This window comes from Lepisosteus oculatus, chromosome 10 (genome assembly GCF_040954835.1).
Source record: "Lepisosteus oculatus isolate fLepOcu1 chromosome 10, fLepOcu1.hap2, whole genome shotgun sequence".
NCBI lineage: Eukaryota > Metazoa > Chordata > Actinopteri > Semionotiformes > Lepisosteidae > Lepisosteus > Lepisosteus oculatus.
In genome coordinates, this window is record NC_090705.1 from 18603813 (window position 1) to 18829535 (window position 225723).

The following is a 225723-nucleotide window of genomic DNA, read 5'->3' on the forward strand; positions in this document are numbered from 1 at the left end:
GACTAAGGTATATAGAGTGTACAAAAGTCAGATTTTCCTAAAAGTGTTTCTTTTCCCTTGCTATATGTAGTCATTTTTATGATTTTAATAATCACTCTATGTGTGTTTTTTTGGAGAGCTCCTGAGTGCGTGCTCAGTTTGAAGCATTGAAAAAACTGGGAAATGGATCCTCCAAATGTAGTTTTTAATAAATCAGACAGACATAAAAAATCTGACACAGACAAACGTGAACTTTTGTAAGCTGATTGAAAGTAAACTACAGTACACTAGTTTTAACGTGCACTACTGCTCTTATTGTTGCATTGTAAATAGTCATTTTCACTTTAACATTATATCGTCCATGTAATATACACCCAGATATATGGAGTAAATTGTAATCTATATATAAATGCATGTGGGTGAAATTATTAGCATGCTTCTTCCGATCAGTAAACCTAAAAATAATTTATAATTATTTTTTTTCGGCGAAAAGGAATGTAATGAAAAGATTTATTTCCTACACTAACGTTTGTTCTTCCGATGTAGTACCGCAGTTCTACCGCACGATGGTACTATTTTATGAAGGAGATTGCATCGAACTGAAATCTCTTCCTTTGCCTTTTCAGGCTTTCAACCCCTTTGTGAATTTGTTTTATATTGTCAGCACATGCACGCAATACATTTTTATTAACGGACTAACTTTTGTTCTCTTACTTCTGTTTATGTTAGTTCAAGGATTCTATCTTAAACTGGATTCCATGTCATTACAGAACCTTTCAATAAATTAATGAATGGCTCCTTAATTGTTTGACTTACGCCAGTGATGCTGACTACATTGATACATTTATTAGATAGAACAAAGAATTGCAATGGCCTAGAATCCAGACAACAAGGCTGAATACCTTCGTTCATTGTTAGTTGAATAATGTGTCTTGAAAGCCCATATCTGTACTAATTCTGATACTGAATGTGTGGTACTTGAGTACACAAAGCTGTCTGAACAGATGAGATTAAGGGAAAAGAATGCACCAAGAATGAGGTGAACTTATTCGCAGTAAACAAACAAGACCATGCCAAATGTTTAATTAAAATTATGGAGAATAAGGTTAAGTTATTCACTTTTTACTTTCATTTTGTTTATGTTGCTGTGACCTTTATAATTTTAACTTTTTAATAATAATAATTCCTTACATTTACAGTATATAACACTTTTCTGGACACTCTACTCTAAAGCACCCACCTGGATGATGTGACAGTAGCTATAGTGCACCAGTACACACCATCTATCGGGGGGGAGGAGAGCATAGTGATGAAGCCAAGTCATAAATGGGGATGAGGCCATGACTGGTACAGGCCAATGACAACCTTAGTTTTCTCCCAGGAGGTCTCTTATCCAGGTACTGACCAGGCTCACACCTGCCTAGCTTCAGTGGGCTGCCAGTTATGAGTCACAGGGTGATATGGCTGCTGGCAAAAAAAGCTTTTCATGGTTGACTTTTCTATGTTCAGAACCCTCTTCCCCTAGCCTTTCACTCACCAACACACACTTAATCAACAGTGTAAAAAACAGAATAAAAACTGTGAATGAAAATCCATCACATATAAGTGCATGTTTATGAACAATTAAATTCCAGCGCAATGTTGGTTTTGAATACAGCTTTTCAAGCCCCAAATCCTGGGGTGGTTTAAACTGAAAAATCATAACACAAGGTGTTGAGCATAGGTCCAGTTGCTCCTCAAATAAAATTAAATTTTAATCTACAGTAAGTAGTGCAAACAGACTGTGCTCCTCTGTGTGATTATAGTTCCAGAGACAAGGAGCCTCTACCATTAACCCACTTCTAGTTTTCCAACACATTATCATTCCAACTTCTGAAAGGGCAGCTAGGAGCATCAGGAATGGATATGTTCTGCAAATATTTATTTTTTGTGAAGATTTCCTAATGTCTTGCATTTTACTGGCCTATTATTCATTTTGTATTTTTTTCCCTTGATTTTCTTGATTTGGGAAAGAATTGTCATTTGTGGTATTTTAGTTTTCTAAAACACTTAGGAGTTACAGTCACTGAATTCAAAGAGAAAGCGTTCCCCCATCTGGGTACCAAAGAGGTGCTGATACTGGGTGTGATATTGTTAAGATGATGATATTGCCGAGAGGAAAAAACAAAACATTTTCAGTCAGGGGTTGGTTAGTACAATACAGTTGCCCAGTCTAGAAGAATGGTTTGAGTTTGGTTTCTATGCAGTGATCTTAAACATTTACATGCTGTCCCTTGTCGAGTCAACCTCACTTAAGTGCCTGCAGTATGAAAAGTTTCTGTTTACTACATCATCAATTAAAAGGTTTTTATAGGTCTGTTATGTATGTTATATTCAGGCTCAGATTTTCCTTTAAATCAATAGACATTACAATATAAAAATAAAAAAGAATAACAATCAGAAAACTGCTTATTCCTAGTAAAAATCATGGTAACCAGGAGCCTATTCCAGAATAACTGAGTACTAGGACGAGCAGTGCTAACTGCCACAGCTCTGTGCTAACCAAAAGAAACAAGAAATAACATGAAATAATCTGTATAATGGGTTGATAAATCTCGTCTCTTCTAAAAGAAAACTTATAGAAGAGAAAAGTTATCTTCTCAAAACTACAGTGCTTCTAATCCACTCTTTTGCAGTCTTATAGTGCAACTAGCTCTTCCGTTCTTTAAATCATAATAAGTATTATTCATATATTATATTTTGAGGTACTGGCTGTACTTAAAACACAACATAACAGCATTTCCGTTTGTGTTTTCTGATTCATGTTTCACTATTGGTTCAATTGTATCGATTTCATTGGGAGTTTTGAATATGTGAACCAGGTCCCCTGACAGTGTTCTCTGTTTAAGATTAAAGACATTTGCTTCTTTCAGTGTGTCAGTGTAAGACATTCCTTTGAGCCCAGAGTCTGCTCACTCTTTTCTGGATTCCATACAGAGCAATAATATAGCTGTTCTTACACCATGATACCATGGTGCATAACACCATGACCTAAACTGTAAACAATATTAAAAACTGAAATATTACAAAGCGATTGTACAATTCAATCTAACATCTCTTAATTTAAAATTAATCAATAGACATTTTAATATTGACTGGAATAGATATTGCACTCAATGTTGAATACAAAAAAGTGAAATGGAATCTTATCTATCTTTGTAAATGACTCTCTAATGACTTTCATAATCTGTAGATTTCTGCCAGAGATTTCTTGCCATGATTTTCCACTGTGGGGGAATTGTTGGCACATGGTTCGTCTAATTCATTTAGTATGAAGTGTGCAGTTCACCCACAGGGAGAGTGAGGACCCACATCTGTTTCAAGAGAGCATGAGTCTTTGTAGTGCGCATTTATTATTGGCAATTTCCACTATCAATGCTTCTTATCCTTAATAACTTGCAAACAACTGACAGCAATTTTTCAAATTTTCAATTGTCCATTTATTTCAGCAACATTTATTTCCCTTTGGTCCTTAGTAACTCAGATGAAAGAAAAGAACAATGCTAACATACTGTTAGATAAAACATAACCAGTTTCTGACACTAAAATATTAGGAATAATAATAAGGCATTCACAGGACCATACATACTGTAGAAGGCGTGCATGTTTATGAATGTGGTGATAATGTGGCAGGCTGCTTATCATATAGGGGAGTGCAATTGTGTAGAAAGTGTACATCTTTCTAAACACATGCCAAAAACGTGCCAGAAATAAGTTTTCTCACAAAAACAACCTCTCCTCCAGTACTGTAAAACTAAATTAAGCAAACATTAAAGTGACATTAGTGCCAACAGCAATACCACCCTACAACTCACAGCTGACAACCCACTGACACTACGCAGGTGCGAGCCTGGTCAGTACCTGGATGGGAGACCTACTGTGAAAAACTAAGGTTGCTTCTGGAAATGGTGTTAGTGGGCCAGTAGGGGGTGTTTTGTGGGTTTGAATGCCCCGGTATAGTCCTACGAACACTATACTGTAAAATGCACCATCCTTTAGATAAGACATAAAACCAAGGTCTCCCTGTAGGGGTGGTACCCTGGCATCTTGGCCAGTTCCCCTTTGGCCTTTACCAATCATGGCCTTTTAATTGTCCCCGTTTATGACTTGGCTTCATCACTCTGTTCTCCTCCCAACTGATATCTGATGTGTGGTGAGCGTTCTGGCGCACTATGGCTGCCGTCGCATCATCCAGGTGGGGCTGCACATTTGTGGTGGTGGAGGGAAGTCCCCATTACCTGTAAAGCACTTTGAGTGGAGTGTCCAGAAAAGCACTATATAAGCTGAAGGAATTATTATTATTAAAAAAAAATCAACTTTAGATTTATTGGACCAGGAATTAATCTTCTTTTACAGAATATGAGCCCTTCAGCTAGTTATGAGTCTGTGTCTGTGATTTGAATAATTATTCACCATTTCTGGCTTCATCCAAACACTTAATTTTTCTTGAGTTGGCCAATTTTGCACCTTCTCTATTAGAGGCTTATCTAATGTTCACACACAAGCCTTGTGTATTGAATTGATCAAAAATACTGTGCAACCTTTTAAGTCAAATAACTTTAAACCTAATTAGAAACACAATTAGCCAGCTTCTAATTTAGATAAGGCAAACCATTTCTAAAGAGCAAAATGAAGTGCAGACTGACTACTTAATTAAAAGGCAACGATCGCTTGGGGTGGCACTCTCTTAACCGAAAGGCAGAAGAGGGATGTTGCTCTGTAAATCCATGACTTTCTTTTCTGGAATATTTTCATACTCAGGGCTATAACCTATGCCACTCTGTTACAGTATGTCTGTTGATATCTGAGTTCTCTGGATTTCTCAGCCTCATATTCTTCCAGTTGCCATATTTTCACAGCTTAGTCTACCTCAACAAGCAAGTGTTGGCAGGCATTTTACACAACACGCTTTCCTGCTGTTTAATGCAATAACATCAACAACAGCATACTCAGCTACAATTGTAGTTTTATTTTTAATGACAGATAAACAGATTGACAACAGGTGGTTGCCTAAACTGTATTCCTCACAGGGAAGAGCCAAATCATGTTTGATCATATACTGTATATATATATCCATATGCAAAACCTTGCCATTTCAGAATAACAGTTTTACTATAGAGATACACATACTGTATGACCTAAAGCCAAGCACAAAGCAGTTGTGTTACAAATGCAATGGGAGTTGATCATTGTTCATGATAACAGCACACATGCAAATTCTGAAACTGATTCAACCAAAGAAAAAGAGCTGCTGCATGTTCGTGTCAAGCTCTGAATATTATGGAGATGCACAACAATTTGTGAGAATTAATTTAGCTGGTTATACTACTGTCATCCTGTTAAATTTCATGCTCTCAAGTGCTTTCTTTCTGTTTTTAACTCTTTCCTCATCTGTTAGTGTGATGACTGCATGACTCAGTATATGATGATCTTTGTTCACAGGAGTGCAAACTGAACCTCTTGTCAGTCATTTGAAATGTGTTCAATTACAGTGCCATAACCACCAAGGAGCACCAGAAGTGGCTGCTCACAGATTTTCAAAATCCCCATACTGAACATTTGTTTACAGTAAGTAGAATTTTCAGGGATAAATATTTTATGTGTAATAGTATTTATTTCATAGTAGTGTAGTATTAATTAATTTAAATCTGTTTAGATATACTTCTTTGTTTGTGGGTTTTCAGATTTTTAAAATTATCTTAATACAGTGTAGCTTTTATGATTTAATATTTGAATATTTGAATTGTGCTTTTGATATACAAATGTTAGTCAATGCTGAAATAAAAGTGCCACATGGACACATGGATGCAAGCAGGCATACAGGGCTAAAAGATGGTTTGAACCTCTCATCTTAATTACCTAAGTGCAAAAAGGAACAGGTAAAGGATTAATCCACAATGAAAAGAAAATACACACAATGTTGCACTTCTTCAAGTGTGGCTGAAAAGTTATGTCTATTCTTTTTTCTTTTCTGCATGGAATAAACCTTTACTTGCTTCTTTGCAGCCTGCGCATGCTGATGGAACTGCAACTTGAACATCTCAGTGAAAGAAATGTGCATAAGAAATTTAATAAAAATGTATTTGTTAGTATTTATACATTGTTTATTAAACAGAACAAGACGTTTGAAGCGAAAGAAGATAATCATGTTTCATGTCTTCATTCTTCTGATAGGTTGAGAACTGGGACAAAGTTCCACACATGCATATCTAGTTGATTTATAACCTTTGGGGCATCCAGATTTGGCAGCCTTTGTGAAAATGTGCTGTAAATGCACAAATCTATTCTCAACATCATTACAAAGCAGGATTTATTGAAAGCATGTGACAGCAAGATGATGACCAAGCTAGTTCAGGATGGATACTAGGAAGCCTGGAAACATTTTACAGTCCATCACAGAATTCCACACTGGGAATTGTACAAAGATCATAAACGTTGATGTGGTGTATGTGTTTTTTTTTCATTCAATATTGAGTGGGAGAATTATTGGAGTGCAAATCCGCTATAGAGAGAGCAAGGTTAAAAACTCTCTTTTTTTAAGAAAAGAAGTGGAAAAGGGTTTAAATAACATTATGTCAAGTCTCCAGTGGCTGCAGTGAAGGTTGCTGCTGTAGTAGATGTTGATGGAGCTGAACACTTTGAATCTTAATGAATCACAATAGTCAGTCTAGACCGGATGACCTGAGGAGACTTTGTACTCTTAGGAGTAGTGTTGCGTGTGTAGTGATTATTGGTCGTTTCTTTAGAATATACTAAAGGAATGTTATGCTATCATGCAGGAGTTCTCATCTTCAGATCTAGCAGTGTAGAATCCAGCAGGCTTTTATGTCTTTAAAACATCAACAGGTTAAAAGGTGAGAAGTGGGGGTTACGTAATCTGTTTAATCCTTTACTTAATCCTTCTCTCAAATTGTAATCCAAGGGGACATAGAAAATCTGCTAGATTCTACACCCTGAAGATCATAGTTAGGTACTATAGAGAAAATATTGTATAGTCAAATATCAGTCCCACCAATCCATTTCAACATAAGCTTTATGTACAATCTACACCTTGGTTGTTTGACTAGCAGTTGATTTATATATTAAAATAATTGTCTATATCATATATGTGAAATGAAATGGGTTGGATAGTGTGGTATTTGACTGCACCTGATTTAGAGACATGATATTTGGCACAAGGATGCCACTGAAATACTGTTGTTATGTAACGTAGGAAGATGAAAAATCAGATTAGAAACAAGCAAAGGTCATTTGTCCTATCTAGCTCAGTGTCCATTTTTTTTGTCGGAATCTGGCTTTGCTTCAAGGAATGAAGCTGCTTTCTGCTAGAAATGTCTAGGTCTTCATTTGATCTGATTTCTACACGTACTGTAGCACGTTATGAGATCTGTGGCACTAACCTGCACAACAACACTTTCTATTTTGAAAACAGTATTATTTGAACCCCACACCATCAGTTCTACTCCACTGTGCAAATCTCATTCAACACCTAACACCTAACTATAGAGTGCTGTGTGCTGTGATGGGCTACAGTAATGTTCCAGCATATATGAATGCTGTCGCCTGTCTGTAGGGATTGTATGTTTACAGCAATAATTGCAGTGCCCCTTGTGGAGAAAGAAATATTTATTTTGTTAGTTAATATCATCTGCTGATGCTTTTTTGATTAAATTATTTTTGATTACGCTTGTATGGACAAGCTTCCCTGCTATGTTGTTGAGGCGTTCAAGAAAATCCTAGATGAGACCCATGGACCAATGACTGTATATACTGAAAAAACAAATTATCTGGAGTTGACCAATGACTCCCTTTCATTTGTAACTACCTGTGTTCTTAGCTATGTAAAGTTAAACTATTTGCATTTAAAAATGTTATTTGCTTTAAATGTCCAGATGTGCCTCATTTGAGTCTGATGAGTGGAAATAAAAGTGGACAGGTTTAATTATCCCTGATGAAGATCCCCCTTTGAATATCCGTTTTTACTGTTTATCCAATATGCTTACAGAAAAGCAAGTCAGACCTTTCAATTTGGTAGATACTATTATTTCTTAAAAGCCAGAGGCCAGTTTTTCAGGGGATTAACAATTAAAAGAAATGTTCTATGTAATAAAGAAAAAGCACCATAGCCATTATCATTAGTGTAGATTAATACAGTACAGTTAATATCTCTTTTGTTTGCCAACATTCAGGTCATATAACAGTTTAAACATTCTGCTCTTCTTTATTTCACTGTGAGTAATACAGGAGCTCTTAATTAAATCCAGTTTTCTAAATTCCTGAAGTAAATCTCTTTCCACAGAGACCAACAACTTCCTGTCTTGATCAAAGATGTAACTCTGTATCTTATATCTAATTCACTTTCCAGTCCTCACATTAAAGCTTAACATGCAGTCCGAGTAATAGAGATAGCCTGAGGTTTTTCTGTTTGACAATCTTTAAGATAACATTTTTATTTTATTGCTTTATTCAGTTTTTTTCAGATTTTATTGCTTCTCTTACTTTTTTAATTTGAAATGGGATTTTATAGCATGACTGTAGCACTTTTTACTCTGTACTGCAGTCTACAGGAAGCAGTATGCATAGTGTGAAACAGCACCATTTATTTCACAGGGAGGGGACCTGCAAATTAGGTGGAGAAATGTCGGAGACACTCGAGAATAAAATACTTTCTCTATTGCAATTTATTTCATGTGATTATTGTGGCTGTGTGTGATTTGTGTGATTATTTCTAGCTCTTTAGCATTAAGTGACATTGTAACCTGGGAATTTTAAGAAATTGACAGACCTTCCACCTGTAGGAACATTACCGGTTTAGGCAAACTAATCATTTGTATTAATAATTCAGTTAAAGTTCAGCTTCATATAGTGACACTTTACCTCACAAACATTTACACCCTCTTAATAATGGCTTTCTCTTTGTCTTTCCTCCAATGGCATCTGCAGAATTCTTAAGAGTACTCAATAGAAAACGCCTTTTCTTTTAGACATAAGACAGGCAAATTCAGTCAAGAAAGATGTTGAATGTTCTAAGATGTCTCCAGCTGTAGGTACTGTAGGCCCTCAAGTGTCATAAGCAGGTGTGTAACCTCTGAAGCAGAAAATGGCCATGGCAATACATGGTTAGCTGGTTTGGCCATTTCCTAAAAGTATTGCATTGATGTAATACTGGCAGCCCTTGTCACACCGTCCACATCCAGAAGGCGCTCCTGCTCTGTCCTGTTCCTAGTTTCCCTGTGCTTTACTTGTTCTTCCGGTGTGTCTTGTTGTCTGGGGCTTTATATTTCTGGGTCTCTCCTTCCTCCTCGCTTGGCATTGGGATCGGTTGTCAAGAGGCTCGCCTCACCACGTCGCTCCACATCTGCTACCTGAGGGCTTATGTCTTGTTCTGACTCCTCCCGATACCTTAAGCCTGGACCAAACTCTCTCATTTACTCCGTTCCTGCCGCTACGCATACGGTCCTCCCGTCTCGCTGGTCTCTCACCACAGCTTCCATAACAGAATGCCAAGCCTCCACTTGACCCTGCGAGCGGTCTCCTGGCCACCCTGGCTTCTGTTCCTTGTCTCCCTTTCCTTCTTTCCTGGTTTTTGTTATTCTGGTCACCCTGGCTTCTTGTTCTTCTCTCTCTTGCCCTTTTTCCTGGCACCTGTTTTCCTGGCCATCTTGGTTTCTGGTTTTCCGGCCACCCTGGCTTCTGGTTTCCCAGCTTTTCTGGCTTCTGGTTCCCTGGCCTACCCGGCTTCTGGTCCCTTGTATCTCTGGTTTTGTTCATGTTGCTCATTCCCCTGTTCCGTCAGGGGTTATTTTTGTGTGTGATTTTTTTTTTCATGTTTCACTATCCCAGGTTCTCATGCCCACAGTCTCCCTATTTTTAGGCAGTCATTTTTATGTGTTTTTTGTTCCTTTGTTCCGTCTGGAATTGTTTTTTGCATGTGTGCTTTGTTACATGTTTTGTCTGTTTTTTTGGTCTTGCTCCCCTGGAGCTTTACTCAGCCCACCCCTTCCTCCGCTCAATAAAGGTTTTTACCTCGGAGGAGGGGGTAGCTCTCAGCCGTGGACTCCCGGAGGTTTTCTTTCAGTTAAATGAGGTTTTTCCTCCCCCCAGTGCCGTGCAGCTCATCTCGGGGGGGGGACTGTCATGCCCTCCACATCCAGAGGGTGCTCCTGCTCTATCCTGTTCCTAGTTTCCCTGTGCTTTACTTGTTCTTGCGGTGTGTCTTTTGTCTGGGGCTTTAAATTTCTCCTTCCTCCTTGCTCGGCATTGGAATCGGTTGTCCAGAGGCTCGCCTCACCAGATCGTCCCACGTCTGTTACCTGAGGGCTTATGTCTCGTTCCGACTCCGCCCGATACCTTGAGCCCGGACCAAACCCCCGGGTTTGCTCTGTTCCTGCCGCTTCGCATAGAGTCCTCCTGTCTCGCCGGTCTCTCTCCATGGCTAGCCCCTGGCTCCTGTGAGAGCCCTAAAGGAAGTAGCATTTTGGTTCCAGTATATATGGTGTCTTTGTTTGAGGGTTTGAAGGAGTAGGAAGTCATATCTGACTTCAATGCTGCCACCATTACCCAAAAAACAGAGGAAAGCATTGATCTTCTTGGCAATAGGATGTAGTAGATTAGAGCTTGGTTAAGTACCACTACTCTGTATGATAAAATTTACATTCAATCTCTGTGTAGAATTTACTTTCGAACCCTTAGGAATAAGCTATTGTTAAATGTGTGGCTAATTTCTTACAGAAGTTTTGATTGTTGAAACATATAGTAAGATTGTGCTTCGTTTTTGATGTTGAGATTTATGTATTTCACTCAACTACATTCCTAAAAATAATGCTTTCAACTGTAGGTAGTAAAGCTGAACCAAAAATATTATTTTTGCTGTTGCTATCCTTTGGCTGTTCTTCAGTTCTGTGAGTTTGACTGAGAACATTGAAATTGATGGCTTCCTAATGCCAACAAAAGGTCCTTCTCCCAAACAGAAGATCATATTTATTACCAAAAGCAATGACAATGGAGTCCCAGCTGATGGGACAGGTCCATTCATCCCTTATTCCTATATCCAATCACACACACACCTCGATATTGATTATACAAGAATGTGCCTGGAACTTATTCCAGCCTTATGAAGCTGTCTATGGCCTGAAATCCATACTGTGCATCTTTCACAATATGAAGGTCATTTCTCAGTGAGTTAACATTCTCAAAGGTCACTGTAATTGATTGAAAATGTATTTGCAAGGGATTTTGTTTGGCTGACACCATATACTGTATACTGTATGAGAGCTCATTTTGAGACGTGTTTGATGAACAGAGCAACAAGAGTTTAAGCTATTCCACCCCTCTGTCTATTTTATTTTTAAAAATATTTTAATATTGATAAATTGTAATACTAAGTAGAAATGTATTTAAACTATTAGTGGTTTTAATGTGAGATAAAAGATTGACCGTCAGCAAAGGTACTTATAGTATGTTTAAATCATATGAATTCCCAAAAATGAATAAATACTAATAAAAATAACACTCAAATTATTAAAATAATTAAAACAAATATGACTTTCTCACAGATGTTTGGAATGGAAATGGCATGCAGGCTTCACATTGGAGAATTTATTTTTTTTCAGGTATCTTCAATTATTTTAACAGCAGGGAAAATCAACATAAGAAATAACTAAAAGCAGCGAAAAAGTGAGTCCATCAATTAAACTTTCATTCAAACACTGGGGAGCTCTCCAATTATGAATTTCACATGATGAAACAGAGAGGACATCATGGCTTAGGTTGTCACATTAATAAGGTGTCATTTTGCTTTTTACCTGGTAATGTTTTTCCTCATACATTGCCAATGTAAAAGAAGATTACGTGAAATTGGATTGCCAATTTCATTTGTCTAGTTTCATTTTTTTCAACTTGACTCAAAAAAGTCTGAGTAGATCCTCGTACTACTTTCCAAAATGTGAGACTAGAGTAAATAAAATAGTCTGACTGTCTACTAAAGCTAAGCAAATGTGATCCTGGTCAGTACCTGGATGGGGGACCTCTGGGGAAAAACTAAGGTTGCTGCTGAAAGTTAGTGAGGCTAGTAGAGGGTCCTCATCTTGTGGTCTGTGTGAGTCCTAGTGCCCCAGTATTTTGCTATCATAATGGGGACACAGAAGTGATGGAAGGGAGTCCCCATTACCTGTAAAGTTCTTTGAGTGGAGTGTCCAGAAAAGTGTTATATAAGAGTAAGGAATTATTGAAAAAGCCCAACTTCAGATTTATTGGACCAGGAATTAATCTTCTTTGCAATAAATACCGGTATAAATCAGTTCTGATTGTTTCTAAACTGCATCATAGGTAACTGATGGTGATTAAGCAAGCCTTAATATTTCTGCAGGTTTATGTTCCTTATGGGAAACTGATGTAAAGATTACCTCTCATCTTAAGAAGTGTTTAGTTACTATACCGCAAGCTATTTATATTATGGTACACAGACAGACTTTTCTTGCTTATTTGGTTGCAAGCAGATTAACAATCCAAGAATTCCATCAAATGTTTGGGAAGCTCCCAACTTCCAAAACTTCCCAAAAGCTTGGGAACTGATTTCTTCCTATGTGGCTGCATATTCCTGAGGTCAATCTGAGACAGAGTGGGATTTTAAAGATGTCTCAAAACTGAAAACTGAAAAACATGTAAATTAACTACAGCACCCTTGCTTAAATAAACTGCATTGTATTTTTGGCAAGTACTGCAAAGATGTTGCAGAACTCCATTGTCCCTGATTGTGATAAAAATTGTGATGTAAATAATTGGATAAAATGCAGGTTGATCGCTTAGTAAAAATAAATTCAAAGTCCACTGAAAGTCCATTCTTTTTCACAGTGCCCTCTGAGTTTTATTTAATATCTTAACTAAAATTACCAGCATGTCAGCCTTAAATGTTGAAATTGTACTTTGTGATTCACAGTATGTCTAAACAAAATAATCATAAAAATGATAGTAAGCAATGGGTCTGTTTTTATAACTTGGAATCAATAGCTTACCTCAGATAAAAATTTGACTGGTGTACCTTTAAGAACTTGCTAGAGATGCTGTAGATATGAAGGACTTAAAACATATTTGGTAGTTTGTATCATTCCTTAAGGCAGTTTCCCTCTTTTAATTTGCACACTCATTTTTCAGGATTTCCAAGCTTGTTCAGTGCCATGAGTAGTGGCATGGATTATATGACCTTTCTGTGCTTTTCCAATGAATTCACTGTGCTATACTGAGCTTTACAATGTTTTCAATTTACCATACCAGTTAAACAGCTGCGTTCAGTAATTTGATTAAACCAGTGATCTCTGCTTTTAAAAATAAGTGCCTTGCTTCAATTAGTGAATAATAAATTTCTGGATAAAGCTGGACTTGCATGCTCAGAGTCTACAGTGTTTCATTGTACGTCAGGCAAATGAAACTTATTTTTCATCTAAAGGGGCTCTTATACTGTATGTATTTAATCTTCCCTCCGATGTGGACAACAAACTTTAGGTTTTATAAATAGGATGCCTTCTGTTGATTTGTTCCTTCATTTCTTCTAGCCAAATGCTGCTTTTGGCTTTCTCACGTTTGCTGATGAGTAACAATAAAGCTCACAAATAAAAGAAAAATGGAAAGGTTTAGTTCTCTTCAAGGATTGTTTACTTATTCGGCACCCAATTAAAAAGCTCAAGAAAAGCTTTAATCTTTTTGTGCAAACTGTAAGCACTAGGTGTACTAAGTACCACTCTGATGGAAAATATATATTTCACATCAGTATGTAAATATCCCCTGAGACAAAATTGTTGCGACATGCAATAACTATGGGTCATAGAACACAAATATATATTAGTGGATTAACTAAATCAAATTTTGCTGTCAACACATGGCTCTGCTGAGATGAAAGGTGAAGTTTAAGATGCAGTTTTTGTTCTCTTATAATGCAAACAGAAAACATTTGCCTGGCATAAAAAAATACAGGATAAAGAGTCAAAGACTATTGTTTCTAAACAAGCCTCTTGAATATCTATTTCAATGTCACAAACAATTTTGAAAGACCTTTATTTTTTAAAGGTTGTCCTCTTTCTGCAAAGTAGCACTCTGCATGTTGGGCCGATCTACAATAATGTTTGCTTAATTACTCGAGGAATAATTAATCCCCTTGTTATCAAACTGCTTATTTATTAAGGAGATACTGAAATAGACTGAGCCCCTTTAGAGCCTTAGACCCAAGCCTTTATATAAGCAAAAATAATCTGCCCTAGAATTCTTGCTCTCTCTGTCCCAGAGGTGACAGTCAAAAGTCTCCCAAAGCTTAATTTGAAAATTACTACTGTGAGCAGATACAGTACCTGCATACAACTATTTTCATATTCACTGCCTTAGCTCCATAGCCTTTTTTAACTAAGCCATTAGAGAACAGTATGATTCTCTGTTTTTGCTGTGTGATATCAAGATATTCTTTTATTACGGATCTTCTTGTAAATGGATTTGAGCAACCTTTAAATACCTAACAAATGCAGAAAATTCACTCTCCGGGTTTCTTTCGGAGATGAACTATTTTTCATTTATTTCCCTGAACATCATATACGTACGTGCTCCAGCTGTGCCACTGAGGTCTTATCGTAATGACAACAGAACAGAACAGCCACATGTGGAAATGTTTTGTTCCGAGCCTTTTAAATCAGCAGAGTGCCTGGTCTGTGTGGCTATTTTAATGCACTGAATAACCAGCTCTTTGGTTAAAAGATTAACTGCAGCAGAGAGGTCAATTAGAAATTCTATTAAAAAAAACATGTAAAGCCATAAATACAGAGACAAGTTGTTACAACTAATATATTTTCAGGTTACATGTATATGGTTTATCTCAAATTGTGCATTCAGTTTTTTTTTTACAACGATGTCACAGGCTACTCAGGGTTTAGTGAATTCTTTTTTGGTATTTTAATAATAGTGCTCTGATGATGAGACAAACTAAATGTCAGTAGATAAATTACATACTGGGCATAAAAAGAAACATATAATTCAATTTATATATGTATGTTTTTAGAAAAATATACAAATTTCCATGATAAATGTCTGTGAAAATAACTTGAGCAATTTCTTGCAGCTACAGTATACGTCATATTTTTAAATGATGCTTTTGATTATCAGTGTACAGGGAGTCGTCATGTCTTCTTGATGATGAGCCTGTGATGTCTTTGCACATGTCTGCGAGAACATACATACTGTATCTCTCATCGAAGTCTAAAGATCTCTGTGTATCTTAGCTGCAATGACATATGTGTTGTGTATTAGACCAAGCTGCTGCTGTCTGCTGGCTGAGTCAGACTTTGTAAAACGGGTATTTGTAAATACTGGCATTTCAGCGACACCTCAGAAACCATGCTAATGGCAAAGCTTTTGCAGTATTCAATACATTTGGAGCCCAAAGTGATCTGAAGGAGCAATAATGATCACTGTGAGAGAACCATGACTTTACCTACAATTAAAACAAGTCATTTTATGGTTTCATTTAGATTCTCTACTTTAAAAAAAGTGGTTATACAAATATCTGTCCGTTACTTTTTTTTATCTCCCTCCTATGAAATAAATCTTGAACTCTGGGTAAAGTGATGAAAACAATTACAAACCCAAAGATATTAGTAAAACAATACAAGCTTTATAAGAACCTCTAGAAAACAATAAATTGCTGCAATGGATCATGACTTTAACAAATTAAAATCAATTATCCAGGTTCTGAGGAATACTGTCTAGCTAAGACATAAGTCTGGTTCTCATTAATCATTTAATTGCTAATCTTTAATGTATCCCTCAAACCTGTATAAAAATACAGTATATTTGAAATACCCAGCATTGAACACCCAATGGAAAAGTAAAGGTATGGATTTTATGCTAATGATTACATATATTGTACATAAATACTGTATATTTCAGTATGCACTTTTGCATCCAATATATTGTAAAGAATGCATATATTGTACATTTCATAACATATTTGATGTTGTAAGGATACAGACTATACCGTATATTTAGATGTAAATTCCAGTGTACATGGCACTGAATACTTTAAATTGTTACATACAGTATAGCCATTGTATCGTACACTACATACATATTTCCATTTTAGGTGTATACTTTCTATAAGGCCAAAGTTTTAGTAGACTCCACATTTTGAGAACTCTACAACATTACAAATTGTTAAATAAAATAATCCAACAGATTCACATGTGTGTCAACAGTATGTGTCTGTCCTGTAATAGACTGGTGTCTCATTCAGGTTGTATCCTGTCTCGCACCAGTTGCTTGCTGGGATAGGTTCTGCTTCCTCACGATCCTGAATTGGAAGAACACATTAGAAAACAGATGGATGGGTTCACATGTGCTGATAATAAGCAACTCTAAACCAGGGGATTCCTGGTTGAGATTTTGTCTGAGCCCCTGAAAAAATGTTTCACTGTGAACAGTTGTGTTGAGTTCATATAGCTCACTCTTAGGATTTCTTTAGACATGAAAGGGGATATACAGTAGGAATGCCATAATTTACCTTATTTCCAAAACCTATACTGTAGGTACTCTATAACAGTAGTTGGCAACAAGTAGCCTGGGGATAACATACAATGTTTGGAGATCTACAGTAACAGTGGTCCCCAAGGGGTTCTGAAAAATAGGGGTTCTGCCTGTTTTGTTAGTTGAGAAATGCTTTTAAAGAAGCCTATCTGTAATAAAAACTTTAACAAAGCATTACATGCTTACAAGTTACATGCTTTTATTAATTCCACTGCTTTGGCTGTTTCAGGGTCAACTATGCAGACCAGGAGTATTTAAATCCTGACTGCTGGTGTGTCTGTTGTTTTTTGTTCTTGCTGAAATAGATTGACTTGTTGTCTATGTACTGTAGTTGTAGTTCCAGTGCAACACATACTGTATGGTTCCAGAATAGATTTTTTAATAGAAGCAGTCTATCAATTCTTATATTTCCCTTCAGGAAAACAGGAAGCTTAAAACAATTTTTTTTCTATCTTTGGTCTCAAGAAATATATTTACACAGAATAGAAAAATATATAGAACAGTTGAACAGCAGAGTATAACACTTTTTTTCCCTATTTGATAACATGGTGTGGGTGGGGGGGTAATTCAGGTATAAAGACTTTAGAGGCACAGCATTCTAGATGATCATGATAGCATTATGAAGATCCTGAGTTCTTGAAAACTTTAACTGAAAAAAAAATAGCAGCAGTCTGCCTAATATATGTTTGCAGTATTAGCAAAGACCAAGGCTCTTGGACCCTGTTCTCAAGACCCAACCCAGTTAGCCTTATAGGCAATTCATAATTATAGACATTCTTGTGTACTGTATATTACCTATTTACCCACTCCTATATATTTACACTACACACTTTATACCTATATTGCTTTAGAAGCCTAACACTTTTATTGATTTTATAAACTATCCGACTCCTGAAATATTGATGCATTAAATTAATTGATTCATTTAATTAAAATAACTCTGGTCCTAAGGGACTGAAGGGTACGCAGATTTTATTCTCAAAATAGTTCTAAATTATTTTATAATTACTTGATTTAACAAATTATGTGTTAAATTAATCATAATCAGATTTCACTTACATAAATTGGCGATATAATGATTACCTATTTAATCGACTAGATTCGGGTAGTAAGGCTGGAGAGACCTCGGTTTCAGACGATTATATAAAAGAATGAAGTTAACAAAGTTGTACACCTAAGGCGTCACTTAAACTGAGTTGTTAAAGAATGAAAGCATGGGCGGACTTCACGCAAGCCTATTGTTGTGCAATCACTCGTGATTTGGTTCTCGCTGTTGTAAAACTGCCCACTATGTTGAGGAGCTCTTCCAGTGCAGTCTGAGAGAGTCAGCCGTCTTGAACGAGCTGGGGGTATACGCTTTCTTATGCGCGCAGTCGAATCAGCCCCACCCACACAAGCGCTCTCTACCTAATAACAGGAAGCTGCAAGGCTTGATCGTGCTGCTCGGCAATTACAGCAGTAAAAAAAATAAAGTAGAGAACTGTAAGCAGTGCGGCGATACTGTGATCCAGTGCTGTTTCCTACAAGAAGACGTTACTAAATTGAACATTACTAAATATCACTGTTTTAACCTTCCTTTCTGGTGCATGCATTCCTAGGTTTAACCCACGGGGATAGAGGTAGGTACCAGCAAAGGCAAAGTACAGCTTGTTTGCGCCGTATGCAAGACGAGCAATCACGATATGTCTTTGATATATAAACGTCGACATTGTGTTGCTGGATGTGTAAATTAGAGTTAGGTTCCCGGTCGGCTTCTGATATTAAGCTTGGTTTGGGAGCTGGAGTCGAGCCTCATGACCCAGTTTCAGGTAGATTAAGCACGCAAGGTATTCGTGGAATGCAGGGCTGAGCGGCGTTGTTTTGGCAGGTTACATCTTAAAGTAACATAGTATTGTAAAAGGAAACGGCTTGTAACGCTTGATGTGATAACTTGCATTTGTTTCGAGTATTGCATGCTGATACAGTTTCACAACCTACTTTATGTTTGAAAAACATCGCCGAAAGATTTTGATCACAGTCGTTGAGTTATATTGACTTTTGCAAATATGAAATTAAGCTTTTCTAACCTAAAAAAACAAAACATGGTTTCCACGCTAGTAGCATGAAGTAAACAACCTCCGATATATGCAAAACTAGTGTAAAACTACTAAAAAGAGCAGCTTCCGGTATAATGTCATGACGTTAGTAATGAGCATAGTTTCAGTATTGGTCAGTTGCTTAATACTCTTGGTTTCGCGCGGGTTGGTGATGGGTTTTAATACATTTCTTGTTGTTTTTTTTACCCTGAATGGAGAGGCAGGTGTTTGCTACTGAGCACGGTTGCAGCGATGTGACTCCTGCAAAGATTTTTGTAGGCGTACAGGCGATTTATGTGGGGATTCGCAGTTGATACAGTAACTAGCCAGACCGTGTTAAACATAACAGCTTGGACATACTGTATCGATCTGTCCAATTTTGTGTTGTAGGTGAGGAAAGGCCGGGTTGATCTGATCACCTCTGAGTGCTGTCGTGTGTATTTAAACTTCCACACCTCCTGCTGGAGGTGCTCATTGTCTCTGCAGTATTTTTTTAGGTTATAAAATATCTGTATTTCTGAAGGTTAAAGTTTCTCTATTCTGTGTTTACTTATTGAACACTCAAATACCTTGAAAGGAAAAAGACGCCCTACTCTCATTCTTCCTTAAAGTTCTTTACTGGGATGTCCCAAAAGTGCTTTTCAGACTCTTACTCCAGTTTTCCTTGACTTATGTAAGTTCACAAAAGCATGTGATGTTGCATTAGGATATCTTTCTTAGCAAGGTGAAATGTGAAATAGAAAATCTAAATTCCTAAAATTCTAAATTGAATCCTGTGGTCTGGAAATCGGTCCTTTTGACATTTTCGGCTGACAGAGATATTTGGTCAATTGTTAAATGTTGAAAAGTACAAGAGGATTGTGCCTCAACAGCTGAGACATACGGGAACATAAAGAATGTTATATACAAAGGTCATCTGGCCAATCTAGCCCTGTAAGAGTGCGAAAAAGTACAGAGAAGAGTGGCAGGGTACAGATACCAGATCCATCTCTTTTTGTAATGTGGTGTACAAAATTGTACAGCATATCATGAATTGTCTTTCTAATGTGTTATGCATTTTCCCACAACTGAATTTTCATTCTACACATTTTATTGTCTTCCAACATCATCTAGAAAATGTTAATGCCAATCCCTTATACAACTGAAAAACTAAAAGATCACCTTTTGCATCTGGTTTCACCAGGAACATGATTAGCTCTAGTCCTAGATCAGATTAACTGAATAAACATTAGGTGTTACAAGATTAATACCAATCATGCTGTGTGAGACTAGCCCTTGATGGAGTCTTTACTAATGGCGTTAACTTCAGACATCATTATTTCTGGACTCACTAATGAGTTTGTATCATTGGGTCTGAACCTTTTGTTGATTGTGGCCTGTGATTGTACCCTATAATCTGTTTACAGTACTGTACTGATCATACAGTAAGAAAAACCAAGTGTTGCTGAAACATAAGAAATATTATAGCTGCCTTACTAAAGCAGTGATTGAATCAGTCCTGAATGTATTGAGCCATTGCATAGCCCAGTTTCAGTAACCAAACAGATCTCTGAACCCTTTAATAATACACCTTGTGCCAGGATATACCTGTGGACAAACATGGGTGTTTTAAATTTAGACCTTCAGTGGGAAGTCCTCATACATGATGTATTTGTCTGTTCCATATGGAGTCTTTTGAAAGTGTAGGGCATTACTGGGAAATGGCTGAATTGAGTAGGATCACGAGTTTGGAGTAATGGTTTTGAATTTTAGACATTCGTGTTGGTATGGTTTATGCTGATATGCTATCCCTCTCCCTCTGTTCTTCTCTGTCGGAGAGCAGTAGTGACTTGAAACCTGGCCGATAAAAGGTTTCATGAGCAGTAGTTTTTCAATGTAGGTTTAATAAGCCTACAATACATTGCATTTTCACCTAATAAAAAAGGAGCTTTTATGAAGAACTATCCTTTCTCCTATTTGAAATAATCTCTTACAGTCGGATCTTTTAATAGGAGGTTAATAGAAAATTACTCCGTCTCCAGCATCATGCTGTTGATTGTTGTAGGCCTGTCACAATGCATAAGTCACTAGCATTTTATAAAGGAAGAGTCATATAAAAGCTCTTGCCTTCTTGTGACTAAAAAGCACTTACTGAAGCACTTACACTTTTCCATACCTCACTGACTTATTGAATAAGATGGGGCCTACAGTGATTTATTTAATTCAATCTCTGATTTTCAAGTAAAATAACCAGGTGGTTTGGGAATAGGGTTGGCAGGTGAGCTGTGCTTGATAAGTGGGTGTTCATTAAAATGAAATCTGGTCTTCATCAGAATAATGAACTTGATAAATAAGATGTGCACAGCAAGTATAATAAAGGCTAACTAAGAAAACTCTGTGAAATTGATATTTCCTCTTCAAGCTCACTGTTTCAATGCTTCATTTTGGATGACCGATGAATTTTTCTGTGTTTCCATGTTTTAAGACTGCTTGTTCCTACATTTGTTTTTGTTTTAACCTGAGGTGTGATTTATTGGTTGTTGAAAAAGAAGGTTTTAATGTGTGTTATCCAAAACACATTTTTGGCTTTCTTCAAGGTGATTTTTGCTCACAGTGCAAAAAGGTAAAGCACTGGAGGTCATTTGGCTGAATGCACCAGCTACTCCTACAGGAATTCACAACTTTGAAATAGTCTGAAATTGAATAACAAACACCATTTTGGCCTTTACCACAACTTGGGTAGAAACTTGGTCTGATGAGTTATGCACAGGATCCACAGTGAAAAACAGTGTGTTGCTTTGGACCACGTTCTGTGCAGTTAAATTTAGAGTTAGTGTGCATGGTTCCATCACCACTTGGTTGAGGAGGTGAGTTTTCTTGTGGTATGGAATGCAGCCTGATCATCTATAAATTGTGCCTTTTCCTAAAACATTGAATAAACAAACCTTGGCTGCCTTAGATTATGTATTGTGGTATCAATTCTGTTTCTCACAATAAAGATGGAAGAACAATTTGTGAATACAGCAGTAGGGATGTGGTGGCAGTTATTAAGACTAATGTACAGAAGTACAGCTTCAAAATCAAGATGTGTGAAGCTGTTGACCAGACAATGTTCACTCTTCAGCTAAACGCAAATGAACAAACATCATTCATTTCTGAGGTCATCCTAATGATGCAGTACAGTCGGTAACAGAAAATCATTCAAAATCAAAGCTTATAGGAGTTATAAGCAGCTTGGCTGGTTTTTCTGGGTTAATTCTTCATTGTTAAATATGGTCTTAAGTGTTACAGCTGGATGCATGTCAAGGTATCAGCTTAAATCGCACTGAAATATCAGCAAAGAAAGGGAACCAGTTCTCAATTCAGAACAGTGAAATTCCCAGGCCTGATTTGCATATATCTCCGTGTAGAATGCACCATGTAACAATAGTAGGGTACTGGTAGAAGGAGTTTAGCTTTTGGTGATTTTAAAATATTTACACAAGAAGAAACTAAGCTGTACCAACCTTGCCTGTTGTGAATTTGCATGCTGTTCAGTTTGGATTTTATACTTTTAATTAATGGCAGTATGACTAGTTACTGTTTGAGTTGGTTACTAATTTTTAGTCATTAACTGTTTCATCTGATTATAATGTAGTATTAAGGAACGGTGAGGTATGTCGCAGATGATTTCAAGCTATGCCCAATATGTGGAATTAATGTTAGCATCAAGATATAAAAATAGATTTCCACAACTATTCAGTATGGAAGCTTTTAAACTAAAGAAACTGTTAATTTTTTATTATAGCTACATTTTCTGTGTCAGTTGGAGTCTTAAATGAATTTTGGCATAGAAGGATTGCAACCCTACTGCTTTGAAATGAGGGGTCAGTCATTCCTTACAGCCTTTGAACCGATAATCTCTAAAATACAGCAATCTTATGCATGTGATTGTAGTTTTGCTAAGGATTTTTATATTGCAGGAAAAGTAAGACTTGGAGGTTTCTGAATCCTGTGTGTTTCACAGTGTAATGACCTTTGTGGTAAGCAGTTACACTACAGCATTGAAGTCATTGACCTTGTTGAACAAAAGTGGCCTAAGTGGGCTGTCAGTGGGGAATTATTCAAACCTGGAACATTCAGGTGCTGGCCATTTGTTTGGCAAACAGCATTGTACAACATTGCATCTTCCTACACCCCTTCATGTCGAATGCCTCTCATCGTTTCTTTTTGTGGGTGTCACCCTGACAAGTGTTTCAACTTTTTGTCCAATGCCTTCGCTTTTAACTTGTCAGCCTACTTTCGTGCTGAGGAAACACTGCCTTGACTGCACTTCGGACAGTTCTCACAGATGCTGGGAAATTGCCGGCTTATAGGCTTTTGCACTGGGTCAAGCTTTAGAGAAAGGAGTTTCTCCAGCAGCTGTGAGTGATGTCTGGCAGGCGGCAGCATCAAGGCCACCCCCTTGTATTGAAGCTGCAGCTGTGTGTCCTTAAAATCGGCAAGTTTAAAAACCTGTGAGCATGTTTACTGTTATAGCAGTGCTTTATAAACTAATGCTAATATCTATTTAAAGCACTAGAACTGACCACTCTTCATGCAGGAATATAGAAAAAATGAATCTAAATAGATGTCTAGTTTTTGCTAATTTTTTATAACAAGCTTTTGAAAATATCATCAGTGTTTTAAGCAGCGTTTATGCCATCCATAACTGGATATATGCCCCAAGGGGTCTGTTACTGAAACATGATTAGCTTTTCTCCTCTTCATTTTTTGCCAGCTACAAAGTTATTCCCCATTGTTGTCAAAAGGTCTTGCTCAGTGAAGCAAAACACAGCATTTCTCGTTTTCTGTATCTATTGCATGTGGCTTCTTCCTGTGTTGAAGTTTAAAAGTGCTAACACTTACATTCAGGAAACAGGGAAAGTAGTTTTTGCCCTTTGCCAAATTAAAAAAAAAAACAGACAACCTTCAGCGTGTCCCAAGGCATCGTAGGCCTGTGTGTTGGCAGACGTTAATATTTTTCCCCTTGAAAAACAGTTTTGCCCATTGATTTAAATTTTAAAGCCAGAGAAATAACTTTTCACATTTCTTTCCAAGTGGAATGCCCCTGTTGGAACTGGAAGTGAATGCAGTGACCGGGATTAAGGATAATGTACTGTATGTAGATGCAGTTATTGATTAAATTAAAAGCTCTGTAAGCTGGCTTTAAAAGTTGATGTTACTATCACCACTTTCACACAAAAAGGGCTTCACTGACCATAAATGGCAACTTTGACAAATACTTTTCCATGCCTGAAAGCTTAAATCATTACGAGGCAATGAGTTCATTGCTAGCATAAAATCAAAAGTGTTTGTTTTAAAAAACAGAAGACATTCTAAAGATGATGTGCTGTGGAGCCTTTGGTGAAGCTCTTGGTTGGGGTAGGTGCTAGAGTCTTCACAATTTGGTAGCAAAGCATCTCTTTACTGAGGCTGATGTGTTTTTTTTAAACTAAACTATTGGTTTTGTTTTCAAAATGAATAAAAGAATCGGGCTTTGGTGTGTATCAAACATGACTTCACTATCCCTTTGAGATTTAAACAATTTAAACCCTCAGGCATTTTGATTTATAGGTGACGCGGCTTTATCACTTGCAAATACTTGGCGACTTAAATCGGTAGCCAGAACGATACAACACTACATTAATAAAGTGATTACTTTTCAGCCACTGATTTCCCTGTTTGCATTAGTCATTTCTTTTAAGCAATGTGAGAGGTCTGGGCCTCCACCTACATCAGGTCTGTATGCTCTATCATTTTCAAACTGCATTAATACCGTACAATGTACTGTACAACCATGTTGTGATGTTCTTTCCATTCTCTGGTGTAATAATGTTTTCAGCACCATGGAGAGAGCGAACCTTTTCCCTTAATGACATTCCAATGGAATACAAAACATGGTGTTGTTTGGCACTGTAGGTGTCATGAGCTGTTAATCTGTTTCACAGACTAAAAGATTTGTTCCAAAAGCTTAACACAAAGGTAACAAAAATGGATGCCAACAGAGGCCAAAGGCAGACGTTTCACCCGAGTAGTTATTATATTAAATATTCAAATCAAAGTTTATTTATCAAATGCACAACAATACAGCGTGTAGCAGTAGTTGCTGGCAATGAAATGTCTTTTCTGCGAGCTCACAAAAATCACAAAATTGAGGTTATGAAAATAAGTTTACATAATAATAGATGTAATAGAAATTTAATTAAACTCAATATGAGTAGAGCTGCTATGTGTCCATGGTGTATGCAATATATACAAGTAGTGCAGTTATGCTGAATACAGTGAAAACTGTGCGTCCATGTAGCCATTACAGGTGATTTGCTAAAGGAGCTGCAGGTTGGTTATTTAGCAGTCTTATTGCCTGGATGTAGAAGCTGTTCCGTAGTCTGTTGGACTTGGACCGAGTGCTTTGGTACCGTTTACCGAATGGTAGGAGGGAAAACAGTTTGTGACTGGGGTCCTTGAGAATGGACCTGGCCTTCTTGAGTAGCTGAGAAGATATCCTGGATGTTTGGTAGCTCACAGCCGGTAATGAGCTGCGCTGACTTCACCACCCTCTGTAGTACTTTGCGATCCCGGGCGGAGCAGTTCCCATACCAGGCAGTGATGCAACCAGTCAGGATGCTCTCAATAGTGTACCTGTAGAAGTTGGCCTAGATATGTGATGGCATGCCAAACCTCTTTAGCCTATGGAGAAAGAATAGGCGCTGCCGTGCTGTTTTGACAACGGTGTTGGTGTGGTGGGTCCAGGTTAAGTCCTCTGAGATTTTAACTCCCAGGAACTTAAAACTACTGACCCTCTCCACTGCAGTCCCACTGATGTAGATAGGTGTGTGATCTCCTCCCTGGTGTTTTCTATAGTCCACAATTATCTCCTTAGTCTTGCTGATGTTTAGAGAGAGGTTGTTCTCCTGGCACCATGCTGCCAGGGTTTGCTAGTGTATATTGATGCATCTGTCAGTGCTGTTCAGTCCTTTAACTACTTCTGGAACCCTGAAAAAATGTTCTTTCCCCAAAATGAGAAATATTTTTAGAGTATTTGAACTGTTGCTGATCTTTTAGTGTTTTTTTGTTTTGCACTTGCTCTGAAAGTTATCCTAGTATCAACCATACTAGGATAACGCACCCCCATAGTGGCTCATTAAAATGGATTTTAAGATCTTGATGTATTGCTTCCTCTTCGTAAACAGGATTACATGGCTGTTTCATATTTTCGTTTTCTGTATTCTATTTCATCTCATCAGTTATACTTATGTCTGATTTTTACTTGCTGGTCGGCCCTAAAGAGAATCAAATCATTTTGGGACAATACAAGGCAGAAGTCTTCGTAATGCCTTTAGCATTGACAAATATCCTCCCTATGGGCACAATTTTGGCCTTGAAGTTGGTGAAATTAGATTGACCCTGTTCGAAGCATTTCCACTGTTTCTACCAGCAAGGTTATGACCTCATTTTTCAGTATCTGCTGATGTATTTCTATGTCTGAAATTTCATTCAGGAGGAACAAAGTAGTTTGATGGCAAAACATGAAGCATCAAAGTGGAGGTGGCACTAACGCACCCATAGCTGGTTAAGCATGATTGTGCAATTTCTAAATATTGTCCTTAGGTCCAGAATCCAATAGAGTTTCAAAGCTTCTTTAAATTAAGTCCACAGAACAGAGTTGAGAAACTAGATTTTTTCTCAGAGGTGGATCATGGCAGGGCCATTTAGGTTACGCCATCGCACCATCTTGTACAGTAGGTCTTTAAATGGAGGTATTTTGACTCAAACTCCTCAAACTCATTGTTAGATGCGCAGTAGCAGCAGTGTGACCTTTTATAATAATTCATTTTTATGCATTGGGTCTATCTACTTTATTTACCATCGTGTACTAAAGTGCATGTGGCCTACAGTTAATCTAAACTTCCTGAAAACCTGCTACAATTTACACACTCAGTGAAATTAACACACTCAGTCTTTAAGTGGACAAGTATTGTTTCCAATGAAAGGCTTACTCAATATGAGTCTTCACTGTTAATTACAAGTGTGTAAATCATTGTTTTACACACACCCTTCTTTTGAACAAACTATTTAGTTTGTCCAAAATAGTTTCTGATTGCAGGATATGGGGTCAGTGAAGCAACACAATTGAGGGCTGTTTTTGAGTTGCACAAGCATACCATAGATATATTTAGGTATACTTTTGTGGCTGGTAGCATATTTTAATGTGCTGAATTATATTTTACTACTTTTAAAGTGGTGTACAAAAAGCTGATTTATTGACATTAACAAGTTCTTTACTACTAGGCATACAGTATGTCTTGGCACATTAAGGAGACTGCAGTTTGCTCACTGAAGACAGTGTCTTACTAGATTGAGGCTTAGGTTTGCTGTTTCACTTCAGAGCTAATCAATAATATGTTTGATTTCATTACAACATCACTGCCAAGATTTGGCAACACTGACCATATGCTGCCCATTACTGTGCTGTTAAATATTAATTTCCTCCTTGCATTAGGGTGGCAGGAGACTTGCACCTGCCCTGTGTTTATAGCAGATAGTTCTGTCTGGAGTCATTTTGGAAGTGCAGTACAACAATTCTAAATACTATTTCAAGAACAATTCTGTGAAAAGAAACCTTGCTGTTTCTTTAATATTGTACATTGAAGAAGAAAGGTCTTTTGTAGATGTACTTGTATTTGGTGGGAGGGAGAGGATTTTGCACAACACAAATACTAATACAATAGTACAAAAATACTATTGGCATCTGAGTGAATGCTGTGCTGCAGTCAGGCTGAATTGACCTTTTCTCCATTAGAATTAGGCAGTTTTCCAAACTTGTGCATCTTGAGTCACACCAGTTATGAGTCTTTGTAGTTTTTCCTTATCGACAATAATAATAATAATTGCTTACACTTATATAGCGCTATTTCTGGACACTCATCTCAAAGCGCTTTACAGGTAATGGGGACTCCCCTCCACCACCACCAATGTGCAGCATCCACCTGGATGATGCGACGGCAGCCATAGTGCACCAGAACGCTCACCACACATCAGCTATCAGTGGGGAGGAGAGCAGAGTAATGTAGCCAATTCATAGAGGGGGATTATTAGGAGGCCATGATTAGTAAGGGCCAATTGGAAATTTGGCCAGGACACCGGGGTTACACCCCTACTCTTTTCGAGAAGCGCCCTGGGATTTTTAATGACCACAGAGAGTCAGGACCTCGGTTTTACGTCTCATCCGAAGGACGGCGCCTGTTTACAGTATAGTGTCCCCGTCACTATACTGGGGCATTAGGACCCACATGGACTGCAGGGTGAGCGCCCCCTGCTGGCCCCACTAACACCTCTTCCAGCAGCAACCTTAGTTTTTCCCAGGAGGTCTCCCATCCAGGTACTGACCAGGCTCACACCTGCTTAGCTTCAGTGGGTTGCCAGTTGTGAGTTGCAGGGTGATATGGCTGCTGGAGAGCAGAGTAATGTAGCCAATTCATAGAGGGGGATTATTAGGAGGCCATGATTAGTAAGGGCCAATTGGAAATTTGGCCAGGACACCGGGGTTACACCCCTACTCTTTTCGAGAAGCGCCCTGGGATTTTTAATGACCACAGAGAGTCAGGACCTCGGTTTTACGTCTCATCCGAAGGACGGCGCCTGTTTACAGTATAGTGTCCCCGTCACTATACTGGGGCATTAGGACCCACATGGACTGCAGGGTGAGCGCCCCCTGCTGGCCCCACTAACACCTCTTCCAGCAGCAACCTTAGTTTTTCCCAGGAGGTCTCCCATCCAGGTACTGACCAGGCTCACACCTGCTTAGCTTCAGTGGGTTGCCAGTTGTGAGTTGCAGGGTGATATGGCTGCTGGCACAGCCATATCACCCTGCAACTCATATCACAATAAGCTTTCTGTCCCCTTAAGCTGTGAAAAGGAACTTTAGAATTTAGATGAAGTATAACACATGGTAGTCTATAGCCCAATTCTAGTTTGTGTAGCTTCTAAAAAATGCGGACATTAGAATGCAAGTCAGTATTTTGTATGTTGTAATATTCCATTGTGCCCAGAGATACAAAAGTTTGTCCTAACAAACATTTCCAATTTATCAACAAGATAAAGCCATTTTGTCCAGCCTTTTCCAGCCCTGTGAGCCCCATCTTGTCCAGTTTTAACCACGCAGTATTTGAAAAATCACTTTCAGACATTCGTTTCAGAACGAAGTACCAGAGGTCATGTTGCACACAGGACACGAGTAGTACTTCCAAAGAGCTCAAGGCTCCTTGAATGAAAAATAATATTGTTTCTTTAATCGCTTGTTTATTAAACAGGACTTGGGAGCCCATCAGTGACTGAGATAGACACCATCTCATGTTGAAATATTCAACGTTTATTTTACTTAGTCAGTCAGATACAGTAAGTAGCATCACTACATGTGCTAGGGTATGCAGTTTATTTTCAGGCAGGATATGCATGCCTTTGGGGATTTGAAAAGTTCAGTGGATGATTACTTATGTTACATGAATTGTTTATACCTTGGTGCTGCTTCTGCTCCTGAGGTCTTAGTTTTGATTCAGGACTGATGCCAGGGTCAGTAGTGATGAGTTTGAATGTTTACTCTGCATTTGCGGGGTTTTTTATTTGTGTAGTTTTTTGTCTGGTGTTGCCATTTTTTTGTGACCTTCCAGAGATGTCCTGACAAGGTGTATTGAATTTTTTGGGATGTTTGTGTCCCCTTTCTGGACCATCATCCCATCGGTAGTGCTATTCTGCTTTGTAAGCTGTTTTTCCAGGACAGGCTCTGGGATGCTACAGTTCTTTCCAGACATTAGAGGCTTTATGAATGATAGTGGATGGGTGAATGTTTGTACCTTTCTAATTGTGATATAGTTAAATGTAAGATAACTACACTGCACTGAGTCATGTGAAATAACAGGTTCCTGGAACCTACATGCATACTGTAACTTGAAATAAAGGAATTGCTGCACATTGCAGGAAGTGAGCTCATTAGATAGGTGATTGAACAGCCGCATATGATTATATCATTCCCTGCGGTGTCAGTTCATTATCTTTTTTTTTCCTTTAAGGGGAAATGTTCTCCATCTGCTTTAAGTGCAGGTCAGAGTAAATTTGATGACCTTTTAGAGTAAAGACACTCATTACCTGTATGCTTATTTGAAACTTTCAAGCCTGATTTTAATGTAGATCTTTCAGTAGTTTTGGAATGTGAGATGGGACATAAACTTTACAAATTGGGGTTAATTGTTTTTACATGGGTTAGATTTATGACTATTCAATAGCTACAACTTTTCAAGTGTCTCAAGCACTTGTCCTAATGTTTTTTTTCCTTATTGACAAAATGAGGGGAAACAGTTTCTTTCCTCTCGCTTTGAAAAATGTGTCCTGAGATGAAATGTTAAGATCACCTTATTATTCTTAAAACACTGTTTGTTAAAATATACCAATATGTGTGTGTTGTACAAACAATAATCCTAGTCTCTGGGACCTTAATGCCCTGAACATCAATGAAACTCAAATGTACAACAGCAGTCCCACTCTTGGGATTTGAACCCACAACCATTCAGTTCTGAATCCTGAACCCTAACCAATGCTCTGTCTGAGAATGTGGCTCATATTTTGCATACTTTAATAAATATTTACAGAATAGTTACAACAATACTAATATTGTGCTATTCTTGATTACGTCCACAGTATTTCCCTGGTTATTGCCAAGGATATTATGATGTGTAAACCATGAGGTAGCTTAAGTATATTAGCTGTTTGCCTTTGCCTTCAGCTTTTAACAGGCTATGTGGCTTTGGAATAATATGAAAAAAGTCTGAAAATAACAGGGCAGCTGATTGCAAACTGCTTGTGTAAAAGGAACATTAGTTTTCAATATGACAAATTTAATTCATCACCTTAAGGTATGTCGCCCCACTAAAGACCAGCGATTTCCTGAAGAGGCAGGATTTACAATAGGGCAGGAGAATAAAGCTGCAGATATTGCTGTTTCAAGCACTAAACTGGGTTGGAGGAAATGAGATTGTGAAGATCCCCAGGCAAAAGAGTGCGAGACATTTAATGGCATTTGTAGTTTTTGCTGGTCAGCCGTTTTTGATTGAGGTAAAAGTTGGATTCGCGTAGCTTTATGCGGATTCTTTTCCATGGCAAGGTCAATGTGGTGTTTCTGTTTGGCTGATACATTATATAAATTCCAAAAACCTTGAAGCCCACACAGTTTCAGACTACCCATTTTCTAAGGGTCATGAGGGAGCTAGAGCCCATAACAGCATGCAACAGGCACAAGGCAGGGTACAACCTGAATGGGATGCCCCCCAATCTAGGGCACACAGACACAAATGTGCACACAGGGCCTACTTTTCCAAAAAGACAGTTAACCTACCAGTCTGTCTTTGGAATGTAGGAGGAAATCTGAGCGGGGAGACCATACAGACGGCAAGACTAACCACTGAGCCACCCAGTCTTAGACTTTATCCTTCCAATTAGTTTTCTCAGGTGAACGCATCCTATAAATAACATTTTGTTATAAATGTACCTACAAACCAACTATAGGTACAGCACTTGAACTGAATTCATATTGAATCTCTTTTAATACTGAACTGCTCATACACTGGGTATTGGTACTGTATCTCTCAAACCTTGATCGATGTACTTTTTTTAATGAAGTGTCTTTCAAGACAAGTCATGCAGAGTGCTGGATGTACGAATCTGGATGTGAAAAGTTTAGAGGTGATCTTTTATTTATGGATGAGCACTTGTCTTTAGTGGAAGTATCTAGTTTTATTAAGAGGGAAATGTGAATAGGAGCAGATCTACTAAAGCCAATTGGGAGGTGTGTTTATCAATCTGTTATTGGAACTGAATCTTTTAGCAGAAGTCTAGGAGGATAATATCATGTGACTGGACTTTGAAAAAAATCAATTACAGTACGAAATGTTCTTCTTACCTAGAGGTAAGGCTTACCCTTAGGCTGCAGTGGTTAAAATATCGACTTAAAACTGGACTGTTCTGTGTTCAGTGTCCAGTTGGGATTTTTTTTGCTCCACTGAAGTTCCCAGTAATAAAGTTACAGTGGCAGTTAACTCCCTTATTGCCATTGTGATAGACTGTGCCTTCATGGTAAAGGAGTGCAATAGGAAATAGCTGAATTGCACTATATCTTGTAACAAAGATGTCTTAAACCTGTATTAACTCGGCCAGGCCATTGCGAAACTTTTGCTAAAGGCTGTGATAAGATAAGATGGAGGAAATTCTGAAATGACATACTTTAATAACCTTTGCACAACAAACAACTGTTTGGCAAATTACAGGTCTACTTCCATCAGTTCCAGTTTTAGTGGTTCAATCACCACATAATAAAGGGAAGAAACAATCTTACATCAGAGACAACAGCACCAAATTTGAGTGCCCTTGCTGTTTTGAAAACCGCAATTTCATTTTATACCATTCAATTAATATCTTACTGACCTTACTACTACTCATACAAGCTCCAGGTAGGGGTGAGGATTTTGCTTGCTTCCAGTCTGAAATTGGAGTCATCTACCATTCTTCATCATGGAGATCTTCCAGCAGCTTTAGGAGAATTAGCACTAACAAGAACAATGTACTGTAGCTCTCACCATTAGAACTGCAAGTTCATAAGTGCTATACTTATACTACTGGTGGATGCAGAAGAGGCTCAAACTGAGTATGTCTGCACTAGGCCAACCCTGGCCTAATTGAGAACAATGAAATGAATGAAATATATAAGTAGAATACTAGCTAGCTGTTAACCAGTTTTGAAGAACAATTTAATAATGTAATAAACAAGAACAGGAAGCACACATTTTACAACTATAACATTTTAACATTGAAAGTAAGAAATAGGAACATTAGTAACAATTAACATGATCTCTGTTACTGTTATGGCAAATCAAACGTACAAATTACGGCATTAAAACCTTTGTAGAAAGGAATTACAGAAATAAATATGAAATTAAGTAGTAATTAAAGTGTACTTTGGAATAAGGGAGGTGACATCAGTAAGGCCGAGCAGATGGGAAAGTTTTATAAAAGGAACATTCTATAAATCAGTTCACCCAGAAGGCAAAACCATGAATTACATTTTCATATGATAGTAGTTGACCGAGTGCATGGCTGATGCTGATGATGGCCAGTCCACTGCTCTTGTGCCACGGCTGACCTCACATTTGTTGTAATCAACTTGAGCTCTGAAAACCTCCCCTCTCTTCCTGCCGCTGTCACTGGGTGAGTGACTGCAAGCCGAAGGGCTACAGGTTGAGTTAACAATATCCCCAAATATTGAAATATAGGAGAAACCACATGTAGATTACATATAATCGCTAAACTCTTTTGTACTGTACATTTGCTTTTGCTTGGCCAGACAGTGCCAGTTTTTAGCCAAGCGACCCACATGGCATGTATAGTATATGACTGCTGGAAATTTGAATCTTTTAACTTCTAGTAAAACACCTCAAGTCCTCAAATAGTAGTTTGTTATCCATATTATGCATTATTACAGTGATTTGATTTGCCTTTCCTCTTCTTGAGGTTTTGAGATCACTTATCCTGCTCTTCTTTTTTTGTGCTTCAGAAACCACATACTCGATTACGATTGGTCATTTTTTTCCCATTAGGATAATCCACAGGAGCAACAGCAAACCCACTAGAGGGAATTTTTTCTCACATTTGAACGTGCCGATTAAACAAATGTTCCATTGCTCATTGAGGGGAGCTTCTGGGACCCTTGGGGCTCTAGGCAGTCTCCTAGGACCAGGGCCAGCCCTGAGAGCAGGATTTTCCAACTAAGCTTGTTTCGTGGAAGATTTAGTGGTTTCTGTTTTTTTCCCCAACTGTGCCATTGCAAAAGTGGTCTAATTTTTTAATGAAATAACAGTTTAGATTAATCAGCTGTAAAATATCTTGAAGGAAAGACTGTAATTTTAGTAAAATGGTTAATTGACTACATAGATTAGAGCAAACACTACAAGACTTTTTGAGTCTTTAGGAATTTGTAATATGTAGCCTGCTGTGCTCATCATTACTGGTTGAGCTTCTTGAAAGCCTACCCCACCCCTTAACATTTTTTAAAATGATAGGATTAATTTGTGGGTAGTGGTACTCTTTAACTCTGTCCCCTATTTCCAATACGAGCACTCCCATCCACTTCTAGAAGTCAGGCACTTTGGAGGTGGGTGCAGTGTTTGTCAAGAGACATTCATATCTATTCTGGAAAGCTTTTAAAGTCTCTTCAGGAAGTAAATATATGTGAAAATGGAAATATAAACACTGAAACTCCCTGCAATACCACATTTTTACCTTGGTCCTTTTAATATCTATTTAAATCCACTTCTGTCTCCCTGCTAATTGTGGTGTCCTCTGGCATGAGCCATAATCCTTCTGCAGTTTGGGGTGATGCAAGGTTAAAAAAATGGGAATTGGAAACTGCAAAATGTAGATGGGTTGGGACGTATTCCACTCTGGAACTGAGTAGGAACTGACTGGAACTAAGTAGCGGCATGAGTAGGCCAATCATTTGCAAGCGTTTTTCTTCATTTCGCAATGCTCAAGTCTTTCAAGTCCTTGCACGTTTCTCTTGCTGATTTGCTCAAATTCTGAGTCATGGTTAAGTCTGGCATGTGCTTAACTTTCCAAAGCCTGCACTGCTATGAAAAGAGGTTTCTCTTAGTGATTAACTTGTTTTTTTTGATAGCCAGTCTTGCTTGTTCTCTTTTGTAATACACAACAGTGGAAGAACTAACATTATTTTTGTTATTAAGCTGTATTGCTTACCTAATTTTTAATAATAGTTTCTCAGATTAAGTCTATTTTATGGTAGTTTGTTCTAAGGCGATTAAAATTGCTTCTGTAGTCAGTGATTCAAAGATAAATGGAGACTAATACAGGCCTAGGTCTAGGTATTCTACACTTTTCAGGTCTGAAGCATTATCTCTAATATTGTTTATGTAGAGGATACATAAATGATTCTGTCCTGATCTTTTCTCTGCAGAAAATTGTATATGGGGAACTTGTTTTCAATGTGAGGTGGAAGCCATCTGTTTATTATTATGCCTGCATATGACCGTGAAACACAAAAGCACTACATCTGAAAGTAAAAAGTCTAGTAGAAGGTAAAACAACAATCTGTGTCTGCTTTGCATTTCAAAAGCATGTGACGTCATTGTGCAATGTCGACTTGTATAAACATGAAGTCTGCTATAGGCATTTTCACAGACTTGCCTGAATTTCAGTACTCGCTACTCAAAAAACTGTATAAAGCCCTACTAGTGCTGGAACTTAAAACGCAAGTAAAAACGTGTTAGAACGAGAAAGGTTAGATCTTATAATGCTATGGTCAATCATCTTACCACACGTAATTGTTTTCTTGCTTTATACCCACAGTGACTTATTCAAGTTTTCTTCTAGTTTCTTAACATTATTTACCCCTGAATTTTTAAACTAATTTCAAACCCTTGTTCCAGAGATGTAGTGGTGATGCAGTAAATGACTGAGTACACACTGATGGATTCTTTTTATGGTGTCTAGAGATGCCAACGTCACTTGGAGAAGCTCCCAATGTAAAGGATTTACATGTAACGTCCAAAAAGCAGAGAGAGGTTTATTGCACGAGGGATGTCAAATATGAAAATTTGATTGCACTGCACTTGCACTTTTTCATATTTTATGTTACAGCATGGAACCCATGATGTATTTAACTGAGAATTTTTGCCACTTGTCAACACAAAGTAACTCTGTAATGTCAAAGTAAAACAAAAATCCAGACAATTTACTAAATTAATTAAAAATAAAAAAACTAAATAATTGAATGCATAAGATTTCACCTCTTTGACACACCTAAATTACTGTACCTCTGAAGTAACCAACTCTCTTCTCCAAGTGACATAATTACTTGACTGGAGTCAACCTGTGTACAGTTGAAGTGTTTCACATGATTTCAGAATAAATGCACTAAGTGGGGAAGCTCCTAGACACAGGTGTATTTCCAAGGAAACACTAAAGCATGAAGACCAAGGAACATTTCAAGAAGATTCGAGACAAGGTTCTTGAAAAATACCAGTCAGGGCAAGGATATACAAACATTTCCAAGGCACTGAATATACCTCGAAGCACAGTGAAGTCCATTAAATAAAAAGGTGAGAAAATATGGAACAACTGTGAATCTGCCCAGAACTGGCCGTCCTCAAAAACGGAGTGTCTGGGCAAGCAGAGCCGTAGTAAGGGAGGCCACCAAGAGTCCTACGGCAACTCTAAAGGAGTTACAGTCCTCCATGACAGAGATGGGAGAAGCTGCATGAGACAACAGTAGCACACACACTTCATAATTTTTGTACGGAAGGGTGGCAAGAAGAAAGCCTTTGTTGGGGAAAAAAAACTTTTATCGCATCTCGCCTGGAGTTTGCCCAAAGGCATGCGAGAGACTCAACAATTTGGAGGAAGATTGTATTCTAAATTTAACTTTGAACTTTGTTTGGCGCAAACCTAACACAGTACATCACACTGAGAACACCATCCCTACAGCGAAGCATGGTTGTGGCAGCATCATGCTTTTGAGGGATGCTTCTCTGCCGCAGGGACTGGAAAACCCATAAAGATAGAAGGAAAAATGGATGGAGCTACGTCCAAAAGAAATCCTGGAGGAAAACGTGCTGCAATTCCTCAAGAGCACTGGGACTTAGAAGATGATTCATCTTCCAGCAGGACAATGATCCGAAACATACAGCAAAAGCCACACTGAAGTGGCTGAAAACCGAAAAGGTTAAAGTCCTAGAGTGGCTCAGTCAAAGCCCAGACCTCAATCCAATTGAGCATCTGTGGAATGACTGTTGTCATTGCTGTTCACAAATGGTCCCCATCCACTCTGATGGAGCAATTCTGCCAAGAAGAAAATTCTTCAAGATGTGCAACGCTGATAGACTTATCCAAAGAGACTCACAGCTGTAATTGCTGCCAAAGGTGGTCTTACCAAGTATTAACTCTAGGGGGGTGAATACTTATGCATTCAATTATTTTCTGTTTTTTAAATTAATTTAGTCAAATGTCTGGATTTTTTTTTCACTTTGACATTATAGAGTACTTTGTGTTGATGAGTTGCCAGAATTTTCATTTAAATACACTCTGGTTCCATGCTGTAACCTAAATAAAATGTGAAGAAGTCCAAGTGGGTGTAGACCCCTCACAGGCACTGTAGATTTATAATACTATATTAATATAAGAAAGCTTCTTTCTGTTCTTACATCTGCATTTATTTTACCAATTAGACATATTGCTTATATTCCATCACCAGAGTGTTGCTAGCTGTGCTGCTTTGTTAGTCACACTGAGTGACTCAACCACCTGTGCTGACACCTATTTTCTCCCAAGTTGCAAACACATTCTCAGTCACTTTACTCTACATTTTGCCCCAGCAATTGTTTTCCATCTGCTGCAGGCTCATTTTAATTAATCTTGCTTTTTCATGTGCATAGTTTTTGCTGAATGTTAAGTGTCGGTAGCATTTTGGTGCGCTCTTTAGGTTGAAATGAAGTACAAAGGCTCTATGATTGCAGTTATTACTTCAGAACAATGAAGCATGTAATAACCTGTTGACTTTTCTGAACATGGAGTGGAAAAATGCCTTGCATCTTGAGTGTAATTGATGGATTTCTGATTTTGTATAATGCATTTTGTAGTGGTATCTTCAAACATGTTTAGAAGTTTAAATTGGGAAAATGGTTTCATCTTTAAAGAAATCATAATGGTGCTGTGATATACGCTGATATGCGAAATCTGATATACACTGTTAAAAGTGATGGCTGTTCACTGTAAGTGCAGTTTACTATGAAATGTTGTGATCAGATTTATTTAAGTAATGAAGAATTCTGTGCAATAGAATTAAAGGGTTCTAAATTACAAGTTTGATTTCTTCCAAACTAAGATGGATTAATAGTCACAACTGTTGTAATGGAAAACTAGCGAAGGCTTAAATTGTTAATAAAACATTGTAACTGCTAAATGTGGCTCAGATTTTAATTCCTTTGTACATTTGGGGAAACAAAGTTTAACTTGGAGCTGTATGTTTTGTTTTTACTTATGAAGAGATTACTCTGTATTTTTTCATTTAACAACATACTGATAGGGGGCAATGATCTTGGACATATATAGTGAATTTATATAACCAGGTGTGTTCATATTTAAAAAGCCTATATATATATACTGTATTCATGTATGTTTATCTTGAAACAAGGTGAGTTGCCCTTCTTCCCTCTTGTCAGGACTTCACTAAAATCTAATCTTCAAGACTGCATCTCTTACAATGTCCAAACTTAACCCACTGAGGCTTTGGTTTGGAAATCCTGGTCTGGGGGAGGGTAAGCACCACCTGTTAGTCCACCAACGCCTTTTATAGCAGCAGGTTTGCATCACCCAACTACCTGTGATGTCCTGGTCTATGGCGTTACATGGTTTCTACAGCCAGAAATGCTCAATTTTGCTTTACTTTTCCAATTAGATTGGGGTGTAATTTGGGGTGTATTAGATTGTTTCATGTATTATTTTTCTTCAGCATTCAAAATAAGAAATAAAAGAGCATTTTAGAATAATGAAACAAAAAACAAAGATTCTAAGCTGATTGTAAAGAAAATTACCTAATTATAATCAAATCTGTTGGCTGCTTACTTTGACCCTAAGGGAATTAAATAATTTCATTTTCAGTTGCTCCTGGTAGATATACAGGCTTCATTAAACGTGAAGCTGTTTTTTGTTTTGTTTTTTACAGTCCAACAAAAATTGTCGATGTTTTATGATGCATGTTTTCTAGCTTGCAGGACAACATCTGACAATTACATTAATGAGCCACCATTGTCTCCAGTGCAGTTCTTCAGCTGAAGCGTGTGCTTAAAGAGTGGGTTGTTTAAACCCAAAAGGAGTCTTGTTTTTCTTTTCAAGTCCTGTAATCAGTTTTGTCAGCAGCGTGATGTTTTTTCTTATGAACCTTGTGGGTCAGCACGTGATGTAATAAGCAATGAACAGACCCCTGGATGTAACATGCCACCTCTTTTTACATGAAAGCAATGGCTTATTCTGGAGGAGGGGGTTTATTTTGTCAACACATTGCTTTGCTTCTGAGCCCTTCTGGAGGTCTTATGGGCCCATAACAGCTTTCCTGACTCACAGCTGATCAACACAAACTGTTCTAAAGAGCTAGAGAAAGAGAGCTCACAACAGAGGATAGACTGTAAGAAATCTCCTGGGACTATGTACATACATCAAACACTGTGACCAAAAAAAAATTGAGAGATGAATTGCATTTGCTTTTGGATTTTATCTACTGATGAATTTTGCCATGCCTGTTTGTAGCCAGTTTTGTTTTTCCCCAACGTCCTATTGTAGTGCAGAAGAACTGTGCTTTTATAATTAGCCTCTCCACTACAAGCTTGTGTTTTACACTGTGCAGTGCTCTGTATAAGTAGGTTGTGTTGGTCCCACACAAAACCATGTGTACCTGGACTGTAATAGGTAAATGCAGGTGTGCAGGGTATATCTGTTATACGTGTCTGATGGCGACCTGCTAATATGTGATTAGGGCTTATTGGCCATCATGGATGATTTGAAGTAAATGTGTCTGTGTCCTTACATCCTGCATCACTGAAGCTTATCCTGCCTGCTGTGTGGCTTATCAGTTAGTAAGATGGATGTACCAGCTGCTAGGTTATAAGAGGTGTGGAGGAAAGAAAGGAGCTAAAAAAACTGAACCTGTAAGAAATCGAATAGTAAATTGTGCAGCCTTTACAATACCACTTCACAAATGCATCATGGGAGATATGGCTGCTATAGCTGTGTCCTGGGCACTGTAATGAAGCTGGCGGCTTTGGCACATCTGTCCAAAGAAGGGAGGGGGGAAGGTTAAGGTCTCCCGAGAGTTCTAGACTCATGAGATTCAGCCTCATGATTTAGAAATAAAAAAAAAACACATTTGGAAATGTATTGGACAAATAAAAGGGCAGATTTGTATAGCACTAATATGAAGGGTTTAGAAGTTTTTTATGCAAAAGAAAGTATATGGCACTCTCCACCCTCCCTCTGGAACAATTTCCAAAATGCTGACCTGGCAAGGTGACCAGGGCTACTGTGCAATTGGAGGTGCTCTCCCTAGAATTAGATGTCAGGACCCCAGATTAGCTTAGGGTCATTGAAGGTCCCATGGCACCGGTTTCTTTAATGCCTTAAATGTGGTGGCACGAAGGGTGTTAACCCTGATATTCTTAGTCGAATTTAGCCAAGACATAACCACTGAATTGAGGCATGTAGCTCATAGTAAAAGACTGAACACTCTGGCCCGTCTAGAAGTACCACTTTATTTCATTAGATGAAGTGTTTTTTTTTCCCCTTTTTTCTATTAGCTGCTGTGTAGTGGAACTGCTGGTGTAGAATGGCTGGTTGTGGATGAAGTGCCAACCTCACTTTTCTTGTAAAACACATTTGGATCTTTGTAGGATTGGTGCTGGGAGGATTAATTAAGGTTCTGTTCCAAAATGCTCTGCAGAACAAATATAAGTGCTCCTTAAGAGAAGTCATGTATCTGATGTGAACCATTTGTGCTCAGAAATACAGGAAATGCAAATATGGCTGAATCCCATATGGCCTTTGGGTAGCATCAGATGACAGAAGTCTTATTTTAATTTGTTAGTTTGCAAGCCCACTTTACAACTCTGAAAGATGGGGACTGGCTAATGAAATTTTAGGAGCAGTTCATCCCATTTTTTCTTTCAGCAGAGCTGTGGTAGATTAGTTTGTAAAAAAAAGCTTGAGCTGTAACTCAGCACTGTTTTCAGACTGTCATGCCTTGTTTTAGTTGTAATCTTATGTAGGTTCGGCTTTGCATTGCAAAAATGCTTTCAACTCATTAAGTAATAACATTAAAAATCAAATCGAGAACTAGAGTTCCTTAATGTTCATTTAGTTCTTATGGTTGAATGTGTATTCTCTTTTATAGCGTAAAAGCTGATACGTGGTCATCTTTAATTCCCCATTCATAATACTAACATGCCCTCTGAACTCCAAAACCATATTAAATTAACAGGTCTGTTCAAAATCTATCTGGTGTCTTTGCTGTAGCTTAAGGAGCAACATTCTGGGTAAAACCAAATTATAGTCAGCAGACCTGGAAAAGAATGTGATTATGATTTTATTTTTGTTAATCATCCATTTTTAAAAAGAGGTTTTGATATACTGATTCCCTTTGAAAATGGAATATGACAGTCATTTAACATTATCCTGTTTCTTGCAGCTTCAGTTCAAGCATGGGTAACCATGTAGGAAAGCGTGACCCTCAGCCTGCAATGACTGGACAGGTAAGAACCTTTTCCGTTGTTAACTGTTTGAGGGGAACTATGAAGCACTGGAGACCTCAGGGGACAAAAAGCTCTTGTTTATTGTAAAGTTATTGTACGTTACTTCTAAAATATGTGAAGAATAGATTGGTTATTGCCCTTTGCCTGTAGGAAATAGTGGTGTGTGTTGGGGAAAAGAAATCCCACACCACTGGAATTTAATCCAGTAAGAAACGGATTGTCCTTAAAATAGTTGGGGAAATTCTGTCCATTTAAAAAAAAATGTCCTTGAATGTTAGGAGACCTACCAGATGTTTTTAGAGTTCTATAAGCCAAGAAGTCCTTAAACATAAGAATTCATAGCCCAAAGAAAATGATATCGAGCAAACGTTACGCGTGTGGTTTTAGAAGTTACTTTCATCAACATTGTGTCCTGTGGTGTGAATGACATCTTTGATAGCTCTTTAACACTGGGCTGAATTGACTAACCAATAGATTGTTTACTGATTTATGCTGCAATGACTAAGGGTTTGAAATTATGCAGAGAAAGATTAAATTACTTTAATCCCAGTTTTGTTATAATCTAGATTGTCTTGTGCCCTGTGAAATATAAATAGCCTTAGCAATGAAAATTGGCAAATCCTCTATAAATCCCTGATTAATTCCAGACTTAAGGCTGTCTCGTAAATCTCATACAAGGGACAGTAGTCGGTGTTTAAAAGATTTATTGGGAGCAGGAATGCTCAGTGCTACAGTTTTATCAGCAATGCAGTATAGTAGTGGATTCAGGAAACATTTTTGTATGAAATACAGTAACTTGTTCTACTAAGTTCTTTACTTTAATCCTTTTTTAAATTGTTGTTTCTGTTTCAAGGAAAATAATTTCTGAGAACTGTCCTTTGCTATCAATCATAGTCCTTTTCCTCCCAGATTTTAGGTATGCCAGATTGCTTCTGATCACTGGGGTTAACACCCCAATTTACATTCCAGGCCGTGGGATTTTTAATAACCAGCAGTTAGGATCTCGGTTTACAATTTTGCCAATAATTACCTTACTGGGGCATTGGTTTTGAAATGGATCAAGTACAATAGTACAGACTTGTAGCTTTTAATTAGAATTTTCCTAAACTAAACTTGTACAAAGGGTAAAGTGTGATGTAAACATTTCCAAATGTTCCATTGTGATAATACATGAATTGCACACTTAACACTGAAAAGGCTAGAGGCTGAGGAAACTTGGCTGTGATTGATAGAGTGAAGATGTCTCGCTTTTCTAGGGAACATTTGTTTTTTCCAGGAACTCTTAATTTAGAATTATATTTCATAACCACGTGTTACTGTTTTCTTTGTAACCATTCTACCAAAAGGGGTACTGCTTACTCTGTTACTTATTCTGTGTGACCTTAGTTGAAGTCTCCCCTTGTGAGCCAACTGTATGGTACATGAAATAAGGTGATCAAACAGCTGATTTTAGTTCTTGTTCTCCCCCATTGAAATTTCTATGAAATTGTCTTGTGTAATAAGGTGTTCTGGTTGACAAAAGACCAAATAATTCAATGGAATGTGATAGCTTTTGGTAAAATGGACTATATTGAACAAGTTCGAAAGATCATTTTAAGATGTATATTATATCAATTGGATTTCATATTTGCTCCTATGGTTGGTTTAACAGGTAGACATTGAAAGCACATTTAAAGACTGCTTCCATGCATTGAATGACTTTCCTGCATTGACTGACCTGAGAGAATCCACTGTACCTGTGTTTTGGGCTATCTGGCCTCATGCAGTTTCTGATAAGCAGATATTCAAACAGAAGCTTAGTTGCGCTACAGTAGACCATTGTACGCAGTTTGATAGTTTATCGGCCATGGGCGCAGTATTGTTCACAAGTGAGTCCAGTCTTGCCTGTGCCGGGAGCAACACTTCTGTGTTGGCTGCTGGAGATATATGCTCTTGAAACCGTGTAGGAATAATCATTTCTGATTTGTTGTTTAGGTCGGTCATTTTGCTATTTTTTCCCCTTCGATGTAAAAGTTTTTGGAGCTGGTGATTGCACAAACAGTCCTGATAATAACTTGCAGGGAAATAGGAGTTTTATAAGCATAGGCATGAAACGCATACTGGTGTGTGCGTGTTGTCGTTAAGCCTGCTTTCACTTCCATTCGTTTTACAAAGTGCCTCATTTTTTATAGAAAGGGTGACTTATTCAGAAAAAAGACAGATCTGCCTGTTTCTCGGCTTGTGTTAGAAGCAGGATGTGAGAGGCAGCATGGTTACAGATGGGTTCATTTTCTCAGCTTGAGTGCTTAAGGCTGATTGACGTGTTTGTTTTTCACATTTCCAGTCCTTATTACAGAGGCAGCTTAGCACACGGCAAACAACTACCTGTGCAAATAATGGAACACAGCGCTGTGGATCACAGACTAACCTCAGGAAACATCTGCTCATCAATTTATCATTAGAAACAAATTTTCTGTGTCTCGTTACGGACGAGAGCACAGCTAGATGTACAAAAAGCACTGCAACCTCAAATGCAAAGAATAAAAGTGAAAATCACCGACAATTTCTCAGAGAGGATTAAATTGAACCTTTTGTGATGCACAGGGAGGTGCTATGTATGCACTCTTGGCAAGATGGTGATCCTCTGTGGCCTCAAGACATCAATTAAAAAATTTGCGAAAAGTAATTTTAGAATGTTGTGTTGATGCAAAATAGAGAAAGGGAAAATAATTCAATAATTCAAGGCCATAAAATCTAAATAAATATACTGATTTGGGGTTATTAGGTTTGAAATTAACTTTATTCATGGCAAGTAATAACTTCACATCCAGATTTTCCATTTTAAAATTACTATAATTTTTGCAGTTTTTTATGGTGTTATTATGCTCGTCTTGGACTGACATTGCCTTAGATAGATAATACTTTATTAATCCCGTAGGGAAATTGATGTGTTACAGCAGTCCAGCCCAAGACAAGCAAAATAGACATCAGAATAGTTATAAAACAAAAGACAACAAAATAAATAAACATAAATAAATACATAGATGTGTGCAAAATAGTCACTGTAAAAACAATAAAATATGTGCATAGGTTTATACAGACTGATTTCCAAAAAGTACAATGGAGTAAACATGCTGTCCTTAGAGGAGCAAATGAAGGGCTAACAGATATGCTAATGAATTATAACTATGAAGTAACAGGTTTTTAACAGTGATTTCACAGTGGCTCTTTTTGCCCCAGATGTTTTTTAGGGCTTAATTGGACAAAAGTTCAAGGGTGGTTTAGCTTCCCAGCTGTAATAGGTCTCAAATGGGAGTAATTGCATGAAGCTCTGCTCATTCTGCTGGTCTACCTCCCATTTGCTTGATGTGTGCTCTATTCCACACCTTGGATGCTAGGGATTAGGAACATCCAGAACATGCAAGCAGAAATAAGTCATTTAAATTCGGGCTCACAGGGGAGCCAGGGTGTAAGGCAGAATACGCCCTTGATGAGATGCCAGTCCATTGCAGCACACATGCAGAGACAAAATATTCACGCACGCACGCACGCACGCACGCAACACGTTTTGCAGAGCCACATTATCCTACCAGTATGTCTTCAGACTGTGGGAGGACACCGGACCACTTGGTGAAAACCCACTTAAACGTGCAAAGAACATACAAACTCCACACAGATAGCTCCTCAGGTCTGGAATTGAACCCAGGGTCTCGGTGCTGTGAGTCTGCAATGCTGAATACTGTGCCACCGTGCCACCACTTGGTTATATTAATACCAACTTTTTTAGGAGAACATGTGTTGTGTGTCCATGTTAAATGCTGCATTTAAGTTGCAGTTATTATATACTGTAGTATTCAAGAATTGGAAAATATCTTGCTTCATAGGGGCCTTTTACATTTCTGCTTGTTGTCATTGTACAGATGTTAAGTGTTCTGTAACACGACAAGCCATTCTTGCAAATGTCAAGAACTCTGGTGCAATGGATTCAAGAGCCTTGGTTTTGAACCATTTTTATGTTCTACTACTCGCGCCTTTTGGGTTTTCTTTAGCTCAACCCGATGAAGCTCTCCGAGCTCAGAACTTCAGTAATTGTGACGACATCCAAGAAGCATTTTTAAAAATAATTACATTGATTTTGAGGGCACCCATGATGCAGTGAAACAGTGGCAGAATTGTGTGAATTGGCAAGAGCAAAGCAGAATCTAAACTGTGAAGTGTACAGTATTTAAATAATTCACGTCTTTAATTGACTGTACTTACCGCCTGAAATTAGTCATTAGTGACCGATCTTTTCTAAAACTTTACTCAGTGGAGAACTGAATTAGTCATTATGTACATTGGGTGAGAAAGTCCTAACCTTCCAGTATGATGCATGTCTTGTTCCAAATTACTTCAATTATGTCTCAGTTGAATTGTTGTCCTACCATCACTTATGTATTGCTCGCTGTGCAAGTCATGCCTGTAGCTCCAGTATATTTAACAGGTCTTCCCATTTGTTTTTCTCAAATGAACAAGACCACAATGAGCACAAATACAAGATCCCACTAAAGAACAGGATTTTAAACTACAAAAAGGGGTAAAAAAGTGGATGATTAAGCTTTTGACAGTTTAAGGAATAAGGTTTTAAATAATGTCACAAATCTAATTACTCCCATTAATGGTTTTCAATTTCGCATTCAGTGTGAATACTTCCAATTTTATTGATGATTTGTAGTTCTTTAGTTTCATTTGAATGCAAGTGAGGATTGTAGAAGTGTATTGCACTTTATATGATTTATTTTCGTTTATTTTTTAGTTTGTAGATTGTAGATTGAGATTGTAGATGCAGCACCGAAATCGGCAGTTGTCTGCATTGACATGTGAATATGTAAATCTATATGTAAATATGTAAAATCTGGTTTAGTTATGTAGCCTTCATGTCGTGTCATTTGAAGTGTTCATACCTAGAGTGGGAACAAGGGGAATTTTTTAATTTTGAAACTAGAGGTTTTAATTTTCTGGGGAGGCATCTAAAATGCATTGTAATTGGCCCCTTGAACACGTTTCTTTTGTTTTGTATGACCTACCCATGGGCATGTTGCAGCAGGAATCTTTAAAATAGGTGGATCCAGGCCAACAAACAGACACAAAACTGTAAGGGTCAATTTATTTTTACAGTGCAGGGAACTCAAAATGCCACAACCAAAACAAAAGCATAAGATCTTCTTTGGGCTTGTAATTAAACATCTTCCTCAAGTCCCATTCTATTATGGCTGAGTAGCCATACTACTTTTTGGCCTCCAAACAAGCAATCAGGGCTCTTCTGGGTTATTTTTAAAACAAGAGTCTTTCTCTCAGACTCTTCACAAAGTTTCTAAAACTCACAGATTCTCTGTTTAGGTTTAGGTCACTGGTCAGTTCTCCCTTTGGCGAGTGGTATATACAGTGGGTTCTGACTTCAGCCAGCCACTCCCAGTGACCGACACCAAAAGCTTCATCTTCTTGTTTTTTTCAGAGTCAACTGGCCAGTTGGCTTCCTGCAGCTGGTTATGTGACTATGAGCAGGAGCTTTCAGTAGAATCCTAGGGAATGTTTTCCTTACAGTTTCCAGAAAGGATGCAACAGATGATGGTTTTTGTCGATGATCTTTTTGTTTTGCTGCATATTGTATATTCCAAGTACATACAGTGCTCCACATATCAGTTGATATCGATAATTATCACAATAAATGTCAAATCATTATTTCTTTCAAGTTTAAAGGCAGATTTTTTCTCCTGAGTGAAAGTTGAAGAAACCAGACAGTTAATTGGTAAATTGAACAACTCTTTGAGCTGGTCGTTGGCAGCACTACATTTGCTTCAGTGTCGCTCATTTCTCCACTCGAACTACAATCCTGTCAGCCACCACCGTGTGGGTAAACAGCAGCACGTTAGCTGCCCGGTCTGCAACACGCACGTGCACTCGCGCAGTATTTTGTGCGCATGCGCATATCCTGCGCAAAGCATAAACGTACATATCGAACATTTATCAAACTTTTGTTAAAATTATATCGAGGAAAATTATTTCGCGAGAATTATCGTTATCAAATTATCGCCCAGCACTAGCTTCAATACAGGTAATGCTCAGAAAGTACAGGAATACTAAGTGTACCTGTATATGCTGAGGATGAAGACTTTTATTTGTGAACCTTGGTGTCTTTAAACTGAAGATACTCCATTTAATTCATCTGTACTAAATTAACTATTAACCTTTTAGGGTGCGGATAGGATAACAAAAATTACTCCCTCTTCAGTCAATGGGTCTGATACCTTCAGCAAAGGACGGGTGTATGCTATATAGAGATAACAATTAACTGAAGTGTGCAGCTTATGAACTCCAGTCTTAATATTTTGGATCCATAATTACCACACTGTTTCTGAATGTTACTCTGCCCTACTAAATAAATCCACCATTGTCCACTGACATTTAAGTTATTTCAGTGCCTGTGAAATGTTTTTTCCTTTTGCAGCTGTTGAACTGCTTTTAGTCTATGAGCACTAATGAAAGGTTTGCAAACAGCTCTCAACTCATAGTCCAGGTTCTGAAGCTCTTCTTTGACTTTTCACTGAAAATAATACCTTTCCTTTAGACAGGGTAGTGTTTTGAATAAGTCATTGACCTATATATAGGTTCCTCTTAATAGTGTTTTCTGTAAGATCTGTAGGTGCTGATGTACAGGAGCTCTGAAAAAAAATCTAAAGGATTTGTTTCTTTTGAAGCCAGATGTCTTCTATCATTGCACTGACAGTCATCCACACAACAGGTGACCAGTCTTTCTAACCATGACTAGATATTGAGAATAGGCAGACATTTGGCGATTGATTCTCTCAGGGTAGCAAACATTATGTCATAATGTTTCATATTAACTACCAAATAGACTAGATTGTCCAAAACTGCTCTCCTTTGTAACCTTCACATGTTAGTAAATCCATTACTAACCGGACAAATTGTTTTGCTTACATTGAATGTGTTGTAGGTTAAATGACACAAAATTGCTCATCTTCTGTTTCAGGTTGATGGATTATATGAAAACTGGCACTGTAGCAGGCCATACTTCGAAAGGATTAATTCACTTTTGCTGATCATTTTAACTTCTGGAGTCAAGTCTACTGAGGGCACTGCTGCTTTATCATTCATAAGGTTTTCTTCAGCAGTCTGTTGCCTTAATGGAGTATGACAAAATGACAACAGGCACAGTTTGTAGTTAGGAATACACACCTCTGGCCTTTTCCACAGAATCGCAGTCTTTGAGCAGCATGTAGTACACTTTAATGACAATGGATAATCAGGGGCTGCCTTGCTATAGACAATTTGTCACAGCTTGAATGTTGCTACAAAACAATTATTGGCTTAGTTTCAAGTCAATCCTGGTGCTATTTTCACACATTGTTTTAATTGAGGAACCTGTATATTAGCTCTGAAAAACAGTTTATCTACAAACACCAGCAGGCAGGCATGCTGAGGAGGGCAAGGGGCATCTCCTTGTGTATTGCAACAGCTCATCGAATAATGACATGATGACTGTACTCACTCAGGGCTCCCTCTAACTGCAGTTTCCTTGACTGTCTTTCAAAGGAAAATAGGTCATATGTCCAGAACCAAGAGGGAGTAGGGCTCCCTCTTCATCATAGACTATATAATATTCAAGCCATTGAGTGGAAATGTGTCACTTTCATTCTGGCAGCACATCAGAGAGGCAATCTGACATGTGGAAAGGTAGTCACTGAAACATTTTGCCCCTCTTTATGTTAAGAGGAAAATTTGGTTAATTTAATATAACAACTCTGTGTAATTAGCACAAGCACCTTTTGTACTTTGTATGAAAAGTTGGCATTAAATATTTGTCATCGCTGTAGTTTTAGTTGATTTAATGGTAAAGCAAAAAGACCCAATCACAGTTCTTTTGTACTTGGCTCTACTTTTGTTCCTAAGTGCTGTTTGATCCAAAATACAACCAAATCCATTTTAATTTGTTCTTTTTTTCTGCTACATGTATTTTTTTTAATACCCCTGGCTGCAAAATGCATTAAAATATGACCATGTTATTTGTTTTAGATGCTACTTTGCAAACTTAAAAGAATTGTACAGTCCAATTGTTTATTTAGAATTTATTATTTATGCAATAAAAAAATCTGAGATGTTCTGATTAATACATACTGTATGGTACGGAGAGACCAGTGTCAGTCTGTTGCAGTATGGGATTAATTTCAAATAGGTTTGCATATCTGCAATATATGTTTTACAAACTAAAATTAAGGGTTTGGAACAAGGTGTTACAGCACCTTTTGTCTGTGACATTCTCTTTGAGATACTGATGGCACTCTGTGGCAAATATAGCCCCTGTCACTGATGAAGGGAAAGTCCTTTCTACAAGGAAACTTTCAAAATGTTTTAGAAGACAAACTTAAATGCAGTGTGCAGTCTTTCGGGTTGATATAAATTCTCAATTCTGATTCCTTGCTTTCTTTGAAATACATTTGAAGGAATGCTGCAACCATCTGAGAGGGTTTTAGCATCTGTTGACTCAGTGCCCAGCAGCTGTGAAGGACCCAGGTGTTTGAGAATGGTGTTTATCCAAATGTGAAAGAAAAGACCATAAACCTGTATAATTATTTGGATCTTCCCCTTCTACAGAGCAACACTGTTCACCGGGGTCAGTGTTTAAAGGGATTCTGGAATACATGCTCTACTCTTGCTGTTAGATTTTCTTTGCTCCCATCAGTACTACAACACACTTCCCAGCCTTCTGAACATATTTCATCTGCACCGTCCTTATTACATTGTGTACAGAAGTAAAAATGTACAACTTTAACCTTGAGCCACCCTCCACAGACAAGTATTGGTTTTAATAGGAAGTTTATGCTTTACATGTTTCAATTATTTGGATCAGTTTTCTGCCACAAATGCCATGATGTCTTTTGTATGGCCTTGTGGTTTTGGGTTAGGACAGTCTGAGTGCACTGGATGTTTGTCTTCTATAGAGTGTATGCACTTTCAACCATCCTCTTTATGATCTTGACCACTTCTCTGAAAAGTTGTGAGGCACCTGTTGTTCGATTTGAAATTTTACATGGGCTAGCGAATTGTCACCTTCCTCCTTCTAAAAACTGGCTCCTGCCAAAAATATGCTGAAATGCCACACTAAAGTTTGTCCAGTATATTTTTGAGGCCTGGGAATCTGTGCAGTCATGACAGTTTTGCAGTTGAATTTCTATTGAAAGGTTTTCATGTCCCTAAAATGGGGAAGTAACCAGTATCAAGACAGGACTGACATGAGCTTTTGTGTGTAATTTTGGTACTGTACAAATCAGGTTTGCACTGAGTGGGCAATCACTGTGGGCAACCCTCTGCCAAGGTAAAGTATGACTTGATTTATGTGTAAATCGACTTGACATGAATCCTCCCACATTAATTATAAAGAAATACATTGTCACAGTGTTATTTCTTGCCTATTGTTTTTGTTTAATTGTCTCGAGTCCAAATTCTGACAAAAATCTAATTACTGCTGTAAATATTGCCTCATTGCTGCTCCTTACTTTCAGACTCGTGTAAATAAGTTTGGAAAAGCACCCTATTTTTCATGGCTTGAGGATAAGTCTTGAGTTACCAGTTTGGTTTTGTTTATTGATTTCAAGCATTACAAGGCTTCTGCTTGTAAGGGTTATCAGTGCAATTCCTTGTCAATGTTTTGCAGCTTATATAAAGCTGAATCTACTCATTTACATCTTTGGTCACCTTACAGACTGTTTTTTTAGTGATTGATTCAGAGACCTGGGGCTGCATATCGGTGATCCCACATTCATCGCAGGGGAAGGGATGCAGTAAAGATGGAATGTCCAACAAAGCTGTTTACCTTCGGGCACCAGACATGAACTGTGTCTTGGAGTTGTCAAACATTTTATCAGCTAGTGCACTCCAGGCACATCTGGGCTGCCTGAAGCCACTTAAATACTCCTGTTGCTTAGAATCCTTATCCATTTCAGATTTTGTGCTGGTTCTTCTGCAGACAGTGGACGGCACATGAAAATTGTATTAAAACTGCTTATCTTCATACATCTGTCTATGCAGACTCCATTACCTACTTAACATAATGGAGAGAGCCACATGCAACATCAAGTACAAGGTTTTGGCTTATATATGAGAGCTGGCAGCTGCAGTGAGATGAAGTGGTTGTTTTTCTGTAACGGGGAAAAAATAAGCCTTGCTGGTGTTCATCTATATCTCTTTGTATCAAGTTGTTATACCTGTGATTGTCACAGCTACATAGGCTGATAATGGGGCTGTATCCCTCATCTCTGGATATTGCAGTTGAATCACCAAAGGCACTTTAGGACACTTAGAATGACAAAGAGCCGACAGTGATATCCGAGAGTGGAGGGGGAAGAGCAGGCATTTGAAAAAACAGGATAACTACAATAGAAGCTGCAGTGGAGATCCACCGATCTGTACTGTACACTACCTTTATTAGGATGCAGTCCTTCTCCTTGATGCGATTAAAATGGATTATTTTCTGCACAGATTGATGTCACGCATGGACAAATGCATTAATTCAATCAAGCATTTGACTTCCACAAACCGCAAAAATAGATTGGAATTTGTTCTCTACATCACGTGCCAAGAATGGAAATGGTTTGCAGAAGTATGGAGCTCACTCTGTGTTGCAGCACCTTGAAACTAATTGAACATCTCCCGACCATTTTAAATAATGTCAGGAAAAATGTTTTCCTTCAAAAACTTGAAGTGACAAATTCAACTTGAATAAAGCTATTGACCAGGATTTAACACCTTTAAAATGTCACCTAAATTGCGACAGTAATATTGCCCTGGAATGTCTTAGCAGTTTCCAGTAAGGCCCACAAAAAATTAGCTTGCTTTTTTTACAGTAATTTCAGTGGCTTAAAATAGTTCTGTTCTTTCAACACATTTGAATTGTTCTAGTGTAAAGTCTTTTTTGCAGGTGCCTTTCACTCTTCTGGCTTGCTTTTCAGTTGCTTCCGGGTTGTCACTGTGTTTAATTTAAATAGCTTCCTATAGTGAAATGCCACTTTTTAACATTTGATGTCTGTAGTGTTTGTATTTCACCGGAAACTAGCACAGCATGCAGAATTTAGTCAGACATGGTAGTTTGCAGGTTCTTTTCTTGTAGTAAAACCATGCATGTGAAGCGTCTTGTTTTTTGTATTTTTTGAGGGGTTTAAAACATCTGTAAGGTTTGTTTTAATAACCACAAACCTGGTTAGATTCTAACCACCACACAAGACTCACAACAGGTGCCATATTTTCCCCTAAGTCTTAAAACACATGGCAGATATCTTCCCCACTTCTCACACGCCTACTTATCAATCTGTTTCTTTCCCACTGATGGATCTGTGGGTAGAAGAGTACTCTTCACTGAAGCTTAAAAAAGCAGGCTGTCTACTTTTTAGTGCTTTGATGCCAGTTCTGTTCTTTAAACTTAATACCTCTATGGGGAATTCAGAAATTATAATCAAATGAGAAATACCAAAAGGGGAATGTTCTAATCTAATGCATAACAAAAACTGACCAACAATCAGCCAAGCTGTAGGAGAAAAATGTAGATGCTAAAATGTAATATGACCATTTGAATTAGGGTAAATCTGACCCTATTATAATGGAATAAACCATTAGAAGCTGGATACTTTTTATTGTGTTATATAGATCAGCTGTTTGTTACAATGTGGTGCAATATTTTAGGTGTTTTCTTGATCATTCTTTTAAAACGGAAAATCAAGGGAGCTTAGGGTTCACACAAGTGGAATATTCTTACCAGAATGCTATGGGGAATGATTTGTGATCTTCAGTCACCAAACCAGGTCAGGTAACAAAAAAACAAAACAAACAAAGCTGAGGCTTCCATGGTGGTTAACATCTGCGTTCATGAGACTGTAGAAGCTGTGTGTTTTTGGAACGGTCTTGGAGAGAGACTGACTTCTGGGAGTCTCAAAAGGTGACTGTGGAAGCTGGTGGGCACCCAGTGTATATAGTGTGGAAACAGAAAAGGTCTGTTCACTAGCTCAAAGAGGTGCTTAGTCTGGTTTGTTGTGTGTTTGTGGTACTTCTTAAACGTCTAAAATTTGGCTTTTTATAATGACAGTTTGTTTCTGTTTACCTTAATCACCTGGCAGTGTCACACAATCTTTAGCACTTTAATAGCTTATGTTATCATATCGCCGGCTAACTTATGTGTAGAACCAATCAGCTAAGCTGGAATCCAACAAATCAGTTGACCAGAACCAATAATATCATTTGGATGCATTTAATTTGGCCGGTTGCAAAGTACAGATTAAATTACAGATCTCGGCTGATTAAGTATTGCTTTTCAGATTTCCTGGAAATGATCCTCTGGTTTCTCATTGCACCCCCTTACATTCTACAGATCTATAGTGCATTAAGGACCCTGTCCTTTACATTGTGTTGACCCCTGGGCATACTTCTGTTTCAGCTGTCATTCGTAAAGAAAGCAAGACAGACCTGTATCGGATATCATCCAACAGAGAAACCAGTCACCCCTTTCCTCATTGCTTCTCTCTTCAATTTTTGTTTATGGCAAGCACAAGAATAGGATGCCAGGCTTACACCCCCAGTCTTTTTGACAAATGCTCTGGGATTTTTAATGACGACAGAGAGTCAGGACTTTGGTTTTACATCTCATCTGTAGGATGGCTCTTTTTTTACAGTATGGTATCCCTGTCACTGTACAGGAAAATTAGGATCAAACAGACAGCAGGGTGAGTGCCCCCTACTGGCCCCACTAACACCCTCTTTCAGCAGCAACCTTATTTTTTCTACATCCATGTACTAACCAGGGCTCACACCCACTTAGCTTTTGTGGGTTGCCAGTTGAGTTGTATGGTGATAGTTAGGTGCCTGTTTAGAACTTGACTCACTTCCTTTTGTAATACACCCAAGATGTCCAGAAATAGGGCCAGTAATATCAAATCATCTGTGACGCAAAAATAGTTTGCTAGTTAATCTTTTTCTAAAACTGAGTAAAGCTATTTGTGTGCATGTCCTTCATTCATTTATCAAATCTCTAAATATTTGAGAATGGCATGTTAAATGTTACAGCAATATTAAACAGTTGTGCTTGAAAGTATATATTTATAATTAAAGTATTTTTCCCCTCTTTTGGCCTGCCTAGGCATAGTAATGTCATTTTGTTTGTCTTTTTTTTTTCCTGTGGCTGATTTTGACACGATTCCTTCTCTACTAGATGATGGCAGAATCTTCATCTAATCTTGTAACCTTAAATGGATATTAAACCTGTGAGGGTTGAGTGAACAGCTTAGCAAGGGCATTCAACTCTTTGGCACTTCTTCAGTCATTAAAAACGAAATCAAGGTAGAACATTTTCTGCATATGCTAATGTGCTTTGTTAAGCTTAAAATGAGATTTGAATTACCATTTAAGTAATTGCTCAAGATACAAGATAAGCTTCTACTGTCCGTTACCGATGTTGAGAAAAGTCCAATTGAAAATAGGATTAGTAACTATAAGGCAAGATCAGACACATTACATATGAGCAGTGGTATAGAAAATAGTCTAAAATGCAGGTGGTAAATTTTAGGTGGCATCAGCAGTAGTAGAATGTTCAAGCCTGTGAAAGCAGGAGTGGGTGTAGTTGTCATGGCTGCAGGAGGTGAGGTCAGCAACTCTTTATTAATCTCTTGTTTTGTTGCAAAGAATGTGTTATGCTGTTAAGTCAAAGGAAGAAAAGCAGATTTAACATATTGTTGATGGGGGGGAACTGTAGGATGACTGTTACCTCTCAATACAATAGAAATAAGACAACGATCCTGTACAGAAGGTCTGCTGTTTAAGCCTGTAGGTGGTCCTCCACAAACCTTCAAGATGTTGTTTTTTTTCACCACAGCCTATTTCATACATCCCTAAAGGATGTTCTAATGTCCCCTGATAAATGAAGTACTGTATAAGAGAAAGCTTGGAATCGGATATTAAAAAAGCTCTTTTGAATTTGTGTGAATTTATTATAGCCTTCGCCGTTTGGCCTGCATTGACAAATCTGCTTCTGTGGCTGCAGTTAGATAAAAATAAAAATGTTTACAAAATGATGAATAATACTTCCTCTAGTTTAACACAGTGACCCCATTGCACTAAATGCAAGGAGCACTCTGTCATGAATATGTGCAATAATGACAAAGCAAGACAACTGAAATTAAATAAAGTCACATGATGACTTCAATTGCTGGTTATCCCTTTTCCACATCTAGAAAATAGAATGTATTCATCTTAAATTGTGATACAAACTACCTGTTATTGTATACATGTGCATAGTGTACTTACTGTGTCTATATTAATATTATGTTGAAATAGTATTAAAATCATAAAACTATCTGTTGCAATTACAAGTTGGTCAGCTTTTGGTTTGTTGACTGAAAAAGAAAAAAAAATGATTTGGCCAGAATGTTTAGGCCAAAGCCTGGAAAGTTAAGCCACAGTATTTCTGGACAATGAAGTCTGAGATAGTGAAGATGTTAGCACTATTCCTGACTCCTGCTTCATGAAGAAGCAGTGTGTTTGTGTTGATAGCTGCAAGCTTGATGGAGCACAAAATCATTTGCTAAGCAGTACATGCACCTTGAAATGTCAGGTAGTCAAATGAGAAAGTTTTGACAAGCACTAGTGACTTCATTCTGACATGTAACATTATGTAAAGATATGTAACGCTTGGCCTGTGGGATGTTCGACGTGCAGATAAAGCATTCTGCCTAAACAAGAGTTTGCTGACTCAGTCCCAGGTGGTAACAACAGTCCAGTTTTCCTATTTCGCCAGAGACTTGCTCCCACCTGTAGCCTGATCCCAGAAGTTGGGCAGGGTTGAGTTTAGTCTGTACGGAGATAAAAGAATTGAAAGGAAAATTTAGGTTGCTGTTATGCATGGTGGGCCAGTAAATTATGCTCTTTTCTCTGGAGCAGAATTTTATTTTCTCGCTCATGTCCCTGTATTGTGACAGGTGGAAATGTTATGTGCAGATTCTAATTATTTTGGCATTACAGGTCCCTTGTGACTGGCTGTAAGAGGAGGAGTACTATCCACAGTGTACTTGCTGAAATTCACTCTGCCATCCTTTTTGCCATTCCCTGATTCACTATGTAGTCATTATACTAGTGCATAATGGCTGTCCCACCCCTGGTTGATGATAATCTTTTTATGGGCAGCTGTTAAATAATAAAATCTGTCTTGCATGAGAACTGAAAAGCTAATATTGTTAGTAATATAACTTGAAGTTAATGGAATTGGAAATCAATTGGAAAGCAAATGGAATTACATTTTATATATCTTTTAATTTATATCTGATGTTTCATAGGACTATCAGGTCAGTAACACCTTAAGGAAATATGTAAGAAATACAGAATAATATAAGTAGTAGATTTTATTTAATAGTTATCTCTCCTGTTTTTTTTAAAGGTAATGCAAACAGCTTTACAGAAAGCTTCATCAGACCATTTTTTTGTTGGAAACATTTTTGTAATAGAGCCTCACTATTTTATTAAATTGGAATTGGGGAAATTATTTGTTCTCAATGCAATTTTCTTTTTGCAGTGTCTAAGCCTTTATCAGGTTATCAGATTGTGGACTGGTAGATAGGGCTGGAGTATAAAACTGAAGCAGGTTTATTATTTTTACATTGATAGTCACTGAAAGCAAAGTGAAATCCTGAGCAGTGGTGAATTATTATGTGAATTGAAAGAAATCCTTTCTCCTGATGTAAGGAATTACATGTATCTTTTTATTAGATACAACAGCAGTGCTTGTTGCAAAAATGGCCTTGTGTTTAATACGGTGGTGTACCATTTATGTTAGGGTTAATGGTCCCATATCAAAGTGCTTTTATTGATTTGAGGCCAATTAAAAAAAAATTGAATTTGAGTTCATCTTTTACCCAGGTGCATTGCCAGGAGTGATTTTTATGACTTAGGCTCTATTGAAATGTCTTTAGCCTCAGCTAAATCAGAATTAGATCTCTTGATCTTTTTCTATAACTTCTGCTTGTATTATAATATATATATATAGTTTTTTTTTATTTAAACACATGGAAATACTAGTTAACTTGTATTTCATTCTAAATCAAATTTCGCTATCCATTGAAACACCCTGACATTTTTACAAGCACTGTGTTCTTGGCAGCCTGTTAAAGTAAATATGCATATACAAGTCCGCCCTGCCCCTTGCAAACAAAGTTTTCATTTAGTTTTACAAATGTGTTCTGGTGAAAACTTTAAAACGCATTTGCCTGAGTCACAAGCCAAATATTGAGACATATTGTGCAGTCTTGTCATGTAATGAGGGGGGAAACATTGTAGACAGTGCAGCAGTTGGCGATAGTGAGGACTGAGCATTTCTTCCTCTTACAGCTGCTATATGCGTATGATGCTTTTAACTCAATTAATCAATATTATGCTGTGACCTATTTTAATTGTTTTGTTCTTGTTCCTTAAAAGGCTCCTGTATACACATTTGTTGAAGTAGCTAGTGCCATGTGACAGTGTATTCCTTCTGCACTGCAAGTGTAACCATGGTTACTGTAACCCAGAATGTCCAGGGTGGTATAGGTCTAGTAATGCTGGTGAGGCCTTCTCCTTTACTTATTTTAGGCAAAGTAATACATCAATTGAGTTTAATGGCTAAAACATCATGCATCTAAACAGATTGGTTGTTTTATTATTTTACTCTATCGATTGTGTTAGTTTTTAATTTTTCATTAACCTTATATCTTTTTTTCAGTCTTCTCCACAAGCGGGACCTAGTCCGTCCTTGACTGAAGCAGAACCCACAGACGATAACGAAGTGTTTGGTATGTGCCACGCCTTGTACCATGGTTTTCTTTACTAGAACTTGTAATTTGCAAACAGCTTTGGGAAGAAGTTGACAATGCTTAAGATTTGAGAAGAGAAGCATTGTGCTTCTGAAAAAAAAAATTAACCTGTGTTGGTTACGTTTGTGATTATGTTGCAGACTTGGACAAGTATACAGAATATCTATTTTCAGATTCTGAACTTCCCTTTGGAAAAAGCTATTACTAACATTTTTCTTCAGTCTTAGTTCAGTTTTATCAGCCTGTATTTATTTTTATGCTCATTGGCAGTTTTTGGTAAGCATGCTGGGTATCTGCAGACTATTGCAGCAGTGCAGTGTATGTGTGAAGTTCATTAGGAATGGAAAATTTCAGGCAGTGTTTGTCTGAGTAATTTATACTGCTCTGTATGACAGCTCATCATCCTGCTCCATTCCGAAAGGGAGATGGTTATTTTCACTCTGCATTGTGTTTTATTTTTAAAAAATACACAGCATTAGGTGACTTTTTGCTTTTTGTGAAAAGGAAGTTACTTACTGAAGTTGCAACTTCATACCTATACAATAGCCAGTTTTAGATTGGACAAATACAAGACAATACAAAAGGTCAGGAAAACTAAATCCTAAAAAAAACATTTTAGTGAAAAGAAGCCATTTCACACATAAAGATGGCCAATTTGAGATTGCATATAAAGAATAGGTATAAAAGAATAACTTATTTCATATACAGTAATGTCTTTTATGGAACAGTATCTAAAATGCTATACAATAAAAAGTATAAAAAAGGTATATATTGTAAATGGACCTGAACAATAAAGCTCTGTCTAGATTTAAAGGCGAAACCCATGTATGACTCCTGCTCTTTTCACTGGTTTCTCTATCCCCATTTTGTGTTTGTGCTTTGTGACAGATGGCATTAAGACTTAATCTGCCTGTTTTTATGGCCTGAAGCGCATCAGTTTAGCACTCATCAGCGCATGTTCTATCAGGAGAGGGATGTTCTCTCCTGGTAAAAGTTATATTTCTGGTAAGGCAGCCAAGTGGTCTCAGGGCCCCTGGCAGTGCAATTCAAGTCTGTTCTGAGGACCATTTTTCAGATGTTGGCATTCAGCAAAACCAGAATCTACCAGATGAGGGCGTTATCTACTGATGCTCCTCTGCTGATGCGGTAGCTTCATTCTGTGATTGCAACTTCGGTTTACTTATATATTGGCTTTCCAAGCTGGGGAGTGACAGCCAAATAACCTTCCTGGAGCTAAAAAGCTCTGCTCAGACTCTTAGTCCTTTAAACACTATTTCCCATCATTGTCCAGGCTAAGTGTTTTCAGTATAGTTATTCATTTGTCTTTTTAATTTTTTGTTGGTGATTGATCCAAATGACTGCTGGAGGTTATGGGAATTCTTTCCTGAAGTAAGGCATTTAGACTATCTGGTAAATTCTTTGTTTGACCCTAGTACCTCTTCTAAGGATGATCTCCCCAGTTCCTGTTGTGGATTATATTGATAGCTGGTTTTCATTCCTTCTAGGCCATGGAATTGCTTAGCGTGACCAAATCTATTTTTGAAGGTTCTTTCACAGTTTGAGTTCATCTGACATTGGGCTCGTAAGCATTAAAAAATGTTTAATAAACCAATTGTTTTGTAAATGTGAGGTCAGTGATAAAACAGGAATGATGTCCAATTATATTGGTTAGATTTTCCACACAGCAAAAACTTTAAGCGCTCGTTTGTTTTTCTGACTGCACTATTTTTTTCGACTGCAGAGATGTTTCATCTGACTTTGTGACGCAGGCTTAACCTTTCTACACTTATGGGTAGCAAGTCCTGTAGATCCACAATGAAAATATTTTTAAGCTTTGTTGAGCACCTAGGTGACTTTCGGGAAGATTTTCAAAGCTTATCACTTTGGAGAATTTGCTTTTAATTTGTTGATAGTACTTGCCAGTCGATCAAGTGCTGACATTTGAAGTGGCATTTTAAACAAAAATGTTGGTTTCAGACGAGCACAGTTTGGGGTCTTTAAATGTGATTTATCTGGAGATCTAAAACATGGACCTTTGCTTTGAAACAATATGCTTTGGAAATAAATCTCTTAATGTATGTTTGATCAGTATTCCACACAGCTTAGTGAGTAGAATGCACACAACTCCCAGTTTTCACATTTGCTTCCTATACTGTGTACTATAAAGTACAGCATCATGTTTTACATTTAATTGCTTAAAGCAAGGGGCATTTGATATTCACTACTTGACCTAAAGCACCACAGAGAAACTTTTACCTTTTGACAGCTAACCTGCAATTGATATAAATTAGCCAGACAATGAGATTACATTTCAGATCAACATGGGGTAATAACTAAGGGGACAGATAGCTTTTGGTATTTGTCCCATAGCATTATCCAGTTAGATCTTGTTGTATTTAGATCCGTCCTTGAATACAAGCAGAGCTAAATGATTTTCATACCATTGGTTAAACCTGATCTGGGTGCCTGCAGTCCTGCTTTTATTTTGTATCTTCTGAGAATTTTGAAAAACTGAGCTTCCCACAAGCTTTCATATATTTTTACTCTGTAGCACACTTCCTCCAACCATGTAAGAAAAGAGGGGTTTTCATTAAACTGTTTGAAACAGCCTTATAGTTTACCATGTGATGCAACTACATCACATTTACAATCTTGCTTCACCTCCCGTGTCATGTTGTATAAGTTGCTATGAAATATACTTTTGCTATGCAAATGCATGAAATATATTTACTCTGAAATGAAAAGTAGAGGTAAAGCAAATGCCACAAACAGGTGTCTCCTGTTCTTGGCTTTAAATGTGCTTCTGCTGTATTTACAGTAGTTTCCTTTTGTGCCCTGCACTTCATGTTTCACTTTTGATTCCGAAGTCCACATGGCTTACTTTGTCAATTCCAAAAGATTGTGAATACTTATATCAAGTTCTTTTCAGTCTTAACAGGACTAAAAAGTTTGTTCCTTCAGCTTGTTAGTATAAACGTTATCGGGCAGTGTATACGCACTGTTAATTTTAAATTAGACCACTGTGTAGGGGGATCAGAGTATTGCATAGGCCCACATGCCCACCTGGGGATACCTTGCATGCAGAGCATGCTAGCAGTGGGTGTCTCTGTGGGCTCTGAGGTGCCTGTGGATCCTGGAAGTTGCTGTGGCTCTTGATATCTGAGGGAGCTCCCAACAATTGGCACAGTCAACACCGATTGTACACTCAGGGAATCCCAACTGCTGTCAGGTAATATCTTAGCTTAGACTGGAACCACCAGGTGTTCTTCAGTGTTTTTTTTCCAATCCTTTGTGGAAAAGGAAGATGTGTTTTTTACCAGCCTAACTCATTGCCTTCTTCAGTGTGTGCACAAGCTGAGGCTTTCACTATGAATGAATGCTAAGTCTTTCACATATGCAAGGCAACTTAATAGTGCACAGTTTTTTTGTCTTCTGTCATTTGTCTTGTCTAACACCATCAAAGGGGATGGCTGTAAAGCTTGGTAACTTTTTAATGATGATTTCTGCAAAGTACACAGGTACTGTGGTGAGAGATTCTTTTTTTCTTGAGAAGCAGTCATTTTGGTTTTTTTTTCCACAATTACCAGTTGAACTGAATAAAGCCAGTGCATTCACTGAAACTGGGAAATCTGTTCAGTGATTCAGAGGAGCCTAGGAGAAGCTGCCATGTTACATCTCATACAATAATATTGCTTTGTAATGTGACAAACGTATATCATTCTACCCTTGTAAAAATTAAGGGTGTTGCTACCTACTGATTGTTGTTGTTTTATTTCCTAATTAGGACATCGCGGCCTAAACTCAGTAGTGAAGTCTACAAAATATGCTGTTTGATGAAATAATTACCAGAGGTTCTCTTGTGTTTTTTTTAAAAAATAACCCAAGTATAGTGGAAAGGCTGAATTATGCCTTAGATACAAAAATCTGGGGAAAAATTCAACAAGCTATTGAAAGAAAATAATATTGCTGGATGTGGTTATTCATATGTTGTGCAACATGGATCATTATTCATGTTATGGTTGCACATTAGCAAAGACAGCCATATCACCCTGCAACTCACAACTAGCAACCAACTGAAGCTCCGCAGTTGTGAGCCTCTTCAGTACCTGGATGGGAGACCTCCAGGGAAAAACCAAGATTGCTGCTGGAAGAGGTGTTAGTGGCGCCAGCAGGGGGCACTCACTCTGTGGTCTGTGTGGGTCTTAATGCCCCCATATAGTGACACTATACTATAAAAATGTGCCGTCCTTTGGATGAGACGTAAACCAACTCTTTGTGGTCATGAAAAATCCCAGAGTATTTCTTGATAAGAGTAGGGGTGTAGCCCCGGCATCATGGACAAATTTTCTCATTGGCCCTTGCTAATCATGGCCTCCTAATAATCCCCATCTATGAACTGGCTTCATCACTTTGTTCTCCTCCCCACTGATAGCCGATGTTTGGTGAGTGTACTGGCACACTCCGACTGTCATTGCATCCAGGGGGGGCTGCACATTGGTGGTGGTGGAGGGGAGTCCCCATTACCTGTAAAGTGCTTTGAGTGGAGTGTCCTTAAAAGCGCTTTACAGTATACTGTAAGTGTAAGGAATTATTATTAAAAGTAAATGTGTGGCCAACTCATTCAAGTCTGGAATTCATTTTATTGCAAACCTTTTTTTAAAAAAAGAAATCAATTTGTATTGCTGATGTAGCCTTTGCAAAAATTGAATTTGCAAGAACCAATTTACCAGAACCTGAATCCAGTTCTCTGTGACTCTGTATTGGGTAATGGATGGATGGAATTCAATTCTTGAAAATTATGTTGGTAGGCATGGCACAGCCTTATTGCAAATAAATTAAGTGCACGGCCAAGTCGTAAATAAGATGAAATAACATATAATACTAAATCCCTAACAAAATAATTTTATCTTTAGTTCTTCCGTCTCTTGATATTTATATCCAGCGCCTGAGAGGCTATGTATGTCTGCAGCTCATTCATTTCTGGAAGGATACCAAGTATTAAAGTGTGGTTGAAGGTCCAGTAGATGGCAATCCATCACCCCTACATGGAAATCTACACCAGTGGCTGTGCTGGGTTAAGGAATCTCTCTTCAGTAGGATGTCCTTCATAAAAAAAACAGTTAAGTCAGATGTACAATTTAGTATCCTGTCAGACATATAATTGGGGTAGTATTTATATTGAAATACAGGATAAAGTGCAATCGAGAAATAGAATCCAGTCAAATCCATTTTGCTTGCATGACAGGTGGTCTGTCAAGGCTATTGGTTATGACATACAGGTTCAGTGTTAGGAATGAAATTGCCTATGAATATTCCAACTTTGAATAATATGGAAGAGGAACAGAATAAGGAAACCAACTCCAGTTACTTAAGAATATTAAAACAATGATGACAAAATCCACACCAAAAGGTGAATTTGAAATCAGGTTTCTAGTTTTTTTCCCCTCAAAGTTAGTTTCAGTGGGCTATAGTGAGGTGACTTTCAGAATTGTGAATGAAATGTATGTTAGAACAGAGTATCTTTTCCTGTAAGTCAATAAGTAGGATTTTCTAAAAAGGCAGTCATTTGCAAAAGTGCTGTTGCACAAGGCTTATCAGTTATAAGTCTTTTTACTTAACAGTCAGCATTTTTCACATATAGTAGGTGTCCAGTGGCTTTTCAGAGCAATCCCAGGTAAAATTTGTCCCCACTTTTGAAAGTTTTATGAGTTTTAAGCTTCAGTGAGGAGGAGCTGAGCTAGTCAAACAGAACACCTAATGGGAATTAAATTGACAGTTTATGTGTGACAAAGAAGAATGGATTTCTTAATGTGCTTTTTGCTTTGGGTCAGTTTTCTTTTAAGTCTTAAGGCTTTATAAGAGAAGAGGGTGAATCATTGCATACATTTTTAATCTGAAATGTTTTCAGTGTAGCCATGGCCTAGGCATGGACTAGGATTCTAGTGGGTAGTCAACCTGGTTTTGGAAAGAAGGGTCTTGCTTAGCTTAGAGTTTTTTGAGCAAGCAACACGAGTAATGAATACAAATAATATGATATATTGAGATTTTCAGAAGCCGTAAAAAGGATATTGTTTCTTTAAAATGCTTTGTAATTTATTAAAATTAATGCATTTATCCACTTCAAGAAGTGGACAATTGGGGTGATAATTAGTGGAGCCATGATAATGAGGAACCACATTCCACCTGGGGGCCACTACTCTGATGCTCTGTCATTGAGATACCTCCAGCTTGGCTAGTGCACTAAACAGTACTAAACCTACATTATCGTAGGAACCTCTGCCCCAATCCACCTGAAAGGATCGCGGTCCATCCTGAAACTGATCTGCCTGTCAGCAACCAGTCACCTGCCTAGCACCGGACCAGTTCTCAGTCGGAATACGTGTCTGCTTCTACCCTGAAGGCATCCCTGTCTCCAGTCCTGTTCAGATCATAGCTGCCATTTCTCTCCCATTTTCACCATCAGGCTTTGTCCCATTTCTGCTATCTTCTTCACCCATCATGATCATCTATTTCGGCTGGTGATATATAAAGTATTGACCCTGCACACTGATGGCACAAATGCTCTTGACGTACAGAGCCCATTGGATTTTCTCTGTCTTTTTTTTTTCTTCTTTTACTTTCATCAGGCTTGACATTCAACTTGTTAAATCACCTGTGCTCTGTCAGCTCTCTCTAATGAAGTGATTTATATAAACATTAAATGTCCTTCAATTTTCCCACTTCAGCCCATGAATTAAGTCAAAATGACACTTGGAAGTATATAAGCAGTATCCAAAATCTATATTAAAACCTTTATTTTTCAATGTGAATATAGATTAAGTTTCTTTCGGTGCTCCATGTCAATTCTTGTGCAGTTGGTAAACGAGCACCATTCACAAATGGTATGCAAATTAGGAGTGGCAAGGGGAATTCATAAAGACCCACCAGGTGGCTGAACCAGTAGGCACTTGCCTAGGTGCAGGTTGAGCTCTGTGATCAGTAGTGACCAAGATTCCCCAGGCGACGGCATTCAGGCAGTGAGTGGTTGACTCTAAGGTCAGAGGGTTGCGCGAGTGGGATTAGCTGGCTACATTCTCTCCAACACCGCTGGGTGCTGCTGAGGATGAATACTCCTCTCTTCCAGTCAGTGTTGACCTTGTATGTTAGCATGTGGCTGGAAGGTGACCAGGGGGGAGTCTCTGCCTACACTTCCTCATTCTCCCCTGTGTGCTGTTTCAGTCAGAGAGCAGAGATTTAAAAAAAAAAAAAACCTCTGCAGCACTAACAGCTGAAGACCTCCAGAAACAGATGGATAAAAGTATTTTACCAAACAAGGGTACTTGTGCTACTTTTGCTACTTTTGTAAGCGCTTTTGTAAAAAGAAAAACTTTTTATTGATCAGGTTTTCATAAATGCCAAAGTGAATCACAAGCTTTGTATTCCTATTTGCAATCCCTACCTCATATTCTGTGTTATTGTTATGGATCCTGGCTTTTCAGGAAAAAAGGTACAGCCCCCATGTGCCAAGAAGTCAAAATATTGTGTTTTCAGTGTAGGTTACTTTAGGAAAAACTGAATTGTAGTCTTTTAGCACTGAACCACAGTTAAGCTTGACTTTAGAAACAGTTGACTTGACTTAAGAAAACAGTTCTTAACTTAAATTGATTTCACCTGCATGTAAGAGCCTCCCAATCTCGATGGAATTGTTTTTCAGAAAAACTGCTCATTTTGACAGATGACCCAGCAATTATCTCATGACTATTTGCAGTCTTGACTTTTTTTTGCAATTTAAAGATGGAAACCGTGAAGTGACATCCATTTGCAAGATTTGTGCAGTGGAGTAATTGGAGTCCTTTTTTATCTATTTTTCTAGAATATGTAAACCATCCATTTATGTTGCTTGTGCAAATACAAAAATAAACTAGTGACTTTTATGTTGGGGAAAACCTGTAACAACTTTGGATAAACTACAGTAGGCTGTTTGAAGAGAAGTAGTTCAGGTGGGTAGCTGCGTCAGCATGCATAGACTGCAAAGGAACAAGTAATAGGTTTATTCCATGCTGAAAAAAAAGAAGAAAGAAAACAACGTTTCGGCCGAAACGTTGTTTTCTTTCTTCTTTTTTTTCAGCATGGAATAAACCTATTGTTTGTAGAGAACCCTTACAGCAAGTTACTCTCAAGACAGCATTGTATTAAACCTCTTGATTTGCTTTTCCATTATACTCCCCATGGTAGCAGTTGAACTACTAATTATTTTTACTTTTGCAAAAAACAGTGTTTACCGTCTTCAGTCGCTTTGCGTCACCACTATCATCATTGAAGTCTTTCAGCTTTTTGAAAAGTGCAGAACAAGCGAAAGTCAAAGTTAATGTTGGCATCTAACTTTTTGTTCACCCTCCTTTCCTCTCAAATTTCAAAGTACAGTCATGGCTTTAAATGACAGGTGGAGTAGCAAAGGAAATGACAAAGTCAGCGCATCCGACTCAATGCCTGGCAGCCTTTGAAACAAATGAAAGCAATGTAGCGCTGTCAGAGTAGCGAGTTCAGAGCAGACAGGAGAATGGAATGGACATTATGAATGGAAAACATAACATTTAGAAATACATTTTTATTTTGTGAGGAAAACAAAGTAAATACATAAATAGGTTATATTGCTAAATTGTGTATATATAATAGTATTTTAATTTAATTGTTCAGTGGTGTTCTTAATTTGTTACATACTGCCAAAGCTTATGTATACACTACTCACTTTTTGTAATATACAATTGAATTGGGGATTTGTCTGGAGCACATTGGCATATAGATCATTTTGCCTGGCTCTAGAGACTGCAAAAGTCTGTTTTATGCCCACTATTTTTACAGTTGTTCACTTAGGCTCTTATTTTTTCATAAATGAAACATAAGTCATTTGTTTTAGACAAGCTCGAATACCAACATAATTGCAAATCCATTTTTCCCTTTTCTGTTTTTCTTGGTTATAATCATTGCAGACTACAGAGCTCATAGTAGTAAATATTTTCCTGTGACTGGAAGAAACACTCGATTTCCTGTATACTGTTTAGTCTTTTTTTGCTTTTCAATATAAAACACTGATATATAACAATTCCAAGACTATTGTGAAGGATGACTATAGATGACCATAGCAAAAAGTCTGCTCATTACCAACAACGGAGTTGGTTGATAAGACATAGAAATGTCTAAAAACAGTCACATATCTAAGTAAATTCCTCAAGAATACAAATGCTCATTTCAGAAAATAAGGCTTATGACGATATACGGTAACTTCCTAGATGCCTTGTGTTTATATTAACTAAAACTATTTTTGTGATCATGCAAGATGCAGTAATTCGTAATGCCGTATTAAAGCAAAGAATGTTGCAGTGATGAAATAGACCTGTAATATGCTGTAGTTTCAAGGAGTGCAGCTCTTTGAAAATGAAGATGGGATCCAGTGGTAGGTAAGTGAGCAGCTAGAGAGCCAAGCGAACAAGCAGAGAAGAGCAGTTGTAAGCTGGAGTAAATGGAAAGCCTTAAATCTATGAAAATGCAAAATCAAAGTGCTGAAGGAGAATCCAAAAAACCTGAGAACTGTGTAGGAAGTGAAGTTTGAAAGCCAGGGTAAGCAGAAGTAACAAGCCAGTGGCCTATCCAAAAGTGAAAGTTTAAAAAAAGAAACTCAGTCAAAAAATGAGGAGGCTATTATAAAAAACAAAAATGCCAAGACCAAGTGGAAAATACACTTAAACCTAGTACCATAGTATTGCCAAGGTAGGTCTTAAATACAATGTGTTATGTACATTCAGGTGGGATTGTTTTCCATCCATACCTCGTTGTTATGGCAACAGCCTGATTTACAAGTCTGTCAGCTGTGGTGTTTTTGGTGTAGTTGGTCCTATGGCACTAGCAGACACAAAACCACATTAATTTCCATGAGAGCCCTATTTGTGGTCGTTTGTGACAACATAAAGGGAAAGTGACACAACCCAAGTCTACTTGTGAGGGGCAAGACTAGTACTGAGCAAATGTTACAAGTGTTTTTATTCGTCAGATCTTGAGTAGCCTTGATCATGCACTATTAAGTGCAATTCATTGATAATTATCATTATCCAGATTGTGTTCAGTAAAGGTTCTACACTTCCCTTGACTGCCTGTGCATTTACACATGTTAAATGTTGTCCAGGAACACCACTAGGTTAGCGGAAAGAATTCAGTTTCTTGGGAAAAGTATTCTGGTAACAAGGGGCCCAGCAGTTGACTGGACTGTGGCAATGTGATGTTTATGGGTTAGTTTTAATGTGACAAAGACCGTGCACGTGGAGACCCTGGGTACTTGTATTGCCCTGTGAAGATACACAGTTGGGTTCCTTAAAATAAGTATAAAAAGATGCAAAACCAAGAGCACGAATGAGTACACGAGAATATATAGCATCTAAAGTCTGGAATAGCTGATCACTTGTTGGTAATTAATTTCTTTGATACGTGACATTAAGTTTTTATAAATACATTTTACAGCATTCAACTTTATTTGCTCAGAAGGAAGAAGAAAATCATTTTTTTGGCATGTCAGCCACACATAACTTGACAGTCCTCTCATGACTGGCATTTCACTGAAGGGTGCTTGTTTTAATTTTTTCTGACCTAGCTTCATTAATGACAGCTAAATGAACAAAATGCTAAATGGATCTTAAGTGAGGAGAGGTTTTAGTTCTTTGGAAAGGAGAGCAAAAATTCTAGATGCATCTCTTAATGACATAATCATAACTTCCATACCTATTTCTTGTAATGCCTGCTTGTCTCACTTACAAAAATAAACATTCATGTGGCATCTTAATAAGTACTGTTTTTTTTATTTCACAGTGACTGTGAAGTTTCAAATTAGGATTGGAAATTGAGTTTTGACGCTGTTTGTTCTCTGACAGAAGGTATCATAATTAAAGACATTCATGCTATAAAGTAATTCCTTATACCTACTGTATATAGCACTTTTCTGGATACTCCATTCAAAGCTCTTTAAAGGTAATGGGGGGATGGCAGGCATATCGCACCCAGTACACTCACCACACATCAGATATCAGTGTGGAGGAGAAATAGTGATGAAGCCAATTCATAGTTGGGGGTTAGTAGGAGGCCATGATTGGTAAAGGCCAATGAGAAATGTGGCCAGGATACCTGGGTAACATCCCTACACTTTTCGAATATTAGGACCTACACAGACCACAAGGTGAGCAGTCCCTACTTGCCTCACTAACACCACTTCCAGCAGCAACCTTAGTTTTTCCCAGGAGGCCTCCCATGCAGGTACAGACCACGCTCACACCTGCTTAGCTTTAGTGGGCGGCCATTTGTGATTTGCAGGGTGATGTAACTGCTGACTTTTATGCCTTACATTCCAAGCCATTTGGTCATTCCAAGTCCTGACAGAAAAGTTATGATTAGGTTTAATTTATGACAAGCTAGAAAGACTGTTAGGTGAAAGGTGATCTCTCACTCTTGTCAGAAAGTGTGCTTTTACTTCATACAGTTTTAAGGCAGATATAACAATCCATAGGTTTTAGGTTTCAGATATTTAATATAAAATAAATCAACTTACTGTATATTTATATACAGTATAATATACACATACTGTACCTTTTTTTCTTGAAAAGCACTCAAAATGATTCATAAGTGTTCATATCCATGCACAAAGAAGGACTCAGAGCTGCAATATTCTCATTTTTCATCTACACTTGGTGTACATCTCTTAGTATATATGTGTACAATATATAAACACAATCCTGTTCGTTTTAGGCCTTGTCTAGTCTTTGGTAAGCTTGGCTGCTGCTATAAAAGATGGAAGACATTTTCTGAGCTACAAACTCATACGTTTTATAATATTCAACTTTGTACCTCAATGGTAAGAGTTCATGTTGCTTCAGGTTTTTGCTCCCAAGGATAGGCAGCAGAACTTAATATAAACAGGAAGACATGCGTCTCTGTAGCCAGCTGTATATCACCATGGTTTGTGAATGATTGGTCCAGTTTAAAAAGAGAAGACTAGCCTGTTCCAGGTTTCCCAGATGAATTCAGATTCGACTGGGAGACAGGCTCTCTTTTCTCTACAAATGCCATGCCAAATGAGGGCTAAAACTGGGTTGTGAGAACTAGGTTCTTTCTGTTACTGAGTAGCAGTTATGCTGGTGCTGCACTCACTGCTTTTTCAAAGTGCACAGCTTTAGGGATCAAAATCTGTCAGAAACATCATCAAGCCACGCATTCCTGTAAATAGGCCTTTACTGTGAGTTGTCCTCAGGATTTTCCGGTTTTAAAGGGAAGATAAATCCCATTGACAGAATCTTTACTGTCTAAAGTCCATGAAGACAGTGGGAACCTCGTGCGTAGTTAGTAGATGTAGTAAACAGCCTTATATTTTAAGTGCTCTGCCCTTTGTCTGAAGCCAGTGTTCTGCAAGCAGAATTTTATCCATCCCTTTTGTTATCATTGTGATCGCCTTTTTATCTGAAAGCAAGAGTGATTTCTGCTTTGTTTACTTGAATTCGACTGCAGCAAAGGGTTCTGACCTCTCGATGCAGAACCATGGCTTTCCCCAGCATTTTGTGCATTACTGTATTTACTTCTACAGTGTACAGTAACCGTACCTTTTAAAAATCTGTCCAAATCGTGCTTCGGAATAACATTAAACAAATAGGAAAAAAAATCTTATTTGAGTTAAATTCTATTTTGAAAGTCGTGTGCCTTTTTATTTAATCACTTTTCACATAGTGGTGAAGGTGAACACATACAAAGATATTTTCTTCCAATATCTAAACAGTTAGTTGCCAGATATCTCAATTAATTAAAAAAAAACAACCTTTATAAATATCATGGATTGTCACGAGTCATCTTTCATTAGAATTGTTTTTTATCTGCATTAGTGTCCTGGGCTTTCTAATGCATAGTGTTTTAATTTGTTGACAGTACTGATGTTTTTAGCATTATTCTCTTGACTCTTGCTCCTCAGGTTCAGACCACAGTTTTTTGTCATCATTTTAATTTCAATGACGACTGAGAATACTGTTCTAGAAAGTAAAATTACAAAAAATAATATTCATTAATGGTTGCTAAGTGTTAAAACAAATTAAGATAGCAGGTAATAGTAAATAAGTCATCAGCCTATTAAAATATTAACACATTAAAATATAATGCTGCAATTAAATTTTTCCTGTCCAAATTACCCAGGTCTCTTAAATGCTGCAGTGGGTGAGTGAATATATTGCAGATACTTCTTCTTGCTGGCTGTAAGCAAGAGTCTTTGTATCATTATTGTCAGAATTGTACTTTCTTAGTCACTTCAGATGAGGTAAAGGGTTATAGAATACTTTGAGGCACAGATGACTTGCAGTTTGTGTTGGCTAATTTTACCTTCTGGTAGCTTACCATTGAATTGAACCCATATGACGTGTTTATTCTCTTTTAAATTTACCTTGTACAGCTTGGATTGGTTTTTCTCTTCAGCACAGAATGGCACTGTAAAGTGTAGCTATGCTCTTGTATCATTCCCTGCAGGAATTCAGCAAGGAAAACCAGTGATTATAAAAGGCAATTGGCTGAAGAATTTAATTGGCTTTTGGTCATCTTTCAGTTTTGGGAATCTGGTTTTGCCAGATTTCTACTGGTTGGTATACTTGTCAGTAATTCTTGCTCTTTTTAAACCTTATACCTCCAAAACTAATGAAGAGCAGTAGTATCAAGTTCTTTATGGTAGCAGATTTGTAGCTGTTACCTTATGGCAAATTGAATAATAGCCTTTTAATTAAACAAGGGATTAATTAATCTTACCAGCTGTTCCTCTGATGTTTCTGCATTCTTGTCTTACAGGAGACATTTGACCGTTGTCAGTCATTAATTATTGAAACAAGTTGTGTAGAATGCTGAACAACCTTCTTACAATTAGTCTTAAGGGAACATTTTTCTAAATTTAATCACCAAATGGTTATTATATACCCACCCAATTTATAACCGTTAATCACTTGAAAACATCTTAGAAATCACTCCTGTACTACCCAGGGAGATTCACGGACCATTTCCATCTGCAGAGACATTAGATAACAGGACAAGTGCCTGACAAGACAGTGAACGCTGACTCGGAAAGCCAAATGTCTCTCACTGATGTCAATGCATGCCTTTGTCAGCTTTATGGCAAGTCACAACAGCCACTTTTTGATAGTAAGACTAGAGTCCTTGAAAGTACAGGTTTAAGGCTAGATTTCAAGGTATCTATGGATGCAACAAATGGACAAAGAACTGTAAATCTAGGGTTAAGTTGGAGCTTAAGAATCTGATGTAGTACACTGGTAACAATCTCCTTATTTACTAACTTGTAACTTACAGGGACAAGTTCAGCAATGCAAATTTTATTAGCTGCTTCAAGCAATTTACTGATAGTTAAGAGGAGTATCGGCCAGCCCTGTCTTCCTCCACAGCCACAACCACTCAAGACATCATCCTGCTGCCTTACACAGCATAACTCCATTGTGCACCAGATGAAGAACGAGCCTAATAAGACAAGTTTTTGTAGGAGCTGGGCAATGAATAACTTGCGATTAGAAAACGTCTTGTAAAGAGAGTCTTTCTGGGGAGACCCCCGGTCACATTTAGCCCAAACTCGCATTATCTTCTCAGGACTCTTGTAGTCTTGGTAGTCTTGCTTGCAAAAGGACAAGCACCTTATTTATTTTGCCATTTAGGGGTCTCACAAATGATCTGGTGGGGCATATTTTATCCTAACCAGGCACCAGGGACTAACTTCAAAAACAATCCATTTTTAAGAGTATTGATTTTAGAGAGTGAAATAAGCCTGGAAATAGGGCAGACCTGTAAACTGATTGACAGCACAGAGATTAGATGTAATTATTCAAATATACATCTCAAATCGTGCTAGTATTAGATTTCTCCTGTCTACCTTTCATTGTGTTTTCCTTAAAAATCACACTTATAGTCTATATGTGATCACACATATTATTGATCATATATTATATCTAAAAGATGGGACCACACTGCTTAAGAGCAATTTTAGACCTCCTTTTCCTGTTTAACGGTAGGTTCTTCACATTTCCGCTCACCTTTACTGTACGTGTCTCATCCTGAAGTGCTGAATTTTTTTGCATTCAGCTATATCTATAAAAAATTGTATAAGTTGTATAAGATTGCGTCGGTCGATGTAAATAAAATTACTTGTGACATTTGTGTGTCTTGAGCTGCCATTCATTGTATCCTCTAAATCCCCACCCCTGCTCAGCCTGTGAAGTTCAATAAATCTCTGCTTGGAGACCTAATTACTGTCATGTCCCGAGAGTAATTTTTCCTTTGGCATGCATTGTTTGATCTTGAGCCACATTGGATGCAAGGCTCATGATACACCCCGATGCTGCTGAGTTGTGGCATCGCTCAATGCGTGATTCCAGGGACCGATGCATTTTCATTATAACTAATCATTCAAAGTTAAGACAGTGTGACACAGGGTGTGAAACCAAGAGGTGTTATAAGTGCTGTAAATATCTCATCTGAGCATCATATAGTTTAAGAGCTAGCTATGCTTTTGAGTGATTTTTTTTCTCTGCTTCTCTCATTGCTTCTCTTCGTTGCTTTGAGTTCAGAGAAGCCTGATCATCTTTGAAATACTTAGCTAAATTCCCGGTATAATGCTGTATTCCACTGGTAGGGGAAAATTGATATTTTCCAGGTGGATTTAGAAAACTGCTTCATCAACGCTAAAAAAAATTATAAGTATGAAACAGCAGTTTGCCACCTGTCATAAGCAGTGCATTTTGAGCGGATGGTGTCTTGAAATTACTTGATGTTTTGGTCTACTCTAGGGATTTGCCAGCACTATTTCTTTTGAGCCATTAGGATAGAAATCTAAAAAATGAAGCTCCAGCTTTATACCTGTTTACCTCACCTGCTCAGCAGCACTTTGGCTAATTCTGTGAGCAATTCCGGTTATTCAGTTCCTCCCTTGCTGTTGTGGTTTGCCTAAACCATAAACAGTTGTTAGGAGAAAATGGCAAAACAAAGGTTTTAATCATTCTTCACAAGGATTGTGCAGTGTGTGAGGTCTATAAATAAAGAGCAGCTGCACCCGAGTGAACTTCCAGTTTAAGCTTTAACTGTTAAAAGTTAAATACTGTTATAGCTGGTTTCTATAATCAATCCTCCAGATCTCCAGGTCTATATCCTGTGCATAGATTTGTCAATGTGCTATTTTTATTTACTATCTTTTATTTGCTTTTTAACACCTCATTAAATGATCTAGTTCACATTAAAAAAACTAATGGTAGTTTTTCAGGTGTCAAGAGTACGTTTTGGATTTGTTGGAAATTACTTTTGATTTCAGTGGTTGCTGTACAGTTGCAATTTAGCTTTGCTGCTAGTTTTTTTATTTTAAATGTGTGCAGCAAATATCAAAGCTAAGTCTTTTGTATTCATTGTGCTATTATTTGTTCACCTTGGTAGACTTAATTTCAGGCTTCAGTCTGGAGGTTATTGAAATATCAACCCTTACATTAATGGGCTAAGTGATTTGTTAGAAATTGATTTAAACAGTTTACTTTGAAGACATTATGCATGAACGCTTCACTTTAATATTGGCGAGGGATCCACAGTATAAATATTAATTGAATGTACAGCACATCAATAAAAATACTGAAGTGAGCCATGATACAGACTGGGCCCCAATATTTTTTTTTCATAGAAAATAATGCAGACATACAGAAGTAACAGTCTGTATAGATCTTTGTACAGAAAAGCATTTCCCTCCTCAACTGGGAAAAGGCTAACGCCTTTCCTTTCTTTTTAGAGCAGTATCTACCACTAGCTGGTACAGGCCCTGGTACTGTTTAAGCATATTGCTGGAGTTGCAGCTCAAAAGCAGATATTGTTAAAGGGACCATCTATCACTGTGGCTGTGTTCTGTGGTTTGACACCATTGTTCTGAGCACCGTATAGACTGAGTCACTCCCAGAGCAGTTTTGTAGGTTTCAATTACATTAGGCTGCCTCTTAAACCTTTCATAATCCTCACTTGAAAAGTTACTCGTAGCTGACTCTTCAACTACAGATGTGCATGTGTGCTGTGGTGAATGATTCCTTTTTTTTTAGTTTAGTAAGTTAGTGAGGAATGTTTCCTTGGTGCACAAAATGTTCAAAGTTAAACAGATTTGCACTGAAGAATATTGCTTGCATATTAAAAATGATTGTCTTAAAAATACTTGGTATTCTGGAAGATTCTCACCTCTGCAGAAAAATAGCTCTCACTCTCACAACTGCAGAAAATAGATGCTCTTTTTTTTCTGGGAATAATTGGTATACCGTCTGTAAAGATGAAGTTCCTCTCATTTTTTGTGGCGTTTTAGTCTCTCATTCCACATCAGTTGGTGTGGGGGTTCAGTGATCTGCTGCTGAAAGTCACACTTAAGACACTTAATAGGTGCACTGCACAAGTTTTCCAGAGATATTCCACTGCAAAGGTTTCTGTAAGAATACTCTGAGATCTTTAAAAAATCCAATTTATTCTTAGCAGTGGAATAAGTTCAAAACTTTTGCAATTGAAATCAGTCTAGTGAAATGCAAAAATGTGCAGGGGAACATACAGTATACACGTAGAAAGTTATGAGAGGCAGGAGTGGACTACAATCTATCACTGTCAATGTGAACCGTGGGATGATCAGTAGACTGTCCTATTCACAATAGTAACAGTAGAAAATCTACAGTGTTGAGGAGGGGATCAGTAGATTAGATTTTCTGTTGTTACGGTGGAATAGTGCAGTGTTGAGGAGGTGATCAGTGTAAATGAAGGTACTATGGAGGAGATCAGTTGTATGTAGATCTACCAGTGTCAATGTGAACAGTGGGAGTTGGAGGATATATTAATGTCTAGTAAAAACAATTGGGGGTCGCGTTATGCCAGTTAGAACTGCATATCACAGCGAGCACCTTAATCTTTTGGCTTCTAACTGAATAAATGAATCAGGCATTCTGTATGGATAGGAGATAAAATAAACTCTTGGCACTTTAGATATGTTAATTGCTATTAATAAAGACTGAAAATAGGGTATATCTCTCCTAATTTCACCAAATGCAGAAAAATCTGGCTAGAATTGTGCATCACACATCACAGAATTAAACCCATAGAGGGATCTGAACAATTGTAAGGAATCTGTACAATCAGTATGTACAGCAACTGCCTTCAGTACTTGTGGATGTTGAAATTTGTAGCACTTCATATATGTTAGTCATCTGGAAGAATTACAAAAATAATGAGTGCTCAAAACTGTAGATTATGTTAACTGAAGCTTTCGTCCAAGATATTTATCATATCTGGTGCAATCGGGTGTAGGAGGCTTGATTCAAACATTAGTCATCTTTCTTGAAATTGTTTTGTGTCTTCTGAAGTTTCTTTTCCCCAAAAAGGTGATTAATGGTTAAATGGACTGTAGGTCTGACTGTATCAGGAGCCTCCTGTCTCCCTTCCTGTAGAAGGACGGTTAGACATTTTAGATTTCTTCCTTCCCTTACTTTTTAAAGCAGATAAATTGTAGTATGTTCTTCTCGTAGGGTTTCCAAAACCAGTAATTAATAAACTTTCACCCAGCTATTAAACTCGTAGAGTGGAACCTAGCGTGTTTTTTTTTCCATAAGCAATTAGTCCACTCATATATATGAAGAAAAACAAGGAAAGGAACCATTGCTAGCCCTCACTTTACAAGATAACGTTGCCTTTGTGTCATCAGTATGTTTGAGCAACACTTCCAGTGAAGTGGCCAGCAATTAGGGAGAAGTCCTGTGTAATAGACACCAGACATGACAACAGTCATGCCCTAACTTGAACTTTATTGCCATATGTAACCGGTACTGGTACAATGGAATTCTTACTCACAGAAAGTCTCTCGATTGTAAAACAAGTGTAAAAAACAAGACAAAGTGCAAACAGTGCATCAAGACAATGTACAAACAAACAATAGACAATGTGCAAGTAAACATGTGGACAGTTTGAATGTAAACAATACAGACGTGTAAACAATGACTGGAGATGCGCAATAGATAAGAAATCATAAAGAGGTAGATGGTGATGGTGTAGGTGTGGTCCGAGGGGGATGGCTAAAAGTGTTCGCCAGTCTCACTGCTTGTGGATAGAAGCTGTTGAAGAATCTAGTGGTAAGTGTCCGTATGCTCTTATATCTCTTGCCTGAGGGCAGTGGGGTGAAGAGCTCATGCCCGGGGTGGTGACTGTCCTCTGTGATGGCCAGAATTCTACCACGGCAGCGGTCCTCATAGAGCTGTTTAATCTCAGTGAGACCGCAGATGATGATCTTCTGGGCCATATTGACCATTCTCTGCAGTGCCTTTCTTTCTCACGAAGAGGTGTTGCCATACCACACGGTGATCCCGTTGGTGAGGACGCTCTCGATGGTGCAGCGGTAGAAGTTCACCAACACATGTATTGGCATCCCCCATCGCTTGAGGCACCTCAAGAAATAAAGGCGCTGCTGAGCCTTCTTCATGATAGAGTCAGTGTGCACAGTCCAGGTTAGATCTTTAGAGATGTGAATTCCCAAAAACCTAAAACTGGTGACTGTTTCCACTTCCATTCCATCAATACTGAGTGGGCTGTGAGTGTATGGCCTGTGTCTCCGAAAGTCCACTATTAGCTCTTTCGTTTTCTTTATGTTCAAGTCCAGGTTATTGCTATGACACCACCTAAGCAGCTGGACAACAGTCATGCCCTACTTGCCAAATGTGAGCCCTATCGAAGATATTGTATGTGGGACCCGCTGGTGTCTGTGTGAGATCTTGGAGTCCTGGGTACCAGTGCACATGCTTAACCAGTTTATATGGAAGGAATGGGATAGAATCACACCAGACAGTATCTGCAACCTCATTCAAAGCGTGCAGCTTGTATTGTTTCAAATATTGGACACACAGACTACCAGACTGAAACTATCACAGTAAAACCACCTTTGACAAATATTAATCAGCATAATATACTGTACTGTATATGGTTACAGTATGTGAGTTCATAAAATGTTACTGTACCTACTAAATGGTTTCGATAAGTAAATGTCTTCACTGTTTTAAGAGGATTCTTTGGCTACTCATTGTACCATTTATAACAGGAGAAAAGGAAAATGCAGAAGTCTGCTCAGGTAATGAAAATGCTCACAATCTCTGCTCATAAATTGCTAGCAGTTAGTTGCTGCTTAGTTATAGATGAGGACAGTTGCAAACCATTTTAAATATGTTTATGATGTCAATTTATTTGGTTATGACCTGAACAGCAAAACTTAAAGGATCCTCTAACATCAACATCTTGGCAAGTTTTGCCATTATGCACTTAAATAGGACCAACGTCATAGCTCAGACTGAAACAAAGTAAGGTAAACAGATGGTTGCTTATTATTGTGTTACTAAAGATGTAACAGTTTGCCTGGTAATAATTTCATTATTTTAGCACGCTCACAACATATACTATATAACTTTTTAGAATGAAAGTGAAGAAGTCTTATCTGACCTAGAAATCTTGTGCCTTGATTTCTGAAGTGTTTACACATTGTTAGTCTTGGATAGAAAACGGGACAGTGTAGAACAGTAAAAATCTCCCATCTCCTATGGTGACAGTCCAGTGATTCCATCAGCACTTGGCAACAGTCTGTGCAGTGAAGCAAGCATAACGCTGTAATGTCTTGTTAAATCAATAAATTCAGTTTTTATTGCTCACAATGAAGCCCTCGTTTTCAGCAGTGCTAAAAAATAATCATCCTGTCGAAGCACAGGAGAGGGAGCTGATACATAAAAATTGTGCTTAACAAGAAAACAGGTCTTTATCCATTCAAGCAGAATACTTTAGTGCTTGGTTTTAAGGAATAATCCAACAACTGAAAGATCTTCTGAAATGCCCCTTCACGCTTCAGGGACATCAACTGCCTGAGGCCCATTCTTCTTCTAAGCTAAAAAGATGATTCGAGCAGTATCTCTTTTGGATGGACTTGCATGGATTCCCAAACAGTACATCTGTCATGCGGATGTATCTCATGTTTGATCCCTTGTATTGACTCCAGGAATAGGAGTCAGAGTATAATTGGTCAGTGAAATGCACATTTAAACTGCTATTGAAAGACTAATGCCAAATAGTTGTTCAAAGGCTGTTTTTTAAAGATGTTTTATCATTTATTTTGTCTGCAAAGTATTGAAAATATTAAACCAGAAACTGTGGATCCAAGGTGTAGCTATAAATGATGAATGTGCACAGCACTAATATCAGTTGTATAACTTGAATTGAAAAATTCCAAAATTAAGAACATTAAAATTTTCCCAATAGAGAAGGCCATTCAACATGTTTAGTAGCTAATTGATCCAATGATCTCATCCAGACATTTCATGAAAGAGGCAATGGTATCGTCAACATGAGTTGGATAGCTTGTTCTAGTTTTGACCATTGTATCCAGTTTTCAACATAGGTAAAAACAAGCTCTCTCATTTATAAGCACAAGAATTTATATTAACAGTGGGAATCTTAACTACTAATCAGTAGACTATGAAGCATACAGTAAAACTTAAGGTACCTGCTAGAAACATCCAGTGTTTTCTTTGCCAAAAATAACATAATACTTAACTACAGCAATCCAAGAAGAGTGCATGCCACTGTTGTGTACTTACCGGAATCCCCACAAGGCAATGTACTTTGGAGTAGGAGTTGTTTGTGGGAAAAGGCTTTGGTACCAGTTTAAACTCTTTTCTAGAATGGATTTCCATAGAAGTTTTGTTGCAGTTCAAAGACGAGATAATATTTTATTGGGAAACACATTGCACACTGCAAATAATGATCATTGTTTTTTTTTTTTTTTACCTCATAGCTAGGCTTTTCCCAAGATAGACCTATTTAAAGATACCGGCTAACTCACCACACCTCAGTCAGTGACACTGGCTACAGATACTATAAAACAACAGTATGGCTAAAAGAAAATACATGGTTAAATATTAAACAACATTCTTATTTTTCTAAATACTGTATATGCAAATCAATTAAAAGACCCACTGTTCTTAACAAATTTAATCTCCAAAGTGTTTGTTTCCAATTGCAAGTTTTTTATTCCCCCTTTTCTACTACATTTTATATTTGTAATTTCAGAATACAACCCTCATTGTGTCCTCTAAGGCAGGATTTATCTGACCTTAAGATTTTACAGCAGTGCTACATTCACATGTTTTAAATCATAGGTCCCTTGGAAGTTTCACTTACAATACATAAGCTAAACCAAGTGGTCAGCAGATAAAGTTTTGGGATAATAACTAATCGCTTCTGGAATTGGAATTATCTGCATCCTTTTTTAGGAGGACGTTGTGGGAAGTTAATATAGACCCAGTAGCCAGGACCAAGATTTGATTTCTGTTGTTTTAAAGCTTTAACATTTTTCGCTTTATTTAGTGGAAGGGAAAAACCTTTTAAGGTTTTATTTTTCATACCAGAATTTATCATGATCTGCTGTATGACAGGGTCTTGGGTGAATGGCTTTAATTTTTATGAGGCATGAAAGTAATCTTATCTGAATATCATAATATATATCATAATACATAAGAGGGGGCCGGTTCTGACAAAAAACGTCCCAAGTCTGGGTGTTCCCAAAGAAGCCATTAAGGTGTGTTCAGAGTCAATCATTAATAAAGGCTAGAGCAAGATATTTCCAGAGTAACAGGCTTATGAACCACACTCACAAAGCCATAATAAAAATAATAAAAACATGCTAGAAAAGATACAGATGAGGAGCAGCCAAACAACAGCTTTTATCATTAGGGGCATTTGATCCTGCTTCTACCATTAATAATATGGCATTTCAGTAATCACAGCTTCTTTAAGGAACTAACACAACTTGAATTGGAGCAAACCACTGCCTTTGGATACAACATGAGATTTTTTTATTGTATTTTCTTAGTCTGTAATACTGTACTTCCATTCAACCTTAGGAATTCATTAACCCCCCACCAAAAGAAACAAAATACAAGTTGCAAACCTAATACAGTATTTGATTAAACCCATCTTTTTGGTAAATACAAGAAACCTCTGGCAAATGGAAACCTGCCACCGTGAGATTAGAAATTAACTACGGGTTGAGGTGTTGATGATAGCGAGAGGAGTTGATCAGGTTAACAAAACTAGATTGACTAGATCAATACTTATTTGTTATCATTTTGCTTAGGGTTAGCAACTGGATGAGTGAGGGACTTTTAGTACTGTATTTTTGCGATGTTAGTTTGAGACTGTTTAATCATAGAAGCACAGTTTCCCATCCTTTGATATATTTCTCAGTGTGCTGTAGTCCTTGTCTGTCTCTCTGTGAATTTACCTCCGTTCCACGCAACCCTTTTTTGCCCAGATGGATAGATTACATCCCAGATTAAATCACTCTGATAGAGGCTTTGCAGGCGTGACTGCAAAAGCATTTCAGCTGCGTTGTCTAGAAAAACAGCCTCTAGTAAGTTAATCAGAAATAGAATCTATGCACCCTTGAACAGAGACGTTATTCTTGTCAGATGGTGGGTGCTTAAAAAACACTGTCCTTTGGATGGGTTTTTAGCTGATGTGGGTGCTTGGGCATTGGGCCACATATTTCTCATGGCTTTAGAATTTCTCCCATATTTAGACCCACCAGTGCTGTCCATGGCTTTTATTGTTTCCCTTCAAAGCTCTTTCGACCCTCAAATTAGAGCCGCAATGCCAAACATCTTTCACAAACAAGAAGGTCATGCAATACAACTGGCCCACTCTGTACATTCCATGTCTTTCTGCTGGGGCTGTGGGTGCTACGCACCTCCTCTCATGCAAACCAGCAGATGCCTTTTTTTAGTGCATGACCTCATGGACAAATGCACATCTTTTACTACATGCTGCTTTCCAGAATGGTGTTCTCAATCTGTCAAGCCGCTGTTAGACTCGGCAGCTCAAGAAAAAGATAAAGGTCATCTAGAGGTTTTCTGCTAGAGTTTCATCACCCTTACAAGTTTTGAATGCTAGATTTTGCCATGTGCGTGTGTCCCTCTTTAGTGTGTGGCTTATTAGTCTGGCTCAAGTCAGGTGGCAGTTACTCTTGGTGAAAATGCCTAGTGGTCTGAAGCAGGCTTGATGGAAGGTGTCGGAGAGTTTGAATCTGAATTTCTACCCAGAATTAGCTCCACTGTCTTTTACAAGGAAAGAGTAGATGCTTCTCGAGGCTTCAGGTAATGTCAAAAGAGGCTGCAAGTGCAACCAAATATTTGAGGACTTCGGTTTTGAGGCTGTGACATGATATTGATGTTGCCTTCAAACGGAACAAGTACCACCAAGCAAGAATTGCAAATGTGTAATTAACAGGGTTCTACCACCCAGAAAGTAAAATATTTGATGGTTACCCACTACAATGAGTGAGTGTTCTTGGGCCTCCTCGGTGGTGCTCAAAACGCTTGGCCAGAGATCCAGTAGCTCCTTGGATCAGAGATGTCTTGAGCATTGCTTACCCTTTATTTTTCAGCACACCTTGAGTAAACTGGAAAAAATCCCAGAGAGCTACAATTTAAGGTCCAGTCTTTTGTATTAAGAAAACGAAGAGGATGAAATATGTCACTTTCTGGATTTGTTTTAGGATGACTGGAAGATGAAAGCCTGCTTAATAACCAAACTGTTTTTTTCTAATTTGTTTGACAAAAGGAGTTTTTCTTCTCACTTTATAATTGCCTTTTGGTTAGTTCTGTCAGTCTATGTAACTCAGGTTGACTAAATTAAAACCACTAAGACTCTGCAGATTGTGGAAACACGGCAAACTGCTTTTACAACTAATCTACAGTATATCATTATGGGGAATTATGCTGAATAGTCATACTCAAAGGGTAATGCACGGGTTTGATAAGCTGAAGACTGTGATTTTAATAGCATTTTAAAGAGAGGTATGTTGTAAATTGAACCCCAATGGTGTTTGTCTACCATAGTGTGCCATTGTTTCCTGGTTTCTCCTGCTCAAAGGAGATGTCTTGTCCAATGTGGTGATTAATTCACAATCTGGTAGTGTGTTTTCTGTGTTTTCCCCTCAAAGCGCTGCAATGAGAAATACTGAGCAAGAGTTTCATTAAAAGCTCTTGACCCTCCATTTTCAACCTTGGTTCAGTATTCTTAAAATAGAAGAAACGGAAGGCAAAATAGATGCTGTCTCCACTTCACTTCTCCCGCTTGGCTGGGCATGGGGAAGCCAAATAATTCTCTGCACAAAAAAGACTTTTTCCTTGAAAGTGCCATGTCCACAGAACTGAAAAGTGAGCAAACAGCATTAAAAGCCTGTCCTGTCCTCTTACCTGCTATCTACTTTCTATTCTGAGAAACCTTTTGTGTAAAGAGATGATTTTAGATGGTATCTTAATTTGCATAGAGATTAACCAAGCAGGAGTCTCTTGCGTCATTTTAAAATCTGCATAAAACATTAAAAAGAATAAGCAGTGTGGCAGTGTCTGAGTAATTGTTAAAGATGCTATCTTGTGTGTAGAAGTAAGAGTACCTTATAAGGCACCAAACCCCCAAGCAGACAGATAATAATCAGTGAGATGAGTGGGTACTGACCCGAAATGTTTCTTATCACTTCTCACACTGCAAAGTCTGTCTAAAACATGTGCAGCCTTTCAAGCCCGGGTAACTTTGATCTCAGTCCTTGAAATCAGGTAGGTATCAAATTATCCAAATTATTTCCTCCACAAACCTCTTTAACACAGAAAATTTTACAGCTGTGAATTATAAAAGTACTGTATGGTACAACCAAGCAGTCAATTTTGTTTTTTATAATAGTAATCAATATATAGGCCTAAATCCTCTATGTGATGATTAATTTCCAATGTGAGAGTTTCAATTTGTTCTTGTGTACAGTTTTCAAAGAATAATATGACCAGCCCATTATCTCTTCATCTTAGAGTATTTAGCAAATGTTAACAGCAATGGATTAATCTTTGGCAGTTGGTTCATTAGATGTAAGCTGCTCAATGGTTTTCAAGTAATGCTTTTTTTTGCTGTTCATTGCCAAATGAAACTCCCATCTGCTTGTCATATACTGTAATGTAAATTCCCTGACTCCTACATCTAGTGTTTAAAGAAAGGACCCACATCTGTCTTTACTGGGTCTGACACTGGACTCCCTTTAAAGGACTGTGAAAGTTTTTCTCACTTTTTCATTTAAGGTAAAAGCATATGCACCCCAATTTTATAATTCCTTCTTTCCCTCGGGCCTTTGCTTTTCTCCTAGTCTAAAGATAGTCAAGTCAGACACGTCTCCCAAAGGGTAGTCTAATGAAAACATGAAAGTTAGATTGAAGGAGAATGTCCTAATCTTGTAATGAATACACTATGTTCAGCATCATAAAGATCATTTTAGAATGCAGGGCTTCCAGATTCCAGATTCTGTAAGTTGTACAGTACTTAGAAATCTTTGTACCTGATAAAAGCTGATCAGTATATTGTCTGAAATGAAGTACTGGAATGAAACAGCATTGGTTCTAATAATTGTAACTAAAATTATTCTGCTGGAGTAAAACCATACCTAGTACTCTTTGAGTCAGCCACCAGTTTTAAACCCATAACTCTTCCAAGTTCAATTTGAATTTTATGTTAGCTCACAGCTGTGACTCCTGTTCTATGTGTACAGCCAATCAGGAGCACTACTTGAATAAGGACACCATCTTTTCCAGAGTGTGCACTCGCAGGGGTGCTCTGTATGGATTTTACAGCCATAAACTACAAAGAAAAAGCAACTACTCAAATCCAAATTTAAAAAGTACACAACAAAATTAAAAAATGAACTTCCCTATCTGGGAAACAATAAGCGTTAAACAGTGAAAAGCATATTAATTCCATGGAAGAAGAATCGTTGTGCTCTTGAAGAGCAAAAGTGACCTGTGATTCAGAAAACAGTGGACTGACACAGGAAGATTGATGAAAAGTCTTACAAAGGCTTCTTGTGTCCAATGTCCAAGGAATTGGGTTAAAAAGTAATCTGTGTTTCAAATTTAAATCATGACTACGTCAGAACTCCTTGATTGCTGTATCTTTTACATAATTTTCATGCCGCATATTAAAGCACCATATTAAAGGCAGTTTTCGTAATTGGTTGAGTGCTGGGAGTGTGTACTTTAGGGAGGCAATATGACAGCAGCACTTTTCAGGGCTGGTCAGGTGTTGTTTCTTGTAGATGCCCCCCTCGCATCGTTTCCTCTACCCAAGACGATATGAGATTGTCGAGCCACTCATCTGTGTCTGTGTGGCCCCTTGTGTATCTGATCTTTCATTTCTCTCTCTCTGTTAAGGTGCAGTATAGAAAAAAATGGCACTTCTGTTACTCAGAGGTTTGTAAAGCTCAGATAAAAAATGCTGCATTTATTGAGGAGTCCTTTGCTTCTCCTTTTCCCAGCAACAGTACCACTTTCTCCAGAGATGTATCACTGCAATCAAACACGGCCTAAAAAACACTGCAGTATCAGTCTGTTTAGTTTTATGCCCATGTGCTGTGCTTTAATTTCTTTTCAGGTCCATTTCAATCTCACAGGTCAATAATTTAGGTTCCATTTTTATTTGTGTCAGCCTGCCATGTATTCTGGAGTTTGTTAAATCTGTACGTGTTCAATCTACTGATCAATAAGAGACTCATTCAGACTTTATGTACAAAGTTAACAGTTCCTTCATTTACCATTTAGAGGTTTATACTATATATTATATACAAGGAAAACATCTTTTGCAAGGTCACAGTTATATGGATTTAAAGATGTCGATTTGGTTGCATACACAGATGCTTAAGTCACTTCTCAACTGTGCAACTGCAGATTGCATCAGTACTTTGAGGATATCTTTGTGGTGCCACACCCATGAAGCAAGAACCCTGAACTGAGATTAATGCTGCCTTTCCATTAGCTTTAAAATCCATACTTATATGACACAGACTCCTTTGTTCCCAATAAATAGCTATGCAGAAAAACAAAGGCCAACTGTTAAGAAATTATTAGTATTCCAATGCCCTGGTATTTTGTTTCACCATTTAGCTCTGTACAGTATCTGCATTGTTCATTGGCCACAGTTTGCTGTCCTGTGAATTGGAACCAAACTTGCACATCTTTAGATATGATCTTAAATATGATCGCAGACTAATTTTTTTTCTTTACCAACATAACTATGAGTATCTCTGAAAACCTCCTTTTTAAAAGTCGACTCGAGGCTCGAAGTCTGTTGCAATACCATTTCAAAACCCACTTCATAATTTTTTCTGTTTTTTTTTTCATTTGTGTGATGAATAAAAAACAAATGCATCATGGAGGTGAGGAATTTTTTTAATCAAGTGGTCATTGCAATGTAAAAGTCATGGTAAGGTGCTCTGGGTGGCTATATTCAAGATCTGTTTTCCTTTAAAAGTTGAGGAATTCTTGCTAAACCTGCCATTTTGTGTAAATTATCCAAGTTGCATGTTATTTCTGTAACTTGGAGGTTTTGAGGCTTGGTGTTTCTTTTTTAAGTAAGAAAAGGCCCTCATTGTCCTCGGGGCTGTTTTTCACAGGCCCCAGTTCATAGATAACCCTTGTTGTTCGCAGGCCATGTACAGGCAGATGTGAACCAGAACAATGGGAGCTCCTCTGAGAGCACAGCGGTGACAGACTCCAAGGGTGCAGAGGGCCAGAAGAATGCCTGGAACGACGCCAGCACAGCTGACCCCACCGCCGGCCGCCCCCACCTGGTCCGCCTCTTTTCCCGAGATGCCCCGGGCCGCGAGGACAACACCTTCAAAGATCGCCCTTCCGAGTCCGACGAGCTTCAGACCATCCAGGAAAACGGTGGGACAGGTTCCGAGTGCTCGGATTGTACTGAACAAGAGGCAGACTAAGTTCCCTCAGGGCCACAGAACATCTCAAATATGGCAACTGCAAGCACCTCGGATCAAGCTAGACACGGCTCTAGGCGGCAAAGGGACACTGGTCTGCTGGACCAGCTGGGCAGATTCTTTGGAGGGGAAAAAGAGGGGAGCAGGAAGGGAAAGGTGAGCGATGAGGAATTTTTCTGTAGAGACAAAATGCATTTTTTTACTGTTCGGTAACTGGTGTACAGAAAAGGTTCCACTTTGGTAAAATGTTTTTGTGATTTGCTCTTAATTGTTGAGTTTATTTTTGTTTGAAATATGCATCTAAGCATACAATATCGGCAATTTTTTAAGTAGTGAAACAAATCCATATATACTGTATATAATGTAAGTATGGCCACTGGACCAGACAGTTAGGGTGTGGTTTGAGGACTTGAGTAGCATAAGAAGTTACTCTTGCCTGCACTTCTTGAAGAGGTTGTAACACAATTTGTGTTATGGCAATGAGGTAATAGCATTTAGAACACAATGAGAAAAGTCTAAAAACAATAAAACAAAATTTAACCTGGTTTTGGGAAATTTTCTCTGAGCAGTGTCAAGAAATTTTTGATGCTTTTTCAAGTCTTCAAACTGTCATATAGTTGTACATTTTCAGTTGGGATTAATCTGGTCATGTTTGTTTATGAACTGGAGGCTTTCTGTATTTTAAGTAGATTTTCAGCTGCTTTTTTTTTACCATTTTTGTTTTATTTTCTTGGCTGTGGTAAAAATAACTGAAGCCATTCAAAATTTTTGAACATTTGCCAAATTTATGGTACGTGTAGCATGTGCTGTACAGTTTTCTGGTCTCTGTGCTGTGTATTTCCACAAAGGTTGTGCAGAAGAACTCTGCAATGTAAAATGAAAAGTATTTCTTATTGTACTTCAAGCTCTGTGATTTATCGTAGACTGCAGTATAAAAAGACTGACAGTGGGGAAATAGGGATAGTTTTGCATGCAGCATTATTGCCACAGAGATGATGATAATAGCTGCTTTTTCCAGCTGTCACTTATTTAATCTTTATCTTTGGTTATACAAATGTATGTGACATACTTCTGCTGTAGATAGTTCCACTCTAAAATTATGTATTTTGAAAAAATGATACCGTGATACCAGAATGTAATGGATCTGAAAAGTGAGAGCTCATTTGGAATGTTAATCCCCCAGTTTCTTAAATCTTGCTGAGACTTAAGAGGGTGTGAATTGCATAGATTTGCCACAACGTCCCATTACTTTTTGGTAAAAGCAGTTTAAGTTCTCTGCTTTGTTTCTATTCCCAAAGGATCTTTGTGCCACTACTAAAAGCTTCCCAATTTATTCAATAAATACAATCTGGCATCCCACCAAAGGCATACCATATGAATGGCAAATAATTGAGGTATTTATTGTCCACCTCCTGAAAAATTGACACCCTTTTTTTCATTTCTGTGTATTCCTTGTCAGAGTATTGGAGGAGCTGTGCTGTTTCAGGGCTTTCTCTAGTGCATATGCAATCCACATGTCCTTATTCCTATGATGAATCATCTGCCACTTTGAACACAAACAAGTTGCCTGAGGAGTGAGGGCAGCCATCGGTACGATGAGCAGCGAGGTCGTAGCAGGGAGATCAAAATGAGTGCTTGTCATTGGTGACTTGCAGATTGGCTGCTGTTAGAATAAGAGATCTGACAGCTTGCTCATTCCACTCAGCCAGATGTAAGGTTCAGTTGGGGGCATTAAAATGAACATTTTTATACTTAATTTTCTAAGAAAATCTTTAGCATAAAGATGCATATGAATTCAGTATTTTTTTCTTTATATCTCCATTAAATTTTTGACATTTCAGTATTTTAACCTCTCTAAATTTAGCAGCTGTCCTGATTAGGAATTTTTCCTACTATGCTGAAATGACTGATTTCCATCTCTTTTGAACGGCATTCAACTGATTATTTAATTGTAAGGAAAAAGCTCTTGTTCTAGTATTACAGAAAACATTTTCAGTGTTTCTGACCTACGTGGTAACAGTATGAACACCTAAAGGATTTTGTTTTGTATTTATCATGCTTGTTTTAATAGAAAAAAAAATGTTAAACTGATAGCTTATTGACAAGTGGGAGGGGTGTTTGAAATTGGCGTAGGTGACTATTTTTGAACAAATTGCCTTGCAACACCTGAACTGGTGCCTTTTCTTCTGCTGGGCAGAATCACTATAAACTTGTTAGATCCACATACCAAAAAATGTTGCTACAGTTAATATTTCTCAGGTGTCATATAACATCTGTTACAAAGCTTGCGGACAAAAAGGCAAGAAGTGAAAGTCAAGAGACCCCAAATTACACTTCACAGTGGAAAAAGGACTTCATGCAAACATCCAGAGCTGTAGTTTATAAATAGTTACTGAACTGAAATTGTTCCCAAAATGCATTTATGGTATGTCGCAGAATGTTTAGAAAACTTCACTATGGATTTTAAATCTCAGCCAAATAAAAACTTTATTAACTAGATTCTCATAATCAAGGAGGTGATTAAACGTTTATAGTAGTTCATTAGATTGTTTTTTTTAATAAACATTGGTTTGAAATGCCCATTAATTTGGCTGAGGTTAAAGTTGCGTTCGTCTTTCAACTTTTTGAAAGTGAAAATGTTCCTTCTTCTGTAAAGCTGAATTAATAAAATGCAGTTCTATTATGCAGAAATGTTGCTGGTTTTCCCTGCGCCCAATGAGCGTATTTGTACGATAAACCAATACACAGCATTTAAAAATGGAACTCATGCAACTACTGTTATTCTTGCATACCTACTGTATGATAGCTCTTTTTTAAATTTAAAATTTTGAGTTTATGTATTTGGGCTACTATTTTTGTGATACCAAGTGCTTGCTTTGTAGCTGTTCAGAAAAAAGTTGGTAAAGTTGAGTTTTGTTGGATAATTAGGAGGTTTTGGAAGTTAAAATTCTAACAACACAATCTTCAAAACATGAAAACCAACAGCACCATCTTAAAGTGAAGGAAATAGGATACCCCTAATGAGAAGACTGCAAAAATAAACTGTTTCATCCTTCCTTACATGGTGTAGAATGAGGAATTAAGTTTGAAAAGTGGCATTCATGTTTAGATTTTATCTACAGCAATGTGAAGACGTTTATTTCTCCCCAGACGCTCCTATTTCTCTAAAACCAAATAGTGTGTAAACACTTGTGAGCAAATAACCATCAGTTATTAAAAGAGATCACAAAAAAATTGTCATAAATCAGCTTCATGAAGCTTCTTGGAACCAATGATTCTTCTTACTTTGTTTCATTATACAAAAAGGTTGGAGAATTACTTCATAATTCATAATCAAGACAAGTGTAAAAAGGTTTCCCCTTTAGTTTTGATGGAAAATATTAATTTTCACTTCCTTGTTTCTTATTCTTTGTATTCATTAACATCGGTCCCCATGCTTATTTAGTGGATATATGTATATATCGGGGGAAAGAATTATGTATGTACTGTATATATTGAATTTTAAACTGGGCTCGAACTTGAGGTTAGAGTACATGGTTTACAGTATCTGGCAAAACAGCTTTAATGGAAACCACAGGACTGAGAGGGATATTTAAGATCATGTTTTACAGAAAAACAAATACAACAAATATTTAAAAATGTACTCTTTCATCATGCTGGTAGAAAGAAATGGTCACCAAGTTTAATATTTAGTTTCATTTGGGATCACTAATTGGTTGATAAAGGGAAAACGGTACTAAAACCTAAGAGCTGTTTCATTAATTGAAACCATTTTTCAAAGGGAAATGTGCCGTAACACCTTTACAAATTTAAAATGCAGGGTGGCTTTAGCAATCTTATAACGGGACAACTGGGGTGAATTTTAGCACTTCAGAATAACTCTTGAGTGACTGTTACTGGTAGCGATAGTCATTCCATCTGGGATTTGAATTGTAATGTCTCTTTATGAATTAAGATTAGGTTTTCCTCTTAGGTGGGTATAACTGCAATTAACTGGAGTTTTAAGCAACTCCAGCAGAACCACTAATGAGTTTGCACACTACACCCTACCTCTGAGCTCAGGAACAGCAGTCATGGACAGAGTGAATTTCCACACCTCCTTTTGTCAGTGTAAAATGCTGTTGTCTGTGATGTTGACAATTTCACAGAGGCGGATACAAATGATTTTTTTTTATCAGGTACATTTTCTCAACACATGGCTTTCAGACTCCAAAAGTGCTAAACGTGTATAAGGAAGACTCCAGAAGTGTCTTCCAACATAATGAAACAACATATGAATGTCCAAAAATATGCTGATTTTCAGTTCTGTGTTTCTGTATTGCAGAATTCTTCTTCATCTGCCTCTAACTGTAAGGAATTTGATTTTGATGGCTTTTTTTTTGCGTGTTTTACACAAGCCGCAGTTAATGCCATGTGTTGAGGAAATATTTTAAAATATACTGTGTATAGACTGTATTTTCCCACATTTCTTAGTGGTAATCAGTGCGGATCCCAGTATTTTGCATTGAAAAGATTTGGTGTGTGAAGCTCTGTCAACAAACAACAGTGCAAAAATGACTGCATATCATGAATACAGTAGTTAACAACTTGTTCATTTCTTGAAAGAAACAGGCATCTGTTGACATAAACTGTAATTACAGTAGCTTTGATTAGCCAAGGGAAATTTCAATGTCCGAGAATTTATATTCATTTTCATCCCGTCAAAGTTCCAATGATTTCTGGAGGTATGTTGTGAAGCAGAGGGAAAGCATGGAGGAAGTCAGTGAGCCCATCGAGCCATTTTCAGCTGTGCCTCGTGTTTCAGCAATGCTTGCAATACATGTATAATAGTGTATAGCACCAGCCCCCTACCCTAATTGTATCACCTTTCCAAGTTGTTTTCAGCTTTTGAATGATTGCTTGATTAAACTCTTTAACAAAATCATTTTTGTATTGTTTGATGTTTTTACTTTTTCCCCTCTTCCTCAATAACCTGCCTGCCTTAGCATTTTGCTATAACCACTATTGACCTTACAGCACTGCCGTTGCTTAGACATGGGTAAGACAACTGAAAAGAATAGAGGACTGTACTCATCTGTTAGAGGACCAAAGTTTTCTGTAGCAAGTAGCAAAAAAAACATCATGGTCTATCAAGATTAGGAGACACAGACTCCTACTCTATATCAAAAGTTTTTTCATTTGTGGCAAACGTACTGTAACTGTGGAATTCTAGACATACTTTGTTAATCAAAACATGACGTACTTCAAATTATGCAGTGGGGGATAATTCTCACATTGTTTTAGTTTACAGTACCAATATACAATTTAATTTCCCTTAAATCAAGGGACACAAACTGAACTTGAAGTGGCCCTTCCATGATCCATTTCACAATTTTGCTATAACCAGATCCTTTTTTTTTGTCAAACTAATCCTTCAAATAATCATTTTAACAATTAAGGAACTGGTTTACATCAAAGCACAGCACTGTAGCTATTTGTAAGGTGTAATAAGTTAAAAAAGCCCCATTCTAAGCTATATTTAAAAAATAATATTTTTGGTTCTTAGAGGCTTTCAAAACACTTGAGGACAAGCCTGCTTTCCCTCAAGTGAAGTTGTCAATGCAGAGTTAGCGGTTATAATATGTCTGAGCCTTTGCACAGCACATTATGAAGTATGAATATCATTATATAAAAACCTCCACTGGGTAATAATGCTACTTGCTCTTTAAGGTTGGATTTCTTGAACAATCACAAGCACACCTAACATGGTTGTCTAAATGGTGGATTGCAGTGAATGATGCAGGTGAAATCCCCAAGCAATCTGTATATTCAGATAATTTTTTTAAGCTTATATAATAAGGGACTGGGTATTCACTTGGGATATTCTAACCATTAGCCATGATAGCTACCCTTGGCAGATAATTGTGCACACTGGGGGAAAAAATGACCATATGCTTGGATGTGATATTCCTGCATTTTTAGTTTCTGTTTGAAATACGTTTTAAAATATCAAAGATACAGTACATGTGCTGTTTAAGAAAGCAGGCAGTCCTGTTAACTACAAATGTGGCTCAGAATTGTTCTGTATAGCTTTTACCCTTTTTTTTTTATTTTAAAGATCAGTTTTTTTTATAATCATAGCTTGAGACCATATTGCTCACCTTGTTATGGGAGATGAGTATTTTGTGACAATGCTGTATAGTAGTCAAACTTTGAAACATCTGCTTCCATGAAGTGTCATAATCATCATATACATTTTTAAATTGATTAATTGTTTTAAAAATATTATTGGATTCTATTCTATGAAATGATATGCATCTCCTAAGCTGTCAGAAAAGTTTTTTTTTTAATTTTTTATTCATGCTTGAAAAGCGAGAGACCCTAAATTCTAACATCCACTGACAATCTTTTAAATTATTTGATCCTTTGATCCACACTTTTAAAATTCTGTGAAATTGCTTGGATCATCAAGTCCCAAAAGGTATTGTAAAAGTCAACTCATTGCTTTTTTCAGAAAATAATTGTAAAAAGGCAAGCCACATGAAACTGCAGGGCATTTAAATTGAGAACAGGAAGCACTTCTTTACACAAAGGGTGGTAGTCCAGAAAGTCCAGAAAAGGTATAGTATCCACCCCTGGCTTCCTTCACAGAGATTACAAAGTAAATTTGTGTGTGGTCCAAATGAAGACATGTCTGGAATAGGTTGTTTACAGGTGTTTTTAGATATGTGTGATTGCAGGGATCGCTGGTCTTTCAGTTAAGAGGTACACAATGTTTTATTTGTGAGTACTTTAATAGACATGTACAGTATACCTGTAGCAATGGTGTGAAATTATAAAGGTTAAAGTAAATGATCAAGTTCTTTGGATTTGTATAGTCTTTTCAAGTAAAACAACTGGCAGATTATAATAGTGCTAAAGTTCCAGGTAAAGTTTCACTCAGTTCCAGTTGAGGGAAATCTGTAATGTCTTAAATTGTGTACCCTGAAAGGTTTAAGATGCAGAGCAACTTTTCAGCTGTACTATGTCTGCCTAATTTTTGCTCACCCTTCATCCTACACCAGTCATTGATGGAAAAAGGTACAGCTCTTTCCCTTATTTAATTAAGTTTTTGTTCTAGACATGGATGTAATATATTTTAATTAAAAAAACCAAATTAGAATCAGGTGTGCTTTTTATTATACAAAAAAAGCCTGATCCAATTTACTGAACCAACTGTTTAAATTTTTATCCATCTTCAACTATTTAAATTTATTTATGAAAGGTTTAATGGTGTGAATGGTAGAAATGATTTAATAAAACCTCTTTACCATAATATTTTATGCATTCTTCCTAATATCCTTGCACAGTAATCTATTATGCAATCCTCCTGATATCCCTGCACAGTTTCTCACCTCGATATTTTAATTATGTTGTAAAGACTGTTTTTTACATACTGTACTTGTCTCGAATGCAAATCTCCACAGATGTTCCAACTGCGAATAATCCCTCTTTAAATTCAAGAAGACTGGCTCTTGAATTCAGGGATTATTTTGGGCTTCTACAGATCCTGTGCCAGGACGAGCCTCAAGCCCCACAGTGGCCCAATGTGTTAATGTGCAGAGGAAGGATTTGACAGGATTACCTCTTTTCACCCTTGGTCTGCACTGTGGATGATTATGCGAGAAACAAGTACATTATGCTGTGTATTTATTTTCCATTTGTCCATATCCACTGTAGTTTGATCCACTTTTTATTGTGTTTCGCTATCATATTTACACTACTAATGATAACGTTTCATCTGACAAATTAGAAAGGCGGTTTTGTGAAATTGTTTTTTAATTCTAAAATTAAAATTCCCAGGTAATGGTGCAGAACAAAACCCGACACCAATTGGAAGAAATTGTTTTGCCCATTTGCAACAAAAATGACATTGAGGAATCATTAGACAATTTTCACTCCTAATAATTTGCAGCAATGTTAAATATGCACTTGAAAAATGGCCCTTCCATGCTTCATTTTACAGTTTTGCTTCAGATCCTTTATTATCATACTGATCCTTCAAATAGTCAATTGAACAATTAAGGAACTGGTTACAACAAAGCACAGCACTGTAGTTATTGAGCGCATGGAGACAAAGATCATAAATGTGTAAAATGTGGTGTATAAATCTATTAAAATCTTGATCAAAAACCTGGAAAACCATCAGTGTTTCTTAATAAGGGTATAGTTTTTCATTCTCATTATCTCAATGCAAGCAACTACGCACCTAAGATGCCAAGGAGCTATTAAATCCTTACTCTGTTTGGAAAACAAAACAGGACCAGTATCTCAACCTGAAAACTGACCAGTGCACCCAGGGGGACAATAAGAGTAGGCTCTTCATGGCTTGGCACCTCAGTAACTATCCGAATTGCTGTCATCTTCCTACTCCTAACCTTTGTTCATCTAATTCTGGTCTCCTGATTGTCCCAAGCTCACTTTACATTCTATGGGTGACAGGGTCTTCTCTTGCTATGCCCCTCTGGAATTCTATCCCTAAGGATATTAGAGTCACCTTCTCTGAAGACATTCGAATCCAGACTCAAAAGCTGCTTCTTTTGAGGCTTTTGCTTAATCAGTTCTGTGTCTGCCCCTTGCCTTTTCTTCTGCATTCTTAACATTTGTTCTTAATTGTGCTAAAGTTCGTTACCTCTTCTACTTGTCACATTTTTTCTAAACTGCTTTGAGAAGTCTCAAAGGTGCTATATAAAACAGTTTATTATTATTATTTCTAGTAAAAGTCTCCACTTAGGTTAATTAACCTTTTACCAGGGAGGTTACCAGTTCCAAACCACATTGAGTCTTTAATTGAATGATTCAGGGCTTCTCAGAAAGATACACAGTTGATCAAACCTCTGAAAAACAAAGGAGGTACTGGATTGACTGATTCTTGGACACTCAATAATGACCCGTGATTCCTTGGTTTGACATGAAACCTGTTTCTTTGTATTCATGATTTGTGTACAACACCCGGTTAGGACACACACAACAGCACTTCAGAAACACTGTAGGATTGGAAAAGCAACTAAATATTTCATTTTCAGCTGGTGACCTCTTTCCTGTGACCTCACTGAGCTTAATGTCAAATGCCAACTGTATTGCTGCGTTTTAGAACATGGCAACATCCGCTCATTGACACAGATGAGAGACCTGGCTCTGTAAACCCTTTACTGACCATTTCAAGAAAGCCCACCCCCTACTCATCTTCAGCAGGTGACATTCCCTCCCATAGCAACAGGGATCTGCCACTCTGTCAAACAGACCTGAGCCTGTCAGTAATGGCTTGGACGCCTTCACCCTTCTCAAGACAGTGTCAGAGTATGTGTCCTTGAGGTGGGCTGAGGAGAAGTTGCAGTTACTCCTGCAAATCACCAGTAGACTAACAACAGCTGACTCAGTCCGGGATGTGGAACAGAATGAAGCATCGACCTGAATACAGACTGAACGAGAAAGAAGCAGTAAGTCACAAATACTTTTAATGATAAAAAAAACACGGAGCCTGGGTCAAGAGCTATGAAACTTAATGGAAACCCAGATTAGAAAGGAAAACAGAAAAATGAGTGAGTGAAGAACTGTTCCCAAAAACTCCTAACACATTTTGCTTACTTATTTGTTGTTCCAAACTGTTTACATCTTAGAATGTGTGCTCATTCAATTTGACCTTTTTTAAAATTATGGCTCTTAGTAACAAAACATGGCTAAAGCAGTTTTCATGTTCTTATCGCAGTAAGGAAAAGTCTGTGTTTTTGGAATTCCAGTGTGTGCATTCTGCTGGCACATTAAAATAATAAGAGAATCAGTAAAGCAATTTAAAAAAAATAAAAAAATGTTATAGATTCTGAAGTTCAATGATGAGCATTTCAGTTTTTAATGACAATAAATCTAATTAAAAACATGAAAAATGTGGTGTGAGTAATCTCAATCTTCCATCACATATAATGTTTTAATGCCAAATATTCGACCTCACTGTAAGAAAAAATGCAAAACATTTTAGTCCTTTAGTCCAAAACTCATTTAACAACATGTATTTTGAAAAAAAAGGAATGACAGCTACTGAAGTGAGTTGTTTCATGGAAATTTATAAATGGAGAAAAAAATTCAACATACAATGGCTGGTCTAATGTCTTTATTAGCACAGAACAATAAGGATCAGGTCAATAAGGTCAAATCCACTACAAAGCCTTCAGATACAATGTCACTTAAAACAAAGACACATGCAGACTTGAACACGTCTCCAGTTAAGGCAGATATATTGCATGGATTGTACCCCTGCCCCCTTTAAACTACTGTATATCAAAGACTGCATTTTGTAAATGGTTATGACACTGCAAATGGCCACAGGAGAAATATAGTACATAGGCACATTATAACATTGCAGGCAGTGCTCACATTAATAGATTATTTACAATGTGATTTCATACATTCCTTCTGTTATCAAACTACTGTATGTTTCCAGAACATTTTTCAGCCTCTTATTCTTTTTTTGAAAATCTTATAGTTCAGGAGAGAAAAATAAAATTAGCACATACAATATTTTTTTAAATCTTTCTAGCGCAGAAGAATTTTCATGCACAGGCTTATGTATATTTGCAAAGTGGCGTTAATATTAGAAATAAAAACTCAGATGTCTTGGAATTTTTTAACAATTATGGCTTTAAACAGGTATAATAAGGAACAGTACAGTCAGTGTTCTCTGAAATTGAAAACATCAGAAAGTTCATCAACATATTCATTTAGTATGCTTCTTTTTAATAATGTCTAATAAATTATTCAATGATTATCCTGTATATATATCCTGAATTCTACAGTCACTGCCTATGTCTTGTAATTGTCTACCTCAGGCTTTTGACTGCAAGTCAGATTTTCTCTGTTCATTTCCTGAGCTTTATTAAATGAGCAAACAAATTGGGAGATACTTTGACTCTGTGTTGATAGAACCTTAGGAACAGTGCATGGGATTCCAAACCCTGGTCTTGTGGGACCCCTGTGTCTGCTGGTTTTAACCAAGCTGTTAATAAACAGTGCTAACTGAGACCTTTAACTTATCTACTGTACTTGCTTATGTACAGTAGATGCTTTTGGTTTTCTGGTTTTGACTTAGTCCTTGTTTTGTTTTTTTAAATGGACTTCTACTGTATTTTGTTTCCTACAGCATCAATGTAAATATCAGTATGCAGTCTCTTAAATTGTTCAAGGGTTTTTCTCACTTATGTCTAAGAAACACTGAGTAGGTAATGAATTTATGATGAACGGTTACAGGTGGGAATGACATAACATTCCCGTAAAGAGTTTTTTTTAATTCGACAGAGGTCCAGTTGGTTTCATTTCGGATAACACACATGAAAGAGGGGATCATTGGAACTAAGAATTCAGTACATAGCTGGTACCAATTACAATCCTTTCTATGTTTTTAAGACCAGAAAGCAAATGTAAAATATGTGCTGCAAAAAGAAGAATTGATATCAATTCGTTGGTGATTAAGAACCCAGCTATAACATACTGCATCATAGAACAAAGAAGGCCAGGTTCCTTCTGACCACACCAAAAAGCAGAACAGCATGTGTATATTTTGTGAGTAACCTTTTGTTATTTCCTAGACTGGTAAAGATTATTTCAAGGCATTCATTTAATATTCTTAATTTAAAAAAATGTGCAAACTATAAGGACTGCTATGTTACTGTATAAACTGCTTTTGCATTCCTGTTGGTATAACTTCAAATAAGACGTTCTGGCATATCTGGCGATCTTTTAAGATATTTTCCATTTATGAAATATAGATTCATTTAAATTAGCAATGATGAATCTTGAACACAATTTGTCTTTCTGATAAGAAAATTATTTGGAAAAATTACCATGTGTCATCAGTCTGCCTGCCTCAAGGAAAATCCATCTTCTTTTGTCATTCTATCAGAAATAATCTGATGGCACTGTAATGAAGTCCTCCTGGAAAGCTGCCTTACAAAGAAATAGAAGTCACCAAAAACAAATGAGTATCCTTGAGGTGCACATTCTGCATTTAAATTGTTTAGCACACCTTGGCTCTTGGCATGAGTTGGCATGAGTTTAAAAAGGATTAGCTTTGGTTAATTCAAGCTTAGTAACAGCTGTAACTTGTGGTAACATATTATGCCTCTTTGGCATATCAGTATAATGAAAAAATATTTTAATTCTGGCTACAATAGTTGTTGAAGGTAATGAATAGTCCTCTGGTACCTGAAAGGTTACACTCCATCAAAACACGTTTTCTGTAACATTTCTTTCAATTCCATGAGTATCTTGGACGAGGAGGTCTTCTGGAATGGGAGATTTCAGCATTTTCCAGGTTTGAATGGGAGATGTCTTTTTCTGAACCAGGCTCAGTGCTCCCTGGAAAAAATGGTTCTATGATCGAAAAAGTCTCACTTAGACAAATGCTGTATTCACCACATTTGCTTTCTTCTGTGTGGCTTAAGAAATGGTCAAGCATAGGCTTCCTATTAACTAATAAAAAATGTTTTGAACACTCTTTTCTAAAAAACTGAGTGTTGTGAGAGTACTATGCCCACAACAACAACTGAGCTCCCCCTTCATCATCTTCACTTCCCTTATTTCAGACACCTCTTTACTAACACACGGAAAAGTTGGCATCAAACTAATAATACCATGTAATAAACCTTTGTTTTTCAGTTAAAGTTAATTCAAAAGGTTGATTGATTGATTGGACCATTTTTAAGGATGTTCGAAATGTCAGAAAAATATTATGTGCATATGCTCTTTGTCTGGACAAAATCAGAAATCCAGATCATTCCTGGCACAAAATGTGTAATACGGATTCCTGGGACAGTGCAGATGTGTTGAATGATCGTCAGGAATAGTGACTAGTCAAACTATGACATTGAGTTTTGCTGTCTTGATGGCATTGTAGTGAAGTTTTAGCCAGGTTGGCCACAGTGGGCTATGTCCAAATCCATGTTTTCAGGAAGTGTGGTTGTACCTTGGATTGTATTCACTATGCATCCCGCATCTCCCAATGCCCTAATCCCTCAGCTTCCACAGCTAGCCGACAAGCACACCATTTCAAACGGCTTGCCTCCTGTCATGGGGAATTCAACACTATTGGGAATCCTGACCCTAACAGTCTCATCCTAAAATACAAGACTTGATATGCTCAGTGCAAAAGAACCTCTGAGCACGATAGGAGTATCCGTATGGGTGATAGCGCCCCAGGTCATATACTGTATATTACCTGAACTGCAAAGATGGAAAGGGATGTACTTCAGTACACAACATAGCCGTTGCCCAATCACTCACTGGACATACTAACCAGAGTGAGCTGTCCTTAACTACTCCACATGAAAGTATATTATTTCAACCCAAATAGTTCACAGACTCTAATACAGATTTTGCGCTTGAACTGGACTGTCATCAACAGAACAGGGTTGCTGCTATCCCATTCCATGCAGGTTTGTAAATGCATTGCAGCAGTCTGCAAGTAATGAGACAACATACTAACCTTACGCCCACATGGTGTGTGTATGTGTGATATAAAATATACTTAAGTTTTTCACTTAAAGATTTAGTACAAATTCTATAACAATAAAAAAACTCCTTAATTCAATTGTATCTGTGTATTAAAGGTTTAATTCCAAACCACTTATAAAGTGAGAAAGAACCTTGAAAATGATGGACCAAGACGAATGCAGACATTTCCATGCTCACAGATGAAGCAGAGGAAACCATGGAGTCTTCTGTTTCTCATAGAGTCTGCTCTCAAGTGCCTATTGATTAGGCATCAGATTCAAGGCTGGTGAACTTTGTTGCATTTACTGGCACATAGCCCTTTCCATCTGTTTATTTTTCTAATGAAATTTCTGATGATGTGAAGGAGTTTAACCTATGATTTATTTTTCTGAGTAGCAGAGTTTGCTTTTACAACTCCTGCATGTTGATGATGTACAATAGGTGATATGGCATGTCATATATAATTTGTTTCCCTGCAAATTGTGCTCTGGGAATGAGATGAGTGAGCAGCAGAGGTATTGTGAAACAACTCCCCTTGCTTCCACAGTTTCAAATAAAGTAATTCTCAGAACAGTTTTTCAATAACCTGCATAACATACAGGTTACTCCAAATGTATTCTAGAATTCTACAATTGTGTGAAAATTAATATTAAATCTAATCAGACAACCTTGTCCTGCCATTGTCCCGAAGAAAAGCAATAACATTATGGATCTAGCCTGTGATTTGAGGTTTCCCTCGGCAGTTTAAAATTTAAGGAGTTGCTGTGGCATTGCAAAAAATATGTCTTTAAACTCAATGAAATCGAAGTAAATACAATACCTTATCCAATTAAGCAAATTCTATGCAGGTTTAGTTGCTTATATATTTTTTTCATTAAATATAAGTGAGGTGATATATAGACTGATGCTCAAATTAAGTACAGCGCTGGGGTTTCATTGATTTAATAAAATGTGACCTATTTTGTTATCACTAAAAAATACTTTATCAACACAATTGTTCATTTTTTAAATAAGTAGTATTATGTATGTGCCCAATTAGATGTTGATGAAAAATGTAGACTGATGTATTGTCATCATTATAATGTGTCCCAAGTAAAACTCGACATGCTCTTTACTAAACATGCACAGTTAAAGTTCACAGAATGTAGCTCTTTCTGCAAGGACTTATAAATTAATTCAGAATCTGCACCTCAATGCAGTGCTCATTAATTCGGGACTTAATGAATCACTTTCCTCTGTGCCTGACAAAAGGGAAGCTCAGCTCCCAGACATTAACTGAAGACAGCTGATTGATAAGTATGCCAATTTGGGAATATTAGCAAATATATCAACCATAGATGATCCATTATATTTTTCCTTCCAGACATCTATTAAAGCCTGCGATTATCTAGAAACTGGAATTTAATTTAATTCAATAAACACCTGGCCTTTTCATGTACTGATGTTTGGGAAAAGGTCACATAAGATTCTTATTAAAAAATGTAACAAGGTGTGTTAGAATACTAAATGTGTCACAGAAGGTGACTATTCCTTAGACAATTCCCAGCTCTGGGTACCCAGTATTTTGGTGTACTGTAGCTATCCGCTGAGCTGTGTAAAAGCTGGGCATGGCCATGAACTAAGAAAGACCTGTGCTCATCACATCTGTATAGACAACTGACAGCTAAAATTAATAAATCATGTTCAATGAATGTGCAGTATATGTGGATACAGCATTACTACAATACATTTTTAAAGAGTAGCATACGTTTTGGTGGCTTTATTGGTGCTTTAACCAACATGTACTATATTTTGGAAGGAGATACAATTAGTTACATTGTGTGTTTTGACACAACTATAACATTTAAAAGTAGTTCCCATCTCCACTATTGACCTACTGTTTTACTCTGTGAACATTACTCAACCTCGCTGTACCAGATGAAGTGTGGAATCCTTCACAAGTGATACAGCAGCAATTTCTGAAGGCGCTGGTTGCCATCTGGTTGCTTTTACTGTGTAAAACTGCATCTGTTAAATGACTTCACCTGTCTGTAATTCTAGCGCATAGACCAAACAAGGTTCGTTTTGATTTTCAACTTGCCTCATGGATATTAGTCCAAATTACTGTCTCCTTTTATCATTTGGATGCATTTAAATTCATTAGGAGACACCCAGGCAAAGAGCGAACAGAAAGTAGATGTCTAAAAGAATAGATTGGATGAGAAAAAATGACACTGACTGAGAGGTGATAGGGACTTTCACAAGGTTTTAAATAGCATCTCTCCAGCAATATCTGATCTGTTGCTAGAGAAGAAAAAAAACATTGTGGCTTCATTTTTAATGAACACTTTTTTCACCTTTTCACCTTCGCCTTCTTCTGTCTTTCCTATTGCCACTGTCACAGGTTTTCAGGTATGGTTTAATCAAATATGGAGGCCACCCACTGTTCTTCTCACATTGTCTTTCTGTGCTACAGTATGAATGAGTTTCCCCATTATTGGAAGAATGTTCAGTGCTTAGTCGTTGCCATCAGGAAGAGTAGGACAGGCCGCAAAAGCCCATCAGATCTGCTGGTCTGTCTTCCTATGGAATTACTTCCTTGTGCCCATATGGTTATATCTGTCATCCTATTGCTTTGAAATTAAGAAAAACTACAGTTTTGTGACTTTAGTAATAATCTGTCAAACTGGGAGATAATCCATCCATCCATTTTCTAAACATTTTATCTAATACAGGGTTACATGGAAGCCAGAGCCTATCACAGCAAACACAAAATAGGGTACACCCTGGACAAAATGCCAGTTTATCACAGGATACACTTTGACAGAAACACACGTGCACACACTCACACAAGGCCCGATCTACCTTTAGTATGCCTTTGGACTGTGGCAGGAAACCAGAAAGCCCAGAGAAAACCCCTGGAAACAGGGGGATAAGTTAAAAACTCCATACAAATAGCATCTCAGGTCTGGATTTGATCCTAGGGCCACAGGGGTGTGAGGCAGCACTGCTAACCACTGTGCCACCATGCCACCCTGAAGGAGATAATACTCCAGTTTAAAAACAGTGCTCAACTAACATGTTATTTAAGGACTTATTAGCATCATTTGCACTAACTAAACAATAAAATCCTGAATCGCCAGTAAGTTGACAAAGCTTCATCATTAGTGTACAAAGTGCATGAAGATGAGTAACTCTGCATATGACTCTTAAATGAGTATTTGTTTCTTGACTAAGACTGCATACAGCGGTCTTTCAGTGTAAATCAGACACATATTAGGGACGTGAAATTTGTCCTGTCTGCATGGTTGTCACATCGTGCCAGGATGAGTTGGGAATTTTACACGTCCTTAATGACAAGACCAGTACCACATGTGCTGTTTCTTCTTTTCACATCTCTGGTAAAAAAGTCGGAATTTTACTGCCGCCCTTCTACTCCAAATCTGCATAAAGCTTCACTGAATCCATAACCGAGTGCAGAGCACTACGAGTTCTCAGCATTTTGAAACCGACGTTGAGATTTCTTTCACAGGGCTCAATGAGAAGCAGCCATTTGGGATCTTCACCTCAGAGGCCTCCACAGCAGTCCGGGGCCCATGCCAGACCTGGGGATGACAACCCTGTAGTGCACTTCTTTAAAACCATTGTAAGTACTTGCTGAGGGATTTCAAAGTCCTTTAGAAGTTGGAGATAATAACAGGAAGGTGGCAATTTTACTTTTTTAGAGATCAGTTGAAGCCTTCGACAACTATACGGTTGTGCACCAAACATATTTGAAGGCTCAAAATATGAGAGGTAAAAATCATGAGGCTGATTTAATCATGTTCCTTAAATTAATAAACCGTGTAGTGCTGTTGTTACTGTCTAAAATCGTCTGGGCTTGCCAAATCCTGCACAAATGCCTTCCCACAATTCCGAAGTTGAAGCAGTTTCTCGCTTCTTTTCCTGATCTGCTGGGCTGTGGGGTTGCTGGTACATAATAAGTCTTCTCCTATACCTTGTGTCAAGCTGTTTGGGATCCTTCTGGATAATGAGCACTTTAGAAATGCAAGCTATTTTTATTAGTATTATTATTGTTACTTGTCATAGTATTATAATAAATGACAGCAACAATAACACTGCAAAATAAAATTAACACCATGTTTGTGCTGTATGGTTGTCCTGGATGCCAATATCTAACAACAGAGCCAATTTATCATTTTGATGGCGACACTCGGAGGCAAGTGTTTGAATATATTATGGTTATTTTAACCGTTCTTTCAGCAGGGTTCTATAATTGTATAATTCTTCTCTTTCTGTTTTCTTTGTTTATGTAACAGAGAAAATTATAGGGAACTCAGAATCACAACTGCTTATGAAGCTTTTAAGTACGGTTTCAGGTGACAGCATCACAACATCCTGTGAGAGAAAATAGTCAGAGGTTACCGAAAAATTGCTCATAAAGCAATTTCTTTTTTCTTCTTTTCTAAGGTGTCTCCTAGGACTCCACCACCTCCTCCCAAGGTAAGAGCACTGATTAATTTCAACATGCGATGCTGGAGTTTCTCCAGTCATATTAGTTTTGAAATATGGAACACAGGCTATCCAAGGGGAGTGGTAGAACATAAGTCATGTGTTTTACAGCACAGCCGTTTCAATTATTTTTCTTGCTGCAGCTGCTGCGGTAGCTCATGGTCTCTCTGTCTTCTGAACTAGCATGTGTTAATCCCTAGCGGCTCAGCAGAAATTAATCTTCCTAGGCGGCCGTTTCACTGCTGAAGCTGCAGCGGCATCGAGCAGTCCTGGAGTTTTGTGGAGACGAGAAGTAAAAACTGGAAAATACTGGAATATCCGTGCCAAAACTCACAATATTACGGAGAAATTATATATGCTGTACATAAGCATTCAAAATTGAATATGGAATGATACTTTTTTTAAATTACAATTAATATTGTAATTTAACCTGTGGATCCAAATGACCAATTCCCATTCATTTGAAAAGGTAAAATACCTGAGTGTACTGGTAAGATCCTGAGATCCTGATCCTTATTTTATTGCTACCCTAATGTTTTCCAAACATTTCTTTGAAGGTGTGAAGGACCTGGAGCCACCTTGCTGTTCTCAGATAATGTCTTTGATGTGTGCTTGTAGTACATTGTTTTGTTTGTGCTGAATCAACCCTCCCTTAGAACAACTGTGTACCATTGTGCTGACTTATGTCCACCATTATTTCTTGGAGATGAACCTTCATGACCCTGTCTCTGTCTCTTGCATGTCCAGGGCAGAGGACTGTCCCTCTCCAGATTAGGATGGGTAGGTGATAAAAAAAAGCCACTCTCTACTCATTCATAGGCTTCTACGTCACCGGGGCATCTGTGCATAGCCACCATCTCTTCTCTTGATTTCTTCCAGTGTTTTTCACACCCAGGAGCTTCTGCTGAACTTTATTTTCTTTTCATCCTTTCTTCAGCACATTTCCTTGCTTGTTTTCCTTTGCCTCACTGATTCCTTAGTAGCTGCTTCTTCCACAGTTTGTGATTTAATTATGTAACCACTCAGACAAAAGTCCAAGATGGGAGGAGGGGGAAATAGGCTCTGTTCCGTATCCCTGGAGGTAATGTAGCGTTAACAGTGTAAGTTTTTTTTTCATACTCTGCATGTCATCTTTAATATGTCTTCATCCATTTATTTGGGAATTTGTGAGATTTCCATTTAATGTAACATTATATTTAAGAAATTCTCAATTTCTTTGCAAAAACATTGGACACAATAAATGCATGAATATGCTTAATTAATATGCATCACAGAGGAAATCTAATGGTAAGTTATTAAAGGACTTATGGTTAACCAATGGAAAAAAAATATGTTTAAGCAGACATACTTGCAAGTGAATTTTACTTGATTTTTACTTAAATTTGTAAGTGTGTGGTTGTCTTGCTAATGGTAGGCAGTAGAGCAACAGTAGACCTGCCTTGGTAAAAAAAATCCAGAATTTGCCTACTGGCTGTCATTGATGTTGCAGGCCATTGCAGAAACCCAACTACAGTACCATTCTATTCATATCCCTCAGTCCAAAGACACTTCTCTTCTCTGGCCAAAACATTAGAAATACCCACTGAATAACCCATCAGGTCTCTGTAAGCAGTCAGAACAGTAAATAGGATGCAAACAGGGGTGTTGCACCTGGTTACTGAAATAATCCCATCCTGTTTTGTTCTTGTTGGATCACCTTCATCTGAGGGTAGGATGTGGGTAATGGTGTGTGGAATTGGATTGCACATTCCACTAGTTCTGCAGGGCTTCATTAGAATTGAAATATGGGTATTGATCTGGCCAGGAAGGTGATGGAAATTGGTTTGATGCTCTAAGTGACAAACAGTCCTCACCTGTCACTAGGGGAGCTCTTAATATTTTGTCCAAGCAGAGTCTGAACACTGATGGAGTTCATTTTTTGGATAACTCAGAAAGCTAATTGAATTTTTAAACACTGCATCAATAAATCAGATTCAGTGCTTTGACTTTCACTTTTAAGAAATTCATCCATATTAAACAAGTGCACTGATCCTGTTTGACAGTAGTCAGTGTACCAGAATAGGGTATAACTCCCTGTTTTGGAAGCTTATTCACAGATAAATGCTTTGCTGTTTCATTTTTTGGTCCCATTCTATTTTACGTTTAAACTTCACAGTTTCCTATTAACAATTCCAGAAATGTTAGTTTTTGCTTTATCAAAGAATGTTGATTGGTCTTTGGCTAACACGTTTGGGAAGAGACCCAAACATATTAAAAAACATTTAATTAAATTCCGTGCATCATATTCACCCGTGCTTACCCAGTACATTAAAAAAGACACAGCTTATTCAAGTCTCTCAAAACGTTGCAAAAAGTAACATGGTATTATAAATACACACATGGAAACAGATAGAAGTATTGATATTGATATTCTATACTTTTAATTGATAACTCATGTCTACGGTATAAAGTATAAAGTATTTTTACTAGCTTCTGATTTCGATTATTAAAGTTTTTTTTACAGTTTTTTTAAAATCAATATGAAAAAAAGAGACTTAAATTACCATAGCGCATTAATATACTTAACAGTGTAATAACAATTTGTTTGTTTTGCTATTAGTTTTAACCACATTTAACCATTAGCCTGTTAGTCATTATGTCCATTTGAAAAACCGGTCACCTTACAATGACAGAAGTAGGAGTTAGGTTCTTCGTTTTTTTTAAACATATTTAATTTGAGTGTAAAGTAGCAGTCAGGACTCGGGACTCAGAACTGTGAGACTGTGGGTTTGGGTCCCTTCTGTGGATACTTTTGTGGTACCTTGGGCAAGGTACTTGATCCCAGGTGCTCTAGTTAACCCAACTTTATAAATGGGCACCTTCTTTGCACATGAGTAACTCTGCTGGACTAGTGTCCAATCCAGTGGGGGGAATCACAAACTCTCAGTCCCCTAGACACTATAGCAGCCTCTGGCCAGATGAGCCTTTATTAAAACAACCTGCTGTCAGGCCTCTTAATCACGCTTAATGTTATGATTTTATTATTCCAAACACATTGTAAGCGTTTGACCACATCTTCAGCTTTTAACATAGATTTAATTATTTTCATTCATTCCGAAAAGACTTCAGTTAAGCATTTACAGCTCCATTTTCCTGTTAAATGATTTCAAAATATACTGGCAAAAAAGGATTTAAACATATTGTCTTGGAAACACACTTTACACTTTCATAAATGAAGTTTAATAATTCTGTATCCACAATATCCTCTGTAACTTTGAGATTGTAATGTTGAGGATGTACAGTAGTGCCACTCTACGGTGGAAATTGATGCATACAACACAGTAAGTACTGTATGTTTTGATCATCGTTAGTTTTTAAATCTGATTTGATATCAAATGGTCCAATGTTCAGGTCCAGCTCAGTATTTGATGGCACCTGACCAATGGGGTTTATTTATAGGCTTGCTGTCTGGATTTAAGTGACAAACTAATTTCCATTGAGCCACTAAATGTTCTTTGCAACTCTGAAGCCAACTGATTTTGTTTTCATTTACTTATATTTTTCAATTGAGGTGATTTTTGCAATGCCTGGAGTTGGATGGAAGTCTTGTACACAATTCAGACATACTCTAATTTACTAACATAAGCAGAAGAAAGTATTTACACCTTGCTACTTGCTATGCCAAAAAGGGAGCTCCGTAAATTGGGGAGAGCTAAAGGAATGATATTCGACCACATATCTTTACATTCAAAAAGAGACTTATTTATTTTTTTAAAGAAAATGCAACTTTACTAAATTAGATGCTGACTGTGACAGCAGCACTTTGAGACTGGAGACCTGGAGTTTCTCCCCAGAAGCTCTCTCAAATACTGCATTCAGTGGCTTCAAAACTTGATTGTCATGAAGCGACACAGTCTCCATGTATTCCTTAAGAAAACATACATCTTACGTTCTGAGCAAGCTTGAATTTCTGGAGGTTTCCATTCTTTGAAAAGCTGTGTTTCAAAACTAGGATGTCAGAAAGAGAATGATGCCTGTACATTTTTATGCAATACAGGTACATATTTTTTGACAAAGGAATGAAAATAAAATATGTATCTTTGTAGTTTCTGTGCAGGTGTCCAATACAGCACCATGCATAGAAATGAAATTTTACTGTATGATGCAACATTTTTTTTTCCATTTTATCCTGCAGAATTCTGTCATAACTGCAAAGGTTTATAACTTCTGCCTGTCCATAGTTTCTAAAACTACTGATTCATGTTAAAGTATTTTTTACTTTTTTGCTATCAACAGGGATTCAAATACAAGTCGCAGAGTGCAGCAAATCCACCCATTCAAATTTCTCTATTTTTATTTAAATCTCATAAGGAATCTCTCAATCTCATTAATTGATTGATGATTTCCCTTTAGCCAATATCAGTAATGCGACTCATTTATTCCCTTGTACAGTGCTCTACAGCTGATGGGCAAAATTCCTCACTGTGATGTTAATACACTGTTCAGCCCCATTGTATTTTACTTTTTCTATTCTTTATTCCACAGTAATTCATTTTCTATAGACACGCAGCCTGTAGTGGTGCTTAATTACAGATAATTACTGGAGTTCTCCTTGCAGGGAGCTGATGGGCAGAAGCAGCCAGTGCAGCCAAGATTTCTTGAGGCAACAAGATCTCCTCACAAAGGGCACAAGGACCGGAGAGGAGAAGGCCAAGGAACTCTTTCCAAAATCTTCAAACTGGTAAAGCATATTCTTTTTCACTAAAAAACTATATGAAGCTCCTATATTTTTGCTCACTTTCTCTATTCTAACTCTGTCTGTAGCTCATCTAGAATTCTTCTGAAAACACTGTCAAACAAAAGAATTAAAGAATTTTTAAAGAATTCATAGTCACTTTTGTTCAAATCAGAATACTTTGTGAAAGGGATTTCTAGTAACATAGTAAAGTTACAACAAAACAGTTCCCATTGGCTGTGACAAAACAGGGATAACCCAACATCTGCCATCTTGAGTCTTCTCCAAATGTCTGCAAATGGATGCAACAACATTGAGTAGAGAGATTGTCAGTGAGTAGAGGACATTAATGTACTTTCTGGCAAGTTACATTGATGTATTATTGGCATCTGAACTGTCCTGTAGCTAACCAGTTAAATAAGGTAGAAATAATCTGATTTCAAATGTTAAAAGTGATATTTTTCTCTCAATCAATAGTTGATAAAATCTTTGCAGTCTAAATAATCTAATTACTCCTGTTTTTAAGGATGGGATGACAAATAATTATCACATTTATTTTCTAATTACTGTGCTAGTTTTAGATTTCTCAAAGTATTACACACACTGTCACAGAAGATGCACTTGTCCAAACCAATCTTCTTTGACAGACCACAGGTCAACACTGATGACACCTAATTCTCATCCTACTTTAAAAGTTGCTTTATTGAACTTTATATTGACACAAGTTTATAATAAACTGAAATATATTATTCCCAACTGAAAGCAGTCAAGACTGAGGATTACTACACACTGCTTACAGATTGTAGTATTTCATCATGTTGACCCCAACACCTGTAGTGTGGATCTCACCACACCACTCAGAGCTCTGCAGTCCACTGGATCAGTAGGTCAAGCTAGTCCTGACAGATGGCCTGAGATTTTACAAAGCAGAAACCGTTTGCAGCAGATCCAGGTGCTGACATTCACATAACAGAGTGAAAAGTAACTGTTGTGGATTTAACACCGGTCTTGACCTATTTTAACTTACCACAAAGACAGATGAATAATGTCTAATTTAACTGGAGGGAGGATGTGCACAAGGTCATAAATGCTTTCTTCTCCCAAACTCTGCTTTTTTGTTCTTGTTGTTTTCTTTTTATACAACCTTGGTTACAGTTACCGCTCAGGAGCCTTATCACCTCAGATATCTCGATGTTTTCTGTTAGTAGCTTGGTTTGCGTGCTTGTCTGAAATGTCATCGTGTTTCAGCTGCACGTCATGAGTGTGGGTTTTGATGTTTTGGAGAGAGGAAGCTATATGAGCTCTAACTACCTTGAGCAAAATTCTCTCTCACTTTAACTGTTTCCTTTGAAGTCATTCCTGGCTTATTCTTATATATCTTGGATATTCAAATATTGTATCCAGGAGACCACTGTTTAAATTGTATTTAATCGTAATAATTAAGTCCCACAACTACCCCATAAGCAGAACTATTTTAATAATATTCCTTTAAACCTGGTAATCAAGAATTTAACTAATATGATAGCAGACCTTTAACTGTTCTTGGTCCATCAAACCTTTGTTTACTTTCCTTGTCTTTTGTAAATATTTACACATTCTAATTTGGATCTTAAGATGGTTGAAGAACAGAATATTTCTTCATTTATTGAATTATAATTTAACTGTCTCTGTCAGAGGCCTGTGCTGAGGGATTTAATCAACTGAATCTGTCAATAAAATGCTGTGCTCTTTTCAGTTATTAAACACAAACAATTATGAAATTAAACTAAGCCTGAACTAACTCTGTATATCATCTCTTCTTTTAAAACATTTGACTTTGGCTATGAAGTTGTGTCATGCCATTATGAATCTACCTTTAAACAGAAAATAAAAGACTGTCTTTTGTTAGTAATTTACAGTCTGTAGAAAACATACAATAGTCCCATTTGTTTTGCAATTTAAATCCTTGTTCAGTCAGGCTCCAAACCTTTGAGATCCATCATACTGTGAACTCCTGAGATGTGCTTTTCCATTTTTCATTTATGGAACTCTGCCAGTGTCATCTCTTGCTGCCTCTCGGAGTGCCATTGTGCTGTGGAGTTAGAAGTACAGTTGATCCCAAAGAGGTCTTGCCTTAGTCCAGGGTGTGTGTACCAGTGATTTCAGTGATTTGATTCTGTATGATTCTAAGGCTCAGAGAAATCTCAACCCGAGGAGCAATGCTTATTGTCAGTATATTTACTGTACCTTATTTTTAGATCTGCTGTTCGTGGACTACATCTTTATTTATGATAAAAACATTCCCTTGTCCCTTCCCTCGGTTTCTAGATGATTTCAAATCTTCGTACAAGATTTAAAAATATGCATGAAAATTAAACATGAATGATGATAAATATTTAGTTTTTTTTGTTTTGGCACAATATGCCTTTGAATATAGTTTTATTTCTCCATCCTTCCTACAATTCATTCCTTTACATATCATTCTCTGATCATCTGATTTGATTCCAAGAAAAAAGAGGTGCTCAACACTGATGTTTTAACTTCTGGCTTAAGGTTGAGGTTTACTTAAAATATTTTGTGATGGTTTAAAATATTTTTAAAAATTAAAAGTGGTCATGAAATAAACTCTCAGTTTTATGAGATTTTGTAAATTGGTAAAATCTCATAAAAAGTAAAAAAGGTGCTTCTAATCTGAACAGAAGACACAACCAGCAGATTTCTGAGTTATAAAGTACAGTTCTACAGATTTACTCTACTTTGAACATGCTGAATATCTTAGTGAGTTAACTGTACCAACTCAGAACAAAAACATTGAAACAATCAAGGACAAAATTATTTTATTGTATTTCTGTAGCACTTTTCATCCCAAAGAATTCCAGAGCATATCGTACAAAGGAGAGGACTCATTTCTTCCACCTCTGATCTGCAGCCCTCACTTTAGGTACTGCACAGCTTCCCCAATGCACAACCAATCAGGATTTCTAGCTAGGACACCATTAGCACCTGTACTTTATGGAACAGTACCATGGGATCCATGCTGAACAAATAGTCAGCCTAAAAGGTCATAGCATCCTGACCCTGAATGGGTAAAAAAAAGTTCACATCTTTACTTCTGCAGCTGGCCCAAACTGAGCCTAGATCAAAGTAAAGTTGCTGAAACTGTCTTAACGCTGAACAGGCTGAGCTATTGAATGATCCTGTGTCTTTGTAGGAGCTAAAGGCAGCTGCTTGATCTGTACACAAGTAAAATTGTTGAGGGCCTAGATGTCACTAAGTTGTGTTGTTGCTGGTTGTTTGGGATAAAATACTCTCTTCATGATCCCTATTTCACTCTCATCAAAGACCTAGAACAAATACATTCTATTTTAACCAATTTCATTTGAAGTACTGTACTGTAAGTGACAGCGGTAGAACTTGATGACAACCTGACAATAGATTATACAATACAAACAGTTTACATAGGCATGAAAGCAGTTTGAATCTGTCTACTTCCGTCTCATCCTGTTTTACTGTACAGTATGAAGTGCATTTGGATAGTTGTGGTAGATCTTTTTGACATTTGCTTAGGACTGGTTGATACCGTGATGAAATACTCAGCAGTACTTTTATTTTTAGAAGAAGCCAAGGAGTGTTACACAAATTTGTAAAATGTGTAAGAAACCTTTTTTTAACATATTGTAAGTTGATATGTTTTCCACTTTAATACAAGTCAACATCATTATTGTTCTGGTACATTCTGAACCCTACCAATACTTAGACAAAGCTGAGCAGTGTTACAGAGAATAAAAGAAAAGATATGATTCAGGTGAATTTGCCGGGTGTCTGTGGCCGGATATTTTTATATACTTTTTTAATGTTGCTTACCCACTGCTGTGTGCTCCTAGCTGATCCAACCATGGTGGAGTCTGCTTTGCAAGCTGCAAAAACCACGCTTGTGGTTCACAGCAGCAACAGAAGAAAATCAGGTGTTTCTGTGTTAGGTATCCCATGGAGAAAAAAAATAGAGATGCAAAGAACAAACACTTTGCTTTGCCAAAGGTTAGAAAAGGTTAATCAATAGCAATAACCAATAAATGTCAAGCAAAATCTATGGCGAAGCCTGAAAACAGCATTTTATTTTATTCTAGAACACACTAGAATGAGATCCATCATGATTTCTTTACCTGGTCTGATCATCAGGGAGAGCAATGAGAGAAGACAGGCTAGGCAGGTGAAGGAATGGAACATTATTCTGAGCTGTGGCCATTGTACGAACATGTTTGGTCTGACAAGATACTTGATCAACAAATCGTCGGGTTGCTTATGTGACACGTTGTTGTTGTTGTTGTTGTTGTTGTTTTTTGCCTGTTCAGGCAACGCGTCACCCTTAATTCAGGGCTCCACCTCCACATGAAAAACTCTCGCATAATGCCACAAAATATTTCAGTACATATGAGACTTTCAGGAATGTAATTGGAAACATCAAGTTCTTATGCGTCACTGACAGAGCTATTGTTCTCTATTGTTCTGACCTTTTTTCAGTTTAGTAAAGTCAGCTAACTTTCAAATTTGTTTCTTAAAATGACAAAGATGTTCAAAAAGGCCCTTGATAAAACTTTATATTCCCCAGGCAAGGAGTGCTGTCTCTGAATATTAAGTATAGCACAACAGGCATTTGTTTTTAGTAACTGTGGATTGATGGGGAAATAATGAACGGTCTCAAGCGTCAAATGCTACACAAGCATAACCTTAAGTATGAGAGCCAAGTCAGTACTAATCAATAGAATTGTATTTGGCAGTGTCTTATGCATGGACATCTTTCAGTCACAGTCAGAGACCTCATCAAGCATGACAGTGTGCATCTCCATCACAAATTAGAATGCTGTCTTTGCTAGAAGGACAGCACACTACCATTTAGAAGCCTGGGGGTGGCACATTCTACTACATTTAATACTGCTTTATGTGATTCAAAGACTGGTCAAAAGGCTGGACAGATTACATTCTGTTGTGTGGCCTGTACCAGATTATACAAATACAGTAGAAGTAATAGTAGTAATTTCCTTGGCTGCTGACTTTATTCAAGTTCCATTAAAACTAGTAACCTAATTATATTGTGCATAATGGCATACTAGAAATTCACAGATGAATGGAAGAAAAAGATGTACTATATAGTCCAATGTTCATGAATGTAGTTTATTGCATTGCAGGACATATCTATTAAAAAATTACACACTGGAAGGAACAGTGTAGGCAACCACAGTAAATGAGGTTTGGGATAACAATGTAATACACCAGAATGGAAACAACGCAGTGTGACTTCGGACACAATATACTGTAAGTTGTGTTGGACACATTGCTTGCGCCCTGAGCTTATGTAGAGCACTGCTGGTAATGACAGTGGCTGGAACAAATAGGTTTTAATGGTGGTTAGCAGTGGAGGCAACTGAAATTCTGGGTAGTAGTCAAAGAAGATATTGATTAGGAGAATTAGCTTCAGGCAAACAAAGTTTAAATATTTGTTGTTTTTCTGTCTTTGTGTTGCATGACACATTACACACTATACAATGCTAGAGAGATAAAAGGGAAAAATGCCTCTTGCCATTTAGTGTGATATTTGCATTTAGCATCAAGATGAGAAGTAAATTTCCTAGACACTTTTTTGAGCATATAGTGCACAGCAGTGAGGAAACACTGCTGTCCCCAGATTTGAAATCTTAACATAAACTGGTACCAATTACCAGAAAATGTAAACTGTATTAGTAAGAATTTAGTAAGTTGAACGCCTGTTTGTCAGTGACAGAAAACAATAACTTTTGGTTATGTGGTACATCACGAAGCTTTTTGCAAAAACTAGACTGAGATGAATCCAGAAGTGTTAGGCATTTAAAATATTCTAACTCACTTTAAATTTGAGATGAAGTGATTGATCTACCAGATTGGAAAGAGAGACAGATTGCTCAACCATTACATGTAGGTGAAGAAGCTGCGCTCTCCTGAAGCAAAGCTTGATGCTGTGATTGAAGTCGCTTAGTGTTCAGGGAAATGGAGAACACTGATGAGCTGAATAGCATGTTCTAGTCATACAGCGTAAAGGAAAAGATATCCACTAGATCCTTTCATAAAGCATTGTGCTAGTAATTCCAAAGTAGCTCCCAGCCCCAGACTTTTCTGGCCCATGTGGTGGAAACTAATGGCCCGTTTCCCCATTGAGAGAAATCATGCTCTAGTGGGACTCTGATTGGTCATTGATTTCTAGTGCAAGGTAAATGGTGTGTTATGATGTGCTGAAAGTCCTACTCTAGTCACATGTTTTTAGCTTGTAATACAGGACAAAGCAAGGCTTTCGGCATCAAGGATGGATAACTCCAATACTTGGAACCCATGAGACAATCTGGTTTTCATTCCACTGCGGATCATGAAGATTTAATTGAGCTGTTCAGTCAGATAAGACAGCAAGTGCTTTCTATTTGTAACTGATTAAGACCTAAAAATAAAGGTGTATTTTTTACGTCTGAATCAGTTGCTAACTGAAAGGTACTTGTTTATCCTGCAGTAGTTCAGCATTCAAAGGTTGTTCATCTCTGGGACAGAAGATGAAAACTGTGCCCAGTGATGCTGAGAATTTAAACTGCACCGCATCCGGGGAGGCCAGTATTCTTGGTAGATTGTACTGTAATCTTCTTCTTGACACTGCAGAAACCGGGATGAGCTCCTGTCTCGTGAGTTACTAAGGTTTGTCAAGGACTTCAACCTCAACCAGGTTATACTAAAATCATGCTTCAAAAAAGGACAAATATTGCACAAGTCCGCACCATGAAAATAATCAACAAGATCAACTTATTAACTTACCTAACTTTATTAGTCCTGCCAATCTGAAAATATTAAGCTCAATTCCACTTCAGGCATAGATGCATTATATCATTTTATTTACGCTGTACTGAATTACTACAGTTAACAGATACAGATATGAAAAAGAAAATGCAGAGTGTTTACACATACCGTTAAACTGAGAAGCTCCCTGCTGGAGGATCCGTCTGGTTTAAATCTAGGTAGTCATCTGTGGTCAGAGTTTTTGGAAATATTGTGAAGGTCTGGTGTCAGATATTGGATATCTCATAATCATCAGACCCCTGTCACCAGCCTTTTATCAATGGAAGTTAGGCTCCATTCCACACAGGAGTACTGCTACAGTATTTGTCAATCTCACTTGCTTGGGTAATAGCATGATTGAGGTAACTAGTGAGTATCTCTGAAAACATTGTGGAATCAAGTTGGACAAACATTAGTACCTGTTCTGAAAATCAATACTATTCCAATATCCCCCCAAAAAACAAAAATATTTAAAATCCACAGTGCTTGAAAGGTTTCTAGATTTTATATGGTCTATATACTGTAGATCTTTGTTTGCAAACAATATTCAATTTTCAGAACACAGCAATACAGCAATGTATATATTTTAACACCAGAAATGGAAGATTTTAAAAGAAGCTTTTCGTTTCAATAAGGATGGCAGTTCGGGGCTGAGTCCTTATCACACAGCACATGTGCACCCTGGTGAGCTTATCTTTGAGCACACAGAGACTTGCAAATGAGGAGACCCAAGTGAGTTAGGAAAGGCAAGACTGATTTCCGAGGAGGACAGGGTCAGTTGTTCCCTCACACCATTCCTAATCAATATTCAGAAAAACAAATTCTCTGTGGACTTACAGAGAGCAAATTGCTGCACCAACCCACGGCCGCATACAGTATGTTGCTGGAAAGCATGTTAATTTTGAAAGGACAGACTTCTGCTTAATTCCCGTTTTCCTTCAGTCAGCACAAGCAGAAACACATCCCTTCCGTATGCACAAACTAGAATATTTTAGCATTACCAGTCTTAATCTAATCACTATCAAAAATAAGTAATGATTTTTTTTGTAGATAAACAAGACCTGCACCAGGCAAAAGGAAAAGTGGGAAAACAAAATGTAATCTCTTGATATACTGTATACATTTACAAGTCTGTTTAAACTGGAAAATTCTTTTTTTACCCTGGAGGGCAGAGCCTGTTGTTTTAGCTTCTGTTTGCTAAGCAAAGCAGTTGTAGCCTTCCTAATCAAAACATTTATTTAAAGCTTAAAAGGCATGGCAAAGGAACATGGGAACAGGCTGTACACTCTCACAACATGTGAATCAGCCTACTAATTACTGCATTGCTATTTTCAAAGAGGAGAGAACAAAAAGTCACAACAAGTCTCTGAACTGAAATTAAGAAAGGTTACAAACAAGAAGAGGCCATTAGACCCATCTTGAAAACTAGTTCATGGATGTGTATTTCAAATGTGAAGGACCTGATATAGTACATAATGAAAAATGGGAGGAGTATATTAAGTAAATCTGTGCACTTAATGGTCATACTGTAAATATAAAAAGACACTTAATGAGTTTCTCAGGTGATCACTGAGGGCTTATTTACGCACAATTTACCTAACTGTGTTTTTTTTCTCGTTTGCAGGGTGGAAAGGATAGCCGATCTGGATCTCCCTCCAAACGTTGAATTAGCCCCTTTGAATTTCTGAAAGAGGTTAATGGGGGAAAAAAAATTAAATCCTCTGCTTGATAAATTAACTCCCTGCCAGGCTTAAAGCATATTAATACAAACTCGCTGCATTTTTTCTAGATAGCAACACAATCTCTTATTACCTGCTGAGATTTCAATGCAGTCATCATCTGTGAGAACTGGCGAAGTGGTCGAGGGGCCTCTGCACAAGCTCTGCCTGCCAGGATTCTTTGTGCAACTCCAAGCCCTCCATTTGTCTGCAGCACTAACACTGGCTGGATCACACTGACAGGCAATTTTTTTTTTCCCGGTGGCGCTGAGGGATGTTTCTCATGCTATTGTCACAGCATTTTGTTCAGCTGCTCCAATGCGAAATTATATATCCAAGCGGTCTGCCACTTTAAGTCATGGAGACAGCCAGTTAACATCATTTACTGGGACTGTTTCTAGGAATCTGTTTAGTTTTATAAAGTGTTTTTAATGGCTGCATAGCTTCACATTCATCACAAAAAACAATAATAGTAGTACTATACTTCAGCAACTTCTATTATTTTTTTATTTGTTTTTCAAAGGCAAAGAGCAGACCACTTTGCATTGCATAGAGGCCTTTCTGGAGGTGCTGATCTCTTAATTTTAGAGCAGAGTGTGGCAATAAATGTTGAGGGGGAAAACTGTGATGCTACTGTGAAGGTTGTAACCTACCACTTGTAACTGGCAACATCATGTAATATCTATCACGTTCTAATACACTAACATGTACCTTTTTTTTTTTTACAAAAACTGTGATTAATAAAATTTAGATACTTAAATGTTAACTGTATTAAATCGGTCTGGTGCTGGTATTTATCCAGACACGTTTTAAAACTCACTGAATGCTCTTCTGAATTGCACTGTTTCTGCTACTGAAATGAACATCGTTTCATATGCCTTGGGCTGTCCTCCTCTCCTATTATTCTATATGCTTTTTATTTATGTGAGCGCTGCACAAAATAAAAGTTAATCAAAAACAGCAAGCTGACGCAAAAGCCATTTTGTATTGACCAAAAATAGAGTGCCGTGATGATGTTGTAAATTTGTTTGTGTAGAAGCAGTAGTGCTGTCCTGTGATTAACTGCCTAGACATTTCTTTATTGTTATTCTCATTGTCTCCAAACCCACATGAAGAAGGTAAGCCTGAATTATAGAGAAGTGTAACTGGAAGTCGTTGAAAGTCCTGAGGAAAATGAAAAAAAGCCTGGTTGATGAATTGCATGAACTCTGCTGCAAAAACTGCTGATGCCCCTTGGATCCAGGAGTTTTCCTGGCTTTTTCAGAATATGCTTTTTGTAATACATAACATACTTGTGATCCCTACCCTCCTGTTTCCCCCCCAATTGTGTTGTAGTTTCTGTGGATGAATGTAAGTTTGAATTTTGAACCATTGTAAATGTCAATAAATTACTTGCCTTTTAACGTGAAATAAAATGTGCATTAGAAGTTTCTTCTGCCTTTCTTTACACAAGCTGTTGAGATTGGGCATATATTTTAATGTGTTTCTAAAGGGCTCAAGAGGTTGTCACTGTAACCAACACTTAAAAAAATAACATGAACATGTTAAAAATTGAATTAAAATCATCTGAAATTATTCTTATTTGCTAGCAGAAGGACGATCAAGATCAATCAATCACAAATTTACTCGACTGGCTTATTTATAGGATGTGAGGAACATAGATAAGTATGGAATCAGGAATTTAGGGAATGGCAGAACAGCATGGTAAACATTCTGCTCAGAAGCTGCTATTACAATAACGGGTGTTGGTTACAGTAGTTTGATTTTAATTATTTCGATTTTGTCCCTTCCAACAGTACGCTGTCTTGAGCCTGTTGCTTGCTGGGATAGGTTCTGCATCTCCCGCAACTCTGAGTTTGAAGAAGCAGATAGAAAATGGATGGATAACTTAGATTTCAAGGTTTCCTATTGTAAAAAGCTCCATGTTATGTTTGACTGGCCTTCCACCGGTCCACCACAGTAGCCCACAGTCATCTCTATATCTGCTAAGCTAGTGTTCCAGTTGAACACTAGACTTTACTTGCAAAAAGACTAAAAAACCAATCTTATTTTTATGGTTATCAAATAATGGATCTAGAACACTGTACAGTACATGCATCCACCCATGATCAGTGCCACTTCAAATGAAGGATTTAAATTAGGCAGAGATGGCTGACATCTTCTTTAGAAGATGAAGCCTGCACTGTTAACTCTAACAAACTGTTTCTTCCCTGGCTTCAGTACTATTAAGGACAAAAATCAAACTACCCTCTCTTTTATCTGCATTTGCATCACAATAAAAGCAGATGTAGAGACGAGCCTTCTTTGGAGGTAAAGGTGGAATGAATGGCAGAGAGAAGAGAGGACAAAAGAAAAATCACACTGGATGCACTACAGCAGTCCAGCCTGATGGTACAATCAACTATTGGTTAAAAAAAACACATGTTCGTGTAAAGGTGAATTCTATGCTTGCTAACATTCTTGCAGTAGAGACAATGAAGTGTTTGTTTGGCTTGTCCTTTGAACGTTTCCACATTTCTCAACCTCAGATTCAAAACTCACATCTTCATGTATTATAATATTTGTGGCTGTCACAATAGCACAGTTTTGACATTTGCAAGGGTTTGGTGCAGAGAACCATTATGAATAGCCAAATTCACATAAAACCAAGACAGGGAGAGAGGCTCACTCACTAGCTGCCTGTTGTGCAGATACAGTAAATTGAAAGATGTGCTCAACAACAGTGGTGGGTTTTGGCTCGGTTTCATTCCTCTCTTGTCTTCTTCCATACAAGACCCCGTTGACTAGACCAAATTGCTAATGCAAAGTTTCACCAAGTTCCAAAGAGCAGAGGATATAAGCACAACGTGGCAAACGTGAAAGACTGCTCCGAAGCTTTGATCAGCCCCCAAACATTGGCAGACCTTTACTAATCTTAAAGTTTGATATTCTAACTCTGAAAAATAACATGTACACACAAAACCCACCGCTGTTGTGCCTTGAGGACTAAAACAAAGCAAAGCAGTGTAAGAACTACTTCTTATAGAAGGAGGCCCTTCTCTTCCCATAACCCTACTGAACTGCATGCTGGCTGAACTCCTCTGGAGAATGCAGGTGCTCTTCTGCTTCCCCAGCATTGCCATTGAAAACATGACCCTTTTCCCCCTCTAGTGACCAGTTAGGGCAACTGCACCTTAATCACCCAAAAAGCCCATTTCACTGTTCTGAAGTCCATATTAAACAGATTTCTATTCTTAAATTTAATTCATATATCTATGTGGATAATTAAAATTAAAATCTTGTTTTATTATTGAATCAATAGTTAATTATTTGAACAGTGAAATGTGAAAGGTAAGTAGAAAAGTAAAATATACTGGAAATACTTGCCAATACTTGCTAATGTAGAAATGTGTGGAATTTCAGCACAAAAGAAAATCAGAATTTTGAATTTGTACATTTTATCTCATTTTCCATCTTCGGATTTTAGGGCTAATACTGAGTAATTGCCAGTCTTTACATGGCACCTCAGTCATTATCATTTAATATGGTGCTGCCATACCAGACTACACATTACTAACTACAGTATGTGCATTGAATCATACTACAGACCTACCTGTGAAAAGCCTTTGTGCTGGAAACCTTTAACTAGTGTAAAAGCACAGCACATATTACAAAAGCCTAACAAGTGTTTCTTAGTACATTCTGAGGTGTTGCAGCTTGCTGTAACATGTACACAGTCCAGACAGTACTTTGTGGAATGAGTGATTATTTCATTCAGTGGGGGGGTCATTTTCTAGGGGATTCTCAAACAGCCAGTGGTCCCAAATACTGGCCCTGGTGACCCATACACCTGTTGATTCCAGCAGAGTCCTCAGTTACTCAATCATTAACTTAATATTACGTTATTCATTTATTTAATAATATAATTTATTTGATTGGTGTGTGCCCAGCTCTTAAACATGTTGGAGCATTAACTGTTGAATTCTAATGAGGATGGAATGAAAACCAGCAGGTGTGTGGACAGCCCGGACAAGGATTGGAATTCTGAGGTCTAACTAACCCAGCTGAGATACAGAATACACCACAAAGTCCAGTTCTCAACAATCTATGTAGAGCTGTTGTATTACAGTATATGTAGATTTGGGGGTTCCAAATGTGTAATTCAGTATCCTAGGCCCTGGCAGTATATCAGGCAGTCTGGATCTCCTTACAACAACAGCTTAAGACATATGGTTGAAAGTCATACTGGTGATTATGTCTTAACTGGCTTTCACCCAGTTGATGATTTAAAGAAGCCCACAGATCCTACTGGTGAACCTTAAAAGACTAGGACAGCAGAATCTTAACTGTATCCAAAATTACATTTATATAGCAGCCACAGTCAAAATTATATGCATATACTGAACATATAGTCACCAATGTGCTGGATCATTTTAATTAAAGGTGTATATTTTAATCAGACAGTGTCCACAAGTCCAAAGAGGTTTACGAGACAAAAGGTATTAAAAACCAAAATAAAGTCTCTTTGCTCACCTTTAGGCATCTTCTCCTTATGTACAGTACCTACAACACTGAAATGGGAAAAAAAGAGTTAAATAACAATAAGCTTTTGCAAAAATTACTGCTTTTATTTTCACTTAAATACTTTTACATTACAAAATAACTTCATCACAAACTATACAAAGTCATATTCTGTACACTGACCTAATAAGAAATAATAAAATGAAAAAAGAAATAAAATACTTCTCATCCACAGCTTCATTTTGCAATGGAATTACTTGAAATATTTGTCTCAACTATACACTATATACAAATAAAACATCTTCCATAAGACATTCAAAAGGTTAAATAAACTATACTCTTTAAAGTAAAGCTGATGAAGCTGCACATGCATGTTCTTCCAAAAAACAAATTAACATCCAGCATTATTTAAGAAAATGGGAGATGACTAAAACAATGAAACAAAACATCACTACAGTGATGTTCAAGTCCTTGTCTCTAGATCAGACAATACATAAGCTTGGAAAAAGGCAGAAAAAAGGCATCCTTTTGGGATTCATGCTGTGTGTTACATTCTGCAAAAAATGCTAACTTGAGCTTACATTTTTGCTTAAAGATAAACCAAAACACTGAGACAAAACTCCAAGTGATTCAAGAGCTTGCTGCAAAAAAAGATCTAGCTTTCCATTTCTTGTATTGGAATACCTGGGTTACTGAATGTCTGAAGAGTCACATTTTTTGCTACCTGAAGCTATTCTGAATAGTAATGTGTGATGAACAATTATATTTTCAAAAAAACCCATACAGGCTAAGTTACACACTAACAATGGACAGATCTCCCTGATGCCCACAGAGCACAGATATCAGTAAGATCATGAAAAACACAGAGGTAAATCCAGTTGTAGTGGAATTACAGTACTGAAAAAACAATTTCATTCATACATTTTCTCTTCATTTATTCAGCATTTTTTCATCCGATTCTTTTTTATGTAAAAATGTGAATGTGATGGAAACTATTACTTTTTAAAACTTTTCATTATATTCCCACCTAACTTGGAATTTCCAGTTGCATTAAGTAATACAACTGCGTCTATGAAATTTCCTTTCGTTTGCTTTTGTCCAGAAGATGCACAGAAGACTGAAAATATTTTTTTTTCTTCACAAGAAGGTTTTATGATCTCAAATGAGGAAAAAGGCCACAATCAGGGAAGTGATCATATCAACAGTATGCTCAGAGTTGGTAGTTCCACAGATGTGCAGAGGCGGTATTCCACTGGTGCTCTCAGAGAGATGACACTCCCTGCTCTTTCAAGCCAAGGTCTGGAAGAAGCAGCGAAAATCACCGGCAGTATTTTGTTCTTTTACACGTCACATCTTTCGAACTCATTATGATGCACACTGGTTTGCCGGATTTTCTCCCAGCTGTTTCTACTGACATTTGAATTGAAACCTCACTAAGGCATTTAATATCTTCTGAAAAAGACCGCTGAATGAGAGAATTATATCAGCAGTTGCTTAAAAAAAATACCAGCAGGCTTGGTGCAACACCAACGGCCTTTGTGAGTTTCCTGAAACTGGGTGCTCAGAAAAGCCCTTTTCAGAAAGTATTCTCGGTGAAACGGTGACCCATCGTGAGAGACATCAACTGAAGAAGAGCGAAGAATGGAAAATCACGCAAGAAATAAGAAGTGACTGCCGCTTCGGTGAAGGCTAGGAAGCTATCGGAATACATTTGTGATGCCACACTGCCAGTCATTTGATGTCTCCTGAACCACTTCCTCTAAGTCCAGCTCCTGGTTTTCCTCTTCGTCCCCTTCTGGTTCCTGGTCAATGGTGATCTCTTGGGTGCCGCCTGCAATAAATTTAAAGAAGACCTCCTTTTATTTAACACAAAAGAAACACATTAGGCTTAAGATGATAAGATTGGCAACAAAAAGAATTCAGCACCCAAATATGAATTGGGAGCATTTTTTGGTGTCGATTATTTTTAAGATATCACTTTAGCAGAGTAAAAAATAAACTGCTCATTTCCCAACATAGAAATAGAGCTGCAGAAATATAAAAATTAAAAAAAGGTTTTCGTAAAATGTTGATGTTTTTACTGATGGTTTTGGAAATGTGAGGGCCCAAGTCAATCAGTAATGTTAATTCTGTGCACCTATAGTACTCAAAATCGATTATCATTTCTAAGATCTTAATTGTTCTAATTGCAACAGAAGTAATATATCATGTGAGCAAAAGAAACAAGAAAGTTCAACACATTAAGGCTAAAACACCACCTAAAAAAGTACTTTAAAATCCAATGTTTTTTTCTGAAAATTAATTTTCAAGATAATTTACCAGGTGACTGTTGGAGTTCAGGATTTTCCCGATCTGGACAAGGGCTACGGGACCCATAAAGGCAAAACATAAAACTCACAATATTCCACAGTTGTTTTCTCAGCATGGTTTTTACACCAAACAATACTGTGAAGAACATCGTAAAAGCTGAACTGGCCGTAAGACAGTGTTTGAATAGTCAATCAAATGATGTTTAGCAAGTTCGATGTACTTCTTTTTGTGGTTTGCCCTCAGGTGAGGCTTCTTCCATCCAATCCAGTTATGAATGCCACTTTCATGAAGGTGACTTTAAATTTACTTTTCAATACCTTGTATCCTGAAGACGTCAGTTTGTGTTTGAGATCTCCGCTGTTGCCTTTGGACTTACAGTTGCCTCATCCAAGTTGTTTAACAGAATAGGGGAACAAGATACACGTGTGCCCTGACAGGCTAGCCACTCTATCAGTTGCCTTAAAATTTCTTATTACTGGGCAGTACAGTGGCAAATGATTGATTCAGCTTTTTGTGAATTATTATAGTCACCCCCCAAATTGTGGAGGTTAATCAGCATTTGACAGCAGTCTTTGAAGAGCTCTCTGTCTTTAACCACGATTATACTTCCCACTACTGATTTCCAGGGAAACGGGAAACCTTTAGAGACTCAATACTGTTGCAGGGGATTCCAAGGCACTTCAAAAGAGCAGAATGTTATTGTAGATCTGCTTGATTAATTACGTTTAAAGAAATAATTAGAGGTGTGAATAAATGTGAAACACTAACATACAGTGCCTATTTTCTGAGGGACTGCTGCTCTTTCACTTTTACGCATTCCTACTGGTGTACCACAGTTTAAGCATGATTTAATACCATATTTTTCTCTTCCACTATCACATTTTAAATATAAATGGCCTGACATGACAGCTCTTCAGACAAGCTCAAGCACTTGAAAACTCTCCTGAAAGTTCGATTAATTAGAGAATGTATCAAGAACCTCCAATAACATGGGTGTTTTTCAGTTCTTTCCATCTCTGTTAATCTAGTAGAATGCTGAGACAAGCATAGCTGCAGCACAGCCTGTAATATTAATCAAATTCACTGTAGCTGCTGACATGGCTCCCAGAATACTTACATACATGATGTCTATCTGAAAGTCTTCCACAAACTTTAGTTTTCGGCTCTCCTCATCAGTCTATTCTTGCTAATTTGCTGATTATACCTTTTCATCTACCAGAATGTGTCCATCTTAGGACATTTATTTTGATTCTTGGAAACAAACCTATCACAAGATTATAACATGGCCTTAAGCAGGGTCAAGGGTATTTGAGCCTTTGCAGTCTAACACAGAAGTACACTGCTCAGGAGTTCTAAAACACAGCTCTATGTCTGTCAGACGTAGTATTTTGAGAGTCTAGAAGCAAAGACCTAAGGTATGACTGACAGGTTAAACACAATCAAACAAGCATTGCTACACCTCACCAGCTGTGCTGTTTACACAGGGATTCAAGGACTCTTGTTATTTTTGTGAGTGCTTCTTTACATTAATGTGACAGTGTCACAAAGAAACATTTTCTCTGTGACAAAATCTGATCCTCAACAGATTGCCTATCAATGTCAGCCCATGTGCCTGTGTGACATTTAATTTCTTTTAGACATTTTAGTTTCTTCAATTCCACAGAGCCAAATCCTGATCCTGATATAAAAACACACTTTCCCTCAGTGAACCACTTTGTGTAGATCTTCAGAAACACTAAATGCCTCAGTAATGGTCACTTGGCTCAATTCTCATATCTCTGTTGTACATGATGAACTGTGGGGCCACTAAGAAAACATACTTTAGCTGCTGAGTAGCCAACTAAATCTACTAGGCAGGCCTAATTCAATCCACTGCACTCCCCTGCTGCATAATTAGACAACAGTACTAGTATTATCTTTGAACACTGAAAGGCTCAATGGTTGAACAAAATCAGGGCAGTCTATACCTACACTACAGGATAAACCAAGAAAGGAAAAAATGCTAATTCCAACTTCTGAGTTACTGTAAAAATGTGAGTATCTCCAGAAATAACACATAGACTTCCATAACACAACAAGACCTTGTTTCTTTATATAACTATATAAATATATATATAACTATATAAAGAAGAATTTCTCTTATCTCTTACTGTATTTGCTTTGTCAAATGGAACAGTAGTATTCAACTATGCCACCTGAAAATTCTAATATTTTATAACACAGCACTCTAACTTCTCACTTTTAAAAAAGACTATCCCTTACACAAGTACAGCTTGCAACTGCAAGGCTTTGCTTTTTAAAAGTAACTCTCCGGCCATTACTGCTTCATATGTGCATGACGTATATACACATTATTTTTAGATTTTCATTAATCCAATAACTTTGCTACGTGACAGGAAGTGCATCAAGTCCACTGCTTGCAATTTCCAATTTCATTGTGCTGGCCAGCCCAGTGCCTGTACTCACCAGTGTAGCTGTGAGACCTCTTCATGTGAAGCTTCATGTTGCTCTTCTGCGTGAAGCCGATGCTGCACACCTCACACTTGTATGGCTTCTCGCCGGTGTGCTTGACCCTGTGCACCTGCAAGGCGCTCTTCTGATTAAAGGCCTTGTCGCACTGAGGGCAGGGGAATGGCCGTTCCCCTGCACACAAAACCAGAAACAGACAGAGCTCACAGTGGGTAATGGATAATAATAATTCATTACATTCATCCGTGTTGCACTTTTCAGGACCCACTTCATCCATAACATGATGTAACAGAGCAGCTATTTTGTATGCTAAGATGTATGCATCAGTTTGATCTGTGGGTGTGTGCCTTAAAACTGCACCTGATCTGCCCTCTGTAAATGGATATTGAGACGCTACTGCCTTAGTCTAACAGACGTTTGAGCTTTACAAAGCCTTGCATGCCTACGCCATTCAAATCCACAGTTGGACAGCTTTTAAAAGGCACAGTATTATGGGACTGAGCTTGAAATCTAAATAAAAATGCATGTTTTTGTTACATAATGTATTAAGAATGTGTAAACACATTCACAAACTGTATATAACGACACAAAGCATGTTTAAATAAATCTATAATCCAATTAATGCCACTATGATTTTAAAAACAATAAACACAGACCATGTACCTTTTGCTAAAAAGTATTTGAAATCTTGTATGGTACAAATGTATAAACATACAACTCAGGGGACAGATGAGCAGGTTTAGCTGACCAAAGTATGCGAGGCAAAGATATCCAAGGTTTGGGCAAGAGATCAGGAGCCTATATAGTTAGCACAGCACAATTTAGCTTGGGCCCTTTCACTTCAAAACCCTCTACACCATCAGAAGAGGCAATTTCCACAGACAAGCACATATTTAGAGTGAAGAGCCCCGTTGTTAAGGCTGAAAGGGTTTTAAGAGCACAATTTCCGCAATGGTTCTCTTAATTGAAAATAAAACATTCACAGGTTGGGAGGTTGCCTTTTTAAAAGTCGTTTAACGTTTTCCAAGAACAATTTAAACATGGTTGACAGTGTGGTGAACAAGATTGTGGTGAAGCAACTCGCTGTGGCACATTTTCAGCTTTGCTGACTTAAGTTAAAAGCAGCAGTTCACCTTACCAGCTGCATTCATGCTTCTGTACATTTGAAGCAAATACCAAAGTGACATCATCAGAAATCTTACACCTCCGCGATGCCCACTGCTTACTGGGAGTGAAAACAAGAGAGTACAGCTAATAATCGCACAAAAGGATCCCAAAGCACTTAACATGTACATTATTTATCTTAACTATAACCTACCTATGCTTCTTTTCCAAGCAAAGAAATCAGTCTTTAAAACATGTCTACAATAAAAATGTGTCAGCTTCCTGGAAAATAGTATGATTTTTGGCATCCAGTCTTTTTCAGAGCATAAATTGCATTCAAATTCAAAAATGCATTTTTATTGTATTACAGTGCACCATAGCTTTATCTCAAACAAATACCTGCTGAATGCTTCAAAACTCTTAACAAATAACCTTTTTCAGAAATTACTACTTCAGATATTTGTATTACTGTAGACGCCTTGTCCTATTGTACAGTATGTTAAACTAAACAGGTCTGTAACAAACTGACTAAATAAAAATGGTTTTAATGAGAGTAAAACTCTTAAACTCTAAAAACTGTTATATGGATCAAGCTCTAGTGAAAAGATATGACTTTTAAAATGTCCACAGTTGTAGAGTTAGGAAAGATTTCCTGCATTTATATCTTAATATCTGTACTTACAGTATATCATTATATCTCAGACAGACAACTGTAAAACACTGAAACCACAGGACTGGGATCTGATTAGGTCTGCAAGCAAATACAAGCATCACCAGCATGACAGACAAACCAGATCCATGATGCTCAATAATATGACCAATAAGCAGCATGTAAATACTAAATAGTAAAGGTCCCAACATGAATAAGAATGTTTTATAAGGAATATGAGAGTTTTATTTCAGTACAGGACAGAACAGAATATAAAATTATATTACAGTTAACAGGAAATCCTTAGAAGTACATATGATGTGTGTACTTATATGCTTGCATGTACAGTACAGTACATGGATGTTGATTCTATGAGTCTGTATGTGTGTGTTATAGGAGTAGTAGTAATATTGGAATTTGCATAATGTGAGATAAATTCAAGCACATGAAGCACAATCTGTTACAGTATTGTACACCCTTTGTATTTTTCTTGGTATTTTAATGCATTAGTGCAGATCAGAAAAACACTTCGTGAAAGTTTTACATTTTGATCCAATCACAGGTTTTTCACACTCAACTTTTTTTTTCACACAGCTACGCTGCTATAATCCTATTAAAATAAAAAAATGTTGTGTAAACACCAACCCACCTGCAGATATGTCTATTTTTGAAGTCTCCTTTACACAGACTGAGCTTTGTAACAAAACCATGGAATAAACGTGTAATTGTGATTTTCCTAAGACTCTTCATACAAACATTTCCATTTTTCTTTTTAATTTTTTTAATTTAATTTCCTAGTATATCAGTAAAGTGTATCATCAGAGCCTGACATCTGAGAAAACAACAAAGGCTCTATCTTACATTGAATGGCAAAGCTAAAAAGTTGTGATAAACATTAAAGGTTTCACTCCCAGTCCTACAAGTAAAGCACAAAAACAAGGATTAAAGTACAGATGAATGTCGTACTACAAGCCCTGACCCAGAGCCCCAGAACCAGGAAGCTGTACAGTGGGCAGGGAGAGCCCCAGCACCAGGAAGCTGTACAGTGGACAGGGGAACCCCAGAACAGGAAGCTGTACAGTGGGCAGGAAGAGCCCCAGAACGGGAAGCTGTACAGTGGGCAGGAAGAGCCCCAGAACAGGAAGTTGTACAGTGGACAGGGAGAGCCCCAGAACAGGAAGCTGTACAGTGGACAGGGAGAGCCTCAGCACCAGGAAGCTGTACAGTGGGCAGGAAGAGCCCCAGAACCATGAAGCTGTACAGTGGGCAGGGAGAGCCCCAGAACGGGAAGCTGTACAGTGGGCAGGGATAGCCCCAGAACAGGAAGCTGTACAGTGGACAGGGAGAGCCCCAGAACAGGAAGCTGTACAGTGGACAGGGAGAGCCCCAGCACCAGGAAGCTGTACAGTGGGCAGGGAGAGCCCCAGAACCATGAAGCTGTACAGTGGGCAGGGAGAGCCCCAGAACGGGAAGCTGTACAGTGGGCAGGGAGAGCCCCAGAACCATGAAGCTGTACAGTGGGCAGGGAGAGCCCCAGAATGGGAAGCTGTACAGTGGGCAGGAAGAGCCCCAGAACGGGAAGCTGTACAGTGGGCAGGAAGAGCCCCAGAACAGGAAGCTGTACAGTGGACAGGGAGAGCCTCAGCACCAGGAAGCTGTACAGTGGGCAGGAAGAGCCCCAGAACGGGAAGCTGTACAGTGGGCAGGGGCCCCAGAACCATGAAGCTGTACAGTGGGCAGGGAGAGCCCCAGAACAGGAAGCTGTACAGTGGACAGGGAGAGCCCCAGAACGGGAAGCTGTACAGTGGGCAGGGAGAGCCCCAGAACAGGAAGCTGTACAGTGGACAGGGAGAGCCCCAGAACAGGAAGCTGTACAGTGGGCAGGAAGAGCCCCAGAACCATGAAGCTGTACAGTGGACAGGGAGAACCCCAGAACGGGAAGCTGTACAGTGGGCAGGAAGAGCCCCAGAACGGGAAGCTTTACAGTGGGCAGGAAGAGCCCCAGAACGGGAAGCTGTACAGTGGGCAGGAAGAGCCCCAGAACGGGAAGCTGCACAGTGGGCAGGAAGAGCCCCAGAACAGGAAGCTGTACAGTGGGCAGGGAGAGCCCCAGAACCATGAAGCTGTACAGTGGGCAGGAAGAGCCCCAGAACAGGAAGCTGTACAGTGGGCAGGAAGAGCCCCAGAACAGGAAGCTGTACAGTGGGCAGGGAGAGCCCCAGAACAGGAAGCTGTACAGTGGGCAGGGAGAGCCCCAGAACAGGAAGCTGTACAGTGGGCAGGAAGAGCCCCAGAACGGGAAGCTGTACAGTGGGCAGGAAGAGCCCCAGAACCATGAAGCTGTACAGTGGGCAGGGAGAGCCCCAGAACCATGAAGCTGTACAGTGGGCAGGAAGAGCCCCAGAACAGGAAGCTCTACAGTGGGCAGGAAGAGCCCCAGAACAGGAAGCTCTACAGTGGGCAGGAAGAGCCCCAGAACAGGAAGCTGTACAGTGGGCAGGGAGAGCCCCAGAACAGGAAGCTGTACAGTGGGCAGGGAGAGCCCCAGAACAGGAAGCTGTACAGTGGGCAGGGAGAGCCCCAGAACGGGAAGCTGTACAGTGGGCAGGAAGAGCCCCAGAACAGGAAGCTGTACAGTGGGCAGGAAGAGCCCCAGAACGGGAAGCTGTACAGTGGGCAGGAAGAGCCCCAGAACGGGAAGCTGTACAGTGGGCAGGAAGAGCCCCAGAACGGGAAGCTGTACAGTGGGCAGGAAGAGCCCCAGAACAGGAAGCTGTACAGTGGACAGGGAGAGCCCCAGAACGGGAAGCTGTACAGTGGGCAGGGAGAGCCCCAGAACAGGAAGCTGTACAGTGGGCAGGAAGAGCCCCAGAACCATGAAGCTGTACAGTGGGCAGGGAGAGCCCCAGAACGGGAAGCTGTACAGTGGGCAGGAAGAGCCCCAGAACGGGAAGCTGTACAGTGGACAGGGAGAGCCCCAGCACCAGGAAGCTGTACAGTGGACAGGGAGAGCCCCAGCACCAGGAAGCTGTACAGTGGACAGGGAGAGCCCCAGCACCAGGAAGCTGTACAGTGGACAGGGAGAGCCCCAACACCAGGAAGCTGTACAGTGGGAAGGGAGAGCCTCAGCACCAGGAAGCTGTACAGTGGACAGGGAGAGCCTCAGAACAGGAAGCTGTACAGTGGGCAGGGGGAGCCCCAGCACCAGGAAGCTGTACAGTGGACAGGGAGAGCCCCAGCACCAGGAAGCTGTACAGTGGGCAGGGAGAGCCCCAGCACCAGGAAGCTGTACAGTGGGCAGGGAGAGCCCCAGAACGGGAAGCTGTACAGTGGGCAGGGAGAGCCCCAGCACCAGGAAGCTGTACAGTGGGCAGGGAGAGCCCCAGCACCAGGAAGCTGTATAGTGGACAGGGAGAGCCTCAGCACCAGGAAGCTGTCTTTTTGGGGAGCAGAAAGAGCACAAGAACCTGGAAGATGTCTACTCAGCAAGTAGGAAGAACCCCTGAACCTGGAAGGTAGTAGATCAAATAGAGCCTGAACTCCCCCAGTTGCTGGGGTCACACACAGCTCTCTGATCTCACTCTACGCACAATAACATCTCAATAGATCAGACCACAGAGGGACAGTACACAGCCTTTGTTACTCCCCTCTTGCCCATTACAAATTGTGGAAAGAAAAGAAATATCTATGAGTGACAGAATATGAAAAGAAATTCCAAGATCCAGAAATAACAGTGGAGCACACTAAGCTTGTGCTTATTTAGCCAGGGGCTGGCATCAGACAGTTTGAAAAATACATACTCTTACTGTAACATACATCTTATACTCCTATTATACATAGATACTCTTATCGTTACACAGTACTATATTTTAAAACAAAAACAACCCTGGTGGAAAAAATAACTTAACGAGAAAGCAGATGGTCATTTTAGGCAGGCCCATCTGGAAATTTTCCAACAGACCAAACCATCACAAAGCTGATCGTGATGGAAATAGTCCTGAGAATGTGGTTAATAAACACACGCTATTATTTGTTGTGTTTTTCAAGCAATACTCTAGATGAGAACATGCAATGGAAATAATCATAAACTCTTAAAACTGTACTGAATACCGCTGAGTCAATGACCCGAGCAGCACATAGCTGGCTGTAATCCAAACACAGGATTTTCCACAGATGTGTTGAAGAAAAACACAGTGATATCATAGAGCCACTATTGACTTTTTTCTCTGGTAACTCGATAAACTACATTTAAAATTGGAAAAGAGTAAAAGTTAAGAATAGAGCACCCTGCACAATCACACACTAAGATGTCAAGTTTTGCTGTTTGGTTAATTTAGTGATAAATCAGTGCATCAGAACTGTGAACAAAACAATGTAAATTAGACACTACACAGTCTGTCAGGACACAAAATACAAAATAATATGCCGGCAACCAAAAACCAGGCACTACATCATGCTTTTCACGTATGGACAAAATGGAGGAAGAACGATGTTCACATAATAAAAGTGTGATTTTCTGCTCAGGCTTGGGAGATGACTATTGATAATTGGTAAAGATTCTGCAGAATCTGTTATAAATCTTGAAAAGATTATACAAATATAAGTAATTTTATACAACTTAATTTACATTAGGCTGTGTATAAATCTAATTTTAGCACAGTTTTCACAACTGAAAAGTAACACAGCTCATGCCAAGCCTACGACGTGGAATTTCCAGGTATAGAGAGAAAGTTCTCTGCAGAAAAACATTACATTTCCTTTCAATTAAACGGCTCTGCACTGTAAGGATGTAGTGGTGGTAAATAGTTTGTTACCTGTATGAGTCCTGTTGTGCCTCACTAGCTGGCTAGGTTTAGCGAAGGCCTTGTCACAGGAAGAACATTTGAAAATCTTCGGCCTCTGAGAACTCAGCGAGGGCCCCTGCTGGTGAATGTGCTCATGCTCCTAATTTTGGAAACAAGAAGAAAGAAACCGGTGATTTGACTGTCAGTACACTAGCCAGGAAATTACTGATGACCATCTTCACTGAACAAGCTTCACTCACTCACAAGCTGTCAGCTCCTCAGCTTTTCTGTTCTAACGCCATTAGAACAGAAACAGGTGCTTAGCTCACTCCCACATAGCCTTCAAACAAACACAAGAGAACCTGGGACACATTCACTTGTTTTTAACTATGTAATAGTCAGTCAGATACTAGACACCTGTATCCACTCAGATTCACAGAGACTTCAGTCTCTAAAAGATGGAGAGCAAAGAGGTAGCTTACTCAGAGCAATGCACAGTGAGTCAGGGGTATAGCTGTGGGGCTCAAAGCTTTAGGTGTTGGTATTTTATTACAACAAATATTCCATTACTTCCAATATCGTTCATTACAGTACTATTCTAATTGACTTTCTGTGAAGGCTTTTTAAAATTTATTTTAACTAAATAAATTAATTGATGCTGTCTGATAAAGGAAGCATATCCAAGTTACTTTACTGACCTCAGTGATGAATCCGTAATAAATATTACAGAACAGAAACAAGAAGACCTGTACCAAGAACCAAGATGATAAAGTGGGAACAACTTAGTTACAGATAATGTACGTTACTGACAGAGACTATTGCACTTCAAGTATACATGATCACACCCAACATTATGACTTAAATGACAAAATGCATTTTCTTCTAAAACTCTGACCATTCCTATTATCCATCCCATCATCAGTTTAACAGTAATCAGTTTTGTTGCAGGTTTCTTATTCTTGTGAGAGTCATGGAAAACTGGTTCCTAAAAGCACAAGAACCACAAGGTGGGATTGACAGAGCAGAATGCCAGTTATAGAACTAGAAACATACTATAAAACACTAAAATTCTATTTTCTCAGTAAAAGTTATGCATTCAGGGAAGTAATCCATAAAAATCTTATTTCCTCTAATGTCTTGTATAATGCAGCTGTTGGACTCGTTTTGTTTTTTAAAGACTGTTTGCTGGGATACCAGGACTAACCTTTCTCCCTGTGGCAGCAAATTAAAAGAACTTTAAAGGACATTATCAAAGCCTCCTCAACCTTAACATGATTAAACTCACTGTACACTTCACTGAAGGCTGTGTGTTTTCAACTTTAAAACTTTTACTAAGGAACAGAGTTGGAGGAAATCTTCCATGCACTACTAAACATTAATATTTTAAGCAGTCTGCATGTATTTCTTTCTAACACTCCGGACTGTATAACCAGTAGTTTACTTTTTGTTGAATTTGAAACCAATGAAAATATTAAGAAATGCAGTGTATAGCTATTCATATTTTTGTGCGTTTAGGACAGACAAACTCATTCACAGCTGTAACAAGCAATTTGCCACACTCAGCTAAACAAAATGCTTTAGTCATTTAATTTACTCACTCTGAACTCTTTTAAGGGCAAACTGAAGTTATGCACATATTCTAACAAAAGTGAATATATGTACTATATACTGCATACAAGACAGTATTTCAGTTTACTCTGTGATCTTCCTTTCACAAAAATGTTCAGAATTTCATGGAGCATTGTTAAAAAAGCTTGTATTTATATACAGGAGACAGTCCCTTCCTTATGTGCAGGTTCTTTACAAGAAAAAATGGGATTGTCCTGTTGCAGACAATGTCAATTTGAGAAAGAAAGAATGAATTAAAAAATCTCAGTCCTTTGAATGTAGGTTAAAGATTCATAATATAAATTCACTGAACAATATTACTGCTGAAGAAAAACAAGCATTACAAAGGCAAGATTTTAACACATATATAGTGTGTATTTATATACGGATGTATAATACTGAACTTTCTTTAAAGCTATGAAAATAGTAGACTTGTGTTGCAGAGGTGTTTTTCACTCTGTGTTTAAGGAATGTTAGTGGAGACGTACGCTTGGTCATCTTGTGAGGTATATGAATTCCTGCACATTGTGCCCATCACAGTGGTCACTGGGATAAGTAACCACTCTTATAGGTTATCATAGGCCAGATGAGGCTGCCCCAGCCCACTCAACCTCCTACCAATTACAATTCTGTTTCATTCAAAAACATCCACTGTGCTGAAACCGCAGAAGCTTTTTTGTGGTGCAACAACAGTCGGAAACCCAGTTTGATTCACATTACAAGCTGTTATTTTTCAAGGAGTTCCTCCTCATTTCCAGATGCAGCTCTGATTCATTCACACAGATGCACTCTAGCCCTCATCACTGAATCTTGAATGAAGAAGAGGTCTGGGCTAACTCTGTAACTCTCTTGATTACGTTTCCTCCAAAATGAATTGTGCTTGATATTAGATTCCCTTCAGATCAGTACCCCTTCATATTGTTGCAGGGAATGTGGTGGCCAAACAGAATGAACACAAACAGGCCATTCCCTATGTGGGTTGGACATGGGAAAGACGAGTTTCATGCAAAACTGAAATACAAACAGAAACAAAGCTGTACTGTACCTTGAGGTGGGTTGCCCTCTTGAAAGCTTTGCTGCAGACCCGACACACATGACACCTCTCCTTCCCATGGGCCTGCCTGCAGTGACGCCTCAACATGATGGTGGTGGGGAACACCTGGTTGCAGTAGAAGCACTGGTTCAACTGGGTGGACGGCTCGACTGCACTGTCCTTCAGGGGGTGTCTGCTCACTTCTGGCACCTTCAAGAGTGAAATTAAACTTTAAGATATTGGACACTAGCAGGCAGTAAATCCAGATTGAACACATACCTTTACTCCACACGACAATTTACTCTGCTAACTGCCATATCACCACAAAACAGATGTAGTGTTTGACAATTAATGCCTAATTGTGTAAAGATTTCTGCTCTCAGCTAGCGGTCTTACTCCTGCTGGAATTGTAAGTTTCCATTTGGTGAACACCTGCAAATACTTAATTTTTCTCTTCAGAGCTTCGCTTTAATTAAGCAGCACCCCTTTAATGCAAACATGCATTTAGGTCTGTCATTTACTTTTTCCTCATTCTGCAAACGCTACTTAAATTCTCAACAAGAAAGAGACATTCTTTGAGTCATAAATCATTTCGATATACATTGTTCCAATTAAGAAATACAAATCTCCGATATAGCCTATTATGTGCAGTTTTCATCTTGATTTGAAACAGCATCAGACCCAAATCATTAAAAAACAATGTGCAGAAATCTAGCACCATAAACTTCATTATACAGCAACCAAAGGTTTTTTCAATCCCACACTGCATTACAAAAGAGGTCATTGTAGTGCCTTATAAATATATTATAATTATTAATACATCTTAATTTGTTTTCTTTAACTGCTTTGAAGATTAGTTTTTGCTTTTTTCTTTATTTTAGCTTTCCTTACGTGTTGATAACATTTTACTGTTTTGAGGGTAAGTTCCTGCCTGGCACATAAACTAAACAAAATGTGGAACCATTATCTATTGAGATAACACTATCACAACTGAGTGCCATCTGATGTACCAGAGCTTTAGTCTCAATCTGGGAGATGAAGTAATTGTTTTCTTCTTTATCGTTTGTATCTTTTTGCTTCTCAATTTAGAATAAAGACAGTAATCCGGAATTAAACCAAATTTACAACCGGAGTTAAGCAACTCAGAAAAAATTGAAAATGTAGGTGAATCAGTCAATAGATGACCATTTGTTTTTTTTCAAAAATGAAAAAAGGAGATGTTTCTATGTACAGTACACAGTGTATTTATGAACCAGGGGATTCAGGTTTCCCAGATAATAAAGGCTACCACAGTTGAAGCAAACAAAACGGCTGTCCAGATGACTCAGACAGAAAAAACTGTTGTGTTACTATGGGTATTGCATAAACATAAAACAGTGCATTCATAGAAATATAATTTCTATATATACTCTTTTTGGAAAAGTTTCAGAATCCTTACGACACTGTAGTTATAGTAAATGTTTTTCTACTCTACCACTCCCTCATGAAGTGAGATGTCATTCCGTATATCTATGTTTTCTCAATTTTAATCTAAGAACTCAGAATTTTATTGATTAAAAACCACATTAACAGGTGGCATGGCCTCAGTACAATACATATTCAATGGGACTAAATGTTGCTCAACAAGACATGCATTTGCACATTGTCAATCATTAAAGTGCTGGAGAATACAGAACAGTATGAAAACCAGTTATTGTTGATATGAAATTGATAAGTGTGTTAGCTGTACGTCAGTGCTGCTCACCCGAAAGCTGTCATCTGTGGCTCCTGCAGTGCTTTGTTGGGGGTGGCTGACAAGTATGACTTGCTGGGAGGGGTTACCAGTCTGCCCTTGGAGACTGGGGTCACTGAGAATGGCAGGGAACTGCTGCCCCTAAAGAAAGGTCACACAAAAGATATACCACTGCAACACTGAACACACAATGTCAAGGCAAAACAAAAATCATTCTAAAGCATAACATCAGCACAAGCATTTAAACCAAACACTAGTCTGTGATCTTGAAGTCAAAATAAATTGAGGAACCACTATAAAGAAACTTCAGTAGAATCCTAAGTATCCATTCTCTCTCGGTCCTGTGCTATCTGAATGAGAGCCACTACTGAACTGCCACACTGACTTGCACTCAATAAGTTAAGGCCAGATCAGAAGAGACACTGAGCTCTCCAGTGAGCTGGAAGTTGATATGTTATTAAGCTGATGCACAGCTGAAAAGTCATTTAGAACTGCTGTGCACAGCAAAATATTTGCAGAAGACAAGAGAAAACTCATCCTCCTTTATAAAACCAATCCCATGTGTCACAATTCAGACTTCAAAACACAGACATATCAAACAGACCAAAGATTCTCTATTTTAATCCTGGAGGACACATATGTTCTGTATCTCAGTCTCAGTCTGCAATATAGAACATACCTCATCACTGAGGCTAATTTAACAGTACTTGTTATTTGGGACCTTTCACTTTAGCTCTTAAAAAGCTGAATGGAGTTAATACTTAGCTTTATCCCCATACCTGTTCCTGGATTTCAGAACTCCCCTCCCTCTGATGTGCAGAATATAAGTAATTGGATCGATGAAGAATTAAGACTTCAATCTGTGGGACAGTTAGTGCTATTCCTACCTTATGCAATTAGACACATACTGAGCTGTTCAGACAGCAGAACTAAGGATGCATCTGCTTAATGCAATACATAAATTAAGAATTGACTGAACAGACGTCACCTGGAGCAGGGTATTTCTGAAACCAAGAGCTCCATGCATTTTAAAGGAAAGGATAAAATGGTCTAATCCAGCAAGCCATTCAATTAAAGGGATGTGAAATTCACCTGCTGAGTGATGTTCAGGGTGACTGTGTCAAGGCTCTCTGACAGCATGCCCTGTGTGTCTGCCAGGGTGAGGGTCACACTGCCATCGGTGCCCACTCCAGCAGAAGACATTACCAGGCTCTGGGAAGTGACCGGGGCTTGCGACAGGGATGTGCTGGAGGGAAGGCTGCTTGCTGGTACATTGTGAAAAGAACACAGGAGCAGTTATGCCCTGCAAATATGTAAGTGTTGCACAAAGCATTCAAGCAGAAAATACCAGTGTGGATTACAAAAATCTTGTAATTCCAAGATCAAGGTAGATGAGATATATCTGGCCTAGCTAACCCTGGTCCTGCAGAACCATAGTCCAAGAAATCTAACAGGTCATAATTAAAGCATCAATTCTGAGCAGTTTAGTAATTAATTGGTTCAATTAAGCTAGGAATGGTCAGCCATAGTCCTTTCAGAGTTACATGGTGGTTGTGTTTTCATTTCTGATCTCTGAACTTCTTAATTCAAATTTTAAATGCAAATGAAAATGTTCCAAGAGTTTTAATTTAATGATCTATTGACCCATAAAACCTGCTGGATTTTGGCTATTCCTGTGCAACCCCCAAGATTTAGTCCAGAGAGTACTAATGCTCCCAATCTAGTAAATGTAAATCAACTGTCTCATTCAAACTGTATCATCCGGTTGTCTTTGAGAGCGTCTCACTTGTCGTTTCTACACTCTTCAAGCTGAAGAGCTGCTTAGACCTCTGTCTATATCAATTCCTCGTGGGTACAAAAATGACCAGCTCAGCTCAAGAGAATGCTTTTCACACAACAATTGCTCCTGTGCATACAAGTGCATAACTGCTCTTATGAGAAGTAAGGTGTAGACTGTTATGTAACGAGGATCAGTGCAAAACCGGAGCACAAGCCTCTCAAGAAGCAGCTTCCAAGGATTCCTGCCCTTCTCACTAGACAAGATCAAGACTTGCCCCAAACCTGTAGCCCAGACACATCTTGCACTTTGTTTTGAGATCTGAACTCTAGTGCATCCCTACAATGTTGAGTTTCTTTTCAGGTCCCATGAATGTGTTCTGCAACACTAATATCAGGATCTCATGTAGGGGACACGGGGAACATTTTTCTTCTTACCTGTGATTCCAGTGCCAGTTGGGCTCTGAGGTAGAAGCTGGTCACTCCCTATTGTCAAACTGGCACCATTTGGCTGTGTAGGGATAGGAGACGTCAATCTAATGCCTCCATTTATCTCGGCACTTCCTGTTGTACCATGCTGCGAGATGATATCTTGACCTTGGGATGATGAAAAACAAGATAATGTGAGTCACATGGATAATCTCAGGAAGCACCTTACCCCATATCTTCTACATTTTTGTCAAGATCACAAGAAGTATCAATTGTTCCAGCTTTCAGTTGCTGCAGACCCTGCATATAGAATTTAAATCTCTTTGAAATAGCGAATACCAATGTTTAAACAGAAAACGTATTGTTTTTTAACATGCTGTTGTGTGAATAGTTTCTACCTTCCTCTAAAGCTCCAATTACCATTTTGCACACTAGAAACATATAAATTTATGCTATATTATAAACACTGAGTGGAATAATTCTACTTGAAAAGACAACAAAAACTATATTGTAGACTTTTTGTACAAACCTATAGGTCTGGAAACACAGAAGTCATTATATTATCAATTAAGCCCAGGTCATAGAAAATACCATTTGAATCCCCTCCTGATCTAAATAAGTAGACACTTCTTTAAAATGATAAAATAACCTGCCTGAGATGTTAATCAGCCTCATAATTAGCTGAGACAGTGGGGTAAATGCAAAATAGTAAGCATTCAAGAACAGTAAAGATATAAATGACAAAAAATATATAACCTGCGGACAAAATCAAAACATTTTTAAATATTTCTATTTTACCGTTTTCAGTTGGCAAACACTACCTAGCTACTGCGAATGAGTTCTGTATTACGTCTCAGTTTACAAATCAAATAAAATCACTACAAATGTGACTCTCCAGCTACGTATATAACATATATACATGTTTTGTCATGAATAATAAAGTACACCTCAAGGAATTAGTCATATCTGCACTATGAACAAGATCCAAAAGGTTTGTAAACACATTCGTACAAACAGAATCTCTGTTTCCAGCCAGTAGAGAGGACAGAGTTAGCTATGAGCAGATCTGCATATTAATGTACAGTATTAACACAGAAGGAGAGGATGGAGGAATGTAGGAGGTTTTGGCACAGAATTTGACAAAACAGGAAAAACTGCGAGAGAAGGGTCCAGCACAGACTAAATAGGCAAACACCAAGTAAGGATGTTTGTCAATAAACAGCTTTCATCAACTCCCACTCCGTTGGAAACAGATTATTCTGATTCACTTTCTTGGTGGATTTAGGACATTCAATATTCAAATGTCTAAGCAAATGTCCAGTATGTAAAGGAACAAGTAATAGATTTACTCCATGCTGAAAAGAGAAGAAAGAAAACAACATTTCGGCCATGGAGCCGTCTTCAGGTGTGAGAGTATGTAGGTGTGAGGTCTGTCCAGTATGTAGTTTCACGTAATCCCAATGGACAGGCTGCAGGCAGAAATACAGAAGGACACTGCACAAAACACTCAAGATATACTATGCTTCCATTTCAACAGTCATCCATCCATTTTCTGAAATACTGTCCTGTATGCAGTATATAGTACATGCATTCATTTTTGTTAGAATATGTACATAACTTCAGCTTGCCCTTAAAAGAGCTCAGAGTGGGTAAATTAAATGACTAAAGCATTTTGTTAAGCTGAGTGTGGCAAATTGCATGTTACAGCTGTGAATGAATTTATCTGTCCTAAACACACAAAAATATGAATAGTTATACACTGCATTTCTTAATATTTTCATTGGTTTCAAATTCAACAAAAAGTAAACTACTGGTTATACAGTCCGGAGTGTTAGAAGGAAATAAATGCAAACTGCTTAAAATATTAATGTTAAGTAGTGCATGGAAGATTTCCTCCAACTCTGTTCCTTAGTAAAAGTTTTAAAGTTGAAAACACACAGCCTTCAGTGAAGTGTACAGTGAGTTTAATCATGTTAAAGTTGAGGAGGCTTTGATAATGTCCTTTAAAGTTCAATACAGAGTCGTGGGGGGGGTCAGAGTCTATCTCAGCAAGCAAAGGGCACAAGACAAAGAATGCCTTGGATGGGACGCCAGTCCATCACAGGGCAGACACACTCAAACACAAACATGCACATACTCACACCAGGGCCCATTTTCCCAGCCCATTTCCAGTATGTTTTTGGACTGCGGGAGGAAACCCACCCGAACTTGGGAAGAACATACAAACTCCACGTAGAAAGCACCTCAGGTCCAGAATTGAACCCAGGACCCTCGCACGGCCAGGCAGCAATGCTAAAAACTGTGCCACCGTGCCACCATCTGTTATTAAAATGCTTTATCTTTTTGGTGATGGTGAAATACATTTTACCAAGCCATTTCAAAGAAATTCAATTAAAAAACCTCTATAAAACAAAATGCAATTTGGGAAGGCTTTGCATAGAAATCTGGTTTCCATGACATCAGCATCGACAGGACAACACAAAATTGTTTTGATATTATTGTATTTGCTCAAAATGGAAATCAATTATTAATAAGCAGGATGATTCATAATACTGCTCATTTTTGCTGGCAAAAGGTTAATAATTATTCAGCCTTAAGTGATTCTCCCACAAAATTAATTTTAATATATTTTTTCACAGAAGAGTTTTGAATTATGCAGGCAGAATACAATAATGGTATAAATAAAACCATTTTAAAAAACTCTTCAACTGGTTATGTACATACAAAAATATTTTAGTGTTTCTTTGTAATAAATATTTTAAAGGATTATTTTTTTCTGTGAAGTGTCTTGCTACTTATTATGTAATAAGAAATCATATACACAAAAATACAAAAACAAAGAGTTTTTAACCTCAGGAAAAAGCTTCTGGATTATTAAAGTAACACATAACATTTCTATATTTTTTACTCTTTACCAAAATAAGTATTTAGGATGTTTACAACACTTAAAACCAGTAGGCTGGTTGGACAGGTCTCAAGAGATGGCTGATATTACTATTAGTAAAATCAAGGACCGAGATGTCTACAGAGCACTGATATACAGTGCCTTGTGAAAGTATTCGGCCCCCTTGAACTTTTCAACCTTTTGCCACATTTCAGGCTTCAAACATAAAGATATAAATTTTTTATTTTATGTGAAGAATCACCAACAAGTGGGACACAATTGTGAAGTGGAACGAAATCTATTGGATTTTTGAAACTTTTTTAACTAATAAAAAAAATGAAAAGTGGGGCGTGCAAAATTATTCGGCCCCCTTGCGTTAATACTTTGTAGAGCCACCTTTTGCTGCGATTACAGCTGCAAGTCGCTTGGGGTATGTCTCTATCAGTTTTGCACATCGAGAGACTGAAATTCTTGCCCATTCTTCCTTGCAAAACAGCTCGAGCTCAGTGAGGTTGGATGGAGAGCGTTTGTGAACAGCAGTTTTCAGCTCTTTCCACAGATTCTCGATTGGATTCAGGTCTGGACTTTGACTTGGCCATTCAAACACCTGGATACGTTTATTTGTGAACCATTCCTTTGTAGATTTTGCTGTATGTTTGGGATCATTGTCTTGTTGGAAGATAAATCTCCGTCCCAGTTTCAGGTCTTTTGCAGACTCCAACAGGTTTTCATCCAGAATGGTCCTGTATTTGGCTGCATCCATCTTCCCCTCAATTTTAACCATCTTCCCTGTCCCTGCTGAAGAAAAGCAGGCCCAAACCATGATGCTGCCACCACCATGTTTGACAGTGGGGATGGTGTGTTGAGGGTGATGAGCTGTGTTGCTTTTACGCCAAACATATCGTTTTGCATTGTGGCCAAAAAGTTCGATTTTGGTTTCATCTGACCAGAGCACCTTCTTCCACATGTTTGGGGTGTCTCCCAGGTGGCTTGTGGCAAACTTTAGACGAGACTTTTTATGGATATCTTTGAGAAATGGCTTTCTTCTTGCCACTCTTCCATAAAGGCCAGATTTGTGCAGTGTAAGACTGATTGTTGTCCTATGGACAGACTCTCCCACCTCAGCTGTAGTTCTCTGCAGTTCATCCAGAGTGATCATGGGCCTCTTGGCTGCATCTCTGATCAGTCTTCTCCTTGTCTGAGCTGAAAGTTTAGAGGGACGGCCAGGTCTTGGTAGATTTGCAGTGGTCTGATACTCCTTCCATTTCAAGATGATCGCTTGCACAGTGCTCCTTGGGATGTTTGAAGCTTGGGAAATCTTTGTGTATCCAAATCCGGCTTTAAACTTCTCCACAACAGTATTACGGACCTGCCTGGTGTGTTCCTTGGTCTTCATGATGCTCTCTGCGCTTTCAACAGAACCTTGAGACTATCACAGAGCAGGTGCATTTATACAGAGACTTGATTACACACAGGTGGATTCTATTTATCACCATCAGTCATTTAGGACAACTTTGGATCATTCAGAGATCCTCGCTGAACTTCTGGAGTGAGTTTGCTGCACTGAAAGTAAAGGGGCCGAATAATTTTGCACGCCCCACTTTTCATTTTTTTATTAGTTAAAAAAGTTTCAAAAATCCAATAGATTTCGTTCCACTTCACAATTGTGTCCCACTTGTTGGTGATTCTTCACATAAAATAAAAAATTTATATCTTTATGTTTGAAGCCTGAAATGTGGCAAAAGGTTGAAAAGTTCAAGGGGGCCGAATACTTTCGCAAGGCACTGTAGTACACAGGAGATCTTCAGAGTGAAAAAATGCACAACCTTTGCTCCTATTTATTTTGCAGCATGGAATTAAGCTTGTTCTTTTGCAGCTTGCGTTATGCCACAGCTATCTGCTCTGACAGCTTGAGACGCACCTCTAAATCATTCATAGCTGTGCGGTTTCAAAGTACAACTTAAATACTGCAGCTCTGAATAATTCTTAGACCACACCAGGTAAACTAAAAGTAAAGTAAGACCACCTTCAGACAGTGACATCCAGAAACTTGAAAGACAGTGTCTTCTTTTGAGAGGGGTCATAGAACCAGATCAATATGAACAAAACCTTAAGAAAAGTAATAGGAAGTACTGTATTACTTGTCCCTGGTGCCTGTTTGTTCATTGGCACTCTCCCCTGTCAATACACTGCGAAAACTGGACTCCTGACAGTTTGCAGAACAGCACTCAAATGAAGAAATGTCATAAAAAAAATAAGAAGCATATTTACAGAGAACAACATGGAGGGAAAAAGTACAATTTACCTTCTATACATGATATTTGGACATTTATAATAGGGATAAGTTGCATTTGTACTGGGAAAACAATTTCAAAGTTGCACTATTTCCAATTAAACCTCTATTTAAACACATAATCAATTATTTAGAACGTATTCTTATTTAAGATTCTCTGGAAGACACCCATTTCTAAAGCAGGGGATTTCAGTGAAAGGAGTGAAACTCCATGCTCAAGGGGGCAACAGCAGTGCTCCTCCTGGGATTTAAACCCAAAAGCTTACAGTCACAATTCAAGACCCCCTACTACCACACTACTGACTACTAGGATCCTCACTCAAGGAGCACCCACATGTAAACTGTAATAGTCCATTAGCTCTTCTGAATTTTTACTGATGATATGCATGTGTCACTGACACGTTTTCTTGGGCATGTAAAACAATGGCTTGGAATAAGAAATGGTTGATAAATGTCAAAATAACAGAACAGTCATACCACAGTTACAGCCCCTGAGAATTAGTCCTAAAAAGCTAGATTAATTCAACAGACAGCTTGAAAACTCAGCAGGGAGCATTTCTTCTTAATTTGACTGAAGAAATGAAGTCGCTGAATGTCAGTATGTAAGAGTGACTTTGATGGGAGAAACATGGGCAGAGAAGATACAGCTCAAGAGAGAAACAACTTTTACAAATTAACCTTCGTTTATTATTAGTGCAAGACTTGCTGATGTGCTGTTGTAAAGCAGGGCAGCAAGCTGCTGTGAGGGTCTACTTGTTCTCTCCTTGCCAACGTTCTCTACAGGAATGATACACAGAGGCCTGGAAAGACGGAGGTACACAGAGGAGTGACTGAATTTAACCAAATGGAACAGACCACAAACAGTAAATGACTGCAAAAATTAACAAAAACTGTCCCACGTACACCACCTGTTTCAGCATTTTTTGCTCTGTGGTGAGTTTAGTATTCACAGCCAATGTTGGGCCAGCAGTCTACTGAGAAACTGAACTTCGAAAAGCATGAGATTGGGTTCACCGAGTGCAGCACTGCTACAGGTCTGTGAATGAGCTTTCTGATGGACATGTTGTCACACCCACCCCATGCCTCTGACCGTCTCATATTGTTGGCCAACTACTGAGCTTATTAAAAAGCTCAAAGATGCGTTGAGTTCAGCACCTCAATTGCAGCCCTTTATCATCACTGTTGAAAAGAATATTTCAAGATCACGGTATCAAGAGACAGAGGCTACAACTCCTGTACTGACGTCTGAATTGAGCTGACCACAATATTCGCCTTCTCCGCTCTGAATGAAATAATATGTCAGGGACATTTTAAAGTCAAGAACATCTAATAGAGTTCCTTTTAACCAAGGGCTATCAGAGAAAAACTTAGTCAAGCCAAACATACAATGCAATTTCCATGACTACAAATGTTTGGACTACAAATCCTTCTGATCTATTAATAGAATACAATTAATATAATTAAAATTCAAAATTAAGCACAAAATCGTGAACTTTGTGAAAGTACTATATAGTTACTTATAATCACAAACCACTGCCCTTGCTACAAGGGAGAGCAAGAATTTGTGGGAACTGTACCATGGGGCGACCCTTCCTGCTCACTAGTCACTGTGATGATTAATGTAATGCGAGCTGAATAAGTACAGGTTGTGCAGCAGATATTTCACTGCAGAAAAGTCCCGACATGATCACCATGCAAAGCTAACAAGTAAGTTGTATTTGTCGGCAAAAACAGTCAAGATCAATAATTCAATTGGATTAAAACAGATCTATTCGCATCCTTGCTTGCTTACAATGTAATAGCGTCTCTTCACTTCACCAGAAGTTTTGTCGCCTCATTCTGAATCGCAGAATGGTGCTGCACATACCTATAAATTTTGCCTTTTTGAATTGGAGGTTTAACACGTTACTGCGTATATTTTACTTTCATTGAGGCAATTGTTTCTATCCCTGAAATATAAAAATAGCATTGCACTTCCGCCTTAATGTTTTGCTATTCTGAAAGTGAGGATGATATTGGCAAATGTCTGAAACTGTAGTTAAAGCTAGTCACTGTGTTGGATTCTGTGCATGGAGCTGAATACCGAGCAGTTAAGATTTCAATTACAAAAGACAAGGTGTTGGGAGTTTTGTCAAGGTTATTCAGCACACTTGATGCCAGGAAGGCTATCACAGTTTATCGGCTGGAGAAGTTACAAATGCAAAAAAAGATAAAAAAAATCTAAAACTAAACAAACAGTCAAGTTTATCAGTACTAGTGTTTGTTGCTGTTGCATGTTGTGGAGCTAAGCATTTACAGAAATCTTAAAATATCTGAGACAATTCACTTTAAACTCAAGGTAGCTTCAGTACATGTTGTTTTAAGGGGGGTGTTGGGGTGGGTTCAAACACTGTGCTTTCACATCACTCAGGAACACTTCAGACTGTCATCCAAACTACTGTGCTGAAATGCTCCTTATCCAAACATCAGATGTTTTTAGATTTCTTAATGATGAGATACAATGAAATTCCAAAATGGGATCAAACAAAGATGACACAGATACAGTATCTGCACTATTAGGGAAATGGATAGATTAGGTTTGTTATGTGGGTAACATAGGTATCGTATTGAGAAAATAGTGCTCAATAGCCCTCTAAAGTCTGGAGACAAAGTGGTCCAAGTGTCATTAGCTCAGTTAGGTAGTTCAGAACTCAGCAGAATGAAAACCAGAATCCCTTCTGGGCTGTGAGGATGGCTGTTGAAGACCTGTGCCCTGAGAGTGCCCTGCACAACCTCGCGGGCCCATACCTGATATGGTTAGTGTGATTTCCTGAGGGCTTGCTGACAAGGGGGTGGGATTTGAGCCGGAAGCCTGGGCCAACACCTGGCTGAAGCTGGAATTATTGATTGTCAGAGTGATCTCGTGCTGAGCGTTCGCAGACGCCACGAGGCTCTGGGACGTCATGACCTGGGAGAGATCCTGAGAACCTAAGATGAAAGTGGAAAAAAACTCAGTAGCTTTTCATCAACATACATACCAGCAGTCTTACTAGTTAAGAAACATTTCTCTTTCAGAAGGTCATCTGAAAAGGATATTTAAAGATGAAGAAACACATATGATTAGAAGACTGTTTAGATGCATATGACCGTTGTCAAACACTTTCCTCAGGTCTGGACACTTGGGACCCTGGCATTCTGGGGCTGGACAGGTTCCATGGGTCTTAGCAAATACAAGATAGCATCATTTGGCACAATTTACTATGTTATTCAAATTAAAAAGTTTGACTCTTCCTGACAATGTAGGCATACATCTCTCATGTCTTTAAAAAGCCTACACAGCTTCATTTTCAGAGACTTGCTTCCAAAAGTGAATCTTTTTACAGTGATCTTTGTGAATTTGCACCCCTGTTCAAGAACCCATATGCTTTTCTTATTAACTCTATAGGTCACACTGTGTATAAAGCTTACCCCAGGCCTTTGCCTAAATACTATTTTCATCACAATATTATATGCAGGTGTATTGGTGTTATAGCAACACAATTCACATCTAAGAGGAAAACTTCCTAATAGTCCTGGGAGCTAAGGTAATGCAAGTCTACTGAAAGATAGTCAAACTTTTCCCGGTCATCCTGTGAACACTCCCAATATTACAAGAATTGAGAGGAACAGGAACAGGAGGGTAACTGAGGCTTGTAAAACAAAACGCCTCTTTAAAGAGATAAAAATAAGCCCATTTAAAATGACCACAACAGAGTACAGCACTACTTTAATGGTTTCTTTCGCTTCTGGTTATTATTCCAAAAGACACATTATGTTATTTCACCGTTTTTAATGCAGTACATGCATAAAATTATTTATTCGCTCTTCTGAAACTGGAGTTGAGTCAGAGGCGTGGTGATCTTCAGTAAGACAACAGCCGTTCATTCACGCACTCCGGTTTCATCATTCATAAATGAACACAACGACAGACGCCCCTGCTGTGATCTTATTAGTGCCCTGCTGTGCTGTCAGAAGCTGCTGTTCAGAGCACAGGAAGGATTGTGGGGGAAAAAAACACACAAATTGATAGAAAGAAAACAGCTAGCCCTCAATGCACAGCAGTGATGTGTGCTGCACACAGGTTAAGTATTTTTTTTTCCTGTGTTCAAACTGCACTAAAGATTAGATAGTCAAATATTAGAAAAGATGCAAATGAGACCAGCTTGTGTAACTCATCTTGCTCATGTGTTTTTATATTATTCCCGTGGGGTCTTTTAGAACCACATTACCACTGAAAAGAAGAAAAACTTTTTTTTAATCTTAAATTTGTATTGATTATTTCTTCTTTTAATTCCATTGTAGGATAAAAAGATGCCTAATGTGTTTCGGCTCTTTGTCGGGGCAAAAGGTCATTCATTTTATTCATTAGCACTCGTCATTCATATGGTGCAAGAAGCTCAGAATAATGGATTTATTATTCATTTATTGTCAGCTTAATGGCTTGAGGTTACATTTAAGCCAGATGAGGTGTGACAAACTTTAAGCATTGATGCATTTTTTTCTTGTCTCCATTAAGGATACTCAGTGCCAAAGACGATTGTGGAGGCTGACCTGTTGCTCAGCGAGTGTATGAATCATGAGCAAGACGGAAAAAGCAAAAAAAACTGGAATACACAAAGCAACAACTAATTAAGCGGAGAAGCTCTGCTGAACGGGGAAGGACGTGAGACCAGAAGGCCCAGCGATGTCTACCTACCGCTGCTGCTCGTTGTGAGAACAGCATCTTGCTCCGCCAGGCCACTGATGGTCATGCTCGCGGAGGTGACCGTGGGCTGCAAGGACAGGCTGGTGAGCGGGTGGATCACCACATTGGCCGGGACGGAGGAGTCCCCTGTGACCAGGTGGGCCCCTGGTTGCTGGGCCAGAGTGGAGTCTCCAGTTAGCTGATGGGAGAGGAGGTTGCCCTGTTGCAGAGTCTGCTGCAAAATGCTGGGGTCTATCTGTTTCGGGGAAAAGATGGACAAAGCTTTCAGTGGCCAAGGTTTGAAAGGCAAAGCCATCGGGTGAACTGGTGCACATTGTAGACGTCACAGGCTCTTAATTTTTTCATAGGGAAATGTCATGTGGACCAGCTGACAGGCTGCTATATATTAAATAAGTACTGCAATATAGTGCCTTACATACTGTACGCATACATTCAGAAAATAAATGTAGTAATCTAACGGTCCAATGACACATGGCTCACATATGTGCATGCTTGATATAAAAAAAGTACTCTTTCAAGTCTTACTTCAGTTTTCGAAGACCAACACATTGAACGCTTCACATAATTTATTAGATTGGTTGTACTTTGTTTTTAAAAAGAAGTACAGTGTCATTTGTCATGCTTCAGCATCATGTGTCAGGCACCAGAAGGCCTACCTGCAGCATTATGTTGTTGATGTTGCTGGTGTCAATGCCAGAGATCTGGACATTGGGACACACTAAATTAGTGGGTGTGAGCTGTAGCTGAATCCCTTCAAGTGCGGCCAGTCCAGCTTCTGTAAGAGACACTGTCAGATCTCCACCTGCTGATAAAAAAGAGATATTTGACTTCTCACGATGAGCAACATACAGAATTGTATGATTTATGATGTATGATGACTGCACTTGCTTTTCCGTTTTTTTAAATTGCATTAATTAAGGTTTGAAAGAGTTTACTATCACAACTATCACCCCTTTAGTCTGGATTTGCAGGTGACTTCAAACACAAACATGAAAGTTAAACGCTGAAGTTGGACTGGGAATTGTGTGCATTATTGGTGATCCTAAATTTAACATAAAAAAATCAGGTACGTTTATGTATATTACACAGGCAACACAAAACTAGTCTAGAAGCTAGAACTCCACTCTTCACACACAAGCCTTGAGAATAAACTTTCATGAGCTGAAGAGGAGAACTATCAGGGATATTCCATATGAGCTATAAAATCAAGCATCAGAGCATCCATAATAAGAAATATGAATGGCATATGTTTAGAGCTTATTATTCAGGATCCTGCCAGAAGATACCATAAACAATGAAGGGAAAAAAACTGCATAGTAAATCTGTTTACAGAGATAAGAAACATGAGTGTAATTGAATAACCAACCTTCCAAGAAAAAATAATTCTCTGGAAAAATAGAATATTACAAAAAACAGTCAGCCAAATCTAAAACAAAAATGATGAAACCAATATGTTTTTGTAACTTCTAATGGCAGTCCAAACTTAATCACACTGTAGTAGAATTTCAGGAGAACTCATTAAGCCTGTGGAAAACATTTTCATACATTCCAAAGGCTAAGTTGGAGCTTAGATAACTGCCTTAAATAAAAAATAAATTTAGTTGATGATTTGCTAGATTTGCTAGATTTTATATGTTTGGGGAAACGCCACGTTGCAGAAACACATAACCTTGTTAATATGGACCAAGATACACCAAGGGCATACTAGCCTTTCATAGCATTTTTACACCTCAAAAACGTTTCAAAGCTTTTAATTTATAACTATATTAAAAATATGTAATACTTGTGTGATGCACCATAACAGATATGACAAAGCACTAAAATATGAAGAGTAAAATGCTTTAACAAAACTTTCAAAATACATTAAAAGGAGAAGTCATCATTAGCTAGAAACTTCCCTATCTCATATCACAACAGCAGAAATCCGCATGCTTGAGATAGGAGATAATACAAAATCATCTTCAGGTTTGCTACGAAAATCCTTATTTTCCCAACTCATCTTTGCGTTGTGACATTAATTATAGTCAGTCTTTTATTACTGGAAATAAGATCAGTTCTGCGAAAAACAAAATAGTGGATCTGGTTCCAAGAATGAAAAGCTATACTTATATGCAACATAATATTCCTGTTTCAAGAATTTTTGGAATCTCTCAGAAGCTTCTTACTTGACATTGAAGCAGGAAGAATGGCCTGTCCCACAATGCCTTGCTGCAGGAGATTCTGTTCAAACTGGCCAGTCAGGACAGGGTTGTTGGAGATGAAGACGCTGGGGTCGCCAGAGGGTGTCTGGAGCAGGCTGACCAGGGGCAGGGGCTCGGACTGCTGCCTCTCAGCAGGCTTTTTGTTCTTCTTGGCATCAGAGGAAGACTTGAAGTGGCACTGGATGTGGGTTTTTCGGTGACCAGAGGTTCGGAAGCGCAGTTCACAGAAAGGGCACTTGAAAGGCTTGGATCCTGTGTGAAGCCGCATGTGGACTTTCAGACTGCCTTTTGTGGAAAAGGATGTGTTGCACATGTGGCAGTTAAAAAGCTTCTGACCTGCATCCAATACAAAACAAGGCCATTAACACCAAAAACAATGGGAGATTAAAAAACGTAATCATTCTATAAAGAACAATTGATGTTTTTTGAATAAATAATGGCTATCCCCATTATATGTCCAAGCCCATCATCTTATCAGGCCAGAGCATACTGTATATTGTATATTGGTTTCTGCAGTATTAACCAGACTACAGCTTCCCCCCTGGATGGGACAGCAGTCCATGGCAGGGATTACTCCACAGTGCTGATCCCCACATACACAGCTGGGTAGACTGGAGCAATTACTTATCCCTCAAGGTACAACAACAGTGACTGTAGTGAGGACTCGAATCTGCTACCCATCAGTTTTGAAAACCTCTACACTATGCTGCCCCCATCCTCTGGTACATTCACTGAAATTTAAATAACCTACTAGTATTCACCTGTTCAAACCACAAACTGAAATATAATCCCAGGGGCCAAACAGAAGAGCCATCATGGGCTTCACAGAACTCATTAAAATCTCACAGGTATCTAACCAGCCCCAAGCATTCACACAAATAATCCTCGTCAGTTCAGTTTAAGTGTATTTATATTTAAGTTTTTTTAAAAAGACATGGATTTAGAGAAACCTAAAATGACTACATGAGCCATAGTGTAACAGTGGCTTATTATCTGTTACTAAAAATGTCAATTTCCCAGTTCCAAATATGTTTGTGACAGTATATGGCAATACTGTGGAACAAGGAACTATTTATAAGGCTTTTCAATTCGTACCATCTGTATTTATAATCTTATTAATTAAATTCAAATACAGTAAATGCCAAGTTCTTTCAAGCCCTTGATAAAATGTGACTGAAAGCTGGTTTTAGCAAGAAAAAATGCAAATATACTGTACAATCAGCATTGGTTGCCTAGACAAACCAAAAAATGTGCACTTAGTAATAGTATGTGTTTTTAAGGAATGTATGTCATAAAACAAAATCTGTCCAAAATCTAACAAAACATTTGGTGAGAAAACTAAAGAAAGCCATTCACAAGTGCAGGACTTGTTATTTGAAGGAGGTAGGAAGGTTCTGAATACCATATATATCATATACGTATCTAGAAAATACACTTTCATTTGGACAGATTTGCAATTGTTTTATTTAAAACTGACAGTCGTTTTCAATTTTTCATGCTCTTTTAGTTATTCATGCAAGAAATACAGAACTGCTTTTGTTTTACCATATTTCCATTACTTTGTATCAAGGCCATGAAGAAATTTGAAGCAATTTATTAAATTAAAAGACGTTCTTAATCTAATATCCAAAGGCAATTATTTAGATTGGAATTAGTGTCACATGCAGCTCAAGGAATTTAAAAAAATGCGAACAGAAACAAAGAAAACATCCTTTGCAAAATACTTAACATTAAGGAAAAGAGAGAAAGTAAAAAAAAGAGAAGTACTTAAAACTTAAAAGAGAAGTAATTAATTCTGTTCATCTCTTCAAATGGCTGCTGAAGGAGTTTTGCTCCAAAAACGAAAGATCAGTGGATCCAAGGTAATATTGTAAGAGTCATTTAAATAATCACATGAAATTCAGTTTCTTTCCTACGCAGCAAATACGATGTCTGAGTCCCTCTAAGTGAGAGCATTCCCTGTTGAGAATATGAATGTGCCTGGCACCTGACTAGAGTCAGAGCAGCTGTAGAGATGTCACGGGACTTTGTCTAGAGATGTTGGAAAAATACCCTACAGTAGGATACATGTATATCTGTATAATGATGCTCATTTCAAACTGTATAAAGATGTAATGGTAAGCATTTCTGCAATTTTACTTATTTAATGAGTGGAAGCCTAAGGTATTGAAAGGTGTCACATTCATAAACTAACAAATTGTGAAAACCTTAAGCATAAAGCATCACAAGATTGTTTTTAAAATTCAGTGTGCAGAATTATTTGTCCTGGCTCAATAACATTCCTCTAATATAACAAAAGAAAGTCACCCAAACAAAGCCGATAACTTTTCTCTCAGAACAATCCAGAATTGTTCAATTACAGCCATTTAACCATCAAGACACTGAAAAATCCTAACTTGGAAGTGTATGAAATGGCTTCATGTGTTGTGGCCAAGAAGGAGAAGGGATGTCTCGAGGGAGAGACGTGCTCACTGACCTGTGTGCGTCTTGACGTGACAGTCCAGAGTGGATTTCACTGTGAACCGCTTCCCACACTCGTCACACTTGTACGGCTTCTCTCCGGTGTGGATGCGGACATGTCTGTGAGGAAAGCAAGAAGTCACAGTGCTGTTCAGCGAGGTTCTGAAATGAGTTTTAAGTTGTAACAAAAAGGCTATTTTCTGGGAGTAAACAGGAAGACACAAAAACGCATGTTCCTTTTATGCTCTGCATTCATTTTCAAGGGATTCTTTATTATCTGAATGCAACCCAGGTCAATTTCATGTTACTGTAAATGGAAGTGTTTAGCAGAGAGACTCTAGCATATTTTCACAGAATCCACATAAAGACTGCTGTACATAGTACAATGGTATTTTTCACAACACTTATCCTTGCCTTCCAGTTCCTCTGAAATGTCATGTATTCTCTCTGCAAACAAAACACAATAGGTGTCTATCCATCTTATGTGGCACATACAGAAAGCACAAATCAAATCCTACACGCCTGAGAGACAAGAAAGTCAGGAAGAAAACATGTTATACAGCCGCCTTCGAGAAACACCATGGGACTGGTTCCTTTGTGGATCCTTTCATGAAGGCTACAGAGTTAGCACTAATGCTGACAGATAAAAAAAGAAAAGGCCTCCCGGGCACACAAATGGAAAAGTAACCAGATCAATAAAAGGGAAGAAGAACCCTGCTCCCAAAAATAATCCTTGTTTTTTTCATGTATTCTATTTGTCCTCTGTATTTCTTTCAGTCCACGTAGGTCCACGGGAGACATTTCAGAGCAGGAGCTGACTGGCCTTGCAGACCTGGCTTTGGAAAGTACAAAGTAGAATTAAGTGCCCAGCTGCAGACAACTTGAAACACAGCCCAGACAGATCTCAGTGGATGGCCATCATTCGTTATATAGCTGTTAATAAACGGAAATCCTGTGAGGTCTTCTACCTTCAGCGCTGCCTCTATAAAGAAAATGAGGCACACTGCATACCACAGCAATGGGATTCTGTATGAAAAGTCAGAAAGAGTTTAGAAACTACTGTAAGAATCTGGAAAAATCTATAATTCAAGGTACTTCTTGGTCTACTTTTACGACCAAATTCATAACACATCTCCAAGTGCTCATTCTTTGCTACCATTTTAAAGATAAAGGAATTTTAATTACTTGATTCATTCATTCAGCTTCACAGGTTTCTGTTTCAATAGAGCATGTAAATATGCTCTACTGGTGCAGGTCAGACAGGAGAAGACACAGTTCTAGAGCTAGAACCTACACAATGAGTTAGAAAATAAACCACTCTCAGAAATGTTTAGTCTTTCAAAACTAGACAAAATTCACCCAAAAAGCAACATTTCTTTTTGTTTTGTTTTAAAAAAAAGCTGAAATATTAAATGCGTTTGCTGGCTTCTGAGCCAAATTCCACTGTGGTGACAAAATACCATAAAGACAGGATCTATGAGCTTTACACATAGAAAAGGACCAACATCAACCATCTGGGATTTACATCAGTTATTATGCACCAGCAGCCCCACTAGACAGTAGTTTAGGTAGAGAACTAAAACACTGCTTCACCAACTGAACTAAATGCACTACTCTTTCAAAATGCACTAGGATCTTAATAGCCTAGTAGCACCAGGAGCTTGGTGCAACAGCCTGCTGATGATGCAGCATGCCTGCACCTTACCACCCAACTGGTGGGAGAAGTGAGGCCCCTCGTCTGTTAATAATAATAATAATAATAATAATAATGTTACTTTGCCTTCAGTACTGTACTGTACAAAATGGACTAAATTGTCTGCTGCCCTAAATTAATACGGACATCTACAAAGTTTAATGGCATATTAGCTCTTACTATCAAGACAGTAATGGTAGTTAGAGTATTTTTATGAACCCTTAAGATTAGAATGGTAGTGATTTTTACACAAATCCCTAAAAGACATCTTATGTGCACACTACAGAAATTGTGTCTGAACATGATGTGCTAGAAAATGAGATTATAACAGTATGTAGTAACACATGCATTTTGACTCATACAAATGACACCCACTGTCAGGTGAAAAAGAAAAGCAAATACAAAGAAAAGAAAATGCTAACATAGGGATGAAATAGGAATTATCCTAAGCAATTGTAACAAGGTTTCTAGTATGTTATGTAGGCACAATTCCTTCAAAACATCAAAAATTAGCCTTCCTCGGAGTCACCAATTACATAAAGCAATCTGGATGATTTAATTAAGACAACTGCTCAATAAACCTATTACACCAGATGATCTGACAGATTCTAAAGGTCATGTTTTCAGGACTGTTTGCTCTTCAAAGGGACTTGGATCAGATTGAGTTCATGAACGTTTCAGCATTGCAGGACTTCACCTTCTAAGGCTGAAATAATCTCTGAACTGTTTTAGCAAAAAACTATGTTGACCTGAATAGGAAGCACAGCAAACAGAAACACTCAGGAAGAACAGGTCTCTCATTTACTTTATGTGCAGGACATGATGTAATAACATAGGAGCAAATACAACAGACAGACAGAATAAACTACTCCTCTACAGTAGGAGTGTGGATAATTTCTGCAGTTTAAAACTTTCAGTAGTTTCTGTAGTTTAAAACTTTCAGATCTGATAATGACTGGATCAAAGACAAGTACCCATGTATGAAAGTTTTGCCTTAGCAGAGGCTGATAAAACTACAGCATCTCACTGAAATAAAAACATAAAAATATGTCCTTGGTTTTAATAAATCGTAGACTCCATAGCACGTCTCCTCATTTGCCACAATCTATTGGTTGCCATAGTATCAGAAACCATGCCATTTTAATCCCTGCTCAGCATTATTCTACTATTGTTAAAGAACATTCTGGCAATCATAAGAGTTGCTCATTTAATGTGGCTTCATTATTTTAATTGAAGTTTGCTCCTGAAATTCTGACTTCAGCACCAGCATCTGTAACGCAGTAGGTCAAAGCTCGGTAACTTCATGAATACTAATAAATCCTGGCTGTTCTTATACTGTTTGGGTTTCACTATTTGTCTATAAAAGAGGATGTGTGTTTCCATCTGTATTTTCACCCCTTGTGAGGAAAGAAGACTGCACACAGCTGTCCCGTGAAATAGGTGCAGGACTGAGTTGAGTTCTCCCTATCATGCTGCGAGCATGAAGCACAGGATGTTTCTGTAGCAGTGACTCACCAGACCCACACACTACTGCTCCCTTTAGTGTTCTGCCCAGAAACAGTGTATGGTACGATACATATGGCCATTAGATCAGTTTTTATTTTGGAAAATGGAACAATGCAAGGGTAACACTACAGAACTAACAAACAGGTAAAACAGGATGGTGTTTACACAGAGTTCCTGTAGGTAAGAAGTTTGTTACTTTACAGTGAAGTAATAGTTCTCCTGTTTCTCAACAATGGCAAGAGCTGCATTAACAACTGTATGCCGACTCATCTGAAACCTGTTCACACAGAACCTTTGTCTGGTTCTTCCTCCAGGGAAATGCATAAAGCCACTGAAGCCTATCTGAGAGACTTTTATCATGTGTCTCTATTTCCTCAGTATTTGTAGTGTACACAAATTTACCCATGAAAGGACTCATTTTATTTTTTTAATTCTAAAAGATTTTGTAATGTATTGTAACAACCCCTCTAATACAAATGGTAAAAAATGCCTCTAATAATAAGTAATGGTACTTCTTAGCTCTGTCTTTAAGTGTTAAAAGTTGTTTTTAGAAGACAAATTTCAAAGATATTTTTCTCCAGACTCCTTCCTTCAATGTGCACAATTAAGTTGTTGAGGAATATTAATTTACCTGTCAAGTGTTAACACTTCTCTGCTGTCGGTAGATTAAAATAAAAGGAAAATCAGATGAGAACAATCCTCTAAACTCTTCAGGTAGATAGAGTTTGATTAGGGACTAACTGCTCTCAGCTTTCTCTGTTTGACACAATCATTCCACTACAATTTCACTCTTCAGGAACATCAAGGCAGTCGTGAGAAGGCGCATTGGAAACTACAATTTAAAGGCTGTATGTTTCCCATCTTTAAGCAAAATGAAATGATCAACAACAGCATGCAGGGATTTCATTCAAATTGATATTTTTGTCTGCATTTGCAAGTAATCAAAATAGTAATACTTGAAATCTTACTGTGAACACAACTCATGGGACGTGCTTGGCGAATCTTGATTCTTACTGACAATGTAATTAACATCTAAGAGATCATGGTTTTCTTTTTAGAATAGTTTTTGATGCACACACAAAGAAAAACTAAAGTAAGCACATACTGTGTCTTTCATAATTTACATTGATCGTATATCAACAATGTTATTTTTGTTTTTTTCCATGGCTGCATTCTCCTGATGTCCATGCAAAACAGGCATTGTTCTTCAAATATTTTTTCTGAGGCAGAAACCACAGGCTAATGATTTCACAGACTTAGCTACTGCAAATTGTATACCATTTCTTCTGTTGAATCATCAAGTCTGAATGAATACATCTGCAATCACAGCTTTTCAGAGTGTAAATCATGATTCTCAATAGCTTTTTTATTCCAAAAAACTGTGGAAAAACATTTGGAAGTAAGAAGTGATAGTTATATATACATACTGTATATGAATCCTTTATTTAACTAGGTTAGTAAATTGCGAACATATTCTCACATTCATTGACCAGAAGACCTCATTTACACAGCAGGGAATTTAGTGAGCCAATTTGAGTGAAGTACTATGCTCTGTAGTATCCCTGTTGAGATTTAAGCCCACAACCTCACAACTTTTTGAAGAACAACGAAGGTTTTATTTTAATTACTACTATTTTACTGACAGTTGGAGTAGGATTCCATATTTTCAGTTTTAATTTGTTTCATGAGTGATTTGGCAATCATATTTTGCAGATGTACTGTACATTGAACATAGAACTGTTGGCTGTACTGTGTAACATCAAAAAACAGAAATTATATTTTCAATTTCTAAAGCACATTTTCTGGTTTGGGAAGAAAAGAATATGAGCAGCTATTTTGGCAAGACAGTCCAGTCCAGTCACTTCCTTTCTGGTTATTCTGGTAAGGGATTTAATGTAAATGAAAAGACACATTGCACCCTTCTGCATTTATGAATATTATATGCAATCTCAAAGGTCAATTTAATATTCAACTGAGCAATATGTATAAAACCAAATACTGTATGCTTTTCAGTCACAGCAGGAAACGGGTATCTAATCAATTTCTGTTCTAACATGATTCGTTTCTGCCCTGGCTGCTGATCATAGCTACACACTAGGTAAATTAAACTACTTGAGAACCTTTTTACTCCTGTCATGTTATGGTTCTAACAGAGGAAAACAACAGCCCATCAAACCAAAAAAATGTTAAGCACAAGCGAGAAGCTGAGGAAGCACACAAATGCCTAATTGCTTATTAAATCATGTTCTACTCTATCTTTAGCAAAATGAACAAGATGAGTGTCTTTCAATGATGTTTTCCTGTTATTGCAGCCCCTGCTTAGAATGACAGTGTGGCAGAGCACTTCATATATCTCAAGGAGCATCATTAAATGTACACTGAATTCTGAGAGCTCTTTGCACCAAACAAAACACTTTTCCAATGTATAGGAAATACAATATTTTTTTTAGAAAAGAGAGAAGGTTTGATTATTTACCAGATGAAAAAGGACATTCTAGTCTGGTCTAAGAAATGACAGAAATAGCACCACAAGTGCTACAGACATGGCCAAATTCATTTTAATGTTTGTTCTTGAAAAATACTTCAAGCTCCAAAATGGAAAATGAGCAGATTTATACAACGGGCAAAGAAGAGGAGACATGCCGAGGAGTACAAATACTCTTTTGCACACAGAGCTGTAGGGTTATGTCTCTATCTACAATGCCAAGCTGTTGGACTCTCCAAGAAGCAGCAGCAGAACAGGGTTTTGGGGCTGACTGGCTACTAGCAATCAAACGCACAATATGAGCCAAACAACCTCATTTTAACCGTTCTTTTAGTCTTAACAAAAATGTAAACAATTTCTTGCTCAATATTCCAGCATCCAGTATAGACAGGTAGTATAAGGGCTCAGTCAGATTCCTCTGATATTCATCCCATACAAGCACACATTTGCACAGCAAATGTAAGCATGTCCTTTCAAGCTCAGGGTGAAAAATGTTAAATACTGTATGTCTAAATTGAATTATTTCTTTATCAGTGTCTTACTTTTAATTTCTTCTTGTCATCAGTTCTCATTAGAAGAGATTTTTCTTCCAGAAAGATTCAGACCTTGACCTCAGTCCTTCAGCACAGTAATAACACATTTTAAATTTAAATATTAAACACCCTAGTTTTAAAATTAGGATTGGCAGTTGTTGATCCTGGGCAGCAACGTGCAGCAGTGGTCAGGCTTCTGGACATGTATTTAGAAGGTTGTGGGTTCCCGTGATATACTGCTGTTGTACCCTTGAGCAAGGTACCTCAATGCCCAGTTGAATAAATTAGCCAAACACAAGTTTATCTGGATAAAACAGTCATCAAACAAATCTTACTCACCCCTACAGCCCTGGGAAGGAAGAAAGCAACACATATACCCACCAACACAGAACAGTGAAAACCAATCAAGCCAACAACATCATCTTCTAACAAATCTCAATCGAATTTCACTCTAGCAAGGATGTAGTGCCAGGCAAAGTGTCCCAAATTTACAAGTGCACGACTGTGTATAAGGAATCATCAACACATAGCGAGCGCTAGATGTCTGCCTTCTTCACTTTGGCCAGCCCTTGCCCAACAATACGCCTTATCCCCAGGTACCAGACAGGCCACACCTGAGCTGCACAGTAATAAGCGTGGGTCAGGTCCCTGAACTGTCGTATCAGATATCATTAATTGTTAATTGTGTGTAATTGTAATGAAGGGGGAGACAGAGCAAAATGAAAGTTTTGAATACCTGACCAGGTCACTGGGCTTCTTGAAACTCTTGGGGCAGTAGGTGCAGCGGTTGGCGTACTTGGGCTCTGTCTCCAGCTCTACCGTCTTGTCTTTGATCTCGCTGATGCGGTCCCTCTCTGCGGCAGACTGGGCAAGCACCTTCTCTGACACCGTGGCGTCTTCCCGCGGCTCGGCCTTGGCGAGCTCCGCCGTCTGCTCCTCGGTGAAAGTGATGATTCCCGTCCGGTTCCTCTTCAGCACGACCCTCTCTGCATTTTCCTCTTCCTCCGCACCCAAAACTGTGAAAAGCCGAAGACTGAAACGTGGCTATAAATTCTATCCATCAGGAACTCAATCTAAAATAGATGGCTGTCCAAACCAGGAGAAGAAATTCGAAAGTTAAGAATGAATACTGATTTGTCCATATTGAAAAGGCTTTCTTTAGTAATTGTAAAAGGTTCATACTGAAGCATGACCAAAAGGCTTGCTTCTCATTAAGATTTGTTTCCACATCAGATGCCTGGAGATGTTTTCTGATCATTCCATTCCTGCTGGGTGCACATTCCAAGGCAAAGCATTTAATTTGTATTGAGAGTGAAATATTGCTTGCTTGTTTTCATTTTCCACATCAAAAGGAATTAATTTCTTTTGAATAGCAGAACAGTAGAATTTTACAAAATCAGTGGCGCAGTTACCCTCAGAATTGTTTCTTCTTTTCTTTGGTCTTCCTAATTAACATACAGATACCAGTATTCCTGTAAATAACTAAGCAAAATGGTAAATTAATGGAAAATTAATTTATCATTTAGATACTAGCTAGGCAAAATATGCATATGGCTTTTATTTAGCTGTTCAGCACCAAGCTAATGAATCATAATTTATCCAATCTTTCTTTTGTTAAGGTTATCAGTGATGCAACCCAGGTAATTACATTATCCTTCTTTATAATGTTAGAATTATCTAGAAGGAATCTCATAACATATTACTCATGAGCTTACAAACAGTTTAAATTATTATGTACCCCAACCTTACGTTATGGTTTGAGATTTAATCAGCATTAAGGTTTAATAATTCTATCAGTGTATGAATACATTACTAATACACTTTTACACCCCCTAATATAATGTGTTTTATTATTCGAGTCATTGTTTTGCACCTTATTAACAGACTGTGAGATACCTAACTGAAAATTAAAAATGCAACACCTGATTTCCATTCCCTTTAAAACTGGCCCGTTTTAGTAGCCATTAATGGATGATCCTGGAAATAGAGAGACCCCCTCAGTCAGTCTGTGTGTACTGTATGTGGAGGGGTAACAAAGCATTACCTCTGGGTCCTGCGATATGATCTTTCTTCATGTGTTTCCTGCAGAGCAGGGTTGTCCGAAAGGTCTCGTCACACATGGGGCACTTGAAGGGCTTCATATTCATGTGTATTATCATGTGTCTGTTAAGGCTGCCATTGGTGGTGAACGAGGCATCACAAACATTGCATTTGAAGGCCTTGACACCTGAAAGGGGGAAAAGCACGCAGACAAGAGTCATTGCGCTCAAGAAGCCATCAGAACAAGTCAAGTTGAAGGCAGAAATCTAAACAACACATTTGCGTTTAGCCTTAAATGGCACTGAGCTGAATGTATTTTGGATTATATAGACCTTCTTGGATCAAATAGCGTTTTTTGTTTTCATATCCTGGTACATAAGCAATTAACCTCTCTTGAACCTGATCTGCAGGCAGAAGAGAGAGACACAGGGGGCTGTTTTTGGGAGTAAGGTTGGATGATCTCAGGGTATTTTGTCCTGACTTACATCAAGCAAAACACAGAGGGCACAGACATACCTGAAAGTCACTCAAAGCCTGAAAGCTGAGCTGAAACTGGGCTGTTCAGAGCTACATTAGCTGTGAGCCTGCTCTTTCCTCTATCAGTTCCCTAGGAGCTGTAATGTGACTCAACTTCTTCTATCAGTGTCCTCTGTAATTATTCCTTTACACTATTTACTGCGTACTAATCTTTGAGCCAGAGGGTCAGATATATTTGTGAAAGGGAGGGCTGTGTAATGTACGGTTTTACTCTTCTAGTAACTAGTATTTAAGTATCCTAATATCACATTTGTTTTTATTATTATCACCTCTGTCTTTATGTTTCTCTTATTTGTGGATGTGCCATTATACAGCATAGAGATTCAGACAGCGAGAAAGCTTGTCTGTAAGTCTATGCAAAGCACTGTAGTGCCCCCTAGGTTTCTTTTTGTACATGACAGCTTTGAGAAGAGCCAAAACTGTGGATTATGCTTTTCTTTGTTACTGTTTTACTAAAGGTTCAAGTATTGTCAAACTTGGCTCTGAAGCCTAGTTATTTAAGTCCTATTTTTTGTCACTTTTATATACCTTTTATGCAACCTTTAATAGTCGCTTAAAGAAGGCTAAACAGCCAAAATGTTGTCTTTCTTCTTAGTTTTAAGCACGGAATTAACCTTTACTTGTTCCAAAATAAGCTCATGATACAGGAATGGCTCAGAACCTCTGCTTTTATTGGCTACTGCACTGTTTTCATGCCAGAACCTCGTCTCGATCTCCAAGAAACTAAAGGTTACTCAATCATGCTATTGTGAAGAAACACAAACTGAACATGCCTATTCCAAAGGTACTCCTCAAAGTCTGGCACAGTCAAGAAATGAACACAAAGCTTGAATGTATTAGCTATGAGTCTTACCTGTGTGTGTGTTTAAATGAGACTTGAGAACTCCAGCTGAGACAAAGCTTCGACCACATAGGTGACACCTAAAGGGCTTTTCTCCAGTGTGAGAGCGGACGTGCTGCTTCAGGTGGCTGGACTTCTTGAAGCCCTTGTTACACATTGAGCACCTGAAGAAATACACTATTCATTAGTAAGGCCTGGACTCCATTCTAATACCTTACATCTCTGATTGAGGAACCTCCCCAGGTTTAAGAAAATAGACCTCAAATCTATCAATTTGATATGAGAGCTCCCAAATCACTGGACTATAATAAAGACCAGAAACACCCGATAGTGCATAAAACAGACAAGTAGCCTTCCATTTGCACACATCACATATAACATCTATGGCACTTCCTGTTTAACCTATGGGATGTACACAGAAAATTGCACTTTTCCAATGTCAGCTTTCAATGTTACAACAGTTAAGACATGTCAGCATGAATCATCTACATACAGGAAAGTGAAATATGTGTCTTTGCATCCGCTGCAGTTTTAGGTAAAGTCTGACTTTCCAGCATCAGAGACTCAGAACCATCACTTCTAATCATGTGCTCATCAAGCAGTTAGTTATATACATTACCCTTCTGAACAGGGGACACTACCTCATGAATTATCTTGTTTTATGAAATACATGTCTTTGTTTTACAAAGAAAAACATTATCTAGTAAAATATGGTGAGTTCATTCAGAAATTCAAAACCCATCGGTCTTTTACAATCATTTAAATGTACTTAATTAAATCCAAGGAATAGTTGCAGACTTGTATTTAAAGAACCCCTATAAAAAAAGCATAAATGAAAGCCTAGGAGTATCTACAAACCACCTATGAGAAAACAGTTCTAGTGAAGTATATTTGAAAAAACTGTAGAATGAAGTGCTATTGTTGCCTTAGTTTCAGACATTAAGTTTACTGAAATAACTTATGGTGCTGTCTATCTGCATCACAGCTTCAACATAATTGATGTGGGCTGCACATCGTTCCAAACAATTATGCCTCCCACTGCTGTTCTATTTATGTGGCCTATTAAGAATGCTCAATATGTTCATATCCTGTGGCTGTATGCATGATCCATCATGCTAAATCATTCTGGATTTAGATGTGAATATTCTTTTTGAAGGCTTCTTGCTATAGGCTTTGTGCCCACAAGGATAACTTCAAGTGCAGCATTCCCTAGTTACTGAGGTATGCATTGTGGACTTCACTCTTTGATAAGAAACAATAATCAGTTAACCTGGGAATGCACATATTCAAAAAGAACAAATGTATGATTCTGGGAAAAGTACAGAGCCATATTTGCTCTTTCTCTTCTGGCAGTAATACCTGTTTACCTCTGCTTTTAACTAAACAGACACTGCTTGCAGCAGTGTGCAGGGTGAATTTTCTTTGTTTCAACAGGACAGACACACCAAAGACTCAGCACTAAGTAGTTCTCTCTGATGAACATTGAGGACTTTGGCATGTACAAAATGCAGACTTCACAAACCTAAAGCATAAAGATCAAAATTGTGGACCCATGTCAAACAATTAAATACCGTCACGTCTCTCAAGCAGAAAAACTGAGGATCATAAATCACCGTCAAAGATTTAACAAGCTGTTGCATATCACTCATGCACTGTTGTAGCCTGTAATTGTGTGTGTGTGGCATGAAATCCAAGATATGGCAAAAAGATGGAGAGGAGCTGAATTATTAGCAACCATCTCCTTATGGGGGTCTGCTTTTAACATCCTTAGATTCCATGACTCATCCCCATGCCAGCAGCCATATCACTCTGCAACTCACAACTGGCAACCCACTGAAGCTAAGCAGGTGTGAGCCTGGTCAGTACCTGGGTGTGAGACCTCCTGGGAAAAACTAAGGTTGCTGCTGAAAGAGGTGTTAGTGGGGCCAACAGGGGGCGCTCACCTTGCAGTCCATGTGGGTCCTAATACCCCAGTATAGTGACGGGGACACTATACTGTAAACAGGCGCCGCCCTTTTACATGAGATGTAAAACCGAGGTGCTGACTGTGGTCATTAAAAATCCCAGGGCGTTTCTCGAAAAGAGTAGGGGTGTAACCCCGACGTCCTGTTAAATTTCCCATTGGCCCAATCATGGCCTCCTAATAATCCCCACCTATGAATTGGCTTCATTACTCTCCTCTCCTCCCCACTGAGAGCTGATGTGTGGTGAGCGTTCTGGCGCACTAAGGGTGCTGTCACATTATCCAGGTGGGGCTGCACATTGGTGGTGGTGGAGCGGAGTCCCCATTACCTGTAAAGCACTTTGAGTGGGGTGTCCAGAAAAGTGCTACTGTATATAAGTGTAAGCTATTATTATTAATTATTATTATCCTGCCCCTACGTGCATAATTGTATTCTTTAAGAGCTAGCTAATTGCCCACATACCTCATCTAGGAGAGAGCATAGCGTGTAGCAATGGCTCTCCTAACAAAAGGAAGAACGGCACCAAACCTGCACAAACCATGAGCAAGGTCTGACTGTTCTTCACTCTGTGCCAGATTGGCCACTCAGTACTGCAGAAAAGAATTACACTTTCAATCTTGTCAGCTCTAAAGCAATGAAGAACTGCTGCTTGCTTTAAAGGCATCACACTGTGTAATTTCTGGCAAGCAGAGACCTTTGGAACCTATTGCCACCGTCTAATGAAAAGATACTTTTTTCATGCAGGTAGCTGGGTAGCCTAAAAGTGCATGTAAGCAGCCCCAGAGAAGCCCATCAGCCCTAATTTATGCTGCGTAATCGCAAAATCAGGTTATTGTCAAAAGATGAATTCCTCAGCCGGTACTGGGGGTCACACACACTGACCTGTACGCCCTCTTGTGGCTGTCATCACTTTCCTCCTGGAAGTCTGGCCTCTGTGGCTGCAGCTGAAGGTCATTCTGAGGCGGCTCCTGAAGTAGACGACTTGTCTGGGAAAGAAATGTCAGTATTAACTGGTTTTACTTAACTTGACGAGGCATGTTTTAAATGATTATACATTTTATCTTTTAGGATGGTATTACTGTCTTAAGGACTAGGTATTGTAGATTCCTAGCACGTTTACATTCAGAAAATGTATGATAATGACGTGTAAAACCAAGCACATAAAACCAAAGTGTCCTGTTGTGGTGGTCTCTGGGGCTGCTGTCTGACCAATTGCAGTTAGATGACAGAGACACACCCTTCTGCTAAACCTGATGTGCTGGACGGACCAGCAGGTGTTAAGACCCCAGATACTGTACTGTTCGGATGCCACTGGTGTACGATGGATAGCAACCTCCAGCACAAGCTATATATGACACTCTGTTTTAACCAAGACACTTACTTTTCAAAGGTGAGTTTCCATTTGAAAGCCCCATGTAGGAAAGCGCCATGTGGGAAGTGATGAGATAGAGGCATACTCACAGGGCCCTTCCCTGTCACCCTTTTTTCAGACTGACTTACCACCTCAGCACCGGAGACCTGCAGCAGGTTCTGCTGGTGGTAACTGGAGGACAGTGCCTGAGACTCCAGCGTGCTGGAATCCTGAAGCTGCTGAACCGCGGAGAAAGGTGGCTGCTGGGTGAACCCGTCCGCTATGGTAAAACCTAAAACGCGATACATTTGTTAAACATCCATTCTCTCTGATAGGGAATAACTGACTAAGAACTCTGTAAAGAAGAAGGATTAAGCACCATCGTTAAAACACTGACTGCTCAGTCACCTTCTTTAGTCGGCCTCACTCAATGACAGATGCTTTTGTGCCAGAAAGTTCCTGTTTGGATTCTCAGAATAAAGACAAGGATATTTTGCTGCACCAGTATTTTTAGCAAGGATGATAAGTTTGAAGAGTTTCAAAAGAAGTTGAAGAAATGCTCTTTTACTTTCCTTTCGGTTTGTGTTTGCAATGGCCACTTAAATTGATTGTTGTTTTGTTTTTATTTTTATGAATAACAAAGCTTTGACAATGACTCTGAAGTGGGGACCAGCTTCACTTAAAAGTAAAAGATGCAAAGGAGAAAGGCCTCACAAACTGCCATAGAGGAGTGTTTGTGGCAATAGTAAAAATAATTCTTTCCACAAGTCAAGGGGAAGCTTAGCAAAATAATTTGATCTTTAAAAAGGTGAAGATGCTGAGGTACTTGTCCAATTAAAGTAGATACATTCGGCATTTTCCTTTGTACAACAAATTTATAAAGCTTTCAAAAGTTTCAGAATATGTCTTTTTTAGAGATTTTGTGAAAGAACAGGCATGACTTATTTTTAATTTTCATAGTTACTTATAACCTCCATTCCCAAAGTGCTTGCATCTCTGGGATTCTACTATACGTATCGTAGACATTTTTGAGACCTGGCAATTAGTAAATATGTTTTAAAAAAGACATTTAAAAATACAATGAGAAGCATCTTGCATTGTATGACACCTGCAACACCTGCTGCATGTTACAGATCTTGTTGATGACTGATGGATATAAATCAATTCATCTGATGGTGCAAAGCCTTATCAGTGTCTTGTCTACTCTGACAAGGCCTCCAGCTCTGTCTGTGATGGTGCAGTTGCAAATCATTTTATTTTCCACCTTTGTATTTTTAACACATCAGACCTTTTTAATACAATGCAGTACAAAAATGTTATTGAACACAAGAATAATTTAAACTGCTATTAGATAATGTTACAACCTCTTTGTTATTTAATAAGGGAAAATTCTCCATTGTTATCCAATACTAGAACAATGTCATTTGTTTGTTAAATACTACAATAAGCTTTTTAATTTAATACTATTAATCATCCCCATCAGCAATGCCAAGTGCATTCCCAAAATGGCTTCTTTTGCAAGCTATCACCACAGATCTGAGACAAAATCTGTATATCAAACCTCATATAAATATTGATCATTCAAAACCCAGGCTCCAAAGGTGACCTAGCTCACATAATCTCAGAATCTGAAGCCAATAAACTTTAGTTTCATGTTATTTTTTTATGGGGGGGATGAGCGCATCTTGAATTGAATCTGTATTTCAAACCTCATATAAATATTGATCATTCAAAACCCAGGCTCCGAAGGTGACCTAGCACACATAATCTCAGAATCTGAAGCTAATAAACTTTAGTTTTGTGTTATTTTTTTATGGGGGAATGAGCTCTAAACATTTTAATGTAAAAAAGAGTAAAACCTTTTTTTTTACTCCTTTTTGCATTGGAAAATTCTAGATGTTTAACTTTTTCACAAGGTGTACAAACATATGGCAGAAACAATTCAGTTTGGTCTTTTTACAATGTGAAAAAGAAGAGAAATTTCCTTTTTTTGCATTTAGTAGCTGCTTCCTTATGATAACACATATCATAGACTAAGACACCCCCTGGAAAAATCAATAAAGGAAATCAGAAGACAGAAGACAAATCCAGGCATTGATTAATATTGCTTACTCATCTCTAAAGATATTCAGTAGGTACACAGCATTAATCTTTCTGGTTTACCACAGCTCTCACACAGAGCCTGGCCTGGTTTTGCTTCTGATGTATGATTCCTGATAAACATTAGCCTCTCTACAGCAAACACAAAAAATGACAGAAAGTCAAATAATCCTATAACTCATTTTAACAGATGAATCCACAATTGAACGTGGATTTTGATTTATTTCCCCTTGTTTGTGGTGTTTGAGAAGAAAGAAGGGTGAGACTGTCAAACCAGACCTTCTTCACTTTGAAGAACCCATGAAAAAGGTTTAAAAACTGTGGACATCAATCATCTCTTAGTGGTGGATCTCCTGCTTCTTTGAAAGAAATAAACTACACTGCACTATTGTTAAGTGTTACGAAGTCCTTTTAGAATGTTTTCCTCTGAAGAGCAAAAAAGAAATTCAGCTAAACTTCTAACATTCAATTAAAGGAAACACTCCATTAATGAGGAAAATTACCATTTGAATATGCTGATATACAATACAGTGACTTTATCCTATGGGTACAATGCAAACATGTCATACAAAAGGATTTTAGGAGACTAGGATATTCCACATAAATATTAATTATCATGATGTGTGAGCACTGAGCCTGCAACTGATTATAAGAACCAGCAAGAATGTAATTAAATTAGCAATTGAATAAAATACTAATAGGATGCCTGCCTTGTGCATCCTATCTAGCTTTTCTTTAAAGCAATTCATTGCATCTAAATGGGAAAGTGGACCTGCATTCAAAATGTTCTGCACATCTGAACCAAAGTACAGTAAAGGCACATTGTATCACAGAAAACAAGGATGCTGGTTAGGAGTCAGACGCTAGCAGGAGGTGGGGTTATTAAAATTTTTGCTGCAGTGCAGAAAAAAAGCCATTACAAATAAAAAAAAAATAAGGCTGGTATAAATTGTGTGAGTTAAGAAGAAACAGGCAGTCTTGATCTCTGTTTGTGCTTAACCATGACAAATACTCCGACTACATGACCTCTGGAGTTCCAAACAGAAGCGATAAAGGATTCTTTTTTTTAAATAGCAATTAATCTCCTGAAAAAACATTTACACAACCACACACCAGCAATAGACACAGTGGAAAAACGGAACTGAGGCTCAAGGTCTGAGGGGCTGGTTTCATACAGTATAGGTGTTCCTGTCTGGGTCCTAGCCTACCCACAACTCTCCGCACCCTCATCCTTATAACTGAGAGGTATTGTCTTGTCTTCATTAGTAAAAGACAAATGGCTGGCAGACACTGATAAACAATGCTCTGTGAACATTCGAAAAGCATTCTGCTGTGTGCATTTTCTTTTTTTGTCTGCCAAAGTATTCCAATAAAACTGTTTTGAAAAGGAATTACTTGGGCTTTGTGTATGTTTCTGTGCACTTGACATCAATGTAACTCCAGAATAAATGAGGTAAGGACAAATTAGCTGATATATTCATATTCTCATTCACAGAAATGTCCAGGAGAGAGAAAACCTGAAATCTGGGGAGGCACCCATGGCCAGAATCGTTGACAAATTTGAATATGGTGCCTTGCAGATTTTGCTGACATGTTCTGTAACTTCATACACTTTTAAAAGTATTCCCTTTGATTTATAAAAAATATATATTCATTTTAAAAATGTGCTTTATGTCATTTATAAATTAATTAATTGGGATAGAGAGGGTAAAAAGTAATTTGCTATATATTTTACTGAAAACAGTTGTAAGAGAGGTTGTAAGGAGCCATAACAAACATGTCAAAATGTGTGACAGTACAAATATGCCAAGATATAAAATCTTAAGATACAATAAAGACATCCTTGAGGACTGACTTCCAAAAGCTGGTCATATGTGGTTGGACTATATCTAGGAGAAGAAATATACACACAAATGAAAATTTAAGCAAAGCCAAGTATAGTAGCTGTGCTATGCAACTGAACATGATTGTTACCTTGGGTTAGTGCCTGCTGGTCAAAGGCTTGCTGGGTTATGGCCTGCGGTTCAAACTGGCTGATATTCTGAGGTAGAGCATGCTGGGTTGTCACAAAGGTATCTACTCAATGGACGACAGAAAAAAAATGTTAACAATGTCCTATACAGAGCAACAAACACACCAATCGCTTAGTAAAAAAAACAGACATTGATTCAATTTTCATTTAATTTTTTTTTTACCACTATAATGAGTGGAAAAAACATTTACATTTGGAAAAAAACATTCAAATGTATTAATCAGTTACACCTTTATGCCCCTCCTAGCTGTCCTAGAATTTTCCCAACTAATCATACAGTATATCGCAGTACTGCAATATTTGTTCTCTGTTCATCAGCTATGGAGTTATTAAAGGAAAAATAACTGTTTCTTAGTTGTCAGAGGGCCCAAAGAAACAAACAGAGATTGTAATGTCATCCATCATAGTAAAACACTGCACATTACATTGCACTGACATTTCAATGTGTCATGTGATGTCACACCCATCACAATACCTTGCTATATGAATTAAGGAAAGATATTGCTTTTCCACCTGGGTTATCAAATGATATTGTTTCCAAATGCTTTCTGCCTATTTATTGCTCTCTAATGCAGTGTCTTCAAGAGAACTGTCACTGTCATTGTTTAATACAGCAAAGAGATACACACCAGAGCATATGTTAGCATAAAATACAGTATACAGTTTAACCTCATACTGAGGAATTGCAATATTTAATAATCACCCACTGCTTGAAGCATATTCTGACCTAATAACAGCTTATGGATTTTCTGAGCCCCCACAGTACATCAAACTGGGCTTTTGGGTCAGACACACTTGCTTTGCTTGAATTAAAAAAAAACAATATCGCATTAAACAGGATGCAAATTAGTTTTTTGCCCTGGCAGCACTTTAAAAAGATTAATGATGTAGATTATTTACTTGAAACAGTTTGGAATTTTTTGCCATCATTTTTTTGGTAATTCATGACTAACATGTTTTGACAGAACATTTCAGCAGCCTCCTTAAGCATTACAAAGAACCCACAGCAAGGCGGGTTCTGTTAGAAATCTCTACCCATTCTCTCTAAAGGCTTTGGTCATCTGTTCCAGGAAATATGCTGCTACACAGCTCTGTTTCAGGAAGAACAACTCAATATGAATAAATGAGAGAGAATATTTAAATGTACATCTGATATTATAGTTTATATGAAGAGTACATCTGACATACTGTACGTCTAAATGCTTCACTTCTGCTTTTGCAAGAAGACTCAACATGAAAATCTTCATTGTGTAGGTGATTTTCAAGTGCATGTAAACCCCCAGAGCATTGGTTAATTTTCCTTTTCTGCCTCTTTGTTTTATTAGAAGGACGATTATCACTCAAGAGACCTTTAGATGAATAATAAATTTTCAACCAAACACAATGACCTTTAATTAGCAGAAGAGAGACAGATCCTGTAGCAGGAAAAGCTTTCTCTGCATGAAACACTGAAACTCACTATTAATATCAGCATATTCCTTGACCATTTTTAGTATCAGGTAAAACAAAGCAGAAACCAACCTACAGGTATATGCAATTAACTACCTGCAAGTGAACTGTCTGAATCTACACTTCTGCACAAAAATATGATATCTTGCCAAGAGAGGTTTGTAATGTTACATCCACTTGTCCTGTCCCAGTCATGACAAGCTAGAGAAGAGACTACTGTCTTTTCCTGCACATTAATAAGCAATCACCTGCAGAAGGTATTTTGTAAACAAACTATATAAGCAATAGAACTTAATGTTTCCCTTTAGAAAATGCCACCTTAGCACTACTCTGCCTGGAAAATCTATCCATGAAATTTAGGCCAGATTCTCTTTATTTTAATTATACCACATCTTGAGGCAAACAATTAACCAGCAAACCATAGTATTAAATTCGGGGCTGCATGTAGGTCTCCCCATTTAAGCTTTTTTTATACTTCAGCTGTAGGGAGTTCAAACTGCTCAGCTCAGATATTTGTAACACAGCCAAGCAAAGAAATGTGTAATAAAACCTGACCTTCTGGTTTTACAGAACATCCAGTAAGTCCTGAAGATGATGACTGGTGAGATTCAAATTTTTCTGCACATACAGGTACAGCATTGATTCCCAACCCTGATCCTGAAGGATGGTTAGCTAAAATAAACTAAGACCCCAAGGTTTGAAACCGTTCCCATTACCAGACCCAGTATGGCTTGAAATGCTGTATCATAGGTCACATGAGATACAGCATTTCAAGCCATAAACAGACCTCCAGCTGATTAAGACATCATTCAGGTTTATAAGAACTTGAATGTGGTTATTGATTACTGACATTTAGCCAATTTGTGTTCTCTTCACAAATTCTCTCAATCAGGTGTGGAATGTAAGTAATTAGACCCCTTCAGAGCACAGAGTGTCCTTTTTCGGTGCGAGCATTTGAGACAGAACCATTCCTAACCATATCTCAGTGTCATTAATTGTACCTATTGACAGAGAGAAATAAAGAAATCTTTTTATAAGCAGAAGAAATCTTTTTATGAGGAGTCAACGAAAGAAGCTCAGTTCGTGGAATTTCTCCTCAATAGCACACCTGTGAGTTTTTTAAACCAAAAACAAGCCAAAAATGTCTAATGAAGAAAGAAGCTTAATGAAAGGGATCAATAAGTTTCTATGATTAACAGCTCAGTTGGAACAAAAATCAGGAGACACAGAGATCCTCCAGCTTCAGGATTGGGAACTACTGCGAAATCCCAGTTACAAACAACCCAAATAACAGTGGCACTCTCTCAGGTTTTGAATTCTGTGCATTTATACATTAAATAAGCTCAGAAATAGAGAGAGGCTCTCTACAGATAAAAACTTCCTACATTGCTGCAAAAATACTATGTGGCTGCAGACGCATCATCTGGTGGAAATTGGGTCACAGAAAACTAATTAAAAGTACTGTGAGTGCCGGGTTCTTAATTACAATAAGGTCCAGGCTTGCTTCTAGCAATATAATTATATAATCATATGGACCATTATGTCATCATTCTTGCCCAGAACTATCCTTTGTGCTATTTCTCTAACAACAGGCCCTCAGAACCATATAATAACTGTAATAAAACTCACAAGTTTACAAACTGTTCTGCTGCAGGTTGAAATTCTTTCCACTTTATGTCTACCCTTATGAAATTCAGTTTAAACAAAAGAAACAGTCCATCACTCCTTTTCATAAATAATTAAAACTCAGAAAATTCACTCGATTTACATTTGCACAATATTTTTTTCAAATGAGCAGCAAATTTCACCTCTGAGGATTTCCAAAAAAGCTGTTTTTCTATTTATATTAGCAGATGAACAGTAGAACATCAAAGAACATTTGTACCAACATGTACAAGATATTTTATTTATCCGAATATCTTTATAGCACTCTCTTACTACTCCTTCCTTTTCTCCCTCTACAGTTAAAAGCCTGTTCAAGCCTGAATGTATGAACTGGAATATAAGAGAGCAGACATGTCTGGGAGCTTCTTAGAAGCTGTAGTGTTATTTTAATGCTCAAGGTAAAGCTTTGAAATCATTTAGTACAGATTTGTCAACACTGATCTTGCAGTTCCAGTATGTCCGCAGGTTTTCCAGATCTCTTTAAAGCAGCAGCTGAAAACTCAGAAGCTGTTAACTTGGTCAAATCAATCCAGTAACTAGCTGATTAAGCTTGCTGAGCTTGGAACTGCAGTGAAATCCCCAAGACACATCGGCTCTCTAGGTCAAATACTGGACTCCCCTGGTTTAGTGGGTATGGGTTTAAGGACCTTTTGCAAACTCTAAAACTCTAAAAACAACACTGCTTAGTATTTACTGTTTTTGTTTGCTCACTGCAAGTACCAATTCTTACTTGTTATTGCAAGTGCTGTCATTATCTTGAGAGTCTTGCATTATGCACAGTCAAAATACTCATAATACTTCACAAAAAATACTAATGTATCAGCTTTGTTATTGCCCAATTTCTGGATGGACAAAACTCTACAGCATTCCCCACACACGCTAAGCTACCCAGCCAATGGTAAGATGCATTATACTATATGAGAACGAAGTATGATCTAATATTTTTGTTTATGTGGCCATATCCTACCCATCAAATGAACTCTTATCTTAAGGAGTCAGAAAGATACAGAAATAGTCCCTCAGGTGTCTACCTTCATCCTGCACCAGCGGTTGGTCGCTCAGCTGCTGCTCCAGCCCAGTCTGCTGGGGGCCAGCTACCTGGGGCTGGCTGAGCCCCAGCATGTTCTCCTGCTCGGAGCTCACAGCGGCGGGCTGCTGCAGCTCCTCCCCCTCGATCTCCACCTGAATCTCCGCGCTGACGGCCGGCGGGGCCATGGGGTCATCCAGAGAGGGCGGCGGCGGTGGCTGCTGTGGCTGCTGAAGCTGCTGAGCCAACTCGTACCTTAGGGCAGAGACCACAGCACATGGCCAGTCAAACGCCACGGAAACAGCCCACCACCACTTTCTCAATCCCTTAGTGCAGAGGTGTCCACTCCTGTTCCACTTTCTAGGTCTTTTTTAAAGCACCAGGACCTGAACGGCCAATAACCATGTGTAAATTCCATCCATCCATTTTCTAACTACTTCATTCAAGTAAATGTTACAGAGGAGCTGGAGCCTATCCCAGCAAGCAATGGTCACGAGATGGGATACACCCTGAATGCTGAAGCCCAATTAAACTGATAATGAGCTGTTTTAAGTCATTAAGAGCTGAGGTAGAATTTAAGTCTAGAGATAGTGTCGCTTTCCAGAACACAGGTATTATTTCATTTTCTTTTGAGTGAGATACAAAAATTTTACTCTGTGTGCTTAATGGCCAACAGTCTCTTCTAGTAGACTAGATAATGAAAGCCACCTGTAATGCTAGCCAGCAGAAGCAAGCAATTGTTAAAATGGTTAATAGAGAGATATTAAAAAAAAAACCTTAAAAGGCAGGGTAATGAAACTACAATCTCAAGCCAAGGTTATTGGCCCAGTTCCTGGAAAGATTGTCTCTCCTGCTTGTTGTTTCAGCTCTTGGATCCAGCCAACAAACACTTTAGCTTAAGGGACTGTGTGCTTAACAAGATTTCTTTAGTTGTTTTCATGTGAAGAACAAAAAACAAATTCCAGTGTCAGTGAATTAGCTGAGATCGCATTTTAAATGAAACCTGGAAACTCAAGGTCTAAAAACACTTGGTGTAAAGGAAGCTTCCAAAATAAACTGAAGTATATGTTTTTACTAAAAAGGTTATAAATCAGATCAGGCTACAGCTAGTCCTGCCTTTAGGCATTTTGGGACATGGCCAACAGTTCTGAAAAGCACTTGATTTGAGGAACATAATGCATTTTCTTTATCCTCCCTGTGCTGGAGCAAGGTTTGCAGGTGATGAACAACTGGGGTTTTTATTAATTAATTAGGAAGGTATTAAAGGTGGTTCCAATATAAAAAAAAGAAGACAGTGATAGTGTAAAAAAAAGTGAAACAAGTGAAGAAAAACATTTAAAGTTCTTCTTCAGCTATCATAACCTATTAGATAAGTGGAGTAAGAGATGGACTTTAGATATCACTTTTACAGAGTCTTTTCACATAAATATTCAAAATGCTTTTCTAGTGAAATTAACAACTAATTGACATTATAAAGAAATATGAATGTTCTAGAGTATGCAATTCAATACCATCTCAAGAGAAATGAGCACACTGTCACTAATAAAATGTACAGGAAAACTACTAAAAATGTATTTTATGCTACCATAACCACATCGTGACAGTCACCCAAGCTCACTCAGTAACACTCTAATCCTTCCACCTATTTTCCAACTGTTTCTTCCAATTCAGGGTTGCGAAGAAGCTATCGCGGCACGCAATGGGCACAAGGCAGGGCACACCCTGGATGAGATGCCAGTCCACAGCAGGGCAGACACATACAGGTAAGCACAACAGAGTCAATTTTCCCTGAAGACAATTGACCTCCCAGTGTGTTTTTGGACCCCAGGTCTGGCATTGAACCCAGGGCCCCAGCTCTGAGAGGCGGCAATGCTAACAACTACTTCACCTTGCCGCTCACAACACTTTAAATTAATATTTAATATAAAGAAACCCAGAACCATCAATGATCTTATATTTCACATGCCATTACAGGAACCAAACCAAGACTGCCTAGCAGAGGTGTTGGGAGTACCAACCTATGAGTTTTCATATGCTTCCTGCAGTTTGGAGAGGACTTAAATGTCTTCTGGCAGTAAGGGCACATGTAGGGTCGGAGGTCACTGTGGGTCGTCATGTGGCGTCTCAGGCTGCCACTGGTGGTGAAGGTGCTGTCACAGATCAAGCACTTGTAGGCCTTCAGTCCGGAGTGTGTGCGGATGTGGGCCTTGAGAACACCAGAGGAGGCAAACCCTTTACTGCACTGCAGGCACTTGTATGGCCGTTCTCCTGTGTGCGATCTGGAACGAAACCAGAAGAAACCACAAAACGTAAGGTTTGCTGCTGGCCCTCTGTGCCACTTTAAAGATTGTAGTCTTCCCATCAGGCACCAGGACATGTTTCTTTTCACTATTGTTAACAGTTAATAACAGTGCCTTTGAGCAATGAATCAAACGTCTGCCTTTTCTTTCTGAGTTTTTTTATTGTAGCATTCATTCCCCCAAGCTGTGAAATGAGAAAGCCTTCTGTAGAAGGTCTGGTATTTTTTTTTACTCTTGTTGTACTGTTATGAAACAGAAAGAAGGAAGACAGTGCTTCATGTATCTGTAAGTGTTTGTGTCCCTGTCCTTTAGATGTACTTGTGACAACAGTTTCTTAGAAAATGGATTATTTAAGATCGGAGAGACACACCACAGTACTCTTAAAAGACTAAAATGTAATCTTTCACACATCTAGATTTAGATTTGACCTTTAAGAAATAGCACATTTTCCAATTTTGTTTGAAATGGGCATATATCCAGAGATGGGAAAGCTTAGGGTGGATGAGCATCAGGCACACATGCTGGAAGTACTTATAAGCAATCAATTACTAAAAATAGCTTCTCAGATTTATCTGTGTATCACAGCCTGAGATTCCAGACACCACTCACTCCTTTCTGACTGGCTGAGAGCAATGCACCTTGATGCAAGATCACACTGGTGTGCACAGTAAGAAGGTTCATACGACACAGCACTGTTGAATTTAATATATTGTTAAAACATGATGCACAGTGTGAACCACTGTTTTAATTTTTACATATGTAAGTATGCAGCTCAGGTGTTCCCAGTCCTCATCCTTGGGAACCACACACCTGCTGGTCTTCATTGCAGCTGACTAAACCAATTAATTGGTCTGGTTTTATTTTTCTACTCAAAGGCTGGAGATTTTAAGTTATTTATGAAATGCAATTAAAGGGCAAGCCCCTCTGACTTCCTCTGAAAACAATTAAAGAGTTCAAATGAAACTTATTATTAGGTCTATTAATGAATGGGTTATTTAACTGAGCGCTCAGGTGGAACAAAAACCATCAGGTGTGGGGGTCCTTTAGACCAGCATTGGGAACACCTGGTGTATGTATGAGGTTGACTAATGGGAATATAACTGTTCTTTGCCTACCAAAGCCTATCTTTGGCTTCATCTCACGAAATAGAGATAGTTAGGGGAGGATTTGGTTGTTTTTGGACTGTTGTCTCATCAAATGGATGCCTTACCTGACGTGTTGTTTAAGATGGCTAGATTTCTTGTACGCTTTGCTGCAAAAGTGACACTTATAAGGCCGGTCGCTTTCAATGATGTCTAAATACTGTTGTAACGAGAGGCTATTGCGAGGGTTCTGGCTCTGTATAAGACCTATGGAGAAACAGAGAGACAGCAACTGAGAGAGCTCTTTCTTTGTCTTTTGAAACTGCAGATCAAAAACAAAAAAATAAAACAAGTGGATTTTTATGTTGTGTGTACACAGATAATAAAAAACCCCACTAAAACACCAGCATAAAAGCTCAGTGAAAAGGAAAACAAAGCCCTTAATGAGAACTAGCTCTGACAAGAAGGTGAGCCATGACTCATTGAAGGCACAAATGACTTCACTTCTAAACATCTAATAAAGTGCAGGTCTGGGTGTTTTACTGGTTCCTGGGGATGTTTTGAACTTCAGTGCATTTATTATTGATACTGGTGTTGCTGAAAAGCATATTTTTAACATTTCCTCAAGGGTTACAGCTTTTCAGCTTGGGAACGTTTAACCACGGTATTTAATTCACCGTTATCCATCATGTTCCTCTTCTACTTTGTAAATAAAAATGTGATTTGAAACACATCTTTCACACATCAGCTTAAATTTGTCACGCTTATGTAAATGATCAAATCGAAAATAATGAGCTCACTTAAGCAGTGGAAAACACCTGCTACATCTTGATTCTAATAACAGTTTAAAGATATACATTTGCTTCAAAACATAACTTTCTGGGCAACATGGAGCCCTCTGTCTGCTCTCCTGACACACAATCAGCAGTCTGCAGTTTTTGCCAATATTTCTAGCTTGTAAACTTTTCACTCTGGATGTATTTCTTTTTACTGACTCTAACTAATGATCAATATGGACCACAGGGTAGACGCAAGAGTGTGAGGCTAAGGAGGGACTAATATGTTTTGGGGTGACTGAGATAGAGCAAAGAATTTCTACATCAACATTTTCCACATTCCAAGGGGGGGAAATGTGGTCCCTTTAGGTTCTCCCTATGCATTTTGACATTCTAGAGCACTGAGGTTCCAGATTTCTGCCCACTGTGTGGATGGTAGTGGGGTCACCCTTGTTCTGTTTCTACAAACCTAGAAAGCGGAGTATTTTTTGCCTGCTTTCCAGAGGCAGATTGAATGCTCTGTTAATTTCCATTTTTTTCGTTTTTTTGTGGCATTTCATGCCTGTAAATGATAAAATGCACGGCCAGGAATACTTTCAGGAACTTCAGAGTATCCTTGTCATTGTGTGCTCTACAGGACCGCTTAAAGCAAGCACATGTCTTCATTTTAATGAAGCCTTGGTATGCCTGTCATATTCATCCTGTAATACCCTCAGGAAGAGCAACAGAACACTGGCTTCAAAAGAAGGCCAACAGCTTTTGAAAATCAAGTGCTGATTTCACCAGGTCCCTGACTTGATGCCCACTGAAAAAGATTTAAAAAAAGGCATACACTGCTATCGTTTTGTGACAGAATGCCAGAGGTTGGGCAGCAATGATCACAATTTTTCTGAAGCGAAGCTCTGTTGACTCTCTGTTTTTTTATTTTTTAGGAATTATTGAATGAAATTATACTAATTCTCCCTTTATCAGTTGACAGTGCAGCTAACTCCACAGCTTTATTGCTAGAAAATCGTGACTCATCTATCATCTTAAACCTCCAACCAAGTGATCTGACTTGAATGTCTTTGACATTAGTGAATTCCAATTCTATATTTCGCCGTTTGATCTTAGGTACTTAGCAATAGGTTGCACATGGCACTGTGCATGCTCATTATTCACCACCCCAAGTATAAAATCAGCTGGACAAATCAGTGCAGATCCCCCATCTGAGTTCTTCACAGCTCTCAGTGACCGTTACAGAGACTCTGTAATCTGACGTTGCTTCTTTATGGTACACTACATGCGTTTGAACTACATGCGTAGTGCCTGAACACATGAAACCCTGCTCATGATTTAAAATACAAACACAGAGAAAGTAGTTTCACTTCATGTAAAATAAGTAATCTATGCTATTGCTGTTGATATATAATATACTGCGCACAATGACACACAAGCAGACCCTCAGAAGAATAGTTCGCTCTGCCCTTTACCTAGGTCAGTGATGAGGATGGGCTCCTGAAGAGGAATGTCTGGCAGAGGAAGGCTGTTCTTCACCACCCGGATCTTCTGGGGCTTGCGGGGGTATTTCTGCTTCTTCATCTGCATGCTCTTGAAGTGGGAGGCAATGTGAGTCTTCCTGTGTCCGGATGTACGGAAGATCTTTTCACAGTGGGGACAGGGAAACGGCCGCACACCTTCAAAGAATTCAAAGTGTCAAACAAATGCACATCAAAATGGAACCAAATGATTGCGTGTTTTCTATCCACTTGGAAATGCAACCTGGACAACAAGAGGACAGCTTTCCCCCCCATCTTTATACAGAGGTACATTAATTCCTATATTGAAAACTATAATTGACACAACAAAAAAGCAAAACAAATAAAATTCCCATGCAAATGTCCAATAGTCACTAATCATCAATCAGCAGTAATTCAGAATTTGTATGGCTTCAGAAAAATGGAATACACAACAACCCACAATCCCAAAATCAATAGTAATCACCAGTAGCATTATAGTGTGAAAATCCCCTTGTTATGTATTCACAAACTAGGGGAAAAAAGCAATTAGCAACTACGTTTGGGATTAACAGTCAACTCCAAAAACCCTGTGCATTTTAATTAAATGCCTAAAAATACTTAATGTTGTCATATTATTAACTAATTTACTGTGGATATGAGTCATGGAAATACAAGAGAAACTGTTCAGGTTTACAATGTGCCCCCTGATACATTTAACATGAATCCATTAAGATGTATGTTTCTTTAACATGGATGCTGCTGAAACGTTTATGCTGGTCTTAGTACCCCGACTTTGTATTATGTGTCAATTGCACTCACTTCACATGTTAGTGATAAAATATCTCTGCGACTCATACAAACAATTCTTGATGAATCAATTAGTGCATAATTCCAGCCTCATCTGGGGAACACTTTCGCTCAGTGCCACATTCTATTCTACAGGAACCAAAGCACAAAATGACACATAAAGGTAATTTTTCTCCATTGGCAGATGAAGCACTTGGCTTGGATCTTTATGCAGGTGATAAATTACCATGCACCGGTGATCTGAAGCCTCCAGTCCTGAAACAAGTTTAGTGCAATTTCAACATCCAGTCAAGCCGCGTCATCAATCGCAACTCTTAATTTAAGATTCAAAGGGAAAGAGAGACTGCGGCAGAACCTTGATGAATGGATCGCTCAAAGAGTGCCCATATCTTTTTGTGGCCCTGCAATGCGGGGACTTGTGGTGTTGCATTCTTCGAGCCCAGCCCCCTCCCATCAACTCCCTGCCAAGGGAAAAAGGAGGCTCAGAGCTTCTGATTGCTCGTGTTGTGAAGCATCCAGCTACACTTGAAGGACTTGCCTTCAAGAGAGAGGTGAGTGTGAATCCATGTGCCAGGGTCACGACCAGAGACCACAAAGATAAGTTGGCAGCATCAGACTGGTGTCCATTGTATCAAAGGGGCATTCATCTTGTCATTCACCATCTCTGGTGAGTTGTCAAGCATTATGGGAGTACACAATAGCTCAAACAATAAAAATATACCTGCTTCCTTTCACATTAATAAAAGTTTAGCTAGTCAAGTCACTTAAGTGAGAAAAGTACAGATGGAAAAGCACACATTTTACAAAGCAGGCAGACAGCTGAGGTATCACGGAGTAGATTTCTGATGAAGTATATAGAGCCAAACAATAAATCAACTGTGTTATCTACTTCACCTCATGAAGACAGACCAAACAAGAAACTGATAAACCTTCAATTCAATCATGAATGAAATGAGTTTACGTTGTTGGCTTTATCACAAGATTTGTGGCAAACTCCCAAGGATAAAGGAAGCAGTTACCCAGGGGGTCAGATAATGTACCTGTTAAACTCAGTCCTGTTTTTCTGGTTTTGTACTGTTTGCAGATTATTATTTACTCCAATGTACACATCAGCACTATATGCAGCTCAGCACTTTACCCCCCAAAATGTCTACAAATAGGAAATTGTAGCTGACAGAGGGACAATCAAGTCTGGACTTGATCTTTGCAAGAGTGAAGATAAAAATTGAAAGAATTCATTTCTTGTTTTTTTTTCAATTTTTCAACAGAACCACTTTTTTACTGTTGTTTTCTTACACTGTGTTAATACTTTTGGAAGTAAAAAGAACAAGTATCAATATATAAACACCAAGCCATCTCCCACAAACACCCATCCATTTTTCAATTGCTTTATCCAATACAGGTTTGTGGGGGAGCTGGAGTTTATCCTGGCAAGCAACAGGCACAAGGCAGGATATACCAGTTCATCACAGGGCACACACATGCAACAGACATGCACACACTCACAGGAGGGCCAATTTTCCCAGAAGTCAAATAACCTATCAGTATGTCTTCGGACTATAGGAGGCAACTAGAGGACCTGGATGAAAGCCACATAACCCCAGGGAGAACTTACTAACTCCACACAGACAGTACCCCAGAACTGAAATCAAGACCCCAGTGCTGTAAGGCAGCTATGCTGACCACTGCAGCACAAAGCCATTCCAACCCACCCCAAACAAGTAAAAAAAATATCATTTGTATCTTTATTTTGAACAGCATGTCATGGAAAGCAGTTATTAAACATGAACATCCTATTCTGCGGTCTAATAAAAAAAACAGGCTCGACAATCACCAAAGCAATTACTGGAAACTACTGGAAGCACCTTTTTAACTAAGGAGCTAATTTGATTGGTAAAAAAGTACTAATTACACTGATGTCAAAAGAGTGATTGCACTGTCAGATACTTGCATGACTCAGATGAACAAACGGCAACATGCATAATGGCAACAATTCAAAAACAAAGAAAAAAATGCATAAGTTTTAAAAAAGTTTTTCTGTATTCCTGTGCTGTTTCTGAGTTGGAAAGTAACAATTTCTAAAGTGTAATTATGAATCACCAAAATTAAGCTAGAAGATGATTCCTTAGTTGAGTACTGTAAACTCCTTGCATTAAAGATGATTAAGTTTTACATTTGCATTATCCTTCATACAGATGTCTTAATCCTTTCCAAAATGTGGATTGCAATTACACACTTCTTTAAAACCCTGAAAGGAAAATTATGTTCTGTGAACACTGATATATCAAAAGCTTAACATTTTCAATCTCTTCTCTACAGCAATGTTTAGGTGATTATGCAAATAATTCGAGTTTTTTTTTTTAATTACTGGTATTTGCAGAATATCATGAGTGCCGAAATTAGCTATGTGTAGGTAACTTAGAATCTAAAAATGATAGCTAAGTCCAATTGTCAAATTTCTTAACCTGAAATTGTGAAATGTTTCAAATGCCCATTTCAATGTCGTATCATTTCGTTTAATTTTAGAATTTAGGAAAGGGTCATGAAACAATAAACAACACCAAATAATGTAAAAAAAAACATAAGAGTTTATACATATTAACAGCTGTTTAAAAAATAAAAATATTCCATTAATCTGATTTTGCATGTCGATACAAAATTTTAAAAATACCTTTATCCACGCATGGGTACTTATACAGTATGTTCATATAGAAATGAAATGCCCTTACATAAAACTATGTACAGTAAGCACGCCAATATGAGAGACATAGCATAGAAACCATAAAAATTACTCTAATCTCAAGAGAGAAAAAAAATGAAATCGAATAACTGTATCCTCTGTTAGTTTCCATTTTCTTTTCTGGCACTGGTACATGTTGCTTTCTGATAAGTTAATTCTTAGTATTTGGTATATTTAGAAATAATATCTAAATATCTGACACAGTTTAGGTGATAATTGTAGTAATAATCTCTTTCTGAATCTTGTCTTCTCTGTTTTTTTTAGCAGCAGTTAGGTTTTAGGCTTCCACAGGAACCATCTGTTCAATCTGGGTTTCCCAATAATGGCTCCAGGGAACCTCCACACCTGCTTAGCTTTATTTCCAGCCCAGCTCTTTACTTAACTGAAATAGCTAAACTAAACTAAGATAAGATCATTTTATTGACCATATACAATTTCTCGCATTAAGAATTATCTTTTCGCATACCCCAGCTTGCTTTCCATGAGACACAGACAGGGGGAGAGCCTGGGGTAATAGCGCAGAGTCTTCCATTGTACGGCGCCCCTGGAGCAGTTGGGGTTAAGGGCCTTGCTCAGGGGCCCAACGGAGTAGGATTCCTCTGCCGGCCGTGGGATTACAACTGGCAACCCTCCAGCCACAGGCGCAGATCCTTAGCCACAGGGCTGCCGCTCCGCCCCAAAAAACTAACTAAACTAACTTTGTAACCTTCACTGAACTAACTTTGTTTCATTTGAAAGCTGGAAATTTGAAGTTACTTCAAACTCCAACATGTTTTAAGAGCAGAAAATGTTAATTATGGTTTCAATCATATAACTGAGGGCTCGGCTGGAACAAAAACCAAAAGTTGTTTGGGGGTCACCAGGCTCAGGGTTATGAGCCCCTGTGCTAAACTATTTTTTTTTCTTTATGAGCCAACGCTTGTGGACAGTGGAGAGCACTATGGTATAAAAGGAAACCATCACAAAGGACATAGAAGATGAAAGGACACTGGTACAATATAGTTCTGGTGAAGCGTTCTGGGGGTGTTGTGGTAAGTGTTGTGGAAACGTGGTAAAGAAAATACTAGTCCTAGAGTCCCAGGGCAAATCAAAAGACATTTACAGAATTTCACGAGTTTTTCAAGTGAGGCGCATACCTAGAATTTCACACAAGGCAACGCCAAAGGTCTTCTTCAGTGTTTTCAGTTAGGGTTGGTACATTTAATAGCATCAACATGAGGGACAGGTGATACCTGAGTCAATTCAATTCAATGTATTTTTATATAGCACCTTTCACAACAAGGGGCTTCACAATGCAAGTAACCATATGTTTTGTGAATACAGAACAGAAGACCAGAAGACAACAGAGGAGAGGAACCAAAAATTCCTTAGTAAGGAATAAATAAAAGTAAGTGCAATAAAAGGGACTACAATCCAAACAATATCCAAGATGAACAAGAAAATTGATTCTTTTTTGGGGATATTTTGGGACCTGTGATGAACAGAACTAGAAGAGAAGGTTATTGGAAGCGATTTGCGGGGGGTAATTTTTCAGAACGATTCTGGTGTTCACCTGGACTGGAGTTCACCCAGCTTGCGAAGGCAGACAGTCAGTGCTGGCACACACTCACCAGGCTCCTGCCAGCATCCCATTACTGCCCAACCTTTTGCTAAGGAGCCCCTGAAGTGCATTCCCAGAGGGAAACACATTTTTCTCATTATTTCTTTACCTCATGTATCACCACCAGCAGTTATTATTAATCATATTTCTCCAGCGACAAAGCAGCATTACACAGACTTCAGAGGTGTGTACTGTGATTGCTCCTTTCTTCACACAACGCCTGCTTCCTGCTCACCAAAACCTGTACTTGCAATTTTCTTTTCTGTCTTCCATCATGGCAATAAATGTAGGAAGGTAGAACTCCAAAAGTGTGTGTCATAATCCTCTCAAAAAGAAAGTTCATATGAAATGGAGCTCAGATTTTCCTTCTTTTTTTACTTTATTGCTTGTGAATAATGCCACTAACGTGACAAAAGGAAGCGTGTGATTTTTAGCTTTTTCTGGATTTGAGTTTACCTGAACAAATGAAGCACAGACACACAATTAAAGAAACATTAGACCACAATGCCCCATCTTTTGTGTTGTCATAAAGAGAAGCAGGTAGCAATTTCAACTAGGACGTCCATCTCACCTGAGTACAGAGTATCTTCACGCTATAACAGAGCAGCTGGACTGAGCCAGTGGGACAGAGGACATTCCTCTCACCTGAGTACAGAATATCTTCATGTTATAGCAGAGCAGCTGGACTGAGCCAGTGAGACAAAGGACATTCCTCTCACCGAATACAGAGTATCTTCACGCTATAGCAGAGCAGCTGGACTGAGCCAGTGAGGCAGAGGACATTCCTCTCACCGAATACAGAGTATCTTCACGCAATAGCAGAGCAGCTGGACTGAGCCAGTGAGACAGAGGACATTCCTCTCACCGAATACAGAGTACCTTCACGCTATAGCAGAGCAGCTGGACTGAGCCAGTGAGACAAAGGACATTCCTCTCACCGAATACAGAGTATCTTCACGCTATAGCAGAGCAGCTGGACTGAGCCAGTGAGGCAGAGGACATTCCTCTCACCGAATACAGAGTATCTTCACGCAATAGCAGAGCAGCTGGACTGAGCCAGTGAGACAGAGGACATTCCTCTCACCGAATACAGAGTACCTTCACGCTATAGCAGAGCAGCTGGACTGAGCCAGTGAGACAAAGGACATTCCTCTCACCGAATACAGAGTATCTTCACGCTATAGCAGAGCAGCTGGACTGAGCCAGTGAGACAAAGGACATTCCTCTCACCTGAGTACAGAGTATCTTCACGCTATAGCAGAGCACCTAGACTGAGCCAGTGAGACAGAGGACATTCCTCTCACCGAATACAGAGTATCTTCACGCTATAGCAGAGCAGCCAGGCTGAGCTGATTAAGAAAGGGTGGGGTTGCTCTCTTACCTGTGTGCAGTCGCAGGTGCACCTTCATGCTGCCGGAGGTGGAGAAGCACTTCATGCAGTACTGGCACTTGAAGGCCTTGATGCCAGTGTGCGTCTTCATGTGCGCGGTGAGCGTGCTCTTCACGGCGAAGGCGCGGAAGCACTGCTTGCACTTGAAGGGCTTCTCATGCGTGTGAATGCGGATGTGGCGGACCAAGTCGCTGGGCTTCTTGAACTCCTTGGAGCAGTAGGGACACACATGCCACCGGATACCATTCTCCTCCCGGATGGAACCTACAGCAGTAAAGACATCATTGAGGTCTGCGAGCAGAGAGGCCAAAGAACAACATTTTTGCTCACATTGTACTGCTAAAGATTACAGTTATTATACAGAAAAAGAGCTGACAAATCAGGGCTACAAACTCCAATAGTGGATGCTTTTATCATGAGGAACTGGGTCACTAGGTGCACTATGAGAAAACACTGCTTTAAACACAGGTGAGAAAGGACAACTGTGAAATCCTGCATGAATCAGAACATGCTTTAAAACAAAAAACAAAGAAAAATCAAGGTACATATTTAGAGTTATTAAATATGATGACATATATATATAATTAAAGTCATTATATCATTTTCTTAATGTGGACTAAAACAAAGGGACATTAATTAGTATAGCCTCATTGGACATGTTCTATAATAAACTTACACTTGTAGGTCTGCTTGAATGACTAAATCCCTCCTCAGGTACTCTGACTAATAGCTTAACAATAAGAATTGCTGCTTAAAATGTAATAATAATAATAATAATAATAATAATAATAATAATAATAATAATAATAATAATAATAATAATAATACTTAATGTAATCAGGCAATATGAATATTAATAATAAAAAACAGGTAGTTATGTTTATGAAAAAAGGGACCTTCAGAAGCACTTAATTGCAAGTAATTAGTAGCATTTATCAAAGTAAGATGCTAGTATACTGTCACTAATTACTTTTATGTAGCTTGTAGGGGGCTTTTTCTAAACATAACTTTCTCAAAACAGCTCAAAGTTTGTAGAGTCTTATGGATCAAAATAAACTAACTTTTGCAAACAGGCATAACATTATTTTTACATGAATTCAATAATTATTGTTTACCTTAGGGCAAAAGTTTCGTACAGAATTATAATTCAATTGTTTTGAATACTTCTTCTTAACACCTTTTAATTCTGCAATCTGTGACAAAACCTCCAAACAGAATTTAATTTTAATCACAGTGTTTTTTTTTAATACACCTCTCTGTTTACTGAGAAGACAGCACTGCAGGGAAATGTGGATTAATGAAATCCTAGAGGCTACAGATTTTCATTCACTCTGCAGTGAGAATCAGACACCTCAGTGGACTTATTAATTCTACCTTGGTCCTCAAAACTGCATTATTAATAAGGCAGTGCGAGAAGCTCTGTTAACAAGAAGGCATTCTTGACAGCACTGATAATAATAAATATATCTGATGAAACCCTGGGGCCCAGTTGATGTACACTTTTCTTCATGGAAAATAAATACAAAATCTTTGGAAAGACAAGTAACTTCAACACCTCTCTTACTTGCAACCACAAGGACCTAGTTTATTTTTCAGTTTATATGCATAGACAGGCATATATATTCTTAATATCATGTCTGTTAGAGTGCTGGTTCTGTATGGCAGAGACCCTTCACATACTGCAAAAGCCCCAAAAGGAAGCGACTTCTTCACTCTGTCTGTTCTGCAGAAACGGGACCTGTTGCCCAAACCGAAGTGTGGTGAGGGTCAGGTGATCCTGCTCGAGGTTGTTCACAGGTGCCCGAAAGGACTAGAAGACAATGTCTTCCTGGAGGAATAAAAAACACAAAGTAGAGATCGTCTATACTGCAATGTGTCACGGACAGCTCACCTGGCATTTGCATGGGTTTTTTGTAAACACTCTTCTTTTCCTTCCGAAAAACCTTGTCTGGGCTGGGCTCCTTAGTAGCGTCGAGCTGGACAGGTGCAGGGGGGCAGATGGGTTCCTGGGCCTGGCACGGGGCTCCCTGGGTTCTGCTTACCACAGCAGTGCTCTGGGTATGGGTCTGCACTGGTATGGCACTCAGGCCACTGTTCTCCAAGGCTTGCTGGAACATAGACAGAGCAGCAAAGCTGTGCTCACACCTCACCCCTTTGGAATGGAAAACAAATCTGAAGTCTGCAAACCGTACCCCCTTCAGCTATTCTAAATTGCATCACTGATTTCTGAGCATTTCCCAAAAAATATTTCAGGCAAGACTTTGCCGGAACCAGAATTTCTGTTTTTCCATCCACCCATTTTTTAACTGCCTTATCCAGTTCAGGGTTTGTTTTGTTAATACTGTTTGTTTTTGTATGAGAAAAAAAGGTCTCACAGACAGTGGTTAACGCAATGGTACCCTACTATTTCTTAATCCGTTTACGAAATTTGCAGTTTTGGTATTTAAAAAAAAAATCCATCCATTCATTCATTCATTTTCTAACTGCTTCAAATTCAAGGTTGCGCGAGAGTTGGAACCTGTCTTGGCAGGCAACCGGTACAACATGGGATACACCCTGGATAGGATGCCAGTCCATCACAGACAGGCACACATTCACAGCAGGGCAAATTCTCCTAGAAGCCAATTAACCTACCACTATGTCTTTGGAGTGTGGGAGGAAACCACAGCACCTGGAGGAAACCCACGTTTACACAGGAAGTACATACAAACTCCATGCAGACAGCAACTCAGGGTCAGATCTGAACCTAGAGTCCCAGCACTGCAAGGCACTAGTGCAAACCACTGTGCTACTGTGCCACCCAAATTGCTGTTTTTCCCACACTGGGAAATACTGGTGGCAATGGCAGGTACTCATGGTATTCTTTGATTATAATCAGTTTCACGGAAATCATGGAAAACAATAAAAAAAGGCATGCAGAGCAACGCAAGAAGAGACACGCTCTCAAACAAATCAAGTACGGCGCTCTCTTTACTCTAAAAGCTTCATGTTAGCGTGATCTGCTTCCCTTTTGTAGCACTGCTCTCCCCACAAAAATGGCTGAGCCATGTGCTAACTGTGGGGTTATTCATTATGACAGTACTACAGAGTACAGGTGTAGTTTAAGTACTGTAACGGTTGTGTACAGGTAAGGCTGTGTGTGCCCTGCAGTGAACTGGCATCCCACCCAGAGCATTGGCATCCCATCCATATAGAGCTCTATATGCTCTGGGATGGGCTCTGGGTTGCTGCAGCCCTCACCAGGAATAAGCCGCTTTTGACAGTGGAGAAATGGATAATACTCAAAACCTTTGCAAAGACACCACTTCAGGACCCCAATTCCATGCCAGTGAGCTTGAATGAGTTTTAGGTACAAAGTTTTATACAAAGCAGAACAGCAAGAACTGTATGATGAGATTGAGAGGTCTGAAATATTACATCCACTGGTGTAGATCCACCCATGCTTACCACTGTCTGCATATAGAGAGGAGATCGTTTAACAGCCTTTAGCACCTTGCCTTCTTTAGAACAAAAATTTACATTACACCTAAGCAGTTAAGTAGTTTTAGACTTCAGAGGAAAACGTTCTCCTCTTTATGTGTCATGTTTACTATAACTTTGTCTTCATCTGAAGATTTTTTCTTAAAATGAGCCTTAATTTCCTACAAAAGGCTTCCTTTAGCAGGTGCACCACAAAAATGAAAGAAATTCCAAGAATCTAGTATTAAGCCAGTGTGAGTGTCGAGGATGCTGGTCGTCGCAGCTGGACTCTGACCGGGGTGTATTTTGGTGTTAGACATGGACCACAGGCAGTGGTTTTAATTAAGTGCAGTCGGTGAGTCTTTGGACCCCAATCTAACCTGGGTGGCTTAACCACATTGCCAGTCATTACTGCTCAGTTTCTCTTCCCAAACCGCAGTTTTATGCTTTTTGCAAGTCCGCTCCACAGTGTCTTCCTTCAGGTGTCAAGGTGTGGAGCGCCACAGCCTGTCTGCTTACACACAGCTTCTGTCTTCTGTCTCTGGTACAATCAAGCAGCCAAGCAGCCTCTCTTTCTCTTTGTGTACCACAGAGACCCCGATCTCCCCAGTCAAAGACAACAGGACAAATATTATAGGTTCCGCAATAAATTAAAAGTGGTCTGGACTGATGTTAGAAGATTAAATTGAGATTTGCAATTTTGAATTTCTATCTGAAAAAAACAAGTACATTACTTATTGTCAAAATAGTTTTGCTTTTCTTTAAGTTAGAGCAACCTGAAATAAAACCAGTGCACTTTTTTCTTGACTGTGCAGTACTGTTTATCATCTTACTGTATTAGCCATGCAAGCCTAAAGACAAGCAATATATCATCTTTTTAACAGATAAAGTTTTGGAATGCTGCATGAATCGTAAATGTGAAGCACAGGAACATAAGATTATTAATAAGAAGAGGCCATTCAGCCCATCGCTTGGTTGTTAGAAACTTTCAGGAACTTAAGATCATATTCTGCTGTTTTCCTTTAGCAACATGACTCGGCCAATCATTCCAGACACTCCGCACTCTTTGTGTAAAGTGTTTCCTGCTCTCTCTCTCTCCTAAATTCACTTGTTCTTGTTTAGCTGATGTCCATAAATTAATTCACTGGGCTGACTTTGTGAGAACATTTCAAGTTTAGAACACATGTAACACAGATCAACCCATTTAGATTAAGGCTATTCTACTAATTGACGTAAAAACAATAACAACTTTACATATGTAATGTCATATGACAGCAAACAATAAGCCATAGAAATGTATACAAAATGCAACAAATGATCCTATTTTCAAAGCTACTGGATTATTTTATATTGATGCTTAAAACATCTGAAACCTATTGTCAAGGAAAATTACTTATAATTCATTAACAATTCTTTTAATTTTCTGCCAAAGGATAGAAATGAATCTTTTTAACTACAGTCCAGATATGTTTGGGCATAAAATAAATAGAAATACTGAAAAGATTTACTTTTTAAATATACAAAACATGGAACACAACTGAGGATATTCTGACCCTGTCCTATTAGATCAGCTGACTGAGAATTTCTGTTCTAAATGCAGGAATTAAAAAAAATGCATACTGATGTGAAAACTGATACAAAAAATGAGTGGAATAATCACTAGATGAAGGAACATCTTTTCAATGTGCAGTTTCCCTGTTGGAGTCCTAGGGTGTTATTTTGTATCATTTCTCCTTCTTTGTGAGAGACAATTGATGAATATTTTACCTAAACCACTCTCCATTCCTGCCCAGGATTTCCCAGTATGTTAACAGCTTTAAGAGAACAGAAAACCAGAATTTGTTTGTGCTCCTTTGCCTTTGTCCTTATGTTATGGGAGGTCCTGGGATATAACTGGCACATGCAGGATTTTTCTTTCAGACTTATTTATTTTGAAAATGCCAAAAGCACCATGTACATTCCGCACCCTGTTGACTTTTGAAACATGCCAGCAGTTTACTGAATCTGCAGGCACAGCTTTAATACCAGAGAGTCAGGAATTTTACTGATCTCTATTACTTTTCTACACCTCACACTGAAACTGCCACTGCGAAGCAAGATTTCTGGACCACTATCATTTGCTCAAAGTAATTTCTACCTACAGTATGTCTGAAAAGCATCCTTTATCCACAGCATTTCATTTTCATAGCTATTATATTTTTATTTTGAACTACAGAGTCCAGTCTTCTGTCTAGACAACAACGCATTCCATTATATCTCTTACAAAGATTTTCACGATCTGTAAGTCTGACTTCTGAAACTTTCCATACATACATGCACAAAAGAAAATAACTATGATGAATCAAATAATTAATAGGACAAATCTGGAAAATGACATTCAAAAGACTTAATCTTGTGCAGCAGTCTGAGAATTCTGCCAAAAGGGTCTGAACCCAGATTTGACATTCAGTTTTTTCTTTCTTCTTATGCAGAGTTTATTTCAATAACAAAAATGTTCTGCCATGCATGATCAATGACAGATAAAAGATGACTAATGTCAATTTAATGCCTAGGTAGGCCAAAAAAGATTAGCTGCAGTCTCTCCTGGAAGCCTGGGTCTGAATCCGATTCTTGATATACTGGCAGCCCATTATCTCTTGACAGCAGTGTTAGTACCTTCTAACCTGATCTCATCTTATCTAAGAAGAAAGACTGGGCCTGTTCATTAGTGGGACACAAGACCTCAAGGAACACCAAACCGCTTTTCCCTCTAAAGCAGAATATCCAATGACCACGTATGGTAACGAGACACACTGTGCTGAAGGAGGCTAAACTATTGTCCTGTTAACCAGAGGAAGGGTGCCCTGACTGAATTCCACTCCAGATGTTAACAATCAATGGGTGAATCAACTTCAGCTGCTGTGTAGTGAGGCTGTTGGTGCAGAATGGCTGCTATATTTCAGTGGTGGATGAGTATAGGGCCTTTCCCTTCTTATATGTAAATCACTCCATCTTGAAGACTGGTCCAACCACATCTCATAACCCAAATCTTATTCAAAAGCAGGTGGTGTCAGTTATCAGGACAGAAAGAAAAACGAGGCTGGCATTGGGAGGTTTGAGATTGGTGGACCCGGAGGTGACCCAGGGAATGCAAACAAATGCCCCAGAATGACAACAATTACTCTGTTGTAATGGGTGGTGTTATTAAGATGTGATGCAATGGCATTGATCATAAAAAATGAGGTACAAACCCTACTTACCTGACTCAAGTGTAACTAACTAAACTACAGTACATCCCTGGTTCAGTTTGTGTTTTGTCTCTTTCTCCACATTTTGGTGGTATCTGTAACCCAGTTTTGGATCCTTCTAGATAAAAATCATATTTAAAGGAATATATCTTATAAGTACAGTAGTGATACTAAACAGTCACACTGCAATGTTTGATAATGCATCTGTGGTATTAATTACTGCTCAAAACAAGCTACATAAGGCAACGATACTTAATTAAACAAGTCTGTCACGAAGAAGGTACCTGCAGGCATCACCTCTGACCTTCTGCACCAATTAATCTCTCAGACCAACGAACAGTGGAACAACTACAGAAATGTACAGCAGTGCAGAGAGTGTCATCCGAGTTTAGCAAAAGGTATGCAGAGGCATCTGTTTTTTTATAAGAATGGACAAAGTTCGGATTAACCTTTCGGAACATTAACACATCCCATTTTGGCTTTGTGCATTGTTCATAAGGCTACAGTACATGTGTACAAAAGCATTACCCTGATACGCACACACATATACAGTAGTATGAAGAGGTAAGTGTAGCTGAAGCACGACGGCCTTTTAATACAAAGGTATCATGACAGATTTTGTTATGTCTCACCAACTTGGTTTCAAAAGAAATAACAGAGACTTTCAGCTAAACAATCTTTGGAACTTGGCATCTCCTACATTATTTTCCACTATTGCCCTTAAATATAGTAATTTTATATTGCTATCGCCTTTTTTGACCAAACAATTTCTGAATAGCATGACGTTTCAGTTTCTTGACTATCAAGTCATTTTTTGCATCAAAACACAGTGTGTTTGTATTTAACTTTCAGGTCACATGCCACTCCTCTATTTCTGTGGAAAGTCAACAGCTAAAATTATTTATATTATCTCCAATGCAAAGATAAAAAGGTGTGTTTCATCAGATAATCTCAAGAAAACAAAGAAAAGAAAGCAGCAAAAGTGGATTGGGAAAGAAAAAGAAAAAATTGATACTGGCTTTCTGTGCTGATGTTTCTCACCAGGGGCTGTCTTTGACAGTTACATCTTTCACATTAAGCATATACACAATCTTGATTTCTAGCATTTTCCAGGGACTTCATATCTAGTCAGCTAAGCTCCAAGGGACACAGTGAAGCTGGCAAGTTAATCCAGACCCTAAATGGCAACATAAATGCACTGACAGACAGGATTTTCTTGCTGTTTTAATGTGTGTGCTGAAGATCCAGTGAGCCTGATAATGTCGTCAAGCTATATCGGCAAGAAATTACCACTGAATAAAGGCAGGAACACACTGTAGGCTGTGTCTTAGATTACTTTCTCTGGAGAGATTTTATTTCTCCACTTTAAATGTTATGCAAGACAATATCACAAATCCATAGTCACCTGCAGTTTATACTTGACTGTGTAAAACTCATCTGTGTTTAAAAAACAACACTTTTCAACATCTTGTACTTACGGAAGATAATCCCTTGCAACAAATGTACATGGGAAGCAAAAAACTTTTTAATCTTACACTTCAATGATATTTAGAAATTAATTTTAAAAACTTTCCACGTTCTTGAAAAAAATGCAAAAAACATGTTTCAGACTTCATTGTTTCACGCCTGTAAATCCAATCGAATTACAGAAAATGTGATTTCATACATTTTTTTAAATTCCAGTTCATTTCCCTTTTGTCTGAATAAGCTTCTCGGCAATAAGCAAAAAGCTTCTCTGGTTGTAGGCAAAAAAATAAAAAAAGGAAAAGTTTATTCATGAGTACATGTGGGAAAAGATTAACAAAAGCCCTGTTCCCAGATCAGAGCTTGATAGATTTGAAATCTTTTCCTAAGGGGCAATTTCAGAGTATCACTTTTTCCTTGTAATACCCTCAAAAAAACATGGCTGATCGTTCTGCAAAGTTAAAATAGGCTTTTACTATGCTGTCAATGACAGCCTCACAGGCAGATTATTCTTGAGCAGTAACATGCCCAGGCAATCAAACTGGCAGGCAAACGATTGGATTTTTCTGAAGTCTACTACTAATTTGTACTTTTTGAATTCTAAAGGTTCCTATACTCTGAAAGAGATCAGGACTTTGCCATTTCTGACAATGATGTGAACATCCGGAGGAAAGCATTTCAAACTCTCAAGCAGGTGGAATGCTGACGAGGGGATTGCTCAAGTTCCCAGTAAAGAAAGGCATGCAGAGTTCATTTGTAAGGATTTATCTACCTCTACTTTTTGCTTCGGACAGAAAAGTGCCTTGAAGTTGTAAGAGTTTTAAGAAAATATCGAGGACTGTAGACTTAGACTCTGACTCTGTATAAGTCTATATATGATCGAATTTGGCACGGTTGTGTTTCTCATATAAAGTAACTACATGAAATTCTGCACATACTTTTGCTTCTTTGCTAAAATGTTTTAACACAAAAACCTTACAGACTGTAGATCCTTTGTTAATTCACTTCTCATAACTAATGCCATCAAATCTTGTAAGCATTTAACATTTCATACCGTCACACCAACGAACAAAAAAAGTTAATTATTCCTACAAAAGTACTCCTTTTGTATTCGTAACTACTTCAGAATAATCTCTTTTAGAAGGGAATTACTTAAAAACAAGCAATGTAGTCCAAGACAAAACTCTCTTTTGTGAATGTCATCCTAGCTTCTTCTTCCACAGATTTAATTAATGGCCTTGAGAATAATGATTTATGGTTTAAAGGATTTTTCAGTTGTGAACTTTTTTTTGTAAAATTAGAATTTTAGAGAATTTTTTTAAGGGGCTATTTTCTTGATTTGCTGAGTGCCTGTGCATTTCAGCAGCTGGCTGGTACCACAGGTTGAACAATTTGGTCTGCAGAGCCAGAACTGACAGCAAAAGAGCACTCTTACCTAGCGGCAGACTAAATTGAGAACCTAGGGCGCCATCCTTGTCGGTGACAGGGGATGTGGAAGGTGGCCTGGCCTACCTGTAAGATGTCCTGGTTGATGCCTTGGTCCATGCTGATGCTCGGCACAGGGGGCTGCGCCTGGCTGTTCTCCCCGGTCACCTGCTCGGACAGCTCCAGCAGCTGCTGGATGACATCGGTCACGCCCTCTGTGCCCTCCACTCCGGGGCCAGGGGGCCCCGTCACTGCTCCTGCGTGCTGCTGCTGTAGGGGGAGACGGGGAGACGGGAACACTCGTCAGGAGCTTGCGCGCAAGTGAAAGGCGCAGCTCTCCCTCTGACGTCACCACAAGAACTAGGCTCCAGCACCTCTCCAGCCAGCTCCACGCCCAACGAGACTGTGATGTTCTTCATAGGGTTTATTAATAAGAATAATGGCTGACGGGGAACAAAGGACAGCCTGCCACCTTCATTCCATCTTTAAGTGAAGGCGTTTTAACTGTGGTGGCGGACAGCAGCAACGGACAGAAACAGAAGCCGCATTAAACGTGTTTGACTGTGTTCAGAATAAAGGCACTGCATGCATTATGGTCTTCTGCCCAACAGGATTGGGTCTTATTTGTTAAGATGCTAGAAGGGTCTACAGAAAGGCATCAGATGCCACAAAAGCAAAGCTGTGTCCATGGCTTTGAAGAAACAGCCTGCCCCAGGCAGAACTCTGCTAATGTTTCAGCTTGGGGATGAGAGCGACTGTTCAAATATACCTCATGTCACGGGATGGGTTGAACAGTTTAGTTGCTGGATGCAAAGTATTTACTGAGTTTATGTATCCAAACACAACATGGCTGAGCAAAAGAATTCCCTTCTTAAATGAAAAATGCAGCCTTGCTTTCAGCTATAATTATTTTTTCTGTATGTCACTCTATTTTGAATACCCTAATAAAAATGCATCTTATTAAAACTCAATGTCCATGTAAATCATAGGTCTGTATACAGATGAACAACACTGGATATAATGAAAGCCCATTGTTGTAAGCTCATAAGTTCATGTTGTAATCAGATTTGCTCAGATGGACAGCCCTGTCTCTATACTCTACGCTGCATAGGATCTTGCTACAACAACCTTTAAAAAACTTTTAGGTAATATGTGTTCTATTATACCTTGAGTGGTGGCAACACAGGCATGACCTCTATCTGTAGAACACTAAGCTCACCATTACACTTCAACGTCTCTCATCCTTTCATTCCAGTAGCCAGATCTGTGTATCCCTGAACAACAGTCCCTTACACTGACATGTTCAAGAAATGACAGACTGTACAGTATGTACAGTATGCCTATCTTAGTTTTGAAAACTGACTGTATACAATCACAATACTATAAGAGAGCTGTGCTTTTTCGCTGCAGCAGCCTTATTCAATCCATTTCTGAAAAGGAAACGTGATGTTTTCGTATATTAAAAACTAAAATCTTCCTCTACTAGCAGGGAATAAAATCCAAGAGACTCTCCCACAATTCACTTGAACTACAGGGACCTGATGGAACATCCTCGCTCACAAGAGAGAGCTTCCAAGATTTTCACCTCCCACTCCATACAGCCAAATTATAGTAGCACCCCTCTGTCCAGACGTTTCTCCTTCCATTTCCCTAAACACTCAGAAAACTCAAGAGTTTTTTACTAATCCCAAAACACAGCTATATTTCTTGCAGTAGTTAAGACTTGCTATTCTCATTGGTAAACTGGTCTCCCTGATTCTGGAGGACACCAACACTCTCTAAGAAAACACTGAAAAGCTCCCAGTGTTTGCAGGTGCAGATTATACCTAACCTGTCTCACTGAACCACATCATCTGTCCTATTTAAAAGGTTACCGCACCTTCTCTCAGGAGGAACATTTCAATTTGCTAGGAAGCCGACAACTGCAAATCCACCCAGCACAAACCTTTCAAAGACTTTGCATCCAATGCCTTCTGTTGGCCGCCCCTGTGTAACCACAGTCCTCCAGGTAGTTTTCATTCAGTTTCTACTGAGACACTCAGACATGCCTGCCACAGGCAGCACTAAAACTCCCACTGTTTGATAGGAGGGAATGAGGTACCCGTAAGGAAAAGACAGTAGAAAACCTGCTACCTAAAATCAGATCAACAATAGAGAAACTTTGATTTCTGATGGGGTGTATTAGGGGTCAAGGAAAAAGCTACATTTTTTCTGAATCAAATATTTGAATATTTCATTCTTTATCTTTCCCAAATGTCAGACACAAATAGTTTTTGATGCCCCCTTAAATAAGAACATTTCAGCCAAGGAACCAGCACTGCTGTAATGAGCTATACCCTCAATATAAGTGTTTCACTATTGATTCGGAAATACTTTTTCTTGATTTTGCATCCAATGAAATCTTGTAGCTCCATGACTTCCCAGTGTGAGTAATGTATATACTGTATATTATATACACCTCTGAGCAATTGCCTGGAAAGACCATTGGCTTTGGCTGTTATTACAATGTGTGTTTGCCTTTTTCTCTACATAAAACAGCTCCCGTAAAACCCTGGCACTACATTAATGTTGGCATATAAAACATATACGATGAACAGGATTGTGGCTGCCGTCTCACCTGAGCTTGCTGGGAAGTCTCTATGATAGAGATGTGCATCTTGCTGATGTGTGCGTTCAGACTACCCAGTTTCTTGAACACGCAGCTGCAGTCCATACAAGGAAACAAGGGAACTCCCTTGGACTGAAAAAGGAATAAAAGAGGTGAAGACATTAAGCAATTAGTCTCTTAGTCTGTCATCACTCCCAGTCTCACCACTGTGTTAGGGCTCTTACCTGTGTCAGAAATACTGACCTTATTAGTGAGGAAAAACACACATCAACAGCAATACCCAGAGAAAGAAAAACCTTTTGAAAATTCATTTTTATACAGTATATACCTGTTCTGAAATGAAAAATATGGATACCACCCAAAGTCTTGTTTTACTTTATTTTCATCAACTATTGCAGATATATGTTCTTTGGCAGGAGAAGAGCCAACAACTACCACAGCAGTCACATTCCACTTCTTAATTCAACTTCTTTATGTTTATTTTTATTTGTTATTGTTATTATGTCTATCCGTCAGTATACATCTGTCTGTGTAAGGGAGTGTGTGCATGAATGTCTGACAGCAAATTGATTTTTTTGTGTAGATATGAGCAGGTCCCAGTGTATATCTACACATGCAAAGGAGTGTGTCTGTGCATTTGCATTTGTAGATCAAGCAGAGCACTTTGCTGTTGAGAGTCAGATGCACTTTGCGCTTCAAAGGATCTCTGGAAGCAGGGTTGTTTTAAGAAACATCTCTCCCTGTCACAAACTAATGTTCTCTCTTTGCAAGGGGAAAGAGTGCTTGTAAAGGGTATGTTACAGCAGCCTGAAAGGTCAGGGTCCAATCCAGAGCTTTCATCTCTGACAGTCTCTTCGCCCAGCTTGTGTGAAGCAGAGTGGCAGAAGGCATCAGAAAGAGCACATAGCTCCATTAACTATGGCAGCATCCACTCCTTCACAGAGGGATGAGGTAGTGTTTTTACCGCTACTTATAGGGATTCAGAAGTACTAATGCTGGGGGAGAAATATTTCCTTGGCTTTTTTCCTGATGCATAAAAGCATACTGTAGTCTGCCTCTGATTTTCTGATTTTCTCTGATAGTCTCAGAAATAACACCATGTGCTGGACTGTGCCTATACCATTGGTGAGTTTGGGCCGCTCCTATGGATGGTGCCAGTCTGCACAATTTTGACACGGGAATATGTGTGTGTTTCAGTGAAGGCTGAACTGCGGTATACAGCACAAAAAAGAAAATAATTTTGTATTGTACACAAATTTAAAATGATAAATTATTTGTCTCAGGACAGTTTGAATAAAATACAGAAAGAAAAGTAAACAGAGTTGTAAATACGTCACTGTAAACAGGAAACACAGAACACGAGTTATAGCTACTGAATATGATATCATAAAACTATAAATATTATCTCTTGTAATAATATTATATATTATCTCCTCATATCCACTCCTTACCAGTGTTAAGAGCCTCAGTCGTTTGTTTGCTGTTTCTCATTGTGAGACTCAATTTTCAGTTATCCATTTTCTAACTATTTTATCCAAATCAGGGTTGCAGGGGAGTTGGAGCCTATCCTTGCAATCAATGGGTACACCCTGAATAGGATCGCAGGGCACACAAAGACACGAACACACTCACACCAGGGCAATTTTCTCAGAAGCCAATTGACCTACCCATACGTTTTTGAAACTGTAGGAGGAAAAACCTGGAGGAAACCCACACGAACATGGGGAGAGCACACAGACACCACGCAGATAGCGACACATTAATTTAAACCAGGGCCCCAGCAATGCAAGCCCGCAATGCTAACCACTGCCCCACCTTGCCATCTGGCTCAATTATCAATGATTAAGAAGTACAAAAATGACTAAAGAGTGGGCATTGATTCCACATCCACCAGGGTCTGAGGTGCTCCTGAATTACCGCATTCTCAGGATGCCTGTTTCATCCTCGATCTCCAGCACACAGCTTTGACAAACTGCATGACTTACTTCTTGACTCAAAAGACATTAATAATAGAAGTGATAACTATTACCCTTATTTCATTAGATGTGTTATTAATACTACTCCAAGTATTATTGTAATATACGTTCTGACACAAGAGGTAGATCCAAACTATTCACAGATGTGCAATTCTTATATTTTGGTGGGGGCCACAAACTCTACTTTCATGGTCAACCTCCCAGGCTGGGTTATATTTGAAAAAAAAACTCATGCTGTGCCACTGCCTTTTGTCATTGCTTTTAAATTATGAATCATTACGGGGGAGTGAGGGTGGACTACAAGTGTGTCATTCTTCAAAAGACGGCTGAAGAATATTGCACATTACTTAGGAGAGGACTATTTATAACAAAGCACCACTCCAGGCTGTTTATAGTGGCTTTTTACTAGAAAACCACATTATAAGCCTTTTTACAGAGGAGACCATTGCTCACAATAGGAAATGTACTTTCATCATGGAACAGGGGACATATTTAGCACGATTCCATTAGGTCCTCACTGTAGGAGTTATTAAACATGTGGCCTGCTTGAACAGGAAGTCCAAACAATGGAAGAATGAAAAGAAAATCTTGTATCTTTAATTACCCAAGACGCTTAGCGACAGCTTGAGTGGGAAGAGAGCAGAACCAATCCTACTGCCATCTAATGAGTTTTGAATAAATGTGCATTTTGTTTTCTTTTCTTTTGTATAGACAATATACTGAGAGAGTGAGAAGTTCAACTGTCAGGATGCTGGGTTTCAGCGCTCTCTGGCTTTGCTATACAGTAGGTCTGTTCATCAGTTACCCAGCCCATTGAGAGTTCACTCTACACCCCAAGTTGAATCCCAGTATCCTTTGTTGCCAAGGCATGTAAACCACAAAGGAACAAATAAAGGTTAATTCCATGCTGAAAAACAGAAAGGAGAGACAATGTGTCAGTTGAAGGAGACTCCACCGCTGAAACATTGCGTTTCTCCTGTCTGTTTTTCTTTCAAACTCATCAGTAAATAAACACTCCTATTTGCAGCCAACCCATGCTGACACAACTCCCCACTCGACCATGTGAAACACAGAGGAATGCAAAGGTTTTCTGCCTAACGGAAAAACCAAGCAGCCATCCAAGTGTTTCTGCACTCCCAAGTTGCATCCTTTTAAGTTTTTTTTTAAGACTGGTGTTGTTCACTAAAACACTGCCTAAGGGCTTTTCTTGTCTTCTGGAAACCAAAACCTTACCAAGATCCTGATGTGTTGTTTAGTACATTTTTTATTATTTGTGGAATCTGTGCATCGTGTTTGTACAGGATATGAAAACACATCCTTTGTGAGTTTCAATCTAAAGAGTTTAATGACAAACGTCTCTGTTTTATGCATACAATACATACAATACAATGCCCACAGCCAAGCAGGCAATGAAAGCCAATCATTCCAATATCAGTACAAAGGGTTCTGAATGCATAAAAATGAAATTAAACAATTGCAAAAATGCCCAAGTTTATTTATGCATATAAAGTTTTAAATTCAGGAGCAATAGCTACTCAATGACTTCACATCTCCAACCACAGCCAACCTGCAGTGCCAAAGCCTCACTCCTAATGTCAAGCTCTGTTTACCCAAAAGGCTTCATTTGTGCCTTCTGGGAATGTAATCTTATTTCAACAAACCATAAAACTACACGCTTTACAATCAGGAAGCATATTCAAAAGGAAGTCAAACTCAAATATTCAAATTATGGATAAACAGATATAATAATATGTTCTAAGGACAGTCACATATTGACCAATGAGTCTGAACTTACTATATCACTCTTTAAGTTGTTTTCAAACACTTTTACCTTTTTAAGTTACTTAATAGACAACACTGTAAAAGTTTTATCTTAGTGTAATTCTATTATAGGTCACCGATACAGTCACTGTTAGGTGACTATGGACAAAGGTACAGACTTTGTCTCTAGGGTGCAGTAAAAAAACAACAGATTTTAAATAAACATGATGGACAGGCAGGGTGCAGTAAATTAAACACTGGAAAGATCTTTGAGTAAGAGATGGAGGAGGATAGACCTACCTCTGAATGGACCCTTTGTATATGTGAATGCAGGTTGCCCTTTTGTGAGAAGGATGCTGGGCAAAACATGCAGAAGTGAGGCTTCTCTCCCGTGTGTCTGACCATGTGAGTCTGCAGCACCACCTTCTGGTTAAATGCCTTCCCACAGTGTGTACATTTGTAAGGCCGTTCACCTGCAGATAAACAACACACACAGACAAGGATTAACGCCTCAAAATAAAATAAACATTTTACAGATTAACTATCCGTTTTAGGAACTCTGGGTTTTAAAAATTAAAAATGTTTGCTAATTTCCTTTAAGCAGGACAACAGAGAACAAATCAATGACCTACGTGACTGTGCAATTTCATTTGCGTTCCTGGGAGAGAGAGTAAAAGTCTATAGCTACACAGGTTGTGTTTGGTTCACACTGTTAATGCTTACTGAACTTTCAGTGCTGGCTTGATTGCTGAATAACAGAATGGCCCATTTTCCCATTACAAAAAAATAAAATCCTGGATCTTGAGAGTAGGATGTCCTTGATACAGGTCATGTGTTTTTATTTTTATTTTAGTAAAATAATTTCAAAAAATGTAAAAAAATACCTCAGTGGCAAAATGCAGTAGTGTGAATTTAAAGTTAAACTGGTTTTGTACCAAGGTCTGCTGCAGTCTCTTTAATTCAAACACAACTGCGTAAAACAAGCTTTTTTTTAATTCACTCTTAAAACTGCAGTCCCAGATTTCTCATACAGACCGGTTATTAAATCTCAGTAACAAAATAAATTAATTGACTGTATAGAACAAAATTACAAATTTCGAAATCAGCGCAAAATCATGAACTTTGTGAAAGTACCCTAAGTATTGTTGTAGACCCCTGGTTTTTGCGGTGGGCGATAGCAACACATTGTTGTGATGTGTAACGAATTGTGATGTGATGCTGCCCTTCCTGCGCGCTAGTCACTGTAATAACACTGTAATGTAATGTGATGTACGAGCAAAATAATTATGGGTTGTGCAACAGATACTGTATTTCACCGTAGAAAGATTCCAACATAACTGCAGAGATAAAGTATAAGTTCCATTTATCAGCAAAACCCTCTAAAAGCCGAGAGCAATATTTCTATTTGATTAAATCAGATTCAGAACTCTTCTTGTTAACAATGCAATAGGGCAACTTCTTGTTACCAGAGGTTTTGTTGCCTCATTCTGAATCACAGAACATGGAGCTGTGCATACCTGGAGATTTTATCTATTTTGGATAAATTGGAGGTTTTACAAGTTACTGTGTACAGTTTACTGTTATTGTGGATTGAAATGCCCTCATCAATGCCGATTCTTTCTAACCCGGAAATATAAAAATAGCATTGCAGTTCCCCTTTAACACTGGTTCTTCCTTTCACACTGGGCTGAAATCATCAGTAAACACTCCTATTTGCTCAGATGTCACTTTCATTCAAGGGTATGTGGTGTTAGCAAAAAAACAGAAACAAACTGAAATAGTTACTTGAAAGTACAGCAAAATTATTTTTACTGGGTAGCCAGTTGACCTTTTAATCTCCACTGGCAATGAAATAGAGAGATCATCATTAAATAAAAACTTAAAAGCACAGCCTTCAGATGATGATGATCATTTAGTTTCAGGCAAACAACAAGAGAGCCCTCTGGTGGTCAGTGCTAGCAACACAAATCGCTTCTATTGCAGGTATCCCTGAGGTAAAATTAATCAAATCTAAATAATAGTAATAATAATGCTGTAAAATACACAAACTTAAAATAGTTTTTTAAAGAAAAAAAGAAACAACATTAAGAATGTATCTGTTGTGATTACTTTAATGATCAGCTTGTGAAGACTATATCTTGTTTTAAGTATCTGGGTCTATTTGAGTCATAAGGGAGTTGGAGCCTATCCCAGAAAGCAATGGGTACAAGGCAGGATACACCCTGGATGGGATGCCCGTCTATTGCAGGGCACAGATACGCAGACAATCACACAAGAGACCTTTTCCCCAGAAGCCAATTAACTGTCACTATGTCTTTAGACCGTGGGAGGACACCTGAGCACCTGAAGGAATCTCACACAAACAGGGAGAGAACATAAAAACTCCACACAGATAGCACCCCAGGCCCAGAATTTAATCTAGGGCACCAATGCCAAGCATGGCACCACCATGCCGTTCCATACATTGATAACACATCAATTTAAAAAAACATGCAGAGATTATTTCTCTTGAGAAGGTTGAGGATCGTTTTCATAAGCAAACACCTATTGGAGTTGGCCTACACAAGTCTGGTAAGGAGAGCTCTATCTTTTAACATTTCCCCTCACTTTGGAAATCTCAGTGGCAGGTGTGGCTCTCCAATTATAAACATGGGCAGCAAAATTATGAGTCGCAAACAGAAGCAACCAAACCACTGGTATACTAGGAGTGTTTGGGGGAAAGACACGCCTCACACCCACTACAATCTCAGTTTGAAAATCTTCCATCTGGTTGACATCTTAGAGTACCAAAGGCTACAATATGAACAATTTTAAGAAGTAATTTATTCTGAGTGTCACTACCCTTTTAAACTCTAATGCCACTTCAGAGCACTTTATGGACAACATATATAAGCATGTCACACTTGAATCTTACAGTATGTTTTGTGTACTGTACTGAATTGTTATTTATGTTGCAATGATAGTGTACATCTTGTAAAGTCCACTGGATGTTTTATGTACTCTGCATTTGTTGTCTCAATAAGCCAAAGGCACACTTCCACTGTTTGAGGACAATAAAGTAGGATCTGATGGTTGCTCTTTTTAGAATCAACCTATTTAGAAATCCACAATTCCTATAGGTCGGCTCTGACGAGGCTTGCTTGGTCACACCACAGGCCCTTACCAGTGTGGATTCGGATGTGACGGACCAGCTGGCTGGGTTTTTTGAATGTCTTCCCGCAGTGCTGACACCTGTTTGTGAAGCCACTCCTGTCAATGTTCCTCTTGTAATTTCTTGATGTCCCAATGATTGGCCTAATGAAGAAAAATAGTGTTGTAAGCTCCTGTGGCACAGCTGAATTTTCAAAGTCAAACTGAAAGCAAGCAAATTTGAAAGGTTGTGCAGTGGAGCAGTGTCGTGGCTACTTATAGACTTGTGAGTGAAGCATGAGTTACTCACCCCTGTCAGCACAACTTAAAAAGGGTAATTTAAACAATAGTGTCATATGAGGGAACAGGGAAAAATAATAGTTCATCATTGAACAAAATTATTTCTGTATTTAAGGTCCACTGATGTAAATCTAAATACGTTCTCATGGGGTGGAAATAGCTGGATCAGTGCTGCACATGCTTTTAGATAGGGCAGCACCCAGCAAATCTGACAAAAATCGGAAAACCACCACTATATGAGAAGATAAAGAAAATTCTGATTTTCATGGTTCACCTCAACAGTTCCTAAATGTGTTCCAGGCACTCGGAAGAAAAAAGAAAATAAGCAGAAAAAAAAATCTAAATTTCAGTGGATTACAACAAGTCATGCTCATTACCCCATCTGCAAGTACAGGAGCACAGCATGACTTTCCCAATCCATCACTGCCTTCTGCTGCTTTCTGCCTAATTTGTGCAGCTGATCATTAATTTTCACAGTCAGCGGTTTCTGTTGTGTTTTCATTAACATCAGCTCGGTCAGTTATCAACTACAAGGTTGCTGCTTAAGTGGTTTCAGTGTCTCATCACTCAATACATCTTTGCAACAAATATTGATCTTGACTTTTTGTCTAAAGTCATAGGAAGCTCTCAGTACTGCTGCTCTCAGTCCGAAGTTTAGAAGAGACTAGACTGGAGTCAGAACAGCTCTTAACGCAGTAAGAGATCCAGTACTTTAAGTTTCCCGTGTGTCCAGTGATGATCCTTCGATGATGCCAATTACAAAAAGAGCAGTATGTGTAACTAAGTTACTATAAAGGGGGTCTCTTTAACAGTAAAGTACCGGCAACATAAAATGGCTTTGAGGCGGTACAGTGGCACTGTGGCTAAGGATCTGCGCCTGTGGCTGGAAGGTTGCCTGTTCATATCCTGCAGCCGGCAGAGGAATCCTACTCCTTTGGGCCCATGAGAAAGGCCCTTAACCCCAACTGCTCCAAAGGCGCTATATAAATAGCAGACACTGGGCTCTGACCCCAAGCTACTCTCCCTGTCTGTGTGTCTCATGGAGAGCAAGTTGGGGTACGTGAAAAAGACAAATTGCTAATACAAGAAATTGTATATGGTCATGAAAGTGATCTGATCTTATCTTATAAATAAAACACTGCCCTGGTGATAAATGATCATTCCTAATATAGCAGCAGAAGATTCAAACAAATATATACTCGTCATCCTTTTGATCAGTTAACAATAAAATAAATCATCCAATCATATTTGGGTCATATATATGCTGATCTTGACTTTTAATGGGAGTTGTGGTCTTATTTCATCCACTTTTTTATACAGATTTCCCAGAAAAAAGTAATTGGTTTCAGCAAAGTTTCTTCATATACCTTAGCAATGCCAGCACCTGCATTAATGATTTATGCATACATTTGCTTTAAATACTGTAGAGATACTCATTTTAACAGTCACTCCATATAATACCTGTGGTCACCAAAAGCATTGTTGACTTCAACTAACTCTCCCCTCAGTAAATAAGGCTATGATCAACTGCATACTGATAAAATTACATAATCTTTTCATTCTTCCTTAAAAATAATTTCCTCCAATGAACAGCTTTCTCATGGCACAGAGAAATGCAATGCAGCAATGTCAAAAAGCTGTGTAGAAACACTGTTGTGTGAAATCTAAAAATTTCAACAGTATGATTTTTGGGCTTTACAAGGGGCTCCTCTATCCAAAACAATTCTGGTATTCTAGTATTTTTCTCAACACTTAGCTGCATCCCACCTCATCTTATAGTGGCTCTTCATGTGCTCCTTGAGCTGAGAGGAGATTTTGAACTCCTTGTTGCAGAGCTTGCAGCTGTAGACTTTGTTGCCCGTCAGCTCCTTGCGGTGATCCTCCAGGTGCATGGACAGCTGGCTCTGCAGAATAAACTCATCCCCACACTCAGAGCAGATCAGGTTCTAGAGACCAATGAGAAGGGAAGCCATTTCAGCACCCTACCTGCAAATGCTCAGCCTAACCCACTGTATATTTAGAGTACACCTCACCTATTTTTTGTGGGAATATGGAACAAAGTAACCAGCTATGTCATAGAAGCTGATATCCTGGTTTGTTTCAAGAAGAAGCTGAATGGGATCCTCAGATCAATTAGATGCTAATCACCAACTGCGATAGAAGGGCCTGAATGGCTTTTTGACTCATTGTTTTTTACCTTTCTAACGTTTGTATCTCTGTCCTGACTCTTTTGTGCTGTATGAGACTAGTACCGAGAAATGAAAACAATTTTTCAATTAAATGAAAAAATGACTTGAACAGCCCTGAATGCAAGCACGACTAATAAACTTTAAGAGAACGATGGAAATGGTTACCAACTTCAGGAAAAGGAAATCAGGTTTAATTTTAGTTGTGACAGTTAATGGAGAACAATCTTTCACGCCAAAGGTAAGCATGACATGGAGACCATGTTTTACATACCATTGTGAGGGTCTTGTCATAAATCAATCTTTTTAAGCGTTGACAGTCCATCATAGTTAATACTATCCCAGAGTGTTTCTCGAAAAGAGTCTAGGTATTACCCCGGTGTCCTGGCCAAATTTCCCCCTGGCCTTAACCAATCATCCCCATCTGTGAATTGGCTTCATCACTATGTTCTTCTCCCCACTGAGAGCTGGTGTGTGGTGAGCAGACTGGTGCACTTTGGCTGCTGTTGCATTATCCAGGCAGGGGCTACACAACAAGCAATCGTAATGGATATACACAGTACATGATATGGTGTATTCAGATTTCAAGAAGGATTTTGATAGAGTGCCTCATAAAAGCATAATTCTAAAATTATAGGGGGTTGGCAATTAGGAAAATGTTTGTGTTTGGAATGAGAACTGGTGTAATAAACAAACAGTACAGATAAGGGGCTAATGACTAAATGGGGTTGATTAAATAGGAACATACCACAGGTATCTCTGCTATGAAGACTAATAAACTTTAAGAGAACGATGGAAATGGTTACCAACTTCAGGAAAAGGAAATCAGGTTTAATTTTAGTTGTGACAGTTAATGGAGAAGTTGAAACTGGTTGATGAACATAATCATATTGGCATCATTATTGACTCTAAACTGCGGGGACTATTAGTATTAATTTATGTCATTTAAGCAATTCTGAATACTGCTCATAAAATAATTCACTCAAAGTAGATGTTTTTAGAAGCACATCTTTAAGAAACCATGTTAAACCCTTAGTAACAGTTTTGTTCCCCAAAACCATTTTTTCTTTAACTTTTGTGCCACTTCATACCACTTCTCCAAATCAGTATTATGGCTGATATTATTTCAGCTTTTGGTTTATGGCACAATAATTATTTTTGTGCAATGCTGGTAATCATATTTTGAGTATCTGTGGGAGGAACGTGTACAGTACTTGCTGTTGTACTCTCTCTAACTAGCAGTGCAGTGCTTTATGGTACACTGTATGTTGTTTATTGAATTAATTAAGTTTTTGTATTTTCTTAATATCGCTTGTCCATATTTCCTTGAAGATAATAGCACAATAAAGAAGAAATACATGAATACTGGCATATTTTGGCTATCTGAATCACTTTCACATCTTCCCTTCAAGGAGCTGATTAACGGGGAACTGCAGGCCCAATTTCTCAGACTAGTTATTAAACCTCGGCAATAAATTTAATTGACTATCACAAAATTTTACAACTTCCAAATTAGGCACAAAACCGTGATCTTTGTAAAAGAACAGTTTGATCTCAAGCCCCTGGTCTCTCCATGGGCAAGAGCAAAGGTTTCAGAGAAACGTGATGTGATGTGGCATCAGTAATGACTAATGTAATGCAATGTATAAGCAAATACGTAAGTACAGGATGTGTAGCAGACATTTCACCACAGAAATGTTCCAATGTGTTCTGCACAAAAGATTTAACAACCAAGTTGCATTTGGCAGCAAAACTGTCTCAAAAGTCAAGAGCATATTCTATTGAGTTAAAGAGATGTATTCACAAGTCTGCTTGTTTACAATGTAATAGAGCCAGTTCACCTCACCTGACGTTCTGTTGCCTCATTCTGAATCACAGAATATGGTGTTGTGTATACCTGGAAATTTAGTCTATTTTGTGATGTAAATTGGAGGTTTAAGATGTAACTCCGCACATTATACTTTCATTGTGGCTTGAAATGCACTCATCAATACCAATTCTATCAAGCCCCAAAAGATAAAAATAGTGTTGCAGTTTCCCTTTAAACATTACAGTGGCAGGAAACTCTGCTTGACAGATTTAAGGGCTAATTGCCTCAGTCAGTGATACTCTAACCTCCTCCCAGGAAAACAGGACTGGGGATGACTTGACAAGTTGCTTTGTGCGGTCCCACCTGCAGTGCGAGAAGAATAGCTTGACAAGAAAACGTGTGCGTCTGTGTTCACGGGAACCAGCGTCAAGGGAGGGGGGCTGAACTGAGACTGGGGCGGTCATGGGAAGAAGACAGAAAGAAACCGAAGCAGCAAAATAAAAAAAACAAAAGGATAAGAGGCGGTACATGATGCTCGGTGTCTCACCTCCTCTTTCTCGTGGAGCATGATGTGAGATTTGAGACTGGCAACCCTCGAGAACTTCTTCTGACACATGGGGCAGGTGGGGTCCAGCGCTGCATGTGTGGACTTGTGAAGGGTCAGGTTGAACTCCACGTTGAAGGACATGGAACACTGGTCGCACCGGTGAGGCTGTCAAAGAAGCAGCACTGTTAAAAAACAATCTTTCACGCCAAAGGTAAGCATGACATGGAGACCATGTTTTACATACCATTGTGAGGGTCTTGTCATAAATCAATCTTTTTAAGCGTTGACAGTCCATCATAGTTAATACTATCCCAGAGTGTTTCTCGAAAAGAGTCTAGGTATTACCCCGGTGTCCTGGCCAAATTTCCCCCTGGCCTTAACCAATCATCCCCATCTGTGAATTGGCTTCATCACTATGTTCTTCTCCCCACTGAGAGCTGGTGTGTGGTGAGCAGACTGGTGCACTTTGGCTGCTGTTGCATTATCCAGGCAGGGGCTACACAACAAGCAATCGTAATGGATATACACAGTACATGATATGGTGTATTCAGATTTCAAGAAGGATTTTGATAGAGTGCCTCATAAAAGCATAATTCTAAAATTATAGGGGGTTGGCAATTAGGAAAATGTTTGTGTTTGGAATGAGAACTGGTGTAATAAACAAACAGTACAGATAAGGGGCTAATGACTAAATGGGGTTGATTAAATAGGAACATACCACAGGTATCTCTGCTATGAACACTGCTCATCCTAGTTTTTATCAATGATGTACTGTAGAGTTAATAAATGAGTCAAATTTGCAAATAATAGCAAAAAAGGTATATGGTAGAAACTGCAATATCAATAAATAAAATAAATAGATTTTAGATGCAGGTAGTGAAAACAAACTATAAATACAAAATGGGACACATTGAACTAGAAGTAAAAAGACACATCGTTTCACATCATTGTCACAAGATTTACATCTTCTAGACAATGAGAGAAAGCAATAAAAAGGCAAATAAAATATTAGGATATCATGTAAATTATAGGGTGTTACAGGTATGTTAAAACTGCAATACACTATTAAAGCCTTATTAAGAATATCGTGTACAATTTTGGTCACAACTTTATATAAATGATGTTGGCTCCCTGGAATCCTCCACGAGAACAGCATTTTGGGGCTTAAAGAAATGTATTACGCTGACAGGCTGAAAGAACTAAACTTATAAAGGTATTCCATATCTTCAATGTTACTGTCACAATTAGCCCATTGGACTTCACTGTTTCTTAAAAATAAACAGCAAAACAAGAACCAAAGGACACAGGTGAAACTACTGAAAGTCCATTTTCTCTAAACTGAGAAAGGAAGGCACATCTTTATCGAAGTGATCGTGCGAATTTGAAACAAGGGACCCAGCCATTTTATTGAAGCCATAGTTTCCTTTAAGAAACAGATGAATGAGAGCCTTAGTTTATTTAACTACCAAACAGGCTAGATGGGCCTCTTTATGATTGTTATTATTTTTATGTTACATAGAACTGTGTAATTTACATAGAATTTTATAGAACTTGCCTCCGCCCCGGGGAAAATAAAGACTCTCTCTCTCTTTTAAGATCTAAGAAAGCAATTTCAATGCAATACATAGAGGAACGTCCCTTCATATTCAGATATTTTAACACCACAAAATTATTATTATGTGGACAAGTAAAAAAGTTTCTGGCTTACAGAGAAGATAAGTTGACACTGTGCCCTAAAATGAGACTAGATCTAGACTAGAACTAGAATTATGATAGCAACAAATACTACTGTATATATGAAGAGAATATTTTTAAAATGTGAAAGATTGTTTAAAAAGTAAATATTAGTTCTACGCAAAGAAAGGCTTTCTGAGCATTCTGGCATTTTTACAAGCAAAAACATGGTCATGCCTCCCACATAGTTACAGGTTAGGGAGAACACTGAGATAATGGCCTGTCAAAGACATATTGCAAGGCCCGGGTCAAGTAGCTACTATTGAACAGGAGATGGCACTGTTCTACAAACTATCACAATGAAAAACCAATACTGAAAATGGTTACTGTATATTATTTTTAAGAATAGGTATTTGATTTGCCATAATGATAATATGGAAAACCTAAATATAAATATTTTACCTTTATGGCCACACTGACCTAGAAACAACAGTGAATGTATTCCAAAATGACATTTGGTTTGCTCTATCCTGTTAATTTTATTTATTTTTTTTTAAACAGGTAAAATGTCTTTTTTGTCATGGTTTTTTTTTCCTAGCTCACAGTCTTTTGGCTAAGATCAAGTGTAGAATCTGTGGGAGGAAACCCAAGTGGACAGGAGGAGAACATACAAGAGTAAATAAATGATTTTTCTCTTTAACCTCTCATACAAATAAAAGAAAACACAAAAACTTCCACAGCTTGACAGTGTTCTCTTTTGTTTTTGCGAAACAAACAGTTATACACATATAATACAAACTCAATGCAGATAGCACCCAGAAATTGCACCCAGGGCCCCAGTGCTGTATCACTGTGCCACCCCTGTCTTTTTATAACAATACAAAAGCAGGTAAAGAAGCTTTCCAAGTGATAGCAACCCTACACTTAGCAGGAGTAAATTTGCCCCAAAAACTGCTTTGAGAATGAATTTCAAAGATGCTGGGTTGAAAAGAGCTGGACTCACATGCGCACTGGAATACACACACACACACACAATGGGATATCAAAATTCAGGTTCACCTAGACAATATTCTTGAAATAAAACTAAGAATGGAAAAATCAGCATAAATTATTGACTTGCATAAAAAATGAATGAACTTTTTCTGAGAACCTGCAGGAGGACGTGTTATGCTTTCATCTCACTTTCAACTTTTCTTGTGAAAATACCCCAAACCCTGTCTAAAGCAACCTCCGCGTCTACAAAAAGAGATATGAAAGGCATACAAATATCTCATGAATTTCCTCCAGCCTGCTGTAAAAATAATGGCAAAATTGATTTCTGACACTTGATTATTTTCATTTTATCTTAAAATTATGACATGAATTCGATTTAAACATTGATTTATTCCCTCTTAATGCACTTCATAATTCATAGCGTGTATTATTACAAAAATGTTTAATGCATATTTTGGCAGTTTGGTTAAGAGAAGAGAATAGAGAGGGGAGAGGAGGAGGAGAATAGAGAATGAACAATGAAACACAACCGGGAGGACTCTACATGAAAAAGAACATTAAAACAGAGAACAGGGGGTACTTCATTTCTTTGCCCAAAGAGTTGTAGCAGTATGGAACAATTTGCTTAGCAAAGTTGTTGCCACTGTAACTGGTCTCTTTCAGGAAACAGCTTGTGTTTGTTTTTTGTAACCATTTATTTTATTTACTTTTCTACAGAAGAAAATGTTTCAATACCATCTTAGAAAAAGCTATGAAATACAAACCAAAAAGCTACAGAATATTTGTGCTGTTGACACAATTATTGGGTCACGAGTTTCTTGTCCCACGTCAATCTGGGAGTTTAGCTCTGCTTTGCAAAATACAACAAAGTCAGGCCCATCCTAATTGATACAGTAGTTCTGTGGATTTACCACAAAGCAGTGTAGGAGAGAAAAACCCTAAGTGGTGTCCATCCAGATCGATCTATCAATTTATTTCTGAGATACAACCATTTATTTTATTCTCCTCTACTATCATTTTAATGGATTGATTAATTGTATTATTAACAGGTTACAGTCCAACCACAATATTAGCCATATACTTTTACATTATTTTTATTTTAGTTTTTTTTTATACCCCATATAAAGAAAACAGTAGAAAAAAAAATGAAAGCACATATAGGAAAAGTAGAAAAATTAGGTAAACATTACTTTACACAAAGACACATGGTTATAAGGACGAAGCTACAATGTTAAAATCAATTTGCTAAGATTGTTCAAGAAACGACTTGACAATTTTCTTCATTCATTAAGAGAGCAGAAACCAAATGACCAAGCTGGGTTTCCTCTTGATTCTTAACTTTCTTATATAATCAGACCTGCAGATGTAGCTACTTGCCTTGTCATTAACTTCATGGTCCCGCAGGTGGCGCTGCAGCTGACTCTCCTTGGGGAAGGACTGTGAGCACACAGAGCATTTGAAATCTCTGGGCTCTGAATTGCTGTAGCCAGGGTTCTCCGAGTTCTCCTGCGATCCATCTGCAAAAAAGACAACTTTATTTAAAGCATCCTTTGAGTGGTACCTTTGAGTGGAACACTAATGGTCTCTCTGCTTAGCCTTTTCTGATTTAATTTCACTTGATTCATTACTAACAGGAAATGGGTGAACACCCTTGAGTAGCCAAGATAATGCATGTAAGATGAATAAGCTTACATGCCAATTGTTTTAATTATTTATAGCATGAAATAGAAACCATACAACCATAAAGAATAACATCTGTCATTTTTGTCACAGGGAAGATACGGTTATAGTATCTGAGCAATTAAATGGGACAATATATTGAGTTGTAATGCAATAATACTGTCAAAGTAACAAATGAAAACAAATAAAAATAGGTTCTAGTAATATCCTTTTGTATCTTTTCTTTAAAGAGTCGATAGACACATGATAACAAATATCCTGTAAAGCAATGTCACCTTAACCAAGCAATTCAGATTCAGTGCAATGCTTAGTGTCAGCCCTGCACTATTACTCTGTCAGTGAGAGAGGGCCATTCACTGTGAAACATCTGCTCTGGCCTGCACTGTCCATAAGAGAGGGCCATTCACCATGAAACATCTGCTCTGACTTGCAATCTCAGTGAGAGAGAGCCAGTCGCCATGAAACGTCTGCTGTGGCCTGCACTGTCGATGAGATAGGGCCATTCACTGTGAAACATCTGTTCTGGCCTGCACTGTTTGTGAGAGGGCCATTCTCCATGAAACCTCTGCTTTGGCCTGCAATGTCAGTGAAAGGTGCCTAGTATGAATCACAGTTCACTGAGACAATCCATACGGAAAAGAAAAGACAATTATTCGGCTTTGGAGCCTTCTTCAGGTGTGGAACCGTATTCTTCACACCAGAACAAGGCTCCACAGCTGAAATGTTGTCTCTTTTCTTTTCAGCATGGATTAAACCTTTACCTGTGCATTTGTCTGACATCTCTTACTAGTAACATCAAGGACTATCAGTTTGGAAGAAACATGTTTCCAACTTTATAAATTGTTCAAAAACTAAAAAGTTTTAAAAACATTTTTGTAAGGGTGAGAATGACATGTATAGTGTAATATCAATATTTTATGTTTTCCCAGTGTCAGCAAAAGAGGAACATTCACCTTGAAGTGTCTTTTCTAGCCTGCACTGGCGGAAAGAGGGTCAGTCGCCTTCTGAATTCAGAATTTAAATTCATGTTCTATTTAAATATGTTCTGTATTTAATTTAAACATATTTGGCTTATTTTTGTGGTTCCAAAAATTACAAATTCATTAGACTATTGTTTTTCCATGTGAGATAATAATTGAAGGGGAGTATTTTACCATTTTACATGTGAACACCATCTACTTCCAAGTTTGCTAATTTTTCATTCTTCTTATGTTCCATGATTTTTGTCTAACATGCTGTTCAACACTTTAAGCATCACTTGGAAGAAAATGATGCATACTGACAATTTTCTCTGCAATATTTGGGTTAAAAAAATCACCTATTTCTCTAGCAGGAAATACAACTTCATCAAAACAGGCACTGAAAAAAACATTTTCTCATACAATATTAAATTACATTGCATTATGGTTTAGTTAATATTGAATTTGTTCTGATATTTATGTAAGAACTTCTTTTCCTTGGATACAAAGCTCAATATGAAAGGTCACCCTAGAGTAATGCCATCATCATGGAAAATTAATATCTTCATTCAGCAAGCAGCTTTATAAAAAACGACACTTAACCTGCACAGTTAGACTGAATGGATCCTGAGACACAGGCTGGCAAACATTTTGAGTTTTGAAATTGTTTTGGCGTTTCCAGAAGGTCCACTAACAAACCTTCAACAAGATGTTTTGAGACTTCCAATTATAAAACAACAAACACCCACAGGAAATGAGGTTTGTTGCAATCCCTGACAGTACTATCTGAGATGTACTGCAATGGAATATCACACCCCTTCACTACCTAGGAAACTGCGCTAGCCTGTTACTGCAGACTGAATCTTGCTTGTGCCGTGTGTGACACGTCGATTTAGTAGTGGCAGAGGAGTCATCTGAACGCTGATCTCTCAGTTCAATCAGGATTTTCTGTTCCGATTTTCCATTTTCATCAAGAGCCTCTTCCACAAAGTCATGTTCGTGCACTGCACAGAAGGGCAGAAAGCCGTGAAAGAACTAAAACACAAGCTAAAAATGACAAATAATATTGGCAATTTCATACGGCTAAAATCATAACTGTGGCTTTTGTCTCAAACAAGTTATGTCTTAGCAAAAGACCTGAAGGCTAATGAAATGTGTAAATTCAAGAATACTTTGAAAGGCAGAGCCTGCATGTCTTTTAAAAGAAGCTACCAACACAACATTCGCCAAAGATAAGGAAAAAAGCACACTGTCATAAGCAAGAGTGATCTCCTTCCCACATGAACTGTGTGGAACTACAGATAAGTGTATGTGAAGCCAAAACAATGTTTATATACAGGCTTGAAACAATGTTATAACTCTACATTCAATTAGACTTTTACCTAAAACATACAGTACACATAAATGAGCACGTAATCTTTGACAGATAATGCAGGTTAAAAAGTATAAAGTGACAGACTAATGGAACCAAGAAAATGGTGGAAACAAGAGACCTGCTTTCATAAAATAACATCAATAGACACTGTTTCAGATACCTGCAGGGTATCGCTGTTGATTCTAAAGGACTTCTTCAGCATCAAAAGCGAAATGCAGAGGACATGTGTGGGGACTGTATGGAAGCGCATTTAAAACAAAGAAGAGGAGACACCTTTGTACGTTAAGAGTTGTGGAAGTGTGACTCTAAACCATGTTGTTGAAACGATACCCTTGTCTTAAAGGAAGGACTAGATCAGATCCGTTTCACTTCTAAACATGCTAAATGGGCCAAATGTAATTCCACTTGTTACTGTTCTTATGTAGCCTATATATAGTGTACAGACATGGGTACTATACAACAGCAACAGGACCGGGAACTGGGAAACCTCAACTAGACTACAAACTGGCACATATACTAACATTTGAAGAAATTAGTTATCCCATCAGGAAACTGGCTGGAAATTTGAAAAAAAGTCTAAAGCTGAAAGAGACAGCACCTGAAGAAGGCTCCACGGCCGAAACGTTGCGTTTTCTTTCTTCTTTTTTTCAGCATGGAATAAACCTATTACTTGTTCCTTTGCAGCCTACGCATGCTGACGCAGCTACCCACCTGAACTAGAGACAGCATTACCACATTAGGACGATTTCACTTTATTAAGACTACGACATGAGGGAAACTAACTGCCAGAGACTGAGGTGTTACATGTGCAACCACATACAAAGATTGTTTAAGAAGCTCTGAGCCAAATGCAGAAAAGTCATTCAAAAAAGTGCAAACATGAACAACAAGCATTTATGTTTTGTTTAATATTGTACATTGTAAGCCACAGAATTTGTGACTAGATTCCATCATGAAAGGGATTTATCACAGGGATGCATAGTGTAAGTACTGCTGACCTCTCATAATTCTGTAAACACTTTCAAGAAGAAAAACTTTTAGCTCCAAAACCAATGTCTCTGTTTCATGAGGAAATGAATACTGCCAAACACAGATGATCAGGAAACTCAATACCTGGAGATGGGAAAACCCCATTACATTGATACAGGATGGCCCACTTGCCCAGTCATGTCTCCAACTTCTAATACACACCACCCTTACATTGAACATGTCTATGCATCGAGATTTATGTTTTGCTTTAGGCTCAGCTACTTTCAGAAAAGCATCAACAACGGTGCGAGCTTATATCAGAAAAGAGTAGGTAACGTTACCGTGCATACTGTCGTATACTTCATATTTCACGTAAATATCACTACATTATTGCGACAGCAATGATCTTTGCAATGTTGTACACAGTACAACACAGCACTATTTCAGTTCATTCGAATTTAAGGTTTTATCCGTCAAATTTAAGGTCTTCTTTAAAGAGAGGTTAGGATGTTCGCTTGTTGTTTAAATTCATGTACTGACCATTGATTCACTAATGCTGCAACTTCGCCTGGTGTTTCCCCAACACAAAAACTGAATCTTCACTTTCATTTCACTACACATGTCTCGTGAACTTTAGAATTTTAAATAAAAATACCACCCTAGACACACACCGTTTAAATATTTTATTTTCCCGGTTAAAACACAAATGCATACCTATGCAAAGGTTGTTTTGCACTCATTTTTTTAAACGAGTACACAAATGTTGTTTATATAAAAAATGAAAACGTCGCTACAGTGGAAGCCACTAACTGTAACGGTTCTGCATTTGTATATATATATATTTTTAAGTTGTACGTCTTGGGCTCCTAGCTGAAATTTCACTGGACTCGGGAGTTTATTATAAATTAAGAGGGCTGAGCGTCACGAGGTGCCGTGTATTACATTTTGCTAAAGCGAAGTTGAACTAGCAGAAGGTTTTCATCCTACGTGCACACAAATCGGCATTGTTATCATGCTACGTGACTCCTCCGAGCTCTTCATTCCCTAGGCTAAGCGTTAAGTCAACTTAAGTCTTAAGTTAAAACTCCCTGGCTGGTTCAGCTTCAGCACAGTGTCCGCAGAAAACAGCTTCTACTACTGCTCGCACACAAAGAAGCAAAAAAAGACAACAAAGACAGATCCCCTCCCCCCTTACATGCCAACAACCATAAAACATTTATATTTCCAGCGAATGATCTAGCCTACACAGCCCCTTTTAAACAGGTACTATCTGCTAACCCCGAAACACAGCAGCTTTCTCGGAGGAGTGTTAGCTCAGAAGGAATAAGTAGAGCCAGAGAAATGTTATTAATATCATTCCGCCTCAATCACTCCTTCACGGCACAAAAGATATGGACACCCCACAGTACTATATCCGGGGACTATATACACAACATTCAAGTGCTTTTATCTCAGATACCCGGCCACTTGCCGGAGCTATGCCGGCACGGTTCGAAAGCTCACACGGTGCTTTATTTATTCGTAGTGTTTTGGCCCCGGTTACCTGCATCGGCGATGGTTTTGTCCCTCGGTTTGCGAGGTCGGCCCCGCGGCATAGTTCCAGGTTTCAGGGCGGGTGTACTGTGAGCGATTTGGATTTCAAAATGGCGGCGTCCCCAAGCTCTCTCCGCGGAGACACACTGGGCTGAGAGACGAGGCCGTGAACTTCAGCACTGAGCAGCCGAGGGGAGAGGGCGACATCTAGTGTGTAAAAATGTGAAGACAAGGATTTAAGATTGTAGTTGTGTGAAACAGCTATGAACACAAGTTATTTTGGGTGTTTTCTTCTGTTTTTACACGTGTTTTGTAACGTTTTCGTGTTTAGACTATCCATCCTTGTAATTTTAATATCTTAAAATATTTTTCTTTGTAAGTTACGAGTGGAAACTGCCTGTCACTAAGTATTCCAATTGCTCTGTATTAAAAGTTATATCGTTGTGGAAAATAACGTATTTTATTAGTCCCCGATAAAACAGCTAGAATCTGTAATTGAGAGAAAAGGGTTTGGCTTTCAGGAATTCGGAATTTTAACTTCCAGTATATCCAGACATACAGTAGAGCTGCCTCATGCATCTGAAATCTGAATTGAATATATAGGAAAATAGCATTTTTTACTTGATTGTCCCAATTCTTATGGAGCTGATTCAGGGCGTTTCCAACTTGGTTGGAAAGTTTGGTTGGTTGACTCGTTTTCAAGAAGTCTCTCGCCACAAAGATGCACATTTTCAACCCTATATGTACTGTATTTAAAACGAAGCTGAACTGCAAACCGGTAGATTCACTATGAATTTTGCTGAAGCAGATGCAGTGTGATCCAAAATATTGGCATGAAGCTTCTCTATTTTTGTGATGCTCTGGAATGCTGCTGATAAGTGGATTGTTTGTAAGCTTTCATCTGTTAGATGTTTCTTTCTGAAAGTGCTGAAATGTGTGTTTTCATTATCCTTTGCATAATATTTGTGTTTTCCTTTGGAAATGTAAATATATCAAATGAAATTGCTTCGAGTCTTTTTCAGGTGACAAAAATAGTAAGTCCAACAGTTTTTAGCATAACAAATGCACTAGCATCTAAGACAAGTACCTTACGTTGGCTTTCTTATATAAAAAGAAATTGGTGGAGAATTAGGTGGTGGATTCTAATACACAGTACTAGAGGCACAAAGTAAATTGTCTACCACAAAGTTCCATCAAAGTCATAAAAATAATGGCCTAGGTGTTATGACGTGTGAATTTATATAAAAAAAGAAAGAAAGCATCTTATAATACATGCAGATGTCTTATTTATTGTAATAGAATAATGTACAATGTTTTTCTTTTCTTCGTCTTCTTTTTTTGTTTTGTTTGCATTCTTTTTAAATGTACAGGAGTGCTGTGTGTCCATAAAAAAAAAATCCCTCAGGGGACAATAAAATCTTATTCAGAGAAAATTAAACAAGAAGTTAGACTGTGCTTTAAACACTAGTGAAAAAAGAAAGATTGAGAAACTGAAGGAACTGTGAAACAATATTGCCACAGAGACTAGTATTAAGACAAATATTTTGCCCTTGTTTTACAAGACTGCAAAGGACAATGTATTTGTCAAATACATAATAATGTGTTAAATGCAGAAACTACCAGATAAATATTTTATACAAGTGTATGTTCAAGAATATGGTACATCAATCTCATGCTTCAAGTTGAAAAAGGACACTGCTCCTCTAGGATACATAAAACAACAACTCTTGCTATGCAAGTTTGATCAGGTTTTACATGATGTGGGTTTTTAGTATAAAGTCTAGTTTTGAAGCTGGCAGAATGTATGTACTGTAAATATTTCATGATTAATTTATGTTTCCATGTCTGTTCAAACAGATTTACTTTAAATAGCATAACATGCAGACATGGCCTGCAGCTTTTGATGGTTGTTATATGCATGTTGATAGCTGGTAAAACTTCAGATAATCCAAAACGCAAAGCAATAGATCTCTTACAGTAATCCTTGTCAAGACATGTTGTCTGGTCTCAACATCACCGTGGCAACTATGCCACAGAGACAACAGTCAATCAAATAGATCATCAGGACTTAAGCTACATCTCGTGTTGTATTAAAAAAATGTAGACTGTGATTAAATTGCTACTGAAGACAGAGGCTGCAATACAGTGGAAAAATCAAGTGTCAGTACTTATCCAAATAAGTGATGACAATAATGGCCAGCAGTCATATCACTCTGCAACTCACCACTGGCAACCCACTGAAACTAAGCAGGTGTGAGCCTGGTCAGTACCTGGATGAGAGACCTCCTGGGAAAAACTAAGGTCGCTGCTGGAAGAGGTGCTAGTGGGGCCAGCAGGGGGCGCTCACCCTCCAGTCCATGTGGGTCCTAATGCCCCAGTATAGTGACGGGGACACTATACTGTAAAACAGGTGCCGTCCTTCAGATGAGACGTAAAACCGAGGTCCTGATTCTCTGTGGTCATTAAAAATCCCAGGTTAAAATCCTTGATTAATTTCTCGAAAAGTGTAGGGGTGTAACCCCAAATTTCCCATTGGCCCTTATCAATCATGGCCTACGAATTGGCTTCATTACCAGGTGGATGCTGCACATTGGACACTCCCAGAAAAGTACTATATAAGTGTAAGCAATTATTATTATTAATATGAACCAGGTAAACATAAAACCAAAAACAAAAATCAGTTTCATATCCATTAAAAGCAAAGACAGAAAAATCAGTAAGACCTACAAAATTAAGATCAGTAAGTACAAAATTATCTACAAATTTAAAGTATTCTAAAGGTGCATTGAAAATGTGTTTAGAAAAAGCTGATTGCAGGTTATTAATTTATTTGAGCATACAAGAGCAACAGAAAATTACAATGGAAGAGGAGGCACTTCTTTGACCAATGTGTTGTGAGAGTATACAACAAGGTATGCTGGCTTCTTTCAAGAAATGGCTTGATGAGATCCTTGAGTCAATTAACTTCTACAGGTAACTACCAAACAAGTAAAACGGGCTGAATAGCCTCCTTTCTTTTGTAACCACTCTTTAATTCTTGTATTGAATTTCCCTCCTATTTGACCTAGTTAGTACGGTAAAGCCACTGTCAGACACATTTCACATAGCTCAGTACATTATGTGTTATTTATAAGGATGCAGTACCAGTTATTTAAATAATGGACTTATATGTTACTTGTTAAGTCACTTTCCTGAGTGGTGAACAAAATATAGCAAATATTTCATCTAAAACATTTGTGAATGTAATGCCCAACTACAAACAAATTAGGCCATGTCTATGCATTGACACAGTTGGCAGTGTATTTCATTTGCTCCTGAACACACAATATTTAAGAAGGCTAATACAAATATAGACATATGGTGAATGAAATTTCCAAAGGCAGATTATGGTACATTTCCTTGTGCTTTTTAAAGTTTTATGTGAGTTAGTGTCCATATTTTTATTTCACTATTTCTGTCCAAAATAAACTTGCTTTTTTGCCTGTCTTGATTAATTGTTTTAATGATAACACAAAAAAAATGTTGGTGTGGGATTTTAATAATAATAATAACAATAATAATAATAATAATAATAATTGCTTACACTTATATAGCCCTTTTCTGGACAATCCACTCAAAGCGCTTTACAGGTAATGGGGACTCCCCTCCACCACCACCAATGTGCAGCATCCACCTGGATTTTAAAAAACAAACTTATGCTTTCATTTCTTTCAACTAAACCAAACCTGTTGAAAGCAAAGCCCCATTTTACTGTTGTATATTGGAAAACTCTAAGCACATTTTTTTCTACACTTTAATAACTTTAGCAGTAATTTTGTTTTTGTCAGGGAAAGCATGAGGAATTTCCACCTGTCTCTGATAGGCAGAATTATGACTCTTACTGTTGTACTAAGATGAGGTCGTCATGGTTTCGCAGAGTTTCCAGAAACCCCCTATTATAATGTTTATCATTTTCAAATGTAGAGAAGAAAAGGAAAGTGCAAGAAAATAATCATTTCATTATGCTACTATACAAGGCTCTTTTAATGAATTGAATATTTTTAAACCTATCTATTATTACATTAGGCATATTAGCATTATAAATGGATAATTATTGGATAAATAGGTTACATTATTCGTAGTAACCTACAATAATGCAACCTACTGTATCAAAGACAACAATACAAATAAACCAAACAGATCTTAAAATATCTATGAAAAGAATACAAAAAATTACCATACAAAATGGTCAAAATATATAACTCACAAAATGATCACAATAAAAACATTTAAAATGGCAATTGGATGTAAT

At 38.3% G+C, this 225723-nt stretch overlaps 2 protein-coding genes and 2 long non-coding RNA genes across 6 annotated transcripts; 1 reads left to right on the plus strand and 3 right to left on the minus strand.

The window, feature by feature from the left end:
* Positions 1–17985: 17985 nt before the first annotated feature.
* mbpa (myelin basic protein a) lies at positions 17986–119416 on the plus strand. Its single transcript, XM_015357146.2, is given in 9 exon segments — positions 17986–18194; positions 40939–41002; positions 57768–57837; positions 86448–86890; positions 103746–103859; positions 104684–104716; positions 105473–105505; positions 109323–109445; positions 117892–119416. Coding segments are annotated over 8 exon segments (909 nt in total). The 5' UTR covers positions 17986–18194; positions 40939–40951; the 3' UTR covers positions 117934–119416.
* Positions 95670–99094, minus strand: LOC107078584 (uncharacterized). The gene is made up of 3 exons (XR_001479543.2): positions 98948–99094; positions 98587–98689; positions 95670–96174 (listed from the first exon to the last, which is right to left on the minus strand). It is a non-coding gene; the product is annotated as an uncharacterized lncRNA (long non-coding RNA).
* Positions 112215–117989, minus strand: LOC138241457 (uncharacterized). The gene is made up of 4 exons (XR_011190683.1): positions 117864–117989; positions 116397–116646; positions 113283–113389; positions 112215–112496 (listed from the first exon to the last, which is right to left on the minus strand). It is a non-coding gene; the product is annotated as an uncharacterized lncRNA (long non-coding RNA).
* A 3031-nt stretch (positions 119417–122447) lies between the features above and the next one.
* On the minus strand, positions 122448–221786 carry LOC102693236 (zinc finger protein 236). Of its 3 annotated transcripts, XR_001479546.2 has the most exons (33): positions 221443–221786; positions 216294–216433; positions 212250–212414; positions 209474–209652; positions 207441–207571; positions 204578–204750; positions 200550–200672; positions 198020–198202; positions 190249–190465; positions 188349–188621; positions 181794–181997; positions 179674–179812; positions 178182–178442; positions 176168–176418; positions 171965–172066; positions 168040–168182; positions 167422–167525; positions 164588–164739; positions 163202–163384; positions 161894–162173; positions 154957–155060; positions 152445–152816; positions 150936–151084; positions 150271–150514; positions 148344–148523; positions 140389–140547; positions 139267–139439; positions 138187–138315; positions 136455–136652; positions 133832–133961; positions 127262–127438; positions 123513–124316; positions 122448–122535 (listed from the first exon to the last, which is right to left on the minus strand). XR_001479546.2 is itself a non-coding variant. In XM_015357165.2 (32 exons), exons 1-32 carry the CDS (start codon positions 221492–221494, stop codon positions 124183–124185), a joined length of 5601 nt encoding a protein of 1866 aa, XP_015212651.2. In that variant the 5' UTR covers positions 221495–221786; the 3' UTR covers positions 122594–124182. The 3 variants fall into 3 exon arrangements, 2 of the variants coding, with proteins under 2 accessions (XP_015212651.2, XP_015212649.2); XM_015357165.2 differs by lacking the exon at positions 122448–122535 and having other exon boundaries at positions 122594–124316; positions 150936–151081; XM_015357163.2 differs by lacking the exon at positions 122448–122535 and having other exon boundaries at positions 122594–124316.
* Positions 221787–225723: the final 3937 nt, after the last annotated feature.

What these genes read in the sequence shown, in the direction of transcription:
- LOC102693236 (XM_015357163.2), bottom strand. Translation starts at nt 221,494, where the DNA reads ATGCCGCGGGGCCGACCTCGCAAACCGAGGGACAAAACCATCGCCGAT. An exon ending in AAAACCCATGCAAATGCCAG is followed by an intron (nt 188,622 to 190,248) that starts GTGAGCTGTCCG and finishes TTACTGCTGTAG; the next exon opens with GTTCCATCCGGGAGGAGAAT. An exon ending in AGCCACAAGAGGGCGTACAG is followed by an intron (nt 164,740 to 167,421) that starts GTCAGTGTGTGT and finishes GTATTTCTTCAG; the next exon opens with GTGCTCAATGTGTAACAAGG.